Source organism: Ahaetulla prasina, chromosome 1 (assembly GCF_028640845.1).
Source record: "Ahaetulla prasina isolate Xishuangbanna chromosome 1, ASM2864084v1, whole genome shotgun sequence".
NCBI classification, from domain to species: domain Eukaryota; kingdom Metazoa; phylum Chordata; class Lepidosauria; order Squamata; family Colubridae; genus Ahaetulla; species Ahaetulla prasina.
Genome location: NC_080539.1, coordinates 360,900,694 through 361,121,514, shown reverse-complemented (window position 1 = coordinate 361,121,514; position 220,821 = coordinate 360,900,694). Strand labels below are relative to the sequence as shown.

General features: G+C 43.5%; 4 protein-coding genes across 5 annotated transcripts; 1 reads left to right on the top strand and 3 right to left on the bottom strand.

The window, feature by feature from the left end:
* The first annotated feature begins 11,987 nt into the window (after positions 1-11,987).
* FGF22 (fibroblast growth factor 22) lies at positions 11,988-25,175 on the top strand. Its single transcript, XM_058163335.1, has 3 exons — positions 11,988-12,645; positions 23,178-23,281; positions 24,501-25,175. Exons 1-3 carry the CDS (start codon positions 12,378-12,380, stop codon positions 24,693-24,695), a joined length of 567 nt encoding a protein of 188 aa, XP_058019318.1. The 5' UTR covers positions 11,988-12,377; the 3' UTR covers positions 24,696-25,175.
* A 17,130-nt stretch (positions 25,176-42,305) lies between these two features.
* Positions 42,306-70,629, bottom strand: RNF126 (ring finger protein 126). Its single transcript, XM_058163326.1, has 9 exons — positions 70,475-70,629; positions 59,282-59,340; positions 55,690-55,753; positions 54,025-54,269; positions 53,056-53,124; positions 52,708-52,777; positions 50,752-50,845; positions 47,096-47,211; positions 42,306-43,396 (listed from the first exon to the last, which is right to left on the bottom strand). Exons 1-9 carry the CDS (start codon positions 70,547-70,549, stop codon positions 43,235-43,237), a joined length of 954 nt encoding a protein of 317 aa, XP_058019309.1. The 5' UTR covers positions 70,550-70,629; the 3' UTR covers positions 42,306-43,234.
* A 5,226-nt stretch (positions 70,630-75,855) lies between these two features.
* ARID3A (AT-rich interaction domain 3A) lies at positions 75,856-167,766 on the bottom strand. 2 transcript variants are annotated; one of them, XM_058163324.1, is made up of 9 exons: positions 167,443-167,766; positions 159,194-160,186; positions 154,774-155,074; positions 106,528-106,600; positions 92,683-92,866; positions 90,792-91,039; positions 88,356-88,667; positions 85,063-85,152; positions 75,856-83,769 (listed from the first exon to the last, which is right to left on the bottom strand). In XM_058163324.1, exons 2-9 carry the CDS (start codon positions 159,625-159,627, stop codon positions 83,579-83,581), a joined length of 1,833 nt encoding a protein of 610 aa, XP_058019307.1. In that variant the 5' UTR covers positions 159,628-160,186; positions 167,443-167,766; the 3' UTR covers positions 75,856-83,578. The 2 variants fall into 2 exon arrangements, with proteins under 2 accessions (XP_058019307.1, XP_058019308.1); XM_058163325.1 differs by having other exon boundaries at positions 159,194-160,181.
* A 25,278-nt stretch (positions 167,767-193,044) lies between these two features.
* KISS1R (KISS1 receptor) lies at positions 193,045-216,880 on the bottom strand. Its single transcript, XM_058163006.1, has 5 exons — positions 216,637-216,880; positions 206,743-206,867; positions 202,406-202,541; positions 196,748-196,986; positions 193,045-195,571 (listed from the first exon to the last, which is right to left on the bottom strand). The coding sequence occupies exons 1-5, from the start codon at positions 216,878-216,880 to the stop codon at positions 195,212-195,214; spliced, it is 1,104 nt and encodes a 367-aa protein (XP_058018989.1). The 3' UTR covers positions 193,045-195,211.
* Positions 216,881-220,821: the final 3,941 nt, after the last annotated feature.

The following is a 220,821-nucleotide window of genomic DNA, read 5'->3' as shown; positions in this document are numbered from 1 at the left end:
AGTTTTTTCTTGTCCACCTTTGGAAAAGTTTACCTAATTGTATAGATCAGGTCATGGAGTGGAGTGAGCAGTACCTAAATGTGGGAGGAAGGGGAGACGGCCAAACGTGGTTCTGTGCTGATGACCAAGACAGCAGAGTTTCTGCCTGGGTATTGTGGAAATTGACCCAAGAGATTTGGGTTAGCAGCCATGCACATGAGAAGGATTTAGGACACAGTGGAGGGTGAGGTATGACATCATCAGCCTCATAGTATTGCTATGCCCGCCGTGGCCTTTTTTTCAACATACAATGTTGCTCCATACCCAGAAGAGTAAAGTTTGCAAGATGACAGCCCAATGCTACTTTCATCATTCTGACTAAAGCAATCAGCTCCTGCGGACGCCACTGATTTAGGAGAACAGAGACCATCAACCACAAGTGATGTGATGCAGCAGCTAAACAGGCCAGGGTTAGGGTTAGTCAGCTGTGTTAACAAATATATGTGCCATAGATCACAGGAAGTAATAATAGCCCTAAGCATGGGTGAAACTCTGCAGTATTTGGTTATTATTGTCAAAGCTATGGTTTTCCCAGTAGTAATGTATGGCTGTGAGAGTTGGACCACAAGGAAGGATGAGCACCAAAGAATTGATGCTTTCGAATTGTGCTGGAGAAGACACCCTTGAATTGCAAGGAGATCAAGTCAGTCAATCCTAAAGGAATCCTGACTTCTTTGGAAAGACAGATACTGAAGCTGAAGCTCAAATACTGTGGCCACCAAATGAGAGGAGAGGACTCATTTGGAAAAGACCCTAATGCTGGGAAAGATTGAAGGCAAAAGGAGAAGGGGATGGCAGCGCATGAGATGGTTAGATATAGTGTCATCAACGCAATGAACATGAATTTGGGCAAACTCCAGGAGATGCGAGCTTGGTGTGCTGTGATCCATGGGGTTGCAAAGAGTCAGACATAATTTAGTGACTCAGCAACACCATGTTCACCCCACTTTAAAAGGGGGTATGGAGAAGCTGGAGCAGGTGTCCCAAGATTGCTGCTAGGATAAGAGGTCTGAAAAATTAAACCATTGAAAGTTGCTGGAGATGTTTAGCTTGCAACAGACAAAAAGGGGAGATATGACCGCTACCTGCAAAAGGTAAGAGAAAGTGATGCTGTTTTCCGTTAAAATCAAGAGCAGGAAATCAAGAGATTGAAATTAAAAGAAAAGCTCAGCTGAACGATATGAGGGATTTCCTGGCCTGACAAACGTTTAAGCCAGTCTTTCTCAGCTTTAAGATGGATGGACTTCAACTCTCAGAATCTTCTAGCCAGCGACTGTTAAGAAGTGGCAGCCTTGGACAGTGCTGGATTCCCCCTCACTGAGGGCTAAATGGTTTCTTAAACTTGCTTCTCTCACAATTTTCTCTCAATTTCCTTTAAAAAGTTACAAAAGACCCCAAAATAACTTTTGCTTGTATGGGTCACGTTTGTCATTATTTACTGTATTAGAAATGAAAATTGATGCATTTGATGATACAACTCTTTCTCACAATCAATGGGATTTTGATATTGTATTATTTTTCAACATAGGCTGCCCCGTAATTTTCATTTTGTAGGCCCCTAAGAGAGTCTTGAGGGGCGTCAAGAGTCCTCGGTCCACAAGTATAAAAGCCTTGGTTTAGTGGATTCCTGAACTGAGGCGGAGATTGGACTAGATGACTTAAAAGATTTCTTCTAACTTAAATTCTGTAGTGGAATACATGGCTTCTGGGTTTTAGGACATACAGTCTTCGACTTGAACAGTTCATTTAGTGACCATTCAAAGTTACAACAGGATGGAAAAAAAGGATTTATGACTGTTTTTCCACACTTACGACCATCGTAGCATCCCCATGGTCACATGATCAAAAGTCAGATGTTTGGGAACTGATTCATATTTATGATGGTTGCAGCGTCCAAGGATTATGTGATCATCTTTTGTGGGATCTTCTTGTCAAAAATCAATGGGGAAGCCAGATTCACTTAACAACTGTTTTACTAACTTAACAATTTGAGTGATTCACTTCACAACAGTGGCAAGTAAAGTCATAAAATGGGGCAAAACTCGCTTAAGAAATGTTTCACTTAACAACAGAAAGGTTGGGCTCAATTGCGGTTGTAAGTTGAGGACTACCTGTATGAAGACCTCAAGTTGGACGGTATAGAAATTAAATAAATAAATAAATAATAATAATAATAAAAATAAAAAGTTTAAATAGGCTGTTTTTGAGTGGATTCATGCAGCTAGTCCTCAGCCTACGACCACAATTGAGCCCAACATATCTGTTGCTAAGTGAGAGAGGTAAGTGAGTTTAGCTCCATTTTACAACCTTTCCTACCATAGTTGGTAAGTTGGTAACATAGTTGTTAAGTAGATCTGGCTTCCCCATTGACTTTGCTTGCCAAAAAGTCACATATGATCCTTGGACATTGCAACCGCCATAAATATGAGTCAATTGCTAAGTGTCAATTTTGATCATGTGACCATGGGGATTCTGCGACGGTTGTAAGTGTGAAACATGGTCATAAGTCACACAGTCAATTGCTGTTGTAACTTTGAACGGTCATTATATGAGCTGTTGAAAGTCAAGGACTTTCTATATACTGCATTAAGTTTCTCAGTTTTGGCAACTTTAAGATTCGGGGCCTTCGGCTCCCAAAATTCCCAGCCAGTGCTTCGATCACAAATTTCAAAGGAAATCACCACTGGCAAGTAATTGTACAGTTGACCAACCCAACTCAAACGCATCCCATTAAGTAGTGCGACGTGAGTCCTTAAAGGCTTTCAGCAGGTTGATTATGGCATGTATTTTTGTGAGCCAGAGTTCTTACACCCAATACATTATGCTGTGTTGGCAGGTTTATCTATACAGTACACAGCTCAAATATAAGCAATGAAGTCAGGCAAAAATGGAATGCACAAACCACTGCCAATTATAATTAAAGCTAAATGTATGTAGAATAAATGCAGTGATCTGACACAACAAGAGTAATTGGGGATCATCCCTACTAAACTTGTGCCTTTGGAACTCCCTGCTTAGTTAGGTCAGATTAACCAGCCCAGATAAAAATCACTATTCTCTTGTGGTTAACTTTCTGCTGGTAGGAGATACACACATATATAAATATGCATAAACATACTCATTAGTGTCTAAAATCTGATTGATAGGTGTCATTTTAACTATGATTGTCTTTTAAATTGTGTCTTTTAACCTTTTATTTAACCCGCTTTGGTATTTTTTTTGGGGGGGGGGTTGCATTTATATCCCGCCCTTCTCCAAAGACTCAGGGCGGCTTACACTATGTTAAGCAATAGTCTTCATCCATTTGTATATTATATACAAAGTCAGCTTATTGCCCCCAACAATCTGGGTCCTCATTTTACCTACCTTATAAAGGATGGAAGGCTGAGTCAACCTTGGGCCTGGTGGGACTTGAACTTGCAGTAATTGCAAGCAGCTGTGTTAATAACAGACTGTCTTAGCAGTCTGAGCCACCAGAGGCCCTGGTTGTGTGTTGGAAGGAAAGTAAGGTAAAAAAAATGAATAAATCCTAACTTCTCTGAGATTATTAATCTCTACTCATCCAGGATCAACTCCACCCCTACCGTTTTCTCAATCCAGGTCTCAGTTAACAAATCCTAAAATTGGATGAGCAATTGAAACCAACCCCCTGCTCATTTTAAGAGTCTACAAGTAGTCCTCAGTTTGCAACTATATTTGGGACTGGAATGTCCATCATAAATCATTGCGGCTGTAAATTGAGCGAGATCAGATTTTATGACAATTTTTACAGTGGTTATTAAGTGAATCACATATTTGTTAATTGAATCCAGTTCCCTGAATGGGTTTTTTTTTTTGGTGGAAATTAGCAAAAATGGTTGCAAATCAAGTCCCTTGACCATAGGATACTTCAACCAGTCATAATAAATATGAGCCAGTTGCCAAGTGCCCAAATTGTAATCATGTGACCACAGGGGTGGGCCGACAATCATAAGTGTGAGTACAGGTCGCAAGTCACTTTTTCCAACACCGTCTTAACTTGAACCATTGTTAGATGAACCGTCGTAAATCAAGGACTGCCTCTAATCTAAAGCAACAAGGCAACTGTCCACTCTTCTTGAGCACATCCAGCAAAGGCTCTTTTTCATATTCAGTATCGCTATGAAACTGCTCTGAAATGTTGATGAACATTTAATTTAAATCTATTCTGTTTCCAACATTGTAGCTTCCTTTGAATTTCTCCTGAGAGATCATAGACGATTTCATATTTTTGACGATGATAGTGGTGTGCCATCAAGATTCTGTTAACTTTGAGGGAGATCTTTTTCCAGGGTGATCTGGTCCTCAAACATTAATCCTTCTAATCTTCTACTATTTAGCAGAATATTTTATCTATATGTTATAATGGCCTGGAGTTGTTTTATAGGGAGATGGGTGGCATATAACTAACTAACTAACTAACCAACCAACCAACCAGCCAGCCAGCCAGCCAGCCAGCCAAATAAAATTTAATCTCTCCCCTGTTATTTCAGATTGCCTCTTTAGATCTGATAAAGAGAGCATGCTTGTGGGTACCATAAGCTAGGGACCTAGATTTGAGGGGTCCCAGGAGATGTGCCTTCTCTGCTGCAGCACCTACCTTAATATGGAGCATTCTCCCTGCTAAAATTAGATTGGTCCCCTTCCTCTTGATTTTTTGAAACCCCCCTCCCTCCCTCCCGAGTTATGCTATCTGGCCTAGGGCTCTCAGGAAACTGGAGATATGTCTTGATGGCCATATTGGTGGGGGGTCGTGGTCATTTTTATCCTCCCTTCGCCTATGGTTAATATTTTTGCTTTTATAATATTTATTACTGCGGCTTTTTAGGTTTTTAGTTTTGCAGTGGCTGCTTTTGTCTATTGTTTTGTGGTACCCAGAGTTGCCTTTGGTGAGATGGGTGGCTATGTAATTTTGGCATAAATAAAATAAGTTTAGCCTTGAGAAGAATTAATAAGAACTTGGAAACATAACTATTCCCTTCAGTCTTTCTTGATACATTTGAGTTTCTAACTTGCTGATCCATCTGTTACTCTCTAAATGTATCCAGTTTCTCTGATTTGTGGTGTCCAAAATTGGGTAGAATTTTAAGTGGGCTCTGATTTAGGCAAACTACAATGGGATAAATCTTCTCCTCTCTTTCTCTCTCTCTCTCTCTCTCTCTCCCTCCTGTTTGTTGTTTATTCTATAGCACACTTTAGTTCCTTCACTTCCCTGTGCTGTTTACTCCACATCGGGCATTAATTTCTTGGCTTACCAGGATGTTTGTATCATCACCAATGACTCTTGTTTTGAAGAGTTACTGTCATTATTATGCTTGGGTTTAAATCGGCCTTCTCCAGCCTCTCCCTCCCTCCGTTAACTTATTGTTTATTATTTGAAGATTTTATAGCCCATCTTTCCTTCAGGAGTTCAAAACAGCTATAATAAGTGTTTCCTCATCTCATATCTCCCACAAAACAACCCTGCAAGGTAGGTTAAGGCTAAGGGACAACACAGGTGGCCCAAAGTCATCCTGGAAGCAATAGCTGCAATCTGAGGAAATTTTGGCAAAAGTAGTGTATGACTACTGCATACACCTGCAGCCCAGATGTAGCTACTAACCAATGTGGCTTACACTGCAGGGTTGTTATCCATTCTCAGTCTCAGCTTGTAGCATGTACATGTATATATTCGAACTAGATTGTGTTGTTTCTCCGTGTCGTATAATATATGTAGGTATATGCATAATTTTGTATGTATGTATTTATTCATTTTGTCATGTTTATGTAGTGTATATTGGAGGTGGAGACCCTTTTGAGAGCTGCATGCAACAACATTTCATTTTAATGTATGCTGATCAGTATATATTCAAAGTGACGATAAAGTTATTCTAAGTTCAAAGTAGGGGAAAGATAATGGTGATAACAATAACAATCCCAAAGACTTTTGAAAGCTCGGCTAGCCACTCAAAATATCCAGCCAGCAAGGGCATCCAAATAGTTTTCAATTTACAACCATTTGTTTAGTCAACGAAATTACAATAGTATTGAAGAAAGTGACCTACAACTGATACACCTGCAACCATTGCAGCATCCTTATGGTCACATGATCGGAATTCAGGGGCTTAGCAACTGGCATATATTTACGACGGTTACAGCATATCGGGGATCATACGTGACCACCATTTGCAACTTCCCCAGGCAACTTCCAGCAAGCAAAGCCAATGCAGGAAGCCGGATTTGCTTAACAACCCTGTGATGCCCTTAACTCATGATTTGCTTAACAACCACGGCAAAAGAGATCATAAAGTCAAGCACAGCTCACTTAGCAACCGTTTTGCTTAAGAACGAAAATTCTGGTCCCGAGGCCTTTTTGGATACACCCCATCCACCCCCTCGAAGGAGCTTCAGTGAGAGGTGAGAAATATCCAAAGGGAAAGAGAAATCTGATTCTTAGGGCCACCAAATAGTTTCGAATGGAGTAATTGAAGGACAGATAAAATGAGTCCTTCCTGTTTGCAAAAACTCAACTTTTGCTGAGCCAGCTGAGGATGAGCTGGCAAAAATATGCAAAGCCCTGTTTGTCTTCTTAAGTTGGTTCCTCTCCCTCCCAGGAACTGTTAGGAACGATTCAGGAAACGAATTGAAAAATTTAAAAGCAGGCATGCACAAATCCTCGTGGCGCACAATCACCGGAAGAAATACATTGCGGAACTGTGGAAATCGGCTGACAAATCATCGGAACCTCTTTCTTTCGGACTCAAACCTTGAAGCCAAGGTCCTCAGGGGTCGGTGGGTTTATTTGAAATGCAGAGGCATCAGGCAGGATGACCGCTGAGGGGGCCTCGGTGTTTAATAAAAGGCCTGCGGTGATGGCTGCCATGACTGTTAAACATCTCTTTTAACATGAGGAATCCTGTGTGTTGGACCTTTTAGTTTAGCTTGGCGTATATGTGTGTGCGTGCGTGCGTGCTCACACAGACGTGCAGACTGGCAGATCTCCTAACAAAGCCCTAGACAGTAGTTACGAATATGTCTGGATTTCACATAATCTGTAATAATCCCAAAGCATAACTAGAAATAAAAATCTTTGTCTTTACATGCCAGTTTCCTCCTCTTCCTCCTCCTTCTCCCCGTTTAAAAAAAATTAAAATAGTCTTTTTCAAAGGTCTAAAATGTGAATCTGATTTAAACAAGGTGCTAAAAAACCTGGCAGTTGCATTCATGTTGCATCAACATACCAAATTTGATTAGAGGTGGGAGATTTTTTCAGGGGAGGGGGGACACTTAGCATATTATACAAACTGAGCCAGTGGTGGGTTTCAATTTTTTTTACTACCGGTTCTGTGGGTGTGGCTTGGTGGGTGTGGCATGGCTTGGTGGGTGTGGCTTGGGCGTGGCAGGGGAAGGATACTGTAAAATCTCCATTCCCATCCCAGTCCAGGGGAAGGTTACTGCAAAATCCCCATTTCCTCCTGATCAGCTGGGACTTGAGAGGCAGAGAATAGATGTGGGTGGGGCCAGTCAGAATTTTTAGTACTGGTTCTCCGAACTACTCAACATTTCCGCTACTGGTTCTCCAGAACTGGTCAGAACTGCTGAAACCCACCTCTGAACTGAGCCCATTTGTATACTCAGTAAATACAGGTAGTCCTCGTTTCACAACCATTCTTTTAGTGATTGTTCAACCTTACAATGGCACTGAAAAAAAGTGGCTTATGACTGTTTCTCACATTTATAACCATTACAGCATCCCCATGGTCATGTCATCAAAATTTGGATGTTTGGCAACTGGTTCACGTTTATGATGGCTGCAATGTCCTGGGGTCATGTGATCACCTTTTGTGACCTTCTGACAAGCAAAGTCAATGGGGAAGCCAGATTTAGTTAACCATGTTACTAACTTAACAACGGCAGGGATTCACCTATCCGAGTTTTCCCGAAAATAAGACTGGGTCTTATTTTCAGGGGTGTCTTTATTTTTAAGTTCGACTTAAAATCTTATGTTCGACAGGTCCACTTCTGCTTGCTCGTGGCGAGGCAGGAGGCTGCACATTGTGCCAGTGCTCCCGCCGTGAGGCAGGGGGGCAGAGCTGCCCCATGTGCCCCACACCGGCTTACCTCAGGGCCCTCACAGCTAGGTCATCCATGCCCTGATACCTGGCTCATCTCGCGGCTGTGGTACCAGCACACCACTCAGCCTCCTGCTCTGTTGCGGCTGCAAGCAAGCAGAAGTGGGCCAGCGGCCACCTGTGGGTGGTGCTGCTGCCGCGAGGCAGGTGTCAGGGCGTAGATGGACTGGCTGCAGGGGACCCTGAGGTAAGCCCATGTAGGGCAGCTCTACCCCCCCCCCCTTGTGGCCACGGCACCACAAGCAACCAGACAGAAAGGGTGGTTGGCCAGCTGCACAGGCTCTTAAGTAGGGCTTATTTTGGGGGTAGAGCTTATTTTAGGTGCACACGTAAAACCACGCTTGGGCTTATTTTTGGGAAAACGGTAATTATTGTGGCAAAGAAAAGTTGTAAAATGGGGCAAAACTCACTTAACTTGCTTAGCAATGGAAATTTGGGCTCCATTGTGGTCGTAAGTTGAGGCCTATCTTTAGGTTTGTTCAAAAAACCCAGGTAATGAGGCTGGGGGACTCCAAAGAAAATGCCCCTGATATTTAATGTCTGTAGCAGTTTTTTCTCAACCTCTACAACTTTAAGCTGTATGAACTTCAAGTCCCAGAATTCCCCGGCCAGCACAAAAATTACCAGAATCCCCTAGTCAGTATCCCAAGTATTCTGGGAGTTGAAGTCCACACATCTTAAAAAAGATATGCAGAGCTTGGGAAACATTACCTATCTGCCTCCTTAGCTTAGGATATGTTTTGTTTTGAAGCTGGGGGTTGGTGGGGTGGAACTAGATGGAAAATAAAAACTCCAGAAAAATATCTCTGGGTGAAAAACAGCCTCGGTTTTGCAACACTTGTGGGATGCCAACGAGTTAAGCAGGAGTGAGGCTGTGGTGACACAGTTCTAGACAGGTGAAATGCAAGAAGGAAGCCGAAAATAGAATATGAAATCACCACTCAGAATTGTTGCCAAATTGTTTGTAATTTTAAAGTAATGTTGTAGATCTGCTGGAATGTGGATAATTCTGAACTAAGCTCCATCATTCTGCAATCTAGGAGTCGATTCCCAAAACTACGTCAAGATTTTTTTTGCTTTGATTCTAAACCCTGAGGGTAAAAAGTTGTATGTATTTCTATGGGGGAGGGGGGCAGTTCACACATGGCCAGGAGAATGACAAGTACTATAGAGTCAATGAAATGTTCAAAGTGTTTAAAGCAGTAAATCCAAGAGACGTTGGCTTGGATTAAAGTAGCAGGAAGTTAAAAAGAGTTTCTGCTTCTCCTAAAATTCATGCCTAGTTTCTCTTCTGTGATAGGTTGTTTGCGAGCACTGAAATATCAAAGAAGAAAAAAACAAGTATATTTTTCCCTTTCGAAACTCTGAAAGTGGGTCAGATTTAGTTTATTTGCAGAACCAGTTTGATTGATGGACTGAAAACATGCTAGCACCTTTCTTTACTGTCTTCAAAAGCTGGTCATTCATATCCAATTCTTATTGCCACCTCAGAAGATCTAAGATTGGATGTATTGTGTCTGTTTAAGACAGAAGTTTAAGTTTAAGACAGGGGTCTCCAACCTTGACAACTTTAAGACTTGTGGACTTCAACTCCCAGAGTTCTGATAGTTGAAGTCCACAAGTCTTAAAGTTGCCAAGGCTGGAGACCCCTGGTTTAAGAAGTGTGGACTCCCATCCCCAGAATTCTGGGAGGTGAAATCCACACATCTTAAAGTTGCCAAATTTGAGAGACATTGACTTACATATTATACACGTGGATGATCCATCCGTACCAAAAGTACAAAATTGCCATGTTCAACATTTGAATATTGTTTCTCAGGACAGTGTAAATCCCATTTAGGCTTCTCTTTAAAAATTCCTCTGCCAGGCTGATGCTGGAGGCTAACTCCAGCTTCAAAACCAATCCAGGTTGCGTCAAAAGCCCTGTAGCCTGTTTCTTCTCCTCCCAAAAATGATTGCAAGCACAGCACGGGAGATATTTTTCCCGGGTGGTGCTCTCAACTCCTCTAGGAGCAAATGGGGTCAAGGTGACCTTAAAACAATGCAGCAGACTGGATTGGTCACATTCCATAAAGATCGGGGTTCCTCTGCTTTTTTTGTTTTTGTTTTTTGTTTCCCTCTCCTTTTAAAGTGTCTCAGGAGAGAGAAATTGGGGATTTGGGTCACAGCAGTGCTTTAAGGTGTGAAACTGAGGGCTGTGATCCAGGGCCACAGTTGTAAAGTGGTCATAAATGACTCCATCTCAGCTCCAACTTCAAAGGTGGAGATGCTAGTAAAACTGCAGGAAGTCTTGTTAGTTTTTCTTACCTTGTCTTAGTCACAGCCTGAAATAAAAGAACGGGAGCACCTGGCTTCAAATGCGGAATTTGTCAAGCTACCCACCCCCCCTATGCAGATATCACAATAATTGAGCCATTTATTAATGGATGCCTTGATGTTCTTTTTCCCCCTCAGGCACTTAAAGCAGTATAAATATCCCTGCAACAATCCTGTGAGGGAAGTTTAGTTGAGTGATAGCAACTAGGAAAAAAATTGATTGAGCTCATTTGCATGTGAAACTTAATTCACCCATCACATTAAGTCAGGCTTTGGTTATGTAGGACCTACCCCTCTCCTAGAAGAATGAAATATTTTAGGAAATATTAAAAAGGCAGAATATATTTCCCTGGATGAGAAATGGAGAAACATGTTTTAAAGACAAAGCAGCTCCCACCTTCCTTCCTGCCTCCCCTCCCCACTTTGTCAATGGGCCAGAGGCAGAAACCCAATCCCCACCCCACTTTTGTCAATGGACCATCATCTGCAACACAATAGGACCCATCTAGTAACAGAAACTCCCTACATGACACCTGGGGAGATTACATCAGTCAGCAAGGCTAGCTATGACCTCTGACAGCAACCAATCAGGATACTCTTCCCGTGCCCCAGGAAGTCCAAAGCCAGAGAGGGTATAAAACCCAGGGACTCTCAGCATCTCTGCCCTTTTTCTGCTTAGGAACTCAAACCATGCGATCCTGTCCACCATTAAACCATCTTTCCAAGCAGTCTCCATGTTTCCAGTGTCTTTTTCTCCACTTGGAACTGAACCCCGATGGACATTTCTTATAACAGTTATTATTATTGAATAATCCACAATTGCCTAGGCTGGCACAACACATTAAGCCATATAGTTCTTAATTACGGGTACTCCTCAACTTACAATCGTAATGGAGCCTGCCCGTCATGGTCGTAAGCTGTGACACTCATGTGACCGACCTTTTTTTTATGGTGGTCACTAACTCTTATTTGAAAAGAAAATGTTGGTCCAAAGAAAACCATTATGATCAGTTCCAGGAGGCTCTTCAGATTGTCCAAAATCTGTTTGTGGTGTTTTTAAAACCTTGCAATAATTCCTTAGCCTGTTTTTTTTTTTTTAGAGAATCCCTCCATCAGAAAGCAGAGGGGCAGAATTTGACGCAGTTAGAATTTCAGTTATTCAGTTATGAAATTCTGCAGCAGTGTTTCTCAACACATGTTGGCCGGGGAATTCTGGGAGTTGAAGTCCATCCATGTTAACATTGGCAAGGTTGAGATACTCTGTTCTACAGTAATTGCATCTGTTCCATTCACATTCATTCTTGCCTATAAGCTATAATTCCGAAAGAGACCTATGAATGGAAGAGGCTCATGCTTGGCTCCGCCTTTGGGATTTAGCTATTGGTTGGAGGCAGATTCAGTCACTCCCCCTTTCTGGGGAGCAGGAGGAAACAAACACAGGTATGCATTTTTCTTCTTGTGTCAGTATTAAAACCGGCTAGCATTAGGTAGCACCTTCACGCCTCTCTCTGCGGTACAGCTGGTTCAGCTGTCAGGATCCTCTTAGCCCTTCCCTGGAGCCCCTAGACTGATCTCGGCTGAAAAGCAGGGCTGAAATCACAACCTGAGTATCGGAGGTGACTGCATAATTCCCTGAATATTTGATGCTGTTCTTCTTTGCACCTGCTGAGGACTTTGCCAGATGACTGACGAGCCATCTCAACCACTCTCCTGCCTATTTCATTAAAAGACTTTTCTACCATGGTCCCACCTGGAAGAGGCTCTTTGACGTGACGGCCCCGAGACCTGTGGATTTATTCTAAGCTCCTCTCCAGCTGACACCGTGAAGCCACATGGTTGTCTTTGCCCCTCTGGAAGCTGAACCGATTCTCCTGGCACACGGCCTAGAGGGCCATGGGTTGGTGGAACCCACTAACCAGCTGGACTTTGGGATTCTCCCTGATGACCTTCCTGTGGGTCACATCAGCCAGGGAACCCAGGGACTCCGTTCGGCAGGTAGACATCACGTGTCCCTGGCCCGATGTTCACAGGCACGCACGGAGCTACCACCATCTGGAAGGTGATGTGCGCTGGCGGCGTCTCTATTCTTCCAATCATTTCTTCCTACGCATTGGTGGTGATGGCAAAGTCGAAGGGACACGTCGGAAAGAGAGCCTGAACAGTAAGTCGCAGTCATCTTTTTCCAGACTGGTACCCAACAGGTGTGTTGTCCCAAAGGTGCTTTTTTTTAGGAGGCAACTGGACTTTCTTGGTTTTTCTTTGAAGGCGTTTCGCTTCTCATCCAAGAAGCTTCTTCAGCTCTGTCAGGATAGTGGGGAAATGGAAGGATTTATATTCCTTGCAGACAGCTGGTCATTGGCATCCTTTTAGAGGGTCATTGAAGCACTTGGAGGTTTATCTGTGTCCTCAGGGTCACCTGAGGTTCCTGTAGTCTGCAATTTTTTCTCTGGAATGGAACCAGATATCCAAGTGCTTCAACAACCCTCTACAAGGATGCAAATGACCAGCTCTCTGCAAGGAATATAAATCCTTCCATTCCCCACCATCCTGTCAGAGCTGAAGAAGCTTCTTGGATGAGAAGCGAAACGTCTTCGAAGAAAAACAGGAAAGTCCAGTTGCCTCCTGGAAAAAAGCATCCATGGGACAACCATGACCTGGATGACTGAGAATCTCTACAGACTTCCAACAGGTGTGTTGGACTACAGCTTCCATCACTCCCCCCACTTCCCCCCACCAGCCAAAGATATTTGATGCTGGGAAGTGACTGGGTACTTATCAAGAATCCCTATCTTTGTTACTCAGATAGAAAATCTTCTAGTCCTCCTTGAGCATTAGACAGGTATTTGGAGTAAACTTCTTATGATGATATCATTGTTAGATTCCGTCAAAGAAATGTTTGCCAACAAGCTTGGTACAACTTTAGTAGTTCAGAAAGTTGTGAAAGAAACGAAACCTGGAAAGTCTGTCAGATTTTTAGAGACTAATTGTGAGGGATTACTCATCAGTGAATAGATCTGTCTGCATGACCTCAATTGTCCTCGTCACTGTCACAGTTTTTCATATTGTAAAATTAAAACAGAAACTACGGCTCTTATTATTCCAACGGATTTTCATGTACACTGCAGAGGGTTGGACTAGATGATCCTTACAGCGCCACAGTTCTACATCTTTTCTGATTCTATAGGCAGTCCTCCGCTTACAACCATAACTGAGCCTGAAATTATGTGCTGGTTGTTAAGTGGGTCACCCTGTGACTGTGTTCAATTTTACAACCTTTGTGGTGGTGGTGAAGGTGAAGTGAATGCCATGATCATAAAGGGAACGCTATGGTCATTAAGTGAATGCGGCAGTCATTAAGTGAATCCATTTTCCTGCAATGGGCGTTTTTGCTAGAAACCAGAAATAAATGCCAGTTTCTGGCAAAAAACCCCCACAACACACTGTGGTCACATGACCTCAGGATACTGCAAACGTATGTAAATTTCCGCCGGTTGCTGAATGCCCAAAATCTGATCGTGTGACTGTGGAGGGGTGGCCATCAGAACTTCTAATCCAATTTGTAAGTAGCCCTGGTGAGGTTTTTCGTAACTTTGAATGGTTGCTATGTGACTGGATGTAAATTGAGGCTTATCTGTGTTCATAACAGGGTCTATTTCTAGACTGAATAAATTCCTGGTTCAGTCTAGCTCTTAATCCCACTTCCAAACTCATTTTTTCCTTTAGCTGCACAGTTCAGGGTTCATCCTCTCTCTATGCACAAATGACATCCCAGCCAGTCTACATTATTCTTGGCCTCCTGTGGGCACTGACAACCTTGGACTGGGCTTCCCTCTTTGGGCAGAAGAGCATGCTTTCTCTCCTAGTGGTGCTTTTCAGTCAGCTGTCCTACCGGTTGTAAATACACAAGGAAGGTGGTATACATTCCAGCATGAAATTAGCTATTGGTGGATTGTAAACCACTTGCAGGGACGCAGTGGCTCAGGGGCTAGGATGTTGAGTTCGTCGATCGAAAGGTCGACAGCTCAGCGGTTCGAACCCCTAGTGCTGCCGTGTAATGGGGTGAGCTCCCGTTACTTGTCCCAGCTTCTGCCAACCTAGCAGTTTCGAAAGCACATAAAAATGCAAGTAGAAAAAATAGGGACCATCTTTGGTGGGAAGGTAACAGCGTTCCGTGTGCCTTTGGCATTGAGTCATGCCGGCCACATGACCACGGAGACGTCTTTGGACAGCGCTGGCTCTTCGGCTTTGAAACGGAGATGAGCACCGCCCCCCTAGAGTCGGCAATGACTAGCACGTATGTGCGAGGGGAACCTTTACCTTTACCTAAACCACTTGCAGCAAGAATTTAACCAGATATTCTTTCAACATTGCTTTGGATTTTGGGTTCTTGCAGACTGGAGTGTAACACCATCAGTCAAGCAAGATCTCCTTCCCCTCCTTTCCATACAATTACAATTGCACCAGAACACATTATCCTCCTGTTTCAGGGGTAAACTATTGGGCAAAGCAGGAAGAAGCTGGCCTAATTGCACCTACCTGGCAAATAGTCTTGTAGGAGTACCATATGGAGAGGTATCATCTCCCTGTCTTGATGGATCCACAAGGACCTATTGCTATCCAAAAAAGCACCCCCCCCAGCTCTCAACATCTCTGAGCACGTCACAATTATGTGTTCTGTGGCATCTTGAATACTCTTGTTTAATATATTTGCGCAAGCGAAGGACTATCAAAGATTGAGGTGCCTTGCTTGTGGTCACTCATACCTTGTTTTTTCCCCCCATCTGGATTATGGTCATGTACTCTACATGGGACTATCCTTGAAGACCAACCAGAAGTTACAACCGATCCAGAACACAGTGGTGTACACGCACCTCTATGTTCACCCACATTGTGGAAGTTGTACTGTTGCATTCTAGGTGCAATTCAAGGTGCTGGTCATTACCTTTAAAGCCCTACATGGCACAGGGCCAGGTTATTCGCAGGAGCGCCTTTCCCAGAGGGTACCATCCGGGGTGAAATGCTCCCGGTTAGGACCAGATCGCCTGATCTGATAGTGATGGCGGCGGGTGGTTCGGAGAACCAGTAGCAAAGGTCCCTGCCCCACCCCACATGCCCAGCTGAGCCACACAATCATCAGAGGGGTTTTTTTTTTTTTTACTTTTAAAAGCATTTTTTCTTTGGCTGAAAAAATGCTTTTAAAAGTAAAAAAAAAACTCTGATGATCATGCGGCTCAACTGGGATCGTCAGAACCCTTTAAAAGCATTTTTTCTACAACCTCTTTGGCGGAAGAGGTTGTAGAAAAAATGCTTTTAAAAGTAAAAAAAAGAGTTGGCCACACCCACCCAGTCACATTACCCTCCCCACCAAGCCACGCCCACAGAACCGGTAGTAACAAATTTTACATTTCACCCCTAGTACCTTCCCATCCCACTAGATCAGACGAAATGGGCACACTCTTAAATTCCTTCCCTGAAACATCGCCATCTAGTGGGACCTAGGGAGCATGTCTTTTCCGTGGCTGGACCTACCTTATGGAATAAACTTCTCCCAGTGGTTCAGAAGGTCCCAATCTTCTAAACTTTCTGGGGAGACCATAAAAACCTGACTTTTTACTCAGATTTTGGAAACAACGGTAGAGCCTGCACAGGGTTGTTGAGGCATCCTAGGAGCTGGATCAAGGTGCTGGGTTTTTAGCGGTTTTTTAAAAAAATGGTTTTTATAATTTTATTGCTATAAACTGCCCAGAGTTGTTTAAAGCTGGGCAGCTAAACAAATCTTTTAAATTAAAAATGGATAAGTGTGAGATGGCAATGAAATTTTAAAAACAATGTGAGCGCCTGCATTTTAACTCTGATTCTCAAGTTTTAAGTGGAATGAAGTTCTTTACAGACATTAATTCCCAAGGCAGGCAAGAAATCTTGGTCTCTGTTCAGATCCAAATGGATTGAATTCATTTTTTGGTGTCAGTCTTAATTTAACTGAAACTTCTTTTCAAAACTGTTTCCTCAGATTAAGATCATTCTTCTGAAGTTTTCCTTGCTGTGTAACCTAAAATTCTGCTTAAAATCAGCAGCAGAGATCTTTAAGATATAGAATAGATAGTCCTTCACTGGTTTCTTAATAGTTTTTTTTTCCCAGTGATATCGTGTTTCCCCAAAAATAAGAACCCGTCTTATATTTTTTTGAACTCCGAAATAAGCGCTTGGCCTTATTTTCAGGGAGGTCTTATTATTTTGGGGTACATGGAGCAAGACGGGGCTCCTCTTGCTGTCTTACCTGATTTCCAGCTCTGTATCCCTAACCCTAACCAGAGGAAATGGTGGGGACCAGCTGCGCATGCGTTTAAATACTTTCAGGGAGGGCTTATTTTCGGGGAGGGGTTATTTTTGGAAGGACTTATTTTAGTGCATGCACTCAAAAGCCCGATTGGGCTTATTATCAGGGGATATCTTATTTTAGGGGAAACAGGGTAGTAGTATTATATAGAAAAAGAATCTAATTCTAATTGAAATTTATTTTTTGTACTTGCTTTACTCACTTCTCTGGAGGAAGGCTCCATGGAAAAAAAGATCCTCTCAGACCAAAAAACCACAACTTATGAATCGCTTGTTAGCAAAATGTATTTTCTCCTACAGGATTTCCTTATTAGTGAAACCTGCCAGTAATTTATTTCTTCCAGTTCAATTTGAGGATCAGCCATCATTGATTTGGAAATGAGGATACACATTTAATTCAACTGAGCTACGTTTAGGAATTTATTTCTTAAATTTCTATGCCTCCCATCTCACTCTGCAAAGCAACTTCTTTTTAGGAAGAGTCCTCCCGAGGTTTTAGGAAACCAATTTTAAATTAAATTTAAATTAAGAATATTTTAAGACAGGGGTCTCCCACCTTGGCAACTTTAAGACGTGTGGACTTTCAACTCCCAGAATTCCTGAGCCAGCTTTGCTGGCTGAGGAATTCTGGGAGTTGGAGTCCACAAGTCTTAAAGTTGCCAAGGTGGGAGACCCCTGTTTTAAGAAACACATTCCTCCTGAGGTTTCTGAGGAGAAATATCAAAGATGAGAATTGAATATTGTTTTTTTAAAGTGATGAAGCTAATAAAAGTCAAATTAAAACCTTGGGCCTGAAGAGTGAATAGGAGACAAGGAGGGAAGCAGGTTGTATCCCAGGTTGTATACATGTGTCCACAGGTAATCCTTGGCCTACAACAGTATATTTAGTGACTGAAGTTACAACAACACTAAAAAAGTGACTTATGACCTTTACAGCATCCCCAAAATTCATATGCTTGGCAACTGACTCATATTTATGACGGTTGCAGTGTCCTGGAGTATGTGATAGATAACCTTTTGCAACCTTCTGACAAGCAAGATCAATGGGGAAGCCAGATTCGCTTTATAACGGCAATGTTACTAATAACAACTGCCATGAGTCACTTCACAACTGTGGCAAGAAAGATGGTCAAATGGGGCAAAATTCACTTAACAAATGTTTCACTTAGCAACAGAAATTTTGGGCTCAATTGTCTTCATAAGTTGAGGACTACCTGACCTGTAATCATGCTCAAGCTTTATCTGAGTCATTGGGCAAAATGTCTACTTGATGACAGGATTTAATACAGGCCCTTCCAGAAGTGTTTCGGGCATTCCTGGAAGGCCCTGAATATTTGAAATTCACTTCGACAAAGCCTCTGACTTTTGAAGCCATTCCAGTTATTCAAGACAAGAGGTTTGAAGGGGACACAAATACCAAAATTGCTGGTTCTACGGAAGGAGAAGGAAATCATGTTTAAACTAAATCTATGGTTGACAGGCAAAGAAGACCAGGCAAAAGTGGCACAGAAGTGGATTTTGCACTTGAGATGGGAAAAAAAGGAAACTGATTTGGGATTTGGCCAGGGGTGAGCCGCTGGGTGAGATCATCAGTGGCTTTGGGGTGAGATACCAACTGTACGCTGATGACACCCAGCTGTACTTTTCCACCCCGGGCCACCCCAGTGAAGCTGTCGAAGTGCTGTCCCGGTGTCTGGAAGCCGTACGGGTCTGGATGGGGAGGAACAGGCTCAAACTTAATCCCTCCAAGACGGAGTGGCTGTGGATGCCGGCACCTCGGTACAGTCAGCTGCAGATGCGGCTGTCTGTCGGGGGTGAATCATTGGCCCCGATGGAGAAGGTACGCAACTTGGGCGTGCTCCTGGATGGTCGGTTGTCCTTTGAAGACCATTTGGCGACCGTCTCCAGGAGAGCATTTTATCAGGTTCGCCTGATTCGCCAGTTGCGTCCCTTCCTGGACCGGGATGCCTTATGCACAGTCACTCATGCTCTCGTTACCTCTCGCCTGGACTAATGCAATGCTCTCTACATGGGGCTCCCCTTGAAGAGCACCCGGAGACTTCAGCTAGTTCAGAACGCGGCTGCGCGGGTTATTGAGGGAGCGTCTCGGAGCTCCCACATAACACCTATCCTGCGCAGACTGCACTGGCTACCTGTTGTTTTCCGGGTGCACTTCAAGGTATTGGTTACCACCTTTAAAGCGCTCCATGGCTTAGGACCGGGCTATCTACGGGACCATCTACTGTCGGCTTCTATCTCCCATCGTCCGGTACGCTCCCACAGAGAGGGACTCCTCAGGGTGCCGTCAGCCAAACAGTGTCGACTGGCGGCCCCCAGGGGGAGGGCCTTCTCTGTGGGAGCTCCGACCCTGTGGAACGAACTTCCCCTCGGACTTCGACAATTACCTGACCTTAGGACCTTTCGCCGCGAACTTAAAACTTATTTATTTCGTATGGCTGGACTAGCCTAATTTTTATTTTTATTGGATGGGTTTTTAAAATTTTGTGATTTTATGGGGGAGTACGTTTTTTAACATTTTGGGCATTTAAATTAGTTTTTTAAGGGATGTTTTAATTATTGTGTGTATTTATATTTTATCTGCCTGTTCACCGCCCTGAGTCCTTCAGGAGAAGGGCGGTATACAAATTAAAATATTATTATTATTATTAGGGGTGAAATGCTTCCAGTTTGGACCATATCACCCAATCCGGTAGCAATGGCAGCGGGTGGTTCAGAGAACCGGTAGCAAAAATCCCTGTTCCCCCCCCATGCCCAGCTGAGCTGCACAATCAGATTTTTTTTTTTACTTTTAAAAGCATTTTTTCTTCAGCCAAAAAAAAAATGCTTCTAAAAGAAAAAAAAAGCCTCTGATGATCATATGGCTCAGCTGAGATCGACAGAGGTTTTTAAAAGCATTTTTTCTACAACCTCTTCGACCGAAGAGGTTGTAAAAAAATGCTTTTAAAAGGCTCCTCTGACGATCCCAGCTGAGTTGCCTGATCGTCAGAGGCTTTTCTTTTAAAAGCATTTTTTTTGCCTTTAAAAGAAAAAAAAGCCTCTGACAATCAGGAAAGTCAGCTGAGATCGACAGAGGTTTTTAAAAGCATTTTTTTACAACCTCTTCGGCTGAAAAAATGCTTTTAAAAGTAAAAAAGAAATAGGTTGGCCACGTCCACCCAGTTGCATTACCACCACCAAGCCACGTCCGCAGAACCGGTAGTAACAAATTTTACATTTCACCACTGGATTTGGCTGATAAGTTTGTGGTTATAGAAATGGCTAGTATGTATTAGCATGCAAAGGTAAAAAGTTGAGACTGCAATTATCTTATTTCACCATGCTAAAGAGTTGGTAATTAGTGCTTTTCCTTCTTTTTCACTCTTGTAATAATTTTTAAAAAGTATGGAGCTTTTGGTCCATGACTTGAGTTTTCACAATATACAAAACTGTAAATCTAGGCTAAGAAAACATAATTTAGTTTCATCCTAATTTTAGTTTATTCTATTTAACCAGGTTTGTGAAATTCATTCATTTCTGGGCTTGTAGAATGCATGGAATAGATTGTGTGGATGTAGCTATGTTTTAAACTTGGCTTAGTTAAGGGTGTTGTATGCAGAAAGCTGTTTATGTCAGGGGTCTCCAACCTTGGCAACTTTAAGACTTGTGGACTTCAACTCCCAGAGTTCCTCAGCCAGCAAAACTAGCTGAGGAACTCTGGGAGTTGAAGTCCACAAGTCTTAAAGTTGCCAAGGTTGGAGACCCCTGATTTATGTGAAACGTAACATATCACTCTATGCCCAGATATTTTGCCACAGCGTGGTGGCCTGGTTTACTCCATCTGAAGGTTCCCACAATACATTCCAAAGCTCTTCTGTTGGTAGATAGAAATCCAGCATTTCAACATCTGTTATGTACCCGAGAAGCAAGATTGGCAAGCTTCACCAGAACATCTAATAAATAACAATAATGAGAGTTAGGAAGACCTCTGAAAAAATTCCAAGATCAGGCCTTATCTGACAGCATCAGTTTTTAAAGCAGGAGTGTCCAACCTTGGCAACTTTAAAGATCTCTGGACTTCAACTTCAATCCATGCTGGCTGGGGACTTCTAGGATTTGAGGTTCACAGATCTTAAAATTGCCACCCCAATTTTAAAGCCTCTTATATCTCTTCTTAGGTAACGAGCTGTTTGGCCACTCTCTTTTGATCCAGCTTGCCTCTTTCCATCTTTCTCTTGTTTTGGCAATGATTAGATTTGCAATTGTATTATTCTTCACCGACTGTGTGAAAACCAACCTTCAGTATTCAAGGTTCAAGTATTCAACCCACAGCACACACAATTACAGTTAGGATAAGAACTTTTTCATTTTAGACTTGGGGATCGCTCACAGCTTGCTTGTTTCTTTATCCTGAAATCTTTGGAGAGCCCCAAAGGGCAATTCCGAACCATGCAGGAAAAACGTCTCCAAATGTCTGCACTCTTTGCTCACATTTGAGCTTAAAACTTAACAAAATGCAAACTTTATACCTTGAACATGTCTTTTTTTTTTGTTGCGTTGTGCTTCCCACTTTATATTTTCATGCCCCTTTAGCTTATTAACATGGAACCGAATGAAGAATTATGGAAAAACCCAAAGGTGGCACTCTGTGTTGAGCTCTTGAATTGACCCACTGAAAAGAAGACCTCCATCTAAGATAATGGTTCACAACTTTTCTTTGCCACATATCCCTAGGAACTGTTCGATCGTTTGCATTCCCAACAAAAATAATTGTGATTTGTCATTAAGGGACAGAATTACAGAATAGAATAACAGAATAACAGAGTTGGAAAGGGACTTTGGAGGGCTTCTAATTCAATATCCTGTTCAAGCAGGAGGCCCTATGTACCATTTCAGATAGATGGTTGGAGCACCCACAACTTCTGGAGGCAAGTTCTACCCAAGTTCCACTGATTAATTGTTCTGTTAGGAAATTTCTCTTTAGTTCTAGGTTCTAGATCTCTCCTTAATAAGACACTCTTTGTCACACCCCCTGAAATTCCATTCCATACCATGATCAATTCATATTGGGAATCTCTGATCAAAGACATGACATCACCATGTGGCCCTTGGCACAAATTCACATGATCGGAAAGCCCCCGATACTATCTGTGTCACTGATGCTGGTGACAACTGGGAGGCCTACTCCCTAATGTCTATGGAGATTCTCAGTCATCCAGTTCATGGTTGGTCCCAAAGATGCTTTTCCAAGAAGCAACTGGACTTTCTGGTTTTTCTTTGGAGTCGTTTCTCTCAGAGGTGGGATTAACTTACTTTCCCTACCGGTTCGCAAATGTGAGCGTGTGCATGCACAGTGCTCATGCATTACATCTGGGCAGGTGGGCGGAGCCTTCCACAGTCACTACTACTGGTTCGCCCGAACCGGACAGAGCTGGCTAAATCCCACCCCTGGTTTCTCTTCTCATCCAAGAAGCTCTGAAAAGCTTTTTGGATGAAAAGCAAAATTTCTTCCAAGAAAAACAAGGAAGTCCAGTTGCTTCTTGAAAAAGCACCTTTGGGATCTTCTGCCTAAAGGAAAAGTTTCTATCAGAAACTCCCTGGCTAAATGAGCCTCGTCACCGATATGTTCCAATAACTCAGGGGCTGCCACAAAGAAGAGGGAGTCAAGCTATTCTCCAAAGCAACTGAGGGTAGAACAAGAAGCAATGGGTGGAAATTAATCAAGGAGAGAAGCAATCTAGAACTAAGAAGAAATTTCCTGACAGACAATTAACCAGGGGAACAATTTGCCTCCAGAAGTTGTAAATGTTCCAACAATGGAAGTTTTTAAGAAGAGATTGGATAACTATTTGTCTGAAGTGATGTAGGGTTTCCTACCTAAGCAGGGGGTTGGACTAGAAGACCTCCAAGGTCTCTTTCAACTCTGTCTATTCTATTCTATTCTATTCTATTCTATTCTATTCTATTCTATTCTATTCTATTCTATTCTATTCTATTCTATTCTATTCTATTCTATTTGTTGATCCCTAGTCACTTATATTCTCCAGGTGTAAAATTGCTAGATTAAAATTAAAATGGAAATAAAAATGGAACAAAAGCTTGCCAGATGCCAGATGCATTACGCGCTGGCCATGCCCGCCCCTGGTTAGTGAAGGGGAAAAAAGTCATGATACGTCATGTGATGCCGCGAGTTTGACACCCTTGCACTAGGATGTGCACAAGCAAACATGCACACACATAGAGATTTGCTCATTAGGAGCAGCTGCTGGTTGTTTTAGCCACAGGTTTTGCTGCCAATAGCTTTGGGAAGTCCTTGATTTGTGTTAATGGGCCATGCCCTCTTTGCTATTTTCCCCCTAGGCATTGTGGAGATCCGTTCTGTACAGGTGGGAACCGTGGCCATTCGATCCATCCACAGTGGCTTCTACTTGGCAATGAACCGAAAAGGGAAAGTCTATGGAACGGTAAATGGAATTGCATGCCTTTTGGGGAAAAGGGGAATTATGGGTAGTCCTTGACTTAGAACTACCTTTGGGACCAGAATTTCCATTGCTAAGCAAGGTGGTTTTTAAGTGAGTCATGCCTGATTTTACCAACTTTTTGCCACGACTGTTAACTGAATCACTGCATTTGTTAAGTGAATCATACCATTGTTAAGTGAATCCAGTTTGCCCCATTGAAAAACTTTGCTTGTTTGAAGCCAGGTGGAAAAGTCACAAATAGCGATCCTCTCAGCCCAAGAGCCAGGGATGCCCAATAGTGAAAGTTCTGAACTAGGAATGGGAAGCCTTGACTTGAGTCTCTTCTTAAGCAAAAAAAAAAAAGAGCAATTGGCTGAACTTGGGTGCAATGTGTGAACCTCAGTTCCCAAAATCCCCAGCCAGCATGCTAGGGTAATGGAAGTCCTAGAGATTTAGATATATGAGATTGATTGATCAATTGCTAAAGGATAGAGGGATGGATAGATGATTGATAGACAGATGAGATAGATGATAGATGATTGATACATAGATAGATAGATAGATAGATAGATAGATAGATAGATAGATAGATAGATAGATAGATAGATAGATAGATAGATAGATAGAATGAGCAGTGGTGGTGTAGTAGTTAGAATACAGCATAGCAGGCTACATCTGCTGACTGCCAGCTGCTAGCAGTTCGGCAGTTCAAATCTCACTGACTCAAGGTTGACTCAGCTTTTCATCCTTCCGAGGTTGGTAAAATGAAGACCCAGATTGTTGTGGGCAATAGGCTGACTCTGTGAACTGCTTAGAGAGGGCTGTAAAGCACTATGGAGCGGTAGATAAGTCTAAGTGCGATAGATAGATAGATAGATAGATAGATAGATAGATAGATAGATAGATAGATAGATAGATAGACAGACAGAATGAATATAGATGGATGGATGGATGGATGGATGGACGGACTGACATACACAGACAAGTGAGACTAAGGAAAGGCTCAGGGTAAGGAAATCACTTTCTTTCAGTTAGCCCTACTTCACAAAGTAACTGTAGGAAAGATAAAATGGAGGCAATCCCTACAGAAGCTGCCTTGAGCCCAAAGGCAAGAGAAATCTAGTGAGTCAGATTTTCAGTTCTACCTTTCCTTCACAAGCCCATTCAATGAAATTTCTCCTATTCTGTCTCTGTTTCTCTCGCCTCCACCGGTCTGTCATAGAAAGCATACAGCTCCAACTGCAAGTTCAAGGAACGTATTGAAGAGAATGGCTACAATACCTACGCCTCTTTCCATTGGCACCATGAAGGGCGACCCATGTTCCTCTCCCTCAACAGCAAAGGACTGCCACGACGAGGGACGAAGACCCGCTGGCAACATCTCTCCACCCATTTCCTGCCAATGCTCGTCTCATGAAGGAGGAACACTCTGGACTACTTGATCAATCATGCACTATTTTTTTTTCTTTTTACAACCCTATAATCCCTTAATTCGGGGTAGAGTCGGGGAGGCTGGATGGAGCTGAGCGTTTACTGGCCAGATGCTCTTCCTGACGCCTATGTGGAGTCAGCAGCAGAAATTTTCTCTTTGCACCCTGAGAGAGAAAAACATCTGTCACTACCTAGGATTGAACTCTCAACCTTCTGAGTGGGAGGCAAGCGTCTTCACCACTAGGCCATCACACCACTCAACCATGCACTACTATATGATGTATTTAAGAATGGGGGGTGGGGAGGCTGGGGGGGTATATTTATTTTTTGTAAGAAAAAGAAGAAAATGAAGGAAAAGCAGCTTGGAATTCAGCAGAATAAAGACCATTAGGAAAGATGAAAGCGCTTAAACCGCATTTGCTTTCTCTTCACCATGTATTTTACCTTTCTGCTTTCTTGAATCTGGGAACAAAATTCCCACTTGAGGGCCTACCGAAGCTGGCTGCCCACGCCCCACATCCCAGGATGGAGGGCCAGTCTGCCGTCTGCTAGGTGTAGAGAATCCAAAGGCTCAAATCTCCCTGCCTGCTTTGATTAGCAAGGCAAAAGTTGGCCATTTTGGCAGCCGGGAATTATGAGTCTAGGGAGGGTGATGCAGAATGAGTGGAGTTGCATCACATCTGTGGGCAGGAGTTGGGTTCTCTGGTTTTGCATGAACTGGGTAAAGCAGATGGAAGGAAGGGTCTATCTGTCTATATCTGTCAGTGGTTCTCAACCTTTATAGTGCTGCGACCCCTTTAATACAATTCCCCATGATGTGGCGACCCCTTTAATACATTTCCCCATGATGTGGCGACCCCAATCGTAAAATTATTTTTGTTTTGAATTTATCGCGCCTGAAGCCGTATTGGCTAGCGATCTGAACTGCTTGCGATTGCCTTGAGGACGGAGGCATTAAAGCGGAGACTTCTCCCCTATTAAATTTATTGCGCCTGAAGCCAGATTAGGCTAGCGATTGGGAGTGATTGCAGCTGGCTTGAGAGGGAGACATCAGAGCAAAGATTTCTCTCTTTTTTAATTGATCACGCCTGAAGCCGAATTCGGCTAGCGATTTGAAGAGCCTGCGGCTGGCTTTTGAAGTCAACCATTGGAGCGCGATTCTTCAACTCGCAAGTATACTTCCCATATTTCCGATGGTCTTAGGCGACCCCTGGCAAATTGTCATTCAACCCTCAACGGGGTCCCAACCCACAGGTTGAGAACCCTTGTCTATATCATCTGTCTCTCTCCTGTCTATCATCTATCTTATCTACAATCTCTCTCTCTCTTTCTCTCTCTCTCCAGCAGGGATCTCCAACCTTGGCAACTTTAAGCCTGGAGGACTTCAACTCCCAGAATCTCCCAGCCAGCAAAGCTGGGAATTCCCCCAGCCAGCAAAGCTGGCAAAGCTGGCTGGGGAATTCTGGGAGTTGAAGTCCTCCAGGCTTAAAGTTGCCAAGGTTGGAGACCCCTGATCTACAGTATCTCTCTCTCTCTCCAGTATCTCTCTCTCATCTATATCTCTCATCCAGGGGTGGTATTCATTTACCTTTGCTACTGGTTTGCAAATGTAAACACGCTCACACGCGTCACTTCCACGCATGCACAGAGCGTCAAAAACGGGACGTGATGATGATGTCCGGGCAGGTGGGCAGAGCCTCCCGCAGCCGTCGCTACTGGTTCGTCTGAACTGGATAGAACCGGCTGAATACCACCACTGCTCTCATCTATCCCAGGGCTGTCAAACTCCCAGCCCATAGGCCAGATGTGTCACATGCTGGCCATCCCCACACCCGGTTTAGCAAAGAGGAGGGAAATTCTCAATATGTAACATGACACCGGCATGACGATGTGAGTTTGACACCCCTGATCTAGCCCTATCATCCATCTATCCACACCAAATTTGTCCATCTTAAACATGTGTAGACTTCTGTCGTGTCCCACTCCTCCGCTGACGGCCGGGTCAGGGAAATCCGAATCAGGCTTGCCTCTGCAGCTCTGCCCAAAGTCCTAGCAAAGTCCTCAGAGCAGGCAGGAGACCAGAAAGTGACTTCAGCAAGATAAGTTCGACTTTGCCTGACTCAGAGACTGCCAGAAAGCAGATCCTTTATATAGGCCATGGGGTGTGGCTCCATGACTCAGCACTCATTAAGGCCTGCCCCTCCCTTCCTTCTGTTGCCTCCGCCTATCCAGTCTTCTGATGCGAGGGTCACTCCAATCAGCAGCTGTTGGAAATAAACTTTCCTCAGGCTCACATGCTGTGGAGGAGGGGGAGGGGTCTAGCTGCTCCGTTTGCCTGGGCATGGAGCCAGGGCTGGGGCCGGGGGGTGCTCCCTCCTCTGCAGCCTGCTTGGGCATGGAGCCAGGGCTGGGACCAGGAGGTGCCCCCTCCTCTTCAGCTTGTCTGGGCATGGAGCCAGGACTGGGGCCGGGAGGCATATATTCCTCCGTGTTCAGGAGCAGATAAGAAGGCCCCGGCTGCTGTGAGAGCGGGCAAGACACAACAATTTCATCTCCCAGAATCCCCCAGCCAGCTTGCTAGCAAGTTTGGGAAACACTCCAACATGAAACGGTAGCAGCCATTTTGCGTTCATGGTTGTAGGGATTATGCAAAAAAAGCATCAGGTAATAGGTGGTAGAAAAAGTAATGGAAGAGAGGGCAAAAGTCCATTTTGGCTTCGTCTTCAGCCTTCCAAAGTGAGCCATTATTTTGAGAGTAGGAAGATGCCCCAACCTCCTTTTGGATCCAAGAGCACATGATATTTAACTGCCTGGAAAGAAGGTTTTCACAGTCACCTCCCATTAGGCTCAGCCAGAAAAAAGTCCAGCATGCTTTTGGAACAGTCTAAACCAGGGGTCTCCAGCCTTGGTCCCTTTAAGACTTGTGGACTCAACCAGCAAACCTGGCTGAGGAACTCTGGGAGTTGGAAGTCCACAAGTCTTAAAAGGACCAAGGTTGGAGACCCCTGGTCTAAACTAATGGAGCCCAATCTTTGCAACATTAAGATGTGTGGACTTCAATTCCCAGAATTCCCTAATCAACACTGATCTGGACTCTTTGGAGCTTCAGTCTCTTAAAGTTGTAAGTTCAACTCACTCCTGCGGTTATGACTGCAATAATACGGTGTGGCATTTACATTGGCTGACCTCAAAATGTCAGCCGGTCCTAATGAGGCCACCAGGCAGCCTCCAAAATGTAGACCAGGAAGTAAAAACACCATCAACACACAGACACTGGAAGTGACAAACTTCTCCTATTTCATTGTCTATAGAACACAAAGGGAACACAACAGGAGCTGCATGTCACTTCTCAGTGCCACCCAAATTTTGATTACCTGACCACGGAGATGCTACAACGGTCATAAGTGTGAAAAATGGTCACAAGTGCCATTTCTCAGTGCCATTTAACTTTGAACCGAGAGTCAACAAATGGTTGTAAGTCAAGGACTACCTGTAATGGGTCCTGAATATTTTACACATTCTTTTAAGTTGGCAGATTTCAGGTACCCTTGATTCAAAAACTGTTGAAGTATAATCCCCTTTGGAGGCTAACTGGAGAGTACAAAGAGATGAAAAGTATTTTACAAGTCTAGCACGAGTTGAAGGAGAAAGACACACACTCACTAACACTCGCATCCTCACAGATTTTCTACGGATTAAGGCTGCAGTTCTACACGTATTTTGCCATATTCTAAATTCAGTGGGATGCATCCAGAGCAGACAGAAATGGAAACCATCTCACAGTTTTCATGGTAACAGCATGCAAGTGGTTAGCACTGCCTTTCAGAATGTTTTTTCAACTTCCCAAAATAGGAACGGTTCCTCAGACCTCAGAGCTTCCGAGGGATAGGAAGCACATGTGTGTGAATTCCAAGCTGTAGCCCACAATTACATAGCATGGCAGACGGGGTGATGGGCTTTGATCTGAAGGAAGCATATTATTAAGGCCCATTCCCCCCCCCCCTTTCAAGTATTTTTAACCTAAAGAACAGTTGTCACTGACTTATTGAAATCCGTAGAGGGCAGGCCAAGATAAAAACTAATCCACATAAAATACATGTTTTTAAGAATGTGTAAAGGACGGGAATTTGGCACAACGGGGCATTATTCTTCTGTGGGTGTAATATACACATAGACAGGCATATAGTACCACCTTGCAATTCTTACTGAAGCAACTTTAACCAGCTTACATTATTTTGTAAAAATAGATGCCACCATCTTGGCTTGAAGGAGGATGAAGTTATAAATCGACCTCCCCCAATCTGGGTTCCCTTGAGATATTCAGGCACTCCTTAACTTACGACCACAATTGAGCCCCAAATTTCTGTTGCTAAGCAAGACAGTTGAGGTTTGCCCTATTTTACGACCATTCTTCTCAGTTGTTGAGTCAGTGTAGTTGTTAACATAGAACAGGGGTCTCCAACCTTGGTCCCTTTAAGACTTGTGGACTTCAACTCCCAGAGTCCCTCAGCCAGCAAAGCAAAGCTGGCTGAGGAACTCTGGGAGTTGAAGTCCACAAGACTTAAAGGGATCAAGGTTGGAGACCCCTGACATAGAACATAGTTCTTAAGTGAACCTGGCTTTCCCCATTGACGTTGCTTGTCAGGTCACAAAAAGTGATCACATGACCCAGGGATGCTACAGCCATCATAAATACATACGAGTTGCCAAGCGTCTGAGTTTTGATCATGTAACTTTGGGGATGCTGCAGCAGTTGCAAATGTGAAAAACAGTCATAGGTCACTTAAAACATATAAAGAATGGTTGCTGGAACTGGATAAGTCTAGTCCGATAACCCTTGAAAAATATGCTACAATGGGGATGAGGCAAGGATAAAGTGAATAATTCAAAGCAGAAAGGAGCATATCCTGAGTAAAACAATTTATTTCTAAAATCCCATCTTCTTTTTTTCTAAGTTGATCTTTTAATAAAAAGAAGAACCAGGGGAGACATGATAGCAGTGTTCCAATATCTCAGGGGCTGCCACAAAGAAGAGGGAGTCAAGCTATTCTCCAAAGCACCTGAGGGTAGAACAAGAAGCAATGGGTGGAAGCTAATCAAGGAGAGAAGCAACTTAGAACTAAGAAGAAATTTCCTGACAGAACAATTAATCAGTGGAACAACTTGCCTGCAGAAGTTGTGAATGGTCCATCACTGAAAATTTTTAAGAAGATATTGGATAACCATTTGTCTGAAGTGGTGTAGGGTCCTACTTAAGCAGTGGGTTGGACTAGAAGACCTCCAAGGTCCCTTCCAACTCTGTTATTCTAAGCTCACTTTTTTAGTGCCGTTGTAACTTTGAATAGTCACTAAATGAACGGTTGGAAGTCCCTTTGGCTGTGATGGCGAACCTATGGCACGCGTGCCACAGGTGGCACGTTGAGCCATATCTGTGGGCACGTGAGTGTTGCCCTAGCTCAGCTCCATCGTGCATGCATGCGCCGGCCAGTTGATTTTCGGGCCTTCTGGGCCCACCGGTAACCTTTTTGCCATCATGTGCCAAAAGCAGGGGGAGCGCAGGAGAATCGCACTGGGGGAGCGGGCGCGAAGGGGCACTGAATTATGGGTGTGTGCACATACATGCATGACCCCCCCGCACTCCCCCCACTTTTGGCACACGACAGCCAAAAGGTTAGCCATTACTGCCCTATGGGCTTCAATTTCCAAAATTCTCAGCAATGGTCTGGGATGTGGAATTCCAAGTTGTAAACCTAACATTCAGGAGAACTTATACCTTTGGATTAAAATAAATAAATAAAAGAAGCAAAGGGGAGGGTTAGCGGGGAATAAAGACCACAATAAGCGTTTGACTTCTTTTTCTTTTTTTAATTTGCATTTATATCCCGCCCTTCTCCGAAGACTCAGGGCGGCTTACACTATGTTAAGCAATAGTCTTCATCCATTTGTATATTATATACAAAGTCAACTTATTGCCCCCCCCCCCAACAATTTGGGTCCTCATTTTACCTACCTTATAAAGGATGGAAGGCTGAGTCAACCTTGGACCTGGTGGGACTAGAACCTGCAGTAATTGCAGGCAGCTGCTGTTAATAACAGCCTGTCTTAGCAGTCTGAGCCACCAGAGGCCCTTATATCCCGCCCTTCTTGAGGTTGCCAACTTTGTTTGGGAACAAAGTGAACCTGAAAAATGATTTCATTTTAAAGGCATTAAATCGTCTTAAAATCCGTCAACATGACAGCTTTCAGCACAACCTCCCATCTTCATCAAGTCCCAATTAATGATTTTTAAGGGGCTCTGTAGCTTCTGGCTGTGCTTTTCCATGAGCCTCAGATGAGGGCCCTTTTTTACAAAAGCTGCACCCCTGACTAACACTCTTCTGAACTGTTTTGGGAATGTTTGAAAAGAGATTTCTGCAGCAGATCCCTAAGTGGGTCACACCGATTTACATCACTTGTTAAACTGGGGAAATGAATCACTGGGTCATGGACTCCTGACCTCTTTTGAGCTGTGGGTGTACAAATTGCTGCTGCCCACACACACAAACCGCTTCCCCATTACATTTTTCTTAAGTGCTTATTGGGGCTTAAGTTTTCCCCCTTAAGGCACATCCTGTTTACAGCAACCAAGCGCTGCCCAGCCCGACTAGAATATTTAAAACTGTTTCTCATGGACTTTAAAACAAAACAAAACAAACCCAGATCGGTCAGAGACACCCGTTACATGAGGAAGACACTTCAATTGTTGGGCACTTCAAAGCAAAGGACACTCAGCTTTGCAGGAATGAAAATGGGATGGATCGTGTGAAAGATTGTGTGTTTATTTTGCAAAGCTCCACATCCTGGTTCCTAGGATACCAAGAGAGGCTTGGAAAAGCATCCCTAACTGGAATCCAATCTCTTATCTCCTTATCCCAACCAGTGATGGGTTTCAAATTTTTTTACTACCGGTTCTATGGGTGTGGTTTGGTGGGTATGGCAGGGGAGGGATACTGTAAAATCTCCATTCCCTCCCCAATCCAGGGGAAGGTTACTGCAAAATCCCCATTTTCTCCCGATCAGCTGGGACTCGGGAGGTAGAGACTAGATGGGGGGTGGGGCCAATCAGAATTTTTACTACCAGTTCTCCGAACTACTCAAAATTTCTGTTACCGGTTCTCCAAAATTGGTAAGAGCCTGCTGAAACCCACCTCTGATCCCAACCCAGCATAGTCAAACTAGCTGAGTAAGGACACTTGGTTGGAGAAGGTTGGTGAAATCCAGCAAACGGGCTAAAAAAGTAATTCAGCTAAACTATAAGAAAAGATCTATCCAGAATGCTTGTTTGTTTGTATTCTGCCTTTATTGTTTTTTAGGAATAACTCAAGGTGGTGAATATATACACTTTCCTCTTCCTATTTTCCTCACAACCACGTTTGGTGGGTTGGGCTGAGAGACAATGACTGGCCCAAAGTCAACCAGCTGGCTTTCATGGCTAAGGCAGGACTTGAATTCACAGTCTCCCATTTTCTAGGCTGGTGCCTTAACCACTTGTACAGGGGTCTCCAACCTTGGCAACTTTAAGACGTGAACTTCAACTCCCGGAATTCCTCAGCCAGCAAAGCTTAAAGTCTTAAAGTTGCCAAGGTTGGAGACCCCTGCACTAGTAGACCAAACTGGCTCTTGGAAGGAAACTAACAAATAGAAATATAGCCACTTTGAATGAAAAGCTCTTGTGACTTCGATTCTTGTCAATCATCAGTGAAAAGATGTCACCTATCTAGTGGTGACAATTCCCTGCCTCTAAGACCAGGAAACTGATACCAATTGATTAGGGAACTGATTCCAGTTAAGAGTTAACCACGAGATAAGGAGGATATTATCTGAAAGACAGCAAATCCTGGCACAGAAGACCGTCCCCAATGTGGCATTCAGTAGCATTGGCAGGAACAGGAGAAAAAAACTCAGGATGTTGGTCATAGCAGCAGAATCAAAGGACTTATTTTCACTTGCAGCGGTGACACCTGGAATGCATCCAGAAACACTTTCCTTGACATTGATCCAATTTCCTGATTTTTACCTCTTTTAATTAAAATTCTTTTACTTTAAAATAAAGGAACAAATCAGCGAAGCCAGCTGAGGGCCTCAAGCATCACTTGAACTGCCAACACAGAATCCCCACTGCAGGAACTAAAATGGAAGTTGACTGCAGTTCAGAGCATGGAGGACTTTTTGCTATATGGTCCACCATGGTAGCCATTTTGCAAGCGTACCATCACGTGCTCTCAAAATTCCAGATGTGCCAATTGAGCGTGCACGGCTTCTAGCAGGCAACATCTAATTGGCTCCATCTTCCGAACCATTATCGTGCCAAGTGCTCTTTCATGTTGTCTCTCCTTTGGAGGAACTTCATGGATTCTCCCTGACAGCCATTAGCAAAGTTTGTAATTCTTCTTGCTGAACTGCTCCGTTGATGTTGTATGGACCAGGACATCAAGTTAAGTTGTACTAGGGCTTGGTTTGCACACGGTACACAAACGTACGAATTCTCTCTGGAACACCGAGCATTTGTGTGAAGCCATTCAGACCGTGCCACCTTCCCTGTGGAGCATCAACTAAGTTTGAACCCAACTTTGACACGCTTTCTAAAGGCCCTGAAGACGGTGGTTTTGCCCAGGTACTCAGGACACCAGAGTGATGTGGAGCCTACTGAGTGGTTGGTTTGATTGTTGTTGCCAGAGGGGTTGGTGTTGATTGGGTTTTGAAGTGAGGCTTTTTCTCTGTAAGCCACACTCGGAGTCAACATGATAAACAAAGATAAATCGTCTTATTACATAAATAAAATCTGTGGCTGTTGCTAAGATATCTGTATGGATGTGCCAAACTCCAAGGCAACCTTCCATTTTTCCCTAAAGCTGCTAAGAGGGTTGTGTTTATTCATGGTTTCACCGCAAATACATGGATTGAAAATCATTTTGTTATTTATTTCAAAGACCCCTTCGGATGTGAGAGGATATTAAGGCTGATCCGCAGCCTGATTCATTTAACAACCATGTTACTAACTTAACAAGTGCAATGATTCACTGAACAGCTGTAGCTAGAAAGATCGTAAAATAAGGAAAAACTCACTTAACAACTTTTTCCCTTAGCAACATAAATTCTGGTCTCAATTGTGGTCGTAAGTTGAGGACTACTTGCACTGTATTGTGCATTTGCTTCAGCTAAGGCTATGAAAAAGGCTCTGCTGGAGGAGATCTAAGGCTTCCTGTGGTTATTACCACTTCCCACACAACCAGACAGATACCAGTGGGAAATCCTTAAAAACAATCATCACCATCTGTACAGGTAGTCCTCAACTTATGAACATTTAAACTGAACAGCGGGGACAGAGAATTAATTGATATACCCAGCAAGAAAGTAGGGGCAGTCAGGCACAACACGGGTTATGTAGACAGTAAACACAAGGTCAATCAAAATGGACTCAAATGTCTATACACCAATGCACAGAGTATGAGGAATAAAAGGGTGAATTAGAAATCCAAGTAAATGAGGGCAGATATGATATTGTTGCCATTACGGAAACTTGATGGGATGAAAACCACAAATGGAACATACAGCTAGAGGGATATAAATTATTTAAAAGAAATAGACCAAATAAAAGAGGAGGTGGAGTTATAAGAAATAACTACATCTCTACAGAAATAGATTACAACAATGATGAAAATTATCTTGAATGCATTTGGTTCAATATTAAAAGGGGGGAAATGATATTGCCATAGGTCTATACTATAGGCCACCCAATCAAACAGAGGAAGTAGATGAACTTTTTGCTAGTCAGCTAACTAAGATATGTAGGAAGCACATCACAGTAGTAATGGGGGATTTTAACTACCCTGACATCAACTGGGAGACAAACTCTGCACCAAGTGGAAGATCCAACAGGTTCCTAACAAAACTAGCAGACAACTTTGTTTCCCAAAAAGTAGAGAAGGGAACAAGGGGATCAGCCATATTGGACTTAATTCTCATTAACAGAGATGAAATGATAGAAGGTGTTGAAGCTACAGGAACCTTGGGGGCAAGTGATCACGCAATATTGGAATTAAACATTATGCAAACACAAGTAGTAGAACAAAGTCAAACTAGACTCTTGGACTTTAAGAGAGTTAATTTCAATGAACTTAATGAACAACTGCCTTGACCTCATCTTCTGCAACAACACAAACTCAATTTATGGACTACAAATAAAAGAACCCTTTTCCAACAGCATCCACAGCATGATAGACTTTTGTCTCAATATACGCCCTTACATAAATCGTCATAATAATAGTATTCCAAACTACAATTTCAAAAAAGCCAACTATGACCTTATTAACTATGACCTCTCATTTCTTGACTGGCAAAATCTATTCTCTATTCTCAACTTAGAGAGAGCTTGAGAAGGATTCCATGGATGAGAATCCTCAAGGGGAAAATAACTCAAGAAGCTTGGGAAATTTTGAAAAGTGAGATTATAAAAGCGCAGTCTAACATAATACCAAGGAAGAAGAAAAATAATAGATCTCAAAAGGAACCAGCATGGATGCATAAACAACTATCTGACAAATTGAAAGACAAAAAGGACAAGTATAAAAAGTGGAAAGAGGGGCAAAAAAAAAGAAAAGAAAAGAAAGAAAGTAGCAAGAAGATGACAAGTAACAGGGAGAAAGCAGATCTACTTAACTCATATTTTGCATCTGTCTTTACACAAAAGGAAAAAACAATCCAACCTATCAAAAACAGCACCACAAAAAAACAGATTAGGAAGACAAGTTAAAATAGGGAAGAAAATGGTAAGTGAACACGTGTCTATGCTCTAGACGAGTTCAAATCACCAGGACTGGATGGATTACACCCCAAGGTTCTGAAGGAACTGGCAGATGAGATCTCAGAACCACTGAACTACATCTTTCAAAGATCCTGGAGCACAGGGAAACTTCCAGAGGACTGGAAAAGAGCTAATGTAGTTCCCATCTTCAAAAAAGGAAAGAAAAAAAACAGATCCAGGAAACTACAGACCTATCAGCCTGACCTCAATACCAGGGAAGATTCTGGAAAAGATAATCAAGCAACGAATCATTGAACACCTAGAAGCAAACCAAGTAATAAAGCCAACATGGGTTTGTCAAAAACAGATCATGCCAGACTAATCTTATTGCATTCTTTGACAAAGTGACAAAATTAGTGGACCAGAGGAATGCTGTCGATATAATTTACTTGGACTTCAGTAAAGCATTTGATAAAGTAGACCATAACCTACTACTAGATAAAGTAGAAAAATGTGGGTTAGACAGCACCATCACCAGTGGATTCGTAACTGGCTAACCAATCGCACTCAACGTGTAGTCCTCAATGGAACTACAACCACATGGAAGGAAGTATGCTGTGGAGTACCCCAAGGCTCTGTTTTAGGCCCAGTACTCTTCAACATCTCCATCAATGACTTGGACGAGGGGATAGATGGGGAACTCATCAAATTTGCAGATGACACCAAGCTGGCAGGAATAGCCAACACTCCAGAAGATAGGCTTAAGTTACAGAAAGATCTTGACAGACTTGAACATTGGCGCTATCTAACAAAATGAAATACAACAGTGAAAAAAGTAAGGTTCTACATTTAGGCCAAAAAAACAAAATGCACAGGTACCGTATATGTGGTACCTTGCTCAATAATAGTAACTGTGAGAGGGATCTTGGAGTCCTAGTGGACAACCATTTAGATATGAGCCAGCAGTGTGCAGCAGCTGCCAAAAAAGCCAACACAGTTCTGAGCTGCATAAACAGAGGGATAGAATCAAGATCATGTGAAGCGTTAATACCACTTTATAATGCCTTGGAAAGGCCATACTTGGAATATTGCATTCAGTTTTGGTCACCACGATGTAAAAAAGATGTTGAGACTCTAGAAAGAGTGCAGAGAAATCTTTGCTGGCTGAGGAATTCTGGGAGTTGAAGTCCACAAGTCTTAAAAGTTGCCAAGGTTGGAGATCCCTGGTCTAAAGCAAATCTTAAAGGGATTCTGATGAACAGCGAGATGGCTAATTTCTACTAAATAGAAGTGAGGAGCTGAAGACTGCCAAGATATTCCATTGGTCAGAGGGTGTATTCAGAAAGGGGTTAAGAATAAGGGAATAAAGAGGTGAAGAATAAGGGAGTTAGTTTGGTATAGCGATTAAGGCACTGGGCTTGAAATTGGGAGATTGTTGATGCTAGTCCCACTTTAACTATGAAAGTCAGCAGGGTGACCTTGGGCCAGTCACTCTCTCTCGACCAAACTCACCTTAAAGGGAGGCTGTTGTGGGGAAAATAGGAGGAAGGTGTGTTGGATATGTTCACCGCCTTGAGTTATTTTGCAAAAATAATTAAGGTAGCAAATAAAATAATTGCAAAAGAATCTTCCAACTGGCTGACTGCAAAATTAAAACCTTTGGAGATTCTGAATTGCAGTGGGAGGTGGTTGTGTTAAAGCAGTAGTTTTTCAACCATGGCAACTTTAAGATGCACGGATTTCATGCCGGCTGAGGAATTCTGGGAGTTTATGTCCACAGCTCTTAAAAATTGCCAACTTTGAAAAACACTACTATACAATAGCAATAGACTTATATTAAGACTTAAGACTTATTTACCGCTTTATAGCCCTCTCTAAGCAGTTTACAGAGTCAGCCTCTTGCCCCCAACAATCTTGGGTCCTCATTTTACTCACCTCGGAAGGACGGAAGACTGAGTCAACCTTGAACCTGGTGGGATTTGAACTGCCAAATTGCAGGCAGCCGGCAGTCAGCAGAAGTGGCCTGCAGTACTGCACTCTAACCACTGCGCCACCGTGGCTCATACTATGCTGAGATCTGAATCCTGATTGAAAAGGGTTTGGATGATCCATTTCCTCATCTTTTCTACAACCTTCTCAAAACAGAGAAAGTTGAATGCTGGATAGAAATTATCCAGTACAGTCAAATCCAATGAAGGTTTCTTAAAACAGGGGCAACCACCCATCATTTCCCCTGCAGTTTTAACCAGCCTGGAAGAACATGAACCTAATATACATATGGCTAAATTCACAATCTGGAGACCCTCTCCACTTCCTTGGTTCAACGTTCAAACTCTTCCAAGATAACACTTACAACTACAATTGAGCCCAACATTTCCATTGTTAAATAAGATAGTTGTTAAATGAGTTTTGACTGCCCTACTGGCCATGAACTTTCAAGGCACCTCTGATTCTATGCCCCAGAAAGGAAGTTGAATTCCCTCAACATCATTACGTCTGACACCACCAACCCTGTCAAAGTATCAAGTATGGCCCCTATGCAACAGGGGGATTAATGTTATATCAGCACTCCCCATCTGATTTCTAGAGCCCAACAAGGTCTTAGCTCTGGTTATCCACTGAACAGCACTTCTGAAACTCACCAGTCTCCTGGTTTACTGGCCACTCCTGCCCTGTAATCACGGCCAAGTACAGTAGTCACATTACCAACAAGGGAGCCCTCCCTTAATCCATGCTCAACTAAAACTTGGTGATACATGGTTTGAGCAATTGATGAACATCTACCACCAGGGCCAGTGACAGCCAAATAACTATCCTGTGGCTATTTTGAATTCTTAATTATATATTCCTTAAAATTTATTACCAACATTTCCTCCAAGATCTCCAAGTGTGGGGCATAGCATTTCTCTCTCCGTGTTACCCTTTCTCAACTTGGCATCTTCAAAATGGGTAGACCTCAATTCCCAGAATTCTGAAGCCTAGATATCCACACATCTCAAAAGATGTTTATGTCCACCGCACAACCACCAACCTGAAAGATACAGTGAACTGAGGGACAGCAACTAGCCAACTTCATCCAATGAAATTTCATGGCAAACTTAGACTTGGTCCAGCCCAACGCCTTTAATTATTCCACTATGTTGATTCACAATTGCCTTAATCCCCGATTATTGCTCTTGCTGAGATTGAGTTGTAACCACAAAGAAGGGGAAGATACTGGAGTGCCTGTCCCAGATCTGATATACTGATTCATGTAATAGAACCCAAAGGTGCTTTTCAAGAGGCAACTGGGCTTTCTGATTTTTCTTTGAAGGCATTTTGCTTCCAATCCAAGAAGCTTCTTCAGCTCTGACTGGAATGGAAGGATTTATATTCCTTGCACATAGCTGGTCATTTGCAGTCTTTTAGAGAGTTAAGGCCACCTGATGGGGAATGGAAGTCATTTAGCCAGTCTTTAAGGCCACCTGGAGGTTTATCTGTATCCTCAGGGTCACCTGAGTAGTGCAAATGGGTGTGGAGCCTTCTTTGAACTACTGAAAGGATCGTGTTGTAGACTGGAGATAAGATTTCGTAGCCCTTTGCACCACTCAGGTGACCCTGAGGACACAGATAAACCTCCAGGTGGCCTTAAAGACTGGCTAAATGACTTCCATTCCCCATCATCCAGTCAGAGCTGAAGAAGCTTCTTTGGATGAGAAGCGAAACGTCTTCAAAGAAAAACCAGAAAGCCCAGTTGCCTCTTGGAAAAAAAAAAAAAGCACCTTTGGGACAACCATGACCTGGATGACTGAGACTCTCCATAGATGTAATAGGGGAAGTTTTAGCATTTGAAATATATGGCATGGGACAAATGCTAAAAGTGGAATAGCCTGAATAGATTCCACAGATCATTTGCTTGCTTTTTGGATGACTGACCATCAGCAATTTTTCTGAGAGGCTGGAAATAGCTTCACATCTCCAATTGTTAGAAAATGGCCACAAGATACCTCCAAATAGCCCTTACGAAAAATTTTAAGAGCACCAGCCCAATTCTAGAACCAGATACTACCCTTAAAGACCACTACAGCCATCTCCTTTCTCCTTGCCGTAACCACAACTACATATTCCCGCCATATGGATGGCTAAATCCTGAAAACAGGGGCCCTCCACCTAGTTGAATTAATTCCATAATTGCTAAAGGTCCTTCCTCCCTCTCCTCACTGGGGAGTAAAGGGGAATGGCTTCAGAGAAACCAAAACAAATGGATCTATGGATCCTTGCTGCCACCTACTGGTTACCTTGCAAAATGCATCCCAACCAAGGATGGGGGGGCCTTTGCAGCCATAGAGCCTGCCTGGGTGAAAAGGGGGGGGGGCCCTCTGGGACGACTGGAAAAACCTATGTTATTTTGAGTGTGGTAAATCTTCCTATAACTTAAAATTGTTCTTCAAAACAAAGAAAAATATTTGCATCCTAACTCTCCCCCCCCTTTTTTTCTTTTGCTATCAACTCTAAACACCTGTCCTAGACCCAACCTTTTAGCTACCACAGATTTTCCCACACCAGGCCTCTTGTGTTCAATTGGGGCTAGGCCCCCTTTTTTAAAGCCCCAGACTTCTGTCAAAGCATCACTGTTCAGAGTGGAAAGGGCCTACATTTTTTATTCAGGATTGGGTTTGCAGGAGGGGGGGGGGTAGAAAGCCCCATGGAAGCTTTGTGCAAAAATTTAGTTTTTAATTCAATCTGTTGCTGGTACTCGGGCATGGTGACCTAGTGGTTAAGACATTGGGCTTGCCGACCAGAAGGTTAGCAGTTTGAGACCCAAGCACTGCATGGCAGGTTGAGTTCCCGTTGTTGCCCCAGCTCCTGCCAACGTAAGTTTTGAAGACATGCCAATGCAAGTAGATAAATAGGTACCATTTTGGCGGGAAGGTAACAGCATTCTGTGTGCCTCAGCGTATAGTAATGCTGGCCACATGACCATGGCAGCATCTTCAGACAACACTGGCTCCTTGGCTAGGAAACAGATGAGCACTGTCCCCTAGAGTCAAACATGATTGGACAAGGGGCCAATCATTAAACACCTTTAATTCAGGGATGAAATGCTCCCGGTTCGGACTGGATCGTGCAATCCAGTAGCGATGGCAGCAAGTGGTTCGGAGAACCAGTAGCAAAGATCCCTGCCCACCCATCCATGCCCAGCCAAGCCGCGCGATCGTTTTTTCTTTTAAAAGCATTTTTTCTTCTGCTGAAAAAATGCTTTTAAGTTTTTAAAAAAAGCCTCTGATGATCCCGTGGCTCAGCTGGGATCATCAGAACCTTTTAAAAGCATTTTTTCTACAACCTCTTCAGCCGAAGAGGTTGTAAGAAATACTTTTAAAAGGCTCCTCTGGCAATCCCAGCTGAGTTGTCTGATTATCAGAGGCTTTTAAAAGCATTTTTTAACCACCTCTTCAGCCGAAGAGGTTGTAGAAAAAATGCTTAAAAAAAAAAAAGTTGGCCACACCCACCCAGTCACATTACCCCCCCCCCACCAAGCCACACCCACAGAACCAGTAGTAACGAATTTTACATTTCACCCCTGCCTTTAATGGTTGCTGTTAATGATCTGGGCAGGACTGGGGCTGAAGGGGTGGGGAAGACTACAAAAATAGAGGAGGAACTATTTCCCATTTTCTATCTATTAAGTTGAAGACAGGGGATTGTGGACTCGCCCCCAAAAGCCGTCTGCATAAGGGTAGAAAACCTGTGGCCTGAACCAATAGGTTGGACTCTGCTTACCGTTTATCTCAACTTGTCCACCATTTCCCTTAACGCTGCTGCGGTCCAGCGGCGCCCTCTGATGACCAGCACTGCTCGGTGGGTGCTTTGCTGGCAAAGCAGGCCTTTACAAGATACAAGCCCATTTTTTAAACAGATCCTCCTCTTGCAGGCATAAGCTTGAAACAACCCAAATGGACACAAAGAGGTGTGGAACAGACAACCACAGCAGCACCCATCAAATTTGTACAGGTAGTCCTCGACTTAACAGCCGTTCGTTTGGTTACCGTTCAAAGCCACAACGGCCCTGAAAAAAAGTGACTCATGACCATTTTTCACATTTTCAACTCCTGCAGCATCCTCATGGTCACGCGATCAAAATTCAGATGTTTGGCAACTGGCTCACCTTTATGACGGCTGCAGCATCCAGGGTGTCATGCGATCGATCCCCTTTTGCGACTTTCCGACAAGCAAAGTCAATGGGGAAGCCGGGTTCACTTAACCGCCGTGTTACTAGCTTAACCAGTTGCAGTGATTCACATTAACAACAAGCGGCAAGAAAGGTTGTAAAAACGGGGGCAACCTTGACTTAACAACTGCCTCGCTTAGCAACAAAACGTTTGGGTTTGACTGCGGTCGTAAGGGAAGGACCACCTGTACGGAAGAAGGAATGACTTCAGACGCAAAGGGCAAAACCGCCAACCCTTGAGAAGGCACTTTTCATTTGCAGATGATTAAAAAAAAACAGCACACAAAAATGCTGATTTCTCAAAAAGAACTAGGAAATGGACTGGCCACTGCTTACTTCTTCCAAGGTTTCTTTTGACATCTTAGTTTAGTCTACAACCCTAGTTGTTTCCTAGGTTTTCCTCACTCTTTTATATATATATATATCTTTTATATATTTCCTCAGTGAGGTTTTCCTCACTCTTTTATATATATATATATCTTTTATATATATATAAATAAATATGAGAGTTCTTCCGCCCCCCTCACAGATATTCCATCAAACAAGCGCTTTTTTCTGCTTCATCTCATCTTCTCCGAAGGCACAAACCCAGATGCATCACAGGCTAGAGCTGAAATGTCCATTTATTTAACAGCAGTAATAATTTAAAATTATAAAAACCCCTTTCTCGGTATCGTCAAAAAGGGCGGTGTTAGTAACAGGGGAGGGGGGGGGGCGAGGGAGGGAGGAACTGTGCAGAGTCAGGAAGTGGCTCTGATTGTTAAATTCGCTTCCCACTCCTCCTCCTCCTCTTCTTCCTCCCCCCTTCCCCTTCGTTGCTGGTGCCTAAGGAAAGAGCCTCCCGAACTCTCCAGCAGCAGAAAATCCACTGAGGGAAAAGAGGGGGAAGGGAAGAAGGAGCTCTTATTACATTTCTACTTTCGAGGATCGGTATCATCAGTTCTTAAAGAGAGCTGATGGCAGGATGAGGCAGTGGGGCAAAACAAACAAACAAACAAAAAAAAAACACCGTCAAAATTATATTTAAAAAATAAAAATAAAGAGAAAGGGATAGACAATCCCGTTTTAGAACGCCCCCTTTGAAACTCCGATCTCCCTTAAATCCAGTGCTTTGTTCACGTTCCGACTCCCTGCTGCTCGTCACACGGCGCAGTCGGGCCGGTTTTAAAAGAGTCCGCACAGCAGCACAGTTTAGAGAGGAGGTTCTTCCCCCACCCCACCCCGCATTGTCCCTTGAGAGAATGCAAGATTGAACACCAAACATCGGGGCGGGGCGGAGGCGGGGGGGGGGGGGCAGGAGGGAAGAGAGCGGGAAGTCAAGAGGGTCTTGAAGTTATGTCGGTCAAGGGGAAGAATGTGGAGATTCCCATTCCCAGCCCTCCCCACGGCTCTGTACTTGGGACGTTCTCCACCCCACAGATTTCCCTCTGGTGGTGGTGGGGAGAAGCAAGGAAGGGCTATGACATTAGAAAAAGAGCATGAGAGTGGCGACATTTTTTTTGTTGTTGTTTTTGCTTGTTTTTTTTTTAAAGATTCATGAGTTGTTTGCGGAGTTTTCGTTACTTGGTGAACTGGAGGAAGAAGAAGAGGAGGAAGATGACGAGGAGGAAGCAAAATTCATTGCGGAGAGTCCAGGTGGGTTTGTGGCTGTGTTCTGCCCGCTTAAACTTTTCCGACACACTGGGCAGGTGTCATGCTGGGGAAGCGAGTGGAGACAACAAAAAAAAAAAAGGGAGAGAGAGAGAGAGAGAGACAGACAGATAAAGAGAGCAAAAATGTTAGAAAACAGGTATTTGGCCCATGTCTCAGTGCTTAAATACAGGCACTCCCCAACCAACGGCCATTCGTTTAGTGAACAGTGCTAAAAAGATGACTTACAACTGGTCCTTGCACTTACAATGGTTAAAGCATCCCCATGGCCACGTGATTCCCTTTTGCAACCTGACCAGCCAGCTTCCAAGAAGCAAATCAAGGGGGAAATTGGCAGGAAAGGTTGCCATTTGTAGCCTTGTGATGCCTTGCTTAACATAACATAACATAACAACAGAGGTGGAAGGGACCTTGGAGGCCTTCTAGTCCAACCCCCTGCCCAGGCAGGAACCCTACACCATCTCAGTCAGATGGTTATCCAACATTTTCTTAAAAATTTCCAGTGTTGGAGCATTCACAACTTCTGCAGGCAAGTCGTTCCACTTATTAATTGTTCTAACTGTCAGGAAATTTCTCCTTAGTTCTAAGTTGCTTCTTTCTTTGATCAGTTTCCACCCATTGCTTCTTGTTCTACCCTCAGCTGCTTTGGAGAACAGCCCGACTCCCTCTTCTTTGTGGCAACCCCTGAGATATTGGAACACAGCTATCATGTCTCCCCTAGTCCTTCTTTTTATTAAACTAGACATACCCAGTTCCTGCAACCGTTCTTCATATGTTTTAGCCTCCAGTCCTCTAATCATCTTTGTTGCTCTTCTCTGCACTCTTTCTAGAGTCTCAACATCTTTTTTACATCGTGGCGACCAAAACTGAATGCAATATTCCAAGTATGGCCTTTCCAAGGCATTATAAAGTGGTATTAACGCTTCACGTGATCTTGATTTTATCCCTCTGTTTATGCAGCCCAGAACTGTGTTGGCTTTTTTGGCAGCTGCTGCACACTGCTGGCTCATATCTAAATGGTTATCCACTAGGACTCCAAGATCCCTCTCACAACAACTGCAGTGATTTGCTTAATGACCGCAGCAAGAGGTTGTAAAATTGGCTGTGGTCAGCTTATTTAACAACAGCAGCTTATTTAACAATGATGAATTCTCTGAATCTTATTGTGGCCGTCAAGTCAAAGACTACTCTAAATTCAGAAAGAGGCCTTGGAGCTCTTAAGGACAAACATAGCACAGGCAGACAAGTGCTGTCTTCCTGCCTCTGCCCATCTTTGGAATTAATTCTAGTGCATTGCACCATCCTGTTCTATAGTGTCCCCTTTATCCAACATGCTACACAGGGCTCTGAATCACAGTACAGTGGTACCTCGGTACTCGATTGCTTCAAAACTCGTCAAATTTGGTACTGGATGCATTTTGATGTGAAAATCTTGCCCCAGTACTTGGTGTTTGTTTAGTAGAGGGGCGGCTGTGGAGAACAGACAGGAAGTTGACCATGCTAGGAAGGTCACTGCAAAATGAGGAGGATGGCCACAGAGGGCGGACAGGAAGTAGGTCATGCTGGGAAAGTCACTGCAAAATGAGGAGGATGGCCACAGAGGGTGGACAGGAAGTTGGCCATGCTGGGGAGGTCACTGACATAGGAAAAGGGACAGACAGAAAGTTCTTCCTGGCCGAAACAATGGGCTAGGTGATAAGTTATGTGGTTTGTTTAGGACTCGTGCTTTTTGGTACTCGTTGCACCTCTCAAAACCAGTAAACACCGAGTACCGAGATACCACTGTATTTCTCTTGGTGGGAGCTTGTCACTGAGTCAGAGTCTACTTTGAATGGAACTTGCAACAATTAAGAATTTCTGGAGAGAAAAAATAAAAATGGGTGATGGAAAGGGAAAAGCTGAGATGCTGGAAATAAACACAGGGCCTACGCAGATGGTATTCCTGGGAGGGAAAAATAAAAGGAAAGCACATTTGATAAAAATTAAAAAAATGTGGGCTTGACAGGGCAATGCAACACTTCAAAGGCAGATGTGCTTCAGAGCAGAGGTCTCCAACCTTGGCAACTTTAAGACTTGTGGACTTCAACTCCCAGAATTCCTCGGCCAGCAAAGCTTTCCACTCCAAAGCTGGCTGAGGAATTCTGGGAGTTGAAGTCCACAAGTCTTAAAGCTGCCAAGATTGGAGGCCCCTGCTTCAGAGCATCTACAGGAGCCAATGTGGTCCCCATCTACGACTCCTTTTAAAAAACGGTGTATTTTCCCACGTTGTGTGGGAACCTGGGCTGGGCTGTCTTGTGCAAACTGGCAGTGCAATCCAAGGAAAGTATTGTTTGGTTTGTCATGCAACTGCAGAGTGGGATTAGTGAACCACAAGCCCCGCAAAGCAAAACTGCCCACAGAACAAAACCGCCTCTAGAAATTGTGGGCTTTTTTTTGCTGGAGGCATTTAACGGAGGCTGGAGAGCCATCTGTGTGGGGAAAAAACTACGCTACTGACAATTTGATGAAATAGTCTCTTAACACCCTAATTCTAATTTGACACTAATTCCAGTGTAACTCTGTGCCAAGGGATCTGTCGTCCCCCCCCCCCCGGAAATCCCGATCTTCAAAAAGATTATCAAAAACTCATCTGTTTTAAATGGACTTAACTGAGACGATTTATCTAGCATGCTGTAAGCTGTTAATGCCTGGCCTTGAGACTGACTTTTCAATTACAAGCGTTGGGAATGATTCGATTTTAAAAATGACTTTCAAGGGCTGTATATTGATTTCTAGAAAGGATTTTCACTAAAAAAAAAAAAGGGGGGGGGGACAGACACACACACACACACACACACACACACACACACACACACACACACACACAGATGTTTTATTGCAGGAACAAGCCCTTAAAAAGAAAGTGTTAGGCTTCTAACGAAACAGGGAATCTAGCAGAAGCCCCCTCTTGCTAAAAAAATCTTATCTTAAAAAAGCAGAGGTGGGCTTCAAAAATTTTAGCAAAGGGTTCTCTGCCCGGTTGCTGGGTAGACATGGCCATGGTGGGTGTGGTCTAGTTGGCCTCCTGCACCATGATGGGGGAGGGGGCCTTTTTGCACTCTCTGGGCTTTGGAGACTTTCTTCAAACCTCCAGGAGGGCAAAAACGGCCTCCCCAGGCTCTGGAGGCCAGAAACGGGTCCATTTCCAGCCTTCCCAATCTTCCAGTAGGCCTGTTTTTCGCCCTCCCCGAGCCTCTGTGCGTGCCCTGCACTTACCTGCATCTAAAATGGGCCGCGTAGGGACTCCTGTGAGAGGAGGGGTAGGCGGGGCCAGCCAGGAGTGGGATTTGGGGGTTCTCCGAACTGCACAGAATCTTAGCTAGCGCAGGGGTCTCCAACCTTGGCAACTTTAAGCCTGGCGGACTTCAACTCGCAGAATCCCCCAGCCAGCTTTGCTGGCTGGGGAATTCTGGGAGTTGAAGTCCACCAGGCTTAAAGTTGCCAAGGTTGGAGACCCCTGAGCTAGAGGTTCTCCCAAGCCCCCAGCAGCCCCACCCCTGCTTAAAAGTTTTCTCTTCCCCGTTTAATCTCCAAAGACATCTATTATTCTCCGTCACTCTTCGAAAATGTCTGAATCACAGCAGGCCAAAGGAAACAAGGCTCCCATTGGGGCCTCTGGTGGATCACCTCCAGCCTCCCCAAAGCAACAGTGGAGATGGGATGCTCTCCGCTCAAGTCCCTCCGTGACCTTCCCCTGACAGCTCACCTGTTCCAGCCACGGGACTATGCAGCCATCATGGAAGAGGTGATTGCAGGGTAATTGTCGCACGCTCTCGCCAACTTCATAATCTTCCTTACAGACGGGACATTCCAGTCCCGAAACTACGATTGGTAAAAGAGAGAAAGAAAGAGAGAGAGAAATGAACTAGAGCAGGGGTCACCAACCTTTCGGACCTCAGGGAGTACTAAATTCATAATTTTAAATCCCGCGGACCACTAATATGATCTGCCTAATGACCGGCTGAGTGGGCATGGCCAGGTGGTCATGTGACTGGGTGGGCATGGCCAACTCCTTGCCTGCCTGCCCAGGCTCTTTAGGGCCCCAATAGGAAGCAGTTGCTGGAGCTAAGCAGCCACCACAAGAAAGAGTTGGCAAAACAGTTCAGTTCAAATTGGATCTGACCGAAAAGGAGGCTCAGCAGGAGCACCTCACTGAGGACTAGGAGCATAGGCTTTCCAAGTAGAGAGAAGACCTGTGGGAGTGCAAGGCCAGGTAGCAGCGCCTGGAGGCTCAGTGGACTGAGATGGTCAGCCAGTTCCAGGCCATGATGCAGTCCCACTGGAACAAGGCCCTCCGGCTCTTTGCCACTAGCGGCACTTCCCTCCAGCCTTCGGCCAAAGCTCCGCACCAGGAGGCCAAAGGAGACCCCAAGTCAGAATTTCTGTCCCCCTTCGACCCACACAAGAAGATCCCGAAGGGGCAGACTCTCTGCAGCAACACAAACGTTCATTGCACGTATCTGTCCCAGGGGCCGTAGTTTGAGGACCCCTGATTTAGTGCAATATTAAAAATGCAAATAATTTTTCTGCGGACCACCAAAATTTTCTTGCGGACCACCAGTGGTCCACGGACCATCGGTTGGTGACCACTGAACTAGAACTGAGTTGTTCATCCCCATTACAGGTAGTCCTTGTTTAGTGACCACAACTGGGACCAGCAATTTTCTCATTAAGTGAAGCAGTGGCTAAGTGAAACCGCAACTGTGCTTAGGATCTTATTTTAGCTTTCCTTTTTGCTTTACAGACATGGGAAGGATGTAAATGGAAGGATGGGTTGCAAAGTTACTTTTTCATTGTTACCGTAGTTGTGAATGGTTGCTAAACAAGAAATACAGCCATTTTTTTATTGACTGTTCAAAATTACAACAGCACTAAAACGGATTAGGTCCTTGCATTTACAACTGTTGCAGTATCCCCAAGTTCACATTATCAAAATTTGGGCACTTGGCATGTATTCACGATGGCTATATCAAGCAACACCTTTTCTGGGGTCTGAGGAGCATTGGCATCGGGCCCTTTAACCAGGCGTTTGGTTCATCCCGCTGCGCCAGTTCTGCTTACCAAAAGTGGCCCACTAGGCGTCTCACGTTCCACACCCGACTACACGCCAGCGAGCCAGGCTTCTTAGCCATTTAAATCTGGCTGAGGAATTCTGGGAGTTGAAGTCCACAAATCTTAAAGTTGCCAAGGTTGGAGATCCCTGATTTAAAGTCTGAGAATAGGTTGAGATTGTTTTGGCCCCAAGGCCCCTAATCATTCTGTCAGGGTTCCAAGCAACACCTCCAACGAAATAAAGCTCTGAGGATTGAGGTTCATCAAAATTCCAATTTATTAGAGATGTCATGTTGGCACAGCTGGGAAAACCTGAAACTGAAAGCTTCCAGGTTTTCCACACCCAGTTGACAGTTCACAGCTCTGCCCCATACCCACAAGTTCATCACATTGTCCAATCAACTCTTCACACTCAACTGGATGCAATCTTCAGGCAGTCTACATCAGACGCGGGCAAAAGTCCTTGAATATGGAATGTTGTTATGACTAACTTTCTACCGCTCCAACAACAACCCCCTGCCAACTTCCCCAACTAAAATATGTGGCAGTTAAGAAGAAGAAAAAAAAGCCCTCCAAAACTGACACATTTGCTTGACCAGATAAAACTGCAGCAGCCTTGTGCCAGCGAGCGCCAGCCATCCAGAGGGAACTTCGGAGGAAACCAGCTATTAGACGGTTTGATTAGTCTTTTGCCCCATACATAGGTCGATCAATTGATTTGTACATCAGGACTGCCAATTGCAACCTCCCCAGCCAGTTTCTGACAAGGAAAAGCAATGGAGGAAAGCCAGATTCATTTAATAACCATGTGATTTATTCAACAACTGCAGTGATTCGGTGAACACTGTGGCAAAAAAAGTTATAAAAATCAGGTGCGACTCACTTAGCAACCCCTTTGCTTGGTAAGGGATATTCTGGTCCCGTTTGTAATCATAAGTCGAAACTACCTGTATAATTAAAGCAATTAATGGAGGGGAAAATCACAGAAACGGACGAGAAACCAAGTGTTCTGGAGGATGATGAAAACAGAAGCAATTAGGATCTGTTAAGAATTTACTACCAGGTTCCCTAAGCTTTCTTTTGTTATGCTATAAGTAGACTTCCACTTATGACCACAATTGAGCCCAAAATTTCTATTGCTAATCGAGACAGTTGTTAAGTGAGCTTTGTCCATGTTATGAGCTTTCTTGCCCTAGTTGTTAAGTGAATCACTGCAGTTAAGTTAGTAACACGGTTCTTCTGGCTTCTCCACTGCTTGTCAGAAGGTCACGAAAAGTGATTACATGACATTGGGACATTGCAACCATCATAAATACATGCCAGTTGCCAAGTGTCTGAATTTTGATCATGTGACCATAGGGATGTTGCAAAGGTTGTTAAGTGCAAAAAAACAATCACAAGTCACTTGTTTCAGTGCTACTCAGAGGTGGGTTTCAGCAGGTTCTGACCAGTTCTGGAGAACCCTTAGCGGAAATTTTGAGTAGTTCGGAGAACCGGTAGTAAAAATTCTGACTGGCCCCGCCACCATCTATTCTCTGCCTCCCAAGTCCCAGCTGATTGGGAGGAAATGGGGATTTTGCAGTAACCTTCCCCTGCCACGCCCACCAAGCCATGCCATGCCTACCAAGCCACACCCACAGAACCGGTAGTAAAAAAATTTGAAATCCACCACTGGTGCCACTGTAATTTTGAACAGTCACTAAATGGTTGTACGGTAGGTGCAGAACTTGCTCTCAACCCATTGACTGGATGGCTGAAGATATTTAGGGTTCTACTTCTTTTCAGAAGTAGAGACACCGATCTTCTTCAATCCTTCAGCTTCATGTGCTAAACATAACAGAGCATTGTAGTCAAAACAAGCAATGCTCAGCTTGAGAAATATGTCCCTATTCAATGCTATCCAGCCACCCCATTCCATTTGAATAGGGGACGATGAAAGAGGCTGAAAGGTGATTGTTTTGTAGGTCCTTGGCAACAAAACAAAAGCCACAATCTTCTGAAGTTTTAAGAACAAGCTGAGATCAGTTCCAAGTTAATCTAGGGTAAGCCTAAGAAACCTTGCCTGTCTCTGGTTCCCAACCACAGAAAGGAATTAAAGCTGCCAACCCTGAACCAGAGAATAAACCAAGGGGCAAAAGAGAAGGAGGAAAGCTGGCCAACAAAAACTACAATAAGACAGCAGAATCTTTTAAAAATAATAATGCTATTCAAATGAAAATCTCTGATTAGATGATCCAGGTCTTTCTGAATGTATTGGGCGTGGAGGTGGGGGTGGAGAAGAGAGGCAGAAAAACGAGTAAGCCCTCTTACCGACATGTTCCTCTGTTATATGAATAGTTGGAAGGGCCTGAATCTTCTCCTTGTCTGCAGGAGGCGGGCCGGTGTTTTCAAACTGATTCAGGAGCTGAAAGAAAATAAAAGGGTGACAAAGGAAGGAGAGACAGTCCCAATGTTGCTGCCAGACTGTGGCTGTAAATCAAGCTTGGAACTCCCTGGAGTTGCTAATCATTACCCAAGCCAAATCCTTCATAACTTCCTAGGCTAGAGAAGGCCAACCTGCTGAAATAAATGCAGGTTTTAAAATTAATTCTTGTTAACAAGCTGGCCTTCCTCCTGCTTGCCCATCTGAGGGGGAAAATGTCTCAGCAGCCCATTTGAACACCCAGTATAAGCGTCCATGTCTAAAAAAAAAAAAAGACCCACTCACCCACCCACCTTGTCTTAGGCCTGGGTATCAGGATAACCAGGGTCAGCTAAATTTGCAGCCTCCTGTTAATGGCAGTGAAAGAGCAACCCTCCTTGCCTGTTGCGGCTACTTCCCTTCCCACCCAATAAAGATGGCGAGAGCAGCTAGGAGGCAGTCATGATAAAGCTGGCTCAGTTATGATTAAAAAAAAACACAACCAAAACCAACTGAGCTCCACAAGATGAGCCTGTACATGCACTAGCCAGGGATGCTCGATTCTCGTATTTTCAGGCTAGGCTTCGGCTGCTCCATTCAAAGGCGCATCCACTCCATAGAGCCACTCTACAAAGCCCAAGTTTCAGCTTCCTTTAAACCAGTGCTTCTCAACCTTGGCAACTTTAAGATAAGTGGACTTCAACTCCCAGAATTCCCCAGCCGGCATGAAGTCCACCTATCTTAAAGTTGCTGAGAAACACTGTTTTGAACCATTTTTCAGAACAAGAACCCCACGTGCTTAAAACCTCCCGTCCCCGACCGCTTTCTAACTCCAAATGTTTTATGGGAGACATGTACAGGGTTACCTCCAAATTATTATATATTAACCAAATGATAGGATTATTAATAATGCAGGTAATTCTTGACTTACAACCACAATTGAGCCCCAAATTTCTGTTGCTATGTGAGCCAGTTGTTAAATGAGTTGTGCCCCATTTTACGACTTTTCTTGCCACTGTTGTTAAGTGAATCACTGCAGCTGTTATGGTAGTAACACGGTTGTTAAATGAATCTGCCTTCCCTATTGACTGCTTGTCAGAAGGTCCCAAAAGGTGATCCCATGTCCCTGGGACACTGCAACCGTCATAAATATGAGTCAGTTGCCAAGCATCTGGATTTTGATCATGTGACCATGGGGATGCTGCAAAGGTCGTAAGTACAAAAAAATGGTCATTTTTTTCAGTGCTGTTGTAACTTCAGTGCAGTCACTAAATGAATGGTTGTAGGTCAAAGACCACCTGTGATATTAAGCAAGGTATGGATACTTGGAAGGGTCTCACCTTGGTCATGTTTATTAACTGTGGTATAGTTATACAGTTTTTATATACATTTGCTGTACAGGATAAGCTAGGGCCATTAGTAAACACTGTCTCCTCCCTGGTTTTAGGCCCAAATCACGTAAGCAGGATTTGTAGGCTACACCTTCTTCTGCTGTTGGCTTCCAGCACAAGTCTTGAGGTGGATTCTTCCCTAACATGGAGTTTCCCTTTAGCTCAGAGGTCTTCAAACTTGGCAGATTTAAGACTTGTGGACTTCAAACTCCCAGAATTCTCCAGCCAGCATAGCGTAGCTGGCTGGAGAATTCTGGGAGTTGAAGTCCACAAGTCTTAAAGCTGCCAAGTTTGAAGACCTCTGCTTTAGCTAATGGAACTTGAGCCTCCTAGAATTAAGCTGCATCTCGGTGGGAGCCCACAGAAGAGGACGTGAGAGTCCTAAGCTCTGAACCCTCCGTATGCCACCATTCTGCCCTCCCCTCCCCTGCCCCGCAAAAGGAAGAGATGTGCCCTACACACAGCCAGCTGTACCTGAGTAATAATGGCATCCAAGCCGTTGGCGCCCCAAGCGTAGTCCATGGGATTTGAATGCAAGACTCCCCTTTATAAATAGAAAGCACCAAAACAAAGAAAGGACAGGAGGAAAAGTTAAGCCTTCACTGGAACTGGCTGGACTGCCGTAAGGCAGATGGTCAAGGTTTATTGACTTTGGGGGATTCTTAGAATAAGCCTAAGAATTCCACTTTTTTAAAAAAAAAGATGTGTGGACCGTCTCCCAAAATTCCCCAGTCAGACAGAATTCTGGGAGTTGAAGTCCGTAGTTCTTACAGTTGCTAAGGTTGAGATACATTGATCTAGAACATGTGCTGACCAACTCACCAAGGCCCTACTCCAAGGTTTGGTATCGTGGTCGGTGCTATAATTCCATTGACCAGCTGCTGGATAATTCTGCCAAAAGGAAAGAAAAAACAAACATGTTGAGGCATATTGGAGCAGGGAGAAGAGAACTGAGGAATGAGCTCACGGTCCCCCAATTTCTGGTGATAGAATATGTGGAATTTTAAGGGGATACTGGTAATTCTCAACTTTATAACTGTAACTGTACCTGGAATTACAGTTTTTAAATTGTGCCAGTCATTGAGTGGGTCATCATCATGTGACGGACCCGATTTTACATTTTCTGCGTTAAGCAAATCATCATAGTCACTAAGTGAATTGGCAATCATTAAGCAAAAAAATTGTGCTTTTGGCGGGAAACTGGAAGTAAATGCTGGTGATTACGTAACTGCGGGATATTGCAAATGGCTGCAATACAGGTTGGTAGTCGAGCATCTAAAATGCAATCATGTGATCGCACAGGGCGGGAGGGGGGGGGGTGGTCATTGGAACTTCGCTGGCTGCCTTAACTATAATGGCCATGCTCCAGTGCAGGGGTCTCCAACCTTAGCAACTTTAAGACTTGTGGACACAGAATTCCTCAGTCTTCACACTGGCTGAAGAATTCTGGGAGTTGAAGTCCGTAAGTCTTAAAGTTGCCAAGGTTGGAGAGGCCTGCTTTAGGGACCTCCAAATGGTGGCTGGAGAAACGAGTAATGCCCAATTCTTCAATTCTGGAAGCACTGCAACTTAATTTTGTAATTGTACAGGATCTTTCACCTCCAACTTGGTGTGGCCCTTCCAGTTTGTGAACAGCGCAGTTCCAACCCATACCCACTCCCCAAACTACTGTTCTCCTACATCCATATTGAATCAGCAGCCACCATCAACCAGGAATCCACTTCTATGGTTTTAAAATACCTATATTCAAAGAAGCGACTTGACCATCGGAGCTGGACAAACTGTCCTCACCCTTCTAATGTGGGGACGCCCTCATGTCTGCCAGCCGCCCGTCGTGCGGTAAAACGAGCCCGAGGTTGCCTGGCTCCATATCGGTGCCGAGACTGATGTTCCCTCTCCCGCCTGTTCTCAGCATCGCGGTTATCTTCTGTTTGTGTGTTGGACCCAAAGGCTGGGAATTCAAAACTGTCATCGATTATCCCAAAGGCAAACTGGCCGTAGCCCTGCGGGAGGGTGAAGAGGGGCTGATCCACATTCTAGAAAGGAAAGAGAAAGCACCAGACAGAGAAAAGGAAACTGCTTAGAAAAGAGGAAGGTAACTTATGGAGACAGGCCAGAAGCCAGGGCTGCCAGTGATGGGGGAGAGGTAAGCTGACATCATCCGACTATGGAATTAAAATTCCCATAGTCCTTCATCATTATTCATCTTATCAAAAGCTTATGAAAGTTGAAACTCCAAAATGTCTGATCCAGGTACCTCTTTCTACTTTTCTGCCAGAATTGTGGAAGCACATCATCACAGGCACTCACATCAAATGGCTGCCAAAGCAGAAAAGTGGCCCAATCACAAAATGGCTGTCGGTCACAAAATATTCATTTACCAATTATTTTTTCTCTCTGCCATCTTCTCTAGAACTCTCCTTAGCAATCTAACTTCCTTTCTCTGTTTCTTCTGCGTAGCTAAGTATTGAAAACTCTGGGATGGATCCTCTAACCATTTCTATTTTCTAAGAATTCCAGTGAGGCCCAAAGGCATTCACAGAAATAAATATAAGGCCAGTGGCTCCTGCTCTGTAGGAGCTTTCTGCGTCACTCTTGAAATTTAAAGAATGGATCTGATTGGGTGCCAAGTGAGGTATCGGTGGGGCTAGTGGGGTCTACAGTCACCAGCCTGTCTGCCTGAGCCAGAGTTGAAAGAACAGAACTTTCCAATCTGCAACGGATGGATGATTCACTATGCCTAGCAGCTTGGCTCCAGGGAATTGAGAATTCACTGCTTGGTCTAACCCAAGGGTTTCCCAATCTCAGCAAGTTTAAGATGTGTAGACTTCAACTCCCAGAATTCCTCAGCCAGCAATGCTGGGAAGAAGTCCACAGCCCTTAAAGTGAAAAAGGTTGAGAAACAGTGGTCTAACTGAAGGGGGTTCTAGGTACTGCACTGAATTGTCAGCTGGCAAAAAAATTACCATCCATTGACCGTCACAGATGGTCTCCATTCCTTTGCCAACTGTGGATTGGATCTGGAATCTCTCAAGAAAAAGGGGGAAGAAATAACGGTCAGTGGTGGGATTCAGCCGGTTCACGCCAGTTCAGGCGAACCAGTAGTTAAATTGCTGGCTGGCTCTGCCCCTTCCTGCCCCTTCCCTTCCAGGAGTCCCCATGAGCCCCGTTTTTGCTCCCATGAGGCTTCAGGGATGCCTAATAGGCCCACGGGCATCCCCCCGTGGCCTGTTTTTCTTCCCAGGGGGGTGCAGGAGGTCAGGTGCTTCCTGTCACACCCCATGGCCATGCCCCCCATGGCCACGTCCCATTAGGGCAAAGAACGGTTGTTAAATTATTTGAATCCCACCACTGATAAAAGATCCTGGGTAAACCTTTGGCAGATTTTTCTTAATTGTCTATCAATGTATTTATACCCGTGTCACTGACTGGAGACTTTATTCACAAAGAACTCACCTCAAACGGATGTCTGGCCTGATCACTGGTCGAGGCTGAGGAGCTGGACCCATTTTCAACATTTCTGGAAGAGTATAAGAAAAAAAACAGCAAATTACTCAAGTACAATGAAAATTAGGATTCCCGAGAATGCTAGACAAGAACTACAGCCAGATAAGGGAAACTGTACATTTTTAGATGCCTCTCTTAAAAAAAAAAAGACACGACAATATTTTTTTTAAAAATAGTGACATATCTGTGTTTTCTTCTTCTTGTCTGTTTTATTGTTCTATTATTTAACTTTTGTTTGTTCAAACTTCCTTTTTATTTTGTTGCTCATGGCTGTGAATGCCTAGAGTAGCCCCATGGCAAGATAGGTAGCAAATAAATTTAATAATAATAATAATAAAAAATAATGAGTAACTTGTGTTGGGTTTACATGAGTGATAGAAACAATCTGTGTAACAGGCCTTCTTTTGGAAAACAGAAAAATTGCCAATATTTCTTCTTCTTGTTTTTCCATCTACACGTATTTTTTTAATCTTTCCGTTTCTTCTTCATTCAGTAACCACTACCTTTCTTTCTTTTCTTTTTTTTTGAAAAAAAAATCCCCCTTCTCTTCAACTGCCTTGTCTTATGATTTCTTCTGCTTTTTAATAGGATGGTGAACCTGTGCAGTGGGACGGGAGGCTCAGCAGCACCTAGCATGACACTTATAAAAGATAAATAAGGCTGTGCTTTAAATTCCTTTTCAGGGCCCCACACATGCCAAATGTTCCTGGCAGAAAGAGAAATAACACTGCTGGATGAACTTTCTCTTCCCTGTTTTATGTACACTGCATGCTGTGTAATCCATTCAGAAGGAAACCCCTTCCTGCAAACAAGGAGATTTGCTTTCAGTGACTTAATTATAATATTGTATCTTTTACAAGGTGTAAACTGCTCTAGCCTACCTATTGTGAAGGATACAATAGACCTGTTTGAATTAAATATATTTATCTACTCATGAAAGGAAGAAGGAGCAGAAGAGTATCATTTATTTTACTGCAACCTGAAACCAGTAATCCCAGGGGTTTAGCCAGGTTAAAACCTGAAACCATCCCAGCTGGGAGCAGAAGCTAATTTAAATGTCTGCAGATTCCTCCCATATTCCCTCCTGAAATCCTTTCTGCCACCAATATTAAGACATTTTTTTTAAAATCTCTTCTTTTATCAGGTTTTTGTAACCTTGCGGTCATATTAAAAAAAAAGTGCTTTTGGCAACTTTTGAGCTGGCCTTATACAGGAATGGTCCTAATGTAGAACTGGAAACAGCTGAATTTAACTCAAATAAATTCAAATCTGCCTTTATTTGAACAAGGAAATAAAACAAAAATAGGAGACAACAATGGAAAGTTTTTGATTTGAGAGCCTTGATATAAAATTAATAGTGCCAGTGACCACATGGCAGAATGTAGGGCTTTTGTTAGAATTCATAACAGCAGAGGAATTCATCAAAAATTCAGTAAGAATTCCAATAGATACAAACCCTTCCATGAAACTAAAACTGGAGGAGAACAATGCATCTTTGTCAGATATAAGGGTGAAAAAAACCCCACAAAACGTTTGTGATATACAAGAGGATTTTGAAGAGAGGAGTTTGCTGAACTTTCTGAGCTGGTGGACACTTTGAGAAGTTCTCACCTTCTGAACTGACGACAGAAGCTACAAAATTCCACACAGAATCCTCCTACGTCCTTTTCTTTAGCAAAACCCTGGGGCAGCAATTTGTGATTTTCTAACAAAGTCCACGAGGCCCTCAGGCATGCTTAGAAATAAAGATTACACTGAGGGATGGTGTTTATCTTTGTAGCACACCTACTTCCCTTTCTGTTTTTGTAGTAGTTTCTGTTTTGTGTAGTTTCTGTTTTTGATGTAAGATTGGGAATACAGTTCCTGACAGAGATTAAAAGAGGTATCTGAAGGCTTATTATGCCCCCAGGCACTACACTGGAGACCTCAACTCTAGCTGCAAAGTCCAAAAGGTGCTTTTCAAAAGAACGCTTCTTGGACGTGAAGTGAAACATCTTCAAGGAAAAAAAAAAAAACCCAAGAAAGTCCAGTTGCCTTTTGAAAAGCCCCTTTGGGACAACTATGATCTGGATCAGGGGTCTCCAACCTTGGCAACTTTAAGACTTGTGGACTTCAACTCCCTTGAACTCAGTTTTGCTGGCTGACGAATTCTGGGAGTTGACATCCACAAGTCTTAAAGTTGCCAAGGTTGGAGACCCCTGATCTGGATGACTGAGAAGCTCCGTAGACATCCATAGATATCCCGTAGAAAAGCTGTCACCAAGGCAGGTTTTATCATCGCCACCATTTCTAAAGAGAGGACATACTTGGAAAGCATGAGACTCCAGTGTAAAAAGGTATAAATACGGCCTTGAAAAAAATATGCAGCAACTGTTAATGAAATATGAGCTTAGCCCAGGATCTGGGAAAGTGTGAGAAAGAAACTCAAGGTTGCTCCACTTTGATTCTCTTTGGTCCAAGAGGGAAAGAAGGTGAAACACGGTCAGGCTGTCAAGATAGGAGAGTTTTAGCATTTCTTATGGAGCCTGTTTCCTAACCTGCTTTATATCAAAGGGCTGATATCAAAGCCCAGTCATTTGTTGCGTTATGGACACAGGTAGTCCTTGACATATGACCCTTATGGAATTTGCCCAGTAAGGTCATATGTCCTGATGGCCGCAATACAGGTCAGCCACCATATTTTATGATATTTCTGCAATAGGCATTAAGCAAATCACCACATTCATTAAACAAATCACACAGTTGTTCAGCAAACCAATGGCTCGGTATGGGTGCAGATTTGCTGAAAACCAGAGGTAGCAGTTTTCAGTCGTAAAATGCAGTCATGTTGGCAGCAGGACACTCCAAACACCGGTAAATGTGAACATGTTGCTGAGTGCCCAAAGTTTGGTCACATGGGGACCAACTGTCAGATTTTCGAATCCAGGTCATAAATCCCCTTTTGGGGGTCGGTCATAACTTCGAATGGTTGCTAACCAACCAGTTGCAGTTCGAGGGCTACCCATATTAGGATCTAAACTGATCTTGGAAATTTAGCATTGCTTAAGCATATGACTTGCACCAGATACGAGTCAGCTAATGACGTTTAACCAACTTTTGTGCCACTCCTTCCTTGATGTATGTGTAACAGAAACAAACTGAGGAAATAAAGACTGTATCACGTCCAATTTCAGACAAAGGAGATCATTTGTGAAGGCATCTGAGGGAAATGGGCCAGGAAGAAGGGACTGAAATGCTGGGAAATGAACATTTTTTTTTCCTTCCTGGCCCCTGTGGCCAAGGATGATGGAATCAGTCAGTTATTCTAGGGAAAAGAAGATTTTGGCTAAGGACCTTCATCGATTTTGCATATCTTCGAGATACGGGGAGTTTTCAAGACAAAGAAACCAAACTTCTCCACCAATCATACTGAGCTATATGTGGATCCAACCCCTCACATGTAGACAGAAAATAGTTCTTGAGAAAACTTGCCAAGGCCTGACCCAGAGCTATCCCACATACGCATTTGTCATTTTCAAAAGTAAAAAAAAAGGCTTGTTACCTTGGTTCTTCGGGCAGCTCTTCAATAAACCCAGATTCACACCTTGGGCAAATGTAATCCTACAGGAGGAAATGTTATGTGAGAATGCTTTTTACGTTCAAAAATCCAGCAAGGAGCAAAAGATGGGAGATTGCCAAGATGTTCTCCGGCAAGAGCACATCAGTCAACCACTGTCCAGATTTCAGTGTTCCTCAGTTCAACAGATCCGTCCTTGCCTCCACTGGCAGCTAATTTTTCATGAATTAGAATCACTTATAGCAGTGTTTCTCAACACTGGCTGGCTGGGGAATTCTGGGAGTTGAACTCCACTCATCTTAAAATGGCCAAGGTTGAGGAACACTGACTTACAGATTTCCTACCACTTCACTCAGGCAGTGGTATACGTCTTTTTTTGCACATTAAAAAAAAGCAAAACGAGAACTCTCTAAAATACTGAAAGGGGTTCTATTTTCTACCATATACAAGCAGAGATTTCCGTAGTGGATACTTGTCTCACATGCAAAATTATATTCCCAAGAATAAAGAGGGGAAGAAGCAAAGCTGAGTTCAAGTACAGGTAATCCTGTAATAGTAGTAAGTCGAGAACTTCTTGTACCGCTTAAAAATAATTTACATATGGAGGAGACAGCACTGGATTGGCTTGTATTACTAAGGTGATCTAGCCTTTTTTTTTCTGAATCCAGAGTGAAAGGATGGTTTGCTCTCTTTTGTTAAAAGCTGGGAGAAGCTGCATGCTTGCCTGGCAACAGCATGCCTGGCATGCTGAAGAACCCCGATTTATCACAACAAGCTGCCTGCCAGAGCAGGTGTTCCTCAACCTTCCTGGGATGAACTTCCAGGAATGCATTGTGGGCATTCCTGCAAAATGGCTACTGGGGAGACAGTATAGATTCACAATATGGCAGCTATTACTAGGAAATCGCTTCTGGACTTTGTGCACAAGACATATAAAAAATGAATCCTCGATGTTGGGTTTGGCTGATTAATATAGTTATTTATATATTTGATATAGAAATAGCTAGTACTTGTTAAGTTGGCAAAGTAAAAACGTTGAGGCTGTAATTTTATCCTGTGCTTTATTGCGCTGAAAAAAGCTGGATTTTTTCCCCTTTCCCCATGTACTTACACCTTCCTTCCCCTTCCCCACTTTCTAATATCTGTATTGTCTTCTGTATTTTATATGATAATTTTAAATTCTTGGAACACGTCCCCCCCCCAAAATGCTAGCTATTGGGGCCAGGAGGGCTGACTTGTCAAAATATTCCATCACAATTCCATCAAATATTCCATCTCTAGCTGACTCACTATAGACTTCTCTCTACTATTATCCTTGGTGGCATTTCCTATTTTTTTAACAAAATAAAATTATTCTTGAAAGATGTAAGTCAGATGCGGTTAGACCCGTGATGATGAACCTGTGGCACGTGGAACCATATCTGTGGGCACGTAACTATTGCCCTAGCCAGCTGATTTTTGGCCCTTCCCCACCCCCCTGGAGGCCCTCCGGAGACCGGAAACAGCCCATTTCCCAACTTCAGGTGGGACCAGAAGTCCTGTTTTTACCCTCCCCAGGCTCCTAGAAAGCCTCTGGAGCCTGGGGAGGGCGAAAAGTGGGCCTACCGTGCCATCACATGCCAAAAACGGGGGGGGGGCGTGCGGGGGACGCATATGCGTGGGGGGACAGTGAATTATGGGTGTGGGCACACGCGCACATGAGCCCTCCGCTTTTTGCACACGATGGCAAAAAGGTTAGCCATCACTGGGTTAGACACTATGTAGGCACCTAGGGAGATGCTGAAGACTGCAGAACCAGGACCCAGAGCCAATCTGCACCTGGTTGGCTATGTCCACCAGCAAATTAATCACTCTGCTAAACAAATAATTCCCTCAACACTGTCAGACTATTTACTGAATCTGCACTACTATTAATCGTTTCATAGTTCCCGTCACCAATCTCTTTCCACTTATGACTGTATGACTATAACTTTTTGCTGGCAATCCTTATGATTTATATTGATATATTGACCATCAATTGTGTTGTAAATGTTGTACCTTGATGAACGTATCTTTTCTTTTATGTACACAGAGCATATGCACCAAGACAAATTCCTTGTGTGTCCAATCACACTTGGCCAATAAAATTCTATTCTATTCTATTCTATGTCCACCAGCAAATATATAGGGCCGTGGTGGCTCAGGCTGTAAGATAGCCTGTTATTAAAACACAGCTGCCTGCAATTACTGCAGGTTCTAGTCCCACCAGGCCCAAGGTTGACTCAGCCTTCCATCCTTTATAAGGTAGGTAAAATGAGGACCCAGATTGTTGGGGGGGCAATAAGTTGACTTTGTAAATATACAAATAGAATGAGACTATTGTCTTACACACTGTAAGCCGCCCTGAGTCTTCGGAGAAGGGCGGGATATAAATGTAAATTTTAAAAAATGGTTTAATTACCCCACAAAATGAATGCTTAATGGGCCTTTTGCCGAAAATGATAAAAATAAACTGATGATTGATGGATCTGATGATTGGAAAGGAAAAAAATATGAGAAGCAGGGAATCACTTGGTAACTGTACGGAAAGAGGATAGATGATAAATTTATTTTAAAGATTGGAAGCCACCTCTTTATATTTTTTTCCTTTCTTTATTCCTATTCACCACTTTCATTTATTCATATGTATATATTTTTTAAATTGTAACATTTTTACTATTCTATAAAATTCCTCAATAGAAATATTTTTTTGGTAAAAGAATATTACGTAAAACTAGGCTTGGAATTTGCAGCCTCAAAAGAAGCCAGGATTTGTAAACTAAACACTAACCTTGGTTTACAATCCCTTAGAAGTGAAAAGCCAGGGATCATGGCTTAGATAAAATAACCAGCTTCCTTTTCCTAGCTAGCTTACCTTACCCTTCATCCTCTGGCAGAAACAACTGGGCTGCAAGGTAACCAGCAGTCCATTCTTTCCTGGTAAGCCGGTTTCCTTTAGAACCCAACTTCCTGTTGTGTCCATATGCGACAATATGACCACTATTCATAGGTACTTGGGGTTCATTCTTATCCTGCCTTTGGAATAAGTATTTGGCTGTTCGATTTCTTTAACCAAGGCACCGATTTACTTTTCGTGTACAAAATAAAGTTGCTCTCCAAAGACATGTAGCTATGTATACCTTGCCACTTGGGACTGGACTACCCAGCTAATTAAACTCCATATGATGGTGTTTTTTCCACAACATTTAAGACAGACTTTTTTATCTCCTGGGAGCTCTCCAGACAGACAGATGAACCTCAACTCCCAGAATTCTTAGCAGCCCTCACGTATTTGAAGAGCGCCATCTTGGGGAAAGGTGTTCCCAGGTTATCATGAACCAGGAGAGCTCTCCGAGTAGACAAAATCCAAGTTAGGGCTTGTACTCAGAGTGTGGTTTATATTTGTAATAATAACAGTGAGAACCCAGGTTAATAACAATGACAGCTAAAAAAAACAAGCAAGGTGGTAAGTCTTTACCAACATTCTTCAAGTCTGATGTAGCAAAGGTTTGGCTCGGTGATGACAGAATACTTAACAGGTTGCCAGCAACCACAGGACGGTGAGGAAAGATTTAAGGGGAGAAGGTAACCAAACAGCTCCAGCAAATTAGACTTTGGGCCCACAGCCGTCTCTGTGACACAAAGTCCGTGGCTACTCAGAATTACACCGATTTTACACCAACAGGGTGCAAAAATGGTAAGCTGTTTGGCTACAATTAAGAACCAAACTCTGAATAGGCGGTAAGGGCAGCAGAAAGCCGGTCTGCTTGGGGAAACTAGTTTGCCCGGATTGAACATGTTTCCTTAAGGAATAGATGATGATGATATTTGCAAAATTCGCTCCACATGCTAAGGTATGGACTGCATTAATTACAGTTTGCCACACAAGTCATAAGTGTCTTTATTTGCAGATAGTTCATAAAACACGGCTTAAAACAAATCTGCTTCAAACAAGACACTTGACTAAAACCAAGCAAGCTGTTATAATTTGGCACAACAATCAGCATGTGGTGCGATTTATATAGTGATAAATCATGATTTATTTAACCATGGCTACCACATGAATACTTTATGGAAAAGTGACATGGGAGAAACCCAGTCTTTAAATGGGCGGATAGGTGGATGCAAGAGGCAAACTATTCCTACACCATGACCTATAACTGGCTGAGTTTTGGCTTAATTTGACTTAATCTTTTTAAAACATTTGATATTCACAACAAGATATAAGCCATTTTGCACTTTGCCTAGTTAGGATGACATTTTGTTCAGGGTGACAATATGGGTTATTTGTTTTTGGGTTAACGTGATATATTAACCTATTCAAATAAAGTATCCAAGGTTCATAAACCATAGCCAACAGATTTAAACATGTTACATAAAAATCTAAAAAATGGTAACATTGTTTGGCTTTAGAGTGCAAGACACAAACTGGATTCCTACATCACTGTCTGCAATTGGATCAGTTTTAGCAAGACACTAATCCAAACTAAGCAAATGTCACAGCATAGTGTGAAGTGCGACTCCACCTGCACACTGAATGAAGAGGTCACACATTGGGTTAATCTTTAGAATAACCTCTTATATTACAGTCTGAAGATGCTTCAGTTTAGATTCCTGCACTAAGTTGCAGATTCGGTTCAAGGGCCCAGTGATCCATTTCGGCTCTAGAATTCTATGGTTAAACATATCTAATGAAGTTATCCATTGCACTGCAGTTTGCAAACCGCCATATGACTTAGCATGCTTTGTTAATCAGATCATGGACTCAGATACATATGGCTTGGCTAGTATTCTCAGACATCAAAGGTTAGTCATATTTTCAGTATCTGCTCTGAGGCTAAGTTGATGTCCTTGGAAGAAAAATGAAATTCTTCTCTACATCTTGGGGTTCTCTCCCCCCACTTTTTAAAGGATGTAATATTTAGAAGAAGGGTGCTTGTCCTTAAACCAATATTTCTTACCCTTGCTAACTTTAAGATGTGTAAATGTCAACGCCCAGAATTCTTCAGCCAGCTATGGAATGAAATGATTTCTGGGAATTGAAGTGCATACATTTTAAAGTGGTCAAGATTGAGAAATATTATTTTAAAAAACAAAAAAAAATGCCAGTCCTTCACTCAATTGCTGCCTCAAGATGTGGTGATGGCTACCATTAAATGAGGTTTCAAAAATGATGAGATGGATGCCGGGAAGTAGAAAATAGTTTATAATAGCTATATACAAATTCAAGTTTCAGAGACAGCTAGCTTCCAGATAGCAGGTGTCAGGGACTGCAATAAAACATATTAGTGGGATGTCTGAAGGCATCTAACTGACCAAAGTGAAAGAAGAGTGAACGTCCCATGCAACACAGTCCCATGCAACACTGAATTACTAGTTGCCGCTTTGGGCTTTTTGGTTCCAAGCACTATGTTGGGCAAGGCGCTTTCCTAGGAAAAATTCCAGGGTTGGCTCTGCTACATGAAAATTCATCCAGAACACTTCCACCAGGGTCTCCTTCTCTGAAGGCACTCTGGATGAGCTCCAAGTGCCTTTATCTAACTTTTCCCAATATGCAAGCTGCTTTGTTGGGCACACTGATCATTGTTTGTTTAACTTATTTCATAAGCTGTAACTGGCTGGGTATACACATGCTAACTGATAGCCTATCGTTAGAAACCTTAACAGCAGGGTTTACATGGCACACTAAACTGAAACTAAATATATTACACTCAAGGTTGCCACGATGCATGAAGCCAGCCAATGTGGGTTGTCATCCAACATTTACAGATGAGTATGTTGAAGAAACCCAATAGATTTGGACTCATTCAATAAATCATAGTAATGGTAGTAGTATATGCAAATTTTCTTGGCATGAGGGCTCCTTGGTGCTTTTTGAGCTTGACTGTTTTCTTGCATGCATTTCATTACCCAAACTAGGTAACATCATCCCTCCGTGCTGGTAGGAATAATAGAATAGAATAATAGAGTTGGAAGGGACCTTGGCGGTCTTCTAGTCCAACCCCCTGCTTAGGCAGAAAACCCTATACCATTTCAGACAAACGGTTGTCTAACCTCTTCTTAAAAACTTCCAGTATTGGAGCATTCACATCTTCTGGAGGTAAAGTTGTTCCACTGATTAATTGTTCTGTCAGGAAACTTCTCCTTAGTTCTAGGTTGCTTCTCTCCTTGATTAGTTTCCACCCATTGCTTCTTGTCCTGCCTTCAGGTGTTTTGGAGAATAGCTTGACTCCCTCCTCTTTGTGGCATCCCCTTAGATATCAGAACTAGGGAGAGAGTGGAGTTTGGTCTCAGTTTATATTCTAGTCATTTGCCCTGTCAGTGTTGACTGGGAATGGCCTCAGTGGTTTTTTGGTTGTTTACTGTTAGCTTGTTTGGCAGTTCCTTGATTGGGGTATTGTTTACTTCTTGTTGGTCTGATGTTAATGTTGATGTTAATCTCTGTTCATCTGTGTGTTGATTGCTGGTAGGGACACCTACACACACACACACCCCACAGCAATCAATATGCAGATAAGTAGAGATTAACAGCAGAAAATGTTTTTCTGGGATTCTAGAAGCCCAACCAGCAGATTCTGCTTTCATTCTCATACTTCTTTAAAATGTTTCTTGATTGACTTTCAAGGCCACTATCTTCCCAAGGTGACTTACAATACTCCAATACATAATACCAAACCATAACGTGCAATTAACCAATCAAATACAGCCTTACCAGAAAATACACATGAATAGATTCAATGAAAACCTGCTGGAGAAGTAACACAAACAATCATTTTCATCACCAGCTTGGGAAAAATGTAGGTTTTTAAAATCTTTCCAAACCAATGATGTTCAGAGGCCTTACATATTTTGAGAATGCCATATTCCACAGAGTATCACTGGGAATGCCATCTCTTTTTCTCATGAACATTTCTTCCTAAAAAGGTAAAGGTTCCCCTCGCATACATGCTAGTCGTTGCCGACTCTAGGGGGCGGTGCTCATCTCCGTTTCAAAGCCGAAGAGCCAGCACTGTCCGAAGACGTCTCCGTGGTCATGTGGGCGGCATGACTCAACGCCAACGGAACACTGTTACCTTCCCACCAAAGGTGGTCCCTATTTTTTCTACTTGCATTTTTACGTGCTTTCGAAACTGCTAGGTTGGCAGAAGCTGGGACTAGTAACGGGAGCTCACCCCGTTACACGGCAGCACTAGGGATTCGAACCGCTGAGCTGCCGACCTTTCGATCGACAAGCTCAACGTCCTAGCCCCTGAACCACTACGTCCCTTATTTCTTCCTAAGAACTGTCAATATTGAAAATTATACTACCTTCATTCTGGATCTATGTCTTTAATTCCATTGCAACTTCTCATAGGCAGTTAGGTGGCAGCACCCAGCTAAAAACTTCACTATCTGGAATCAGATATCATATTAATATTTGAATGAGAGACCACCAGAAACCCCAAAGCTGCAAACCTCTTGAATGGAAGCAACAACACATTTTTGTACTGTTGAAAAGGACACCACATTGATGTTGAGTTTGACTCAAAGGAGAACATACATTTACCTATCTTTCCCTGCAATTTATGCTCCACCCTGGCAGTTATCCTTCCCACCCAGCCTTCGGCTGCTCTTCTGCTTGCACCATTTCCACTCACAAATTCCTCTGATTCAGCTGGACCATAAGCTTAAGAACAGCTGCTGCCTTTGGTAGTGAAGATGCAGGACCAAAGTCTATCCCTGAATGTTAAACATTTTGGAAAAGAGAACATTTTTAAAAATCCTCTCTCATATCTTCAAAAGCAACTGACTGAAGCTAAATTAAAGGAAAACAAAAGTAACTTTTAGCACTATTGTCCTAAGCCAGTGTTTCTCAATGTTGGCAACTTTTAAGATACATGGACTTCGATTTCCAGAATTCCTCAGTCAGCATAGGGAGTTGTAGTTCATGCATCTTAAAGTTGTGAAGGTTGATAAACAGTTCTAAACAGCAGCAGCACAGATCAGAGTTTTTCCACAACACCTGACTATCACGGAAAAGTATTTCATGCTAATTTTCTAGCCACCAACTTTACACCAGCAGACTCCGCAGGATGTTCTCCAGGTATTTGTGACTACAACTTCCAGAATTCCTTGATTGAAGGAATAATGATGGAAGCCAGTGTCACTCTATATCAGGGGTCTCCAACCTTGGCAACTTTAAGACTTGTGGACTTCAACTCCCAGAATTCCTCAGCCAGCAAAGCTGGCTGAGGTATTCTGGGAGTTGAAGTCCACAAGTCTTAAAGTTGCCAAGGTTGGAGACCCTTGATTTATATGGCAGGTGTAAAAATAGTGAAGCAGAAGAGCAGGCAAACATTATATTGCCCATAACATGGGTTCCTTGGTTCAGATTTGGAGCAACATATGATCCCAGCCATTGTGAATTGTAAACCATAGATCTTGATGTAAGGCTGTGGGAAATCAAACCGCTACAACTTGTTCAGTAAACTAGGTTATACTACAATGCATGGACCCAGCCTGACAGTCACTTGCTAAGTATAATAATGATTTATTCAATTTGTATGCCCCCCTCCTCAACTCTAGGATTCCATGAATATAAATGGGGATTCGTGGTTCATAGCTCAATCTTTTAACCAGCATGATACATTCACTTCTTGAATGAATGAGACAGCTGGCCAGCCACTAATGAAACAGAACCCTGAGCAAGATGGAACTTTAATCTGATCTAGAAGGCCTTTGCATATTCTTAGGAAGGACCAGGTCTTTTTATTGACAACCAATAAGTGGGATAAACTGAGTCTGCTTGTTCAATAGATAAAAAAGGGATATGAATGTATAAGAAAGAGCTGTATTGTTTCACATCTGGCTTTTCAGCTTCCCACTATAATCAAAGGCTGAGCAAAGTGGGCTTACCTTGCTCTGATCTACCACGACTCTTCTTGCTCTCAGCTACATCCTTATGGAAAACGAGTCCATCCACAGCCATTAACCAACAGGCTTTTAAAAGGAGAGGACCACTTATCATGAAAGCTAAAGGTGGATTCAGCATCAAATGCTGAACATTGTTTTTAAAAAAAACATCCTGGATCATTGATGTAACTGAGAAAACAAACAAAAAGTCCTGTTGACTCAAACCAAGATAAGCCCATCTTGTTCAATATCCTGCTTCCCACTGTGTATGTAAAGGTTCCCCTCGTACATATGTACTAGTTGTTCCCAACTCTAGGGGGCGGTGCTCATCTCCATTTCAAAGCCGAAGACCAGCGCTGTCCGAAGATGTCTCCCTGGTCATGTGGCCAAAGGCACACGGAACGCTGTTACCTTCCCACCAAAGGTGGTTCCTATTTTTCTACTTGTATTTCTTACGTGCTTTCGAATTGCTAGGTTGGCGGAAGCTGGGACAAGTAATGGGAACTCACCCCATTACACGGCACTAGGAATTCGACCTGCCGACCTTTCAATCGACAAGCTCATCGTTTTAGCCACTGAATGCCCTAATGGAAGTTCACAAAATGGACCAGAAGGCAACCCTTATCCTCCACTATTTTATCCCCTCATCAGTAAACCAGAGATTACTATCCTCGGGAAAACTACAATGTAAATGATAAGTATCAATGGCTGTGTTCACAGATTAAAAGGGAGATAATACATGAAAAGCATTGAAACATCAAACAAGATGGTACTTAGGTAGCCATGTAATACAAGCCCCTTTCTCAATACCTTCAGTGGAAGTCAAAGCATCGCTTCCATAGACCATGCGTTTCACTGCTACAGTGTTTCATTATTTACAGGTTCTTGGTAAATATGCTTCTGATTTCAGCCTCCTTATCTCAATCCTGCTATCTGGAATGACAACCCAAGCCTTTCATAACACTTGATATTCAAACCCTTCACTATCTTGATTACCTTTAATTCTGTCTATGGCTTATTTAAAAGGTGGAATTCAGAACAAAACATATTACTCCACATGAATCTTAACACAGAAATAAAATGAAATTATTATCGGCTATGATCCAATCAACTCACCTTAGCTTAAACAATCACACACTCCTTCATTTACCAATCCTTCTCATTTCCCGTCCTTCTCATCTGTTTTCCTATTTTTAAACAGTAACATTTTGGGGATAAAAGCCACTATAATGTACCTGCTTTTTGCAAAGTGATATGTACAGTGACATTCCAGAGAAGTAGTTGTGTTAGCCTTCTGCAGCCAACCAAGCATCTCATGCATCTTAAAAGTATCAGATTAATTATATATGTTCATGATGAGGTAGGCCATACATACAATAACCAAGTTAAGCCTGAATGTGTACACACATCTCATAATATTGTAAGAATATCATTAAACCTTTAATTCATCCAGCCTAAGCCTACATTTAATTAGCAGGGCATTAGCTTATTGGGTTGTGTTCAATTTGTGATATATTAAGACACATTTTCCTACCTGCAGCACTAAAGCTATATATGTAAAAAAAGGTTCTCTTAGTTGCCTCACCTTTGGTTATGCTCTAGGATTTATTTATTTTTTCTTAGCAGGAAGCAGGACGTGATGGGGGATTTCTCTCCTGCAGCAGTTTGGTTCTGAGGGATACCATTTTTATAAAATAAATATCAACAGATGAATCTCAGAGAATCCTAAATGAACCCGTCCACAACCCCCTCAACAGGCAGGGGCAGCTCGGATCCAAGTATCTGGAGGCCTACAAGGCTCATCACTCCTGCTCTGACAGTATCAAAAGTGAAACCAGTCTCCCCCAGCCTGGCCTGTTTCACACACAAACTGGATTCAAAGACCCATGATTCCCCACCGAACAGCAGGGACAGGTGAGAGGAAGTGCAGACGACTAGGGGAAAAAATCTGGAAAAGGCAGAGACATGTCCACCTTTCCCATTTTCAGTGGATCCTCCATGTATACGGCTAGTCTACCTTGGAGGTCTACCAAGTGGGGGAATTAAAGCGGAATGAAAATAAAAAGGATTAAATCAGAATTCGGCGACCTGATACTCTCCATATATTTCAAAACTACAGTTCCCATCACTCTCAGCCGCTAGGCTAACGGCCATGCTGGATGGGGACGGTGGGAATTGCAGTCCCCAGCTTATCAGGAAGACATCAAGTTGAAGGCGGATCTGCTCCGGTATTACCATCACCACCGACCCTTCCCTTTCCCTCCTCACCGGTAAGCGCGGCGCGATCTCAGCCGAGCAGCAGTGGCAAAAATACCGTCCCGGCTGCGGGGAAGCCTCCGCCATCTTGCTTCCTCCTTTTCCTCTTTCCTCCCTCCCCCGCCCGCCCCCCCGCCCTAACAGGGAGGCAAGACCGCCACACGCTGCGTCGAGTTACGTCAAGACGCTTGGTAACGCAAATGTCCTACGGCGGCCGTGCGGGTTCAAGGAGGGTCTATCTCTGAACCAAAAGGAGGGGCGGGAAGTCGGGAGAGCACAGAGCTTTCCAAGTCTTAGACCGGCCCTTTTCTGCCGGAAGAAGGCTGAGAGGAGGCGGACTTGGGAGGGTGGTGACCTACAGACCGCCGGGCAAAGGGCGGGGCTTGCTTTTAAAGCCACGTGACTACTACTTTTTCCCCCCCCAGCTTCTGCGTTCTCACGTTGTCAGAACAGGTTGTAATACATTTAGATAGCAGGCAGGTTGAGGCTTTATAATGTAACGTGAGTCCGTCTTTGCTTCCTCTCTCTCGTCTTTTTACAACCCCACCCGCATTGCAGAAGCTACAGAAGGGAGTCTGCGGACTGATACAAAATTTCGTGAAGCTTTTCTTTCTCTTTTTTTTTTTTTGTTAGCCACCGAATAGTGTTTTTGCACAACACTTTTGACCTTTAATTGACTTGGTTTAACAGCCCCCCCCCCGCCCGCCCGCAGATTTAATCTGTCTCCCTACTGAAGTGCAAGCCGGAAAAAATAAGACTCGTATAAAAATCGGGAAAGAAATTGTCATTAGTTGAAACTCAGTTTGTGGCCATCATTTAAGCAATCACTAGGGGGTGCTTGCCTCCTACTCATGTATTCTGCATAAAGTAATACCATGTTTTCCATAATGCAACCCTGTATCGGAGTAGTTAGCCATTGATGCACAGACGTGCAGTCGGTATTACCATAGAACAGGGGTCTCCAACCTTGGTCGCTTTAAGACTTGTGGACTTCAACTCCCAGAGTTCCTCAGCCAGCTTTGCTGGCTGAGGGACTCTGGGAGTTGAAGTCCACAAGTCTTAAAGCGACCAAGGTTGGAGACCCCTGCCCTAGAACTTTTTTCCATGCATCTTGGACTGCCTAGCTTTCATCGCCTGTTGTCTCAAATAAAGGCTGGAGATCTCAAGTTTGTTTCTGCTTATACAGGTAATCTGTGTGATGGCAATTGGAACCGGAATTTCATTGCTAACAGAGGCAGTTTAAATAATTCGATCCCGATTTTATGACTTTTGCCAGTTTAAAAAATAAAATAAAAATCACGGCAGCTGTTAAGTGAATCATGCTGCCTTTAAATGGATCCAACTTCCCCCATTGACTTTGTCTGAAGCTGCCTTGGGAAGGTGGCAAATGGCAATTGCATGATCCCCCCACCCCAGGCTGAAACTGTTGCAAATTGCAGGCTGGTTGCCAAGTGCCCAAATTTTGATCATGTGACTATGGGGTGGTGATGCACTTATTGGTCACTTTTTTCACTGCTATTGTAACTTCAGTGGAATAATGGCTGTAAGTCAAGGACTACTTTGACTATTTTTATTTCAAAGGAATGTGAATGGTATTCTTTTGGGATGTTAAAGATGTAGAGCAGGTGATGACTAGGCCAGGTATAATTTCAATTTTATGGCATGGTTTGTTGTGCTGTGTCAGTCTGTTGGGGTTTCATCAGCAAACTATGGCTGGATACAATACCTACCATCCAGCCAATATTGACAAGTCATTTGCATCTGATTCTAGACTTTCCTACCATCTGTTTCTAAATTACCTTAATATACTTAACAGTTTCTAAATCTGGGAAATACTTGATTATGACTACTGTGATACATTTTTCGCACAATCTAGGCGGCTTCTACTATATGTATTTTATGCCTTTTGGTCAATCTTGACTCCTGGCAACTACACAAATGATGTGGGGTATTGGGTTTCCCTCCGCCACAGCATTTGATAATATTTTTCAGAAGTGGTTTGCAACTGCCTCCTTCCTAGGAAAAAATAAGATTCAAAGTCGCCCAACTGGCTTCTTTGCCTAAAGCAGCATTAGAACTCACATTCTCCTGGCTTCAACTTAGCCTCTTTAATCATTTCGCCAAACTGGCTCTCATTTTTACAGTACCCTACAAGAAAAAAGTTATGGTAAGTGGTTTTAAATTGTGGTAGCTGAATAATGAACCTCACGCAAAGGCTTTAGACTGGGGGGCTGGGAGCAATCTGTTATGGCAGCTAGAATTTCTTGTTGCTAAATTTGTATTCTCTTGTTCTGTAAAAAAACATGCGGAGCAGCTAATGCTATTGTGGATAAAAACAGGATTAGAATGAAAACATTAACAATTAAAAATAATCAGTGAAGCAGCTTTACTGTAACTCACCAATTAAAATCTATTTCAGTAATATCATCTTAAAGCCTACGTGCCTGCCTGAATAAAAACATGTTTACCTGTCAACGGAAGGACAAACAAAGCTAGCTTTTTGTGGGTTAACACAAGAGCTGAGAGGCAGCTGTAGATAATAGATCTGATACAGATGAAAATGAGGATTGTAGGAGTTTAGATAGGATGTGCAAAAGCATAGCAAAATGCATTTGAGATTTTAGATGAAAAGAAGAAACTATCCAGACTCATTGGATGGAGTCACCCGTTACATTATATCAGAATGGAAACCGATTACAGGTAGTCCTTGACTTACAACAGTTCACTTAGTGACTATTTGAAGTTACGGCACTGAAAAAGTAACATGACCATTTTTCATATTTATGACTGTTGCAGCATCCCCATGGTCATGTGATTTTACATTCGGATGCTTGACAACTGATTCACATTTATGACGGTTGCAGTCTCTCAGGATCATGTGATCCCCTTTTGCAACTTTCTGACAACCAAAGTCAATGAGGAAACCAGATCCACTTAACAACCATGTTACTAACTGCAGTTAACAACTGCAGTGATTCATTTAACAAATGTGGCAAGAAAAGTCATAAAATGGGGCAAAACTCACATAACAAATTTTCACTTAGCAACATAAATTTTGGGCTCAATTGTGATTGTAAGTTGAGGACTATCTCCTCGCATCCAGGACACAAACTGTTTCAACTCCTACCCTCAAAACGACGCTATAGAGTACTGCACACCAGAACAACTAGACACAAGAACAGTTTTTTCCCCGAAGGCCATCACTCTGCTAAACAAATAATTCCATCAACACTGTCAAACTATTTACTGAATCTGCACTACTATTAGTCTTCTCATAGTTCCCATCACCAATCTCTTTCCATTTATGACTGTATGACTATAACTTGTTGCTGGCAATCCTTATGATTTATATTGATATATTGACCATCAATTGTGTTGTAAATGTTGTACCTTGATGAATGTATTTTTTTTTATGTACACTGAGAGCATATGCACCAAGACAAATTCCTTGTGTGTCCAATCACACTTGGCCAATAAAATTCTATTCTATTCTATTCTATTCTATTCTATTCTATTCTATTCTATTCTATTCTATTCTATTCTATTCTATTCTATTCTATTGTACATAACCACTATGGCTCAGTGGTGAAATCTTCCCGTTTGCTGCCCACACGTGCTGTGCGCGCCAAACACACACTGCACACATGCACAGTGCGCCCCAAACTCATGCTGCGCACGCATGCGCAATACATGCCAAACACACGTTTTGTGTGGAAAAAGGAACAGCGAGAGGGGGAACAGCTGTGCCGCACGATTTAGATTCATTAGAAAGCAGGATTTCCTGCAATTTTAAATTGTGCGGCACAGCTGATCGTTGGAAATACCAGTTTGGAGGAACCGGTAGTTTTAGTCACTACCGGTTCACCTGAAACGCTGCAAACTGGTAGAATTTCACCATTGCTATGGCTGTATTGTGGTTGCTCCATCTTATGACTTGGTCAATGAAGCATTGTTAAAACAGCATGATAAAAATATTACTTAATCACATGTCAGCTCTTAAAAGTTTTAGTCAAACTGGCAAATGAACATCTTTATTAAGATGGAAAATATATTGGAAATGTACAGGTTCCATAGAGTCTCTTTATTTTTAAAGAAAAGTATCTTAATGTATGTTTATCCAAACTACCCTCCTTTTCCCCACCCCTACTTGTTATTTTCTCAGAAAAGTATGATATTAATGTTAAATCTCATATTCAAAACAAAGGTAGACCTAAGAAAATCCAAAACCCATGGTTAGATGATATTTTATTCAAAGTAGTGTGTGGAACCATCTGAAAATTTTCCAGAATTTTTCATCACGCTAAATAGAAAAACCCTAAAAATTGCTTAAGGCAGGGGTACCCAGCCTTGTCACGGGACTGCGGCTTTTTCGGAACTGGGCCACAGAAGCAGACTAGCACACACGTGTGCACAACTCCACTTGTGTGAGCAGCACACACAAACACAGCTCCACTTGTGGGAGGGCACAAATAGAACAGGATCCAACTTGTCTGCTCACCCACCGCTCACAGGTAACGATTCTCCCTCCCCCGTTCTGCTGGTCCGCAGAGCGGAAAGGTTGGGGATCGCTGGCTTAAGCTGAAATAAAGATGTCCGCTTCAACAGGCCTTCATTCATGCTGATTTTTAGATAATCCATATTTTCAATTTTTTTTTACACAGCACGATACAATGCCGTTGTCAGTATACAAACCTACAATGTGTATTTCTATTTCTCACGTACCAGAGGCCATTGCCAAACCTGTTCTCTTTGCTAATGAAACCTTTCTTAATGTGGATAATATTGAGGATGCCATAGTCATTTCAAAGTGTATGTTCCACATTATTTTGTAGCTGGATCTGAACCTTAGTGCTGTATTATTTTCTGTATTCAAAATAATTTTGAGTATTAGTGATTCAAATTTACAGTCTGAATATCAGAACCTTCCAATAAATTTGGCAACGCATGAGGTGAAAAGCCATTTTGCCTGTGGATCAATGAATATTGCTATTCCAGGGTTCAACGATGTAACTCAGCCTTCTGCTTCTTACCTTCTTTCAGCCTTTTCAACAGTCGAGAAAGGTAAGTCAATATTATTATCCCTGTATGGCAGATGGGAAGGCTTAAGAACATAAGAAGGTACATTATGACAGGCTAGATTGTTTATCCATTTAGTATCCTGTAAGCAAAGTAATTCTTTAGTTCATCCCTCCCCCATTGAATTTTTGTCATGCAAAAAAATCAAAGGCTGCCATTTGTTTTAAAGAAAGAGAATGAAGAAGAACTGAGGAAACTATTACCTTTATCCTCATTTCAATTTAGGCACCATATTCATATGTTCACATAAATATGTATACCCGCGCACACCCACATACACACAAATAGATGGCATACACCTTTGAAAGTATCTTTTTCTTCTTTTTTTTAATATTTCTTAAACTTTACAAGGTTACAATCATCTTAAATATTTCTGAAGTTTAAATACAATCTGTAATAATGTTATAAAATGTAAACTTTTCAGTGTTTTTATTTCTTTATTAAGTCACAAAGGTTAATACCTGAATGTTTTGCGAAAAAAGTGATTTAAAAAAAAAACAAAAGCAAAAACAAACAAAAACAAAGTACAGAGGCCAGGAGACAAAAGGTAGTCCCAGGCCTACTGTTTTCAGAGGTAGAATGTGGTTTCTTTTACGATTTTTAATTCATATTTACCTGAGTCAAAAAACTACATACGCTGTACAGATTGCATATCCTTGCTGTATTCAATTTTTTTTCCATTCAAAATCCCTAGAGAAAAACTGAAATTACATCTTATTTTTAAGCTGATATGCAAAGGAGAGTGGGGGAAGAGTATTATGTTCTCCCAGCCCCCAAATCAAGACCTCCCCTCAACACAGTGTTTGTACAAATGCAAGAACAAAAACACCCTTTTACTAACTAAAGCCATCCCTTACCCCCCCCCCCTTCGCAAGAATAAAAATAAGCCAATAAACTCCCCCCAAGACAAAACTTGATTGTGGGTTGAGCAAGCTGGAGAGCATTGCTTGAGGTCTGGGAAAAAAAAGGTGGTGGATTTAAAATGCTAAATGTGTTTTAACGTGTGCTATTAAAATAAGAAGAGAACAGGAAGAGTTATTTCCCAAAGAGACTGAGTGATCTTGCATCACCACTTCTAACTCAAGTCTCCTTTTTACCCGAATGTTTTCAGGAGTATCCGTTTTTTCTCTCAACTGCCTGCTCAACTACAACTCCTTCAAGGCGCCAATGCAACTTTTCCAAAATCATTAAAGAATCTGGAATGTTCCTTGATTGTTGGGTATAATTAAATTCACGTAAATGGAAATACCAAAGCCAATGCTGGGGCTCAGCTCTTTTGAAAGTTTAAAAACAAGCAGAAGAACGTATATTTTAAACCCACCACCATCTAAGTAACAGCCACAGCAAGCAAATCTGAACATTTTTTTTAACCCGCCCTTGTTCCGAGACCCTTCCCCCTACCCGCCTCCCCCGATACAATCAAGATCTAGACAGCAGGTTCAATTCCCCTGAGTTACAAATCCAATCCTTAGTCAAAAAGCTTGGACTGAAAAATAAATTTTATACGTTTCTTAGACACGCACGCGCACACGCCCACAATTACACACTCAAAAAAGGGAAAAGAGACACAAACATACACACTCATTTTATATATATATATATATATTTATATAAATTTAGTTATAGAATCTTTCTTCTCCACCCACCTGCATACTAGAATCCTCTTTCATTGTGTTTATGGGGAAAATGCCAAGACCCACCCATCAATAATGAATAGAGTGATATGCTCAGTAGACGCACACAGGTTGGGAGGGTGTCTCATGCAAAATTGGCATATTTAAATTACTTTGATTGAGACCAGTAAATTTCAAAGGAAGAGCTACCAAAATAAGGAATCAAGAGTGACAGCTTGCACTTCGCAGCTCCTGAAAGCTGTCGCTAAAGGTTTGGCCACGTTTGGACAATTTTATGGCTGAAATACTACTACACACATGCTTTTTGCCAAACCTCACAATCTCTTTGTGAACATAAAGCCAAGCAAATGAAAAACTGTCTATTTAACCAGCTTCCCTGTAATTTGAACTGATCGTCAAAAGCTGGAATACTCTGGGACATTAAAGCATTATTTGAAGCTGGGTTAATATCCTAGTTGATTCCAAAGCTAATAACCATTGTTTTCCCTATTCAAGTGAGATAGGAAATTATGGTTCATTACTTGAATTGCAGCTCCTACAATGGAGCAGCAAACACAAGAAAGACACTTACGCATCTGTTATGTTACTAAAGGAAGGTAACAGGGCCTTTGTCTTACTACAACAAGCTGCAAACAGAGGTGAGAACATTGCTTGGCCTAAACTTTGACAAGATGGCTACCTCAATTGCCTCTTTGTTAAATACTCTCTATGCTGCTGGAAGAAGATGGTCCATCCAGCAGTTAGGTAAAAATACTTCCCGTTGGGGATGAAAGAGAAGTAGGAGGACAAGGATTCACAAGAGAAAGACTGCTTTAACTCATTTTAACCAATCTAGCAAAGGCATATTTGGGAAGCAGGGACACTTTTTCACAGAACAATGAAGAATATAGGAGCAATTCCTCCCCTCTCTCTGCCCTGTGTGATATGTTTTTATCTACTTGATAGCCAATATATTCCGCACACAACTATATTGTTAGATATTTCCTACCTATAGCTAAAGTTAAACCAGGGATAACTTGCTTATGGAAAGAATGTAGCAGAACAATTTTGCACAAAATTCTATCTTGGGCATGGCCAGCAGAGACATGGATCAAATTTGGATGATCATTTTAAGAATTAAAAAAAAAAACCACCACCACCTGTATTTTTACAAGAAAGCTCTGATAGAAAACATTCAGACTCGCACAGGAGATGAAAGAAACAAAAATAGAAAATGCTGGCTATGTGGCAGAGAATACAGATACTGATGGACCTTACTGGCAATTATGACTCAAGGTTTTTTTCTGGGAGGAAGTAGAGATTTCTTCATTGCCATACTTACAAAACCCACCTCAGACATAAAATCTAGAAAACGACTGTTTTAGCCCTTTTAGCCTATGAAATTTCCACAAAGATTGAGAACTCTGCTTTTTATTAAAACTCAATGAAACATATTCTCAAATAGTCTGCTTCTGCAGAAAAAGTCTCCAAATGCTTTCAGCTGGTTCCACCCAGTGAGGTGTACATGTAGATTGGATCAGAAAAATTGAGGGGCAGTCAAGTTTCCAGATCTCATAGAAACTCTAGACACCAAGTCTTCCCTAGCTGGACACCCTCCAGCAGTGATAGCACTCCAGTTCCCAGAACTCCTAGAGTGATCTTACACCACATTGTCTGGGCATTCTGGGACAGGGCTCTCCAACCTTAGCAACTTAAGACTTGTGGACTTTAACTCCCAGAATTCCTCAGCCAGCTTTGCTGGCTGAGGGATTCTGGGAGTTGAAGTCCACAAGTCTTAAAGTTGCCAAGGTTGGAGACCCCTGTTCTGGAAGATGGGAGTCCTTATCACATTTGGAAGAAATCATGTTGGGGAATGCTGATTCGGGGCAAACACAAGAAAATACCAAGAACTGTGGTGAAGGCACGAAGGGAAAGGCTCCAATCTCGTAGCTAGTCTTCACAGAAAGACAGAATGGCAGGGCATTCCAGGGAGGAAGGAATGCTTCCAGGCTGGGATGTGATACCACCCTGTTATCAGACCAAAAGAACACAGATGAAATGATGAGGGACGCTTGTCCCAACGCTCTCCTCCCTTTGGCTGCCTATGGGTCACAGATAAACCCTAAATGTGTCTCTTCCTCCTCGAACCCAGTCAGCATCTAACTAATGAAAAGCAATTTTTGTTAGTGTGCCTGATGACAACTGTGTTTCCCCCTTTTTTTGCATTCCCCTCCCTGTGTCAACAGAGTTCTGGAAGCAGACGAGAGAGAAAAAAGAATGATTTGTGCTATCTAAAAAGGGTTGGATTCAGCCTTTAAGAGCACTTTTTTCCCCTTCTCCCTTTCATATTTAAGCCACTTTGCAGTTCCTCTACATCCCTTAGAAGCCAATCTCCTGGATTTCACTTTCCGAAGGTCTTTTTCCCACCCCCATATATGAGATACCCTCTGCTATCCTGAGAATGGAAAAATTCCGTGTGTGTGGCAGCTTGTGGGTCTCAGAGCCCTCCATTCATCTCAGAAAATGAACCCATCCTCCTCCTCCACCATTTAGAGACGCCATGCTTTGCCCCATGTTTCTAGACCTGGAGCCGTTGTAACCAAGGGGTTTCACCTTATCTGGCATTAGAGGGGAGATGCTGAAAAGCTGAACTACGATAAAAGGCCCCAAAATAGATTGAAGTGTCTGGGATCTGTAACTGTGGGAAACTGCTCAATTTGGCCAGGACACTCTGCTTCCCAAAACGAAGTGCACTCCTTTCGGCATTTGTGGAACCTGAAGATAAGCTGAATTTTCCTATTCTCAGCATGCCCAAAAGCTGCTTGATCCACAACTGTGAATTCTCCACAGGCGTTAGCCCTTGCTACATTGGCATCCGATCAGAAATGTGGGGCTCCATTTCCCAACACTCCCTTGCCAAGGTATCCTCGTGTCTGGGTCATCCAACACAGCCGATTGGCTGAAATGGGTTAGTCAGGTGAAAATGCATGCCTCCTACTTGAAAACACTGACATTTAATTCAAATACTTTCCGTTTATGCTGAATCAATTACAGGATCCCAACTTTAAAAAACCAGCCCTAAGGGAAAGGATTGCCACATGCCAGTCTTCTATGATGCAACTCAGTGATAGCATTAAAATCCCAGCAACAAAGAGGCAGAAAGAATATACGCCTGTTTCAAAAATCCACAAAACCAACCACATAGAAAATTAAATGTCAGGTCTGGAAGCCATCTTTTGTATTAGGCCTTCAGACCTCCCAGTTTCCCAAATTAGTAACGTGGCAGGCCTGAAGGCCTAATACAAAAGATGGCCTGACATTAACACCTGCCAAAATGAAATCTTGACTCTACAGCAGGGGTCTCCAAACTTGGCAACTTTAAGACTTGTGGACTTCAACTCCCAGAATTCTCCAGCCAGCATGGCTGGCTGGGGAATTCTGAGAGTTGAAGTCCACAAGTCTTAAAGTTGCCAAGTATGGAGTCCCCTGCTCTACAGTATGTGTTTAATGTTGGGAGGACGTCAATGATAAAGCAACCTCTTCCGACTGTGTCTCCAACTAGGTTTCCAACTTCTGTCTCATATCACATGGTAAATCCACAAACAGGGTCTCTCTTACAGAGGCTCCGTTTCTTTGAAAGCGGCAGTCATTTAACTGCACAGGCTGAAATAAATTATACTTGCAGAGGGCACAAAGGGAGTGAATTGGAGTGCATATACCTAGGAGAATCGAAAGAGGGAATTAACCAAATTGCTCACCAGGGTCCACTTCCCTCAGCAGCAAATTAAAATGCGGGAGGGGAAAAAAACCCGATCAAAATAGGCAACAGGGCCTTTGCTATGGCAGATGAGGAATTATCTTTTGTTGACATTATTGGGATTCACTGGTCTTTTGCAAATGAAATGAAAGGGTGGAACTCAGAAGGAAATTTGTTTTCCTAAAATGCATTAAAGAAAGAGGTCAGAAGGAAAAGGAAAAACTGAAAACAGTGGCCCTGAAAAACAATGGTTTTTGAGATTGCGAATATGTTGTTTCCAAGCTACCTTTCTATATTTGCAGAGGACCTACAGACCAAACTGTTCCTGTCACCTCCTTTGTTACTGCAAAAAGCAGTGGGGGGGAAATCTAGGTAGATGCCTCTCACGCAGCTGGTCTAAAGCAAACCCAAATATAGCTAGTCAGAGAAAGGATACTAGAAGACTAAGACTAAGGGGCAAAAATGGAGTGATCTCTGCTAGAAATAATGGAGGGTATTTGTCCTGCAGACCTTTCAATTCCTTATAAATGAAATTATAAATACGGCAGGAGTGATTCTGGAGTACCATAATATCCCAACAACACTGGAGCCTGGTAGAATCCCACGCAACCCTGTGTAGCATTCAGGCAAACTGTGCTAAAACTACCTTTGGAGACACAGGACAACCTATAACGAGTTTCTAATTTCGGTGTTCCAAACATATCTGAGAGCTAGCAAGGAAGCCAATCTTAAAACAGCCTGAGGAGTTTAGCACTCGTTCTAACAAATTATGGTTTTCAAAGAAGAAAAAAGGAAGGTTTTTTTAAAAAAAAGTATTAGTAGCTGCAAGTTGATTGTGAACTGTCTTTGGGGATCCTGTAGTGCACCCCCAGTTATAATTCCCACCCGCCTGAGAGAAGTCATGATGATGTCTATGCCTCTCTCTTCTGTTTTCTAAATAGGTGTGCTTTGAAAAGAAGCTTAGACAAAAGCAGCTTTGCAGAGATTATGCCACAGGTAAATGCTACTATCTAAATTGTTTTCAAGAAACCTCTGAAGTAATCAGCCACTCTGACCATATGACAGACGGAATCTTCTGTGGGTTAAGATAAAGAATTAGAAGAGAGCCAACAATTAAACAGCTGGCAGGCTGCTCCTTTCAGTTCTCATTCTCACAAACGTACAATCCATACGTGGGGTGGGGGCAGCTCTGTATAAAAATATTATCCTATGAAATGCTACCATAGCCCCTCAAACCCCACCCACTCCACACACAAAAAACTACCTGAGCACCCTCAAAGCCCTACCCAGATCTGGGGGGGAAGAGAGGAAGAAAGAATCGGACAGCTCCAAGGAGTTGTTACGAGATCGCAAGAAGGAGGGGGGGAAGAAAACCCTTTTTAGAGGTGCTTTCCTTAACAAATGCAAAGACACGAAAGCTTGCTTGTGGGTCCGATTTGGGGGGGGGAGGAGAGAGATCTATTGAAAATAAACACTGTATTTACACCCTCCCTTTCATTTTCCTTAAAATAGTTTGACAGCAGTTTTTAAAAAAGGCAAGGAATAAAGCTTTCCCCCAAATTATCCTCCATCTGTGAAATCCTTGATATCTGCATATATATTTTTTATTTAGGGTTCCATTTCAAAGCAAGCCCGTGAGAGTGGAGGCACACCAGCTGCTACTGCTGCCAGTGCTACTTGTCTGGAGGTATCCCAAAGAATAACTTAAAAAAACAAAACAAAATCAAAATCAAAAGGACACACAGTGCAAAGTGTGGATTTGCATGAGGTAAGGAGTTATGGATCTACAGCAGGGGTCTCCAACCTTCGTCCCTTTAAGACTTGTGGACTTCAACTCCCAGAGTTCCTCAGCCAGTTTTGCTTTGCTGGCTGAGGGACTCTGGGAGTTGAAGTCCACAAGTCTTAAAGGGACCAAGGTTGGAGACCCCTGATCTACAATGCATCACATCAAAAAGCTAAGTCTGCACAGTATTGCTCTGGCTCAGAATTTAACAACACCCCCTCCAACCCCACTTAATTTTTGTGTGGTTGTTCTTTCCAATGTATTCACTAGGAACAGCCTTCCCCAAATTGGTGCCCTCTGGATATGCAGGGACTGCAATGCCCAGAACCCCATGGAGCACAACCCTAAACAGAGAATACCAAGTGGGTAAAAAATGCTTTAAAGGGGAGGAGGGGGGGGGGAACAGCAGAGGAAGGAGGACAGGAGAAAACCATCATTCCAGGTACTCCACTTCCCCTGAATTTTGTTTGGTGTTTGGTTTTCAGCTACATTGGAAAAATGCACTTTGTTTTCTGAATCTTTGTCCCATCCTAGGACAGTACCATCCCTGAATTCCTTGCTGCCTGGGTGGGGAGGGGGGAGTTTGCACCTTTAGAGACCCCCTGCACTATGCTTGTTGCCCCTCAATGTCCATGGCTGGATGCCACGTGTGGTAAGGTTCATCACCGATTCCACCCCCATCCAGCCCCAAAATCCAAAGAAAACCCCATCCAAACATATCAGTCAGGCCCTGATGCCTAGGGGGTATCAGAGGGCGGAGAAGGCACAATTTAACTCCCCCACTGCACACGGGGGAAACAGGGAAGGGGAGGGCCGGTCTCAAATGTCCTGTCCAAACAGTGTCTTCATTTTGGCAGGATGGAGGAGGAAGAAGAGGTGTGGTGGGTTTAAGGCGATAAGGAGTTGGTTGAGGTAGAAGTCGGTGCAGGGGGCACACCGACTTGGGAACCTGCTGCCGTGCCACCTGTTGCACCCCCGCCACCACCACCACTGCCAGTGCTGCTGGAACTCCGCCCACTGTTGGCGCTTCCTTTATTGTGAGAAGATGAGGCTCCTGGAGTTTGGGCAAACAACACTCCTGGAAAGAAACAGGGAACAAAAATGGACAGGGAAGGTTCACAACGGCTATAACTCTTCTTTTCCTGCAGCCCGTCTTTTTGTACCTCCCTATATACCCTGTTTCCCCAAAAATAAGACATCCCCTGATAATAAGCCAAATCGGGCTTTTGAGCGCATGCACTAAAATAAGCCCTCCCCGAAAATAAGCCCTCCCTGAAAATATTTAAACGCATGCGCAGCCAGTCCCCGCCATTTCCTCGGGATAAGGTTAGGGAGACAGAGCTGGAAATCAGGTAAAACGGCAAGAGGAGCCCCGTCTTGCTCCATGTACCCCAAAATAATAAGACCTCCCCGAAAATAAGGCCAAGCGATTATTTTGGGGTTCCAAAAAATATAAGACAGGGTCTTATTTTCAGGGAAATACGATAACAATTTATTTATTTATTTATTTATTTATTCAAATTTATATACCGCCCTATCTCCCGAAGGACTCAGGGCGGTTCACAGGCAAATAAAACAGCATATATATACAAATTAAGAAAACCATTAAGAAAACATATTCAAAAAGCCTGATTATTAAAATAATTGAAGCCTACCAAACTAAAGTATCACCTTTCAAGCAATGTAACCCATGTGGATTAATATGCCAAGGTTAACTAAAGAGGGCAGTACTTTAGAGTAAGCACATTAGTTTTTACATCTTAGGACAGAGGTGTCACGCTAGATAGCAGCAGCTAGTCAATTTTGGCTGATTGTGAAAAGCTAAGCAGAGTCTGATCTAGTTAAAACTTGGATGGGAGCCCACTAGAAAATCCCACACCTTTAGTCTGGATTGGCAAGTCAATTAAACACCCCATCCCATCCCCCAATAAAGCAATGCCAGGAGAATGACATGAAGTCCTCCCAAGTCAAGATGAACTTGAGACGTTCTCTTAAAATATCAGGGGGGAGCCTTCAGCTTATGAACTGTTGCAAATGCTCTCTGGACTACTTAAGGGTTTCTGTGTTTTTAAAGGATTAAAATCAGCACAATAACTTTATGTTAGTAGCTTTCTTTTGTCATCAAAAGCTTGCATTAACAGTGCGTGCCCATTCCCTCTCTGATGATATCATGTCTCTGCCATACACTCTGCAGACTGAAAAAAATAATAATACTCCTAAACTGCATGCCCCCCACCCTTTCTTGTTCGATTAGGGACTGGATGCTCACCATCCACTTTTTTAACAATACATGACACAGTTTATAGAACAATCAATTCTTGCCACAATAGCCAACCATTTTCGCTAAGTCCCAACTGCATTTTCCCCTTACCTGCATACACGATGCCATTAATCTCGACTGACATGCTTATGCTACTGGTGCCATTGGCGGCCAGATTCATGGAAGAGTCTTGGCGATTTTCTGCAAAAGAATAAAGATGGCTCTTTTTTTTAGATACAAAAAGTGATCTTTGTATGGCGAAAGATTAGCTTAAAGCATCAATACTTAAATTTGGGGCTATACATACTCGGCTTATAAATTGGAAATTAAATGGGCAAGGTGGAAAATAAGGACATGTAAATATTGTAAATGGAAATGAAGGCAAATCTCTAAGCCACTTGGATAATCTGAATATGCTGAAATCTTGTTAAAAAGAAAGATCCTAACCACTTGAATTTTTAATGGTTTCATCAAAAGACACAAAGTATCAGTTTTCACTGAATTGGGGGGGTTTGCAGACTTATAAAAATGACAGTGATTAGTTTCTAATTTGAGCACTCAGTTTTCAATACAGGCCTAGTTACAGCAAGCTAAAATGGTGCAGAAAACATACAGCTGGCAGTAATGAAAGGAATAATGCAAACTTGTTTGATTTATATCATTTACAGAGTTTTTAACAATCTATCCATTTTTATTTTTATTCATCACATTTATATCTTATGACTGTAGTTATGCCTGGAATTACAATCATAAGTCGTTATGGTCATAAATTGAGGCATGATGTGACCAGACTTGATTTTTTTTTTAAAAAAACATTTTTGCAACAGTTGTTAAGCTAGCGCTGTAGTTAAGCAAATGCTGCAGTCATAAAGCAAATTAATTTTCCCCGAAGGCTGCTTTTTTGCTGGAAACCAGAAGTAAACTCCGGAAACCGGCCAGAAAAGTTGCAAATCACAGTCATATGACTGCAGGACACTGCAAAGAGCCATAAAGGTAAGTTGGTTACCAAATGCTCAAAATGCTATTGTGTGATTGTGGGGTATGTGTTATGTGGCCATCTGTTGTGGCTCCCGCCCCCTGAACCTGGCCCCATGCCCAAAAGTGCCTTGGAGCCGGGCCTGCTGCCAGAAAGTGATTTGGACAGTGAGGGGGAAGGGCCATCAGGACTTACCTCGGAAGCACCGGCCTCCCTGGATCAGCTCCAGGAGCCAGAAGCAGGCCAAGCGAAAGAGATAATGAGGCCTCCTTCCCCTGACTCTTACCCCCCCCCCCCCGGCAGACCCAGCTGACAGCAATCAGGCTTGGCTCAATCCCAGGTTTTGTAGGCAGGAGAGAAGAGAACAACAGAAGTAGGGGAGGGGCAGGCCTAGGAAGTTCTGAGTCATGGAGCCACACCCCATGGGATATAAAAGGCAGCAAGAGCTGGTGTGTCTCTTTGTATCAGGCAAATCCACGGATTGACTAGAGCTGAAGGTTGTGACTCACCAGCGTCTTGGCAGCTAACGAGGGCTCTTGGCAGACGCTGGCTCTTTTGCTGCCAGAGCTGATAAGAGCCGGCTAATTAAGCCATCGTTCGGACGGAAGCGAGGAGGACATAACACCATCATAACTTCAAAAATGGATCATAAGTAGCTTTTGGGAGGGCATCATAACTTTGAAATGTTGTTAAGTGACTGGTCTTAAATTGAGTACTACTGTATATAGCCACCCATCTCACGAAACATGATTCTGAGCAGCATACAATAAAAAGAGAAGATCATAACAGACCTTTACTTGGAAAATAAACTTTCTAACCATGAAGTCACAACTTTCTCCTCCAGTAATAGTTGTAAAATGGTTTCTTAATGGGAGTGTTAACTACAGATAGTCCTCACTGACCGATATCATTCAGGGGCTGTTCAAACTTAAAGACAGACGCTCCTTAAAGCTAAAGCCAGTGCAGGGTGGTCCTGTGGTCCCGATTCAAGCACTTGCATCCAGCATGCATTATCACAATTTTGTTACCTTCACAGTGAGCTTCCGACCAGCAAAATCAATGGGGAAGCCAGTCAGGGTCAGGAGATGTTCTATTTAATGACCACACTGCTTAGTGACAGAGGTTCTGGCCCCTATTGTGATTGGTAAGTGAGGATTACCTGTACCCTGAATAGTAACAGCAACAGCACTTAGACTTATATACTGCTTTACAGTGCTTTATAGCAGTGGTCTCCAACCTTGGCCACTTTAAGCCTGGAGGACTTCAGCTCCCAGAATTCCCCAGCCAGCTTTGCTGTTTGGGGAATTCTGGGAGCTGAAGTCCTCCAGGCTTAAAGTGGCCAAGGTTGGAGACCCCTGCTTTACAGCCAGTGGTGGGATTCAAGTAATTTAACAATCGGTTCTCTGCCCTAATGATTTCTTCCAACAACTAGTTTGCCAAACTGCTCAGAAAGTTAACAACCGGTTCTCCCGAAGTGGTGCATCCTGGCTGAATCCCTCTATTGTTTATAGCCCTCTCTAAGCAGTTTACAGAGTCAACCTATTGCCTCCCAACAATCTGGGTCCTCATTTTACCGACCTCGGAAGGATGGAAGGCTGAGTAAACCTTGAGCCTGGTGAGATTTGAACTGCCAAATTGCAGTCAGTCAGCAGAAGTAGCAGCCTGCAGTTCTACACTCTAACCACTGCGCCACCGTGGTTGGCGCAGTGGTTAGAGCTTCAGGCTTCAATACGAGGCAATCCTCAGCAACCCTTGGGCCCAAGGTTCATGGCTTCGATCCATCTCCACCTCAAGCCTGGTGTGGCTATTGTTGTGTCTTGCCCGCTCTCACCGCAGCCGGGGTCTGCTTATCTGCTTCCGAACGCTGAAGAATGTCCTCCCGGCCCCAGCCCTGGCTCCATGCCCAGGCAGGCTGAGGAGGGGGCATCTCCCGGCCCCAGCCTTGGCTCCATGCCCAAGCAGGCTGCAGAGGAGGGAGCACCCCCCCGGCCCCAGCCCTGGCTCCATGCCCAGGCAAACGGAGCAGCTAGACCCCTCCCCCTCCCCCACAGCATGTGAGCCTGAGGAAAGTTTATTTCCAACAGCTGCTGATTGGAGTGACCCTCGCATCAGAAGACTGGATAGGCGGAGGCAACAGAAGGAAGGGAGGGGCAGGCCTTAATGAGTGCTGAGTCATGGAGCCACACCCCATGGCCTATATAAAGGATCTGCTTTCTGGCAGTCTCTGAGTCAGGCAAAGTCGAACTTATCTTGCTGAAGTCACTTTCTGGTCTCCTGCCTGCTCTGAGGACTTTGCTAGGACTTTGGGCAGAGCTGCAGAGAGGCAAGCCTGATTCGGATTTCCCTGACCCGGCCGTCAGCGGAGGAGTGGGACACGACAGCTATCAACCTTTGGGGAAAGGGAGGGAACATGCAGCAACCCACCAACCTGGTGAGCGGGCCCCTTGACTATTGATCCGGATGCTCATCGGCAGCTGAGCGGTCATGGCGAGCAAGTTTTGCTGGATTGCCCGTTGCATCAGACGCTGCTGTTCATCTGTCACAAGCGCCATCTTCTTTTCTGGTGGCTCCCCCGATTCCAGCTTCTCCCGTAGCTGTTCCAACGCTGCCGCCTGAGCAGCTACAGCAGCTTGGGCGGCGGCGGCTTGCACAGCTGCAGCCTGTGCTGCGACGACAGGATGGTTTGCGAGTGAGACAGGTAGGCGGGTGGGCACCGCAATAGGAATTGCAGAATCTTCCTCTGGTGGGGGGGGAAAGTGATGGGAGAGGTGACTACAATGGTTCTAGGGCTTTTTTTTTTCCTTCTTTTTTTCTAAAGAAAACACATATACAAAATAGGTGCAGCCGATAAAATTATAGTCTCTCTCAAGGAGACTGCTCCCATAATCTCAGGAAGGTAATGTTAACAGAAGTAATTAAACTTAAATTAATGCAATCCTTAAAGCAGCTGCAGCTGCTTTTTTAAGGCTCACGTGGAATCTTAAAAAAAAAAAAAGGCTGGGCTTTTTTTTATGAATAGTAGAAATGCTGTACTTCTTCAAGATCTGCAGTCTTTCTTCCAAAAGAAAAGAGCACAGTCCTATTCCTTACACGATCAAGCCTTTCCATCTGGCCCATTTTAGCTTTTTTCCATGGGAAAGGGACTCGTGTTCATTTAATGCAGGGGTGCATCCAGCCCACAGGGTGCTTACATCTGGCACACGGGGCTACCCTGGAAACAGTGAGGGACCGGCTTGCAGTGCCTCTGCCAGCTAAAACAGGCTCCCAAGCTCCGCTTCCGGCTGTGATGGCCTCCTACAATCCTCTGCCAGCGAAAATGGAGCTCGGGAGCCTGTTTTTGCTGGCAAAGCGCTTGGCCCACCATAGGTGCCCCCCGACACAAATGACGTCCAGCTGGCCACACCCACCCGGCCCCCAAGGTCAAACACAACTCTGATGCCGCCCTCAATGAAATCAAGTTTGACATCCCTGATTTAATGTTTTCCTCTGCAGCATCTTTATCAGCAAGATTTCAGATGTCCCAAGCCCAAAAACCCAGTCTGCAGAATTTCATTAGGTATCAGCATTTAGACTCGGCAGTCGGCACCAAATCTGGAGGTAAACATTAGCGGATTTAGGCAGTGCCCTCATAGGTAGAAGTCATCACCCAAAAAGGATTAAGGATCTTCTCTCCTCTGTTATGCCTAAATGAAGCTGCTTATGTTAAACAAGCAGGATTTTTACTGATGCATGCAACCCAGTTAGAACACTCTTGATCTGGCCACTATGAACTTTAGAACAGTATTTCTAGCTGGGGAGAATTAGGAAATCTACTACAAAGAGCAAAAAAATATATACTACATTTTGAAGTCAACTATAAAGGCAGAACCAAACAGGAGCAAAACGTTCATTTGTACCACCCCCGAACAAATCCTTTTTTCTCACAGCATTTTATGTTAATGGTATCTTTGTCATTGTTTTTATTAACCTGAATTAAGTCAATGATCCAGTAAATGAGAATATGTGATTCTAGATTATATTTTAACAGATTACTTTTCACTCAAGGCGATGAAACACATTAGTCACGTCCTCATTTCAAATTCTTCGAATGGGCTATGTATGTGAGACCCAAGTCAGCTGCCTTGCTCCCAAAGTTTCCTGTACAGGTCCTCACTTAATAACAGGACCTCAAATTTCATTGCTATGCAATACAGTGGTAAAGAATGTCACGACTGTGCCACTTAGCAACAGAAATTCTAGCACTTCTGTTGCTGTTGTTAAGTGAATGACCATGGGTCATTAAGCAAGGACATCACGTGGTTGCCATTTGCAACCTCCTGCTGACTTATAATTGCCTTTTAATAGAAGGAAACTAGCAAAGGAGGTTGAAAATGGCCATCGTGTGACTGCGGGACGCTGTGACCATCTTAAGTACAAGGACTGGTTGTAAGTACTTGTTTAGCACCATCCTAAGTTCAAACGGTCACTGAACAAGTGGTTGTTAAGTGAAGACCACCTATATACCATCTTTTTAAGGAAACAGCAGACAAGGGCACTAATAGAACTTTTAATGACTACTTTTGAGGTGCTAGAAAGCCTCTCCCCCACTAATTTTCCCATTATATTTGATGTGAAAAGCCCCACCTGCTAATTAAGAGATCAGCATACTAAATTCGCTGCAACTCAGCACCAGTTAATTACATCTGCAGTGCTTAAATGAAGATATAAAGAAATTCCATAACCTGGTACCCTCCGGTCTTTTGAACTTATCCTCCCACAATCTTTAGCCCAGCACAGCCCCTAGGGATTGTGGGAGTAGAAGCCACCGGGAAAACTCCTTGAAATGTTCAAAACATCTCTCTCAAGAGAAGGTGCAAATAGTTACCTTTCTTGATTTTTGGAACAGGAGCAATGGGGCTGCCATTAGTAGCTGAGGTCAGTCCCAAGGTTGATACTTGAAGCTTGGGTGAAGACAACATGGTGTGAGTGCCACTGGGAGAATAGGTAAAGATTGAACCACTGAATCCTTGCCGACGGCCCTCTCGCCGGTTGCTGTCAATGGCTGCTTGGAGTTCATTGGGGTTGCTCAGCCCTCTTTTCTCGCACTCGTATGGATATAAGTACTTCATATATCTTTTGGAGACAAAAAAAAGAGATACACAAAAATTATGGCCACTTAATTTAACAGAACCCCAACAAACAGCAGCAATTTTTTAAAATTATATTTTAAATCTGCCAATGTATGACACTGCTGAATTTATACAATTCTGTCCTACCAGAGCAATATGGGTGGTTCTTGCTTAGTGACTGCTTGTTCAACAACCGTTCAAAGAGGCAGGACTAGAACTTATCTCCTGATTTCTAGCCTGGTGCCTTAACAACTAGACTCTACCCTTGATACATCTTGGCAAACTTTGATTTGCTGATTCCTCCATCATGGATTGGGAATCTTGAATAAAATGCTATGTACCCAGCTATGCTAATAAAAAACCCCAGTTGTTAATAAAAACTTAATATTCTCATTCCATCCACATTGGCTTTTCTCCCTTTTCACAGCCAGGACACTGTGAGTTCTAGTTCACTTTAGGCAGGTGATTTTGGGTCACTCTCTTTCAGCCCAATTCACCTAGCAGACTTGTTGTTATAGGGAAAATAGGAGAAGGAGAAAGGAACATTGTGTGTGCTCACCAGCTGGAGGTATTTATAAAAATAATAAAGGTGGGATATAAACAAAACAATCCAATGTTAAGGACATCAGTTTCGTCCAATTCATTGTTCTGGAAACTTTTCTTGGAACCTACTAAATTGAGGAGGAGAGGATGTTTCAAATAAATATTTCAGATCAATATTCCCTGTTTATTAGATACTCAGGATAATATGCTGCAAAATCCAGACACTTCCGTTTCCAAGATCTGCACTAGTGGTGAAAAAATGCTGGTGGCATTCTTTTAAAGGCTCCCGGCTTTTAAAAAGTTAATAGCTCTCCTCCTACTCCTCCCCCCATCCCCAATCCCCTTCCGCCACCTGGTTTTCTGAATTCCAGAGTAATTAACTTTAGTGTTGATTAGGGTGGATGAAAAGATGGGGGAAGGGAACTGAAAGAAGTCAGAGAGAAAGAGAGGAAGGGCGGAACAAGGTGGAAGGCTCTTATTTTATGATTCTACTTCATAAAATAGGGTAATGGTTATCAGGACACATTTATTCTTTTAATGTACGGGAACTGATCATTTTTCTATAAATTAAAATTCTGGGGGCAAAACAGCCGGCCTTCTCTGCAGGCTGCATCTGATATACAAGCCTTTTCAGCTCGATGCTATCCATACATATTGGATACAGCTCCAATTACTTCAAATCAGCAGGGTTGTTCCCCAGTCTGGGGAATTTCCTGCAGGTCAGTTGCAGAGGGTAACAAAAAGTAATCTGTTTCTTGAGGAGTCCTTGGTGCTCTCTGAGCTTGGTTGGTTTTCTTGCAGATGTTTCATTACCCATCAAAGTACTGATGATATTACCTAGTTTGGGCAATGAAACATCTCCAAGAAAACAACCAAGCTCAGAGAGCACCAAGGACTCCTCGTTTCAATCCTGAGCTACGAATATTCTCCTTCATTAGAATCTTTTTCTTACGGGACTGGGAGAGTCCCCTCCATTTATTCTTGTCTTCATGCTTGACAGTCATTTTTCCACTAAAATAAATTCTTCCTCTTTCCCTATACAAATATTGCTTCTCCTTGACCCGCCCTGGAATCAGGCTGGGGAAGGGACCTCCTGTGACTTACTGGGTACGCAGTGTGAAGGCGGCACTGGTGATGGAGGTGGGCAAGTTCAGACCTTTGGTGATCTCCCTCCACAGCTTCTTGTTGATCACTTCCACCAAGCCTCCCTTCTCGGTCACCAGAACGTAGAGCATATAAAGATCCAGCACCTGCTTGGCCATGATTGGGATTCGGTTCACAGGGGTCCCTATTGTTGGGGGAAAAAGTGGAAAGGAGCAAAAAGTGTTGGGCAAGGTAACAATCACTAGGATGCTGACTTCCGACATCAAACAGGATCCAGATTTTTATTTGCTATATAGTTTTCTCATGATAACAATATTGTGTACCATTTCTGCTTCTGTGAAGTACATCATATGCAGTTCTTTTAACTTGGAAGAATATAGAAAATAACTCTGAAAGGAAAACCAATATTTTGCTTAGGGAAACAAATGACAACACATTAATGAAAGGCTACCAAGGCAACTTGTGGCAGAGGTAAAATTCAATTCCCCCCCCCCTCTGGAAGGCGATTCAGAAGTAGCCCTCTTCAGTTCGCTGATGTAAAAACTGGTGTTGGTGTTGAATAGCAGGGCAACATTGCCACAACTGATGACGCAGATTTCAGTCTTATATCCTGGTGATAATTTAGAAGCTCTGTGATGATGAACACCATGTCCTGAAAGTCCTCTAGATACTTTTAATAAGATTTGCTTCTCCTAATCCGGGGTGCCCAACCTTGGCAACTTTAAGACTTGTGGACTTCAACTCCCAGAATTCTGGGAGTTCAAGTCCACAAGTCTTAAAGTTGCCAAGTTTCAACACCCCTGATGTAATGCATGTTGCTTAGAAACAGTGTCAGACAGGACAGCTAACCCTTCACAGATTCTCCCTCTGCTCCAATCCCAATACAGGCCAGTAGCCTCAGAGACACCCAAGTATTTATAATACAGTCTTGCCTTGGAATGCAAAGAAATACATACTAAAAATGAAGGGGGGGGGGTTGGAATGAGGGAGGAATGATTACGGAGAAAGGATGTACTTTCTAGCAGCCTGTGCTTTGCCTGCAATTTTGCAAACTATAGCAGTGGAGCCATTCACATGTTATTAACACTCCTTTCTAAAATAAAATCACACTTCTGACTGCCCATACCAAAGAAAATGCCACTTTCTTTCCTGCAGCACATGGGGACCTCTGTGAACCTGGCTAGCCTTAACACAATTTTGAAGAGGCTGTTTTGTTTAAAGGAACTGCTCAGTAAGAAACAAGAACCTCCACTATCTTCGTATTTGGGATTTTTCTTGAAGTTTGGTTAGGCATGTTCTCTACGAAGTTCTAAGCAATTATCAGAATTTTTTTGCGTAATGTGCATTTATTTAAGCCATAATAATAATAATAATAATAATAATAATAATAATAATAATAATTATTATTATTATTATTATTATTATTATTATTATTATATATACATATACATATATACATACGTACATACATACATACATACATACATACATACATACATATATATCTATATCTATATCTATATATATATAAAGAACCCATATTGAGCAACAAACAAGGACAGGTGAACTTTGCAGATCTGTGAAATTATTAAAGTTACAAAACTTGTTTCATGCCTTAAATTTAAGGACCGGCATTCGCCTGGGGAGGCTTTGAGGCCCTGCCAAGAAACCTTGATATTACTCAAACCCTTCTTCTCCCGTCACCTTATCCGTGCTTGCAAGCATGCATGAAAATACTTTTTAAAAAAAATGGTTGTAAAGTAATGCTTGTGGGGGAAACTACAAGCTGAACCCTTAGGTAACCTTTTGTAGTTGAGTTAACCCCCTTTTTATCGACAAATTCCTATCCAATCGCTTCTGGATTACAGGCTGTCTGTGCAGAATAGGAAGAGCTCACTTTCCATGGATCCAGATGGTTGGGTTTTTTTGGTGTCTTTGAGAGATTTTCTATCCAATTAGTCAGTGGCCTGGCAAAAACCCCAGTCCAGCTCAGCAGCAAGCAATCTTTTGCGCAGTACACCAAGTGAATGGGGCCAGTTCTGGTTAGGGACCGAGTTTTAATGGCCGAGATTCTTAAATTCCTCTGAAGCAGGGGTGTCAAACTCAAGGCCAGCGGGTTGGATCCAGCCCATGGAGTGCTTAAATCTGGCCTATGGGGCCAGCCTAGAAATAGCAAAGGACTGGTCCGCGGTGCCTCTGGCAACCAAAATGCGGTGCGGGGGGCACATGTGGCCCCCCCACACCCCGTTTTTGGTGTGGACGTCCTCCTGCACCAATCTGCCGGCTAAAACAGGTCCCCCATGCCCTGTTTTGGCCATCAAAGTGCTGCAGGAGGCCATCCAGGCAGAAAATGGGGCACGGGGGGGGCATTTTGGCCAGCAGGGTGCTTCAGGAGGCATCCGTCTCATCTCCTCCCCACCCCCCCGACTGGCTGGCCCACAGAGGAGAACTATAATGCTGATCTGGCCCTCAAAGAAATCAAGTTTGATGCCCCTGCTCTGAAGCACAAGGCCTTGATGTCTAAGACCAAATGTTTCTCAACCTTGGTCTTAGACTTCAACTCCCAGAATTCTCCAGCCAGCTTTCAGGATACATTGACAACTGGCATGTATTTATGAAGGCCTCAGTGTCTCAGGGTCGGCTTCCTACAACCAAAGTCAATGGAGGAAGCCAGATTCATTTAATGACTACATGATTCACTTAACTCAGGGGTCTGCAAACTTGGCTCTTTTAAGATTTGTGGACTTCAAAGCTGGCTGAGGAGCTCTGGGAGTTGAAGTCCACAAGTCTTAAAAGAGCCAAGTTTGCAGACCCCTGAGTTAACTGAAGTGATATGCTTAACAGCCATGACAAAAAAGTTAATAAAATTGGGCACAAGTCACTTAAAATCCATCTTGTTCAGCAATGGAAATTCTGGTCCCAATTGGGGTTGTACATTGTGGACTACCTGCGTAAAAGTGGGCCAGATCTTTAGGATTAACCATGCTCTCTTCCAAACCATTGAAGGGTGTGAAAAATGGAAAGGATGTGTCAATATTTTTTGGGGTACAATCCCTCTATATTTCTGGAAACCTTTGCTGTGCAAAATGAGCCAGCCCTAGCCTGTAAGATGTTCAACATTTATTTATTCCAGCTTGCACTGGGATGGTTTCAACATATTGCATTTTAAAACAAAGATTCTATATATTGCTACCAAACATTTTCCTTTTTTTAAAAAAAGGAAAAAAAACTATATTGAATGCCGATTGTCTACCTTTGTTATCAGCTTTGTGGTAGTTTTACTTAGCAAACAGACAGGTTTGCGGTGTGTATCTTGAAATGTTCAGGATTTCAAGCGTTTTAGGGATGAACTACATGGATCTGACAGGCTATCCCAAAAGTACAGACACAGCAGTTTGGGGCCATAATGATCTGACCTCCTAAGGCTAAGCTTTCTGATTATTGGGGGGAGGGAAATGGGGAGAGTGCTGCTTCATGAACAGCAGAGGGGAGAAGACCCAGCAAAGATCCAGAACAGGCAAAGCAAGAAATGACTTTTCAGAAATTTTGTTTGCTTCTCATTCCCATCTCTTTCCCTTTTAATTGATTTCTCCTTTTATTGATTTATTGCTTCCTTAAAACAAAAAGGAACAATTTTGAACAGGGGGGGGGAGAAGAGGGGGGGAGAAAAACACCTTATTGTGCAGCATAGTTTTACTGCAGGAAGGCATGGGCACATTTTCCGGGAGTAAAATCTATTTGAGCCAGGGCAGCTGGGGCTCAAATCCTAGGAGGTATTTCTGAGTGAAGGAATTTCCTTCCTATTTCAGTCTGCAGAATGGGATTGGCAGCAGGGCTCCCCTCCATGCTGGGAAACACACAGCAGACAGAAATCCGGCCCTCACCATGGAAAAAACGCATCTGACAAGCCTCACATTTGCAAAAGGCACCCAAAATGAGAGAGCTGCTTTGAGAGTCATCCCCACCCCCCACATCAGCTTTTTAGGAAACTCCCCCAAGTAGTTTTATGCTTGTCCTGCTGTTACCACCACATACATTCATCTTTGCTGATTGCTGAGCTGGCCTTACATACTTACATTGTAGGCAGGGGGAAAAAAGCAAGATTTCACTGAAAAAGGAACGAGCTCCATAGAGCTCACTAAACTGAGCTGCTTGCGCAGGTAAGTATTTTATACATTGCTTTCATGCAAAAAATGAAGATAGTCACAAGTGCAAGTCCCAAGGTTAAAACTTCATGGATGTAGCATTTCAGTACCGGTTCCAATATTATACTACGTAGCCTAGCAACACAGGAAGTCCTGGTTAGTGCTTGGTGTATTGCACCAACCCAAACCATTATAATTCATTAATTAAAGCAGGATTAAATCATAGCTTAATACAATGGCTGGCTTCACACAATGTACTAAAAAACCAGATTAATAAAGGTCAATTTGCTATTTTCATAGGGCATGCTACATTTAAGCAAGTTGTCTGAAATATGTCTTAATAGGATGGCCTTTCCCACAATAAGTGAATGGAGTCAACCAAACTATTAAGTCTTATTCAATGAATTTATTAGTAAAATATATATGCCTGGCAGACACTCTGGGCAATTTTACTTTAATTTAGTGTATTTTTGTGACCCTGGGCCAGTGATAGCGAACCTTTTTTCCTGGGTGATGAAAGTGTGCACGCGACAACACACGTGTGCCAGCACCCATAATGCAATGTGTACCCCACTGTGCATGCACACATGACCCCCACCCCCATGCTCCCCCCGTGCATGTACCCCCCCACGCCCAATTTTAGTCCTGGAAAGCCTCCTGCACCAACCTTTGCTGGCGGGAAATGGCCTGCTCCATGCCCGGAATTGACAGCACAACAGCTACGGCCACCAGGGGCGAGGACGGGCAGGCAGGGCTTCCCTCCCCCCCTCCCGGCCAGCTCAGGCGCAAGCTGACATACATTTTTTTTTCCTTTTAAGCCGAGATTGTTTCATGTTCGAAATCTTATTCATCTGTCCTTTTCAATACATGTGTGGACTACAAAGGGAGCCAGGGAGCCACAGACCAGCGGCCTTTCGGTCTGAGGGCCTCAGCCGCAACTTATTCACGACTCCCCTGCTGGTCCATTGCCCGCAGGCTTCCCCAGCCACTTGCCAGTCAGGCTTTTTGCGGGCCACAGCCAGGCAGGGCCCGCTGCTACTTTTCCCTTGCCTGGTTGGGTCAGGGCACTTGAGCAACCTGGCTGCCTCGTGCCGAGAACCGCATCGCCCCACCATGCTCGCCCAGCTGACTGCGAGTCTTTTGGCAAGCTCAGCACGCATCACTGGGCTGGAGGGCAACCGGGTACCGGTCCATTCCCTAGCGAGACAAAGCAGCGGCTGTTCCCCAGCTGGCGGCAGCATCTCAGCCGGACCACCTCGGCCTCTGAATGCGCAGCCTTTGACGCCCTGCCTGGACTTCTCTTGCTGGGAGCCGCCGGCCAAGCAGGTGTGGCTGGCGGAGCTTTGGTGGACCAGCAGCCAGTGAGGGTGGGGGGGATGGGCTGCCTGCGCAGGTGACCACATGGCCGCCGTCAAAGCAGGGCCAAGAAACCCTCTTGGCTCGCTCCACAGGCCACACATGTCCCCTGGACTGTGGCCATTGCCACCTCCCCCTGCGGTGGCCGGAGAGCCTGGCTCACTGGCAGGCATGGCCGGGGTCAGGCAGAGGTGCCACATCACCTGCGGTTGGACCTGTCGCCCGATCTCCACCATGTCCACTGCTGCGCCGCCACTGCGACCGCTCTTCTGCTCCTTCCCTGGCATTGGCTCAGGGTCACAACTGAGAAACCTGTCCGGAGTCGAGAGGGGACTTTGAGACAGGAATGTGATCGTTGCCCCCGCGTCCTCCTCAGCTTGCAAGATGGCTTGGGTGGGGCGCAAGAAGGCGAAGCCGGTAGAAGTGACTGCTGAGTGCAGGGGGGGTGTCCTTGGGACGCAGAGAAGCCAGTTGGGTTTGGATCGTGGGATGGGGGTGTGTGCTGAAAAGTTAACCATCAACTCTCTGCAGATCCCCCCTACCCATCCACCAGCGCCTGGATGGGTTTGCTGAAAGTAGAGGCGCCTGTAAATTAACGTGCGGCTGCAGTTCATGTCTGAAGGCTACTCAGGAGAGATCGGGACCGGGGTGCTTACTTGCTGAATCGATTTTTCAGAAAGAAAAGAGAGAGGAGAGTGTGGAGGTGGGGACGGGGGAGGGAGAGAGAGAGATTCAGATTCTTCAGGTATCAGTTTTAGTTTAGTCTCAAAAGATTTCAGGGCATGGAAAAGGAGAAACTACGGCCGCCCTTCTGCTCCTTCCCCAATGTTGCAGGGGTCAGGCGGGGGTGCCACGCCACCTGGGCCCCACACCCGACCTCCAACATGCCTGCTGCTGCTCTGCTGACTGAGTAGCCTTCAGACGTGAACTGAACCCACACTGCAGCCGCACATTAATTTACAGGCCCCTCTACTTTCAGCAAACCCATCCAGGCGCTGGTGGGTGGGTAGTGGGTTAACTTTTCAGCACCCCCCATCCCGCGATCCAAACCCAACTGGCTTTTCCGCGTCCCAAGGACACCCCCCTGCGCTCAGCAGTCACTTCTACCGGTTTCATCTTCTTGCACCCCACCCGAGCCATCTATTGAAAGCCAGTCGAAGTCCCCTCTCAACTCCGGATGGGTTTCGCAGTTGTGACCCTGCTCCTTCTCCGGCATTGACTTGGCCGGCGGCGCAGCAGCAGGCATGGTGATCGGGTGACGAGTCCAACCGCAGGCGGTGTGGCATCCCCCCCCCAACTCACACCACGCCCGCTGCTGAGCCAGGCTCTCCGGTCGCCACGGGAGGTGGGGTGGCAATGCCCACAGTCCAGGGGACATATGCCCCTGGCGGAACAAGCCAAGAGGGTTTCTCGGCTCTGCTTTGATGGCAGTCATGTCACCTGCGTAGGCAGCCCATCCCCCCTACCCTCACCAGCTGCTGGTCCGCCAAAGCTCCACCAGCTGCACCTGCTTGGCCAGTGGCTCCCAGCGGGAGGAGCTCAGGCAGCGTGGCAAAGGCCACATATTCAGAGGCCGAGGTGGTCCGGCCGAGACACAGCCGCCGCCGCCCGCACATAGGCCCCCCTGTGCACCGTTTTGGGCCTGGAAAGGCTCCTGCATCAAAGCTTGCTGATAAGAATGGTCTGCCGCCGCCGCTCCTCCTCCTCCTGCCAGCTTCGTACTCCGGGCAGCATCCAGCATGGCCGTTTGCACTGGCAAAGGTTGGTGCAACCCTCTCCAGCCACTTCTTCCAAGGAAGCATGACCGCTTCCCAGCCAGTGCGCCTCTTACCACACTCTCCTCTGGAGGCTTGGGGCCATGCCAGAAGTCCATTCGGGTTGGGAAACAGGGAAGCTCTCAGCTCCAGTGGCAGAAGCAGCCGGTGGATCAGAGAGGGCTGTGGCAGGCTGTGGCAGCAGGTTGTTTGTGCCGGCCAAGAGGCAGCAGTGGCTCCTCATCCTCCTGCCAGTCTCACATTCTGGACAGAGTCCAGCCAGATCTGCCTGGCATCCCCCTGCAGCAGCCCATGTGGATCCCAGGCAGCACAGTTTTGGGGCCTTTCCTCGCGGTGTCAGTGACAAGGCAGGCAGGTGCAGGGGAGTGACTGGGGGAGTGCTCCTGGCTGGCAAGGGGGTGGGCATGCATGTGCACTGGCCAGCTAGACAGACATTCTTTTTACTGGCATGCATGCGTGCGCAACAATCAACTGGCCAGCTGATCTTCCGGTTTCTGGCAATGCCGCACACATGAAGGTCAGCTGATTGTCGTGCGCACATGCATATCAGTAACCAGAAGACTAGCTAGCCAATGCACATGCATGCACCAGAAATCCAGAAGAGGAACGGGTGACGCAGCGTGTGCTAGGCAAAATGGCTCTGCGTGCCACTTCCGGCATGTGTGCCATAGGTTCGCCATCACAGCCCTGAGCAATAGCTGGTGGAATTTTTTTTCTGGTATCAGTGCTGCTATATGTAAAAAAAAAACTTTGTTTTTTTGAGAAAGCAACTTTGAGGTTCCTTAGTAGTTCAGTGAGCCAGGATTTTCTCAGTTTGGTAGTTTCCCCTACGTTGGTTAATATAGTGATTAAGGCACCAGGCCAGAAATCAGGAGACTGTGAGTTCTACTTCTGTCTTAAGACATGAAAGCTGGCTGAGTAACTTTGGGCCAGTCTCTCAGCCTAAATCACCTCACAGGTTTGTTGTTATGGGGAAAATAGGAGGAAGAAGGGGTATTATGTATGTTTGCTGCCTTGAGTTATTTATAATAATAATAATAAAAGTTGGATATAGATAAGATTAAAAATAAATAAATGAATTAAATCTCCATACCCCCCCACAGGAAATGGAAATAAGGGTTTGGTGCACCCAGAGGATGCTATGAGGAAAACAGGTGGCCCAAGGCTTAGCACTGTGCTGATTGTTACTTGTTGTTTTGATCCCTATTTGTCAAACAATCCTTAGTAGATGGCTCATACATCCTGCTGTGGCATGAAGGATAATATACCAAATGCAATGGCTGTATTCATGCCTATGACAAAACCAAAACTATCTTACTATCTTATGGCTTGTGAAACCAGCTTATACCTAGTACCACCAATCCCCTGCTCAATTCCATTTGATGCCTTCACTTAGAAATGGTTTTGATAGGGAAGCAGGGTATCAACTGAATAAACACAATTGATTTATTCTGCCCCACTAAAACATCAAATCTCTACCATGCAAGTTGCAAATTGCATGGATGAAAACCCCTCTTGCTTTGGGATGTGAAAGGCGTGGGGACACAGAATGCCCAGAGTTGCAGGTACTTGTGGCCTCCATCCTGGCACACTGGAGCTTTTGCTCTTGGGTAAATCAGTGCATTGGGTGCTCCTGGCATCTTCGCCGCCATCCCCCTCCTCCTGCAGGATTTAAACTCCCTCACAGCTATATCCTCCAGGAATTCCAGCCATTTAGCTTAGTGCTCCTTTCCTGCTTCAAAAACATGTTGACAATTGTTCATGCAGCCATTCTATGTGTCCCCCCACCTTCCTACCCCCCCCCCCGGGTGTGCCCCTCCCTTTCCCCATTAAACACAGCCCAGAAACATACTAGGCTACCTCACCATTGTTTGCTTAGATGGCCTGGTGCTGGGTGGGCAAGCCCCTCAAAGGATATTAAGCCTCCAAAAAACATCCCTGCAATTTCCTTTCCCTCCTTTCCCTCCCCCTTTTGTGACTTCTTACATTCCACACAAAGAACACCCTGCCCCACCCCGCTTTCTCTGGGCTGGCCAAGGCCATCTGCTTCCCCCCCACCCCCCCATCCCAACCAGATTCCTTGACTTAGGGCAAATCTTCCCCCCTCCCCCCTCCCCCCTCTTTATCTACAGACCTGAGAATCCTCTTCCTGGCATTACCAGCTGCATTTTGTTGATCAGCTCATCTAGGATCTATCAGAGATAATATTCAGGTGGGTTTTTTTTGTTTTTTTTTTACTGGGATTATACCCTGTTGCTATGGCATAAAGTGTCCTCTGCAAACCTATCTATCATGGCTTATAAATCAAGGGTAATGAATGGCCTAGGTTATGCAAAGCAAGCTACTATGGCTTGTTCAATAAGCATGGTTAGTGGGTTAGTAACAGATGGGCCAGAGCCATTTCCCCCCCCCCAAAGTCTATTCAACAAGATTACACTATCAAATAGCGGGGGCAAATTACAGTACTGAGTAACAGTAACACAATAAAAAGTTTTTTTTTAAAGTTGGACGCAGTGGCTCAGTGGCTAAGATGCTGAGCTTGTCAATCGAAAGGTCGGCAGCTCAGTGGTTCGAATCCCTAGTGCCGCATTACAAGGTGAGCTCCCGTTACTTGTCCCAGCTTCTGCCAACCTATCAGTTGGAAAGCACGTAAAAAATGCAAGTAGAAAAATAGGGACCACCTTTGGTAGGAAGGTAACAGCATTCTGTGTGTCTTTGGCATTTAATCATGTCGGCCACATGACCACAGAGGCGTCTTTGAAGCTCTTCAGCTTTGAAACGGAGATGAGCACCGCCTCCTAGAGTTGGAAACGACTAGCACATATGTGTGAGGGGAACCTTTACCATTACCTTAAAAAGATTTAAAAAAAAAAAAATGAACGCTATTTACCTGATCCCACCAATAGAAGGAAAATATCTTAAGATTTCCCTTTCCACATATAGTTCTGTTATGGCCCTGTAATTCTAAAATTGCCTTACACAATGTAAGCCACCCTGAGTCTTCGGAAAAGGGCGGGATATAAATTCAAATTTTAAAAAAAATGATCATGTGCCACCAAGGCAATGCTAACTCTTAGCACGTAAGCTTTTCTATGAAGCAAATTTTGAAGATCGAGGCCTACGGCAGCAACAGAGAGAACCGTCCTAATTTAGCATAATGTCTGAATACAGCCCAGTGGAGACTCTCTCTGAAAGGCCATCTTTTGCAATGGGCCGTTAAAGTAACGTTTCTAACGGAAGATGGGGAAGAAGCCTTGCTTTAAAGATGCTCCTTTCCAACAGCTGCTCAGCCCAGTCAGGTTTTCTCTTCTTCCGCTGCCTTCTCTGCTCTTGACCCAATTCTCTCGAGTCCCGTCCGGTTCAAAGGCAAACAAGTTTAAGGAGTCCTATCACTTTACATGTTCTTAACACTAATAAGAATAATAACAGGTTTCTGTAATTGGAATACAGATGTAGGCTGTACTTACAACAACAACAACTAAGCAATGGAGATGAAACAAGGAAGGGAGACCCAGTGAAACCCCCAGATTTGCTTCAGGGACATCCCTACAATACCGTACTACGGCAAGGTGTTTTTCAACTCCCATTATCCCCTGCAAGCAAAGTCCTTGGGCTCTACTACTGTCTAGCAATTCCGGGATCTAGCAGAGCTGCAGGGCATCACGCTAGACCAGTGATGGCAAACCTTTTAGACACCGAGTGCCCAAACTGTGCATGCATGTCAAAACGGAAAGGTGCGCGCGCGCATGTACTGACATACACATGCACGGACATGTGCATGCATGCACATGTGCGCAGCAGAGACTCGAAGACCAGTTGGCCAGCGGGAGGCGGGTCATCCCAACACCGGCAGCACGGCAAAAGGTTAAGTTCTTTTTCTTTTGTGAGCTTCTGTTTCATCGTTTGCAGGGAAACAGAAGCTCACGAAAGAAACGCCACGGAGATCTGACCTGGGGCGACGGCGCGCATGCCAGCAGAGAGGGCTCAGTGTGCCACCATCACGGCGCTAGAGAATATTCCTGGATTCCAATAATGGGACTTCCTTTATCATTGGCATTTAACTGAGAGCCAATTTCCCCTCCAACTATCTAGGTACGTCTATTTATATTTAACTTGGGGAAAAAAATCAGAACTATACTTAGCATTAACATTTAAAATTCAATTTTCCAGATCCGTGAGAAAGAGCCCCTGTGTGTGTCTGTCTTGTCTGTCTCTCTGTCTGCCTCTCTCTCAACTTCTGCAACCCCTCTGTCTCACATACCCAAGGGGCCCCCATCTTCCAATTAGTGCTGGAGCCAGCTGCAAGCCATTGCTGGCATTTATATTTTCAAAGGCAGAGGGAGCATTATGTCTTCTAGCTTGCCTTGCTGCAACCAGAGACCTTTTTAAGATTAGGCCCAAACCTAATTTAATTAAGTCTGCAAAATGCTTCCTGTATCCCTTATCCCAAAGACTGTAACAAGCTGCAGACAAGGATTCCTTCCACTGGCCCTGCCATCTCCAATCGTCTCCTTCCTTTAACATGAAGCCAGAAAATGGCTCATTATTTCTGGTCATGAAAACTTGCTCATTATTTCTGCAATCTTTCAAAGGAAACATTCTCCAACTAGCTGCTCTGCAAACATCTTAGATTACCACCTGGCAGTATGGCCCCTCAATTAAAAAAAAAAAAGTCTTATTTGCTGTTTGAATCAAAATGCCTACTTTCCAAATGCTTTCACAACGTTCATTCCTTGTTCCTTCCCAAAAGTTTTCCAAGTGCACAAAAGTTTTCCATTTAGCAGTTATACGTAGGATGCAGTGTGAAGCACCTTCTGAAGGGTATGCAGATTTTGTATTTTTGTATATCTAGTAGTTTCAAGAACTTAATGCTTCCTAGTTTTGAAAACTGCTGTTGGGAAGAAAAAGAACATATTACAGGAATAGCTGTTAAATCTATAAAAATCTATAAAATCTAAATCTGCAAAAACGTAGAATGAGGGAATGCTGTATCTTAATTGTTTCCACTAACAGAACCTCACACTGAATGTACCTTTTCTCTGTTCACTAATTTGAGGAGCTCTTTGAATTCTTCCAAAATAATAAATTGGTTAATTAGATGGTATGGTGAACCTGCATTATTTCCATTTCAGAAAATAACAGAATTGACAGACAAAATTTGTTTCATGGTAAAAATCCAGATTTTGGTTTGAAATTTAAGTGGAACGTAACTGACTGGGACATCAGAATAATTACAGAATGTAATTATAGAATTTGCACAGAATGCAAATCTTTATTTATACAACTATTTATATAAGGATTGTTTTAAATTAGTGGCCAGACGTTCTTCCTGCCATCAGCACAAATCCCAGGATCTGTGTGGCAACGATTCTCTACATTTCTGAGCGGTTTGTTCCTAAACATCCATCCCATAATCCCTCATCAGATGAGTATGATCATTAATATAGTCTCGCTTTATTGATAAAGGCAAAGACCACTGTCTGCACGTATGCAAAACAGGGGCCATTCAGACAACATGCTAAGCTAAGCCATTTAAGTCAGGTTTGCTTTATGCACACAGAGTCTTGGAGAAAATGCAAGTAAGCCAAAATGCAAAACTGGGCTTGTTCTAGTCCAGAGGTCTGCAAACTTGGCTCTTTTAAGACTTGTGGACTTCAACTCCCAGAGTTCTTCAGCCAGCTTTGGGAGTTGAAGTCCACAAGTCTTAAAAGAGCCAAGTTTGCAGACCACTATTCTAGTCAGACCATCTAAATTTTGATTTTTTTTTCTCATTGATTATACAACCCCTCTCTTGCAGGCCCAAGAAAAGGGAGAAACGGGGACAAAAGGAACGCTAAGCCAGGGGTCCCCAACCTGTGGGCCGTGAGGGGGTGCAACTGGGCTATGGAAACAGCTGGTGAGCATGCGTGTATGCCGCTTGTGCAAATGGAGCTGCGCACATTTGCTGACCAATTGTGCAAACCAACCCCCCCAACCTGGTACCCAAAGCCGGAAATGTTGGAGAACTCTGCACTAAGCCTTTCCCATTATACCCATAGCAACTCTGATTGTAACTGAGCCACAGATGCCAAAAAAATGAAATAAAAATACAAAATCTCTCTCCATTTATCAGCCATTATATATACGTTAAAGATGCCGGCCAAGAGGGCTGCTCCTGGAATAACTGGGCCCCATCTTGGTTTTCTCAATAATCTGGTGCTGGCTTTCTCATCAGTTACTCACCATGGTTCAAAGGAACTGGGTCAACAGAAGTATCAAGCACAAATTTGTTCATCTATCCATTTGTGGTCAATTCACTGTTCTTTTTAATCCAAGTATTTTAACTAGCAGCATCTTCCATAGGATCAAGAAGACGGAGGCCATTCCCATCTCTTATATCTGATCTTTGAAAACTGGGAATCGAGGAGCCTTCTACATTCAAAGCTACATTCCTTCCTCAATTCTGGAAGAATCATCCAATTATGGACTGGTGGGAATCTACCCCTCTCCCATTCTCTCTGCCTCTGAACTTGGCAAGAGCCCTAAAAGATCATCTGTAGCATGGGATGTAGTTAGGAAAGGAAGCTCACCTCGTTTCTGCATAAAACTGAAGAGGTCATCGAGGAATTCTTTCCTTTTCGGATCTCCATCAAGTTCATATAACTGTAGTGAGAGAGAGAGGGAGGGAGGGGAAAAAAATAAAGAAAAAAAATCAGGAGACAAAAATAAAATTGCTTCAGACACTTTTCTCTAACTTCTCCAACATTTCTTGTATAATGTAGACAACTAGCCCATTGAAGCTAGCACATACGCAGGGCACCCAGGGGTGAATCTGTTGTTAAGAGTAGTTATTAGAATACTGTGGGAATGTAGACTAATCACAGATCTGATTCTTCTTAAAATTATTCTTTATGGATAATAACCCTGTTAAGTTTCTAGGTTTTTATGTGCTTATGTGCACATACAGAGGTGTGTTTTTTTTTAAATAAAGCCTGAACTCCCTGGCTTGGTTCAGAGGTTGCAGCAATTTAGCCAAGCCTCAACTCCTACTAAACTCCTTTTTCTAATGAGACATTCTACAGCTATTACAAACTGCAAGATCAGCAATTTGCAATGGCATGAGCAATGGAGTCACCAGCATAACAGCAGACAAACACACACGAGGCACACAGCTAATTTTCTAACCACCGTCTCATCTGCTTTCTAGGACCTCCTCCTCCTCCTTCCTCTCACCAACTGGCAAAGAGAAATCTGCTTTCTTTCAAGGGACAGCCAAGCAACAGAATAAACTCCTCCATTTGGTCCATTCTGGATTTCTTGCCTACCTAATTCTGTGAGCAGAGATTACCCATGAGGCCACATATTTTTAAATGTTCGACATTCAAAAAATAGAAGGCACCCTCCCCCCTTGGCCAATTAATTACAGAGTAGTTTTTTTTAATTGTTTGATCAAAACTATTGCAAATTAATGGAAATGCCAGTCTAAGTCAAGCTTTTAAGTTAAGAAATGGCAAGAGCTGCAAAGGTTTTGGAATAAACAACAATATTGTATCCTTGGATATTTCTTCTCTTTTAGTTACTATGGAAGAAGGTGACAATGTTGTAGGCAATAAGATACTTGCAATATTCCTAGATGGCATCTATGGCATGCAGAAATCAAAGTATTTTTCTAATATGTTGAAATGCTTTATGGGATTGCTAATTCTCGCAAAATTTCAGTGTTGAAATTGAGATTGCATGAGAATCATGCAAGACTTCAGTAATCACCCAGGATGATATGAGTGAAATAGCAATATTTTCATTTTTTAAAAAATTATTTAAACATTTGTTTTGACCTTCAGTAAGGAAAAGTTTGCAATCCCTTTGTTATACCATAATAATACTCAATACTCATGTCCCTTTAAAAATCAGGACATGCAAAATAACCTACAGTAGTTAGAAGCACATCTTGGAACGAACCAACCTTCTCTAAAACAGGGGTCTCCAATCTTGGTCCCTTTAAGACTTGTGGATTTCAACTCCCAGCTTTGCTGGCTGAGGGACCAAGGTTGGAGACCCCTGCTCTAAAACATGAGCCGGAAAATGCCTTTTCAGCAATAATGCTATATTGGAATACATACCAACCTTTTAAAAAAAGTTTTCATTTGTATGCCAATTTATGCCCATTTCCTCTGAACTCATGTCATGTACAGATAATTTCTTAAAGTCCCAGCAAAAATTCACCAAAATCAATTGGAAGGAAATGTAGATATGTAAGATCTGAACGAATTCAATGAGATAATCTCTATCCTCTGTCTCTTAATCCCATCACTAGTTCCTAAAAATTGCAAACCAAAACGAATGTACGATGTAAAAAGATGTTGAGACTCGCCACGATGTAAAAAAGATGTTGAGACAGAGGGCAGAGAAGAGCAACAAAGATGATTAGGGGACTGGAGGCTAAAACATATGCAGAACGGTTGCAGGAACTCGGTATGTCTAGTTTAATGAAAAGGTCCCTTCCAACTATGTTATGTTATGTTATGTTATGTTATGTTATGTTATGTTATGTTATGTTATGTTATGTTATGTTATGTTATGTTATGAATCAAAACCCAAATTATTGCCTCTCCACTTGTGGGGGGGTGAGCCACAAAAGGGAAGCTGGTGCATCTACAAAACTTCCACTCCCCACTTTTTGCTTTCCTGCTCTATATTTTCCAAAGGTCTCATTTTATAATCCTGCATTCTCCCTAATTACCTAAAATGCGAAATATTAAATGGCTGGGGAAAATGTGAGATGTTAACATGATGAGGAAGGCAAGATGTAGAAGCCAAGATTTAAAATTTTTAAACCTTTTCTTCCCAATTCAAAATTTTCTGGAAAACTCACATTACAACATAGGAAGGACAAATAAAAAGAAGGCATGTCTAGTTTGCTTCTGCATGCGTGAGCAATGAAAAAGTTGAATTTTAAGCTGAACTGAATATATGGGAGGCAATGTCATACAGCTAAAGAAATAAACACAATCTGTTTTTCTACCCCACAGATTAATTCCATCTGCTACACTATGATGGAATTTTGCATCACTGCAGGAACGGAGCACAAACAAAACAAAAAGTTCGCTTGCATCTTTCTTTAATAGTTTTCAAGCGGAATGTGAAATTGAGAAAGAAAAAAAAACGCGGACCACCTGCTAGCCAGAAAAACATGTGTTCCATTATGCACCAACTAAATTGGAGCACACTTTTCCTTTGCATAAGCTGAGCGAGCAACTGCTTTGTCATCGGTATATCATATAGATCCTTTGGTGCAACAATTCCCTTTGCATGCAGGAACGCTCTGCCCCTGATGTGTAGAACATGTGTGCCCCACTGTTCTCAATTCCCAACTATTAATAGCCTTCAATCAGCAAGAATGTTCCTTGCTGGACCAGCTGCTGAGCTTGGATGGCCTCAGCTTGTCCTCATCACATCACCCCACATAAATTTTGACACTGCACATGATTACAGCCCTTCGATAGATCCAATCTGTAGGACCCATCTTGTCTGAAACGTTTAACTAGATAATTTTACCAGAATCTATCAACGGAAAGATTCTGGGAGATGTGGAGAAAGACAGTGAAAATACTTATTATAGTTGAAGGTATTGAATTAAATGAATTTGAACCAGTTCCAAAAAAAATGGAATAAGTTTCCAAATTAATAACAGCACTGATAAAATAGACTAAGCAAATACTAAGCAAATAAATCAACAAATAGCAGAAAAGTCATGTACCAAGCAAAATGGGAAGATTCCACCACTGGTAAGCACATAACAACAACAGCAGAGTACTAATACACACTAAATTATGGAAGTGAGATTTCCGCAGCTTGAATGCAAACATTTAGAACATTTAAAATGGAAATATCTCCCTTCCGTATCAATCCAGCTCTTCTGGATGGGACAAATGGAAAACCTCTGCACTTTCCTGAGACAAACCAGGGCCTACATTTGGCAGGCCCTTGATACTGTCCATTTAGGGCTTAAAAGAATAAGCAATAAAAATTGTGCCTAGCAGCCCAGCGCTCTTTAACATAAATCCCTGCAGATACTCTAAATGAAAAATCACATCAAACTAAGTCAACTGAGATTTGCACCCCTTCCAACAAAGTATAGGTGCTCAAACATTCCAAAGAGAAGGCATCATATTTCCAGAATCAGCTTATCTGAGATCATGTTGAAATTATTTCTCCAGGAGATTCCTCTGGCCATGTTAGCCTGGGATTTGGGAGTTGGCATTCCCAAGTCCAGGAATTCCCAACCTTTCGTATTCAGGCACCACTTCTGAGCCTAATTTATCTCTGCGTCTCCCCTCATAAATTTCTCTAAGCTAGGAAAAAAAGTTACTTGATCATTTGCATTGTTTATTATTACAGGTAGTCCTCGAAATTACAACAGTTTGTTTAGTGACCATTCAAAGATAATGGCATTGAAAAAAGTGACTTATGACCGTTTTTCACACTTATGACCATTGCGGCATCCCCATGGTTGCATGATCAAAATTTGGATGCTTGGCAACTGGCGTATATTGCAGTGTCCCAGGGTCAACCATGTGTTCAGCTTTTGCAATCTTCTGATAAGAAAAGTCAATCAACTGCTGTGATTCACTTAACACCTATGGCAAGGAAAGTCATAAAATGGAGCAAAACTCACTTAACAAATATCTCAATTAGCAACAGGAATTTTGGGCTCATTTGTGGTTGTAAGTTTAGGGCTACCTATATTCTAAAGTCTAAACTGTACCATGAAATGCCTGTGACTCTAGAAATATGGTGTGGTACCCTTGGGGGATCACATAGCCCACATTGAGAACCACTGCCCTAGTCCAGGGGTTTCCAACCTTGGCACCTTTCAGACTTGTGGACTTCAACTCCCAGAGTTCCAGTCCACAAGTCTAAAAGTTGCCAAGGTTGGAGAGCCCTGCTAACATCAAAAATATCATCAAAAAAGGACAACAAAGAATGTTCTTTCTGCGCCAACTCAGAAAGCTCAAACTGCCCAAGGAGCTGCTGATTCAGTTCTACAGAGGAATTATTGAGTCTGTCATTTGCACCTCTATAACTGTCTGGTTCGGTTCTGCAACCCAACAAGAAAGACACAGACTTCAGAGGATAATTAGAACTGCAGAAAAAACAATGGCTACCAACCTGCCTTCCATTGAGGACCTGTATATTGCACGAATCAAGAAGAGGGCCGTGAAAATATTTACAGATCCCTCACATCCAGGACATAAACTGTTTCAACTCCTACCCTCAAAACGACGCTATAGAGTACTGCACACCAGAACAACTAGACACAAGAACAGTTTTTTCCCAAAGGCCATCACTCTGCTAAACAAATAATTCCCTCAACACTGTCAAACTATTTACTAAATCTGCACTACTATTAATCTTCTCATCGTTCCCATCACCAATCTCTTTCCACTTATGACTGTATGACTGTAACTTTGTTGCTAGCAATCCTTATGATTTATATTGATATATTGACCATCATTTGTGTTGTAAATATTGTACCTTGATGAACGTATCTTTTCTTTTGTGTACACTGAAAGCATATGCACCAGGACAAATTCCTTGTGTGTCCAATCACACTTGGCCAATAAAAAAAATTCTATTCTAGTCATCTGGAAAGTGCCACATTTCTCAATCCGTGTGTGTGAGAGAGACAGATGCCAGCAATGAAAAGGCTGGATTTTAAAATGGACCGGGCTGGACTGGAGGATCTGTGCTAGAGCTCCAGTGGGATGATAGAAATCTTTTTACCTGTCTTTTGTAACCTTGAAGCATTCAAGTCAATTTCCATTGGCTCTCCAATTAGGGGAGGGAGTCTGGGAGTTGAAATCTAACATATCTGTTGGGAAAGAATGTGCACCATGCCTACCTCATGGAAATAAAGGACTATAAAAGAATGTGTACGGGTGCTGAAGAAACCAGGGCTGGGAAAGGGGTACGAAGGCCCTTGCTTCCAGTCAATCTTCCATTGCACAGGAAAAAGGTAAGTAGCTCAGGAACACTATTTTCCAGCCTTAACACTGACATAATAAATTCTTTTCTAATTTTTATCAGGCTGCAGAAGACAAGAAGAAAAAAGACAGGCCATTTACCCATTCAATCTTGGTTTTTGTTTTTGTTTTTTTAAAAAGCTTCATCCTGTTTCTGAATTGGTTTCATTCCAACTTGGTCATTTATAAGAACCGTTTCTGGGTGTGTTTGCGTGTTCGCTCTCTTCCCACCTTTTTTGAGTCTTTGCTTTTCATGAACAAGTGGGGCTCACGAAACAAAAGGAAATTTGTCTGATAGATAAATATCTGCTTAAAAAAACAAAACCCCACAAACACGTGAAGAACATATGGTTGATCATCAGGAGAAAAATTCACAATTGCCAGCCCTTGACTGCCTGGCAAGCTGACCTCGGAAAAGAGGAAGACAACTGGAGAGGAAAGATGCTGAGACTCTAGAAAGAGGGTAGAGAAGAGCAACAAAGATGATTAGGGGACTGGAGGTTAAAACATATGAAGAATGGTTGCAGGAACTGGGTATGTCTAGTTTAACAAAAAGAAGGACTAGGGGAGACATGATAGCAGTGTTCCAATATCTCAGGGGTTGCCACAAAGAAGAGGGAGTCAAACTATTCTCCAAAGCACCTGAGGGCAGGACAAGAAGCAATGGGTGGAAATTAATCAAGGAGAGAAGCAACTTAGAACTAAGGAGAAATTTCCTGACAGAACAATCAATAAGTGGAAGAACTTGCCTGCAGAAGTTGTGAATGCTCCAATACTGGAAATTTTAAAGAAAATATTGGATAACCATTTGTCTGAAATGGTGTAGGGTTTCCTGCCTAGGCAGGGGGTTGGACTAGAAGGCCTTCAAGGTCCCTTCCAACTCTGTTGTTATTATTATTATATTATTTTTAAGTGGCATTAAAGACAACCAGAAAAGTCCTCTATATAAAGGAGGTGTGCCATTTACAGGTAGAAAGTGTACACAGATACATGTATGATATGTATGACATGTATGTATGTATGATATGTATGAAAATGGATGATAGCCAGTGCAGTCTAGTACAAGGGTCTCTAACCTTGGCAACTTTAAGACTTGTGGATTTCAACTCCCAGAGTTGACTTGAACTCTGGGAGTTGAAATCCACAAGTCTTAAAGTTGCCAAGGTTGGAGACCCCTGGTCTAGTAGTTCAAGGTGCTGGACTAAGAGCAGGCAGCTCCTCTTGACACTCAATTGAATGACTCTGGTATAGATAGTGTCAGTTTTGGAAGGCAATTTTCTTTTTACTTCTTAACTGCCACATATTTTACCTGGGGAAGTTGGGAGGGGGTTGTTGTTGGAGCGGTAGAAAGTTAGTCATAACAACATTCCATATTCAAGGACTTTTGCCTGCATCTGATGTCGACTGCCTGAAGATTGTATCCAGTTGAGTGTGAAGAGTTGATTGGACAATGTGATGAACTTGTGGGTGTGGGGCAGGGCTGTGAACTGTCAACTGGGTGTGGAAAACCTGGAAGCTTTCAGTTTTGGGTTTTCCCAGCTGTGCCAACATGACATCTCTAATAAATTGGAACTTTGAGGAACCTCAGGCCTCAGAGCTTTATTTCGTTGGGGGTGTTCCTTGGAACCCTGACAGATAGTCCTTCTCTCCACCCAAGACTGGGAACATGAAGAAAAAAAAATCTATCTACAAACCCTCGCTAGATTGGCATTGTAAATTATAGCCCATAATTTTCAGTGGACTATATTGATTCAAATTGATAACAAATAATAGTAATAGGAAAATGGAAGCAGAACTGAAAGGAAATATGTGATTAATCCCTGGTATGGGGTAGAGAAATTTGAAATACATAAGTGAATAAGCTTTTGTTTAGTCACTCAAACTACTAATAGCAAGAATTTGGCAGAGGCCCATTCAAGGCTGCTTCGTACACAGACTATTTAAGGGCCAAGCAACATAAATTTAAAAGTGGGAGGGAGATGGGGAAGAAGGCCTGGGTTAAATCTCAATACAATGGGTCAATTTTGTCTGGGCCTACTTATTTTTCAGGGTGGTTGTGAGGAGGTGGAGATTACAAATGTTCAAAGAGTAACAGCTGAGAAATAAAGAGTCTTTTCACAATACACAAAACTACATTCAGCGGAGAATCAACTAGATCTTATCCTCCAGGAAAGAGCCTCTATTGTGATGCATGTCTTTACAAACACACATTTACATGAGACAATGCACATATTACATCTGGCTTGCCCAACCCAACATGTCCTCAATGTGCTCCTTTCATCTCCACCTGGCGTGTATTTCAATACTGTCAGGGTTCCAAGGAACACCCCCAACAAAATAAGGCTCTGAGGCTTGAGGTTCATCAAAGTTCCAATTTATTAGAGATGTCATGTTGGCACAGCTGGGAAAACCCGAAACTGAAAGCTTTCAGGTTTTCCACACCCAGTTGACAGTTCACAGCCCTGCCCCACACCCACAAGTTCATCACATTGTCCAATCAACTCTTCACACTCAACTGGATACAATCTTCAGGCAGTCGACATCAGATGCAGGCAAAAGTCCTTGAATACGGAATGTTGTTATGACTAACTTTCTACCGCTCCAACACCAACCCCCTCCCAACTTCCCCAAGTAAAATATGTGGCAGTTAAGAAGCAAAAAGAAAATTGCCTTCCAAAACTGACACTATCTATACCAGAGTCATTCAATTGAGTGTCAAGAGGAGCTAGAACTTTGGTCTGCCTGCTCTTAGTCCAGCACCTTGATCTATTAGACCAGGGGTCTCCAACCTTGGCAACTTTAAGACTTGTGGATTTCAACTCCCAGAGTTCAAGTTCAACAGCTGGGAAGACCCAAAACTGAAAGCTTCCAGGTTTTCCACACCCAGTTGACAGTTCACAGCCCTGCCTCACACCCACAAGTTCATCACATTATCCAATCAACTCTTCACACTCAACTGGATGCAATCTTCAGGCAGTCTCTGGCAGATCCAGGATGTCCTTGAATACAGAATGTTGTTATGACTAACTTTCTACCGCTCCAACAACAACAACCCCCCCAACTTCCCCAGATAAAATATGTGGCAGTTAAGAAGCGAAAAGAAAATTGCCTTCCGAAACTGACAGATACTTTACTGCCCACAGATGGAAAGTACTTAATGATCATGCGCTTACATGGGGCTACCCTTGAAGAGCATTCGTAAGCCACAGGTGGTGCAGTGTGGTGGCGCATGCAATTCTTAGGGTCCCTAGAGTGGCCATGTTACGCCACTGCTTCACCAGCTGCACTGGTTGCCGGTCTGTTTCCAGATGCAGTTCAAGGTCTTGGTCATCCACCTTTAAACTCTGCATGGCATGGAGCCAGTCTCACCCCAATGGGAGTGGCCCGCCCTACCAGTGCCAGCAAAGGACATTCTGTGGGTCCTATCAGCCAAGAAGTTTCAGCTGGTGGGATCCAAGAGAAGACCCTTGTCTGCTGTGGCTCCTGCGGTGTGGAACATCTTACACCTTGAGGTGATATTGGTTCCCATCCTCCTGACTTTTTGAAAGAGCCTTAAGACCTAGCTCTGCCATTGCCCATTGGGAATGGGGGAGCTTCATACTGGATGTAGTTGACTAAAATTCAACCCCACCTGTCCCATTCCCCCTACTCCCCTGGATATGTCCGGCTTTCTTTCTTTTTTTTTATTTGCATTTATATCCCGCCCTTCTCCGAAGACTCAGGCCGGCTTACACTATGTCAAGCAATAGTCTTCATCCATTTGTATATTATATACAAAGTCAACTTATTGCCCCCAACAATCTGGGTCCTCATTTTACCTACCTTATAAAGGATGGAAGGCTGAGTCAACCTTGGGCCTGGTGGGGCTTGAACCTGCAGTAATTGCAAGCAGCTGCTGTTAATAACAGACTGTCTTAGCAGTCTGAGCCATTCAAGGACCCCTTTGCCATCTTGTGTCCATGATTTTATCTGTTAATGTTTTTATCTGCTGTGCTTTTTACGATGGATGTTTTTAATGCTTTTCAATGTTTGTTTGTTTTTTAATGTTCTAAGCTGCCAAGAATCATTGGATCTGAGATGAGCAGCAATTAAACTTCATAAATAAATAAATATAGTGGGAGAGAAAACAGAAAATAAGGGTCTTGGTGACAACTGTTAAAAGATAAATTCTGAACACTCCAAGAGAGCAGCATCAATGCACTGGAGCAAAAATAACATGTTTAGCTATAGAAACACTGCAAGCAGGACGATGCCACAGCAGTAAAGGTAAAGGTTCCTGACTCTAGGGGGCGGTGCTCATCTCCGTTTCAAAGCTGAAGAGCCAGCATTGTCCGAAGACATCTGCATGGTTAAGTGGCTGGCATGACTCAATGCCAAAAGTGCACGGAATGCTGTTATCTTCCCACCAAAGGTGGTCCCTATTTTTCTACTTGCATTTTTTACGTGCTTTCGAACTGATAGGTTGGCAAAAGCTGGTACAAGTAATGGGAGCTCACTCCGTTACGCGGCACTAGGGATTTGAACCACTGACCTGCCAAACTTTTGATTGACAAACTCAGCATCTTAGCCACAGCAGTACTGAGGATAAAAGGCAAAATAATGACAGCCTCTATGTAAGGAGATGGGGGGGGGGACACCATATATCAAATTAGCCTTTTCTTTCCACAGCCATGTCCCCAGACAGTAAGGACACATTGCATAAAGGAGCGAGCAGATAGTATAATGCCTATACTTTAGCCCCACTATTTGGGGGTGGGGTGTCAGTGCAACTTTTAAACAAATGCAATTATTTAAATCTGACCACTGCATCCACATCTTGGAGAAGGAATTTCCCTGCTGTTGCTCTTCAAGAATGTCATTAAAGAGTAACTCAAGTCAGCATTGCTCAAAACATTCAAACAGCAAACTGACTGTTGTTTTCAGTGTAAAGAAGTGGCTCCATTTTTGCTAGCAGTTCTTTTCTCATATTTCTGAATGAGATATTGGCCCAAGCAGGTATTTTAACTGGAAAGACAATAGAACAGCAGCTCTTCTGAGAGAAGCACCAAACAAGTTTTTTTTTTCTGGGGAAAAAAAAACAAAACCTAAAACCCACCAGTGAATAGAAGACAGTTAGCCTTTTTTAATGAGAAAAAAGCAGGACAGCAAGCAGCAAAATATGACATCTAACAACCCAGAGATTGCTCTACATGCATATTTACAAGTCCAAAGAGAAAAGCAGGGGGAATGAAAAGACAAGAATAATATCCGGAATACGGATATCACATCTTTCTTTGTGCGGGGACTAACAGCAAAATATTCAAATTAGTATTGCTCAAAAGCTCAGATATCAGAAGAGAAGGCTGGGGAAAAAAGATAATAAAAATTGAGGAACTGAAAAGCTATTTGCGTATCAGGTTACATGCGAAACCAAGAAGCCCGTTAAGCTGCAGTTTCAAGGGCTGCTTCCTGTTACGCCAGGGGACTGAAGTGAGCAGGTGTGCTGGGCGCCCATCCCCTTAGCTGGGGCCGATTTTTAAAATGTCACTCCCCTCATCCCAACCAGCAGGCTCCTTTCACCATGCACACACATTTCAGAAAGCTCTGATGGGGTAAAAAATCCATCTTGTTGCAGCCAAGTGGTCACTTGAAGGTCACTACTGACATGCAAAGAGGCCTATCCCAGCAGTAATCCAATGGATCACTTGGAGGGATAACAGAGTTGGAAGGGACCCTGGAGGTCTTCTATAGGGTCTTTTGCTCAAGTAGGAGACCCTATACCATTTCAGACAAATGGTTGTCCAGTCTCTTCTTTACAACCTCCAGTGATGGAACACCCGCAACTTCTGAAAGCAAGCCATGCCACTGGTTAATTGTCCATGACTTCTACCAGGTAGTATGTGTAGAGGGTTGATCCTAGAGCTGAATCTTCAATAGTATGGATTATGAAAGCCTCAATCTGGGCTCCAAGGGACACAGTCTTTGGAACTGTTCCACTGCATTCTGGGGAAATCTTACTAACTTACAAATTCATTGATTCTCCTTAACAATACGATAGTTACTCATGTTCCCAGCTTCTCTATGTGCTCTCAAACTTAAGAATATAACAGCAACAACAGGTCAGGTCTTGCTACCAGGGTTCTTAAAACAGGCATTTCTGAGGTAGACAGCTTCTAAACAAGAAGCTTCCAAACAGCTAAAAAGATTCTACTGACACTTTTCCCCATGAATTTGTCTTTCCTATTTTTAAAGGTAACCAGCACATCTTGTGTCAGTGAATCTCACAAGCTGATTCAGTACTCTGGGAAAGAATAGCGCCTTTTGTTTCCCTAAATAAATGACTTGGGCGAGGGGTCATAAAAAAGATCACATCTGCAGATGGCACAACAATAGGAGGTACAACAAACACCTTGAAGGGCAGCATCAAGATCCAGAAGGATCCTGGCATGCCCAGAAATCAGCATTTCAACTGGATAAATGCAGAGTCCTACACTGGCTCCCAAAAATCAAAGACATGAGTGAAGGATGGACACGACCTTATTGGGGAGCTATTCTTACAAAAGGAATCTGGCTGTCCTGACAGATCACAAGCCGAGCATGAATAAAGAGTATAATATCCCTACAACAAAAGCAAATGCCTAAAATGTGTCAAAAGATGTTAAAGCTTGTGCCCAACTTTTGCAAAGGCTCTGATAAACTATAGCTAACGATATGGTAAGGAGCCTGAAAAATGTATGGGGAATGGTTGGAGACACTTAGTATGTTTAGCCTGGAGAAGCTTAAATTATAAGGAAGTGGTACGGTGGCCTACAGTGGCCAAGCAGTTAAGACACTTTGACGCTGACTGAAAGGTCGGCAGTTTGAAACCCGCGTATCATGTTATGGGGGAAACTCCCGTTCCTGCCCCAACTCCTGCCAACCTAGCAGTTTGGAACCATGAAAATGCAAGTAGATCAATAGGTACCACTTTGAAGGTAAGAGCGTTCTGTGCACTTCGGCATAGGCATGCCAGCCACATGATCACAGAAGCATCTTCGGACAATGCTGGCTCCCTTGGCTAGGAAATGGAAATGAGCACCGTCCATTAAGAGTCTGACATGACTGGACAAGGGAAGCCTTTGCCTTTAAAAAAAAATCAGTCAAATATCAAGGAAAAATCTCCAATTGTAAGAATTGTTCAACAATGGAACAGTGTTGAGAAGTGGCTAAGTGGAGGCTAGATGGAAGGATGTTGTTTAGTGGTGGATTCCTGCACTGGGAAAAGGGTTGGACTAAATGATCTCGAAGGCCCTTTTAATCTTTATCTTGTATGACAGCCGTTACCAATTTGTTTCAATAAGAGACCATAAAGAGTTTCAGTATTATGCAAAATATTTTTGTCCATTCATCTCCCTATGTCATTAGTAACTTTTAAAACCAGCCCTGAAGTCTTTAATTTAAATAATGTATACACCACTCCCATTTGTGGCCTTAGGCAACTTATAAATATTCAAAGCAGTAAAATAAATTTCCTCACAGGGCAAGATTCCAATCCCCCGTCGTTTTGCAACAATTTCCAGAGAGGCAATTGAGCTATTTTACTGCAGCAAAACCAGATAGAGTCCTTGGACACTAATACATTTATTAATTTTCATTGCCCTTTTCTGAACTCCCCCTCCAAATTCTCTATTTTATTTTTTTTATATATATAGTCAAACGACATTGTAGCTTAGATTTGAATTTTAAAAATAAGTTTGGGTCCTGACAGTTTCCCACTTGAATGTTTTTCTAATGATTCCTCAGGTGGAATTTCTTCTTTTGCACTACCACCTCTGGGCAATAATAATCTGTCTCTGAAATGAGTAACAACTTTTTGAGAAGCTCTGTACTCCTACCCTACTATTATTGCTCCAAATGCAATTTCTGTTGCTGGTTTCAACCTCTAAAACGCCAGTTAACCAAAGCTTGTCCTCAGTATGAGAAATTATGTTGCTAATGTTCCAAGTCCCTGGAATAACCACATGGCTGGGAAATAAATTATGTTAATATTTACTCACTAAATAATGGCTAATCACTGGCTGTCATACCAACAAATCTTGGAAGGCACTTAGAAAATATGTTCATTGACAAAATTTCCATCTGCCAATTACAAAAAGCCACACTGCTTAGATCTGCATATACTACACTGATACAATATGACATCCTAGACCTAGATTCTTGAGAGCAACTCATGTAGATGAAGGCCAACACCAGCTAAAGGACTGGCAGCTTCACATTGTTATGAACAGTTAATAACCTATTATACACCATCAACACTGACAAAATCACCATCAGTCAGTTGCAAAAGGCAACTTGACTTAGAAAAACTTACATCCTGTGATAGCACTAGCACCAGCATTTAGACTTATGTACTGCTCCACAGCACTTTACAGCACTCTCTGAAGTTATTTGATAGACAGTGGGTATATTGCCCCCAACAATCTGGGTCATCATTTTACTGACCTCGGAAGGATGGAAGGTTGAGTCAACCTTGAGCCTTGTCAGGATTGAACTCCAGGCTGTGGGCAGAGTTTGTCTGAAATACTGCATTCCAACCACAGAACCACCAGGCCTCCTATGATGATACTTTAGTATTATTAAACAATATCTGCTTGCCTTGGGTCTTTGGGAAGGATTCAATAGGCAGCCAAAAATGCCAAAACCTCTGGCTGACTATGCAACCAAACATAATAACCATAAACAAACATGTCGCTTGTACCAACAGAAGAGTCTGGATGAAGATAATCACTACAAATATCTGGGCATCCTTCAAGCTGACGTCAAGCACACTGAAATCAAGGTTAGAAGTAAATAAATCATGAGAGTGAAGATCTTAAAGTGCAAATTCAGTAGAGGAAATACCATCAAACTGGCCTAAAAGAAAGACCAAGTGAAGAATAGATGTGGCAAGGCAAAATATTACATGGCCAGTACATAAAAAAAAACCTCTAGCAAGCAAAACTGATAACAAGACCTGGCAATGACTAAAAGCAAGAAAGCTGGGAAAGAGACAGAGGAGATAATTCTGACTGCACAAGACCAAACCTTGAGCACAGATGTATACAAAGTCAGTTTGGAGAAGACAGCAACAGACAGCAAATGTCGCCACTGCAAAAGAACTAAAGAAACAGTGGACCACCTAGTTAGCTGCTGCAATAAAATCACACAGACTGACTATAAACAACAGTAGCAACAATGGTGCATTGCAATATATGCAAGAAATATCTGTCTGCATTTGCCTGAAAACAAGAACTGGTGGGATCGCAAAATAGACAAAGAAATAGAAAACGAAGACGCTAAAATACTCCCGAGATTTTAGAACTCAAACAGAAAAGCATCTGCCACATAACACGCCAGACTTAATAATTGTTTATAAGAAAGGCAAAAAAGTCTGGAGAGTGGATGTTGCAATACCTGGAGACATAAGAAAAAAAGAAAATAACTTGAGAAAATTACAAAGTACAAAAACCTGCAAATAGAAGCAGAATGATGCAGCAAAACAAAAATAAAAATAGTACCAATAGTAATAGGCACCTTGGATGCAATCCCAAAATTCCACTCGAACACCATCAGCATTGACAAAATCACCAGATAATTGCAAAAGGCAGCTTTACTTGGAACAGCTTACATCCTATGATAATACCATTAACACCATCAAATAACATCATCAGCCTATTTCAGGATCTTGGGAAGGACTCAATAAGTAAATTAAAATGCCATACCCAATTTAAATATTTGGCTGACTAGGCAACTAACCATAACAATTTTATTAAACTTGTATACTGCCCAATTGTGGGTAGCTCACAATCAAATTTGTCTTTGTTTAAAGTTTAAACAGCCTTACCTAGTCTGAGGTCCTTTATGGGTGCTGGACTACAATTCTCATCAGCATCAGCCAGTATTATCACTGACTATGTTGGCTAGAGACTGGCATGAAGGGTAATGTAACCTACCGGAGACCATTAAATTGGAGCCAGGCTCTCTGCTACACTAATTATTATTTATTACAGCATGAACTGTTAAGCTATTTATTTATTAATTATGTTTTCATTTCCCCCCCCCCAAGGATTTTAGGGCAAAAAACAATATTCTCCCTCTAGGTAGAGACAGCATCCAGGAATGGGTTGTATGTACTCTGTCTGTTCAGATGAAGGACTGAGTCTATTAAATTGTAAATCCCACCCCTGTTGCTAGGGCCTTCCAGCTTTTGACTCAGTCCTTCAGACTGGACGGACGTGTTGAGCTTTCCTTACCTTCTCAGGATTGAACTCCAGGCTGTGGGCAGAGTTTGTCTGAAATACTGCATTCCAACCACAGAACCACCAGGCCTCCTATGATGATACTTTAGTATTATTAAACAATATCTGCTTGCCTTGGGTCTTTGGGAAGGATTCAATAGGCAGCCAAAAATGCCAAAACTAGTCTAAACCTCTGGCTGACTATGCAACCAAACATAATAACCATAAACAAACATGTCGCTTGTACCAACAGAAGAGTCTGGATGAAGATAATCACTACAAATATCTGGGCATCCTTCAAGCTGACGTCAAGCACACTGAAATCAAGGTTAGAAGTAAATAAATCATGAGAGTGAAGATCTTAAAGTGCAAATTCAGTGGAGGAAATACCATCAAACTGGCCTAAAAGAAAGACCAAGTGAAGAATAGATGTGGCAAGGCAAAATATTACATGGCCAGTACATAAAAAAAAAACTTGTAGCAAGCAAAACTGATAACAAGACCTGGCAATGACTAAAAGCAAGAAAGCTGGGAAAGAGACAGAGGAGATAATTCTGACTGCACAAGACCAAACCTTGAGCACAGATGTATACAAAGTCAGTTTGGAGAAGACAGCAACAGACAGCAAATGTCGCCACTGCAAAAGAACTAAAGAAACAGTGGACCACCTAGTTAGCTGCTGCAATAAAATCACACAGACTGACTATAAACAACAGTAGCAACAATGGTGCATTGCAATATATGCAAGAAATACCTGTCTGCATTTGCCTGAAAACAAGAACTGGTGGGATCGCAAAATAGACAAAGAAATAGAAAACGAAGACGCTAAAATACTCCCGAGATTTTAGAACTCAAACAGAAAAGCATCTGCCACATAACACGCCAGACTTAATAATTGTTTATAAGAAAGGCAAAAAAGTCTGGAGAGTGGATGTTGCAATACCTGGAGACATAAGAAAAAAAGAAAAGAACTTGAGAAAATTACAAAGTACAAAAACCTGCAAATAGAAGCAGAATGATGCAGCAAAACAAAAATAAAAATAGTACCAATAGTAATAGGCACCTTGGATGCAATCCCAAAATTCCACTCGAACACCATCAGCATTGACAAAATCACCAGATAATTGCAAAAGGCAGCTTTACTTGGAACCGCTTACATCCTATGATAATACCATTAACACCATCAAATAACATCATCAGCCTATTTCAGGATCTTGGGAAGGACTCAATAAGTAAATTAAAATGCCATACCCAATTTAAATATTTGGCTGACTAGGCAACTAACGATAACAATTTTATTAAACTTGTATACTGCCCAATTGTGGGTAGCTCACAAAAAAATTTGTCTTTCTTTAGTTAAAGTTTAAACAGCCTTACCTAGTCTGAGGTCCTTTATGGGTGCTGGACTACAATTCTCATCAGCATCAGCCAGTATTATCACTGACTATGTTGGCTAGAGACTGGCATGAAGGGTAATGTAACCTACCGGAGACCATTAAATTGGAGCCAGGCTCTCTGCTACACTAATTATTATTTATTACAGCATGAACTGTTAAGCTATTTATTTATTAATTATGTTTTCATTCCCCCCCCCCAAGGATTTTAGGGCAAAAAACAATATTCTCCCTCTAGGTAGAGACAGCATCCAGGAATGGGTTGTATGTACTCTGTCTGTTCAGATGAAGGACTGAGTCTATTAAATTGTAAATCCCACCCCTGTTGCTAGGGCCTTCCAGCTTTTGACTCAGTCCTTCAGACTGGACGGACGTGTTGAGCTTTCCTTACCTTCTCCTTCTTGGATGTTGTTTCTTCTCCCTCATGAATTCCAGCTATCACATCTTCTGGATACTGTGAGTTACCAGCTGACTCCCAGCAGTGGTTGAGTCGTTGGCTCTTCCCTGCCGGCTCGGGCTTTGGCTTCAGACGTGGGTGGGAGCTCTCAGCGGCTCGGCCGTTAATTACACTATCGGCCTTTAAATTGCTCTCCGTTGAGGTTTCAAGCACTCCAGAGTAGTGGCAGAGTCACGCGTTTCCACAGCAACTGAGAGGCGGATTTGTGGAGCTTCGCAGTCTCTCTCTATCTTGGGAAGTGGCTTGGAGGAGCTTCGCGCTCCCAGTTGGGCTGAACGGGCGGCCATTTTAAGACCACTGCCGCCCGATAGATATACCGGATCTGAGGAGCTTCACGCTCCTGGTTGGCATCAGCCTCACCTTTCCCCACGAGTTGCGGAGAGCAGCGGCAGTTAGTAGGAGCTTCACGCTCCATTTTTGCCATCTGTGGCTTTGCCGCCTATGCAGGAGCTTCGTGCTCCATTCCTGGACTGGCCGCCATTTTGATTCTTTTTTCTCCATCATTTCACTGCTGCCTCGTGTTGCATCCTGCTCCCAGCCTGCCTCTGGTCACCTCACAACCATTAAAGCATGCCTTTGGAGCTTCATGCTCCACTGACTTTGGGGTGATATTTATATTAAATTTCTTGCAAGAAGCTTCGTGCTCCACGAGGAGCACAGCTGCCATTTTGTTTGGAGCCTTGCACCCAAGAATTGTTGGAAGCGGCAAAAGGTGGCAGGCAGACAAGTTTGCTGTGCTACGTTCCCTCATGAACATTAAGTCGGACCTTTATTCTCCGGGCCAGCAGCTTGTATTGTGTTGTTTTCCTTCACTGCTTGTTGTGTCTCGTCTGATCTCACCACAGCCGGGGCCTTCTTATCTGCTTCCGAACATGGAGGAATGTCCTAGTATGCCTCCCGGCCCCAGCCCTGGCTCCATGCCCAGACAGGCTGAAGAGGAGGAAGTATCTCCAGCCCTCAGCTCTGGCTCCATGCCCAGGCAAACGGAGCAACTAGACACCCCCCCTCCTCCACAGCATGTGAGCCTGAGGGAGGTCAATTGCCAACAGCTGCAGACTGGAGTGACCCTCGCGTCAGAAGACTTGATAGACGGAGGCAACAGAAGGAAGGGAGGGGCAGGCCTGGATAAATGCTGAGTCATGGAGCCACACCACATGGCCTATATAAAGGACCTGCTTTCTGGCATTCTCTGAGTCAGGCAAAGTCTAAACATATCTTGCTGAAGTCACTTTCTGGTCTCCTGCCTGCCCTGAGGACTTTGCTAGGACTTTGGCAGAGCTGCAGAGGCACGCCTGATTCGGATTTCCCTGACCCGGCCGTCAGCGGAGGAGTGGGACACGACACTGCTACTGTTTAGCGTGATGTATTATAGGCTTGCACAGCCAGGCTTATTGGCCATTTGGACGTTCCCTTGCAGGATTGAATATATCCAAGGCTAGATGCCTAAGGACTTAGGTCTAAGTCCCGCAGAGGCAGGACCACTGATGTTCCCAAGATGGACACCTCAAATCCTGTTAAGAATGGGCCTAGATATTCCAGGACTGGTGAGAGCTCTAGAATGACTTCCAAGTCGGGCCAGCATGGCACTGCCTCCAAAGCATCCCAGAGGGATGAGAGACATAGGGATCAGGCTCTCCAAGATCAAGGACCCTGGGCAATCCCTGCACCTCGGGAGCATTCCAGCATGGTGGGGGGGCCAACAGAAAGTACACCTGACCAAGTTTGCTTGTGAGACTTTCCTCTACCCCTCTCTAAAATCAATTTATGGGGTACACCTGATGCCCCTCCCAATTCACCAAAAGCCTTTGAGGTGCCCGATCATGCTTCCCAGGTGGTCCCTCCCGCAGCAGCAGCAGTGCTTACCTTTACTACCAGTTTACAATGGGATCGCGCTGCCCAGTGTCTAAAGACCAAACTAAGAAGGTCCTCATGGATTTGGCGGTGAAACACCTACTGGACATTAAAGCTATTCAGCGAGTACCAGAGGAACAACTTGAGCAGGGATTCTATTCTCTTCTGTTCCTTGTGCCCAAATCCTCGGGGGTGGGGGGAGGAGACCTATTCTAGACCTAAAAAGGCTGAACCGATACCTTGCATATAAAAGGTTCAAAATGCAGTCTCTTAGATCCATTCTTGATGGCATCAGGGAGGGCAACTTCCTCACTTCGATCAATTTAACAGAGGCATACCTGCATATTCCGATCCTTCCTTCTCATTGGAAATATCTTAGGTTCTATTATGTAGGTATTCACTATCAGTATACGGCTTTACCTTTTGGGCTCTCATCAGCGCCCCGTACTTTAACTAAGGTGCTAGCAGCCTTAGTTACCCACCTCAGGGCAAGGCCTGTCCGTGTCCAATGTTACTTGGATGATATTTTAATTCTGTCCTCTTCTAAACAACAGTCTACTGAGGACCTCCAGGTAATGATCCTAACTCTGGCACGGCACGGGTTTTCTATTAATGTAGAGAAGAGTCAATTGACTCCTTCAACCCGCCTGCTCCACCTTGGAGGGGTGATAGATTCTGTTGAAGGCAAGGTCTATTTGTCCCAGGAATGGCAGGACAGTCTCAGAGAACTAGCTGGTAGAGTTCAGAGAAAACGTAAGGTGTCCTTGTTCCTGCTTTCACAACTCCTGAGCAAGATGGTGTTAGCCATTTCCATCACTCCATGGGCCCAACTACACACTAGGGACCTTCAATGGTTTCTTTTGCCTTTCCAGAAGGCGGGCAGGAGCACCTCACTGGCCAACGTCCAGGTCTCCACAGCCATGCTTCGATCCCTCCACTGGTGCCGGTCACCAGCCATTGCCAAAGGGTGTTTTTTCCAAGAACCCCAGCGTCTGGTGGTGACAACAGATGCCAGCCTCTCTGGCTGTGGGGGCTCATTTGCAGGAGCAGATGGCTCAGGGCAGGTCAAACACCCGGGACCGGCAGCGGAACATCAACTGGCTGGAACTTTGGGCTGTGTATCTGGCTCTCCTTCATTTTCGTCAGTCAATCTCCGACCATCACATGTTGGTGCTTACAGACAATGTGGCCACGAAGGCTTACAGACAATGTGGCCATCAGGGGGGCACTAGGTCCAATTCACTAATGTTGGAGTCCAGACGAATTGGCCTTTGGGTGGAATGCCACCTGTGCTCCTTGACAGCGGAACACATCTCCGGCATGTCCAACATACAGGCGAACTGGCTCAGCCGGCAAGTCATCGTCCACACGGAGTGGTGCCTGCACCCATCCCTCTTCCGGGACATAACGGACCACTTTGGCATCCCGGAAGTGGATTTGTTTGCTGCCCCAGGAAACTCACAGCTCCCGAGGTTTTACTCCCGATTTCCAGATCACGGAGCGGAAGCTGTTGATGCACTTCGCATCCCGTTGCCACCCTGGCTTCTTTACGCTTTCCCTCCTGTTCCTCTCCTGCCGAGGGCGATTTGGAAGGTTCTGAACGAGCGGGTGGAGGTTCTGTTTCTGACCCCGCATTGGCCCAGATGGGCATGGTTTGCTGATCTCAGGACTCAATCGACTGCCCCTCCCTGGAGGATCCCTCAGGGTGTGGCATCGCTCAGCCAGGTAGCATTGGTCCAACAGGACCTCAGTGGCTCCAATTGACCAGCTGGTGCTTGAGCGGCACACTCTGAGAGGGGACAAGTTCTCCTCCAGGGTCATCAGGACCATTCAGGCTTCTCAGCAGCCTTTCAGAGTGGATTTATTCTGCCACATGGTGGATTTTTTGTGATTGGTATGGCCGTTTGGGTATCTGTCCCCTCACGGCCTCGATACCCCAAATCCTGGGCTTCCTACAGGATGGATTAGATAAGGGTCTATCTTCTAACACAATTTGGCGGCAGCTGGCAGCTCTATCAGCTGTACTGACTTGTAGCTCAGTTGATTCTCTATCTCAGCACCGTACCATCCACAGATTTTTTCGGGGTGCCTCTAATTTATGTCCCCCTGTAAGACACAGGTACCCTACACGGGACCTGTCTATAGTGCTGAGATCTCTCACAGAAGTTCCTTATGAACCCTTATGGTCTGCCAGCTTCTGTCTTTTGTCATGTAAAGTCACCTTTTTGGTTGCAATTATCTCTGCCAGGCAGATTTCTGAGACTGCCACTCTCTCAGTGAGGAGTGACCTCTGTGTATTTCATGCTGATTGTGTAGTCCTCCGGCTGGATCCTTCCTTCATTCCCAAAATTGCCTTACACAATGTAAGCCGCCTTGAGTCTTCGGAGAAGGGCGGGATATAAATGTAAAAAAAATAATAATTCACACTTCCTTTCATAGGATGCAAGAACTGGTCTTACCCAATTTGGGCCCTAACCGTCCCACTCTTTAGAAAAAAAATGGCATACCTTGGATATGCAGAGGACTCTCCACATATATCTTAAACGGACTGCTGAGTTGAGAAAGACAACTCAGTGTTTGTTTGGCTGATGGATTTGACAAACTATTGCCAAGGCGTATGAGTTGCGTTCTCTTCCAAAGCCCACGCATGTGACAGTACATTTGACCCGGAGTGCCTCTACGACGGCGTCGTGGGCCACGCAAGCCTCCCTGGTGGAGATCTGCAGAGCAGTTACTTGGACCTCGCCTTCACCATTTGTTCTGTCCCCCCCACCTCAGTCCGAGAGACACGTGAACTGACTCAATTAGCCAGCAATTTAGTCCACGGCAGCTATCAGCTCTGGCAGCAGACCAGTGAACGTCTGCCAAGGTTTTCTTTATCTTCCCTGATGCCGGCGTCACAGAAGCTCGTTACCGGACCAACCAGGAAGTCAGGAAAAAACATCAATCCAGGCCAAATGCTCAGTCAAATAGTTCAGCTCAAGTTTTCTCCAGTCAGTTTGTTTTGTCCATCACGAAGTAGTAGAGCAGCCCCTCCAGCTTTTATACCCTGTGGGGTGTGGCTCCGTGACTCAGCACTCTCTAGGCCTGCCCCACCCCTTCTTTTGTTGTTCCCGCCTCTGTTGTCTATGAAACCTGGGATCTAACCAGGACTCATTGTCCACAGCTGGGTCTGGAAGTGTTGCCTGGGTGGGGGGAGATATAGGAGACAGAGGCCTCGTCACCTCCTCCACCTGGCCTGCTTCTGGCTCCTGGAGCTGAGCCAGAGAGGCCGGCCCTGCAGAGGAGAGCCCCAATGGCTCTTCCCCCTCACTCTCTGAGTCACTTTCTGGCAGGGGGCCAGGCCCGGGGGGGGGGGCCTGGAGCCACAACACCATTTGCCCATTATAAATTGGACATCTTTGCCTCTGCGGACGCAGCATTTGGTCTCAGGGTGTTACAACGGGTCCATATAGAAAGGGAGTCTTCTGACCAGATTGTGACCCGCCCATAACTCGGGGACAATTTGCTTTGGTATGTCCCATTCCTGTATGCTGTCTCCACCTAGAGGGAGAAGGGGCATTGGTCTTACCTGATATGCACATTCTCATCAGGTGGAGACAGCATCCAGCCCCACCCATGGTTGTCTGGTCCTCACTCATTGCTTTCTGTCTTTTTCTGACGACACATCAAACCTGTTTTTTCCTCTTTGCCAAAAGCTGGAAGACCCTAGCAACAGGGGCGGGATTTACAACTTGACAGACTCAGTCCTTCATCTGAACAGAGTACAACCCATTCCTGGATGCTGTCTCCACCTGACCAGAAGGGACGTATCAGATAGGACCAATGCCCCATTTCCTTTATATTTCACTATCATGCTTCTGTGAGGTAGAAACTAATTGTCCCTAATTCTCCCAGTTTGTTTCTTAGCTTGTTTCTTAGTTCATGTGACTCACAGTCATACTTACTGTTAAGCATCCCACTATAAGTACCCCATATAGCTCCAAATCATACTGAACACTTTTCTAGTCTCCCTCTTTTTTGCAGAATATTCCACCCATGATAGGTCAGCAACAAATCAGGCAACACATCCTTTTGTTTTTCTAAAATAAAGCCACACTGGCCTGATCAGATTTGTTTTTGAAAAGTATCCCTCCCATAGGAAATGAAAAACAAAATAGGAATAGCAGAGGTGTTGCTACCAGAACAACTCCCTTCTGAGGGTGGTCTTTCACATCATGTCTTTTTCTTGGAGGATTAATGGCTGCTTGTGTTTATCAATTAGCCATTAGTCTAGATTTGGACCACACATTCTGTGATTAAGATATAAGCATTTGTCCAACCATAGATACAAATTGTGGTTAAGGTTCTCCTATTCTTTTACCACCATTTAACTCAGGATCCATGACGTGATCACAGTAGGCCCTTAACCATACCATGCTTAGCATGCTACATAATAGGTATTTTATATTGCATCAGTATATTGTTGTTTTAACCCTTCAGTCATGTCTGACTCTTGGCAACTCCGTGGACAATTCTATTAAAATCATCAATATGGCAGCTGAAAAATTCTAAATGCTTCAAAGTGCATACATACATACATACATACATACATACATGCATATTATACACACACACACACACACACACCATCAAAAGATTCCCTTCTTTGTCCCTTATAGGACAAGAAAAAAGTCAGTAATAGTAATAAAAAATTATTACTGAAGAAATTAAAGTCAGGACAAAGGAGGGAAAATGTGAAATCTAACTACATTTAATTCACACCCAGGCTTTCTATTCACGCAAACCATAGGTCTTTGGTTGTTCGGGTTTTCTCCCGTGTAAAATTGGAAGTGTCTTGGCGACGTTTCGATGAAGTCTCATTCGTCATCTTCAGGCTTCAGCTTCGTGCTTCTGGGAGCAATGTGTGATTGCAGCTGTTTCTTCCTTTTTAACTGCTAGTGAAGGTTTGAACTGATTGGGTGGGAGCTTGGCTGTGCTCTGATTGGATATGTTTGGCTTCTTCTCCATTTTGTCTTCCCTGTTTATATATTCATATCATTAATAATAATTACAATAATAATAACAATAATTTCCTTTTGTCAGTAAGAAATCTCTCCAGCTCCTTATTTCCTTTTTGACTAAATGCTTAACGTATATAACTGGAAAGAGAAAAGGAAGAGTATTGGGAAACAAACAGAACGTAATATCTAGCGAGATTAGCTAGAACTTCAAATCTAGTTTTGCCATTTCACACAATACAGATGCCAGTTCTGAACTGGCTACTTGTTTATGAGGAAAAGTAGAAGTTCAAAATTCACAAGATAAGCAGCTTCTCCGAAGGAGTTTTCTGGAAATATTAAAATGTGCTGTGCATGAATGGGATTGGGGTTGTAATGCAAAATATCTGGAGGGCTGGTCGAACTGGGGGGAGGCTATTTAAGTACAGATAAAATCATGCACACACTACACCACAAAAATGGCTAACCCACACTGGAAAGAAGCTGTTGGTAGGATGCTAGAAATGCAAGGCAACCTGACTCCTTCCAGCCACCACCCCTTTTGCCTTGGGGAAGCCAGCAGCAGGTGCCTCTCACCTCTTCCATTTCAGTCAGCCTTCCCTGGAGACAGGAAATATTTTTAAAAGGGGGGGAAATGCCAAAGCTTGATTCTCAGGTTCTAGGGAAAAGGAAAGCCATAGGAAGCTTTCTCCTTTTCAACAACCCTCTGAGACAACCTGGGCTTTTAAAATAGCATGTGTTGAGCAGGCCCTGGAGTGAGGGGGGGGTATATTTATCAGGCTTGAGTGCAATCAAGCCTGCTGCTGGGAAACCCTCAGGATGGTAATAATTGGAGACATTAAAGTTTTTAAAACCGAGTAATGAGTTGGGAAAGGGAAGCTGTTTCTTCATTTCCTGTTAAAAAAAAAAACCCTAAGGAAGAGGAAAGGTCACTAGAGCAGGAAGGCCATTGAAAAGATAATGTAAAAAAATACAAGAAATTCTATCTAGATGATATCTTTCTCTCTTCTCCCCTCTCCCTCCCTCCTCTGTCTCCTCTTAAATGATAAACAGTTATTTAAAAATGACTTTGCAGAATTTTGGCAAGTAATTGTCAGCTTGGTGAAGCAAGAAACAAACCCTCCTATTTCTAAATCCCTTTCCTGTCTGGACTACAACTCCAATTAAACCACTTACAGGGCCAAAAGCTATGCTGGCCAGGGAACGTGAGTTCTGAAACCCAAGTAAAGAAAGGGTAAATAGCCCTCTGCTTTAATTTGGATTCCTTCATTTGTCCCTTCCCCAACTCCACTGAAGAGTTAGACAAAGAACAGGGTTGGGGAACTATGGAATCTTTACAACCTGTGGACTTCAACTCCCAGAATTCCTGAGCCAGCATGAGGGCCCTTCCCCTCTCTCTCTATGCATAGTCTCTGTTAGCAACATTGGGTAAGCTTAAAGGTGCCCATGGGATATCTGAATATACACAAAATTCTGAATGATGGAATGTTAAAGCAATTCCTGGCCCCAAGGTACTATAATTGCTACCAACCTGCCTTCCATTGAGGACCTGTATACTGCACGAATCAAGAAGAGGGCCGTGAAAATATTTGCAGATCCCTCGCATCCTGAACATAAACTGTTTCAACTCCTATCCTCAAAACGACGCTATAGAGCACTGCACACCAGAACAACTAGACACAAGAACAGTTTTTTCCCGAAGGCCATCACTCTGCTAAACAAATAATTCCCTCAACACTGTCAGACTATTTACTGAATCTGCACTACTATTAATCGTTTCATAGTTGCCATCACCAATCTCTTTCCACTTATGACTGTATGACTATAACTTGTTGCTGGCAATCCTTATGATTTATATTGATATATTGACCATCAATTGTGTTGTAAATGTTGTACCTTGATGAACGTATCTTTTCTTTTATGTACACTGAGAGCATATGCACCAAGACAAATTCCTTGTGTGTCCAATCACACTTGGCCAATAAAATTCTATTCTATTCTATTCTATTCTCTTGTGCTTAAGGTTTGCTTTCAATAGTAGGATAAGAATGCTGCGTGAAAATAACATTATGGCAATTGTACCAATAGTGATCTACAGATTTCAGGAAGCTAGTGTGGCTTGTTTGGTTTTGGTTTACCATGTAATATGAAAGCAATTATGGATGCAAACCATGATTTATGGAAATATGTTGGATGAACATACATTTGATTTAGTCATAAATAGTTAAAAAAACTATATGTAGACCCAGCCTATATATCAAATTATAATTTGTAAATCAATTAAAACACTTTACAGATCAACAAGCGAGCTGGAAAGAAATACCATGGCTTATAAATGTGGGCTCTACTTTAAATAGATATCCATCCATCCAGTCATCCATCCATCCACCTATCTATCTATTTGGTGAACCGCCCATCTCCCTCACAGACTGACATATATTGGAACCGTGGAGAAATTGCTCTGTGCAGAAATTCAGAAGGCTTATATTTTTTTAGTGGTCAAAATGTATACAGTTCTTTCACAAATAAACTGCAAAAAATGTTTCCACTCCAGAGTGTATAATAGAGGAGGAGATAATCAATAGCCTTCCCTCCCCAGTCTAATGGCCTCAAGGATGATGTGGGGCTAAAATTCCCAGCTGTTGACTGTTAATTTGAAATTCTGAGAATGGAAACTAAACACATCTTGGAGATACTGAATGTATTTGGAATGTTACATGCAAGGAATGATCATGGAAGCAGAAATAGCAAAGAGAGCTGAAGCCATTTATACTAACAAAAAGAAGCAACCAGCAGACCATCACCAGAAAGTAAGCAGAAAGAAATATGGTTTATATAGGAAGAGGTGTCAGAAATACCAGCAAAATAAATCACACACTGTTCACATAGCACTTACTGCCCTCTCCCCAGGAGCTTGATAGATCGTTTACAAACACCAGAAAAGGTAGCAATGCAGTAGAATAACACAGCTGCCATGAAGATGGCAGTTTCCATGGAAGCAAGCACATATTACTACTGAAATGACACACTATATTGGATATCTCTCTCTTCCTCCAGATGCAAGAGGTCCCTGGGTACTGGCAGCATTAGATAGGCCAGTTGGGGGAGAGGTATTGGAAAGAAGAACCATTCCAGATCCACGAAGTATCAACCATGTGATCATTCGTCGATCACTAGTAAGATAAGGCAGATGAGCGGTACAAAACATGTGTCCCCAATATGCAAAGGAGTAGAGTAAGTTGCTGTTTTCTTAAGAATCCATGAAATGCACGCACATCTTCAATCACACATACTAGCTAGCACTAACTTTCTCCAACCTAATACACTCCAGATGTGTTTGGATTGCTAAGCCTAAAATGCTACTGGAACAGGAATTAGACTGAAGGAGTTCTATCCTAGCAGCAGCTCAGGTTCACTAATTTACCCTTCAGTCTGCTGACAAAGAGGTGTTGTTCTAAAAAATTCAATTCTAAGATCTTATTTATGTATCAAGTATAGATCCATTATTATTATTATTATTATTATTATTATTATTATTATTATTATTATTATTATTATTATTATTATTATTATGCAATAATAATAATAAAATAATAATAATAATAATAAAAGTAATAATAAAAAAATAATAGTAATAATAATAATAAAATAATAATAAATAATAGTAAGTATAGATCCAGTATATCAAGTATAGAGCCAGTTGTCAACGGTCTCTTGAGTACATTTTGGACAGTACAAACCTAACGTTCATGTCTCTCAATTGTTTAAAGCGGATCAGAACTACTGCTCACACTGAATCTAACCACTTATTTATTGATGAATGGATGATCTATTTTATGGGTAGCAGTATCTACTGAAACTGGCATTCTGACCTGGAGTTGTTGAACTTCAAGGAAATGCTTTTTTTATGAAGTTGGAGCCCCTTATCCCTTAAAATATTTTCTCCAAGAGTATAAAATTAAAACACTATTTGCTCTTCCACTCTATCTTTGAAGCATGAAAGGAGAATTTCCTATATTTTGTGGATTTCTGAACAGAATGTCTGCAGAAATAAACAATGGGCTACCACATTCTAAGGAAAAGTAAATTTACTGAGGGTACACATGGAAAAGGACTCCATCTATACTGCAGATATGTTTTAAGCAAGATCAGAGCAATACATGAATAGAATCAAGCAAGTACCCCATTCAATAGGTGGATGCTTTGGGCTCACAGTTGCTTTGTATAATCCATTTATTTCTCAAGAGACACAAGCAGTTTTTTCATGGCACAAAGGACAACAAATTTATAGATCCTGTTTCCTTTTCTTGTTCCAAGGGGAATTGGAAATACAACCAGCCTGTGTTTTTGACTCGTTGCCGGATGGAACTATCTCCGTGACCTCTGTCTATTGGAAAAACAGGAATAAAATGTGCGTATACATTTTTTTTTTAAAAAACCACAATATTTTTATTTTAATTTCTGAAAACCCATTTCTGAGCATTATCTCCATCTTGGGGCAACTATATCCATTGATTAGTTTGATCAATTTTCTTCATGCTGTGCCTTCGTTAAAAAAAAAAAAGCACAAAGTCCATTTCTCATACTACATTAGGTAGATTCCCAACTGATTCACTTTTATGTTTTTTACCTTATAGCCTTTTAATTAGCGTGCATTTTTTTCCATGGAAGTAAACTCAGTAATCTACTAAGTACCATAAAGAAACAGCAGCATATCCATGACTATAATCATTCACATGTACCTAGCTTGGCAGATTATTGGGGATGGGGAGGGATACACACACACACACACACACACACACACACACACACACACACACACACACAGAATGAATGAATGAATGAATGAATCCGTTTCAGTTAAATTTCAGCAAAGTCACAAAGGCTGGCTTTGAAACTGGTCAAGAATGCCAATGTATTAGATCTCGCTTGCTTAAGCTATTTGCAGTAGCCTACATAGTTACATAGGCAAGATCATCCTCCATAAACTAAAGATAATATCGTATTTTGAATCTGGGTGCAAATGTACAAGGCAAGCTTTTAAAACTTACACAGGTCTCTTCCTCATGCTGAATTTTTAGACATAGAGGAGGAATCCCCCTATATGGCATCTCTTTGGCCTTCAGATATTTAGAAATCATATATCTCTTTTATTGAAGCACTTAGAACAGCCCATCTAAGATCATACTAGAGCCTCAATTATTAGTTAGAAGTTCACAGATAAACTTGCTTTCCAAAGCAAACCAAGCAGGCAACTGGGTTTGAAGAACAGACCTCACGGCTCCACGGAATACTACCTGCATTTCTTAATCAAAGACAGACTGCATTTTTAACTGGAGGTTCCACGTAGCAATTCTAACTTCAACCAGCACATCTTCTATGATAGTTTTCTCCAGCCTGCTATCAGCAATGCATTTGGATCATCTGTCCACCCCCTATTACACTACTTGCACTCCTCAATGTAGGGCCATTTTTAGGAAGTTGGTCTTTGACTCCCCCTCCCCAAGCCACCTAAACTACTGCCAAAGCTCTCTTCAAAGGGCAGGGAAGCCAACTGTATGTAACCGTTCTTTTGTCTATCAGAATCAACATTCCATCTTTTAAAAATGGAAGACCGTAGATACTATCCACTCTAAACCTTTTCAAACAGCTGCAGGCTGCAAGGGAGAGATTATCTGCTCAACCAGCTAATGCAGTGAAAGCGCTGATCAATATTTTAAAAGAAAGTAAATTGACCCTCCTCCAGTCATTAAGAGATGTGCACAATCCATCTCTCCCAAGGACTAAACAAACAGCTTGCATCCGCTGAGCTCAGGCATCATTCTCCTCCTCTGGATATGCCAAGGTTTTGCTTTTCTATAAAGCAACCTTAGTTCTAGAATCAGAAATCTGATTGTCTGATAGATAGCTGCTTCAGGAGGTTGTTATTTGCCTCTCTCAAATAGGCCAAGGCCATAAATTCAGAGCTTGCGTCAGAAAAACTCTCAATGAGGCAGCAATAATGAGTTTAGGATGAATTCTCCTCACAGTTCAGTATCTGTGATGTTTTATGAAACAGATGCACAACTGCTGGAGAAGAATGGGGAAAAGTAAGAGCTAATTAACAGATACTTCCTAGGATATTTTTCACTGAAACTAAACACACATATACGTACCTCACATCCTCCCAGAAAACTTAAAATGTATTTCTGAAAATTAAATAGCAGAGAAGGAGTACTGAAACTGTCCATTCAGCTTTCATGTATGCCTTAATCCTTTAGGTTCATTTACATTTTTAAGAGCAGGAGAATGCATGCTTCCTTCTTCAGTCTTTCAAGTTAACAGGCCTGCATTATTAGTTGGTCTAACTATGCATGTCTTGTACTAATACTGCCCCTCACAACAATCCTGGGATGTAGACTGGTCTGAGAGGATTACTGGCTCTATGGGAATTTGAACCTGATTCCACTTTGCTCAAGATCAAAATACAATTTATTTACAATTATTGCATATTGCTCCAATCTTGGTAGATGCTCACTGAACAGTGTACAGAACAAATAAAAAACGTAATCAACTTTAACAAGCCATAATATAATAACTTAATGGATGCCTGCCTTCATACCATACCATACCATATCTTTTTACCTGAAAGAAGGTAAGAGTTTCAAACGAGTGGGGCTACCACTAAGAAGGCCTGATGTCTAGCCCAATACTGATTAATCCCAATACTCCACTGGATGGTCCATCTTTACATCATTTACACAGTAGTGAAAGCAATAGTTATCACAAAAGACGATCTTCTGCCATATAAATGACAGAGTTTGATGAAGACAAGGTGGCAAAGTTCGTAACAGATCTAGGATTTGAGTCAACAACTCTTTCTACATGACACATTGTGGTTATGATTTACATGTTAAATTAACCATAATTTGTTGAATAAGTAACAATGGCCAGGTTCACACACAAGTTTATGTCATAAACGCTTTGGTGGTCCCAACCTCTTCACTTTTTATACTCGTGTTCACTGTATATCTGCATCGTAGCAGGCAAATGCAAAGAATGGAGAACGAATAATCTTGGCCATTGGGTGTGGAGAATAATATTACTGCTTTTTTCATTCTGCTATTTCAGATAAGATTCTCCCACCCCATATCTGTACTCCCTCCGTTTTTAAAAAAACGCCAGACTCAGAAAAGAGCAAAAGAACTATTTACAGCAGCATGAATTGAAGGGCAGGAGAACTTAAGCTAGAGTTTCTGGGAAGGAAAGGGAAGAAATTGGCATTTGGGGCAAACTCCTATCAAACAGACCAGTGCCCCACCCACAATATAAACATTTATGTCAAGCAGAATTCCATATGCATCCTTCCTTTTTGAAGAATCACCGGAAGATAAACTTTGAATGCCTAGAACTGAATAACATCCCAGCATTATAATTCAATTGCTGGGTGTATTGCCCATCATTAAAAAGGCCAAAAGAAAAAGGGGTCACTGTCACCCAAGATGAAACACTTCTTATTATCTCAGGAAGGCAATAACCACCAGTGATAAACTTAGTCTAGACACTTCCATAAAAAGAACTAGAAAGGCAATGCAAAAAGCAAGCCGATGATCATAAACGGAAATGGCATGGACTTTAAAATAAAGCTACTAGTCAAGTACCAGTAATTTGTTGGAATGCCTTTTCTCAGACTTACAGCCATGACTGTGTAATTGGCACTACTGAAAGAATTTTTTTTAAAAAAAAAACAACTGAACTGCTTTGGTTGAGCACAGAATATTGCCATATTGCTAGAACTGGCTAAAATCAGTAATACGGAGCTGCAGACAATACCCAAAATCCAGTTTCTGCCATTATACAAGCTAAGGAAAAGGAACAACTCGTCTCAAGTCTTCTTGTGTATATGATACAACATCCCATGAGGTGAAAACTTTTCCCCCAATTCAGTCCCCTGCCTTTCCACTTTTTTACCCTCAGCCACTGATGGCCACAATTTTACAATTCAAGGAGATAAAAGGAAGAGAAGAGTTATTTGAGTTATTTCTCACATGCGTAAGCAATTTGTTTCCATAAGCTGTAGCAATGGCCTTCAGATTTCAGAATGCAAAATAGGCGAGGGTGAAGAATCAGACAAAAATTCATAATGAATTTATTTCTCCTTGAGTACATATTCCCATTAGCCCAGGATTAAGCTAAATATCAGTTTTGGAAGACAAAAGACATGCTATTTTGATACCCTCTATGAAGTTTCTCCAAAAGCACTTAGTTGCCCACTCCTGGAATCAGGATGCTGGGCGAAGCAGAGTTTTGGTTTATAACAGAACAGAGTTGGAAGAGACCTTGGAGATCTTCTAGTCCAACCCACTGCTCAGGCAGGAAGCCCTATACTATTTCAGACAAATAGTTGTCCAATCTCTTCTTAAAAACATCCAGTAATCACAACTTCTGGAGGCAAGTAGTTCCACTGATTAATTGTTCTAATTGTTCTAACAGTTTTGAAAATGCAAGGATTTGATACATTCAATGTAGAAACAAATTTTTAAAAACTATTTAGGTTGGTTCTTCCAACTGAAGAAGCTAAATACTCCTGAACAACAGACATTGGGGCTGGAAAAAAATGGCCTTCAGGAACTCCTCAAGAGTCATGGGCAAAGAGGATTGCCAATCTATTTAAACTCACTCTGGCCTCCTCCAATCAGAATATTCTTAGGGTTTATTTTTTAAATAAAAAAAGCATACCAGAGAGATTTAAAAAGTGAAGATAAGAGATGTCATTCACGGTTGCTACCTGAAGCTTCCATAGACAGATGCAATCTATCCCTGGACAGTTCTGCCTTGAAAGACAGATAGAGGAAAGACTGCATTTACATTCTAGTTGTGATCTTTTCAGAACGTTTAATAGTAGAAGTTCTTCTGTTTGGTATCCTTGATTCAGAAAAATAAGGAACCTGTAGACTCAATCCCCAAGCCACATATCATGGAGCAATAACCTGCAGCTATGTATTTTGTTATTTTTAATAACAAGACCGCAACGTATCTTGCCCGGGAATATTCTTACTACACTTACAGAAAAGCACCAGGCAGCTTTCTCAACAGGTCTTTGGGAGTACATATGGCTTGCTAATTTTTCTTCTTGAAGACAAGCCCTTTTCTTTGAACTGATGTTTTCTCTTCAACTCGGTCGACACCCAACAAGCTGAAATAATGGCCTTCCTCACCACCACTTTGTCCACTGGGCTTTTGTTCTTCTAGCAAGCATAGTTAGCATCCGAGGGGGGTCACCTTCTAATCTGACCTCTGCTCGTTCAGTAGCAGCCCCCTGGGAACAGGGAACAGCCTCCAGAGCTTGGCTTTCTAACCTCAATAATTCTTGTTCACGCCCTTGACTTGTGGACAAGGCTCTCTGGAAGCCCCACCACCTCCTTCACTGCTAGTTTTTACACCAAGACTGAATCTTCTACTTGGAAGGATAGAAAGGAGAAGAAACCAGAGGACAATCTTCCCTAAAGGTCTGTAGTGGAACCTCCCATGATCATCCATTCTCCCTAGTTGGGAATGGTGGCAGTTGTTGCCCAACAATGTGGAGGGTGCCAGGTAGGGGAAGTTTGGGTTTAATCACCTCTCTGGAGTTCCCACAGATTGGAACAGGTACCAGAGCCAGGTTTGCAAAGTCAAATGTTTCTAACTAGCTTTCTGAAGGCATCCGTTCAGTTTCCCCATATTTAGTTAAGCTGCTTCATCTGGTTCCACACATTCCCCCACAATGGAAGGGCCTTTAACATGGTAAGGCAGAGAGCAAGGTCTCTCCCAAACCATAGTTTCAGCCTCCACAGCCGGATCAGATCATACAGCCGTTTAACTCAATTTTTGATCAAGTAATCTCTAGTATAGTTGTTTGCAGCCTTTTAGGGCTGATGGGCACAGCTGGAATGTTGAGAAAATATTGTGTGGATGCTTGCATAAAATGGCTGCTGGGACAAGTTGTCTATTTAGAAAATGACAGCTACAGAAGACAATCAGTTTCAAACCAGATTTACCAGAATGCTACTATACCAGTTTCTCTTACAGGATGTTTCCTGTGTCTACCCTCTGCCTCTTTTCTAGACAGGTGAGCCTATATCTCCAAAGCAATAGCCGGCAATTTTTGTTATCTAAAAAGTATTTGAAGGACCCTTGGAGAGAAAAATGTAATGGGAGGGCATCATTTTGCAGCATTCCAGTTTTTAAAAATAATAGTAATAATAATGCAGAGCAAGAGGCATTGCCAGGTTGAAGAACCACACTGGATACCCAGGTTCTTAGCAGTAAGAGTCACAGATTCGTGTCCATATAAAAATTGAGAGATAAGACTACTCAAGAGTCCAATTTCCTGCTCAATGCAGGAATCCAAATCCCATCTCTATTTCATCTTGTTCAATGAAGGGGAATCTAAACATTTTAAATATAGAGGTATTATTTCCTCATAGATTTGTTTAAACTTTAAAATAAAGATCTCAGACAAATCCTGTATCTGCTTTATTAAGCAATTCGGGTTTCAAGTAGTGCCAGAAAGGGAAGTTTGCTTTTTAAACAGTTTATTTTTACCATCTCTCTTTCCTTAACTTAATTTTAGGTTTGCTTTTCTCCAGTCTAAAATGCCTGACTACACCTCCTTTTAGGTCTGGAGCATGTGAGCATAGCACAGTGGCAGCATTTTCCACACCACAAGACTTTTGCCATTCGGAGCGAATCTAACAAAGGCACACACAATCAACTCTTTCCAGAATACAATTACAACAAAAGATTTCATTGCTGGGAAATATTGCAGCAGCTTTAAGGCTGCATTGTGGGGGGGGGGGGCATAGAAAGAGGAGGAGGAAGGAAGTGAAGGAAGGAAATTGCACCGGAAATGGGTACAGGCCATGTCTCAAACTGCTTTGTCAGGTTTACTGACTCACCAAGCAAGAAAGGTTTTGCAGCATCTCACCAAATCTTGCATAACTGGGGAGGAGTGGGGAGAAAACTGTCCTGTATTATGGAGGTATCAGAGAGCTTCAAATTCTGATAGTAACGGAACAGATTCACACCGCGATATATAATACAACACAGCCCAGTTTACTACAACCTGGCAGGTTTTACACTTCTTTAATAACATTCACAAGCGGTTCAATGAATTTTACCAATATGTTTCTCAGGGTGCATTTTGAAGAAATATAAGGAAAACCAAATTGGCCCAGATCCAATAGGACAGTGATGGCTAACCTTTTCCGGACCGAGTGCCCAAAGTATGTGTGCAAATGCGCATGTACGTGCCTAAACTCCCCCAAATGCAAAGCATGCACAGCCCCCAAGCACGCACCCCTCCCCCCGCACATGCATGTGTGCCCCCCCACATCCCTGCCCTCATGCAGTGCAGCCCCCCATCTGCTCCCCCCCACATGCGTACAGGGCCCCCCACATTCGCCCCGCCCCCAATGCATGTGCAGCAGAGAACCAAAGACCAGCTGGCCAGGGGGGGGGCATGCATGCACGCACGGCAGAGCTGAATAGGGCGACGGCTCACGTGCCCACAGAGAAGGCACTGCCTGCCATCTCTGGCACATGTGCCATAGGTTCACCATCACGGCAATAAGGTGTCTAAGGGAGGGAGGCAATCTCAGTTCTCAGTTTGGGGAAAAATTAACAACTGTCTTGCATAACAGATCTTGAAATTTCGGGGTCGTAAGTCGAGGACTACCTGTACTATATTAGGAAGTGGGGGTAGGGGTAGAAGTGAAGTTAAAGATTGCTGGGTTTTTTTGAATTTGGGAAGAACTATTTTCCTTTATGTAAACTGAGGTAATAAAGCTAATAAAACTATTTTATTTCTATTTTATTTCCTATTGCCAATTGCCTTTTTATGACATTCTTTTATTTTAATCTTACCAAAACAGTAGAGTGTAAGTCACTCAATATTTCTTTCAATGGGAGCAGCAAATATGGTAAATAAATAAATTTGGTAAATAAATTACCAAATACTATCTTTAATATTTTATAAATACCAAAATACAATTAATATGTCAGGAGGTCACAAAGTTGAAGGCAAACTCTACAAAACTAGAGAGAGAAAAATATGGGTCAAGGAATTTTGTACAGAAATTTTCTCAGAAAAAAAGGTAGAACAGGAAGGAAGAAGGAACCCCAATGAGCCAGCTGAATTCTGCAAAATGACGTAAACGACACAGAAGAAAGTAGAGGTGTATAGTGGAAAATGAGTGGGGGAGGAGGAAAAGGCTACTATGGGAACCCCTATTTTGAATAATGGTAGGAAAGGGAGAAAGAAGAAAGAAAAGGGGAAGCCCTGTCAGAAGTCAACCGTTGAAAAGTTTTTCCATTAACTCTGGCAGTTTCTGTGAAACAAACACGACACCTTTTAAAAGAAGGAAAAACAAGCCTCAAGCATGGTAAGATCTGATTACTTAATTGGACTGAAACACCACAACACAGTCAAGTAATTACCAACACAGCATATTCATGCAACACGTCTTCATAACCTACATGCAAACAGGACACAAGCACCCAGTTTTCATTCACTCTAGCCTGCACAATCTTTGTCCAGTGTTCCCACAGAAATACACAAGCACTCACTGACTAGGTGGGTTTATGTAAAGTGCAATACGAAGTGTTTAGAAGATTTCTCAACTGCCTATCCTTGGTATTCCTGAGTGAAAGCCCAGATCTAGATGACAGGTGATCTGGACACAGACAGACAAATTGGGGAAAGAAAGTTCACGGCTCTGAGTCAAAACACTTGTTTCACAGGCTGAGTCAAGGGTTATCATCAAGTTATTCAGTTAAAGGAGAGCCAGTGTGGTATAATAGTGAAAATGTTGGACAAACTTCCACCCTCAGTCATGGAAGCTCTTTGGATGATATGGGGATATTTCTTCCCTCTTGGAACAAAAACCAGCACAGTAGAACGATGAAGGTGCTAGTCTAAGAATAGAGAATTCCAGATTTTAGTGCCGCCTTGGCCATAGAAATTCCCAGGATGATAATATGATGAAGGGGCTAGACTAGGAAGGGTTAGACGTGGTCCCTGGTCCCTTCTCTCTGGAGCAGGGGTTTCCAACCTTGGTCCCTTTAAGACTTGTGGACTTCAACTCCCAGAGTCCCTCAGCCAGCTGGCTGAGGAACTCTGGGATTTGAAGTCCACAACTCTTAAAGGGACCAAGGTTGGAAACCCCTGCTCTGGAGGACTTTGGGTTAGTTGCTCCCTCTCAGCTTGACAATCTAGAGTCATGTAGTGCTGAAGAACTAGAGCAGGAAGAACCAAGTTCATATCCATCCTTAGCCTTGGAAACTCATGACCTTACTTTAAGCCAGTCCTCCACTCTCACTCCAAATTAGGGCTGCAGTTGGTGGAGAAGACAGCATTCTCCAAGCGCTATCTTGAGCTCCCAAACAAGAGAAAGAATAAAAACCTAAGAAAAACATGCATTTGATAGGAGAGAATGAGGAGAATTCAGAGTGCTGCAAAAGGATACCCAGCTATCCTCTTAGTGGACAATGCAGTCAATGTGTCCCCTTGAGAAAATATAGGGCAGTGATGGCGAACCTTTTTGGCACCAAGTGCCCAAACCGGAACACGAGTGCATGCACGTGCACATGAGCACGCCAAAGCGCTGGAAACCCCAAGACCAGCTGGCTGGTGCGCACATGCCTGTTTTTTGGCCATTTTCAGGCCGTTTTTAACATAATTAAAGGGCCTCTGGTGGCTCAACAGGCTAATGCAGCCTGTTATTAACAGCAACTGCTTGCAATATTGCAGGTTCAAGTCCCACCAGGCCCAAGGTTGACTCAGCCTTCCATCCTTTATAAGGTAGGTAAAATGAGGACCCAGATTGTTGGGGGGCAATAAGTTGACTTTGTATATAGTATACAAAATGGATGAAGACTATTGCCTGACATAGTGTAAGCCGCCCTGAGTCTTTGGAGAAGGGCGGGATATAAATGCAAATAAAATAAATAAATAAATAAATAAATAAATAATTAACGGCCTGAAAAGCCCCCAAAACAGCCTTAAAACAGCCCCAAAAACGGCCCATTTTTGGCCATTTTCAGATACTCTGGCACCCGCAAAGACCAGTTGGCCAGTACACATGTGCACGCTGGAAACCAGAAGGGCAGCTGGCGACGGCGTGCCCACAGAGAGGACTTTGTGTGCCACCTCTGGTACGCGTGCCATAGGTTCGCCATTACAGATATAGGGTATAAATTTAAGAAAGAAACACACAATCTTCTAGTAACAGATAATGGTGTCTCCCTGTTACCCAGGTCTCAAAAAGCTACTGCCTTCCGCAGCAGATGGATAAACAATTTGACCTGGAATAAAGTAGATTAATGTGGATGGACTTAGCTACATGGATCTCAGCCTGCCAATTAAAAGATATAACCAGAGCTGACAAAATTATGGCCCTCCAGATGCTGGAAGTTGTGGTTCAGCATGCCTATGGCTATATGTTCCCCTATCACTGACTCCTCAATGTATTTCTTTATCATTGCGGGTGATTACAGGCAGTCCTCAATTTACAACAGTTCACTTAGTGACCATTCAAAGTTACAATGGCACTGAAAAAAAGTGACTTGTAACCATTTTTCACACTTATGCCCGTTGCAGCATCCCCACATGATTTACATTCATATGCCTGACAACTGACTCATGTTTATGGCGGTTGCAGCATCCCAGGGTCATGTGATCCCCTTTTGCGACCTTCTGACAAGCAACATCAATAGGGAAACCAGATTCACTTAAGAACTGTGTTACTAATTTAAGAACTGCAGTGATTCCCTTCAGAAATGTGGCAGGAAAGGTCGTAAAACGAGGCAAAACTCACTTAACAAATTTCTCACATAGCAACATCAATTTTGGGCTCCATTGTGGTCATACAATGCCGTGGTAGCTCAGGCTGTAAGAAGCCTGTTATTAAAACACAGCAGCCTGCAATTACTGCAAGTTCAAGCCCCACCAGGTCCAAGGTTGAGGACCCAGATTGTTGGGGGGGCAATAAGTTGACTTTGTAAATATATACAAATAGAATGAGACTATTGCCCTATACATTGTAAGCCGCCCTGAGTCTTCGGAGAAGGGCGGGGTATAAATGTAAACAAAAAAAAAAAAAAGGTTGACTCAGCCTTCCATCCTTTATAAGGTAGGTAAAATGAGGACCCAGATTGTTGGGGGGGGGCAATAAGTTGACTTTGTAAATATACAAATAGAATGAGACTATTGCCTTATACACTGTAAGCCGCCCTGAGTCTTCGGAGAAGGGCGGGATATAAATGTAAATAAAAAAAAAAATACGTTGAGGACTACCTGTACTGATAAAGCTTAAAGCACTTGGAAGTTCAAGTGCAGTAGTCCTTGAGCCTAGCCATCATGGTCCTAACTCAATAATGGTTGTAAAATGGGTCAGTCATGTGACTGACTTGTTTTGTGACCTTTTGTGTGGCGGTCGTTAAGCAAACCAATGGTTTCCTATGGGCACGGTTTTTCTGAAAATTGGAAGTAAATGCTGTTTTCAGCAAAATCATCATAAATTAGGTCATAGGACCATAGGACTGTGTGGAGATGGGACTATTGCGCCGGGGAAGAAGCCATTGAAACTTTGAATCAGGATTGTAAGTACGACCCCGTCCCCACCAAGGTAGGTCCATCTAGTGACTGTTCAAAGTTACAACATCACTGAAAAAAGTGACTTACGACCGTTTTTCCTCACTTACGACCATTGCAGCCTCCCCATGGTCACATGATCAAAATTCAGCCGCTTGGCAACTGACTCATATTTATCACGGTTGTAATGTCCAGGGGTCACGTGATCACCTTTTGTGGCAAAGTCAATGGGCTTAGGGTTAACAACTGTGGCAAGAAAGATCGTAAAATGGAGGGGGGGGGAACTCACTTCACCAATGTTTCACTCAGCCACAGAAATTTGGGGCTCAATTGTGGCCATCAGTTGAGGACTACCTGTACTGTTCCAGAGTGCAAGACGCACAGAATGCAGGTCTTAAATTACAGGGTGACAGATTCCAGTGGAATTGAGGAAAAACTTCCTAACACTGAAAGCAACAGGTCAATGGGAAGGATTATCAAGAGGAGGTGGGGTGGGATGTCTCTTCATTGGGTACATTCAAGCAAAGTCGAGTCAGCCATTTGTTTGGGATGCTTCGCATTGCTTTCCTACGCTGGACAAGAGCAGGTCCCTTTCAACTCCAGGACTCTCTGAATCTGCTCTAGAGCAGGGGTCTCCAACCTTGGCAACTTTTAAGCCTAGAGGACTTCAACTCCCAGAATTCCCCAGTCAGGTTTGTTGACTGGGGCATTCTGGGAGTTGAAGTCCTCTAGGCTTAAAAGTTGCCAAAGTTGGAGACCCCTGCTCTAGAAGGCACGGAGCTTTTCTCCAGAGCCAATGAGCAACATGAAAGAGAAACATGCCAAGATCTGCTGGCTGGCCTGTCTGAGAAAAGCCTCTCCCAACATATGTCAGAGGGAGGGAAGAGGCGAACACGCGGTGTTCACCTTTGGATCCCCGCCAAGGATTTGCTCAGTTAAGCATCTGGCAGCAAATTCCACTCGGCACTCTTCCAACCAACCTTTTTTTTCCCCTCCCCCTTCCCCTTCCCTTCCTTTCTTCCTGTCTGAAGCTCTCCAAAACCCCGCCGATAGGCTACAGCCTTGGCAAGCCAATGCCTGGGAAAAAAAGGAACACAGGAATGTAAACAAGACGGGGCTAACAGGATACATGAGACAGGACCTGCCAAGCTACCACAGGGGCTGTCCCGTCCTGGGTAGAAGGCCTTGGCAAAGATACAGGCTGACTTCTTAACCCTGACTTTCAAGAAACAAGCAAAGTTCTCCTCAGAGCGGGGTTTTTGCCTCGGGGAGGTGATAAAGGGAGGAAAGTTCACTAAGTAGTGGGAAAAGAAAGAACACCTAGACTAAGGCAACCATTTAAAACAGCCTCAGTGCAATGTTTATTAGGGTGTTTTTTTTAAAACTACAATATGGCTTCCTACAAAAATACCTGAAAATGGTTTCCAAAGAAAACAAACAAGTTAAAAACAGTTCATAATTGCAGCCCGGTGTTTGAGCACCTTCCTAGGTACTGGCTGAACTGGGTGATGTCACCCGCAGCCTAAGGCTTGAGGGAAACTCAGAAAGAACAGAATGTTACAGCCAATACCAAAAAAGAGCAAAAGATTCTTTCCTGCATGGGACGGGAATGCAGTGAAACCCAAGTTTAGTTCTCCTTCCTTGGAGGAGGGCGAGGGTGAAGCTGAGAATTCAGTAAATAAGAAATAAACATCTTGGAGACCACTAGGCTAAGGGAGGCTTAATCACTAACAGAGGCAGCAAAAGAGGACAACATACACACCCTCCTCCTTAAAACAGGGCTGAAAACAAGACAGGCTCAGAAGCTCAAACTCGATTTCATTGCGGGCCGCATCAGGGTTGTGTTTGACCTTGGGGGGCCGGGATGTGCATGGCCAGCTTGACATCACTCATCTCTGGGATGCCTGTGGTAGCCCGAGTGTTCTGCAAGTGAAAACGGGCTCCCGAGCTCCATTTTCAGCTCCGATGGCCTCCTACAACCCTCTGCCAGCAAAGACAGACCTTAGGAGGGCTGCACACAGCCCTCCCAAACTCCATTTTCTCTGAAAGAGGCACTGCGGGCTGGTCCCTCACTATTTCCAGGGTGGCCCCACGGGCCAGATCTAAACACCCTGTGGGCCAGATCCGGGCCCCGGGCCTTGAGTTTGACACCCCTGGCCTAGAAAAAGGGCCTTACAGTAGCAGAGAACTGGCAGCTACAAATGGCTAAAGCACAAATCAAGGGAGACAATTGTATGTGCATGCAACATACACACATCCATATAGCCATAGATCACTTTTGCCTATATAAACTGAGCTGAAAACTTATATTTTGGCAGATGGAATGAAGACATGATTATTACATCTCCATCTTTCCCCATGACACTGTTATTCAAATTACTTCTTTTAAAAAATGGGGGAATACAGCTACACTGACATTTTCTTGTTATATAATTTCCCTGTATTAGTGGTGTGGGTTTTTATTGTAACACCCTCTGAATTTTGTAAAGGAAACATATCTAAATATAGGCTCTGCAAGCATAGGTTCAGAGTGTTGCTTGCATTCAAAAAGGGCCATTATCTGCAATGTGTATTACGTAAATGTGCACATTACAATTAAGTACATTAGTCCTTCACAATCTTTGGTCTCTTATCTTGACTTTTGTTGTCTTTCTCTCCAACCATTCCTCTCCACAGGTTGTCTGGAAATGAGGTCCCACCTCCATGTCAATAGAAACAGATAGCATTACCCTGAACTTTTCCTTCATTGTCACCTTTACAATGCAAAATTGTTTGCTTTTTAAAATATGTGGGTGTATGCCTTCCCAAAAGCAGGGAATTCTGTTGCACCTTGAGTGATGGAGTCATGCTTAATATGACCTCCTTGGAGAAAATAATTGCTTTCTACTTACAAAGTGACTGTCAGGGTCTCTGTCTGGGAGCAACTGAATGATTCAGGAGCAACTGAGTGATTGCACTTAATACACAACAGGGCAAAACTGCCTCCCATCAAGCCAGATGAACGCCCTTGAAGACCAAAGAGTGCTCCAGACTAAGGTTTCTTCCAACACTGAGTCTATTCTGTGACTCATCCACAATCACAGTGGGAAACTCTTTTTATATAGGCAGATACCATCAAAAACAATCCTTTTGGCAGAAGTTTGGCCAGTTTAGGAATCGCTGAATTTACAAGCAATTCTCAACTTGCAGCAGTTCGTTTAGTGACTATTCAAAGTTGCAACGGCACTTGAAAAAAAAATGACCAAGGGCCTTTTTCACAGTTACGAATGTTGCAGCATTCCCCATGGTCACGTGATCAAGAGAAACGCTTGGCAACTGACTCGTATTTATTACGGCTGCAGTGTCCCAGGGTCATGGGTTTACCTTTTTTGAGATTCTGACAAACGATGTCAATGGGGAAGCCAAATTCACTTACCAACCGTGTTACTAACTTAACAACTGCAGTCGTTCCTTTAACAGTGATGGCAAGAAAGGTCGTAAAATGGGGAAAAATTCATTTAACAACTGTGTCACTTAGCAACATAAATGTTGGGGTGAATTGTAGCCATTAAGTCGAGGATTGCCTGTATGGGTTTTTTTTAAGGCATTCTTTTCATGTAACTAAAAATTTCAAAAATATAAATACTGAGACTAGAAGACCTCCAAGGTGCCTTCAAACTCTGTTATTCTGTTCTGCTATCTATGAAGAAAATACCACAATACTCCTGTGACCCTCTGAAAAATGGGTCTTTTTACCAGCTTCTTCAGCTACTTTCTCCATCTGGATTCCATCTGCTGCTGTTTGGACAAAAGGGGGGGGAATCTCCTGATCATCCCTTCCACCCCAAATTCTCAATGTATTTATAACTAGTACATCAAAGGAGACCCTGCCTCCAGGGAGAAAGCTTGCAAAGAACTATTTCCTTCTATTAGCTTTAAGGCTTTTTTGATTCAATACCCAGTCCAGGCTGATCAAACAAAAAAGTAGAAAGCGAGGCAGCGGGAAAGAAGTTTTTTTTAAAATAGGAGGGGGGGGATGTGAAGAGAGAGAAAAAGATTTGGTGATGGAAAAAGGTGGCACTGCTAAATTAATGTGTTCTTTCTTGGACTGGGCTTCCCATTATGGTAGTTCTATAGCCTATCCCTTATATCCAAGAAAATTAAGAACAACTTCCTTTTTCTCAAAAAGATTCTGCATCCATATCGTAGGAATCAAATACTGTAACTGCAAGCAGATCCAAGCAATAGAAGCATGAAATATCTGCACTATCTGTGTTAAACAGAGAATTGCTGTTATATGGTAATAAGATAACCAGTATCTAAGTACCATATTTTCAGCTCAAAATAAATTTAACCTATTACATTTGAGGGCAGGCAGCCACACAAGCATTCTACAAAACAGCATAGTTTTATTTAAGTACAAAATCTCAATCTCTACTGATCGCTGTTACACAGACATAATTAAATCAACAGTGAAAGCAAAAAGACAGCTTTTACGAGCAATTCTTACACATGAACCCACGTTTGTTAAAGCGTTCCCCAAAAGCAAAACACATTTAGCCTCAACATGTTGTAACGCTGTCACCCCAAACGATATTCCTCAACAGCTAAAGAAAAAAAAGCGTAACAAACTCCTTTAAAAGTTGCCCTATAATTTCATATCCATAAGGCCTTGCTTGTGATAAAAAAAAAAAATCCAAGCAAAAATGAAGAAAAACATTCTTACATGTTCAAAATAAAAAAGTTGTGGAAAATACAATAAAGCTGTACGCCAGGTCATCTATCTTTTGCCTCCAAAGGATGTGTTTTCCCCATATCCAGGCTAAACCAAAGACAAAGCACCTCTCTAGAGTTCTTTCCATATGAATTATTTTAAGGATTTATGGGTAAAAAAATAAGAGACCCACAAACACATGCAGAATCTGTGTAAGGCAATCTGTTCCTGAGTTTTTAAAAAAAATAGTTTCAACTATGTTTCATCCTCAGCTCAGAGGGCAAAGAACTGAAGCCTGAACAAACTTGTTCCAAATAGTCTGGCTTTTATTGCAGGGTCCAGGAAGAGGCTAGCTGATGCTGGTCAGTTTTGCCCGAGGAGAAATATTTCAAGACTAACAAGCTTCTCTCTGCAGACTTCTATACTGCTGAGTTTCAAATGGAAAAATCTGCTTTCTCTTTCTACCAAAAAAAAAAAGAGAGAGAGAGAGAGAGAGAGATTGTCTTAGGAAAAGCATCCAAGAGAAGGTAAGTACGGAAGACAAACAATTCTGTTTACAAGAATGAGTCATTTGAGTCCTCCTACAAGAAGAATGGGCAGGTTTCCAGTTGTTGTTTTTTGTTTTTGGAAGATGGTGGGGGGGTAGTAGTAGAGTGCCAAGATCTACCAGTTGGAGCCTGGTGCCAAAGACTTGCATTTAAGTGATAATAAATCGCTCTGAATCCAAGCATTTGTGTGCAGTACCAGAAACAGGCAGAACTCACAGTCCCTCCACATAAAAGATCCACCTCAAGTTACCCCAACACTTCTCTTCAGCTGTGTTGTGTCAGAGAAAGAAAAAAACTGCGCTGTGGAAGAACAAGGGTCAGAAATTTTAGCTGGCCAAACTTGCCAAAGTATCCACTTCTGATACAGCGGGGTTTGCCCCATTTTACGACCTTTCTTACCACAGCTGTTAAGTGAATCACTGCAGTTATTAAGCTAGTAACATGATTAAGTGAACCTGGCAAATCTGATCACATGATCATGAGGATGACGCAATGGTCATAAGTGTGAAAAATAATCACGTTACTTTTTTCATTGTAACTTCAGTCACTAGACGAATGGTAATGAGGACTACCTGCACAGGTAGAGGTAGTCCTTGACTTACAACCACAATTGAGTCCAACATTTCTGTTGTCAAGGGAGACATTTGTTAAGTGAGTCTTGCCCCATTTTACAACTTTCCTGCCATAGTTGCTAAGTGAATCACTGCAGTTGAAGTTAGTAACCCGGCTGCTAAGTGAATCTGGTTTCCCCATTGACTTTGCTTGTCAAAAGGTCACAAAAGGGGATCACATGACCTTGGGATACAGCAATGGTCGTAAGTATGAACTAGATACCAAGCATCTGAATTTTGATCACATGGTCATGGGGATGCCGCAAAGGTCGTAACTGTGAAAAATGGTCATAAGTAACTTTTTTCAGTTGTAACTTTGAATGGTCACTGAATGAATTGTTTTAAGTCGAGGACTATCTGCCCGTGAGATGGGCAGCTATATGTTACTAAATAAATAAAATGTACAAAATACTTCTGTGCACTTTGTACATTTTGTTAAAATTCTTTAGAAGACACAGGCATGTGATAGGATTTAAAGAGAGGAAATTAAGGCTCAGAAATGAAACCATCAACTGCTAAGACTTGTGAGCATGTAAGAATACCGAACATCTCCCATATGTCTATTTTAAGATTCATAGAATTCAACAGAGTGCTCTCTACAATGGCCACCTGGAAAGTTCCCCGTTCATCAGCTAACAGCCTCTGACGTTCAAAGGAAGATTGCTTTGAACACAGAGGCTCTAGTAACCACAAGTCATTAACAGTATCTCTTCCTGACTTCTGTAAAGCTAAGGGCAGCAATGCCTAGAATTCACACCATGGTGAGAACTTAAACCAAGAGCTTCAGCCATTTATTATTTATTATTTATTTATTTATTATTTAGATTTTTATACCGCCCTTCTCCCGAAGGACTCAGGGCGGTGTACAGCCAGATTAAAACAATACAATATACAATTTTAAAACAACAGATTAAAATAACATATTCTATAATGGCCGAAAAATTTAAAAACCATCAAATTTGACCCAATAAAACAGAATACCCAATTTAAAATTATTAAAATTCAAAACATTCAAAATTTAAAAATTAAGAATTAAGCCAGTCCCGCTTGGATGAACAAGTACGTTTTCAATTCACGGCGAAAGGTCCGAAGGTCAGGTAATTGACGCAAACCAGGGGGAAGTTCGTTCCAGAGGGTAGGTGCTCCTACAGAGAAGGCCCTTCCCCTGGGGGCCGCCAGCCGGCATTGCTTGGCGGACGGTACCCTGAGAAGACCCTCTCTGTGTGAGCGTACGGGTCGGTGGGAGGCATAGGGTAACAGCAGGCGGTCCCGTAAGTAGGCGGCAGGCGGTCCCGTAAGCCATTGCACATAATTCAACCGAACTACAAGTCACATCCATCTGGAGAACGTCGGACTAGAAAGGGTTCTTCTCCTCCATTAATTTACCCAAGCAGTTTTTCATGCCCTTTATGACAGCAGGCAGCCATGAAGATACCTGGAGGCAGTTCTGCGAGTTAATTCTGTCCTACTTATAAACTGCTGCTACATTATTTTAGGTATTCTGCCATTACGGTTCAATTATGCCCTGCCTGAATGACAATTTACAAGTCTCCTGAATGAGCAAATGGAACAAATTAATTGCTGGACACCAAAGCACTAATGTTTTCTGTCTTTTCTGCTCTGGCTCCCTCCCCCTGGAACATCTCCTCCCCACCTTCAAGGTCAGATCTGCTCCACCCTTTTTTGAAGGGCCTTGAAGACATGGAGCACCAATGGGACTGTGGCACTTTGGCAGGGGCTAATGGGAGTAGATAACGCTCCACCTCCTCCCTGGGCACACTTTTCTCCTTCCCTCTCCACCCTTAGCTTTATTTTAATTTCATTTTAAATTTAAGATCTTTATTTATTATTTCGATGATTTATGGTGTGCTTTTAATCGATGTCTGAAAGCCGGGTACAGATGCCTTTGGCAAGATGGCCTGTGTACAAGTTTAATAAATAAAAATATTTTCCATCCTGTCCATAATTTTATGAGTCTCTATCACTACTATGTTTCTACTACTGCCTTTTGTCCGTAAATTAAATTAATGCCTCACAAACTATACCACCTGAAAATACAGCTGACTTTCTCCCCAAAGAAATGCCTCTCAATTAGTATTTTCTAAAGGTATAAACCATGCTTTTCAGCTCATATATTATGTCATTAAACAAACTGGGGGAAAAGGATATTCCCCACTGCAAAGTCTCAACTTAACCCTTTCCACCAAATTTAAAAAGCCACAGGTTAACGCAATTATCTCACTCATATATTCCTACATATTTCCCCCCCCACACACACACACAAATGGAAACAAGGTTCTAGTCCTCATTGGCTGTGAAGGAGGGGGGGAAAATCAACAACTTGACCAGCAGAACCACTGAATAAGAGTTCTGTCATTTAAAGATAAGAAGAAAAAATACATTTTACACCTTACCTGCTTGAATTGTTCTTCATAAGTCCAATCTCCATGGTCTAGGACTTGAGGCTGCAACTGTGACAGGCTTTGCTGGGGAACCCCAGAATGGCCCCGTTCTTGCCCCCCTACCAGTCTGGAAGGTTCTCCTCGGTATTGCTGGGGGGTCTGTTGTTTGTGCAGAAATGGGGTGCCAGGGCTTGATGTAGCCACTGCACTGGAGCCAAGCCCTCCCTCCACCATTTCTTCTTCTTCCTCCTCATATTCTTCTTCTTCCTCCTCGCCTAGGTCTTCTTCAAAATCTTCAACCCACTTGCCTTTCCTAAAAGAGGGAGAGAATTATAAGGAGTACCTTGAATACCTAAAGCAGGGTAATAAAAATGGTGACTCTGGGTTCTAAATATGCCTCCAGATACCTCCCTGATGCCCATCAAGCTTTAATAAAAGGCATGTTTAGGTTAAAATACTTAAATAGCAAGCTGGCATCTTGCAAAGCACCATCATCTTGCATCACAGATCACAGTCACTTGCAGCAACACCTTTGCGCCCCAGTAAGTCTCTTGAAAATGACAGACAGCATCCCAATAATTATTTTGGGACGAACTGTACCCACCACAGCAGCCATTCCAGGAGTAGGCAGATTTCACATAACATAACATAATGCGACTGCAGCCATCACAGGCTTGCCAATATTCCAAATATGCTCAGTCCCAAAAAGTTGTTTATTCTGGCCTACAGTCAATCCTATACTAAAGATAGCCTATTAGATGCCTGAATAAATTTGGGAGGGGCGGGCGGGAAGGGGACCTTTGTCTTTTTTTTCTTAAAGTAGCTAAGAGACAAGAAACTGCAACTCTCCCAGCACTCCTTTTTATGACTTGAATTGTTAACTGGAGGTCCAAAGCTTTGGTCTGCTTTATTATTTCTGGGGAGGCTTAAAGGGGGTGGGTGGGTGGGAGGTACTGTGGCCCTGCTTAGATTTTAGATACCACTTCATTCCTTAAGAACACTGAAAAACGTCAAAAACTGAGGTTCTGTTTCAGCTGGCTGTTGGGGTACAGCCCTTCATGAAGCTTGCTTTCAGGTCCCCCCACCCACATCCCCACTACAGAAGCCATCCCTAGAAGTCAGGCAGCTGGCTATGGGAATCAAACTCCCAATAGAACTGAAGGTTGCTAGAGCAGAAGTATCTGACTGCTGAATAAACAAAGGCATATTTAGCCACACTTCACTCCCCTCAAAAGATTCTGGAAAAATGGCATTCTCTCCCCACTCCTTTGTACCTTTTTTTCTTAAAGTAGCTAAGAGACAAGAAACTGCAACTCTCCCAGCACTCCTTTTTATGACTTGAATTGTTAACTGGAGGTCCAAAGCTTTGGTCTGCTTTATTATTTCTGGGGAGGCTTAAAGGGGGTGGGTGGGTGGGAGGTACTGTGGCCCTGCTTAGATTTTAGATACCACTTCATTCCTTAAGAACACTGAAAAACGTCAAAAACTGAGGTTCTGTTTCAGCTGGCTGTTGGGGTACAGCCCTTCATGAAGCTTGCTTTCAGGTCCCCCCACCCACATCCCCACTACAGAAGCCATCCCTAGAAGTCAGGCAGCTGGCTATGGGAATCAAACTCCCAATAGAACTGAAGGTTGCTAGAGCAGAAGTATCTGACTGCTGAATAAACAAAGGCATATTTAGCCACACTTCACTCCCCTCAAAAGATTCTGGAAAAATGGCATTCTCTCCCCCCACTCCCTTTGTACCTTTTTTTTCCCCTTTTAAATAGGTTGGAAATTTTCAAACAAGGATCAGGAACTTAATCAAAAAGCCTAAGGCATTAAAAACTAGCCAGACTGGTTTTGCCTTAAGAGCTGCTGGTTTTATTGTCTCCTGACCCCAACAACACCAGGGAGGGGCACAGGAGCCTGACGGAGAAGCACACCAAATTACCAAATCAAGAGCAAAAGCAGTCAAATGAGAGATAATCTTTCTTTCCAAAACATTTTGCAATGTTCTGTGTGAGCCACAAATTAACTCAACTTGTTATTTATTTTATCCCACCCTGGGATGGGTGAATGATACCTTTTTACCTTTGAAAAAATAATTTAAAAGAGGCTCAAGTTTATAAAATGGCTACTCTGTCATCCAAGGCAAAAGGGATACCATCCAAGGGAAAACATACCCTTGGTTTTCTGTCAGAGCCCAGAAAGCTTGTGAATTACATGTTTTAGCACAAGAATTACAAGGCAGCACATACAGCTATGCCCCAACCTTCCATTCCAATATCCCTGTAAAGTATGAATTCCACTCCTTAGCATCTGACCGCTGAGGGGCCAGGACAAAAATTACATTTGGTTTTACTTCACCGAACAATTATCTAGCATTAAAAATATTTCACATGATTCCTGTCCAATCATGCATTGGTCACATTAAAAATTACGATTTGGTTAAGAAAACAAAACGGACCTGAAAGGTCTCTGGGGTAGTGACTTCTAAGGGGGAGGGGTGTCAAAAAATAAACAAACACCAAAAAAGTTCAGAATGATATGAGTGTCTGGAAAAAATTGCAGTTATCGCTATTGGGAAGGATTGCGGCTATTAAAATGAATGTGTTACCTAGATTTTTGTTTCTGTTCCAGATGATACCAATAATTAAAAAGGATAAAAATTTGGAAGATTGGCAGATTGGGATTAATAAATTTATATGGCAGGGTAAAAAGGTGAGGGTTAAAATGAAAATAATACAGGACTCACGGGAAAGAGGTGGCTTAAAAATGCCTAACTTTAAACTATATTATGAAGCAGTAGCCCTTTCAGTAATAAGTGACTGGTTTAACTTAACAGAGGAAAGAATTTTGAATATAGAAGGTTATGACTTGTTATATGGATGGCATGCGTATTTATTTTATGAAAAAAAAGTGGATAGGGCTTTTAAGAATCATGTGTTGAGAAGTGCTCTTTATGGTCTGGAAAAATTATTCTTATACATTAGATTACAAGATTCCTATATGGGCGAGCCCTAGACATGCAATAGAGAATATAAATATAGAACAGAAACAGGAAATGATTACTTATAAAGAACTTTTGTATGCTGAAGGAGGTAGATTGCAATTAAAATCATTACAGGTATTAAATGAAGAAGGGAGGAATTATACTTGGTTTCAATATGGGCAAATAAGTGCTAGATGGAAAGAAGATCAAAAAATTGGGATAATGCAAAGGAGGAAAGTTTAATAAAGCAAATTAGAAATCAGACCCAGGAGCATATAAAGAGATTGTATAATGTGTTGCTTGAAATAGATTCGGAAAAGGATTTGGTAAAGGACTGTATGATAAAATGGGCACAGAATATTCAGGAACCAATAATGTTGGAAACATGGGAGAAAATCTGGGTTAGAAATGTTAAGTTTACACAAGCACAGAATTTAAGGAAAATTTTTATAAGATGTTGTATAGATGGCACTTAGATCCCAAAAAATTATCATGTATGTATCCTAATATCCAAGCGAAATGTTGGAGGTGTGATTGTGATGATGCTACATATTTTCATATTTGGTGGACTTGCAAGAAAATTAAGGTCTTTTGGATAAGAATTTGGTGGATTATTCAAAATGTACTGAAGAAGAAGATAAAGTTCCTGCCACAATTTTTCCTTTTGGGAATTATAACGGATTGTACAGGGATTGAGACTAAACTGATTCTGAATTTAATAACAGCAGCAAGACTGTTGATTGGACAATACTGGAAGAAGGAAGAGGTACCTACAATAGAAGAATGGATACTGAAAGTCATTAATTTGGCTGAGATGGCTAAAATCTCAGCTTTTTAAAAGACAATACGCAGGAAAGATATTTAATTGAATGGAAAAATGGATTGATTATCTACAAAACAGATATCAGATTAAGAAATAGCAGATTGTCTTTGAATAATTAGAAAGTTATTTTATGTAATGGGGAGGGGGTTGGGAGATGAAAAGCTTTGGATGTGGTTAATTGGATTGGAAGGGAAAATTTTATTCTATGTTTGGTTTATGTATAACAATACCTTGTGATTGACCCGGGAAGCCGGGGGGGGGGGGGGAAGGGAGGGGGGAAGGGGGTTTTTTGGGAGGGAGGGGGGGAAAAAGGGGGGAAAATGTCTTTGGTTTTTTTTAAAACTCTTTCAATAAAAAACAAACAAACAAACACCAAGATGATCATTGCTTGTTATATAAATTGAAACTCTACCCCTTTTACTAAAGTCTGTGTCAAATGAGTGATGCCCATAACAAAAAGGTAGGGCTTTGATTACACAGATGCCATCTTGATTTTTTGACAATGAGCCCCTCCTCCACACCCCTTCATCTGTGGCACAAGTCATGTGGGCCTTCATGATCTAAACATCTGAGCCCCTTATGAGGACACTAACAAAACAGCAAGAAGTGCTGGGTGGGCCTCAGACAAGACTTACATGTCCTCTTCTTCTGAGCCTATTTCTCGGGGGTATTCGCCATCTTCCTCCTCCTCCTCCTCTTCTTCCTCCTCTTCTTCCCCTACAAGCTCTTCTTCTTCCTCTGAAGAATGGCTCTCCTCCGACCCAACTGGGCTGGATGACTGTCTGAGGCCAGCCGCAGCTGCCCGCATAGCTGCCAGGGCTGCTATCTGTGCCCTCTGGATCCGGGCAGTGTCAGGTTCTCCCCCCTCCTCAGAGGGAGGAGGGTCCTGGCTGCGGCCACGGGGCAATGCTGTGATGCCAGGGGATGACAACATAGTGGTCGGATTTGGTGCAGGGAGGGGCAGAGGATTGCCCTGCGGCTGGTCTTGTTGCTGCCGCGCCTCCATCTCCTGCTGCAGCCGGGCACGTTGTTGGCGTTGCAGGTTCTCCATGACGGCCTGCAGCTTCATGGCTCTGCCTGCAGGGGGCAGTGTCCTGGCAGAGGAAGTCAGAGGGGCAGAGCAAGGCTCCAAAGGGGAGGAGCCTATGCTTTGCACAGGAGAGGGAGGGGCTGTAGAATAGCGATCAGTCGGGGTCAGCGCCGTGAGGAATGCTGAGAGATGCCCTCTGCCCCAGATGTTCTGGGGAGGGCGACCACTTTAAAAAGAGTTAAAAGACTGCACTGTCGTATGGGTTAGGGAGAAGCCCGTGGCACCATTAACCACTTCCAAAAGGCGGCTCTTTCCACAGCAAGAGGACGACAGCAAGTCAATTTGTACAGAAAGGAATTTGCACAGATATTTCTTAAAAGGCTATTCAAATACCATGATGCTTTAAAAATGAGCCGTGATCCTGAAGTTCAAGGTCCCACGTTCTACACAACCACGTTGCTTTGCGCCAACCTGAACTGAAGCTTAACCCTGTTATCTTGCCACGTTTCTTTCCATCCAAGGAGGGCTTAGGGGCAATCTGCAAACTGTGAGTTGTCCACCTCTTCTTCTTCATCTAGGCATCAGTAAAAAACCTGTCCTTTAAAAAAGTAAACACAAACATATACAGAGAAAACATTAGGATGGCAAGAGCTAGAAACTTGACTTCTTAACAAAGGCTAATTTATCCAAATAAAGGAACTATACAAAATCTAGCTGTTGATCTCATAAGGTGTGTTTTATTGAAGTAGCTCTTCCAATGGCTGTCTATAAAAAGACAGATAGAAAATGGATTAAAAAATGGTAGATATAGAAGACAGAACATCAAGAACCCACTAGGATCAGAAGCTTTAATCTGAATCATGTGGAAAGTGGAAATAAATACTATCCTTGAAGCCAACTTTATCAATAGGATGCTATAAACATCACATACCCACAGACACATGTATGTACATATAATACACACATAAACAAAAGCGGAAGCAATTATAAAAAGGGGAACATCATTTTTTTTTTAACAACAGGAAAGTAGGAAAGAGTTTTGCATCTTTTGCCAACAAAAACCTTTGGTCAAAAGGGAACAGTGGTGCAGTTTTCAGACAATGTCCACAGTTAATGATTGTGGCTTATAACCAACCCTCTACCTCTTACAAGATGTATCTCAAGATAAAGAGCATGTTCACAGAGTCCACAAACAATATTTTTAATTGTATTTCTACTGATCTCTCAGGGGGCATTGGCCCAAATAAGTTTATTTACTCTGTAAATTTGCCTGGGTGCCTATCTTAAATAATGCCTGGTCGCTAATACAAATTTAAAAAAATGGAAATGTTGATATAAAAACAGTAGAAAACAAACCCTAAAATATATGCTGTTACAAACAATAATTCTTCAATCCACACAAAGCGAAAACACCAACCAGATTCCCATGTCTATCCTGTCCAAAAAGCCTGAGGGGACAAACAGGTTTTTAAGCCCTTCCAAAAGGTAGACAGGGCTAAATTACTATATCTTAAGAATTCTCACGAGCCTATTTGCCACACATAACCGCATAACCACATTACTATTCGTAGCCTGATGCCCTAAAAAATGGGGGGGGGGGGGAAGAGGCAACAACAACTTTCTCTAATTTATATTTGGGTCACCTAGACGTAATGATTCCTTGCCCCTGGCCACCAAAGCTTATTACCGTATTTTCTAACATCCACCAAAACTTCACACAACGCCTCTGAATACCACAGGGAAGATCATCATCTCTCTAGGAAAAGGAAACATTCTGGCGTTATCTGCTCCAATGCCACAGGACATAGTGCTCTTTTTACAGAGGGGAAAAAAATGAGCAGAAATTAAGATTCCCATGGACAGAACCAGCCAACAAGACCATGCATGCCTTCCCTAAGAGCCCCCAAGCTCGTTCAAACTTGCTTAGATTAATGCAGTCATAATATGCATGGAATTTTCACTGAGGGTTGGAAGAATAGCTAGAAAACTGAAAGGGCTCCTCCCAGATATAGTCAGACACAAACGGCTAGACTCATTATGCCTTATTCAATTTTTTGTAACAACGATCTTGCAATGTAGGATAGACTAAATTAGCAACTATCCCAAAGGCATCAGTTGAGAACCTATGTTTCAGTGAACTTCAGCCAAAGTCAATTTCTCCCAGTCCCAGTTCAGTGCCATAAACTCCTCACTATACTGGTTCTAATAAGGAGTTTCTCTGAAACTCAAATTCTGGTGACTCCACAGGGTGATGTCCATGGAGATTTCTCAGCAAATAAAACAGAAGTGGTTTGCCATTGCCACTGCCATTCTCAGGTATTTTTCAACTTTCCAGTCTGACCTATAATCCTAGAATGTATTCTTGGGTCTCCTATTCAAACATTAACCAGAGATGATTTTTCTTGGCTTTCTGAGATCCATCAAAGTTTCCTCGAGAGAATACAGATAGTCCTTGACCTACGACCCACAATTGAGCCCGAAGCATGTGTTTACTAAGTGAGACAGTTGTTAAGTGAGTATAGCCCCATTTTATGACCTTTCTTGCCACACATCATTAAGTGAATCACTGCAGTTGTTAAGTTAGCAACCTGGTTGTGAAGTCAATCTGGCCTCCCCATTGACTTTGCTTGTCAGAAGGTCGCAAAAGGTCCAGGATACTGCAACTGTCATAAATACATACCAACTGGCTGAATTTTATCACGGGACTATGAGGATGCTACAACAGTTGTAAGTGTGAAAAACAGTCATAAGGCCCTTTTTTCAGGGCTCTTGCTACTTTGAATGGTCACTAAATGAATGAATAGTTGTAAGTCAAGGACTACCTGCAGAAGAGCCTACACTATTAGGCTGCATGGAAAAGGGGCTTGGATCCAACTCGCAACCTCTCCCATTTAATACTGCAAGACTTTTAGTCCATAGCTGACTGAGGCTGAACCTTCTTCAATCAATTCCCAGTTTCTTAGACAGCCTGGCCTGGGAACTCTGAAAAATTGTAGTCTTAAGACTCTAAAAAAGGCTTTAAACTGGAGAACGTCAGTATACACCACACTGGAGGAGGGGGATCAATGATGTATGATTGAAGGGGACCACCAATTTCATTAGCTCACAAAAAGATCAATTCTTCCATGGAGTTGGAAGAAGAGAACGGTTTGTCAATGGCCACAATTGAGAAGATGCTTCTCAGGTATCATCAGTCTTAATTTAAATAGCTATTTTTCAGTACAACTAACTCAATAGATCTGGAAACTCCACACACACACACACACACACACACCCCAACTTAAATTTAACAGACAGCCCTGCCAACCAACCCTGTTCTCAGTCTCCTGCCAAGGCCGTCTCCCACCAAATACCCTTTTCTTCCCAACTGCCATGGAATCTTCATCAAGGCAAGCGCTTTAATGACATCAGAGGAAGCAGGAACCAATCAGGAGACCCTTAGTGGACACAGTCTATAATTCCTTTGGCCGCACAGCGCAAAGGAAGGAACCAAAATTATGCATTCTGGTTTTCATGTCCTCAAGGAAGAAAGTATGAAATCTGCATTTCCATGGATAAAAAGGGACAACAGAGAATGCCCCCAAAACAAATGCAGGTAGTCCTCGATTTATGACCACAATTGAGCCCAAAATTTCTGTTACTAAATGAGCCATTTGTTCAGGAAGTTCTGCCCCATTTTATGACCTTTCTTGCCACAGTTAAGTGAATCACTGCAGTTACTAAGTTAGTAACAAAGTTGTTAAGTGAATCTGGCTTTCCCCCCATTGACTTTGCTTGTCAGGAGGTCGCAAAAGGAGATCACATGATCCTGCGACACTGCAACTGTCATAAATATGAGTCAGTTGTCAAACATCTGAATTTTGATCATGTGACGATGGGGATACTGCAATGGTTATAAGTGTGAAAATCAGTCATAACTCACTTTTTCAGTGTCGTCATAACTTTGAACAGTCACTACATCAACTGTTGTAAGTTGAGGACTACCTGTACGGGGCAAAAATCCTCTGAGAATAACCTCATCTCAATCAAAAAAAGAAAAAAAGAAAACACTGTCCGTTTTACATATAACTTTGCATGGGTTTTGATATTTTGAATCTCCAAAAAATCCCAGAACATGGAAACTAACACTAATAATTTTACATTCACAATGTCAGTTGGTTGCGGCTTTTTTTTCCCCCAACAGCCACGATAGAATTTTTATATTACGGAAATTTTCAAGAACTGAATATTATTAATAGCGGTCCAGTAACCATGAGGGAGTATTACTGAAGAGTGATTGGCGTGGGTGGGTGTATAGATAATTGAATAGGTAAATTGCAAAAGGGTAGGCAAACAATAAATACCAAATATTTCAATTCTGGTGAATTTAGTAGTGCCTGTTTCTCATTACTTAATATAATTTAAGTTGCTTGCCTAAAATATATATAGCTAAACTCAAAATGACCAACAAAATATAACTAGAGTATGGCCCCTGGCCCTGGCTTAGATTGGTAAAATGTTATAATAAAGAAAAAAGGTATATGAATTGTCTATCTCTGCCTCAAAATACGTAATTTCAAATGCATTAAAGCATGAGAAAAGTATCTTCTCTTCCTCCTTTATGCAATTCATGCCTAGAAATTAAAGATGAATTATAATGTCTGCACATTTTCTCCTATCTAAAGCCAACCCTCCCTTGCCAAAAATATTTTAGTTCCCCACCAATTCCCCTTCAAACTATAGAGCCAATTCCAGATATAAACAAGGGTATAACAGTTGTCAAAGTTTGAGAAAAAGAAAAAAGAATTCAAGAAATGGCTGAATTGGGATGTCAAAAGGCAGCCTCATCTAAGCTTTGTTCTGGGCCAGAGACATTAATGCTTTATTAATCTGGAAAGCAGCAGAAAGTGAAACAAAAGGCAATTTACAGAAGCCTGTTAGCTAAGCAAAAAGAGGTGGTGGGATTTTTCTAGTTAGTGCTGATATTATCATCCTAAGGATAGGCAGAAATTATAGCAAGTTAAAGTGCGCAGGACAGACAACAAGGAGAAACGCTTCGCTCTCAAGGCTTGGGTGTATCTTTGCTGCAATTTATATTGCAGCAAATATTCTATTATCTGTGCTGCCAATCAATCCCCAAACACAAGATGTAAAGCTGTCCAGATCCCAAATGTTTTTCGCATGCCCTCTATTTTTTCCATGCACAGGGGCTTGAAATTTAAGACTCTTAATTCCTTGGACAGAATTCTCTGTCAAATGAAGTTAATAGCATAAGGTTAATCAGATTTTCAGATTTCTCCTTCCCATCTGGGAAGCATATTCTAAATTCAGCCTAGGAGCAGAAGCTATTTGAGCTGCATGTGGTGATGTGCTTTTACATATGGACCACATTCATGGACTGGAGCAGATGTGTGCCATAGAATGGTATCATGCGCGATGGATTTAATTTTAATATTTGGTAAGAAGAACAAGCCACAGCAGATGCACAGAGCTAAGAATTAAAACTAACTTCCTGAGTTTTAATGAAACAAAGATAAGGTGATACAATCAGCCAGTTACAATTAAGGAGTCATAAATCAACTAAATATTATTTTTCTCAGACTGATAAATGAGATGAAGTAAATTGACATTGATCATTTAAGGACATTTTGGGGTTAAAAAACTGCTCTGCTTTTTTCATTGCCTCTAGCTCAATAAACTTCTGTATACCACCTACGGACTCTGTAGCCTGTATGTATATGTATCTATGAGATTATGTATGTGTGTGCACGCATTTGCACCATGCCAAATTTTGCAATGGTGATGACCTTGACTACTTGTTATTAGTCACTCTCTTATAAAATTGCAATCATTGACTAAGCCAGACTTTTTCAACTCATAAAGTATGTTAGGAGTAAGGTGGTGTTGCATACTCATTAACATCATCAAGCAGTTTCAATATTTTGTCACCCTTTAGTGAGCAAGGTAAAAAGAACAAAGAGGCCAGACTCCACAGGCTGGATTCTAAATAGCTGGGGTCACCTTTTAACTTCTCCTAGATGTAACTTTTGGCAGGAGAGCAGAAACAATATGTCTGGGCATAAAGCTCTCTTGGCAGAAGCAAAACCATTGTCTATCCAAGGAGCTAGGCCTTAGTGATCACAAGCAGCAGAAGCGACATAATCTTGCATGTTTCAGGATTTTTGCTAGTTTGCAAAAGACTCAGGTGATCTAAATTCCAGAGAGGGCCCTGAAACACCCTAAATTACCTCTCACTCTGCTAGAGAGAAGCTTGTAAAAGCCAAGACTGCAAAGGGAAATCCAAGTCCTCAATCGTGTTTTTCAGCTTTTTTAAAAAAAGAGATCAAACTAGTAATTCCTGCAAAGTCGAATGATAGAGATAGCTCAGCAGTCAGGAGAAATATAGCCACAGGATGCAGACAAAAATTGCTGTATAACAAAGTTAAAGGGTGCCTTCCTTTAAATGCAATATTTCCAAAACCATCCCTTCACATGCAGGTTAAATAATCCACAGGCAAGCCTGATAGGTAGGCAAAAGAGAGGCACTGCATCTGTATATGATATATTGATCCAGTTGGTGCCTTCAAAGTCAACACAATCAGATCTCTCAACTCACTCTTGTTGCTGACACACTAGTGTGCATGCTTTCATAGTTACCAATAGTACATTCACCACTTTGACCTTGAGTCCTTCTAAACAGATATTATAGAAAAGGGGCTTGAAGATGAACTGGCCAAATGACTAAAAAGAGACTCATGCTACTACACACCCTTTTTATTAAACACGGTGTTCCATTTTAGCCATTAAATGGGGAGGGCATAGAAGGTGCCTCCAAAGTGAATACAGAAAAATATTATCTCTTTGTTACTGGTAAGTAAGCAAAATGCTGTCTTAAACTACACTGACAATCCCACCTACCAAGTGAGAGACTTTTCTGAATAAACATGCTGTTAATGGCATGCTATCTTTTAAGATTATTTCTAGGTTAAGGTGGAGAGACCTGGAATGTTAAAAAGGGTGCAAGATAAAGGCAGTTTCACAGAACGAAATATTCTGGATCCCAACAGCTTGTAATATTAAATTACAGAAGTATAAGGCAGCGTTTTCAACGAGATCCACTAAAGCAGACTTTCTTTTTTTTTAAAGTGCTCGTTCGACACTGTGTAAAATCAACCTAGAACAATCCAACAGAAAAAAAAAACAGTTGAGGGAAAAGTCGCTAAGCGATCCATACAAATGTTAATGGTGGGGGGGGGCGAAGCGAGCCAAATGGATTACTTTTAAAGACGTACTGTTTACCTTACAACTGTCTTTTAAAAAAACACACACCTCAGCTTAAAATTAAATTGCAAAATTAATCGAGGAGCGGAATTGCCAGCTTGCTCAGGAAAAGGGACAGCGAGGGACTCATTTGCACCCCAAGGGAGAGGGGGGGGGGAAATACACGAAGGAGAGCTGCCCGCCGCCTCCTCCCACAACTCGGTTTCAAATATAACCATGGTTTTCTCTCTCTCTCTCTCTCTTTTTAAAGTAAAGTCAGAATCCAAGGGCAGTTAAAAGAAAAGCAGCAACGCGGAGGCGATGCCAGGTCTCGCTCAACCCGTAAAGCACATTGCATATTAACTTTATTTAGCCATTTATTTATATCGCTCTGCTCCCCCCTCCCCCCATTAACACCCCCCCCTCCGTTCCCTTCTTAGGGAAAGCTGAAGATCTCTTCTTTAAAACGCCAACAATTTTGTTTTCCATTCGCTCGAATTTCAAAACACACAAACACGCACACACCCCTGGTCCCCGCTTGGAGCCGTTTGTCCATTTAAAAAAACACACAAAAACACACACATTCGAGAAGAGCGGATTCCTAATCTGTTTTACCTTGCAGAGAGGCAGGCGAGGGGAGCCTCATTTTTTTTGCTTCTGGCTGGGTTGCTTTCTTCCCCCGAAACCCCAGTCTCTGATCCAGCTGGGCCGCTCAGTTTTCCACGCGCGATGCTTCCTTCCCTTTTGATCTTCCAGACAGATTCTTTCTTCTCCACCCCCACCCCCCTCTCTTTTTTTTTTCCTCCTCTTTCTTCTTTTTCTTCCTCGCTGTGGCGTCCTCCCTCCCCCTTTCTTTTTCTTCCTTCCTTTTTTTAATTGCGTCGCTTTGAATGCTGCCTCCCTTATCTGGCTTGGATTAGTAAGTTTCCCTTTACAAGCGATTGCATGGCCTTCTCCTCCTCCTCCTCCTCCTCCCTCGATGCCTAAGGCGTGCACAGAGCTGGATAGACAAATCATAGGATGACAAAATAGCAATCAGATGCAAATTCCTAACCTCTGAATCAGGACCCAGCCATAAGAGAGGGCTGGGTCCTGCCCTGCTAAGGGAGCGTCGTTCAATTCCTCTCGGCGGAGGAAACACGGGCGAGAAGCCAGACGCTCGCAAAGAGACACGCCACCTGTATCCGCACGTTTCAGTCCTTTAGCAGGAGTCTCAACCTTGGCAACTTTAAGCCTGGTGGACTTCAACTCCCAGAATTCCCCAGCCAGCTTTGCTGGCTGGGGGATTCTGGGAGTTGAAGTCCATCAGGCTTAAAGTTGCCAAGGTTGGAGACCCCTGTTTTAAAGTCCTGCCATACTCTCGGGTCTATAACCCCCAATCCTCCAAAATCCAGGCTAACAGACCCCCACCCCCCATTTGTGATATTCACATACAAACAAAGCAAATCAACCCTAGTATAAAGCTTGGCCGGGTTCCCCCACCTCCTTAAGGCAACGGCTGGTTGGTTCCCACGACACCCCGAACCATAAGTTGACCCAGTCTAGCGTGCCGCGCAAATTCAGCCTGCGGAGGGGAACGTGCTTATGATTTGCCTTTTTTTTTTTTTTGCTATTATGGCTGCTAGGAATTCCTCGAGTCTGCCATTTAGGGGACTTAAGTGTAGGAGTTCAGTTGATCAGGGTGTCAATCTTCGCAACTTTAAGCCTGGAAGACTTCAACTCCCAGAATGCCCCAGCCAGCTTTGCTTTGCTGGCTGGGGCATTCTGGGAGTTGAAGTCCCCCAGGCTTAAAGTTGCCAAGGTTGGACACCCCTGCTTTAAATTACAAGTTGGCACTAGGGAATTGACACCCCCCCCCCCAAAAAAAAACCCTGCAGCAAAAGGGTGGGGCTCCCAGACCTGCCCTGCGAAACCCCAGACCCCCACCAGGTGGTAGCTTAAAAAAAGATGCAGACAATGGCAGCCCTTTGCTGCCATCTAGCGTCGGCCGTCATTCTTGCAGACGACCCCCCCCCAAACGCAAGCGGCTCTGGCAAACGGCCCCAGTTAGGTGATAAGCTCGGGTTGTTTGGATAGCTGGGGCCCACCTGAACCCCGTGGCCCGTTGCTAGAAGCCCCACGCACAGAGACGGAGGCTTCTTGTCAACTCATCCGAATTCAAATCCAGCTGCCCCGAGTTCTAGCTTTTATACTTTTATCACTTAGACCAGAGTTTTTCAAAGTTTCAGATGTGCAAGATTTCAATTCCCAGAATCCCCCAGTCAACAGGCTGAGGGTAGTTCTGTCACAATGTTGACTGACACCCCCCACACGCCCCTCTCACTATATATTGCTAGCTGAACCACTTTCCCCCCCCCTCTTTCTCCCATTTGCAACCGAGGATTAGAAAAGACTTTCTTCCTTTCCCAGCCGCCGCCCCCCCCCCACTTTTCCTCTTGCATGACCGCCCGGTGGTCACTTCCGGCTCTTTCAAATTCTTCGACCCCGGTTCATGGGGTTGGGTCTTATTAACAGCTGGTGATGCTTCTTCTTGAGCCTAGGGAGTGGGGTATGTGTGAAACCCACTACCATCACCACTACTCCTGGGCAAGTAGTATAGTCCGCAAGCCAGTTTCTAGAAAGGTGTGATTCAACTTCAGAAGAGAACGTTACAAACTCCCGCCCGATCCTTCCTTCTTTCCTTCCATTCTTCCTTCCTTCCTTCCATTCTTCCTTCCTTTCTTTCTTTCTTTCTTTCTTCTCTCTCCTCTTCTCTTTCTTTCTTTCTTTCTTTTCTTTCTTTCTTCTCTCTCTCTCTCTCCTCTCCTCTCTCTCTTTCTTTCTTCTCTCTTCTTTTTCTTCCTCGCTGTGGCGTCCTCCCTCCCCCTTTCTTTTTCTTCCTTCCTTTTTTTAATTGCGTCGCTTTGAATGCCGCCTCCCTTATCTGGCTTGGATTAGTAAGTTTCCCTTTACAAGCGATTGCATGGCCTTCTCCTCCTCCTCCTCCTCCTCCCTCGATGCCTAAGGCGTGCACAGAGCTGGATAGACAAATCATAGGATGACAAAATAGCAATCAGATGCAAATTCCTAACCTCTGAATCAGGACCCAGCCATAAGAGAGGGCTGGGTCCTGCCCTGCTAAGGGAGCGTCGTTCAATTCCTCTCGGCGGAGGAAACACGGGCGAGAAGCCAGACGCTCGCAAAGAGACACGCCACCTGTATCCGCACGTTTCAGTCCCTTTAAAGCAGGGGTCTCCAACCTTGGCAACTTTAAGGCTGGTGGACTTCAACTCCCAGAATTCCCCAGCCAGCTTTGCTGGCTGGGGGATTCTGGGAGTTGAAGTCCATCAGGCTTAAAGTTGCCAAGGTTGGAGACCGCTGCTTTAAAGTCCTGCCATACTCTCGGGTCTATAACCCCCAATCCTCCAAAATCCAGGCTAACAGACCCCCACCTCCCATTTGTGATATTCACATACAAACAAAGCAAATCAACCCTAATATAAAGCTTGGCCGGGTTCCCCCACCTCGTTAAGGCAACGGCTGGTTGGTTCCCACGACACCCCGAACCATAAGTTGACCCAGTCTAGCGTGCCGCGCAAATTCAGCCTGCGGAGGGGAACGTGCTTATGATTTGCCTTTTTTTTTTTTTATTATTATGGCTGCTAGGAATTCCTCGAGTCTGCCATTTAGGGGACTTAAGTGTAGGAGTTCAGCTTTCGATCAGGGGTGTCCAATCTTCGCAACTTTAAGCCTGGAAGACTTCAACTCCCAGAATGCCCCAGCCAGCTTTGCTTTGCTGGCTGGGGCATTCTGGGAGTTGAAGTCCTCCAGGCTTAAAGTTGCCAAGGTTGGACACCCCTGCTTTAAATTACAAGTTGGCACTAGGGAATTGACACCCCCCCCCAAAAAAAAAACCCTGCAGCAAAAAGGGTGGGGCTGCCAGACCTGCCCTGCGAAACCCCAGACCCCCACCAGGTGGTAGCTTAAAAAAAGATGCAGACAATGGCAGCCCTTTGCTGCCATCTAGCGTCGGCCGTCATTCTTGCAGACGACCCCCCCCCAAACGCAAGCGGCTCTGACAAACGGCCCCAGTTAGGTGATAAGCTCGGCTTGTTTGGATAGCTGGGGCCCACCTGAACCCCGTGGCCCGTTGCTAGAAGCCCCACGCACAGAGACGGAGGCTTCTTGTCAACTCATCCGAATTCAAATCCAGCTGCCCCGAGTTCTAGCTTTTATACTTTTATCACTTAGACCAGAGTTTTTCAAAGTTTCAGATGTGTAAGATTTCAATTCCCAGAATCCCCCAGTCAGCAGGCTGAGGGTAGTTCTGTCACAATGTTGACTGACACCCCCCACACGCCCCTCTCACTATATATTGCTAGCTGAACCACTTCCCCCCCCCCTCTTTCTCCCATTTGCAACCGAGGATTAGAAAAGACTTTCTTCCTTTCCCAGCCGCCGCCCCCCCCCCACTTTTCCTCTTGCATGACCGCCCGGTGGTCACTTCCGGCTCTTTCAAATTCTTCGACCCCGGTTCATGGGGTTGGGTCTTATTAACAGCTGGTGATGCTTCTTCTTGAGCCTAGGGAGTGGGGTATGTGTGAAACCCACTACCATCACCACTACTCCTGGGCAAGTAGTATAGTCCGCAAGCCAGTTTCTAGAAAGGGTGTGATTCAACTTCAGAAGAGAACGTTACAAACTCCCGCCCGATCCTTCCTTCTTTCCTTCCATTCTTCCTTCCTTCCTTCCATTCTTCCTTCCTTTCTTTCTTTCTTTCTTTCTTCTCTCTCCTCTTCTCTTTCTTTCTCTCTCTCTTTCTTCTCTCTTCTCTTTTCTCTCCTCTCTTCTTTTTTTCTTTCTTTTTCTTTCTTTCTTCTCTCTCCTCTTTCTTTCTCTTTCTTCTCTTTTCTCTCCTTTCTTTCTTTTTCTTCTTTTCTTTCTTTCTTTCTCTTGCTTCTTCTCTTTTCTCTCTCCTTTCTTTCTTCCTTCCTTCCTTCCTTCTTCCCTTCCCTTCTCTTTTTCTTTCTTTCTCTCTCCTTTCTTTCTTCCTTCCTTCTTCCTTCCTTCCCTTCTCTTTTCTTTCTTTCTCTCTCTCCTCTCCCTCCCCTCCCCTCCTTCTCCTCTCCTCTCCTCCCTTCCCTTTTCTTTCTTTCTTTCTTTCTTTTTATTTCTATGTATGTATGTATGTATGTATGTATGTATGTATCTATCTATCTATCTATCTATCTATCTATCTATCTATCTATCTATCTATCTATCTCTTCCCCCTCCTCGCACAGCTCTAGCGCCTTTAATAGCTCCGCGACGGCAAGCGGGGTGGAGTCGGTAAGAGATCCGTTAATTGCAAGGGAGGGGTTTGGCTCTTTGGAGACGCTCCCTAGGGCGAACTCTTGCTAAAGTCAGTTCCGCTTCTTTTCTTTGCTCTCGCTCGAGTTGGCTCTCTTTGAGTTAAAAGATCCTCCTCCTCCTCTTCTTCCCCCTTTCTCTCCGCCAGAGCCGTGCCTATCCCATTAACGTAATTACAACAGACATTTTTGTGGTTGGCGATGGGGGGCCCGGGAAGACAGAAGCAGTCAAGAGGCCGAAAGTCCATGTGCGTGGAAGGAAGAGCTCCTTATCTAAAGCGGCATCAGCATCGGGTGTGATCCCGCGCGTTTGGAGGGCCTTCATTCCCCCCCCCCTCCGCGATCCTTGTCGTGACCATGCAGTTTTTTTCTCGGATGCCCTCCGAAAAGCTTTGGATCGCGGGACCATCGTCCTCAGCCAACATGGCTGGCTGGCTGGAGCTGATAAGGGGAGGTGGATCGATCAACAAACTGGGGAAGGTTGGAATAACTTGCGAAGTAGATTCTGCGGAGAACATTGGGTATTTTAAAAAGTGGGTACCCGTGTAAGATATTTAAAAACAGTCATAGTATTAAATGCCATTTAAATAAATGCGTAAAAATTGTATAAAGAAACAGGAGCAAAATTAAAACCTCATATATCCTGTTAAAAGAACTCCCTTGGCTGCTACTTATCTCTACAAAATCTGGTTGCAGAAAATAGAACTCGGGCTATATAGTCAAGAGAAAAGGAACAGAAAGAATGGATCGTGGTTCAGCCAGCTCTGAGAGGCCTATTTTCATCCTAGTCGAGGGTCCTGATGGTTGCAAAGAATCAGCCTTGACAATTGGAAGAGTTTGCCTTCTTGTCATTGTTCTGCTTGTGGTGCCTGTGGTTGAGTCCTATCTTTGGAGATCGCGATTGAAGTCTTAAACATTTGCTGACAAAGGGATTTGGCCCAATTTTATTTAGGTTTTGAGCCACCCAGGTTTAATGGGTTTACAATTTACAACGCACTAAAAACAAAACAAAACAATTTCAGTCAAAACATACCCAATAAAATCAAGTAAAGACACAAAATACAGATAGTCCTCATTTAGCGACAACAATTGGGACCAACAACTTTGTCTTTAAGCAAAGTGTGTTGGAAGAAATGTCTATCTGGCTTCAGTTCCAAGTGGGGAGAAAGACACTGGAAAGCCATGCGGGGTTAACTTTGTAGGTTGTCTTGAGTCCCAGGCTTGGTTGAGTGAGTCTGCTTCCTGCCTAAAAAACCCCATGTTTCTCCATTTCTCATCCAGGGAAATATAATATTCTGCCTTTTTAATATTTCCTAGAATATTTCATTCTTCTAGGAGAGGGGCGGGTGCTAACTTCCTACAAGTGGTTGCTATGTGAAACTATGGCTGTGCTTATTTCGGCCTTCCTTTGCTTTATAGACCTGCAAAGACTGCACATATTAATATATTATTAAATACAATTAAAATATGATTTAAAAGCTTGGGGAAACTATATTTGCCTAATGCCAAAAGTATGCTAATGTGGATGCTAGTTGAGTTTCTCTGATCATTGATCAACCCCCCCCCCCAAAATAAAAAAAATGTGATTTTTTTTTTTGTGTGTGTGATATGTATGTCATCTTAAGGACAAATATAAACATTTTGAACATGTATACAATGTGATATTTCTATAGAAAAAGTCAATATATTATGTTCAAGAACAATGTTCCATTAAGGAATTGAAAACCTGAGTATTTTCTCAGGTGTATGAACCTCTTTAAGATATTTTTCGGTATGATTTTGTGCTGCTCTATTCTGATGTTGCTGGATGCATATCATCTGTTTCTCTTTTACTGTTCTGGTTTTTTTTTTTTCATTATGTAAAGCATCTATGGTCATTCAGAACCGGACATTCCCGAAACCAATGTAAATATATAAATAACTGCATATGTTAAAACATTGTTGTTATTGCTAATGAATAAAACGAAATTTGAATAAATGTATCCTTCGCGTTAATGGTTTTTCACAGCCGTTTATTGCTCGTTCATATTTCAACTAGAGCAATTTATGCGTTTAACTACTGTTGTAATTTACTTTTTGGGTGTTTTCTGATAGCAAACTTGTCAGCAAACAGCAGGGCATAAAAAAAATAAGAATATGCCAATGGGTCCAGTATTTGATTTCTCACAGTTAACTAGCCAGGTGCTCCAAAGTTTGGTCTGGTGTTTCAGGTATTGGCTCAGAAACTGGGAGACTGTGAGTTCTAGCCCCGTTTTAGCCATGAAAGCTGGTTGGGTAATTTTGGGCCAGTCACTCCGCCTCAGTCCAACCCACCTCACATGGGTGGTGGTTGTGGGGAAAATAAAAGGAGGAAGTGTTGTATGCCACCTTGGGTTATTTATAAAGAATAATAAAGGTGGGATATAAATAAATGTTACTCATAAATAGGAGCTACTCCAACAAGAATGTTATTCCTCTACAGCTAGAATTTGGATATATGGTGTTCCCAACCTTTTCAAACCAAGAAACTTGATAGACCTGCCTTTCACAACGATAATCCAATCAGCTTTCAAATCTCCTGTTTAGTGGCCATCAGCACCTTTTATGGTGATATTAATGCCACAGATTAATCCTGCACAGTGTGATGAAATGCTTTCTTTTCTAGTTTAAATAGTTTTCTGATCGGTTCATTGGGTGAACCCTGGTGCTCTGTTTATTTTTCTACGCTATGTATGATTTCATGTTTCAATCGGGGCTCAGTTACATTTCTTTCCAAGTAGAGCAAAAACTGGAAGAGAGAGCCAAGTTTTGTTTTGTTTTGTTTTGTTGCATTGCATCTCTGCATATGCCTAAGGAAATAAAGAGAACAAATCAATAGTGGGATTCATTTCGAAAGATTGTTGGGTGATTTTTCTCAACTTCTTCAAAAACGTTGCAAGAAAAAGACAAGACATGGGTATCACTGGTTAAAGATGGTCAAATGTATTTTTGAACCGCTAACCATCTTCAAAGGGGACACACGCACAGACACACAGTCCTCAATTTGCGACTGGTTGCTTATCAACCATTCAGAGTGATAGGCCCCCTCTCCAAAAAAGCCACTTGGGATTTGATTTTGAAGTCCCAACATTGCACACACACCTGCAATCATATAACTGCATTTTGGACAGTTAACAACCAGACCACATTTAAGCCCTTTGCAGTGCCCTGGTCATATGACCACAATTTACAATTCTTTTGCTAAAAGCCCGTATTTACTTCTTGGTTTCCAGCAAACAACGGCCCATAGCAAACCATGGTACCTGTTGGTACCTGTTCACTTAACAACTCTGGTGTTTGCTTTATGACCGCTGCATTTGCTTAAGAATTGCAGCCAAAAAGGTTGTAAAATTGGATCCGTCAAGTGATGACCTGCTTTGCAACCATCATGCTTTAACAATTATAAACTGCTAGGCTCAATTACGGTCATGAGTCAAGGACTACCTGTATATATTCTTCCATTCAATCATGTCCGATTCTCAAGACACTGCCTGGACAAGTCTCTGCAGTTTCCTTGGGAAGGTTTTTTTTTCAGAAATAGTGTGCTATTGCCTCCGTAGGACTAAGAGATTTTCTACTGCGGACCTTCTTGCCCTGCGAGACTCTCCTCTCTCGCAGGTTTGGCCCTCCTCACTACCGAGGGCCCACCTTGAGGACGGGTTTTGGAACCCCGAGAGTTGGCATGCTAAATCTAGGAGGCTTAGGGGATTTTTAATTAATTGTTTTAACTGTTTTTTAAGTGGGAGTTTTAATGGAAATTTTAGGGGGGGGAGGGAAACTGACGGGTTTGGGTTGGGGGCGGGGGAGGGATCCAGCCCCTGTGCTAGTTCGCGACATTACTTCACCTGGTCCGAAGGCAGGGGGGGAGGGCGTTGTTCCAGGACCAGAGGGTTGTTCGATCTGTACGGTAAGTGGGAGAGGCAGATATGGCAGGGGGGGGGTCGTATCGAGTGTTGGGAGCACGTGTTCGATGTTTGAAAGCGATCACGTGCTCCGGCCCCACAGTCCCTACCCGTTCCTCGGGCGGCTTCGATCCTCAGAGCTTGGAACTTCGGCTGATGTTATGTAATGCCCGGTCCGTGGTCAATAAGGCTCCCCTGATTTGTGACCTTATTCAGGGGGAGTCCGCGGACCTTATGGGCATTACGGAAACCTGGTTGGGCCCAGAGGGGGGGTTTCCCCTTGTTGAGATGTGTCCTCCAGGTTTCCGAGCATTTCATCAGCCGAGGGCCCAAGGTAGGGGTGGGGGGGTGGCGGTTGTTATTAAGGAAGATCTAGAGCCGAGGGAGGCCACTGTTCCTCAGATTGCCGGCTGTGAATCCCTCTATGTGCGGTGGGGCCATAGGAATCAGTTGGGCTTGGTGATCGCGTACCTGGCTCCTTGCTATGTGACCACAGCCCTGCCTGAGCTGTTGGAGGTACTTGCGGCTGTGGTGGTTGAGACCCCCAGACTTATAGTCATGGGGGATTTCAACCTGCCATCAGTTGGCTTGTTATCGACGGCAGCTCGGGAGTTCCAGGCTTCCATGACGGCCTTGGACCTCATTCGAGTAAATGATGGCCCTACGCACATGGGGGGAGGCACGCTGGATTTGATTTATATCTCTGGACAGTGGTTAAATGATCTGGTATTAGATGATTTAGTAACAGAACCTATGTCATGGTCCGATCATTTCCTCCTTCGCCTAGACTTCCGAACCGCCACTCACCATCGCAGGGAGACGGAACCTACATGTTGGTTCCGTCCCAGGCGCCTGATGGACCCTGAGAGGTTCCTGACGGAGCTTGGGCCATTCCCTGAGGATCTGGCCCGTGGCACGACTGAGGAACTGGTTGTGGCCTGGGAACAGGCTGCGGCTGGGGCCTTGGACCGTGTCACGCCTTTGCGGCCTCTGACCCGGCACAGATCTCGCCCGGCCCCTTGGTTCTCCGAGGGATTGAGGGAGATGAAACGCCGGAGGAGACGCCTAGAGAGCATCTGGAGGTCCAGCCGCTCCGAAGCTGATCGGACACTAGTTAGGTCCTATTCTAGGACCTACCTAGTGGCAATGAGGAGGCGAGGCGCCTACGCCCACCCTCATTGCGTCGGCAGATAACCACCCGGCCGCCCTGTTTCGGGTGACCCGCTCCCTCCTTCACCAGGAGGTGCGGGATGACCCTCTGCAGGGACGAGCCGAGGAGTTTAGTGGTTATCTATACGATAAAATCGCTCAGCTCCGGGACGGCCTGGACCGAAATTGGGATGATCCAAGCGAGGGAGAGGAGGCACGTCTTGTTGAGTCTGTTTGGGATGAGTTTGACCCTGTGGCTCCCGAGGACGTGGACAGGTTGTTGGGGAGGCTTCACGCCACGACATGTTTACTGGACCCGTGCCCTTCCTGGCTGGTACTGGCCACTCAGGAGGTGACACGAGGCTGGCTCCAGAGGATTATCAACGCTTCTTTGTTGGAAGGGGTTTTCCCTGCCGCCTTGAAAGAGGCGGTGGTGAGACCCCTCCTTAAGAAGCCCTCCCTGGACCCAGCTATTTTGGGTAATTATCGTCCAGTCTCCAACCTTCGCTTTGTTGCCGAGGTTGTTGGGGGTGCTGTGGCGACAGCTACCCCAATACCTGGATGAAGATGTCTATCTAGACCTGCTCCAGTCCGGCTTCCGACCGGATACAGCACGGAGACAGCTTTGGTCACATTGGTGGATGATCTCTGGAGGGCCAGGGACAGGGGTTATTCCTCTGCCCTGGTCCTATTAGACCTCTCAGCGGCTTTTGATACCATCGACCATGGTATCTTGCTGCGCCGGTTGGAGGGATTGGGAGTGGGAGGCACCGTGTATCGGTGGTTCTCCCCCTATCTCTCCGACGATGCATGAGCAGTGTTGACAGGGGGCAGAGGTGGGCAGCACCTCACTTGTGGGGTCCCGCGAGTCGATTCTCTCGCCTGCTGTTCAACACCTATATGAACGCGTTGGGTGAGATCATCAGTGGCTTCGGGGTGAGATACCAGCAGTACGCTGATGACACCCAGCTGTACTTTTCCACCCCGGGCCACCCCAATGAAGTTGTTGAAGTGCTGTCCCGGTGTTTGGAAGCCGTACGGGTCTGGATGGGGAGAAACAGGCTCAAGCTTAATCCCTCCAAGACGGAGTGGCTGTGGATGCCGGCATCCCGATTCAGCCAGCTGCAGCCGCGGCTGACTGTTGGAGGCGAGTCACTGGCCCCAAAGGATAGGGTGCGCAACTTAGGTGTCCTCCTGGATGATCGGCTGTCGCTTGAAGATCATTTGACGGCCGTCTCCAGGAGGGCCTTCCACCAGGTTCGCCTGGTTCGGCAGTTGCGCCCCTTCCTTGATCGGGATGCCTTGTGCACGGTCACTCATGCGCTCGTTACCTCTCGCTTGGATTATTGTAATGCTCTCTACATGGGGCTCCCCTTGAAGTGCACTCGGAGGCTTCAGTTAGTCCAGAATGCAGCTGCGCGGGTGATAGAGGGAGCTACGCGTAGCTCCCACGTAACACCGCCCCTGCGCAGACTGCACTGGCTACCTGTGGCCTTTCGAGTGCACTTTAAGGTGTTGGTTACGACCTTTAAAGCGCTCCATGGCTTAGGGCCTGGGTACTTACGGGACCGCCTGCTGTTACCACATGCCTCCCACCGTCCCGTATGCTCTCACAGAGAGGGACTTCTCAGGGTGCCGTCCGCCAAACAATGTCGGCTGGCGGCCCCCAGGGGAAGGGCCTTCTCTGTGGGGGCTCCCACACTCTGGAACGAACTTCCCCCGAGCTTACGCCAAATACCTGACCTTCGGACATTTCGTCGCGAACTGAAGACACACCTTTTTATTCGCGCGGAGCTGGCTTGAATTGAATTTTAATCTTAAATTTTGTAAATTTGATTAATTTTAAATGAGGTTTTTAGTTCACGGCACATTTTAATTTTTTCAGGCTAATTTAAAATAAGTTTTTTAAATGCATTTTAACTTGTACATTGTATGTTTTTATCTTGCCTGTACACCGCCCTGAGTCCTTCGGGAGAAGGGCGGTATAAAAATCAAATAAATAAATAAATAAATAAATAAATAAATAAGAGAAAGTGACTGGCTCAAATTAACCCAGCTAACGTGTTTCCCCGAAAATAAGACAGGGTCTTATTTTCTTTTGAACCCCAAAATAAGGGCTTGGCCTTATTATCGGAGGTCTTGTTATTTTGGGGGTGCTCATGGCTGCTGCTGTGTTGCACGCCCAAACCATGCCCGCGTCCTCATATCCCTGCACCTGGCTCTTCAGGAGCCCGCTCGCAAGAGAGCAGCTGCCCAGCAGCTCTTGCCACATGATGCCCACCTGGTGGCCTGCGCACTCACGGCCTGGAGTCCGGCAGAGAGAGGCTCCCTCCGCACACCACCATCAAGCCCCTCCCCTCCCACAGGTGGTGGTAGAACACAAGTGGCCCGAAGGCGCCAAGTCGCATGAGTATCTGTCTCTCTCCCCCCGCTCACGCGCTTCCCAGGCCTCACCACGTCAATGTGGGTGAAGCGAGTAAGCACCCAGTTGGAAGCGGAGAAGAGGCCAGTTGGGCCAGCCTCCTGCTGCTGAGTCTTCCGGCAGCCGGGGCAGAAAGGTGGCGAAGGGTGAACAGAACCACAGCCCCGCATGGGGAGTCCACACCACCGCCATCCCAGCACTGAGGATGGCTTCCTCTGCGGCTTCCAAACCCCGGCTGGAAGCCGCTGGAAGCCACTGAAAGAGAAGAAGAGGCCGGTTGGGCCAGCTGCCTGCTGCCGAGTCTTCCAGGAGCTGGGGCAGCCGCATGGAGCTGGAACCATAGAGCGGGAAGCGCACTCCCAGAGCAGCCACTGCCAATGCAGTGTCTTCCAATAGAATGAGAGACAAATCCCAATCAGCTCAGCTGATCTGCGGGTTGCGATTAAAGGGCCCAGCTGCCAGCAGCTGACCAGAGAAGGGAAGGGCTGCCTTCTGTGCTGGCCATGCCCAACCCTTCACTAGGGCTTATTTTGGGGGGAGGGCGTATATTTATGCCTCCCCAAAAATCAGACTTGGCCTTATTTTCAGGTCATGTCGTATTTTCAGGAAAACATGATAGCTTCCTGCCCAAGGTGGAAATAAAACTCACAGTCTACCAGTTTCTAGCCTAATGCCATAACCCTACATCAAACTGGCTCTCAAATATATATGCAATAGTGCAATTTAAGAAAGAAATAGTGTAAACTATTATGAATTCTTGATATTTATTTATTTTATTTATTATTTATTTATTATTCGAATTTATATACCGCCCTATCTCCCAAAGGACTCAGGGCGGTTCACAGGCATATAAAACATCAATATACAAATTAAAATAATCCTTAAAAAACTTATTCCAGTGCCCGAATTATTAAAAATAGAAATATAAATATAAAATATAAATATTAAAATCAATTTAAAACCCCTCTAAATTTAAAATCTAAGCCAGTCCTGCACAGATGAATAAATGTGTCTTGAGCTCGCGACGGAAGGTTCGAAGGTCAGGAAGTTGACGGAGTCCTGGGGGGAGTTCGTTCCAGAGGGTGGGAGCCCCCACAGAGAAGGCCCTTCCCCTGGGCGTCGCCAAACGACACTGCCTAGCTGACGGCACCCTGAGGAGTCCCTCTCTGTGAGAGCGCACGGGTCGGTGAGAGGTATCTGGTCGCAGTAGGCGGTCCCGTAGATAACCCGGCCCTATGCCATGGAGCGCTTTAAAGGTGGTCACCAAAACCTTGAAGCGCATCCGAAGGCCACAGGTAGCCAGTCCAGCCTGCACAGGATGTGTGTTATGCGGGAGCCACGAGGGCGTCCCTCTATCACCCGCGCAGCCGCATTCTGGACTAACTGCAGCCTCCGGATGCCCTTCAAGGGAAGCCCCATGTAGAGAGCGTTGCAGTAATCCAGGCGAGGCGTCACAGGCGTGAGTGACCGTGCATTGGGCCTCCCGGTCCAGAAAGGCGCAACTGGCGCACCAGGCGAACCTGGTAGAACGCTCTCCTGGAGACGGCCGTCAAATGATCTTCTAGAGACAGCCGTTCATCCAGGAGGACGCTAAGTTGCGCACCCTCTCCATCGGGGCCAATGACTCGCCACCGATGGTCAGCCGCGGATTTAGCTGACTGTACCGGGATGCCGGCATCCACAGCCACTCTGTCTTGGAGGATTGAGCTTGAGCCTGTTTCTCCCCATCCAGACCCGTCGGCCTCCAGACACCGGGACAGCACTTGATAGCCGTTGGGGTGGTCCGGTGTGGAAAAAGTACAGCTGGGTGTCATCCGCGTACAGCTGGTACCTCACACCGAACCCACTGATGATCTCACCCAGCGGCTTCATGTAGATGTTGAACAGAAGGCGAGAGGATCGATCCTGCGGCACCCCACAAGTGAGGCGCCTCGGGGCCGACCTCTGCCCCCTGTCAACACCGACTGCGACCGGTCGGAGAGATAGGAGGAGAACCACCGATAAACGGTGCCTCCACTCCCAATCCTCCAACCGGCGCAGCAGGATACCATGGTCGATGGTATCGAAAGCCGCTGAGAGGTCTAATAGGACCAGGGCAGAGGAACAACCCTATCCCTGGCCTCCAGAGATCATCCACCAACGCGACCAAAGCCGTCTCCGTGCTGTAACCGGGCGGAAACCGGACTGGAGCAGGTCTAGATAGACAGTTTCATCCAGGTGCAAGGGAAACTGATATGCCACCATACTCTCAACAACCTTCGCCGCGAGCGGGTTGGAGACCGGACGATAATTACCTAAAACAGCGGGTCAGGAAGGCTTCTTGAGGAGGGGCCTCACCACCGCCTCTTTCAAGGCGGCCGGAAAGACACCCTCCACCAAAGAAGCGCTCGTAATCGCCTGGAGCCAGGCTCGTGTCACCTCCTGCGTGGCCAGCAGCAACCAGGAGGGCACGGGTCCAGTAAACACGTGGTGCCATTCAGCCTCCCCAACAACCTGTCCATGTCCTCGGGAGCGACAGGGTCAAACTCATCCCATAAAATGTCACCAAGACCACCCTCAGCCGTCTCACCCGTATCACCGCAATCTTGGTCCAAACCATCCCGAAGCTGAACGATTTTATCGTATAGATAACCATTAAACTCCTCAGCACGTCCTGCAGCGGGTCATCCCGCTCCCCTGGTGTAGGAGGAGGCGGGTCACCCAAACAGGGCGGCTGGGCGGTTATCTGCCGATGCAATGAGGAGGAGGCGTAGCTACGCCTCGCTTCCTCAATGCCACTAGGTAAGCCTAGTATAGGACTTCACTAGTGTCGATCAGCTTCTGAGCAGCTAGACCTCCAGGAACTCTCTAGGCGTCTTCTCCGGCGCTTCATCCTCTCAGCTCCTCGGAGAACCAAGGGCGGTTGGGACCTGCGCGGGTCAGAGGCAAAGGCACGACCGGTCTAAGGCCCCGCGCGGCCCGTTCCCAGGCATAACAAGTTCCTCAACCGAGCCGTGAGCCAGACCCTCAGGAAATGGCCCAAGCTCCGTCCGGAACCCCTCCGGGTCCATCAGGCGCCTGGGGCCGGAACCAGCGTGTCGGCTCCGTCTCCCTGCGGTGGTGAATGGCGGTCAGAAAGTCCAGGCGAAGAAGAGTGATCTGACCATGACAAAGGTTCAGTGACTATTTCCTTTAAGTCCAGATCTCTTGACCACTGACCAGAGACAAAAACCAGGTCCAGAGTGCCACCCCCAATGTGAGTAGGGCCATCAACTACTTGGGTCAGGTCCAAGGCCGTCATGGAAGCCATGAACTCCCGAGCTGCCGTCGGTGGCGTGCCGGAGGATGGCAAGTTAAAATCCCCCATGACTAAAAGTCTGGGGGTCTCAACTGCCACCCCGGCCAGCACCTCCAGGAGCTCGGGCAGGGCAGCTGTCACGCAGCAAGGAGCCAGGTACGTGATCAGCAAACCCATCTGGCACCTATGACCCCATCTCACAAAGAGGATTCGCACCCGCAATCTGAGGTACAGTGGTCTCCCTCGGCTCTAGGCTCTCTAATCACAACCGCCACCCCCCCACCCCTACCCTGGGCCCTCGGCTGATGAAATGCACGAAAACCCGGTGGGCACATCTCAACAAGGGGCACACCCCCTTCCGTGCCCAGCCAGGTTTCCGTAACGCCTATAAGGTCCGCAGCGCCCCCCTGGATAAGGTCGTATATTAGGGGGGGCTTATTAACTATGGACCGTCGTTGCATAACATCAGCCGAGGCCCAGGCTCTGGGGTCTTGACCATCCGGGAACGGAAAAGGACGGGGATCGGGCGCGACCGCTTGCACACATCGGGCGACGCCCCCAGAACGATATGATCCCCCCCTTCCGCCATATCTGCCCCTCCCACTTACCGTGGAAATCAGGCCACCCTCACCAACAGGAACGCAATCTCCCCCCCTAACCTCTGAACCTATTAAAAAACCGTCACGAGCACGCGCAAGGACTGGCTCCCCTCCCGACGGGCTACCCCCAACGCCCGCCTTAACCCTCCCACCCCTCCCCGACGGGTGATATCTTTCTGTGTCAAGAAAGAACACAGAACACTAGAACATCAAGAGTTCTAGCATGGCTAAATCTTCAAATGGGGTGAAGGTTTTTTAAAAACCAAATTGGAATTAGAACCATTTCTTTTGCAAAATATCTTCGGCAGTGGCAGGGTTTCCACCAATAGTTAATTTTTCTAATTCCACGAAATCACTAGTGCTTTATTCTTTCTTCCAAATAAATTTATTTCCATGCTTAAAAGTGAACAAAGGTGGGAGAAGCAAAAGCTTCTGTTCACCTTTTTCAAAGAGGAAAGGAAAGGAAAGGAAAGGAAAGAATTTAGTAGGTATTAATTTCTCAATGTAAGAGGAAAATGTTTCTAGCAGGAGATAAGTAAACTTCCATGAATCCATTTTATTTAATGGGAAATAAAATTGCATTTGCTTCTTTTTGTAAAACAGAAAAATATTTCAATAAAATTATTCATATAGACTTGCTTTTACTTACTTTGGCCAAGAAACGATCTCTCTCTCTCTCTCTGTGTATGTATATTTAGAAGTGGACTTTTCTGATTTGGAAAGTGTGAGTAATTAGGGAGGCATAATAATATTGGAAAAATGATATAACAAAAAAAATATACTAGCACTTTTCATATTGTACAGTAATGAAGTTGACCAAACATATCCAAGAAACTACAGGCAGTCCTCATTTAGGGACCACAGTTGGGACCAAAAATGTCATTAAGTAAAGTGATCACTAAGTGAAACTCCAAATGTGCTTTTGATCTTACTTCAACGTTCCTTTGCTTTACAGAACTAAAAGGTCACAAATGCAAGAACTAGTTTTTCATCATGATTCTAACTGCGAATGGCCGCTAAATGAGGCACTCTCTAAAAAAGAAGCATTCCAATGCAAAAAAAAATTGCGGGGGGGGGGGCGGGGGGGGGGAGAAAAGAGAGAAAAAAGAGGATGGGGAAGAAAAAAAATGCTATTTCATAGTAGGAAGAAATTGGAGAAGACTTGACGAGGTAAGAACTGTCAATCTTCCAGAGCTGCCAATAATTTGGTAGAGACTATTCACCCTGGTGTGATTTTGGACTCAGGATTAAGTTCCCTCTTCCAAGAGTTCAAAGAGAAGCAGAATGGGTTGGATTAAGGCAGGGAGAGGCTGTTTGAAGAGGGTCATCCACATCTGTAATTCCTTTACCCCCTGAAGGTGACCCCAAAGCTCTCCCCCTTCAGAGGAAGAGCAATTCAGAGAGGAAAGCTGGGATTTTCCACCATTACACAAGAACTAGGTGATCCATCTTATCACATTTATTTTGCTCTTTATTTACAAGGTACCAGTCGAAGGAAAGAATTGCGAAAGAGAGCAGAATTAAAATCGGAGCAGTGCTTTAAAAAAACATGACAATTACAGAGCCATAAATTGCAACGTCAGTACCTTATCAACTTCCAGGAGTCCCAGGGTGAGTGATTTCCCTCACCCCATCATTTTGTCTTCCAAAAACAGGTCTGAGGAGACCAAAAGCTGGTATTCAGACTTCAAACAGAAAATTGTGTAATAGCGACATTGGATGTATTTCTCGATCTTCAAGGCGGATTTGCCAATATGGTGCATTTTATTATTTATTCGCTTTGCCTTTTTTTCTTTTCTTACTACAATCTCACGCCCTGCCCAGTGTGCTCAGAGATCTGCTGAATCTTAGTTTTATCCTCACTGCAATCCTGTGGGTTGTATTTGCTAGGTTTGTGTACAGGAACAAAAAAAAAAAATCAATTCGAGTTGGAATAGACAGCCCCATTTGGAAAACATAGCTTAACCCTAACCCCACCACTCCTTTTAAATATATTCATTTTAATTGAATATACTGTACAAATAGGGAAAATGACAAATTTCTATTAATAAAATTAGCAGGGGAAGACTATTGAAGCAAGCTATAGAGCAGCTTCTCTATAGTTGGACTATAATTCCTATAATCATGAGTTAGCAAGACCAAAAGTTGAAGAAGATGCAGTTATCTTACTAGTATTTGTCCTGAATGGTTTTGTTTCTCCACCAGATTTTAGGCCCAAGGTCACCCAGCTGGCTTCTGGACTCTAGAATTTGTGTCTCTTTGCTCTTGGTGCAGCACCTTAGACACTTATATAGGTCATCCTCAAATTATGACTGTAGTTGATCTTGGCAATTATGGTTATAAGTGAGGGGTCCTTGGTGCTCTGTGAGCTTGGTTGTTTTCTTACAGACGTTTCATTACCCAAACTAGTAACATCCAGGGGTGGGCTTCAAAAAATTTAGCAAGGGGTTCTCTGCCCGGTTCCTGGGTAGGCATGGCCATGGTGGGCATGGCCTAGTCACCCTCCTGCACCATGGCAGGGGGGTGTTTTTGCCCTTCCCAGGCTCTGGAGGCTTTCTTTGAGCCTCCGGGAGGGCAAAAATGGCCTCCCCAGGCTCTGGAGGCCCTCTGGAGGCCGGAAATGGGCCCATTTCCACCCTTCCTGAACTTCTGGTAGGCCCAGTTTTTGCCCTTCCTGAGCCTCCACGTGTGCTCTGCACTTACCTGCAACCAAAACAGGCCGCATTGGGACTCCTGGGACGGGGGTGGGGTGGGGTGGGCGCGGCCAGCCAGGAGTGGATTTGGGGGTTCTGTGAACTCTTAGCTAGAGGTTCTCCTGAACCCCTGCGAACCCCCCGCGGCCCATCCCTAGTAACATCATCAGTGCTGGTTTATGTAATATCATCACTGCTAGACTGACTAGCATTGATGATGTTACCTAGTTGATAGCAATAGCAATAGCAATAGCAGTTAGACTTATATACCACTTCACAGGGCTTTTACAGCCTTCTCTAAGAGTTTACAGAGTCAGCCTATTGCCACCAACCATCTGAGTTCTCATTTTACCCGCCTTGGAAGGATGGAAGGCTGAGTCCACCTTTAGCCTGGAGAAATTTGATCTGCCAAATTGCAGGCAGCCGGCAGTCAGCAGAAGTAGCCTGCAGTACTGCACTCTAACCACTGTGCCACTGTAATGAAACGTCTGCAAGAAAATGACCAAGCTAAGAGAGTTACCATGAGAGTTACCTCTCATTTCAACCTACAAATATTCTCCTTTATTGGTACAGTCATAACTTGTCACAGTTGTAAAGAGGGCCGCCATGTGACTAGACCCATTTTATGATCTTTTTGGTGGCAGTCATTAAGTGAATGCCATGGTCGTTAAGCAAACCCATTGTTTGGTATGGGATGGTTTTTGCGGGAAACCAAAAGTAAACACTGGTTTCCAGCAAAAACATACCGTATTTGTTGTGTCTTGCCCGCCCTCAGAGCAGCCGGGGCCTTCTTACCTGCTCCCGAACACGGAGGAATGTATGCCTCCCGGCCCAAGTCCTGGCTCCATGCCCACACAAACTGCAGAAGAAGGAGCATCTCCCGGCCCCAGCCCTGACTCCATGCCCAGGCAAACGGAGCAGCTAGACTCCTCCCCCTCCTCCACAGCATGTGAGCCTGAGGAGGGTTTATTCCCAACAGCTGCTGATTGGAGTGACCCTCGCATCAGAAGGCTGGATAGGCGGAGGCAACAGAAGGAAGGGAGGGGCAGGCCTTAATGAGTGCTGAGTCATGGAGCCACACCCCATGGCCTATATAAAGGATCTGCTTTCTGGCAGTCTCTGAGTCAGGCAAAAGTCGAACTTATCTTGCTGAAGTCACTTACTGGTCTCCTGCCTGCTCTGAGGACTTTGCTAGGACTTTGGGCAGAGCTGCAGAGGCAAGCCTGATTCGGATTTCCCTGACCCGGCCGTCAGCGGAGGAGTGGGACACGACAGTATTTTTCAGAGTATAAGACGCACCTTTTCCCCCCAAAAAAGAGGGTGAAAATCTGGGTGCATCTTATACTCTGAAGGTAGCCCTGCCCAGCTTCTCAAACAGAGGTTTTGGAGGCTGAAAAGAAGCCCCCAAACAGATCATCAGAAAAAAAGGCCCCGAACAGAGCTTCAGAGTCTTTTTTTCTGAAGCTGTTTCAGAAGTTTCAGAGGCAGAAAAAAAGCAAAAAAAAAAAAAAAAAAAGCAAGGCCCAGAGCTCAGAACTAAGGAACCTGTTGCTAAAATTCACCTCTGGAAACAGCTGATTGGGGCTATCCGGGAGGCCGATCCACCTGCCAATTAGCTTTTTTCTTATTTTCCTCCCCAAAAACTAAGGTGCGTCTTATACTCCGAAAAATAAGTAAATTGTGGTCACAGGATGCTACAAACAGGTGTAAATGTTTGGGCTGGTTTTCAAGGATTCAAAATGTAATTGTGGGGGGGGGGAAACAACATCAGAACTTTGAAACTGGGTCATAAGTCCCTTTGGGGAGGTTCCGTCGTAACTTTGAATGATTGCTAAATGATTGGTCATAAGTCAAGGATTACTTGTATTCCAAGCACTCGCTTCTGAGAAGAGTAAAGTATGTACATTTTAAAAAAACTAGACTATTTGCTTTAAAGCCTACCCACAGGAGACAGTTTACAAAATCTTCATCTACAATGCTCTTGAACCAAAATATGAATGCCTTCATATTTATTCAGATTTCAGTTGATGAATTTAATTAAGACTTCTCAGAGCTTTCCAATCTGATGTTGTCCGTGTTTGAAAACAAAATTTACTCCTTTGAATTGCAGAAAAACATTGTCCTTGCCGGCTTAAAAATACTAACATAGCTGATGTTGAATTCTCCAGTCTCTGAAAGGAGACATTTTCATCTTTTCAAACTACATCAACTTAAGCTCCATTATTAGATTTTTTTGCCTCTCTTCAGAAGAAAAGAAAAACTCAGACATTACATTCAAGTATATCTCATCAAGAGACATCTTGGGGGATGTCAACAAGTTAAAAGGCCAGCCGCAATCATGACATAGAAAATGTATTCATTTTAATTCTGATGATGTTCCATGGGGTTTGAACCTGTGAAATAAGGGCGGATTGGAACGCAGCCCAGAAGGCATCCTCAATCACTGAGCAATAGTAAAAAAAATAATAATGCTAACTGGATTGTTTTTAGAAAGCATAAGCTTCTCATCCAAGGTAGTGCGTGAATGCCCCATCCAGAGTTCAAGAAAGTTGCAGCTTAGCCTTCAGCTGCTTCTGTTAGTGATAGCAATAGCACTTATACAGGTAGTCTTCAACTTACGACCACCATTGAGCCCAACATTTATGTTGCTAAGTGAGAAATTTGTTCACTGAGTTTTCCTCCAGGTTACGACTTTTCTCGCAACATTTGTCTTGGGACACTCCAACCGTCCTAAATGTGAGTCAAGCATCTAAATGTAAATCGCATGACCATGGGGATGCCGCAATAGTCATAAGTGTGAAAAATGGGCATTTTCACTTTTTTCAGTGCCGCTGTAACTTCAAACAGTCACTAAATGAATTGTTATAAGTGGAGGACTACCTGTATACCGCCTCATAGTGTTTCACAGCATTCTCTGAGTGGCTTACAAATATCAACATATATCAACATATACACAACAAGGGTGGTAGGCTGCGTCAACCTTGGGCTGGTCAGGATCGAACACCTGGCAGTCGGCAGAGTTAGCCTGCAATACTGCATTCTAACCACTGCGCCACCAAGGCTCATTAGTAGTGTGTATATTAGCTGATGAAACAAATTTGGTTAACCAACTAAAATTTCTTACAGCTTAAATAACTCTTTCCCTCTAGTATTAATGTATGCTAAAGGTATACGCCTTTATCCCATCCTGATCCATTACTCCCAATATCATAATTCTTTTGACATTTCCTGTACAGGTAGTCCTCGACTTACAACTGTTCACGTAAGGACTGTTCAAGGTTACAACAGCACTAAAAAAGGGACTTATGAGTGTTTTTCACAACCGGTGCAGTATCCCCATGGTCATGTGATCAAAATTCAGGGGCTTGGCAACTGACATTTACCGTATTTTTCGGAGTATAAGATGCACCTTTTCCCCCCAAAAAAGAGGGTGAAAATCTGGGTGCATCTTATACTCTGAAGGTAGCCCTGCCCAGCTTCTCAAACAGAGGTTTTGGAGGCTGAAAAGAAGCCCCCAAACAGATCATCAGAAAAAAAGGCCCCGAACAGAGCTTCAGAGTCTTTTTTTCTGAAGCTGTTTCAGAAGTTTCAGAGGCAGAAAAAAAGCAAAAAAAAAAAAAAAAAAAAAGCAAGGCCCAGAGCTCAGAACTAAGGAACCTGTTGCTAAAATTCACCTCTGGAAACAGCTGATTGGGGCTATCCGGGAGGCCAATCCACCTGCCAATCAGCTTTTTTCTTATTTTCCTCCCCAAAAACTAAGGTGCGTCTTATACTCCAAAAAATAAGTACATTGTGGTCACAGGATGCTACAAACAGGTGTAAATGTTTGGGCTGGTTTTCAAGGATTCAAAATGTAGTTGTGGGGGGGGAAACAACATCAGAACTTTGAAACTGGGTCATAAGTCCCTTTGGGGAGGTTCCGTCGTAACTTTGAATGATTGCTAAATGATTGGTCATAAGTCAAGGATTACTTGTATTCCAAGCACTCACTTCTGAGAAGAGTAAAGTATGTAAATTAAAAAAAACCAGACTATTTGCTTTAAAGCCTACCCACAGGAGACAGTTTACAAAATCTTCATCTACAATGCTCTTGAACCAAAATATGAATGCCTTCATATTTATTCAGATTTCAGTTGATGAATTTAATTAAGACTTCTCAGAGCTTTCCAATCTGATGTTGTCCGTGTTTGAAAACAAAATTTACTCCCTTGAATTGCAGAAAAACATTGTCCTTGCCGGCTTAAAAATACTAACGTAGCTGATGTTGAATTCTCCAGTTTCTGAAAGGAGACATTTTAATCTTTTCAAACTACATCAATTTAAGCTTCATTATTAGATTTTTTTGCCTCTCTTCAGAAGAAAAGAAAAACTCAGACATTACATTCAAGTATATCTCATCAAGAGACATCTTGGGGGATGTCAACAAGTTAAAAGGCCAGCCGCAATCATGACATAGAAAATGTATTCATTTTAATTCTGATGATGTTCCATGGAGTTTGAACCTGTGAAATAAGGGCGGATTGGAACGCAGCCCAGAAGGCATCCTCAATCACTGAGCAATAGTAAAAAAAATAATAATGCTAACTGGATTGTTTTTAGAAAGCATAAGCTTCTCATCCAAGATAGTGCGTGAATGCCCATCCAGAGTTCAAGAAAGTTGCAGCTTAGCCTTCAGCTGCTTCTGTTAGTGATAGCAATAGCACTTATACAGGTAGTCTTCAACTTACGACCACCATTGAGCCCAACATTTATGTTGCTAAGTGAGAAATTTGTTCACTGAGTTTTCCTCCAGGTTACGACTTTTCTCGCAACATTTGTCTTGGGACACTCCAACCGTCCTAAATGTGAGTCAAGCATCTAAATGTAAATCGCATGACCATGGGGATGCCGCAATAGTCATAAGTGTGAAAAATGGGCATTTTCACTTTTTTCAGTGCCGCTGTAACTTCAAACAGTCACTAAATGAATTGTTATAAGTGGAGGACTACCTGTATACCGCCTCATAGTGTTTCACAGCATTCTCTGAGTGGCTTACAAATATCAACATATATCAACATATACACAACAAGGGTGGTAGGCTGCGTCAACCTTGGGCTGGTCAGGATCGAACACCTGGCAGTCGGCAGAGTTAGCCTGCAATACTGCATTCTAACCACTGCGCCACCAAGGCTCATTAGTAGTGTGTATATTAGCTGATGAAACAAATTTGGTTAACCAACTAAAATTTCTTGCAGCTTAAATAACTCTTTCCCTCTAGTATTAATGTATGCTAAAGGTATACGCCTTTATCCCATCCTGATCCATTACTCCCAATATCATAACTCTTTTGACATTTCCTGTACAGGTAGTCCTCGACTTACAACCGTTCATGTAAGGACTGTTCAAGGTTACAACAGCCCTAAAAAAGGGACTTATGAGTATTTTTCACAACCGGTGCAGTATCCCCATGGTCATGTGATCAAAATTCAGGGGCTTGGCAACTGACATTTACCGTATTTTCGGAGTATAAGACGCACCTTTTTCCCCCAAAAAAGAGGGTGAAAATCTGGGTGCATCTTATACTTTGAATGTAGCCCCGCCCAGCTTCTCAAACGGAGGTTTCAGAGGCTGAAAAAAGCATCAGAAACGAAGCTTCAGAAAAGAAGCCCCCAAACTGAGCTTCAGAGGTTTTTTTTTCTGAAGCTCTGTTTTGGAGGCTTTCAGAGCCAGAAAAAAGTTTTTTCTGAAACAGCGTTTAAGAAGTTTCAGAGGCAGGGAAAAAAACACCAAAAAAAAGCAACCAAGGAACCTGTTGCTAAAATTCACCTCTGGGAACAGCTGATTGGGAGTATTCCGGGAGGCCGATCCACCTGCCAATCAGCTTTTTTCTTATTTTCCTGCCCAAAACCTAAGGTGTATCTTATACTCTGGTGCCTCTTATACTCTGAAAAATACAGTATTTATGACAATTGCAGCATTCCCCCATGGGGACACGTGATCACGCTTTGTAACTTTCCCAGCTGGCTTCTGACAAGCAAAGTCAGTGGGGGAAGCCAGATTCTCTTAACGACTGCATGTTTTGCTTAACAACGGTGACAAAAAGGTTGTAACATTGTGTGCAACCTACTTAACAACTGTTTTCCTTAGCAAAGGCTATGTTGGGCTCAGTTGTGGTCATAAGCTAGGACTACCTGTATCTTAAAAAAGAGTTACTTTTGACTAGGAAACAATGAGTTACTCCCATCATTTAATTTCATCTGAAAATACAAAAACTTCTCTAGTTGATTTGTGTTGTTGAACTGGGAAATCAATTTGATTAGGAAATATTGACATCTAGTGGAATAGGAAGTTATGACATCCCAAAGTCCTAGAATTTAGGCAAGATGCTGGAATTATTTTATTCCCACAGAAATTTCAGCACCTGTTCTCATGCCTGGTGGGGAGGGTTCTAACTTTGTAAAATACTTTTGTCCCTTCAAGTTGTCCCTTCAGGGCTGTCATAGGTATAAGACGAGGGAAAGAGAAACAATATCAAGATTTCAAGGATCTGTTGTTCTAATCTAGCCAATATCTCCATTCCCATCCCATTCCAGGGGAAGGATACTGCAAAATCCGCATTCCCACCCCACTCCAGGGGAAGGATATTGCAAAATCTCCATTCCCACCCCACTCTGGGACCAGCCAGAGGTGGTTTTTGCTGGTTCTCTGAACTACTCAAAACCCAACTTTTGCGACCTTCTAACATGTAAAGAAGTCAATGGGGAAGGCAGATTCACATAATAGAATAGAATAGAATAGAATAGAATAGAATAGAATAGAATAGAATAGAATAGAATAGAATAGAATTTTATTGGCCAAGTGTGATTGGACACACAAGGAATTTGTCTTGGTGCATATGCTCTCAGTGTACATAAAAGAAAAGATACGTTCATCAAGGTACAACATTTACAACACAATTGATGATCAATATATCAATATAAATCATAAGGATTGCCAGCAACAAGTTATAGTCATACAGTCATAAGTGGAAAGAGATTGGTGATGGGAACTATGAAACGATTAATAGTAGTGCAGATTCAGTAAATAGTCTGACAGTGTTGAGGAATTATTTGTTTAGCAGAGTGATGGCCTTCGGGAAAAAACTGTTCTTGTGTCTAGTTGTTCTGGTGTGCAGTGCTCTATAGCGTCGTTTTGAGGGTAGGAGTTGAAACAGTTTATGTCCAGGATGCGAGGGATCTGCAAATATTTTCACGGCCCTCTTCTTGATTCGTGCAGTATACAGGTCCTCAATGGAAGGCAAGTTGGTAGCAATTATTTTTTCTGCAGTTCTAATTATCCTCTGAAGTCTGTGTTTTTCTTGTTGGGTTGCAGAACAGAACCAGACAGTTATAGAGGTGCAAATGACAGACTCAATAATTCCTCTGTAGAATTGGATCAGCAGCTCCTTGGGCAGTTTGAGCTAACCATGGTACTAACTCATCAACTGCAGTGATTCACTCAACAAGGTTGTAAAATGAGGCAAAACTCACTTAACAAATGCCTCATTTCACAACAGAAATTTTGGGCTAAATTATGATTGTAAGTCAAGGACTACCTGTGCTGATGGTTAGCTAGCATGAGAAGGGGCAACCTAGTCCCGTGATGGGGATTGTGAAAAAGAAACATTTCAGAGAGATTCTGCCTTAGTTAGTTTAAGTCTCCCTTTATTCTTACAGTTTTTAAGGTATTATCTTTTTATTCCCGACTAGCATGAAAGCTATCAGTCTGAAATCTATGGCTATTCTTCTTTATTGAGTTTTGTTACATATTATTGTGGTCCGCCAGCAGCCTGCGGAGCTGGCAACGGAGTTGGATAGTGATGAGGTTGAGGAAGAGCATAGGCCAGTCCTGGAGGCTGGGGAAGGCCAGGATGAGGGCTCTGCGTTGGAGGCAGAGGTGGGGCCAGGGCCATCTGGGAGTGATGTGCGGACTCCAGAGGCTGACAGTAGTGAGGCAGAGGAACAGGAGGAGCCTGTTCCTAATGCACGCATGAGAAGAGCTGCCAGAAGGCAAGAGCAGCTAAAGCAAAGAGAACGACTCGGGAGTAGGGTGAAGAGATGATTGGCCCCTCCCATAAGGCTTAAAAGACCAGCAACAGCATTTGGGCTCTTTGCCGGAAAACAACGTTGATAGTGTTGCTCCTTGTCTTGCTGCATTTATTTCTTGTTGGCGTCTTCTGCTTTTGAACTTTTGCCAGGAAAAGCTTTTGGCAGTTTGCCTAATGAGACCAAGGTTGGTGATAAGACTAAAGAATTGAATTATAAAGAATTTGCTTTGATGTACTGTAGTTTGGACTATGCTGAAAATGAGCTAATTCTCAGCTGTTCTGTTTGTTTTGAACCGACTGCCTCTACTACTACCTACTTGGGCCGGGGTCACAACACATATGTGTGACTTGACTGTTACTGGACTACATCTTACAGCATCTCTCACTATTGGTCACACTACTGGGGCATTGGCAAGTGGACTGCAATGACATTTGAATAATCACGAATCCTCCACTGCACCTTAAACACAGGACAACACTGTAGGATCCACTGGAAGGCAAAACACTTTACAAGTAGTCCTCAACCTACGACCACAATTGAGGCCAAAATTCTTGTTATTAAGTGAGACATTTGTTAAGTGAGTTTTGCCCCATTTTACAGCTTTTTGTGCATTGGTTGTTAAGTCAATCACTGTGGTTGTTCAGTTAGCAACATGGTTGTTAAGTGAATCTGGCTTCCCCATTGACTTTGCTTGTCAGGAGCAAAAGGTGATCACAAGATCCCGGGACATTGCAACCATCATAAATGTGAGTCAGTTGTCCAGCATCCAATTGTAAATCACATGACCATGGGGAGGCGGCAATGGTCATAAGTGTGGAAAATGGTCATAGAGTAAGTCACTTTTTTCAGTGCCGTGGTAATTTCGAATTGTCACTAAACAAATGATTGTAAGTCAAGGACTACCTGTGCAGGAAAAGTACTTATTTTAAACCTACATCCCTGATGAGACAAACTGCATCTCGGTATTAAGGTGGGCCCGGCCAGCAATGTTGCAATTACCCACCCTCTTTTTGAAGGCCACTGGGAAAACTTTCTTGAAGGCTTTCCGAAAATTAGTGCCCATGAAGGCGTAGACAATGGGGTTGAGGGAAGAATTGGCATAGGACATGCAGTGAGCAAAAATCTTCACCTTATAAGTATAGTAATTGTGCTGAAAAGTGGAGTCAAAGGCTTGGAAGAGGATCAGAATTTGCACCGGACCCCAGCAGATGGTGAAGAGAGCAATGATGATGGCCACCATACGAGAGATCTTAGCTCGCAGAGCTTCAGAGAATTCTGCCAGCTGCTGTACCTATATTAGGGCACAGAAAGGAGGAAGAAGAGGTGGCCCCAATGAAAAGGAACGTAGAGAGATAGTATGGTGTCATTAAAATATTAGACTGAAATGCCCAGGTTTGAGTCTACTCTTCTTGTTGTTCAGTCACTAAGTCGTGTCCAACTTCCTGCGACCCAATGGATGCAGCATGCAAGGTACCCCTAGTCCTCCACTGTCTCTCAAAGTCTGTCCAAACCTGTTAGACCTGTCCCAGCTTGGGCGTTTAGGAAAGAAAGACCCTCGATTCCATTTGTAGCGACATATATACTTTTACTAAAGCCAAGTAGTTACAGTGTAAGAAAAGCCAGTTCTGAAACTTCCTGTGTAAACCAAATAATTTCCCCTTCTCCCTTGGTCCTCTTGCTATTATCCAACAAAGTTCAAATTAGTTGTTTTGGTAACAGTCCTGCAGTCGGCACCTCTTTGGTGGGTGTTTGCATTTTTTCCCATGCCTGTGTCTTTGGATCATTCAACTCTTATCTAGGGTTGGCACTTCTGGTTCCTGTCATTCCCCCCCTCCCAGTATCCTTTCTCCCCTACCTCCCACCACAGTTTATGACAGGCTGCCATCAAAACAAACTAGAGCTGAAGTGGTACGGTGGCAGATTTGAGATCTCCACCATATCAACGACACTATCTAACCATCTCATCCTTTTTTTAAAAAAAAAATTAAGATCTTTCATCTCACATCCAGTTTATCCCGATACAACATACAGCTTATAACTGTGATGGCGAACCTATGGCACGCATGCCCGAAGTGGCATGCGGAGCCATATCACCTGGCACGTACAGCGTTGCCCGTTCCTCTTCTGGGTTTCTGGTGCACATGTGCATGCGCCGATCAGTTGGCCTTTGTGCGTGTGGCAGTGCTGGAAACCAGAAGAGCTGGTCTTCCGTTTTCCGGCATGAGGATGTGTGCTGGCCAGCTGATCGGCGCATGCAGGGCAGTAACTGGAAGACACCGTGCTGGTACACATGCGCACGTCGGAAACTGGAAGTACCTTATCCAGCATGCGCATGCCCTCTGGGCAGCTCCTCTTCCTAGTCATGGCCCCTAGGAGCACGCATGCGTGCAAAGTTTTACAGCACTTGGTGCCCAACGCGCCCACGCCCAAGTGCTGAAAAGGTTTGCCAACACTGGATTATAAGTACCTGGTAATGGTTATCAGCTGGCGCCACGGTAGGGTGTCCCATCTTGTAAAGCATAGCACTATAGCAGAGGAGAATGGTCAATAAAGGGAGGAGGTAAACCGCTAAAAAGTTGTAGAGGATGAAGGCTCTCTCATGGTACACGGAAGGGAAGGACTCGCTGCAGAACGTTTGCGGACCAAACCAATATCCTTCTATCAGCTGGTTGTAAACCAGCACTGGGATGGAGACAAGGAAGGAACCTGTGAAGAAAAAGACCCAGCATCATGGTTGGCAACTCTACCCCACCTCCTGTTGTGGAGGCCTTTATTTCTCCATTTGCTAATAGTGGGAGTCCTCAACTACCACATTAACCACTATTATATAATATAATTATATAATACCAGTATTAGGTTTAGAAAACTTAGAACTCTGCCGCCTTCGACAGGACCTGTGCTTAACACATAGAATCATCTATTGCAATGTACTTCCTGTTGAAGACTACTTCAGCTTCAATTGCAACAATACAAGAGCAAACAATAGATTTAAATTTAATGTTAACCGCTTCAATCTTGAGTGCAGAAAATATGACTTCTGCAACAGAGTTATTAACACTTGGAACACACTACCTGACTCTGTGGTCTCTTCTCAAAATCCTCAAAGATTCAACCAAAAACTGTCTACTATTGACCTCACCCCATTCCTAAGAGGTCTGTAAGGGGCGTGCATAAGAGCACAAGCGTGCCTACCGTTCCTGTCCTATGGTTTCCTTTCATTATATCCAGTTAATATAGTTATTGCATACTTTTGCTCATATATATGGTTATATGATACGTAGTTATTTTATGTTGATGCTTGTGTATATTGTTGTGACAAAATAAAAAAAAAAACAACCATTCATTTAGGGACCGCTTAAAATTACAACAGCACTGAAAAAAGTGACATGACCATTTTTTATATTATAACCATTGCAGCATCCCGGTGGTCACATGACCAAAATTCAGATAATCATCAACTGGTTTGTATTTATGATGGTTGAGGTGTCCCAGGGTCATGCAATCACTTTTTTGCGACCTGACAAGCAAAATCAACGGGGAAGCCAGATTCACTTAACGGCCACGTTATTCACTTAACAGCTGCAGTGGTTTCACTTAACAACTGTGGCAAGAAAGGTTGTAAAATGGGGCAAAATTCACTTAACAACTGTCTCTGTTAGCAACAGAAATCTTGGGCTCAATTGGGGTCATAAGTCGAGGACTACCTGTACATCAATTAACCACCTCCTTCCAAAGCCTCTAGAAGTGAGTGTACAAAATAAAAGCGCAGCATAGGTAATCGTGATCTTACGATCGTTCGCTTAGTAACCCTTACAATTCAGTTCTGAAGTTTTGATGGCTGACCCTCCATGGTCACATGAAAATAATACTTCAGATGCTCAGTTATGGGCATTTGCAGCCTCCCATGGTCAAATGACTTGTGTTTTACTTTTTTTTTTTTTTGCTGCCAAAAAACAGCATTTATATCTGGGTTTTGACAAAACTGACCCTTAGCAAACAATTGGTTCACTTAATGGCCATGGTGTTTGCTTAACCACCACTGTAAAAAAAAAGGTTGAAAAATCAGGTCAGTGATGACTAGTGGTGGGTTTCAAATTTTTTTACTACCGGTTCTGTGGGTGTGGCTTGGTGGGTGTGGCAGGGGAAGGATACTATAAAATCTCCATTTCCTTCCGATCAGCTGGGATTTGGGAGGCAGAGAATAGATGGGGGCGGGGCCAATCAGAAGTTTTACTACCGGTTCTCCGAACTACTCAAAATTTCTGCCCACCAGTTCTCCAGAACTGGTCAGAACCTGCTGAAACCCACCTCTGGTGATGAACATCATGACTTACAACCATAATGGGCAGACTCTATTACAGTGGTAAATTGAGAACTTACCTGTTCTTTGCCTGTACAAAGAAACGTTAATCCATTTCATTCATTCAAAAATTTATATAACCATCTATCTAACCAAAGGAATTCTAATAGAAGATCTTGTAGGAAGTCAGCACCCACCCCCCTCCTAGAAGAATGAAATATTTTAGAAAATATTAAAAAGAATATATTTCCCTGGATGAGAAATGGAGAACATGTTTTAAGGACAAAGCAGCTCCCACCTTCCTTCCTGCTTCCCCTCCCCACCTTTGTCAATGGGTCAGAGGCAGAAACTCATTCACCCCCACCTTTGTCAAATCTGCAACACAATAGGACCCATCTAGCAACAGAAACTCACCACATGGCACCTGGGAAGATTATATCAGCCAGCAAGGCTAGCTAAGACCCCCACCCTCTGGGAGTCTGACAACCAATCAGGATACTCTTCTTGTGCCCCAGGAAATTCAAAGCTCAGAGAAAGCATAAAGCCAGGGCGCGCACAGCTTCCCTCCCCTTTTCTGTTCAGGAACTCAAGCCATGTGAACCTGACCACCATTAAACCATCTTTCCAAGCAGTCTCCATGTTTCCAGTGTCTTTGTCCCCACTTGGAACTGAACCCAGATGGACATTTCTTCCAACAATCTGTAGCTCAGGGTTAAATTTGGGAGTCCTTAGTGATCTCCAAGCTTGGTTGTTTGCACTGCAGACGTAACCTGGACACATCTGCAAGCAAACAACCAAGCTCAGAGAACACTAAAGACTCCACAAAAGGAATTCTGGGCACTGAAATGCATCTGGAATCAAGCTGTTCCAAAGTTTGCCCAGAGTGTCCAGGAATGCCACTGACATTCCTTTAAAGTGATGCTATCAGATATCTCTTAAGAGTTGTGCAATGTTTGGAATTCAATTTCTAAGTTCCTATTACTCATAAATTCCTGGGAAAAAGATCAGTTGCCACAAGACATTACAGACAGATGCTAAGTTTGCACTCCTGTGTGCTTTCAAGGCACCTTTTGTTCAGTCCAGCTGAGGCCCTACCCAGTGGTGAAATCCAATTTTTTTTTTTACTACTGGTTCTGTGGGTGTGGCTTGGTGGGCATCGCAGGGGAAGGATACTGCAAAATCTCCATTCCCTGCCCACTCCAGGGGAAGGTTACTGCAAAATCCCCATTTTCTCCCGATCAGCTGGGAATCAGGAGGCAGAGAATAGATGTGGGCAGGGCTAGCCAGAGGTGGTATTTGCCAATTCTCTGAACTACTCAAATTTTCCACTACCGGTTCTCCAAACTGTTCAAAATTACCTCTACCGGTTCTCCAGAACCTGTCAGAACCTGGTGGATTTCACCCCTGGCCTTACCTCTATAACCATCCATGGGTTTATCTACTACTATTGTATTAACATTGGTAAGGGTTTGCTGTAATTGATGGCGCCACCTCCTGTTGATACAAAATCTTTACATTTAATTTATATTTCGAATAGCAATAACACTTAAAAATTTATATACCGCTCCATAGTGCTTTATAGTACTCTCTAAGCCAAGGGTGTCAAAGTCAAGGCCCATGGGCCGCATCCAGCCCATGGAGTGCTTAGATCTGGCTTGTGAGGCCACCCTGGAAACAGCGAAGGACCGGCCCATGGTGCCTCTGCCAGCTAAAATGGAGCTCAGGACGGCCGCAGGCAGCCTTCCTGAGCAACGTTTTAGTTGGCAGTGGGTTGCAGGAGGCCATTGCAGCTGAAAATGGAGCTCAGGAGCCTGTTTTGGCTGACAGAGTGCTCAGGCCCCTACCAGCATCCCCAACACGAGTGATGTCGAGCTGGCCACGTTCACCCTGACTATGCCCACCCTGGCCCACTGAGGACAAACATAATCCTGATGAGGCCCTCAATGAAACACCCCTGTTCTAAGGGGTCGTTACAGAGTCAGTATATTGCCCCCAACAATCTGGGTCCTCATTTTATCAATTTTGGAAGGGTGGAAAGCTGAGTAGTGTTGATGCCCCCTAAGCTTTGACACCGCATCAGGGGTGAAATCCAGCAGGTTCTGACAGGTTCTGGAGAACCGGTAGCGGAAATTTTGAGTAGTTTGGAGAACCGGTAGCGGAAATTTTGAGTAGTTTGGAGAACCGGTAGCGGAAATTTTGAGTAGTTCAGAGAATCGGCAAATACCACCTCTGGCTGGCCCCAGAGTGGGGTGGGAATGGAGATTTTGCAGTATCCTTCCCCTGCCACACCCACCACGCCACACCATGCCCACCAAGCCACACCCACAGAACTGGTAGTAAAAAATTTTTGATTTCACCACAGCACCACGTACCTACAAAAAGGACAGAAGATCTCCATGGTCCTTCCAACTCTGTTATACTGTTACTGGTTGTGTTGCAATGGTAAAATGTTGATTTCCTCATTTAACCCCTGCCGTTGAGGATCCCATAGCTTCCAAGATGCTTTTCAACTGGCCAGATTATCCTACAGACCAAGGATTGGTTGGGCAGTTGAAAAGCAACTTGGAAGCTGATAACAAACCATTTGAACTCTGTCACCAAGGAAACTGCAGAAATGTGCACATTTTGGATCACATTTGGTCCAAAAGAGACTTTGTCTATCGAGTAGCCCAGCAGATCTATAGCAGAGGTCTCCAACCTTGGCAACTTTAAGCCTGGAGGACTTCAATTCCCAGAATTCCCCAACCAGGCTTAAAGTTGCCAATGTTGGAGACCCCTGGTCTATAGCAGTTTTGCAATCTTGGCTAATTTAAGATGCATGTATTTCAACTCGCAAAATTACCCAGCCAGCATGGGGTTTTAATAGCAATAGCACTTAGATTTATATACCACTTCACAGCGCTTTACAACCCTCTCTAAGTGGTTTACAGCAGGGTTCTCCAACCTTGGTCCCTTTAAGACTTGTGGACTTCAACTCCCAGAGTTCCTCAGCCAGCCTGGGAGTTGAAGTCCACAAGTCTTAAAGGGACCAAGGTTGGAAAACCCTGCTTTACAGTGTCAGCATATTGCCCCCCTCAATCTGGGTCCTCATTTTACTGACCTCGGAAGTATGAAAAGCTGAGTCAACCTTGAGCTGGTCAAGATCGAACACCTGGCACTGGGAATGCAGAATTAGCCTGCAATACTTCATTCTAACCACTGCATCACCACAGCTCTTGCCAAGGTTGAGGAACACTGACTTATAATAATTATATGCTATTGATGCTTAGGTTTAAAATAAGGAATTTATTGCTTGCTTAAATTTAGCAGCTGAAACAATAATTGCTCAACACTGGAAAACCTTAGATAATCCAACAAATGAGAAGTGGATTAACAAGATTTCTTGAAATGCCACGTTAGAAGAGGTTTGTGTATAAAATTGGAATAGGGGTTGTCTGCAGGGAGGCAGATAAGAAAGTCAAGATGGTGGCCACAACTAGTCAGTCAAAGCCCTGCCCCCTTTTTATATGTGCCCACAAAGAAGGCAGGGCTTCAGTCACATGGTTGCAAATACAACCTTGAATTGCAAGCTGTATATTGAAACCTTAGAAGCAAGAACCACCATTCTACCAGTTTTCAGTTGGTAGGATCTGATGTATTATCTGAACGGTAGCAGAGCTATCATTGGCAATAAGTATGATACATGGCAAATATGGAAGGTATTTCTTAGTTTTATCTCAATTTTTTTACTTCATAGCAGATCTTTTTGCCCAGATAAAGGACATTCAGTTATTCGATCATGTTTGTGAACGATTCTAACTGATCCTGGAGGCTTCCCCTACTCACCAACCCAAATGCTGATGCTGACGGTTACGGCAACTTGTGGCGTGCGCCGTCGCAGGGATCGAAGTGGAAAGACAGTCACATACCACCGGTCCACACTCATGGCCGTCAGGGTGGCGCAGGTCGCTTGCACCGAGACCTATGGAGCCAAATCAAAGGATTTGAAAAACAAAACGAAATGCACAGGTAAACTTTAGCTAGTACCTCGCTCAATAGTAGTAACTGTGAGAGGGATCCTGGAGTTCTAGTGGGACAATCATTTAAATATAAGCCAGCTGTGTGCTGCAGCTGCCAAAAAAGCCAACACAGTTCTAGGCTGTATAAACAGAGGGATAGAATCAACCTAGTTCTATAAAATGTAAAAATTTGTTGTGCTTCTAGAAAGATCAGCTGTAGTGCAGCTCTTTGAAGTGCTGCGGCAGTCATTTAAGGCCGTTTGCAGCTATATCACCACTGAGAGCTTCGGGGACAGAGAAGAGGAACAGTGAGGCTGGGCAGTGGCGGTGGGGGGGGCAGGGATTTTTGCTACGGTTCTCCGAACTACCTGCCCCCATCGTTACCGGATCGTGCGATCTGGTCCAAACTGGGAGCATTTCACCCCTTCTTGACTCCCTCTTCTTTGTGGCAGCCCTTTAGATATTGGAAGACTGTTGCACCTAGTCCACAAAATTCTTGCCCTTTCCATGATAGTCCATAGAAACTATCATGATTTGTTTGTTTGCTAAATGTATATTCCACTGACTATGGGTGGATTACAGAATGATATAAAGATAAAAAAGACAATACAGATAATTCTCGACTTATGATCGTAATTGAACTCAGAATTATATTTGTAAGTCACTGTAGTCATTAAGTGGACCATGCGAACAGACCTGATTTTATGATCGTTTTAGCAGCAGTTGTTAAGCAAACATGGTGGGCTTTAACTAAGTGAATGGAATGGTCGTTAAGTGATTCGATTTTATGCAATAGCTGGTTTTGGCCGGAAACCGGAAATAAAGATTGGAAGCCATCCAAAAACATCAAAAATCAGAGTCATGTGACTGCAGGATGTTGGAAACGGCTGTCAAGATGAGCCAGTTGCCAAGCACCCAAAATGCGATCACGTGACCATGGTGGATGTATGTAGCTGTGTGTAGCTGTCGTAATTTCAAAATGGGACTCTAAGTAGCTATTGTTATAACTTTGAATGGTCGCTAAGTGACAATCATAAGTTGAGGACTACTTGTACAAAGAGATTAAAATTAAGAAAACTAAATAGGAAACTGAAAACCAGGAGGACAAGCAACATGAGGGTGGGGATCTCTTTGCTTGCTTGTTTTCTTGGAGACATTTCATTACCGAAACTAGGTAACATCATCGGTGCTAGACATTTGGGTAATGAAACAAGAAAACAACCAAGCTCAGAGAGCACCAAGGACCCCTCTTTCCAACAATGAGCTACAACTACCCTCATTTATTGGAGATTTTCTCTCAATCCCATCAGCCATTCCTAACACATTGCGCCCCTGTCAGGGCCCCAAGCCAGCCAGCAGAACCAGGTTTTAAGGCAGGAATGTAGGAGATGATCTTATATCCAACAGAGAGTAACAATAACAATAGCATTTAGACTAGTAGCCCCCAACATTTTGGGTACCAGGGACCGGTTCTGTGGAGAAAGGTCTTTCCGCGACTGGAGGGTGTGTGGTTTCGTGTGCTGCCTACATCCTATGAATGGGGCCTCCCTTGTTTCCACATCTTGGTTACTGGCATGCTGCGACCCAGTTTCTGGCATGCCACGGACCAGTGCCGCTCCATGGACCAAGGGTTGGGTACCCCTGATTTAGACTAATATACCATCCTATAGTGCAGGGGTGTCAAAATCAATTTCATTGAGGGCTGCATCAGGATTGTGTTTGACCTCGGTGGGCCAGGGTGAATGTGGCCAGCTCGACATCACTCATCTTGGGGGCACCTGTGGCCCGAGCGCTCTTCCACCAAAAACAGGCTCCCAAGCTCCATTTTCTGCTGTAATGGCCTCCTGCAACCCACTGCCAGTGAAAGCGAAGCTCGGGGGGGGGACCCTCCTGAGCTATGTTTTCATTGGCAGAGGCATCGCGGGCCGGTCCAGGGTAGCCCCACGGGCAGTGGTGGAATTCAGCCAGTTCACACCACTTCAGGAGAATCGGTTGTTAACATTCTGAGCAGTTTGACAAACTGGTTGTTGGAAGAAATCATTAGGGCAGAGAACTGGTTGTTAAATTACTTGAATCCCACTACTGCCCACGAGCCAGATCTAAGTACCTCATGGGCCGGATGCGGCCCATAGGCCTTGAGTTTGACACCCCTGCTATAGTGCTTTAGAGCACTTTCTGGGTGGTTCACAATATCAGCATCATTTGCATATTGCCCTCAACAATCTGGATCCTGAGACTATTCCAAAGGGTGTGGGCCACAGCAGAAAAGCCTCTTTTCCACCCCGCCTTCAAGAAATACAGCCTCTCTGGAGGAAATTGAGGCATGAAGGGATAATTCTGTTATATCTCTTTCAGAGATGTCCTGGGAAAGGGGGCACAAAAGAATCAAGGTGGAGGATCATGACTCCACAACCTCACCCTTTTAAACATGCATCACATGTTTACGAAAGGTGTGTGGATGTGTCTTCAATCTCGTAATCACCACCAACATTTTTATTTATTTTGACCTGGTGTAGGGTTTTTTTTGTATTGAGCATCATTAGAACACTTGGCCATGCCTAATGCAGAACTACAGCAGTTTTGCTAAGTGGAGGCTGCCCTCTGCCGCTCTGTTTGAGTAACTGTTCTCACCTTTATCATTACTGAAGACATTGCTCTCTACTAGGCTAGAAACTATTGATCTTTTTATCCCTCTGCTCTGACTGGTAGGGTCTTCTCTGGATAATAGGCAGAGAGAGGTTTGTTTCGTATCAGATCCACGAATTAACTATTTTCTGAGTGTAAAGTTAAAATATAAGCTCTCTTTCTAGATAGAAGCTAGAACAGCAAGCAAATCTGAAGGAGAAAGAAAAACATGTTTAATAACCTGGGCCGTAACACGAAGGCAACACAGCCAGAGAACCGGTATAAGTCCCTTTATTGGGACCAATTTTGCTCCCAACATCCCGTCTATTCTCTGGCCTGGAGAAAAGCTCTCCCACAAACCTGCAGCAGCTTCTGTCACAGATACTGCAGTCCAAACGCTGTAAGCAGAATAACTGCAAATCAATCACTCCAGCAGGGCAAGATAATGAGTCCCAAAAGCGGCAATAATTCCAGCAAGACAAGATAAGCACACAGAAGCATGATTATAATTCAAATAGTCAGGAGGAATGCCAGGAATGCAGGCCCCACTCTCCGTGCTGGATGAATTCAGCGTTTGTTCCCGAAAAACGCCCCTCCCAACTGCCTCTACTTTAAACTCCATCCCCAGGTGTGCCTTGTGAGGGAATCGGGGCCCTTTCCTTCCTTGTAAACTACGCAATCCACGTTGCTCTCTTCTGCGTTTTTCCCTGCATGCCCTAAGATGAGGAGGGGGTGGGCCTTGGTCTTCATCTGAACCCCCTTGTTTTACCTCTCCCCTACTCTGCCCAGCCTGACTTTGCCCTTCCCCAGTTTCTTCCACAGCCAATGGAGCCACTCTCCCGCTCTCTGTCAGCTGTTCATCTTCTGTCTCAGATTCAGACTCCGACAGGGGTAGTGTCAACTTCGAGATAACATGGACAGCATGCTTGTGAACAGGTCATTCTTACTTAAATAAATAAATTAATAAATAAATTAAATAAAGGATTACCTGTATGTATTAATACTATATATATAGTTGTTAACTATGGCAAGAAAGATCGTAAGAAAGATCGTAAAATGGGACAATACCCACTTAACAACTGTCTCGCTTAGCAGCATAAATCTTGTGGTCATATGTGGAGGATTACCTGTATGTACCTAGAGCAGGGCTGGGCAACTCTGGCCCCTTTATGACCTATGGACTTCAACTCCCAGAATTCCTGAGCCAGCATGCTGGCTCAGGAATTCTGGGAGTTGAAGTCCATAGGTCATAAAGGGGCCAGAGTTGCCCAGCCCTGACCTAGAGGGTCTACTTTCATTCAGTATTTCTCATATCTATGCACAGACCCAGAAATATAATACCGTTATCCTTCACAAGGATCTTCATCGTGGATGCTGTTTTGAAGATCTGATTTCAAAATGAGCTAGAGTTTTACATTTCTGAGCTGAGAAGGTATGAGACACCACAATTCTGATATGGCACTTGAAATTAGCTAGAAATCCCTATAGGAAAAAAAAAAGACCTGAAGAGGGAAGTTTCCAAATTCAGACATTGCTCACCTGTTGGATGTAGTTGACAAATTTACATAGGAATTCTCCAAAGATCCAGCCCGGAAGTGGATACAGCATTGCAGTGAAGGGAACACAACAAACCAGGAAAATGATGTCGGTGGTAGCCAGGTTGGCTGTTGAAGCAAGAGCAAAGGCTGTTGGTATTTAAACAGGGATGAAATTTGCCTTTGTCTCTCCCTTTATCAAGCTGTCTTAGAACCAAGCATGCATTCAAAAGAAGATCAGAATAGAATAAGACACTAATGAGAACCTGCAGGAGGTGGACATCTTAGGGATGTGTCAATTTCCATAAGCATAAGAATATTAAAGTGAGAAAAGGAGGGAAAAGCTAGCATTCCAATTATCACTTTAAGAAAATCTGCACTTTCTCAGTAGGTTTTTTTTTCATGATGTAGAAAGAAAAATCCAGGCTGTTCTTATTACCCTGAAATTCTCAGTTTGGTTCTTTCCTTCTCTGTACTCTTATAAAAAACTATCTATCTATCTATCTATCTATCTATCTATCTATCTATCTATCTATCTATCTATCTATCTATCTATCCATATACATATATATAATATAACATATATGTATACATGTACGTATCTTGAATACAGCTCATCTGTTGGAATCACACTGCATATCGGACATTAATACAATTGAACAAGTCCAGAGATATTTCACAAGAAGAGTCCTCCACTCCTCTGCTCGCAACAAAATACCTTATGCCACCAGACTCGAAATTTTGGGCTTGGACAACTTAGAACTTCACCGTCTTCAGTCTGACCTAAGCATAGTACATAAAATCATCTGCTACAATGTCCTAACAGCCAATGAATACTTCAGCTTCAACCAAAACAATACAAGAGCACACATTAGATAAATGACAAACTCATAGTAAACTAGACTGCAGAAAATACAATTTCAATAACAGAGTTGTCAACACCTGGAATGCACTACCTGACTCTGTGGTTTCTTCCCCAAATCCCCAAAACTTTTACCTTAGACTGTCTACTGTAGACCTCACCCCATTCCTAAGAGGTCGGAAAGGGCGTGCATAAGAGCACCACCGTGCCTACCGTCCCTGCCCTAATGTTTTCTTTTATTCGTATCCTTTACATATATTTATAATTATGTTTACACTTGTATCTGTCATAAAATACATGCTTGACAAAATAAATAAAAAATATACATATGGCCAGAGGTGGGCTGCTGCCGATTCAGGCCGGTTCACCCGAACCGGTTGTTCCAATTCTGTGCAGTTTGGAGAACCGGCAAATCTGACCACCGGCTGGCCCCGGCCCCGCCCATTTTTCAGGCTGTTTTCAGTTGTTTTTTGGGCTGTTTTCAGGCCATTTTTCCTGCCAAAATTGACCTGAAAAATGGCCTGAAAATGGCCCAAAATGGCCTAAATGCCCCCAAAAATGCCCCCAAAACAGGGCATTTTTCAGGGCATTTTTCCGGAAAAAATCAGCCCCAAAAAAGGCCTTAAATCGGCCCGAAAAACATCCTGAAAACGGCCCAAAAAAAGCTGACTGCGAGAGGAAGAGAAGCCAGGTAAGCAGGACCCAGACGTGTCCCGGGTCCCCTCATCCCAGAAGCAGCAATCTCGCACTCTTCCCCTCTCTGTTAGCCCCCTTCTGTTGCCCACCAATGGAGAGGGAGAGGGAGAAGGGGGCAGCATTTTTGTGTGCGTGCTCCTGTTTCTGTGTGGCGCTCTCCCCTCAATGCTAGTAGCCGCCGCTGCTCCCTTTTCCCTCTCTGTCTCTGTTGCTGGGCGATCCTGTGTGAAGAAGGGGGCTAGCAGAGAGGGGAGAGTTCAAGGTTGCTGCTTCTGGGATGAGAGGAAAAGAAGCTGGGTCCAGCTTACCCAGCTTCTTTTCCTCTTGCAGCCAGCTTTCCCAGTCTAGCTTGATTCAGTCTCTCTCTCTCACATGCACACACACACACAAACAGGTTTCATCTTTCTTTCCTGCCGCCCCCCCCTCACCGGAGACCCCTGGATTCCCTCCCCAGCCCTGCCTGTCCCATACAGCTACCACCACACAAGTGATGTAGAGTTGGCCATGCTCACTCAGTCACATGACCCCACACAGCCATGCCCGTCATTAGGGCAGATTGTTAAAAAATTTGGAGCCCACCACTACATATGGCAAAGGTGAGTTTCAGCAGGTTCTGGCCAGTTCTGGAGAACCAGTAGTGGAAATTTTGAGTAGTTCAGAGTAAAAATTCTGATTGGCCCCGCCCCCATTTATTCTCTGCCTCCTGAGTCCCAGTTGATCGGGAGGAAATGAGTATTTTGCAGTAACCTTTCCCTGGATTAGGGAGGGAATGGAGTTTTTACAGTATCACTTTAAACCCTGGGTTTAAAGTGAATCAAAATAAAACAAAGGTGATAACCAAAAATATGACTAAGAACCAGAGAGAAAAATTAGAGGAAATAACAGGATTTGAAATTGTAAAAAAGGTTAAATACTTAGGAGTTTTTCTTACTTCATCAAATGTAAAATTATATAAGAATAATTACGATGTGTTATGGCAAAAAATTCAGAAGGAAATGAATACTTGGAAAAAATTGCAATTATCTTTGTTGGGGAGAATAGCAGTTATAAAAATGAATGTTCTGCCTAAATTCTTGTTCTTGTTTCAGATGATACCAATTATTAAGAAAGATAAAAATTTGGCAAAAATCTCTGCTTACTTGAAAGACTATACACAAGAAAAATATATTTTAGAATGGAAAATGTGGATTGATTATATTGAAAATAAGTATCAGATAAAAAAATATCGAATAGCATATGAGTAAATTTAGGAAATATTTTGTATTAGATATATTGCTGAAGGAGAGGGGAATTGATAGTGTGATTAAGTGTGGAGTGACTAGAGATTATAATTTAGGAATTATTTTAGATTATTATTGTTAGTTTTGATACCCTGCATTTTGTTCTGGGAAGTCGGGGTGGGGGATGGGGGGTAAGGGGAGGGAATTGGGGGTTGAGGCTAGAGATGGAGTGATGGTTAATGTACAGGGATTATTGAAGATGTATAAATATAATTAATGTAGGGTCGGGTCTGCCCAGTTACCACTTTAGAACGGTGGGGAGGAGAAAGAGAGAGTAGGAAGAGGAGAAGAGGAAGGAAGAGGGGTAGAAGAGGAGAAGGGCAGCATTTTGTGTGCGTGCTCCTGTTTCTGTGTGGCGCCTCCCTCAATGCTAGTAGCCGCCGCTGCTCCCTTTTCCCTCTCTGTCTCTGTTGCTGGGCGATCCTGTGTGAAGAAGGGGGCTAGCAGAGAGGGGAGAGTTCAAGGTTGCTGCTTCTGGGATGAGAGGAAAAGAAGCTGGGTCCAGCTTACCCAGCTTCTTTTCCTCTTGCAGCCAGCTTTCCCAGTCTAGCTTGATTCAGTCTCTCTCTCTCACATGCACACACACACACAAACAGGTTTCATCTTTCTTTCCTGCCGCCCCCCCCTCACCGGAGACCCCTGGATTCCCTCCCCAGCCCTGCCTGTCCCATACAGCTACCACCACACAAGTGATGTAGAGTTGGCCATGCTCACTCAGTCACATGACCCCACACAGCCATGCCCGTCATTAGGGCAGATTGTTAAAAAATTTGGAGCCCACCACTACATATGGCAAAGGTGAGTTTCAGCAGGTTCTGGCCAGTTCTGGAGAACCAGTAGTGGAAATTTTGAGTAGTTCAGAGTAAAAATTCTGATTGGCCCCGCCCCCATTTATTCTCTGCCTCCTGAGTCCCAGTTGATCGGGAGGAAATGAGTATTTTGCAGTAACCTTTCCCTGGATTAGGGAGGGAATGGAGTTTTTACAGTATCACTTTAAACCCTGGGTTTAAAGTGAATCAAAATAAAACAAAGGTGATAACCAAAAATATGACTAAGAACCAGAGAAAAATTAGAGGAAATAACAGGATTTGAAATTGTAAAAAAGGTTAAATACTTAGGAGTTTTTCTTACTTCATCAAATGTAAAATTATATAAGAATAATTACGATGTGTTATGGCAAAAAATTCAGAAGGAAATGAATACTTGGAAAAAATTGCAATTATCTTTGTTGGGGAGAATAGCAGTTATAAAAATGAATGTTCTGCCTAAATTCTTGTTCTTGTTTCAGATGATACCAATTATTAAGAAAGATAAAAATTTGGCAAAAATCTCTGCTTACTTGAAAGACTATACACAAGAAAAATATATTTTAGAATGGAAAATGTGGATTGATTATATTGAAAATAAGTATCAGATAAAAAAATATCGAATAGCATATGAGTAAATTTAGGAAATATTTTGTATTAGATATATTGCTGAAGGAGAGGGGAATTGAGAGTGTGATTAAGTGTGGAGTGACTAGAGATTATAATGTAGGAATTATTTTAGATTATGATTGTTAGTTTTGATACCCTGCATTTTGTTCTGGGAAGTCGGGGTGGGGATGGGGGTAAGGGGAGGGAATTGGGGGTTGAGGCTAGAGATGGAGTGATGGTTAATGTACAGGGATTATTGAAGATGTATAAATATAATTAATGTAGGGTCGGGTCTGCCCAGTTACCACTTTAGAACGGTGGGGAGGGAGAAAAGAGAGAGTAGGAAAGAGGAGAAGAGGAAGGAAGAGGGGTAGAAGAGGGAGAAGGAAGGTGTAGGGTGGAGGGAGGAGAGGATGTAGATAAGAGAAGGAGAGGAAGGTTAGGAAAGTAAAAGAAGGTAGAAGAGGAAGAGTGTTAAAAAGGGGGATGGTGACTGGGCAAGCCCGACTAATTGTATATAACTGTACATTGGATGAGTTGTTTGACATGATTGTAAAAATAAAACTTTTTTATGAAAAAAAAAAAGAAAGATAAAAATTTGGAAGAATGGCAGATCGGAATTAATAAATTTATATGGGAAGGGAAAAAAGCGAGAGTTAAAATGAAAATAATGCAGGATACACGGGAAAGAGGAGGATTAAAAATGCCTAATTTAAAATTGTATTATGAAGCAGTTGTTCTTTCTGTAATAAGTGATTAGTTTAATTTGACGGAGGAAAGGATTTTGAATATAGAAGGTTATGATTTATTATATGGTTGGCATGCATATTTATTGTATGATAAGAAAATAGATAAACCTTTTAAGAATCATGTGTTGAGAACTTCTCTTTTGCGTGTCTGGAAAAAATATTATAAGTTAAACGTGGACAGATTGCTGGGGAGGTTACATGCAACTACATGTTTACTGGACCCGTGTCCTTCCTGGTTAGTGCTGGCTGCTCAGGAAGTGACACGAGGCTGGCTCCAGGGGATTATAAATGCTTCTTTGGTGGAAGGGGTTTTCCCTGCCGCCTTGAAAGAGGCAGTGGTGAGACCTCTCCTCAAGAAGCCTTCCCTGGACCCAGCTATTTTGGGAAATTATCGTCCAGTCTCCAACCTTCGCTTTGTGGCGAAGGTTGTAGAGAGTGTGGTTGCATGGCAGCTCCCCTGGCACCTGGAGGAAGCTGTCTATCTAGACCCGTTCCAGTCCGGCTTCCGACCCGGTTATAGCACGGAGACGGCTTTGGTCGCGTTGGTGGATGACCTCTGGAGGGCCAGGGACAGGGGTTGCTCCTCTGCCTTGGTCCTATTAGATCTCTCAGCGGCTTTTGATACCATCGACCATGGTATCCTGCTGCGCCGGTTGGAGGGATTAGGAGTGGGGGGCACCGTTTATCGGTGGTTCTCCTCCTATCTCTCTGACCGGTCGCAGACGGTGTTGACAGGGGGGCAGAGGTCGTCCTCGAGACGCCTCACTTGTGGGGTGCCTCAGGGGTCGATTCTCTTGCCTACCTTGTTCAACATCTATATGAAGCTGCTGGGTGAGGTCATCAGTGGTTTTGGGGTGAGTTATCATCTGTACGCTGATGATACTCAGCTGTACTTTTCCACCCCGGACCACCCCAACGAAGCGGTCGAAGTGCTGTCCCGGTGTTTGGAAGCTGTACGGGTCTGGATGGGGAGAAACAGACTCAAGCTCAATCCCTCCAAGATGGAGTGGCTGTGGATGCCGGCACCCCGGTACAGTCAGCTGCATCCACAGCTGACTGTTGGGGGCGAGTTAGTGGCCCCAAAGGAGGTGGTTCGCAACTTGGGCGTCCTCCTGGATGGACGGCTGTCCTTTGATGAACATCTGGCGGCCGTCTCCAGGAGGGCCTTTTACCAAGTTTGCTTGGTCCGCCAGTTGCGTCCCTTCCTTGACCGGGATGCCTTATGCATGGTCACTCACGCTCTGGTTATGTCTAGGTTGGATTACTGCAATGCTCTCTACATGGGGCTGCCCTTGAGGTGCACCCGAAGGCTACAGTTAGTCCAGAATGAGGCTGCGTGAGTAGTAACGGGAGCCGCTCGTGGCTCCCATGTAACACCACTGCTCCGTAGTCTACACTGGCTTCCTGTGGTTTTTCGGGTGCGCTTCAAGATTTTGGTTACCACCTTTAAAGCGCTCCATGGCTTAGGACCCGGGTACTTACGAGACCGCCTGCTGTTACCCTTTGCCTCCCACCAACCCGGGGCCGGTTTAGCTCACGCTGGTAAAAGCCTGTTATTAAGAACACAGTAGCCTGCAATTACTGCAGGTTCGAGCCCGGCCCAAGGTTGACTCAGCCTTCCATCCTTTATAAGGTAGGTAAAATGAGGACCCAGATTGTTGGGGGGGCAATAAGTTGACTTTATAAAAATATACAAATAGAATGAGACTATTGCCTTATACACTGTAAGCCGCCCTGAGTCTTCGGAGAAGGGCGGGGTATAAATGTAAACAAAAAAAAAACCCGTACGCTCTCACAGAGAGGGTCTCCTCAGGGTGCCATTCGCCAAACAGTGTCGGCTGGCGGCCCCCAGGAGTAGGGCCTTCTCTGTGGGGACGGTGACGCTCTGGAACGAACTTCCCCCTGGCCTATGTCAAGTGCCTGATCTTCGGACCTTCCGTCGTGAGCTCAAAACACATCTATTTATTCAAGCGGGACTGGCATAATAGTGTTGAATTTTAATTGGGGGTTTTGTTAATATTTTAAAATTTAAAATTTTAATTTTAATTATCAGCCTTTTATAATCTGCTATGTTTTAACGGTTGTTTTAATTGTATATATCTTGTGTTTTTTACTTTTGGCTGTACACCGCCCTGAGTCCTTCGGGAGAAGGGCGGTATAAAAATTTAATAAATAAATAAATAAAAAATAAATAAAAATAAACTATAAAATTCCTATATGGGCAAGTCCTTGGCACGCAGAGAATATAAATATAGAACAGGAACAAGAATTGATTACTTATAAAGATCTTTTATATAATGAGAGGGGAAATTTACAACTAAAATCTTTGTATACATTAAAAGAAGAAGGGAGGAATTATACTTGGTTTCAATATGGACAGTTAAAGGCTAGATGGAAGGAAGATCAGAAAACTGGTATTATTCAAAATGAAGAAAATTTGGTTAAACAAATTAGAAATCAAACCCAGGGGCATATAAAGAGATTGTATAATGTGTTGATAGAAATAGACTCTGAAAGAGATTTAATAAAGGATTGTATGATAAAATGGGCACAGAATATTCAGGAACCAATAATGTTGGACACATGGGAGAAAATTTGGGTTAGAAATGTTAAATTTATGCAAGCGCAGAATTTAAGGGAAAATTTTTATAAGATGTTTTATAGATGGCATTTGGATTCTAAGCAATTATCATGTATGTATCCAGATATGCAAGCAAAATGTTGGAGATGTAATTGTGATGATGCTACATATTTTCATGTATGGTGGACTTGTAAGAAAATTAAGTCTTTCTGGATAAGAATCTGGTGGATTATGCAAAATGTTTTGAAGAAGAAGATAAAGTTCCTACCGCAATTTTTTCTTTTGGGAATAATAATAGACTGTACAGTGATTGAGATGAAATTGATTTTGAACTTAATAACAGCAGCAAGTCTGTTAATTGGACAATATTGGAAGAAAAAAGAAGTACCCACAATAGAAGAATGGATTTTGAAAGTTTCTAATTTGGCTGAGATGGCTAAAATCTCAGCCTTCTTTAAAGACAGTACTCAAGAAAAATATCTAAATGAATGGAAGAATTGGATTGATTATATTCAAAATAGATATCAGATTAAGAAATTTCAGATTGCCTTTGAATGAAGGATGTTGTTTTTGATTTTAATGGAAGAAGTCAGGTTATGTGAAAGAGAAGGATTATAATTGTGTTAGATTTTAAAATTTTAATCTATGACTGTTTGTTTATTGAACTATACCTTGTGTTTGCTCTGGGAAGTCGGGGGGGAGGGGGGTTTTGGAAGGAGGGGAGAGGGAGGGGGGATGGGAGGGGGGATGGGAGGAGAAAAATTTAATTGTTTTTTTAAAACTTTTTCAATTAAAAAAAAAAGAGATTTTACGGTATCCTTCCCCTGGAGTGAGATGGGAATGGAGATTTTATAGTATCTTTCCCCTACCACGCCCATCAAGCCACGCCCACAGAACCAGTAGTAAAAAATTTTGAAATCCACCATGGCAAATGGCCCCTGAGGGAGATGGGTGGTTAGAAAACTAGGTAGGTAGGTAGGTAGGTTGATTGATTGATTGATTGATTGATTGATTGATTAAAAAAATGACCAGGTGTTCTCTTTGAAATGTTACATAGTTCCACCTCAATGAATGCGAGTATATTAAAAACATATTTTTCATTTAGGAACCCTGATGGTTCAGTGATTAGAATGCAAACTCTGTCCATAGTCTGGAGTTCAATTCTCACCAGCTCAAGGTTGACTCAGCCTTCCATCCTTCTGAGGTTGATAAAATGAGGACCCAGAGTGTTGGGGGCAATAGGCTGACTCTGTAAACTGCTTAGAGAGTGCTCTAAAGCATTGTGAAGCTGTATATAAGTCTAACTGCTATTGCTGTTGCTATTTTATTTCAAATCCAGGATAGATACTGGTAGTCCTCAATTTACAACCACAATTGGGACTGGAATTTTGGTCACTAAGCAATGCAGTCATGAAGAGAGTTATCATGTGACCAGATCTGATTTTATGACCATTTTTATTGTGGTCATTAACTGAATCGTGATTGTTAAAAGAATCACATGGCTATTAAGCAAATAATAGCTTCCCCAACTGATTCTTCTGGTCAGAAACAGAGAAGTTGCAAATTGTGATTATATGATCATAGGACACTGCAATTGTCATAAACACAAGCCAATTGCCAAGCACCCAAACTGCAAACAACTGACTATGAGGCTGTTGTGACAATCATAACTTTGAGGGTGAGTTGTAAGTCACTTTCTCCGAGGCTTCTTGTAATTTCAAACTGAAACAAATGGTTGTAAGAACTACCTCTAGTGCTGAAGTCCTTATGTAATATTAACAAGCAGGCATATAACATGACTAACTAAATGGTTACTTTTTAAGTGCCTGTTATTAATTTAACCTTTTAATGTTATTATTTATTTATTTATTTATGATATTTAGAAACCTCCCATAATGAATGTACTAATGGGAGGATGAAAATATATGATTAAGATTATTTTAGCTCAGTCTTCTTCAAACTGTGCCCTCCAGATCAGTGGTGAAATTCACTTACCTTCGCTACCAGTTTGGGAACAGGAGCAAGCGGGAGCACGCACATGTCCCTCTTCTGCACCTGTGCAGATGGTAAAAAAACTGGACGTAATGGAGCCTCCCACCGCTGACACTACCGGTTCAGCAAACCAGATAGAACAAGGAGGATTTCACCGCTGTTCCAGATACATTGTGCTCCAACGTCCACATTCATACTTTTAAGGAAGCTAATAACTTCCTATTACATTGAATCTCTCTATCTCATTTAGTTGTTGGTCCCTGTTTAAAAGCATCATCTCCATTACCACCCTCCCCCATCTGAATGCCTCCAAATTGTCTTACCAATGTAGTAGTTGGTCACTGTCCTCATTGGCTTGTGTCTGATGATGACGTAGATTACCAGAGAGTTGCCCAATAGCCCAACTAACATCAGAATGGCAAAGAAGAGTGGGACCAGCCAGGCATCCACCAAATATGGAGGAGTGGGTGGCCCCGAGCCATTAGTGCACAACTCTGCAGTGCAGGCAGAATTGTTCAGAAAGAAGTGGGACTTGTTGAAATCAGAGTTGGGTGCTTCCTCTACCATATTCTTCTTTATTTTCCCAGCTGAACCATGGACTTTTCAGCTTTGTTTGTTCCCAGAATGGTTCATCTGCTTGCAAAATGGGTGATGATCTGCTCAAATCTGGATCTTGAAGGTGCTTGAGAGGAGATAGAAGTGTCCAGTGGCAGACTACTTCAGCACTTTGGACAGTTCCAGCCGGTGCAGAAGTTGCTCTAGTCTAAAAGCACATTTGCAAGAGCACAGGGATGGCAACAAAATCGACTGGTCCCCTTCTCCAACTTACTCAGAGCAAAATGTCCCAATTGTTGAGTAGATCCAGACACTAGAACCGAATTGCCTTTTCTTAGACTGATGTTTCCCCTCCTTGAATGTTTGATATGCTTTGGGGGAAAGCCTAAAATAGATTATTCTGGCTCAAGAATATCTTAGGAGACTTATGTCGTAGTGTAGTGACAATCATCATTTCTCTGCGGTCAATTTATAGAGTCCAAAATCCAAACTGATCCTGTTCCAGAAACTTCACAACATGCAGATACAACTCAAACAAAGTTGCAGCAGTTTTTTGAAATTGCAGGCAGCTGGGTGCATGCTCTGAAGATCCTAAATGCCTGCAGGAAGTCCAAAGAAAGGTAATAAACAAAACATATATGTTCACCTGTATCGAGGGATTCTGAGATTCTGGATTTCTCTAAGCTCCTGGATAATTGGCAAAATGAAACGACTTCATCAAAAGGTTGTCTGGCTCCAGATAGCCTGCTAGTTGCACCAGATATGAGACAAAGATGATCAAATCCAAACAGAACAATTCTTGTCTAAGTGGAAAGCTGATGGATTCTTCCCGTGTCTTTATGCAATGGCACAACCTGCCTGGTGTGGCACCTTCTTTGTCAATGTCTTAAGAAGAACGACTTTGCTTCTAAGCAAGCTTTAGAGATGAGTTCTGCTAGTCAGCAGATGAAAGAGGTGGGGCCTAAAATGCAGGGGGAGAGCAGAGATTCTGAATGGAAGATGGAATAGCTTTGCGTAAGGTTCAGCTGCTACTATGCTGCTATGGTAAACTGTGATGTTCTGCCTATCTGTTCAGAACTTTTTAAAAAAAACCTTTTTCTTTCTCAGAGAAGTTGAAAGAGATTTGAGTTAATCATGCTAACTAAAACGTTTCTGCTGCACTCAAAGGTTTTAGAACTCCAAACAAGTCTTCCATTGATCCTTCAGTACTTTGTGTGCCTGTTTTGTTCATAATGCATTTGTTGACTGCTGTTGTTCAGAATGCTTCCAAGAGGTACAGGACTTAGGAAGGGACTCAGCTATTGCTTAAAATGGAACAGAACAGAGTTTTAACAGAGTTGGAAGGGACCTTGTAGGTCATCTAGTCCAACCCCCGCCCAGGCAGGAGACCCTACATCATTTCTGACTGATGGCACTCCAATCTCTTTTTCAAAGCTTCTGGTGATGAAGCTCCCACAACTTCTGAAGGCAACTTCTGTTCCATTGGTTGATTGTTCTCACTCCATCCATTATTCCTTGTCTAGCCTTTGGGTGCTTTGGAAAATAGCTTGACCCCCTCCTCTCTGTGACAGCCCCCAAATATTGGAACACTGCTGTCATAGAATAGAATAAAATAGAATTCTTTATTGGCCAAGTGTGATTGGACACACAAGGAATCTGTCTTGATGCGTATGCTCTCAGGGTACATAAAAGAAAAGATACATTCGTCAAGAATCATAAGGTACGACACTTAATGATAGTCATAGGGAACAAATAAGCAATCAAATCATATTAGGAAACAGTCAATATAAATTGTAAGGATATCAGCAACAAGGTTACAGTCATACAGTCATAAGTGGGAGGAGATGGGTGATCATGTGTCCCCTGGTCCTTCTCTTCACTAGACTAGCCATGCCCAGTTCCTGTAACCGTTCTTCATACTGTATATTTTAGCCTCCATCCCCTAATCATCTTTGTTGCTCTTCTCTGCACTCTTTCTAGAGTCTCCACATCTTTTCTTACAGTGTGGTGACCAAAACTGGGTGCAGTAAGATGGAGATTTAGGGGATATAAGTAGAATATACCCCAAAATAACCTAGTACTTCTGCTTCTCACCTGATCAACTGGATGCTTTCAGAAAACCCCTAAGTCAGTGGTTCCCAACCTTTTCTTGTTTGAGGCACAACCTTTTCTTGTTTGAGGCACTCTTGGAAAGCCTTTCAAAAGTTCCCGGCACCCTTATAAGGAAATAGATATTTAAAATCTCCGTAGCTCAAAAGTTCCCGGCACCCTCAAAAGATCTCACGGCACCCCTTAGTGCCGCGGCACACTGGTTGGGAACCACTGCCCTAAGTAGTAGCAGAAGAAGACAAAGAATGGAATGCTGGCTGGGGAACTTTAGGAATTGAACTCCACAGAGTTTAAATCTGCCCAGGTTGAGATACACTGACTTAAGCTACCATGGTTCAACCTTGAGTTAACTTATGATTTTATAACAAGAAGAAGCTAGATCTTGCAACTCTGTCCCCCTGCTTGTGGTAGCAACTAGCTAGCTAAATTTTATACTGGTGCTTCTTAAGATGGGTGTGAGAGAGCCAGTTTGGTGTAGAAACTAGAAGGCTGTGAATTCTAGTTCTGCCTTGGGCCAGTCATTGCTCTCATCCCTAGAAAAGAAGCAATGGTAAACTACCTTTGAAAAATAATTGTCAAGAAAACCTTGCCAAGACCTCTCCAGGCAGTCTCCAGGAATCAAAATCAACTTAAAGGAACAAACAAACCATGAAGGCAGCAAAACCCCCCCCCCCCATTTCTTACCCTTAGCATGCAGAAGTAGGTTTCAGCAGGTTCCGACCGGTTCTGGAGAACCGGTAGCAAAAATTTTGAATAGTTTGGAGAACTGGTAGTAAAAAATCTGACTGGCCCCACCCCCATCTATATTCTGCCTCCCAAGTCCCAGCTGATCGGGAGGAAATGGGGATTTTGCAGTAACCTTCCCCTGGATTGGAGAGGGAATTTTACAGTATCCTTCCCCTGCCATGCCCACCAAGCCATGCCATCCCCACCAAGCCATACCCACAGAACCGGTAGTAAAAGTGTTTGAAACCCAGCACTGTTAGCATGGTAGAATAGAACTTTTAATGAATGTTTGTTTGCAGATAGGTTTATCCTTGGACCAGATAGGTTCATTATAGCATTTGGCATATGGAAGGTCTATTAAACCATTTACTGTAAGTGTTGATGTTTTTTTTTTTTAAAGCCATCTGTTCCCTAGTGCTACCTCTTCTGGCCGTGGGTTCCATAAATTATGCATACATTCCACAGGAAGGCTAATTCATGACTTTGTATTTATTTATTTCATTGATTGGCCACCTCAATGAATCTAGGTGGCTTCCAGGATGCAGCAATAAGAAATTAATCATGAAAATGCAAGAAGATGTAAAGCTTTCGCCACAATGTAAAAAAGTTGTTGAGACGTCTAGAAAGAGAGCAGAGAAGAGCAACAAAGATGATTAGGGGACTGGAGGCTAAAACATATGAAGAACGGTTGCAGGAACTCGGTATGTCTAGTTTAATAAAAAGAAGGACTAGGGGAGACATGATAGCAGTGTTCCAATATCTCAGGGGTTGCCACAAAGAATAGGGAGTCAAACTATTCTCGAGGGTAGAACAAGAAGCAATGGGTGGAAATTAATCAAGGAGAAAAGCAACTTAGAACTAGGAGAAATTTCCTGACAGAACAATCAATAAGTGGAACAACTTGCCTGCAGAAGTTGTGAATGCTCCAACACTGGAAATTTTAAAGAAAATGTTGGATCACCATTTGTCTGAAATGGTGTAGGGTTTCCTGCCTGGGCAGGGGGTTGAACTAGAAGGCCTCCAAGGTCCCTTCCAACTCTGTTATTATTATTAAGATATAATCCAAAAGAAGGCATGGGTAAAATCAACAATCAATTAAAGACTCAAAACATCCCACA

What these genes read in the sequence shown, in the direction of transcription:
- RNF126 (XM_058163326.1), bottom strand. Translation starts at nt 70,549, where the DNA reads ATGGCGGAGGCTTCCCCGCAGCCGGGACGGTATTTTTGCCACTGCTGC. An exon ending in GAGCTGCCCGAAGAACCAAG is followed by an intron (nt 55,754 to 59,281) that starts GTAACAAGCCTT and finishes ATACTCTTCCAG; the next exon opens with AAATGTTGAAAATGGGTCCA. An exon ending in GGCGTCCCCACATTAGAAGG is followed by an intron (nt 53,125 to 54,024) that starts GTGAGGACAGTT and finishes TCCTTTTGGCAG; the next exon opens with AATTATCCAGCAGCTGGTCA.
- FGF22 (XM_058163335.1), top strand. Translation starts at nt 12,378, where the DNA reads ATGGGTTGGTGGAACCCACTAACCAGCTGGACTTTGGGATTCTCCCTG. An exon ending in TCGGAAAGAGAGCCTGAACA is followed by an intron (nt 12,646 to 23,177) that starts GTAAGTCGCAGT and finishes TTTTCCCCCTAG; the next exon opens with GCATTGTGGAGATCCGTTCT. An exon ending in AAGGGAAAGTCTATGGAACG is followed by an intron (nt 23,282 to 24,500) that starts GTAAATGGAATT and finishes GGTCTGTCATAG; the next exon opens with AAAGCATACAGCTCCAACTG.
- KISS1R (XM_058163006.1), bottom strand. Translation starts at nt 216,880, where the DNA reads ATGGTAGAGGAAGCACCCAACTCTGATTTCAACAAGTCCCACTTCTTT. An exon ending in TTGTCAACTACATCCAACAG is followed by an intron (nt 202,542 to 206,742) that starts GTGAGCAATGTC and finishes TTGGCTCCATAG; the next exon opens with GTCTCGGTGCAAGCGACCTG. An exon ending in CAGCTGATAACCATTACCAG is followed by an intron (nt 195,572 to 196,747) that starts GTACTTATAATC and finishes GCCCTAATATAG; the next exon opens with GTACAGCAGCTGGCAGAATT.
- ARID3A (XM_058163324.1), bottom strand. Translation starts at nt 159,627, where the DNA reads ATGAAGCTGCAGGCCGTCATGGAGAACCTGCAACGCCAACAACGTGCC. An exon ending in ATGAAGAACAATTCAAGCAG is followed by an intron (nt 106,601 to 154,773) that starts GTAAGGTGTAAA and finishes CTCTCACTACAG; the next exon opens with TTATATGAACTTGATGGAGA. An exon ending in GCCTTCACACTGCGTACCCA is followed by an intron (nt 91,040 to 92,682) that starts GTAAGTCACAGG and finishes TGTCTCCAAAAG; the next exon opens with ATATATGAAGTACTTATATC.